This window comes from Leiobunum rupestre, chromosome 3, assembly GCF_980474605.1.
Source record: "Leiobunum rupestre chromosome 3, qqLeiRupe1.1.hap1, whole genome shotgun sequence".
Classification (NCBI taxonomy): Eukaryota; Metazoa; Arthropoda; class Arachnida; order Opiliones; family Sclerosomatidae; genus Leiobunum; species Leiobunum rupestre.
This window is the reverse complement of record NC_143386.1, coordinates 61,815,048-62,040,491: the sequence shown is the minus strand read 5'-3', so window position 1 is coordinate 62,040,491 and position 225,444 is coordinate 61,815,048. Positions and strand designations below refer to the sequence as shown.

Below are 225,444 nucleotides of genomic sequence, written 5' to 3'. Positions count from 1 at the left end.
TGTAAAATTTTGTAGCTCTGACTGTACTTAACTAAAGTGATTACGTTACTGATTATAGCATTAACATTTCCAAAGGCTCTATTCAGTTTCATATGCCTGTAACCGGTGTACAGAATTTTAGGAAGTGGTTAGCCCCTTGATACATACTGAAGCTACTTTCTCCAAAGATTGCGAAGGGAAACTTTATAAAATTATTAAATGACTAATTTTAACGTTTACTAATTATCGTTTGAAAAATTATAGTTATCCACATGCGTCTCTCGGAATAAATCGCGTGTTAACCTGCCAAAAATGGCTTTTTCCAACACTTAAACTAGTTATAACTATTGTTTGAAATACCGTATGACTGTTAATTTCTTTCCACGTCCTAAATTCGCTAAGATCTATGGAATGACACCAACGAAAACTCTGTGCTTCTTCGGGGAAAGTAACTTCGCCCCTAGGGGTCGCAGCTATAACCTATTGTTGCTGCATCACTCTCCATTATTTACTTATTATAAAAATGTACATATTATTTGTAACAGACCAATTTTTAAATTTTGTCAAAATTTGGGCTCTTTGAAACACTGTGCAATCCGGGACCGTTACCAAAAATAAAGGTGAGAGTTCTCAAGCTTACCAAAGTAATCTTAGAACAAATGAAGAAAATTTAACACAACTTAATTGGTGGCGTCTTCAGATCTCGCTGGATGTGAAGAAAATATATCAACCGAAATATCAAATACACACGTTATCAAACACGACTTCCAATTCCAAATGTTTTTCAACGGATCCTGCTCTTTGGGAATCCATTACTAATATTACTGGATTGGCAAAGGGCCTTCAGCCTGTCACAATAAGGACTGTGACTATAGCAAGTCTTTACGTGTTTATTACGAAACCTGTTGTAAAATGAAAAAGATAATTTTAAAAACAACCGCTTTCAAACGGGTCCTTCGTAACGATGAATCGGTTAACCGTGAGTGATTACTGTATTCACCATCGAAAGGAACAGTTTTAAGTTTGGTTTGCCGATTATTTTCTAACACAACAGACTCGCCTTCGTCTTTCAGTTCAACCGGCTTTAATGATTCGAAACACTCATCCACTCGTATTTCTGAACACGAAAAGGGTGTGGAACATCAGAAATACATGTTGATATATTGCAATGCAAAATTAGATAAACTGGTCGAATTGATTCTTAACTTTTGCAACATATTCGTCTTGAACTAGTTTATTGTCAGGAAGTTTAAAAAAAAATTGTGGCAGTTGTGAAATTTCTGGAATTAAGAGGTCTGGCATTCAGAGACAATAATCAAACAATTGGATCACAGCACAATGGAAATTATTTGGGAATCTTAGAGCTACTGAGTCAGTTTGATAAATTCCTTGAAGAGCACATAAAAAAATATGGCAATGCAGGATGATTAACTCCCTCATATTAGCGAAGAGCTTATGGGTATGAAAGTTCAATCCGTAATTATTTCTGAACTATGAAAAGCAAAGTATTATTCCATCTCTGTGGATTCTACTCCCGATTAATCTAATGTTGATCAATTAAGTTTTACAGCTCAGTATGTCAAAGGGAGTGTGTCAGTTGAGCGGTTTATGGAGTTTATACCTATTTATGGACACGGTGCTGAGTATCTAGCCGACGTTGTATTAAATTTTTTGAAACAGAAAGAAATTTCAGTATCAGATTGCCGTGTCCAGTCATTCGATAATGCTTCAAATATGGCTGGACAATATTCTGATCTGCAAGCAAGACTTAAAGAGTTGAATGAGTTTGCCGTTTACGTTTCCTGTTCAGGACATTCATTGAACCTATTGGGTGTTAAAACTGTCAAGTGCAACGTGCAAGTTACCTCTCATTTTAACTTTGTACAACGGCTTTATGTATATTTTTCGCAGTCTAATTACATCGCTAGAATGTGTTAGTTTCATCTTAGGGACCAAACAACAAAGTTGTTAAGCATTTAATCGGTGGTCAGCCCATGCTGATGCCAGTATAGCACTATGTGAAAAACTCAAGCTGCACTTGACGATTTGCCTCAAGATGAAAATCAGACAAAAGATACCAGACATGATGCTCAATCACTCAACAAAAAAATGGACAAACTGGAGACAGTAATTTTGTGTATATTTTGGAACAACATCTTTTCCCGCTTTAATGAAACCATTAAAAGTGTACAGAAGGAAGATATCAACTTATCTGTTGTTGTAAATCTCATAAGGCCTTTAAAGTCTTATACTCAAGATCTGAGAGGCTATTTCGACCACTACGAAAAAGTGTAGAAAATCCAAAGCTTCCAAGTCTAATTACAGTGACAGCAATACCGACACATTTCTAGTTGGAAGTCAAAAGTTCAAAGTAGAACCATACTTACCTATAATAGATTCATTGATAGAGGGATTAACAAGACGAGGCAAAGCATACGAAGTAGGGTGGTTCAAAAAAATGCAAATATCGAAATGTTTTGGTGCTAATGGATTTTCTTGTTCATTTTGATGAGAACATGACCCACGAAAAATTTTAGGTTATTTCATTAATATTTAGGACTGCCTCAACGAGGTTAAATTTTACCACTATGAACTAACCCATTTATAAGCAAAAATCAGTTATGTCACACAAATACTTTACTTGAACGAAAAATTTAATATTTATTACTTATTTAGGTTTTTATAAGGTTTATTATAGAAATAAGTACCGGTACACAATAAAATATTTCGCAGAAAGCACCACTAAACCAGGTTATAACTGCTGAAAATCACAAGTTAGGACCTGGTTTTGTGGGGATTTCTGCCAATTATTCTATTGTGTACCGGTACTTATTACTATAATAAACCCTGTGTAAATTTAAGTAAGTAATAAATATTAAATATTTCGTTCAGTTAAAGTATTTGAGTGACATAATTATTTTTTGCTTATAAATGTGTTTGTTTATAATGGTAAAACTTCAGCTCGTTGAGGCAGTCCTAAATATTAATGAATGTACGTAAAATTTTTCCTGTGTTATTTTCCGACCAAAATGAACGAGAAAATCAATGTGCACCAAAACATTTCGATATTTGCATTTTTTTTAAACACCCTAATACGAAGAAATTAATGATCGTTTTGGTTTTTTATGAAATTACAAGAAATGAATTCGGATGAGATTCCGCAACAGTGTAAAAATCTTTCATTGCACTACGATAATGATCTGGTCGAAATAGAACTAATTTCGGAATGTCAGCACTTCAAATACTACATTTCAGAAAAACTCCGAAAACATCCATGTCAGATATTTATAAAAAAAATAAAGCCGATAATTTGGATTCCATATTCGCTGACATTAAAATCGATTTGCGAATCTTTTTATCTATGATTGTAACAAATTGCACCTGAGAGCGATCATTTTCGAAATTGAAGCTTATAAAATATGAGCTGTGTGCATGCATGCTTTAGTCTAGATTGATCAGTCTGTCAATAAAGAGCATTAAATCAGATGTCCTCGAAGAAATTGAATCTTCGTCGATCATTAGAGAATTTGCAGAACTTAAAACAAAAAAGAAATCTTTCAAAATAAGAATTAATAATTTGGTTTTTCAAAAATTCAATACATGCTATAGTTGTTTCAATTTGGAAGTACAATAAAACTTTTTATTGAAAATTATATTTTTTAAAAACTGTTTTCTAAAGCTTTTTTTTATCAAATCCAATGCCAAAAAGGGACTACAAATCTCATGGGGCCCAGGGCCCCAAAAATCCTTAAGACAGCACTGGAGATAATTGGATTAAATTAGATAACCTTTTTTAAACTTTAGTGTTATTATTTTGGTTGAACTCGATTTGTTACCATATATCGTTTTGACACCCGACTTATCTTTAATTACTTAATTTAATTGTTTATATAATTCCATACACGTAAAATCGCACTTCTAGGCTATGTTTATACGCGCTTTATTGATTGGTAATTTGAAGTAGAATTATTTTATTGTGCTGGCTCTAGTGCATAGTTTTAATTGTTAGACATATTGGTTTACCTTTAAATTTTTGCCAACATTACATATGTGAAAATTAAACAATTATGAAACAACTTGGATTTACATTAGACTCGGGAAAAACGTTTAGAAAATATCTTGAAGGGGAAATAATGGGAAATATATTCAATATTCATTGTTCGAGTAAATTTAAGACACTCAGTTCCTTTGTTCAAAAGCGCTGGTTTTTTCAGCCTCCAAATTTCAAATTGCTGAATTATTTTACAAAAGAATTTACCTTGTTAGTCCACGCATTGTTTTTCTTAACTTGTTATCGTTATTTTATATTATTTCTTTAAAATATGTTTTCTAGTGAAAATCCCTGAAGTACATCCCTAAGATTTGCTGAGAATCATTTTTAAAGAGATGCTCAGGGTTTCGTCCAAATGCAACGACTACACTTTTCTCGTAGCAATTACCCTCTTCCCAATTGATTCGTCACCTTAACCAAGGTGGTGCCGTCATAGCGTGTTTAGTTCTCTCCGGAGGTTAATTAACGCTTAACTCCGGCAAATGAGCACAACTTAGAAATTGTTTGGTAAAGGTTTATTTTATTACAGTGATTTATAAGAACTTTTGTTTTGTTAATAATTCCAACGGCTCCAAATTTTCTTGAAAAACAAAGTTTTTGTTTTTAGGTCTTCAACGGACAAGCCTGCATCGCAAGAAAATGTAAATAAAATCTGAAAAACCAATATTAAGCCTACACGTACCTTGAATGCGTTGATGGTCATTTGAAAAATGTCAACGCTGGTTTTCTCAGGATAATCTATCTTTTTTCGTTGTGAATTCATCTTATCATATCCTCCTGTATGACACGTACAAAAGCAAATTAATAATCTGGGATTTAGGAAACAGGAAAAGGCGCTTTTGCCATAGGAATGTATATACCGGAGGGCCACTAAACTCACTTGTCAGTTTCGCCCATGCACTTAGCCCAGAGCCGCGAGATATTTAAGCACGGCACTGATAGTAGATATTCATAATGGTATAAAGACATATTTATTTACTTATTTTCTATATATAATATATATATATATATATATATATATATATATATATATATATATATATATAAGATATAATTTGAAAGAGGTTGACTATTCTATTGTTAATTGTATATTGAATATTGATGCGCCTTCGGGTTTGAATTATTTGATTATTTATAAGTAGAGGTGCTATTAAACTAAATGTATAATTACCTGCGTCGAGGAACCGACGTTTTGGCAGATGGATTGAAGTGTTTCCTGATCTTCTATCTCTTGAAGATGCGGTTGTAAGAATTTTTTGCAAGCATCATAATGCTGAAAAGTTTTAAAGTTTGCTTGTAATAGCAACGGAGTCAATAATAAGAGCTGATTGAATAAAATACAGTCAAAAAAGGACATTCCAGCTCTTCAGAGCTTGTCTAGGAAAACAATCGTATCCTACGATAACAATTTGCATAAATGTTTATTTTCAAACCTGAACTTCATGTCAATATATTTTAGCATAAGTCTATAATATTGTTCCATAAGTTTGTCACTTTGGGGAATATTTTACTGAGTGCTAGTCACAAACGTCATCACAAGAATAAAATCGAACCCTAGCGAGGTGCAGTCAAAGGTTACGCGTGAAGTGAGAGTTAGTGGACGAAGCCCGTAATGCAGTCTGACTTGTGAATGGCTCACAGTAAAACGTTTGCATATAAAGAATATAAAGTGTCACACTTAGGTCGCAAAATTATACACTTATGAGTTAATTTACCCTTCAAACTGATTAAATTCTAAATACCATTATTTTATATTAAACGAAATTGCTTAATTAAAGGTATCCAAGATGGCGGCCAGTTTATGTTGGAAATTCCGGTTTTTATTTTTTTCTGGAAGTTCTATTGAAGTTATCGACAAACTGACAACGGAATTAATATTCGTAGGTATTTGGACATTTTCCTAATTTTTTTCGAATTCATCCGCCATCTTGAATCCAAGATGGCGGATTTTGAAATTAACCCCGCAACTGAAAATACGTATAAACACACAGTTTCATACTTCAAATAAGCCAGTTTGAAGTGCAAATGATATGTCTTTTAGCAAATTTCATATTTATAGGATTTTTTCAAATCACTGTCATTTTGAATCCAAGATGGCGACTTTTTTTTGGTGTTAAATTAGGTTTTTATTTTTTCCTGAACATCCTAGTTGAGCTAACGACAAAATGACAACGATAATAACAATCGTAGGTGTTTGAATATATACCCTATAAGGACATTTTCCTTATTTTTTTTTCGAACTCGTCGGCCATATTGGACCCAAGATGGCGGATTTCGAATTAAACCCCGCAACTGAAAATATGTATAAGCCCACAGTTTCTTACCAAAGAAATCTATACCCAATGTCAAAGCATGTACGTGCGCTTTCCCTAATTGTTTTAGTTGTCAAACTTATCAAAAGGATTTCCTAGTTCGTTAATTTCTTTGATCAACGCCTTGGTATTCAAAAAGAAAGTGTTTTGAAACGCTGGCTGACTTTCATGGTGAGAACTTAATGTTGAATGGTTTCTTTCAAACAAGAGCCGCTCGAAGTCGTTTATTACTTTGGATATTTCTGGTCCGGCAACCATCCATCTCTTGAGAGCCTCCGCATCTTCAGTCAATCCGATAGCTCCGCCGTCACCTTTAACAATCTTATTTAGTTGTTCGTGCGCTTGGTCGAGTGCAATCGCCGAAACATTCCTTCCGGCAATGTTAGCAGTAAACTTTCCCTGTGAAAACTCCTCGTAAATACTTGGGTGCTGTGTCTCTAAATTCTCCATATCTTTTATATGGATAGGAAGCCATCTTGAATAATTTGAATGATTAAAAGTAAAATACCACGGTACCATTTTTCTCAAACTCTTTACGTACAAGTCAAAATCGGAACTGCGCAGGGAAGTAATGAAATCTAAAAGGACTAATTGGAGTTCCATAACCAAATTCCAGTATTTAAATTGCGCGCTTTTAGAGCTCATACTTTCTTGCCATTTTTCATAGCATTCTGGATTTTGTCCACATTCTTTGCAGTACTTATCGTAAGCCATTTTCTTCAAGTAATGTAAAGCGCAAAGTGTAACTTGGTGTGCGTACCTTGTTCTGGTTAAATTTGACACTGAGATAAGCGATTGCGCTCTTCCTATGGTGGTGACATGTGCCGCTACCAAGGTTTCAATCCAACCGCTATTGTTTAGCAAATTTCCTAGAACTTTGAAAAAATCCTATAAATATGAAATTTGCTAAAAGACATATCATTTGCACTTCAAACTGGCTTATTTGAAGTATGAAACTGTGTTTATACGTATTTTCAGTTGCGGGGTTAATTTCAAAATCCGCCATCTTGAAAAAATTAGGAAAATGTCCAAATACCTACGAATATTAATTCCGTTGTCCGTTTGTCGATATCTTTAATAGAACATCCAGAAAAAAATAAAAACCGGATTTTCCAACATAAAATGGCCGCCATCTTGGATCCAAGATGGCGGACGGCTGCGCATACATTCTTAAAATGATCTCCTAGACCTATAGTACATATGTGGAAAGTTTCATGCTTTTATCAAAAAGTGAAGTATTCGGATGAAAAAGTGGACTTATCCGCCTCACTATTTTAAATACTATATGCACAGTTATTTTTTAAATATATAGAATATAATAAAATTGTTCACTTTCACTTTTAAATTCTAAAAAACATCGAATTAAAATTAAAATTCATTGATGATCTTGTTTGGTATTAGTATTTCGTTTAAGCAATTGATAAATTTGGTCCTACTGGGCTCACTAAAGTCAACATATTCTGATAGACGATTACAGTTTACCTGCACTCTACCAAGACATGTTTAATCTCTCGTTCTCCGGAAGAATAAACATTTGCGTTTTTTGCGGCATTTTTACATTTATGTTCAATAGCAAAACAGAGCAATCATTTTGATTATTTAATATTTTTTATTTTATTAATTAAAAGCGCATCTGATCTTAGAAACCGGTTATGAATAGTTTGTACTTTGATAGTATTTAATATATTTATGTAGTCAAAGGTAGACGTCTTTATTAAATAATTATGATATAAATGGGCAAATTTACGCTGAATACATTATACCATAATGAGCAAGTACTTGCTACATCCCGTATATTTGTGAACAATACTCTATTTTGATATGTACAAATCTTGCATAGAGTTTGACAAATAAGCTTTTGCGTGAGCAGTCTCCTTTCAATTTTGAAATATGTAATGAAAATAATTTATATAGGGGGTTTCAGAGATATCTGGCAACAATTTACAGGCGGGTTCTTTGGGTAACAATGAGTGAAAGAGGTCCTAAGAAAAATTTTCCTAAATTGGACCGCCGTATCAGGGTAATTGGCCGTCAAAAATCATTCTCCAAAACGCCGAAAAACGCGCAAATGAGCAGTTTCTAGAATTCCTTGCATACAATTGTTTCCTTTAACGAAGCATTTGGTTTCTTAATATTTTCGATAAAAACAAAAGTGCGTTATTAAAATTAAAGAAGTAAGCTACGTCGTGTTGAAATACGTTTTAACTATAACAAGTTGGCAAGCTTGCCAAAATATACCTCTCCTCGGAAGAATTGTCCCTAGTGGTATTAATTTCTCGAGATGACCCTTAAAGATATATCTCCGCAATTCAGAGTTATTTACTAAAAACGTAATCCCGGTTCCATCCCGCCCGGTATAAAATTTTAATTATAATTCAAATAAATGAGACGAAACAACCGATTTTAATTTATTCAAAATATTATAAATTAAGTAGTTACAACAGTGAGTTAGACGTACTATAACAATGCACAATTGAATTTAACCCTTTTTACAGTACAAGTTTATCAGTTTAATATAATACGAAGCAAATTTTAATGAAAGAAATATCTACAGATGGTATTTGTATTTTTCTCGCTTACGAAATACTTGCCGCATCTTTAACGCTCATTTTATTTCAACACTCGTAGACTTGACGTTGTGACACATACCGCATGAAAAAGACCAATACCGTCCAATTTCCAGTATCATATAATGACTCGCACACCCAGGAAATCATTGAGTGCGTTAGAAATCGTAGATATCCAAATATCCACACCAAATGTATTTACAAGAAGCAAAAACCTTACCATCAACAAAGCACAGAGAGCCACTAGACTAACCGACATTTCTTAAAGCAATAAACGTTAAATTATCGCTTTTGCATTAACACCACTATATATAGGTCGATAATAAAACCCGTAAATAAATAACAAAAAAATAACAAAGTGGACCACCCACAGGGTCTACCCTTTAACCCTCTTATCTCGGCTGACTGCGCTAAAACAAGATTTGACCTTTAAAATTGCATATGTAAAATATTTAGACTTTAAAAACCATTAATATACTCTTCCGCTAAGAGTGATATTCCTAAGCTGAGTTTATAATTTTCAAAGAAGCGTAACATCTATCGGTGGTTCTGTGGTTGAACATTCGCCTGTCATGCAGAAGGGCTCGGGTTCAAAACCTGGGCGTCGCTTTCGTTTTTAATCAACAGAGAATACGCTACATTAGAATTACTTCGATGCAATAATTTAAATGGAACACGAAATTTCGTTCTATTTAATAAAAACCGAAATTTAATACTCTGTTAATTTGTAATAAACGCTTCCGATAAAGCTGAAGGTCTAATTTTCGACAAAGCGTAATAAGTGTCGGTGGTTCTGTGGTAGAACGTCCGCATGTCAAACAGGAGGTCTCGGGTTCAAATCCCGCCTGATGCGATCACAAATTGATACTAAGACGAATACCGTAAACAATTGGTGGAAACCCTGCCATTTGGACGTTGAGACGTTTGTCGTAGCCTTCAGAACTCGATCCGTCCCAAAAGTCAATTAGAAGTAGTTAAAGAGGAAACGCCCATACATACAAAATGCAAACACAACACACTGAACACCCACGACAGCCATAACACAAACTCAACATTCCCACATTGCGCATAAACATTACAATAACATAATTTCCAATGAAACTGGGTTGCAACCGTCACGACGGTGAGCGTTAACGAAAAAACAACCATACCAAACCGCACTAACTGCAAATTACACCGTTAACGCTCACACACAGACACACACACAGACACGCACACAGACACGCACACACACACACACACACCCATACACACACACACACACGGACAAACACAACAATTGTGTAGTATCCTTAGTCTGCTCCACATATGTCTAGCCCCTTGGAGACGAAAGTGTCGTCTGCTAGGGCGTCTGCTTATCCTTAGTTCATAATGAATGTATATGTGCAAGTGTGAATGATTAAAACTTTAGTATGAATGTTGAAAGCAAACAGAGAGCTTGTGTCATTATTATTATTATGTTTAATTAAGCCTGAGCCAGTCATTTATAGCTATAAGCAACAAAGATTAAGAGTCTCCTGTTCTAATGATCAATGACTGAAGTGATATATAGGAAAGGCTTAGTAGATGAACATGGCATCAAGAAGTGAAGATATATTCACATTTCGGAAATTAGACGGCACAAATTATGCTGACTGGAAAATTGATGTTAAGATGGCCTTGGCTGCCAAGGGTTTGGACAAATTTATAGATTCCACAGTAGTAGCTCCAACCACTATACCTTCGCTGACTGCACACAATGAGAAGAAATCACAAACAATGGGATTTCTATATCTGACTCTGGAACCCCAAATTAAGAGACTACTTCGAACTGCGACAGATCCAGCAGTTGCCTGGGATTTACTTAAGCAAACTTATGAACCAGTTTCCAGAGCTAGGAGAGCGATGCTTAGAAGAACATTCATAACATGTGTACCCGCGAAGGGAGAAAGAATAGAATTGTATTTGAACAGAGTTACCGAAGCTGCGGCATCTCTCGCTGAAGTTGGGGCACCAATTCCAGATAGCGAAATAGCCTTTCAGATGATCTACGAGTTACCAGCGGAATTTAATGGAATAGTTCTCAATATTAATCAATGGAACGATGCTGACTTTGTTCCTGACAAAGTAAAGATGGCGATCATTGCCGAAGCGGATCGTTTACGGATGAGAGAACTAGGCGATGGAAATAATAAACACTCGGATATAATGGCAACTCAGGGGTTTACAAAGGGATATACCCAGATGAAAAGAAAAGAAACAAGGACTTGTTTCAATTGTGGAATGATAGGGCATTTAGCGAAGATTTGCAGAAAATCAAGGAAAACATACAATCACCCTTTTCGAAAAAAAGAAACTTTTGATGTTGCTACAGTATCAAGCGCAGAAGAATATATGTCGGAAACAAATGAATGGATATGGGATTCGGGAGCTGGAGCGCATCTATGTAATAACAAGAAATGGCTTACCAATTACCGTGATGTGTCACCAATAACGATGAATTCATATTATGGAACGTTCACTATCACAGGCTTAGGAGATGCTGTTATCAAACACGAAGTAGATGGACAAGATAGAGTCCTACTGCTAAAGAATGTTGGGTTTGCACCAAATGGAAGACGAAACCTAATAAGTGGTTATCAGAATGATAAAGCCGGACATCATTGGACTGGTGGAAATATGGAACTTGTAGTTCAAAATAGTAACCAAGAGAAAATATTATCATTCAAAGGATCAAATGGCTTATATAGAATGAAGGGGGATGTCTACACTGGCGAAATGCCAGATGTTACGATGCATGAATATAACCTTGCTGATGATACTAACGCAGATTTATTGGATTTATGGCACCGACGTCTAGGTCATCACAGCATACATACCATTATCAATATGGCAAGTAAAGGAAGCGCTCGAAACTTACCAGCTTTCAAGAAGCAACAAACGTTTACCTGTGATATATGTACTGCAACGAAGACGACTCAATTACCAAGAAAACCAATGTCAGGGATAAACACAAAGAAAGTGTTACAATTGGTACACACAGACGTGTGGGGACCATCCGCATATAAGTCCGGATCTGGCAACCTATATTTCATCTCGTTTATCGATGACCACACACGATGGGCCGAGGTCGAAGCGATGACTCATAAGTGGGAAGTGTTTGACAAAATGAAACAATATATTACAAAAATGGAAAGACAAACTGGGGAAAAAGTAATTAGTATCAGAAGCGATAATGGGATGGAGTATTGTAGCGGAAAAATGCAAACCTTCCTCAATGATATTGGTATTCAACATCAACGGACAAACATCTACACCCCACAACAAAATGGAATAGCGGAACGCTACAACCGCACAGCCTTAAATTCAATCAGAGCTATGCTCAAAGACAGCCACCTGCATCCTCGATTCTGGGTGGAAATGTTGTACACAGCAGAAACTTGAGAATAAGACACCTTTCGAACAAAGATTTGGACGAACTCCCTCACTGAAGTATCTGAAACGAATCGGAAGCATAACTCATTATTTTATTCCGAAGGGGAAGAGGGAAAATAAATTTTCGGATACAGCTGGAAAAGGAGTGCTGGTGGGTTACGCACGCACAACCCAAGGCTACCGAATATGGAACCCGGACACAAACAAAATTATTGAGTGCGACAACGCCAGATTTAATGAAGACCAGACTTTCGATACGTATACCGGTAGTAATTCTCACGTCCGATTTGCTGTAGAAGACGACACCCTCAAGCAACCCTTTACACGTGCAACAGTTGCAGCTAGACTAAATAGCACGCCAGCTACATCAACTAGCAACCATCCAGTACCAGTTTCACCACAACCCGGCACATCAGGAATAGCTGCAACGCCAGTGCAGGTACATCCTCAAACTCCTGTACGAGGATCTTCGGAAGTCGAGAGAAGACAAGTACGACTAGTACAGGAAGGCAAGTTAGAGGAACCCAAATGGTCAAGAATAAGACAGCAAAGGGAATCGGGAAAAACTGCCGGTAATTACGACATTTATTATAAATATGGCGACAGGAAGAGAGAATTCAGAAGCACAAGAGAAGTCACTGATTTCTGTAAAATGAATAATATTGAAATAGATCCCGATCTCATTAATTTCTCTACCAAGGACCCATTCGAGGGAATCTGTAATCTGAAACAAACAAGTAGTGCAACACCAAATGAGGAAACCCCTGACATTAATTTAATGTCACGATTTGATAGTTTGGATTTTTGTTTCGCGAACTGTGATGATCCTTCTACTTATGGAGAAGCTACGACTGCAGAAGATAAAGACGATTGGGGTAGAGCCATGGACGATGAAATCGCGACACTTCGGGAACGAGAAGTGTTCACCCAAGTCAAAAGACCCACTGACCAAAAAATCATCGGAAGCAAATGGGTGTACGTACGAAAAAGGGATGAAAAGAAAAATATAGTCAGTCACAGAGCAAGAATTGTGGCGCAAGGATTTAAACAAAAGAAAGGGATTGACTATCACGAAAGCTATTCACCAGTTGTCGACTTGGTTATTGTCCGACTCTTGTTATTTGTTCTGGTGGTAATTCTACAGTGGTCCTACAAGCATGTAGACGTCAAATGCGCTTACTTGTATGGCGATCTCGATGAAACCACATATATGGAAATTCCGCAAGGATACCAGGTGAATAATGAATACGTATGGCGGTTGCACAAAAGTCTCTACGGATTACACCAATCCGGTAGATGTTGGTATTACAAGCTGGATGAAGAACTAAAGGAATTAGGCTTTGTCAACCTCAAATCATGCCAGTGTGTTTACCGATTTGCTTGGGATAGTATACTTCTTGTTTACGTCGATGACATTATCGTCCTCGCAAGAAATGACAATATTATGGCCAAAGTCATGCAATTACTAACTTCGAAATTCAACTTGAAGGATTTAGGAAAAATCAAAACATTCCTCGGAATCGATATTTCTGAAGACCAAAAAGGATTAACGATGGCGCAAACGAGATATATAGAGAAATTGCATGAACAGCTGGACTATATTCCATTTAAAAGATGTTATGAACCATTGAAACATAAATCCATCATCAACCCTCCAACACCAGGAGAAGAAATACCAGATGTACCTTATCGCAATTTGATTGGCGCATTGTTGTATATAGCAAGACACACTCGTCCAGACATTCTGTACGCAGTGACAACGTTAGCGCAATATTGCAACAACTATAACGAAGAAACATGGTGTCATCTTGTTCATTTATGGAACTATGTCATCACGACTAAAGACAAGGTTTTGAGGATGGAACGCAATGGTTCTGTGGCCGTACAAGTTTATTGTGATGCATCATTTGCATCAGATAGAGAATCTAGAAAGTCCATATCCGGTTACATCATTACATGTGGAAAGAACCCAATCGCTTGGAAATCCGCAAAGCAATCATTAATAGCGTTATCTACGATGGAAGCGGAACTAATGGCAGCCGTAGAAGCAACTAAGGAGATCTTATTCATCCGTAGAATCCTGTTAGAGTGTCATAGCATGTTCCCAGACAGTATCGGACCTGACATTCAACTCAACATCGATAACAAGGCCGCCATACAGTGCATTCAAAACCACGTAGACAATGCCAGAACCAGATATCTAGATTTAAAAGTGAAGTTCCTTCGCGAGAAATTAGCTGAAGGACTTTTTCGGGTAGAGTTTATATCATCGCAATTTAACTTAGCAGATATTTTTACTAAAGCTTTACCAAAATGTGTACTGTCTAGATTATCTACTTATTTGAAATAATGTTTCTGTATTGTTATTCTAGAAATATGTGAAGCGGGGGAGTTTGTAGTATCCTTAGTCTGCTCCACATATGTCTAGCCCCTTGGAGACGAAAGTGTCGTCTGCTAGGGCGTCTGCTTATCCTTAGTTCATAATGAATGTATATGTGCAAGTGTGAATGATTAAAACTTTAGTATGAATGTTGAAAGCAAACAGAGAGCTTGTGTCATTATTATTATTATGTTTAATTAAGCCTGAGCCAGTCATTTATAGCTATAAGCAACATTCCCACATTGCGCATAAACATTACAATAACATAATTTCCAATGAAACTGGGTTGCAACCGTCACGACGGTGAGCGTTAACGAAAAAACAACCATACCAAACCGCACTAACTGCAAATTACACCGTTAACGCTCACACACAGACACACACACAGACACGCACACAGACACGCACACACACACACACACACACACACACACACACACACACACACACACACACACACACACACACACACACACACACACACACACACACACACACACACACACACGGACAAACACAACAATTGTATAACCCCTCCAGGGAGAGGTAGCAAGGTGTTTCTAAGTGACTACGCCTATTAAAAAAAGGAATTATTGAATTTCGTTTTTTACACACAATTCTTAGGGATTACGATCACCTACTGTGTAGCCACCGCCGCCGCCGCCGTACACACGATTGCTCGCGGTACGTTAGTGGTACAAAGGCAATTGATATCTCAATCGGTAGGCACTATTATAGCCTCGACGGGATTTTCATAATTTTTGGGATCGGGGCCCCGGAAGTGGGGTATTTGCCCATTTAAGTGATTTTTGGCGATTTTCGTCTTAAAAGGACATCGCACTTCTTCTACGGGATTTGGCTTTCGACAGATTTTTTTCAAATTGAAACATGTTGTTAAGCTTGATCAAAGGAGCAAAATTTTCCATTGCCAATTTTCCCTAGCTCCTATAGTTTGTCCAGTATCAGCGGTCAAAAGTGGACAAAACTTAGTATAGTCTATTTGTTAAAAGAAGTCAGCGCCCATCGGTTAGCGTTCTACGTTCGCGCGTCGCTAGTCCGGGCTCACCACAAATAAATTTTTCTTGCCAAGATTTTTACACCTCTACTTCATTATTCATTATTTCATTTCTCGCAAATTATTATTCGATGAATTTTCGTACGTGGAATAATTTATTGTTCAATATTTTGTGAGCAACAATAAAGAAAACATAACAAAAATAAATTCTTAAGAAATCAGAATATCTATGATTAACCGTTTCGTTAAATCCCCCATTCAACACTCGCTGATAGGAAAGAAACAGTCACACCCATTGAGTTGGGAATAATACTATCTAGAGCCCCAATTCAAATTTTCCACATAGGCTTTAACACAGCATTAGTGAAGATAGGAACGAAAATCATGGGAGGGTTATCAACTACGACAAAAGCCACCTATGAGCGAAAAATGCAACTATTTAAATGAAAATTTCTTCGATGACCGCTGCCGCTACCTATTATTCATTTTGAAATAATTTAGAGTATTTTAAGAGATTAAATTGCACTAAAACTAAATAAAGTATGTAAAAAATGAATACAAATAAATAATAATGAATATAAATAAAAAAATAATGATTATAAATAAATAAATAATGAATATAAATAAATAAATATTGATTATAAATAAATAAATAATGAATATAAATAAATAAATAATGATTATAAATAAATAAATAATAAATATAAATAATATACACTAACTATTACCGTTAACCTCAGCTAGTTTATATGGGAAGGGGAAACCGAAGACCTCGGGGGAAAACCCCTTTAACCAGTGGGGAGATAACTTACAAACTTTACGTAGAAGGAGTGGTTCCGGGTTTTCACCCAGTGCCACTAGCTGGGATCGTACCCGTCTCCTCTTGCTGCGAAGCGAAAGTGCTAACCACTCCGCCACCCCACTTTCTACTGTACGTTTTCTGTAAAAGGTTATCTAAGTAATGGTCTAATAATTTATTTTCTTCTTAAATAGTACCATGTCAGCTCTAAAATTTGTATTTAAGAAAAGTGAAGGTGTTGCGGTGTTTGAAAGCATTTTAAAAGTGGTGTTTTTCCTGAAGTCTTCCTCTGTAAAATGATCAAACTGCATCTGTTGCGTTTGGAACCCAGTCTGATCTTCCAATGGCTGTGAGCCTTTTTTGCAACAAAGGATTCACTTTACCTGGAAACCTTTTTGTAATTTTGAATAATTTAGAATAAAAATGTCTTCTATTTTTTTGGAATATTAGTGCTACTTCTACTTATGCCAAGAAACGTTTTTGTTTTTTCCATTATTTTCGCAAGACGAAACTGCACATTTCCTACCCATTATGCTTAAAATTTCACTCAAAATCGATGAAAAAAAGTAAAGAACTCAGAAAAGAAACCTTTATTGTGTTAATAAAGAGTTTTCAGATATACATGACTTTAATTTAAAAAACGCGTTTTCAAAAGTTTTCTTAAAAACGCGTCGCTTTCCCTCTTCAATTCAAAAGTTAAAATTATAATAGTTCACAAAGTCGCTAATAGGTGGCGGCAGGGGCCATCGAAGAAGTTTTCATTTAAATAGTTGCATTTTTCGCTCATAGGTGGCTTTTGTCGTAGTTGATAACCCTCCCACGATTTTCGTTCCTATCTTCACTAACGCTGTGTTAAAGCTTATGGGGAAAATTTGAACTGGGGCTCTAGATAGTATTATTCCCAACTCAATGGTCACACCACAACATATCAAACACTTATTTATCGATTTTAGTCACGCAGGCGTCTAAAGTCACGGTCAAACGACATTTAAAACTCAATATTTAATTATTTATTTACTGAGTTCGTTCATCGTGCGATCAGAAAGTCACCAAATCCGACGCTCTGTTTTGGGAAGCACGGCGAATCTTGGCAAGAAAACTCTATTGATAGTGAGCCCGGACTAGCGAAGGTAGAACGCTAACCGATCAGCCGTGACTTCTTTTAACAAATAGACTATACTATATTTTGTCCACATTTGACCGCTGATACTGGACAAACTATAGGAGCTAGGCAAAAATGACATAGAACAATTTTGCTCCTTTGATCAAGCTTAACAACATGTTTCAATTTCAGAAAAATCTGTCGAAAGCCAAATCCCATAGAAGAAGTGCGATGTCCTTTACGTACTTTTTAAAAATTAACTGTGAATTGTTTGAATATTATATTTTTAGTTGGTACTGATCATTTCTGAACTAGGATTTCGGTTGCATTAAGAATTTTTAATTTTAAGTGAGATTTTCGGCCAATTCGCGGGACCCCACAACCCGGGTACGCACTATTGTCATATTTGAATTTCGTTAATTCAGTTAATTTATCTGTTCCACCGAGCTCTATACAGGCGACATCTAACTCGTTCACTTTCGCTACCTTATTTCCAAAACCAGGTAACTCTAAAAATTCGATTAACTAAAAATTAATTTAAATTAACGTGTTCACGTTCCGCTACCTTATTTTCAAAAAGAGGTAACTCGAAATATTCGTTTTCCCTAAAAATTATTTAAATTACCGTGTTCACGTTTCGCTACCTTATTTCCAAAACCAGGTAACACGAAAAATTCCTTTTCGATAAAATTCCTCTTGGGTTTAAAAGATAAAGCACAAAATGATTGGAAATTTGTTCAAATTACAATGGCATATCTCGATGACATCGTAATTTTTTCCCGATCTTTTGACGAGCATCCCCACCACCTGAATCAAGTTCTAACTTGCTTAGGCAACGCTAACTTCAAGATCAAGCCGAACAAATGCTCCTTTGCGAAGCCTCGAATCCGTTACCTGGGTCACATCATCGATGGTCATGGTATCGCTCCCGATCCTCGTAACCTGGAAGCCGTGAAAATTTCTATACGCCCAAAACGGTCAAGCAATTCCAACGATTCTTGGGGCTGGCCGGGTATTACAAACGCTTCATCAAGGACTTTGCCGGTATCGCTCAGCCTATAACCGAGCTGACGAAAAAAGATACTCCCTTCGTCTGGAATCCGGTAGCCGAACAGGCGTTGCAACAGCTCCGTCATTGTCTCGTTTCGTCACCGGTAGTGCGCCACCCGCAGTGGGACAGGCCCTTTGAATTGCAAACGGACGCTTCTGCATACGGGGTGACCGCCATTCTCAAGCCAAAGATCAACAACCAAGAACGAGTCATCGCGTACGCAAGCCACCTGCTCAACTCCGCCGAGAGAAATTATAGTCCTACCGAACGGGAATGTTTGGCCATCGTCTTTGGGGCTAACAAATTCCGACCTTATGTTTATGGACGCCGGCTCACAGTTGTCACGGACCATCACGGGTTATGCTGGCTGCCGTCAGTTAAAAACCCCAACGGACGTTTGGCCCGTTGGCCCTTGACCCTCTAGGAGTTCGACCCCATAATTCAATATAAAAGCGGACGCAAGCACCTAGACGCAGATGCACTCTCCAGAGCTCCCTTCGAGCACGCACCGGCTTCTCACGATCTTCTCCTGACGGCTACGGATACGGACCAGCTGGATTTGACTAAATTCGACATCCCTTCCTTGCAGCGTAAGGACAAATTCATGGCATCCTTGATCCATTTCTTGGAAACCAAACCACTCAAGGCACCTAAACCACTCGTCAAATCTGCCCGCTGTTTCGAACTAGTCAGCGGTCTCCTTTTTCGTCGCATCCGGACCGAGGTGGGCTTTGGGACTGTTTTGGTAGCTCCCAGAGAAATCCGGACGGCTATTCTCTTCGCTCTCCACGATGACGTCACCGCCGGTCATCTGGGCCTAAATCGTACCTGGCAGCGAATACGTCACCGTTTCTTCTGGTCTAAAATGCTCGCACAAATTACCAACTATGTTCAGTCCTGCGTATCATGCCAACGACAAAAAAATTTATCCCGGGAAGCCGGCCGGATTCCTTCAGCCGATTCCGCCTACCATCAAGCCCTTCGAGAGGGTGGGACTGGATAAGCTCTGCCCTTTCCCACGGTCACACGATGGTAACGTCCACATCGTGGTCTGCACGGACTATTGCACCCGAATGGTAGTAGCCAAAGCCATTCCCCGAGGCACTGCGGAAGAAATCGCCTAATTCTTCACAAAAGACGTCATCCTTCATTACGGAACGCCGAAGGATTTAATCACCGACCGCGGGACGGAGAACGTTAACCATCTAATGACGGAAATCAACAAACTCTTCACCGTCAGCCACCGACGTACCACAGCCTACCATCCCCGCACCAATGGGCTCGTAGAGCGCTTCAACAAGACCTTGGCCGATATGATGGCTCAGTACGTCGCGGATAACCACCGGGATTGGGATAGGTTTCTCCCTTTTCTCGTCTTCGCGCATAATACTTCTCTACACGCCGTCACCGGATACAGCCCATTCTTCCTGATGTACGGCTACGAAGCTGACTTGCGGCTCGATGCCGCTTTGGACCTCCCTTCATCAACGGTTAGGACTCAGTTCGGTTTCGAACATATTCTATATGCGCAACGTGCCCGTGCGCCACGCCATAGCGCAAAGTAAGGATAAGGAGCGTTTCGACCTACGCCGACGAGAGGCCAACTGCCGGACCATTCCAAATCCTCCAACAAACCGCCCCGAACAACTTCGAAGTACGACCATCAGATGGGAAAAAAACCGATGTCGTCTCCATAGAACGTCTCAAGCCGTACATCGCTCGGACAAATTATCCAGGCTCCGTTCGCCGAGTTCATTTCGCGGAACATCCCTCCATCTTCGAATATTCACCAGATGACCGTCCTTCCCTCATATCCGGAAGTACCGACCACGGCCCTACCTCGTTTTCGACTCCCCCTCCGAAATTTTCCACGAAGCCTTTGCCGATCCTTCCCCAATCCCAGGGGGCTACCAGTCGCTCTTCGCGCCGTCGTTCTTCTCCGGACCATTTTTCCCCCTGCCCGTAAGCCACTACTATTTTATCCCCACAGGTGTTTCAACCCCGCCTTCATACGGCACGGCACTTTGGCCGGTCATTTTTATCACCACTCTCGTCGGGTTCATTTCGATTTCACGCCATGAAGCCCTCTGCCCAGCGCCGTCGACAGCGTTTTACCGAACACATCAAGCAACTTCAGAATGCAGCTCCGCTCAATCCTCGAGTGATTGGTCGTATGGAAAAACAGCAACGCCGGAATCTGCGTCGTCAGCATCGGCTACAACATCCCGTTACCCCTCCAGACCAACCAGTGGATCTCTCAACCACCTACTTAACCACCGAGGTTATCACGGACTACGTTGACCCCGCCGACGCCTTTCTCCTTCTGGACGCCAGCGATCGCCGAGACGGCTCTTTCTCCGACGGGAAGCTGTCGCTACAACGGACCAGGGAGCTTCTTGGACGGACGAATCAACAGACGGACCAAGAGAGGGATCTCGCAGGACCGCCGCCGCAAGCGAGGGGAAGAAGGGAAAGTTCGAAAAAAACCCAAGCGTCACTGGCGGACAATGGGGCCCAGGGTATAAAAGGAGCTTCAACGCCAGCCGGAGGGAAGACTTCTCTCAGCTCTCTTAGTGGGAAATATTAAGGCTGAAAAGCCAAGCCCGCTAAAGAGCCGCTCACTTGACCTGGGACGCATTAGGCGGAAAAAGCCTGCCCTAAGTTACGGGAGCCTCCCGCGAGCCACAAGTTCGGCTGAGACCCTTGCGCGTGTACATAAGTTCTTGCATTATTACTTTTATATTTTCATTGTAACTAAACATTCATCCCTGTAACTTTTTAACTGTAAATAAATATTCATCATCAACTCGCAAATTCATGTCCTTATTTTCTACGCTGACAATATGATCGTCATCAGGAATCGAACCCGGGGTACATTCTTATGACGCGGACGTTTTACCATTGACGTCTACATCTAAATACCAGTAAAACAGGGATAAAAATAAATGTAATATTTGTTTGGGTGGGAATATTATAAACATCTTACGTAGATGTTTATTTTGTTTTTGTTTCTGTTACTTTAATGTTTGATATTGCATTGGGTGTAGTATAACGTTACTTCTGCGTATTTTGAATGTGTGTGACGTTGAAACAATTCTAACTTTGTTAAAGCTTTGTTATAAATAAAATGTTTCAATGTATTTAGCATCACATTGTTTTATAACTTGGCCATTAGCTTGAAACTCTTTAAGCCGCAACCTGATACATTTTAGATGCACAGAGAATTGGCGCCATTTTACTAGCGCACAGCTCGCGTAGGAATATCACTCTTAGCGGAAGAGTATATTAATGGTTTTTAAAGTCTTCATTTCTTACGTATGAAATTTTAAAGGTCAAATCTTGTTTTAGCGCAGTCAGCAGAGATAAGAGGGTTTAAGGGTAGAACCTGTGGGTGATCGACTTTGTTAGTTTTGTTATTTATTTAGGGGGTTTCCTTATCGTCCTAAACATAGTTGTAATAATGCAAAGGCGTTTATTTAACGTTTATTGATATACGAGCTGTCGTTTAGTCTCGTGGCTCTATGTGCTTTGTTGATGGTAAGGTTTTTGCTTCTTGTTAATACATTTGGTGTATATATTTGGATATCTACGATTCCTAATGCAGTCATTGATTTCCTGGGTGTGCGAGTCATTATATGATATAGGAAATTGGACGGCATTGGTCTTTTTCATGCGGTATGTGTCACAACGTCAACTGGAAGTCTACGAGTCGTCCACTACCAGATGTCAAATATAGCTATTCTACGGTATCTTCACCAAGGGCGAGTGTTGAAATAAAACAAGTTGGAAAGCCAAAATATACCTCTGCTCGGAAGAGTTTTTAATTTTCAGTGAAGCGTAACTGTATCCGTGGTTATGCGATAGAACCCTCACCTGTCCTTCAAGAGGACTCGGTTTCGAATCCCGGCCGATTAAAAAATTGTACTACACCCAATGACGAAAAGAGGGCGCTTTTGGAAAAACCTTTTCCCTGATTCTAAGAAACTGCGTACGCAGTGATTACCCTTTGCCTCGAAAATGCGAACGCGTTCGCAGGCCTGACAGACAGACCCACAGACAGACAGACAGACCCACCCACCCACAGACAGACAGACACGGTGGTTGTATAACCCCTCCTATGGTACAAAGTCCCCTCGGAGAGGTAAAAAATACAAATTCCCTCTGTAGATATTTCTTTCATTAAAATTTGCTTCGTATTATATTCAACTGATAAACTTGTACTGTAAATAGGGTTAAATTCAATTGTGCATTGTTTTAGTACCTCTAACGCACTGTTGTAACTACTTAATTTATAATATTCTGAAAAAATTATAATCGGTTGTTTCGTCTCAATTATTTTAATTATAATTAAAATTTTATACCGGGCGGGATAGAACCGGGATTAAGGTTTTAGTAAATAACTCTGAATTGCGGAGATCTATCTTTAAGGGTCATATCGATAAATTAATACCACTAGGGACAATTCTTCCGAGGAGAGGTATATTTTGGCTTGCCAACTTGTTTTAAAGTCAAAATGATTAATACAGTTTGTTATACCAAAAAAAAATTATTTTAGTATTGTGAGAATCGAAAATATTACCACTTGCTCATTCTTTTATTAATTGTTTAATTAATTTTAAGGCTCCTAGATAATTTATTTTTTCTGTTCTTTACCCTTTGAAAAATGCAGTACTAAAATATAAATGTTAGATATGATTGAATTGATCTGCTATAACGAAGCACCTTATTTTTACCGAAATGTTTTACACCATGTTGGGTTGGTACCATTGAATTGGGAATAGTACTGCTAGAATTACAATTACGATTTCGGTTGCCATGGTTACGCGGGACCTGTTCTGATAAGACTGTATGAAATTCATCTTCATAATTAGGCGGTAGAGCCATCTATATTTTGTAATGTAATGGCTGAAAATAAATCATTATTGGCTAACTCACCGTAACTTGAGTTACAAAGGATCGTGTTGACAGAATAAAATTATTTTTAAACAACTTCAAAGGTTTGTTTGTTACGATAAATCATACATTTCAATTTCGCATCAGATTCGCGAAAAAATTCAATTGCAATATAGTTTCCACCACTAGAGACAGATGCCGCCACGGTAGAACGATAAAGTTGAATTGTCTCCTTATTGAACGAAATTGGTCCAGCGCCAGCCAGATTTAGTTGTACCTCTATTTATTCCCAACTCAATGGTTGGTACAGGTGTTGTCACGTGAAATTTTCTGAGAGATCAAAAGTTCAGTGTAATAAATAAACATTTCAAATGAATACTTATATAAATTTTTAAAAGAAATCTAGGAAACTTTCTAAAGAAATAACTTTTTTTTCAATAATTTTAAATATATTTATATTGTTGCTTTATCGGTATCAAAACTATTCAAACGATAAAAATCAGTAGTTTTTAACTAACAATGAGACTACCCGAGGTGTAACACACCGATTTTGTTCAAACTCGGGGGTTAAGTAGGCGTTAATGAATCATGAAAATTCCCAAAAGGAAAAGTTTCAACGGGCATTAGTTTTGCCATGGCAACCGAAAATGTTTTTGACAACACAAAATGGAAAATTCCTTATCGAAAAAAATATGGGATTTTGAAAATTTCTAATGGTGCCCCCTTGGAAAATTGATATATTTAATTTTTTTTTCGTCAATTTTGATAAATTTTTTCTAGTTTTTGCATTTTTAAAAATTTTTAATTTTTTGGAAAAATTACCAAAGGCCTGAAGAATTCGCAACAAAAATTGAAGAAGCCACTAGGCTGCAGAGCAAATGCAAGGAATGGTTGAACCAAAGAGCTGGTAGAATTACTGCATCACGGATGAAGAGTGCATGCCATTCAGATCCGGCAAACCCTTCCGTTAGCCTCATCAAAACCATATGCTACCCTGACAAACAAGTAAATGGTTTTCGACAAAACATGTTGTAAGTGATATTGGAACGAACGATATAAATACGTTGAATTTAACCAACAAACTGTTTTGTTTTTTTCAGCAGCCCGAAAGTGGGAATATGGTTTGTTGCGACAACAAAGACTGTGATAAAAAAAGGTTTCATTTCGATTGTTTAAAAATAAAAAAAAAGCTCCAAAATGTAAAGAGTGGTTTTGCCCAGACTGCAGAAAGTTCAATTTCTCTAAATCAAAACGAAAGAGCTCTACCAAAAAAAAAGCTGTTAAGTGATAAATTTGTGGTAAAATTTACTTTGTGATATTAGGCAGATTAACAGAACGTATTAGAAGTTTTTAAATTTATAATTTTAAATACGGTTTTGGTAAATTGTTTTAAAATTAATTTTTTAAGTAAAAAGTAGCTCATTCAAACATAGATGTCGCACTGTTCTCCATTAGTTGTTAAATCGAAAGTGCGTTCACAGCTTTTAAAGACTTTTTGTTGGATAAAAACTTCCTGAACATTTTGTTTAAACTATTAAAAAGGTCTTTTAATTGAATTTTCGAGATTTACATAAAAATTTCCAAAATCAATTTACTGTTTTTTTATATGGACATAAATTTGTTAAAGCGCAAGAAACTCTAGCAATTTTATCAAGGGGCGTAACATTGTCACCTTTCTTTTTAGTTACCATTTCAACCGGCAAGCAAGCTTGTAATATTTTGTATTTTTTTCTAACCAAGCCTATAACTCTTTCTACATGAATTGGTAGATGCGCTATTTTCCTAGTATTCACGATTTCCAAAGCCGGTAGTTGATCTTTTCCTTTGGTAAATGCTGGTATTGCTAATTTAGCACAACAGAAGCCTAAGGTTTCAGCAATATCAAAGCCCCGGTCTGCCAAAACCAAATCATTAGGCAACAAATGTTTTAGTAAACCAGAATGTTCCATTAGATATTTATCACTAGTTCGTCCCCCCAGCCATCAGAAATGAAACTAACAGAACCTTGAGTATTGTGGTGTTTGTACTGTGAGCACGTTATGGCTCTAGGAAGGAGTGACGTTGGCCTATCTATGAAAACCTCTGGTGGCATTGTTTTATAAAGATTTTCCCGTTCAGGCCAGTAAACAACATTATATAGGCGTTTATACATGGCCTCAAGCCACTTATCAAATATTCTACTTGTCGTTGATTCAGAAATTTTAAAACGGTACCCTAAATCTTCAGAAGGTAAATTCAATCGTAAGCGCGTTAGAAAAATCATAAATTCTTGAAACTGAGTCCAAGAGTTGCGATATGAAAAGGATACACTTGTGCAAACCAATTTGAATAAATTCATTAGAATTGTAAACCATTACAAACCAGTGTAAAATTTTACCATTTCGTCATTTTCTTCAAAAGTCTTCTCCTTGAATTCAAATTGCAGTGCTTTTGGTCTAAGAGCGTACAATTCTTCTCGCAAACACAAATTATCTTTCTCTAGAGCAACTATACCACACGCCGACAGATCAGTTTGACATTTCACAGTGCGCGTATAATTGTAGGGATCAGTATTTGTAGTAATTGACACCGACACATTAGAGGTTGACGTTGAGCTATCCTTGGTTGACACTGAACCATCGGCAGTTGATGTTGAGCTGTCTTTGGTTGAAACTGAACTATACAGTAATAGAGTAGAGTTATACGTAGCTGGAGTAGATATATACAATCGGAGCCAAGTGATTCATAGTGGCATTATATCGAGATGCAAGTTCCACAATCCATAACCGAAGTTCCATGGTTTATTATAGGCTCACTATTTTCTTCAGCATTTTCTTTATTACCCACTACCAATGCTCCTCTGAGCAGTTTGGAGATTTGGGCTGCCTATTGGGTGGGCTGTTCATATCAAGGAGTAAACGCCGTTTCATTATAATATTTCCTGGAGAAACTCCTCTGAAAATAACCTTTTCGTTCCTATCATCCAATTGCAAAGTTGGTACCCAGTCAGGATTTGAATCATTCAACAATTTGGCAGGTTTTCCTGTAATTTAATTTGTATTAAAAACCAAGGTTTAGCAGCTGAGAAAAGCCTAAACTTACCAGAAATAAAATGTAATCTACAAACAACTGTAATTGGTTTTGCTGTGTGCTCATTAACATCCTCACGATTAATATTCTCAAACCACTTCAGCCTCCGTAATGTTGATAGTTCCTTAGTTTTAGCGCACTGATTATTAATTGCGGCTGGTATTTTAAAATATCACAGCCTACTCTTCCACTTTCTTTTACTGTTACAACTACTGATGGTGCACTTAGACATTGTAGAAAACTCCAATATTATAATAATTTAATTAAAACCTTAACTTACTTGTATCTTTTATCTCTGGAATTTGTGACGTCGAAAGCTGGAGGCACGCCACTTCTTCCCGCCCCAAAGGTTTTCCCCCCAAAACCGGCGCGTCCGCGTGAGCCAACATTAGTGTGCAGCAAGCATTTTTACGAACCTTGTGTGACACCTACCGGTGAGAAAATTAATTTTCCAAAACCGCGAATATTCGTTTAATTTCACTGCAATTTATAATACCTAACCAATATGCTCTAAAAAATTCTAAACACTAGGAAAAATATTTTTTTGAGAAAAAAGCCCTGATCGAGCAAATTGACACACCCTGTATTTGCACAAATATATTTGCCGGTCGGAATATTTTTGGCTTGGGATAAATTTGAAATAAAATATTGTAGTCACGTGCAATCAATCTCTTAAATTATAAAGATAATAAATAATTAATAGTAAGATTTATTTTATCCTGTCGGGGGGGGGGGGGGGGTGGCTACCCTATTCAATCATATAAATTAAGTCCTAACAAATTTGACGCCCCGGGGATTTGAATCCGTTGCAACAAGGGTGATAAGTACTGAAGATACGTTTCTAACCACACGACTAACCACACTTAATACAACAGTTTAAAGTTTCATTGCAGTACTTACGAAAGTAACATAGGCTTAGCGAAAAGATGAGCTAGCGCATCGCCGTGGTCCACCTAATAATAATCTGCTAGGCTAATACCCAAGGCACCACCTTAGCACCAAGTTAACGACCGACTTTTAATGCCTTTCCACAGGTGGCCTTAAGGGAGGCTAGCCCAACAACGATAAATTATTATTAGTAATACCGACTAGTTTGTAATCAATAATTGGTTATAAGGCTTGATGTCAAATTGAATACCCACACTCGCGCAACCTATTTAAAAGTAATTCCATAAGAAACTTATTAAGGATTATCTAGCTTCCGTTCATTTTTAGTTTCAAACGGAGGCTCTACGCCCCAGTGGCCGAATCTGTGCTGCCGTTAACACCTTTAGTGAAAACTACCAATAACTTGGTTTGCCGAGTGAAACCCAAATATGAAAGTGGTAAAATGACAGTTTTATTGTACATACATATACAATACATGATAAAAATATTTACAGCATTCATTTCTTTATGCCTTCGTGATGCGGACCTTGAGACGAGCGCAAGCTAGATTCTTTCCGTCTTCGTTCACGCCCTTGTAGGTGACTTCCATCAGTTGCTACAAGATACCCAAAAAATCTCGTGATTAAGCGACGAAGATAAATTATTTCGTTTAACTTGAAACCGATTAGAAGAACTTACGGCGGGGATCATCTTGTGGATGTGGAAGGTGGAGGCATAGGTGTAGATATTTCCTGGCTTGACGGGACAGGCGGGTTTGATCTTGCCCAAGCAGATGTCCTCGTTGTCCTTGGGGAATACCATCTCGCGACCACGCAAGTTGCCAGTAATAGAGGTGGTCGCCGAACTAGCACCGAAAGCTGCGAGAAAACGAACGACATAAGAATCAGGTGTAGTCAAGTTGTCCAATGAAATTGATCGAACTTACGAGCACGGATGACAGCTTGGATCTGGATGGTGGAGCCATGTTCGAAGACGCAAGGTACGCTATTACAAGGAGTCACGACCAGATTCAACATACTTCCGTTACCTACGAACAAATTAATGTATTAACTGCCCTGTCTTAACCCACAACAAATGATTTACAACCACAGCAACTTACCACAATCATTGAATTGAACAGCTACGGCATTGACCATGACGAAACTCGACGCTACGAGAATTACAATAATAGAAGACATATTTCCGCGATCACTTTTGAACAATAAAATAGTCAAAATGAAATCTATTAGGCGACCACAGCTGATGAAATGCGGCTTCGTCATGTTTCCCGACTTCTTTTATACCCGAGGTCTTACCGACTGGGAGGGTTTGGGCGACCATTTTTTAGTGAAATAATATTTTAGCTTAAAAAAACTTTATCAAACAAGTTGGCAAGCCAAAAAATACCTCTCTTGTAAGAGTTTTCCTGTGATTTCTTTGATTTTCATTCTAGCGATATGAAAGGCAATGTCTCAACGGTAAACAATCCGCCTGTAAAAATATGTCCCAGGGTAGATTCCTGACCACGACCGCATTTTAAATTAAAATAATTGATTAATTTTGCTTTTAATTTTATTATAACCAGGCGAGTCGTCGCCTGGTTATATATAGGTACCTCGACTTTTAACATTAAACTCGTTGCCTTCACGCTATGGGAAAGTTAAGGGAAAAGTAGGTGATTTGGGTTGTGAGATGCCATTTTGTTTTTTTTTTCACTATAGTAATTTTTCCACGCGGTTACAGGTAAAAAGGGTTGTTGTATAGTGGTAAAACTTTTAAAGGAACTGCGATTATAGTTTCATTGAGTGCCTTTGCTATATAATTTCTATTAAATTTAAATAGAAAATTTATAATTAATTTTCTAAAAATATTGAATATTTCCAGATAAATATAAATAGGTCTCACCAGATGGCGGTAGCGTTTTGGTCAGAAATTTTAACCTTGTTGTGTTAGCCTCTTTTACTGACTTTAGTCCATGAAAAATAAAATAAAATGACATCCATATGCGGTGCATAAGATCGATATTCTTAAGCCTTGGACTTTTAGTAAAAAAATACGTGATATAAAAATGAGCGTTTAGCGTGGTAAATTGTGGTGTAGTGGTTATAGGCGTTAAATTTCGTCGTAATGTGATGTATTCGGGTCTAGAAAGGGCGAAAATTGTTAAATGGGTGTCATTTGGATGTTCGAATCCAATCCGTATCAGTAGGAGTGTTTAAATAAATATTAAATGTAATTAGATTATTGTAAATGTAATTAAATTATTGTAATTGTTGAAAACTTTCAAGTACATCAAGAATCGGTTACCGCAAAAGAAGTTGCAGAACAAAACCCCATTCGAAAAACGCTATGGGTATACACCTACTGTGAAACATTGTAAGAGGATAGGAAGCCAAGCGCATTATTTTGTACCGAAACAGACCCGTGTTAATAAATTTGCGGATACAGCCAAGAAAGGCATACTAATCGGATACGCCACCTCAACACGTGGGTATCGCATCTGGGATCCAAACACTGACAAGATTATTGAAAGCGATAATGTCAAGTTCAACGAGACCCATACTGGGCAAGGAGCGGAAGACCTCAAGACTGATGACGACAACCGTTCAGAAGATAATGTACGATTTTCAGCAGCGTTGCCAGATCGAAAATCTGAAATTATCGTATCTAGGCCAAAAAATTATCGATTTTCCTGATAATTATCGTACATTTCTTTTTGGCGATAAATTTTAATTCATACATAAATGCGTTGAATTTAGATGATTTTTTAATGCACTACAGGAGTTTTATTTCAGGGAAATAAACAAAATGTCTATTATCATTATTAACTGAACTTAATATGTTTAAAAATGTTTTAAATGTTGAGGTAATAGCTAGGAGTAATAAACTCACACTCTGGACTACGCGTACAGAAAATGTATATCATTCATTTTTAAGTAGAAAAGTTATATAAATTAATAATAAAATAAAAATCGTTCGTAGGTTTTTAAAAAATTCTAAAGATTATCGTACATTATAGTACGTTGAGGCAGAATTATCGAAATAATGGTACGATATCGTACGCCATGAAAATTATAGTACGCCCTTAAAATTTTGATTAAATTATCGCACTGTGCGATAATTATCGTACGTCTGGCAACGCTGATTTTCAGATGGTGAAGAAGAAATACACGGGGTCAAGTCGAGATCCAGGAAAAGGATTACAGCGCCAGCTTCACCAACACCGCCAAGAGGACATTCTCCTTCACCACATCCGGAACACCCAGCCAGCCAAGAAGAGACTAGTGAAGATGAAGTGATTGATCACATCACACCTGGTAGACCAACAGCGACAGAAGAGAAGGAATGGCGACGTACAGCTAGACAGAGAACGACTGGAGACACAGCCGGAAGATATGACATCTACTATAGACATGGAGATATGAAGCGATGTTTCCGAAGTAGACGAGAGCTTTTAGAATATTGCAGAGAAAATGAGATCGATATTGACCCAGAGCTAATTGACTACTCTACGAAAAACACATACTCGGGAATTTGTGATTTAACACCGCAACAGCGATCCGACGATATCGGCACAGATCCAGATTTGGTTTTCCTGAGGGATATGGAAACATGCTTCGCCAATGTAGATGATCCCACAACATACGAAGAAGCCATGAGTGCTAATGACTCAGTGCAATGGAAGAAAGCCATGGATGACGAAGTGCAGACACTACAAGTAAGAAACGTCTTCACGCCAGTTCATAGACCAGACAAAGTGAAAATACTCGGTAATAGATGGGTATATGTCCGAAAAAGGAACGAGAATGGACAGATTGTTCGCTATAGGGCACGATTGGTCGCACGAGGTTATGATCAACAGCTGTAACGTTAAAAATATTAAGGGAAATAGTTAATTACCGCTACAATTAAATTAATTTGCCCGGGTACTCGCGTAACTTCTATGATGGGGTTAGCGAGGGTCCTGAAAATATTAATAAGGTGTCTAGGGGTTTGTTTAGAATAAATTATCATTAAGTTGTCTAGGGGTTTTATTCAAAGGGTGTAAGAAATAACCAAACGGATTAGAGATTACTAAAGACACTAAATTATTTATTATTATGAATTAAACAACTGAATCCTAACCAACATACTGTTAAGCTAACTTAAAATTAATCCTAAACAAAACAGAGAAGCTAACTTAAAAATAAAAATAATACAATCTTGCATTCTGGCCAGTGCATTCTAAAACTTTTGCGCAATAAAGAAATTAATTAGCCTGAAGGGCCAACACGAAGTTAAGCACCACAAGGTGCGTTTAGGGCACATTTACGGTTGCCGTATTGGCGAAGTTTGAAACGATACTTAGGATTTTATCAATAGGTCCATCTGATCTCGGTGTTCGTCCACACGTGGCTGCGTTGAACATCAAAAACGTGGGTCGTACGCGTACACTCGTTGATACGGAGACCGTGGCGCGTGGAAAGCGAATTCACTGCGACATTATCACTTCGTCCTTTTACCGCGTTAACCCTTTTCGGTGCCGAAACTAACGTGTATAAATAAAACTTTTCTCGTTCACTTGGAGAATGGTGGTCACGAACTATCCCATATCTCGCTATGTCGATATCTCTCTGAGTCTGTCCTTTTTTTGGCGGGAGCCAGGTCTTTTTATCACCTTCCCTCGGACCTCGTGACGTCCTTCGCGCACAAAACGTTTCAAAAACTTTCCCAAGTATCTACGACTCGCGCCCGTGTTTCTCGTGTTGGGGAAAACCCCGGGCCACAAACATTTTAACATGTACAATAACGGAATGGAAAATTACACTTTTTAACTCCCTATACAACTGCGCCTATCAACCTCTCACCCGTTTGGACACTTCGGAGTTAAGAGTAAAGGGGGGGGGGGATAATTGAAAGCGACAGGACTACTGGCTAAACCCATCGCAGGAAACGAAAGAAACGGAAACTATAGAAAACCCGCGATGAAGGGACGGGCCCTTCCCCTCATCGGGAAATTCCTGGATGCAAACTAACAATACTGTAGGCCTAATACTCTACCAGCGAGTATTTCCAAAGAAATGTTTTTAAATTTGTTAAAGTTTAAATTGGGTGTTTTGTCTAAATTTGAATTAAGTTAATTTTGAATGAATTTGAATTAAGTTAAATTACCTGCTATTGAATTATTTTAATATACAGCTAAATTCATATAACTAATATATTTCGCATTACAACTCTCCCCCTACTTAAGTCGAATGTCCCCATGAGACCACTACATAAACATCTAGAAGAACTAAAATTTTGAAAACGGGTTTAAACTATTTACAATATGTACAACACGCGTGAAAAAAAAACTAATAAATGCAAGACTAACAAATGGAGCTCAATGAAAAATATCTCAAAATCAAATGGTGCACCTGTTATAAGGCCTTCCAAAAACTAACAAACAAACAAACAAAAAAAATGCAAGCCTACTATCGTCGAACCCTTCCAGTTTGCGGGTCTCTTGGCCTAAGTGTTCGGCCACCATAGTTTGGCTTGGGTTTAACCACTACAGGGGAATCTATATTTCCGTCGATATCGGTATCCCTCAAAACATTATCTGTCCTCCGGATATACGGTTTTAACTGTCGGATATTATGGGTACCTTTGAGTATTTGTCCCTTCCCATCCTGTAACCTATATGTCCACTTGGACAATTGTTCAGCCACCTTGTAGGGGCCATCAAATTTCGGTGCCAGCTTGACGGCATAGTCGTCCGCGGCACTCGATTGAAAGTGCGTCTTCTTCAACACTAACTGTCCCACCTTCAACTCACAATCCCGATGGCGCTTGTCATAGGCAGCCTTTTGTATCGCTTGCGCTTTCTCAATATTACCGCGGGCATTTTCTAGTGTTTTACTAACATCATTAATAACCCTGAGAGAGTAAGCTTTTTCAACGTCCGCGCTCAAAAAGTGATCGGGGTCATGCTCTGTTTGGACATTAAGCGCAGTTCGTAGTTCTCTACCAAACATTAAAGCCGCCGGAGTGTGTCCGGTGGTTTCGGAGGGGGCGGTCCGCATAGCCATTGCGTATTGCTGAAGTCCGCGATCCCACTCCTTATGATTATCGGTTACATAAGCGGAGATTTTGGTGCCTATCGTCGCGTTGAACCTCTCGGTTAGGTTCGACTGGGGCGTGTAAAAAGACGTAAAACGCTGTTTTACATGGAGCTTTTTGAATACAGCGTCCATTAATTTGGAGGCGAAGGAACTACCATTATCCGAAACAACAACGGCGGGAAGACCAAATCGGGAAAAGACATCGTCGACCAAATGTCGAACGATGCCGGGGCTACTGGCGTTACGAAGCGGGAAGACTTCGACCCACTTCGTGAGGTAATCTGATACTACTAGGATGTACCGAAAGCCGCGGTTGGAGCGGGGATATGGGCCTTTAAGGTCCATCGAAATCACTTCCCAAGGCTGGGGGATTGCGCTGGGTTTCATTAAACCTGGAGGCGCCTGGTGAGAAACCTTGTGAGTTTGGCATATTTCGCACGATCGACAATATCTGAGGACGTCTAGGGTCATGCCATCCCAGGTATACTGGCTTTGGATTCTTTTTAGAGTCTTTTTGACTCCAAAATGCCCAGCAGATGGGATATCGTGACTTAAGTGTAGGATCCTCGAGCGCAAAGCTGTGGGGACTATCACTCTAAACGTTTCCCATTCGGCTGGATCACCTTTGCCTAAATCCTGATACAAAATTTTATTGCGAATGTCGCATTGGGGCGCTACTTTCAATACCCACGAACGGACTGAAGCGTCGGTGGGGATTTTATTGTCCTCCAAATACTGAACTAACGCACCTACTTTGTCGTCGGCGCGCTGCGCGGATATTAATTCGTCATTGTCAAAACGAATTATGGGGTGCGGGGTCGCTACGCCAGTAAGAGCAAGTATTTGCCCTTCGGATATAGATTCTGGAATCCGGGAGAGCGCGTCCGCTACCACGTTGTCCTTGCCAGGAACGTGATAAATTGTAAAATCAAAAACTTGGAGCCTCGCGTTCCAACGGGCAAATTTGCCGGTTGGATCTGGGGCTCGGTGCAACCATTTTAAGGCGGAATGGTCAGTGTAAACCTCGAAGTGAGTGCCCTCGACGTATGGGCGGAATTTCTCCACGGCCCATACAATTCCAAGGCACTCGCGCTCCGTCGTTGAGTATTTTTGTTCAACGGCGCTTAGGGACCTACTAGCAAACTGTACTACGCGCCGCTGGCCATCGATATGCTGGGCCAAAATAGCTCCGAGACCCGTCAATGATGCATCGGTATAAATTTTAAAAGGGTGGCTGTAGTCAGGAGTATTAAGTACCGGCGCTGATGACAAACGGTCTTTCAAAATATTGAAGGCGGCTTCTTGGGAAGCAGCCCAATGCCAAGGGGTTTCCTTATGCAGGAGCGTGGTCAACGGATTAGCTATTTTGGCAAAATCTTTGACGAACCGGCGGTAATACGACGCCATACCTAAGAAACGCCGCAGCTGTTTCACGTTTTTCGGGGTGGGAAAATTGCGCATTGTTTCGGTCTTAGCCGGGTCTACCTTTATACTAGAATTATTTACAATATGACCCAAAATAGCGCATTCTTGTTGACAGAATTGCGTTTTTGACGCTTTAATGGTCAGGCCCGCTTTGGCGAACCTGTTAAACACTTCCTCCAGCGTTTTGATATGCGTTTCAAAATCCGCCGACGCTATTATAAGATCGTCGAGGTAGGCGCAAACGCCACGCCCGGACAGATCCATAAACAATGAATTAACTAAGCGCTGAAAGGAAGCTGGCGCGTTGCAAAGCCCAAACATCAAAACTTTTGGCCTAAATAAACCTCTATGAGTTACGAAACTGGCTATATCCCTATGGCCTTCAAATATTGGCATTTGCCAGTAGCCACTACGCATGTCAAGGGTTGTAATAAAGGTAGGCTTATGCAGGGACTCTAATATATCGTCTATGCGTGGTAACGGGTAGACGTCGCGGCGCGTAATAGAATTAATTTTGCGGTAGTCTATGCAGAGTCTTTGGGTACCGTCTTTCTTACCCACTAACAATGTAGGGCTGGCCCACGGACCACTGGAGGGTTCTATTATGTCCTGGCTTATCATCTCGTCAATTATTTCATCAATTACAGCGCGCTTAGCGGGGGAAAACCTATACGGAGGACTCGAAATAGGTCTATCGGTTGTCAAGTCTATATAATGTTCGATACGATCAGTGCGACCAGGGACGGTCGAAAATAAAGGTTTAAATCTATTTACAAGTGATTCTAAAATTTCCCTTTGTTCGAGGTTAATAGGGGCACCTTCTAGAGCTTTGAAAATCTCATCCTCATCAATTAAACTCTTTGTTGCTTCTAAATTAAAAATCGGACTAAGTCTAATACTTTCTTTAGGTGGGACACTTACGGGAATCGGTAGGTTGTCAATGAACTTCTGGGCACACAAATTGAAACAACTAGCGGAATTACGGGAAAAACTACAATTAACATCACCCTTAAACTTTAATAAATGGTCACCCTGGTCCTTCCAATAAAAACTACTCAACTCATGGTCAATAACCATGCCAGTATGTCTAAGAATGTCCTTCCCTAAAATGCACGAGTAGGGAATGTTTGGGCAGTATACTGCCTCAAATTGAACCTGTTTTCTAGGCAAACAAAACGTGACGGTTACGGCACCGTCCGTAGGTAAGAGGGTACCATCGGGTTGTCGGAGAGCTAAAAGTGAGTCAGAAGTGTGACACCCTAAATCTTCTAACAAAGGCTTGAGACTACTATGGATGATTGTATTGGTGGAACCAGGGTCAATAAGAGCTACGCACGGCACAGTTTCTAAATAAATATCTAACAAATCTTGACCCAAATAAAAAATATCGGAGCCCCCTGGTTGTGAAATTGCCGCGCTGACTAAATGGGTACTGTTTATCGCTGAGATGGCGGCCCGCTGCTCACCCTCGGAGCAGAGGCCGTCGCCCCGTTTCCCGGAGCCGGATTTGGGGGGTTTGTGAGGTTGGGGCAACGATTCCTAGCGTGGCCTACTTCTTGACACCCGTAGCAAGTAATGTTGGGGTTAAAATAGGGTCCTGGCCTACCATTAATTGGTTGAGCGTTTTGGGCCTGATTAATAAAGTTATTATTCGAGGGGCGATTGTTACCGCTACCCTGATTGTTATTGCGATTAGCGCTATTGTTTTGGAAACCAGTTTGGTCCGACCGATTAACGTTAAAGGAACCCTGATATCCATTTTGACCGGAGCGATTAAAGCTATTATTGCCTTGATTATTTCGACGAGAATTGTGATTACGGGGTCCATCTGAACTATAGCTATGGTTACCCCCCGAATTCTGATTGCCCGAAGAGCTAGATCCACCCTGGCCGCCTTGACCATCCCGACTAGTTTCACCCTTGCGGCGGCCCTGCTTTTTATCTATCCGTTCTACCTGGGTGGCGCTATCAATTAGTTCACGCAAGGTGTCGTAACCCCGTGGGTTAATTAAATGGATTCGAATGTCGTCGCGCATGTTTCTTTCGACATACCTAATTTTCTCACGTTCCGACAGGGCATTGTTTAACTGGCCAAATAATTTCTGCATTTGCTCTGTGTATTCGTACACCGTTTCCTGCGCGTACTGAAGGCGATCAAAAATTTTATCTTTGACGTGCTCGTCATTGGCTCTGCGTTCAAATTGCACGCGCAAGCCCGATTCAAAATCGCCCCACGAGCTAAAGGGTTGGTTATCGCAAAACCAATCTAAAGCGGCCCCATCTAACATAGCGGGAACCCATTGTTCTAGAAAATCTTCTTCACTTAGACGGCTGGTAATACGCATTTGCTTAGCGCGTCGGAGAAAATCTTTAGGGCCCGTGTCTGTGGGCTTACCTGAATACGTCGGGGTTTTAATGGGGTTTGAAAAAACAAAAGGCGCTAAGTTCACTGGCGCGGTCTGAAACGGAGCCTGCGCGTTAAAAACCGAGGGCTGAACCGAGGAGGACACCATCGGACTACCCGAATTAGTCGTTATAACCCGCGGGAATAAAGACGGCATGCCCGCGCTAGGGTTAATTAAGGGTGTAATGTTTTGATTAAAACTAGCTGGCAACACTGGCTGACTGTGGTTTAAGGTGATCGGTACCATTGGTGCCGTGTTTTGACTACCCGAACTGTGAGCCGGAATTAAATTTTGACTACTAATTGTTAAGTGGGGCAACTGTGATTGTGACGTCATCGTCGCCGAAGAAGTGGCTGCCGCGGAAGAAACAGTGCTCACGGGAGGCACCGTGGGAGGGGCGGGGGGAACTACCAGCGCCTCCGGCCCGGCGTTTTGGAGTAGCGCTAAAGCGGTTTGGAACTGCTGCTGTTGTATTGCCAAAGCTTGTAACTGCGCGAGAATGTTCGTCAGGACGTCCGGCGGGACGCTGACGCCAGCATTACTAGGGGGCGGAGGATTAGCGTGACCCGTGCCCGAAGTAGTAACGGTATTTACCGCGGTAGATGCCGCGCAAGTGGTCGCGCCTGCCTGACTGACGCTTGAATTCATGGCGCGGGGTATTGTTGGAGCGGGATTTACTAGAATGGGAATAGTAGATCCTTCTCTATTCGCGGAACGCTTTTGATAACGAGCTTCTCGCTGCCTTTTGCAAAATTCTAAATAATTGGGACTGTGGGCGTTACTCATAAAGACAAATAAATCAACGAATTAAATATTTTAGAGTGGACCAATAAACAACGGAAATGCAACCAAAGAGTTAGGGATAAGAAAATTAAATCTAACATGCAAACTGGAATAGCCGACGAATAAAAAAAAAAAAAAACAACAAACAAAACAAAAGCATACCAACTAATTATGCGTAAGAAATAACAACCAATACTGTTGCGAGGCTAAACCATGAGATAGTGAGAGATTTTCCTTAAAACTACCACCTAACTACTAATTGCATTTTTTTTTTATGTAACCTGCCAACTGACCACTAATTAATTTTTCCTTCATTAATTTAGGTAACTTAATCATTAATCAAAATCCCGGACGGACCCCCATTGTAACGTTAAAAATATTAAGGGAAATAGTTAATTACCGCTACAATTAAATTAATTTGCCCGGGTACTCGCGTAACTTCTATGATGGGGTTAGCGAGGGTCCTGAAAATATTAATAAGGTGTCTAGGGGTTTGTTTAGAATAAATTATTATTAAGTTGTCTAGGGGTTTTATTCAAAGGGTGTAAGAAATAACCAAACGGATTAGAGATTACTAAAGACACTAAATTATTTATTATTATGAATTAAACAACTGAATCCTAACCAACATACTGTTAAGCTAACTTAAAATTAATCCTAAACAAAACAGAGAAGCTAACTTAAAATTAAAATAATACAATCTTGCATTCTGGCCAGTGCATTCTAAAACTTTTGCGCAATAAAGAAATTAATTAGCCTGAAGGGCCAACACGAAGTTAAGCACCACAAGGTGCGTTTAGGGCACATTTACGGTTGCCGTATTGGCGAAGTTTGAAACGATACTTAGGATTTTATCAATAGGTCCATCTGATCTCGGTGTTCGTCCACACGTGGCTGCGTTGAACATCAAAAACGTGGGTCGTACGCGTACACTCGTTGATACGGAGACCGTGGCGCGTGGAAAGCGAATTCACTGCGACATTATCACTTCGTCCTTTTACCGCGTTAACCCTTTTCGGTGCCGAAACTAACGTGTATAAATAAAACTTTTCTCGTTCACTTGGAGAATGGTGGTCACGAACTATCCCATATCTCGCTATGTCGATATCTCTCTGAGTCTGTCCTTTTTTTGGCGGGAGCCAGGTCTTTTTATCACCTTCCCTCGGACCTCGTGACGTCCTTCGCGCACAAAACGTTTCAAAAACTTTCCCAAGTATCTACGACTCGCGCCCGTGTTTCTCGTGTTGGGGAAAACCCCGGGCCACAAACATTTTAACATGTACAATAACGGAATGGAAAATTACACTTTTTAACTCCCTATACAACTGCGCCTATCAACCTCTCACCCGTTTGGACACTTCGGAGTTAAGAGTAAAGGGGGGGGGGATAATTGAAAGCGACAGGACTACTGGCTAAACCCATCGCAGGAAACGAAAGAAACGGAAACTATAGAAAACCCGCGATGAAGGGACGGGCCCTTCCCCTCATCGGGAAATTCCTGGATGCAAACTAACAATACTGTAGGCCTAATACTCTACCAGCGAGTATTTCCAAAGAAATGTTTTTAAATTTGTTAAAGTTTAAATTGGGTGTTTTGTCTAAATTTGAATTAAGTTAATTTTGAATGAATTTGAATTAAGTTAAATTACCTGCTATTGAATTATTTTAATATACAGCTAAATTCATATAACTAATATATTTCGCATTACACAGCAAGGAACAGACTATGAAGAAATATACTCACCAGTGGTCGATTTATTATTAGTCCGTTTATTTCTGTTTGTACTTGTTGTTATCCTGAAGTGGTCAAATAAACACATAGACATCAAAAGTGCCTATTTGTATGTCGTTTTAGACCAGAAAAGCTACATGGAAATACTAAGAGGGTACGAAACGACTGACAACAAGGTATGGGAAATACATAAAAGCCTCTACGGCGGCTTCATCAATCAGGACGTTGTTGGCATAATAAACTTGATGAAGAACTGAAAATGATGGGATTTCAAGAACTAAGATCATGTCAAGGCGTATATCGTTTCCAATGGGATTGTATCATTCCGGTATATGTAGATGATATCCTGATTTTAAATCGAGATCAGCAAGTGATGACCAAAATCCTGGCTCTGCTACAAGGAAAGTTTGACATCCAAGACCTAGGAAGAGTAAAAACGTTCTTGGGAATTGACATACAAATAACCGAACAAGCTAGGACTCCGAATGTCACAAACGAGATATATTGACCATTTAGAGAAACAGTTTGATGGCATTCCCTACAAGATGACCTACGAACCTCTAAAATTTCGAACGGTGATCACGGGATCTAACCAAGAAGAAGAAGAAAGGAAAGAACCACAAGTACCTTTTCGAAGTATGATCGGGCGGCTACTATATATAGCACGTCATACTCGCCCAGATACATTATATGCTGTGAACGTCCTCGCGAAATATAACAATAACTATAACCTCGACACCTGGAATCATTTACTGCACTTGTGGAATTATATCATCACGACGAATTAGAAATCATTATTCATGGAGTACACTGAAAACCCACAACTCATTGCCTATAGTGACGCCTCATGGGCTTCAGACCCCGAAACCAGGAAGTCGACATCTATTCATGTGTGGAAAAACACCTATAGCTTGGAAATCAAAGAAACAATCCCTCACTGCACTGAGTTAATAGCGGCTGTAGAAACAACCAAAGAACTCCTCTACATAAAGCGTATTCTTAACGAATGTAGAACGGTTTTCCCTTCCTCCTTATCCGGAGAGATACAGATGAAAATAGATAACCAAGCTGCTATACAGTACATGAAGAATAAAGTTGACAATGCGCGTACAAAATATTTAGATCTACGTGTGAAATATTTACGGGAACAAGTGGCCGAAGGTTTATTTACAATCGTGTATGTCAACTCAAAAGCCAACCTGGCAGATATATTCACCAAAGCCTTTCCGAAAGAAAGGTTACAAGTGTTGACTGATTATGTGACTGACTGAATATGTGAAGCAGGGGGACTATGTGGTTTATGGGAAAGCGATTATGCTTCACATATGGCAGCCTTGTTATATTTTGTTTTTGATTTATATTCGGCCCTTCGAAGTGAAAGGGTCGTCTGCTATTTTTGTGTTTTTCATTACTCTTTTTTTTGTGTGCTTGAATAAACCTCTCACACGTTTGGAATCAGTTGTTTCTCCCCTACTTACAAGGAGACGACCCGAGGTGTTACACACCGATTTTGTTCAAACTCGGGGGATTGGTAGACCTTCATGTAACTTGAAAAATCCTAAAGGGAATTTATACAATGGGCAACGGTTTTGCCATGGCATCGAAAAATGATTTCGACAATATAAAATGGAAATTTTTCCTATTTAAGCCATATCGGTTCATTTTCACCCATTTGGTTCAAATTGATCAAAATGTGATCAATTTTGATTTTCTTCGTCAATGTTTAACAATTTTTTTAATATTTTGGTATTTTAAAATTTTTAAAATTTTTTTAAATTTCTCACATGGGGGACCCTTGGAATCGGTCTAAATCCCATGTTATTTTTAATGGGAAAATTTCCATTTTATGTTGTCAAAAACATTTTTCGTTGCCATGGCAAAACCGTTGCCCATTGAATAGATTCCCTTTACGATTTTTCAAGTTACATGAAGGTCTACCATTCCCCCGAGTTTGAACAAAATCGGTGTGTAACACCTCGGGTCGTCTCCTTGTTAGTGTTGCAGTATGTACTTAGTAACTTAGAACTAAAGTAAATAGTCCGAAATATAAAGTGAGCATGCATATTATAACAATATAGAAGTAAAATCTTGGCGTGGTAAAGTGTGGTGTAGTGGTTATAGGCGTTAGAATTTCCGTCCCATCTCGTCGTAAAGTTGTGCGTTTGAATCTAAAGAGGGACAAAATATTTGAATGGGTTTCAATTGCAAGAAATTTGTGCCCCCCCCTTCCCGTATGAAGTTTTTTCCAGTAATTAAATAGTATCATGATCAACTACCCTGAAATTGAATACCATTGACTCCTTTTCCGTGTCGGTGTGCTACTAATTGACATTTTTTTGTCTATAATTACTTCAAAATATCTATTCGGTAGTCACGTGGCTTCTAAAGTTTTTTTTTTAAATAGGTTTAAACTATCTTTTTAAATACCTTAAAGGGGCCCAAAAGCTGAGACGCATTAAAAAAAATTGCTAGTACATTTTTTTAACTCATTGCGCATGCGTGAATCTCTCAGCTTTGGCCATGTAAGTAATTTGTCAGAAATTACGAAGTGTTAGGTATAGCTGGTACATGAAGAGTTAATAAAAGCGTTTAGACTACATTCGTACATGTAAAGTTTTGGGCCCCTTTAATCACGTACTTGACAGTTATTTTCTCTTGAAATTAACATAAGAACTTTAAAATAGTTGACAGCAAACAAGTTTCCTAAATTTTCGTTAGAGGTGTCTATTAAATAAATAAATTAACTCTGACAGCAAACAAGTTTCCTTAATTTTCTCTAGGTGTGTCTATTAAATAAATAAATAATATCTTTGATATCACATCCCTCAGATCGTTCATGCTTCCACTGGTGAATTTTTTTTATCTCCAAATATTTAAATTAGAATTGGTGTATATGGCAGCATAAACTTCAAACCTTATTATAACCAGCCGACGAGCGGAGCGTACCGGTGCCTTTGACGTCACGATGGCCGTCGATGAAAGTGCGATCACTTTTGAGATCAGTTTAATTTTCCGCAGTTAACCATTTCGGTTAGCATAGAACCATTTAGCGGCCACTGCAAGAAGTTCGCTTACCTACTGTATTTTCGTCTGCTAAGGTCGTCTACCTCCAGTCTTGTAGAGGTTTAGTGAGTTTGCGGACGGCAATCCAGTATCTACGTGAGCTTCTTGCGATAGCCGCTAGAAGGCTTTATGGTACTATCTAAATGGCTATAATTGAAAGCAGCCGCTGGCGTTACGTTTGCCTTTGGAAAGCGCCGGCCTCGGTTCGGGTCTCCACCAATCAGTTTGTGTGACCCTTGGGCTGTCGACACATGGCGGCACCACCAAGCAGCGTGGTCGGGCCCCGTTGACCATGGTCGCAGTTAGTAAGCAACATGGAAGATTGTGGTAAGTTTGAAATTATGACAAACCTTTATGTTTCAAGAAGTCAATTTCCAGTGGTTTTGGCTTATGGGGTTACTATACATAAGTGTCAAGGTATGAGTGTGGAGTGTGCTTTGATAAATATAGGACCAAGCGTCTTTCAAAGTGGGATGGCATACGTTGCTCTTTCGAGAGTCACATCTTTGGATGGCCTTCATTTGCTTGATTTTGATGCGTCTAAAATATATCCTGATTGTAAAGCAATAGTTGAGTAAAATCGCCTAAGAAATGAGTTTAGGCCTGATTTACCAGAAATAACCTTTAATCTAAAAAGATCAGCAAAAAACAAGTTTACCCGTGTCAGTAACGGCATTTGAACAAACTGGGATTGAAATGGATTTGGGTATTGAAGCTGTTGTAAGCAATGAAGCTGGTCCCTCCAAAGCTAGAGTGCCTAAATCTGTAAGTGCTAATATTCCTAAAGATAATTCACTTTTGGTTATTAAAGGATTTTTGAATAACGATAATTCCTGCTATGCTATCTCCACTTTACAAGCTTTTTTCCAAATTCCAGAATTGGTCAGAAGCATTCGAGATAGGGTTATTTCTCCAGGACCAGCAATTGTTGCATTGCAACAATTGCTGCGTTAGAGGGAAGATCCTGATTTTTCACTTTTAGGAACTTCTATTGTCAGGGGTATACTTGATGTACAATTTCATGGATATGACCAACAGGATCCAGTGGAATTTTTGATTAATCTGTTACGAAAACTTGAAGATGAAAATGTTCTTATTGATAATTTATTTTCATGTCGTATGCAGTATCAAAGCCCAGGTAGCAAAATAACGTTTGTAAAATGGTCAATATTTGGTTTTTGGTCAAAATAACGTTTAATGGTTATTATCGCACTAATTATAAACGTTTATATTTAGTAAAATATTGACAGTAGAAGGAAAGTGATGGCGAGACGCCACTCCCTGGTTCGGGTTTGGGTTCGGGATCGAAATCCGGGATTTAAGGGTGAAATGGGGGTAAAATCGTCAAAAATTCAATGTATTTATAATATTTCTCGCGACGATATGTTTTTTCGTTTATCAACATATTATGTTCAGGCCAACTTGTTTATTTATCTACGCTTATCTCGAAAGACACTTGAACGTATATCTTATCGCGTTTTATCGTACGGAATAAGTTGAAATGATGTAAAAATTGATAACCTAGGCGGCGCGTGCGCGGATTACCCGAGGGACGCGGTTAATTGGAATTTAAGAGTGTTTTGATGTCATGGAATATTCGTTGTTAAAGTAGAATGGAAATATTTTTTAAACTTCATTTTAATATCATTGTAGTACGCTTGGCACTTGAACCTATCTCACGAGTATTTCACTGGGAGAGAGATAACGCGCGCGTGCGTGGATTACCCGGGGCGTGGTTTTCGCGGCGCGGTTAATTTGAATTTAAAACACGGATTTGAGTGTTTTGACGTCATGGAATATTCGTTGTTAAAATGACGTAGAATGTAAATATTTTTAAACTTCATTTTAATATTATTAGCACGTAAGTTTTAAATTTGATTATCATATTTTTATACCTATATTTACATATTGAAATTGTTACGCATACATGGTCCCCATTTAATATTGGGATATTTATAGTAATAAATACATAGAAAAATACTATAAAAGTTCAACACGTATAAAGAGTCCTTCAAAGTACTTTAAAAGGATTTTATTTACGAACTAAATCCATATTTCTTTTTTCAAACTTAGAAGTTAGTTTGTATGAAATACTTTCTAATACCTGAAAAATGGACTTTAGAGTGGATAATTAAGTATTTTTTCAATCCTTTTACCTATATTTACATATTGGAATTGTTACAAAAGGTTCTTTTAAACGTAACTTAGTACATTAATTTATTTTGGAAGTTCAAAACGTATTAAGAGCCCTTCAGAGTACTATAAAAGGATTTCATTTACAAACTAAATTAATATTTTCTTCAAACTTTCAATTCGTTATAATTTGAATTTAAATGAAAACATCATGGATTATAGGAGCGTAATCTACTATTAGACCGAACGGATTAAAAATACTTAAAGTAAGTGGTTTTACTGATAAACTCTAAAGGAATTTTGGAATTTTCTAGAATAGCAAAGTAAAACTAAAACGTAAATCAAGTTTAAAACGAAACTAATAACTGGGAGATAGGTTGAAGTAAGTAATTTTTTGATTTTTCGTTTTTTAATTTTTGAGTTCCCTATATTATTATAAACTAAATTAAATATAATTTTTGAAAATTTGTGATAAAAGATCTGCTCCTTCGTGTTTTACATATATTTAAAAACTCGAGATTTTAATGAATTGTTTTCAAAGCATGAAAAATATAGCAGATCCTTTGATTTTAATTGTAGTTAGTAGTTACTTAAAAAAAAAGTCGCTAGCTGACTTGGAGCTGGTGTAGTTAAATTTTAAAAATGTGTATTTTAAATTTTGTTTGTAAAAGTTTTTTTTGAAAAAGTTTAGTATTATAGTTTAAATTTATTAAATGAAATAAAATATAAATTATACATTTGGTTTAGTATTTTACTATTGCAAGTAAAATTAACAGTAATTTCAATTACTTTTTTAGTTTTTTTTTGACAAATATGCAAACTATTTAGTTATTTCAAAAACAAAGACGTCGAATTATTTGGTATTCGAAATACTATTGGTAAGTTTTTCTATCTTTAATTTTATTTTTCAGAACAATTTCTCTTTGTCTAGCTTCTTCTAACTTTAATTTATATGGCCTTAAAGCCAAGTATTTAACAAATTTTGTAACCAAGTAGATGGACCTTTAAACAATTTTTCAGTCATGTAGTCAAGGAAATGTTCAAATATACGTGTATTTGGTCATTTTGATGGTCCAATAGCCGAGTATGGAACTGCCAGATGATAGTCAGACGTTGAGACGCGGGTGGCGCCCGTGCCCCAGCGTCCGCGCCAGCCCTGTCGGTGTCCCATTTCACATTTCAGACGTCGACCCAATATTAAATGGGGACCATGTATGCGTAACAATTTCAATATGTAAATATAGGTATAAAAATATGATAATCAAATTTAAAACTTACGTGCTAATAATATTAAAATGAACTTTAAAAATATTTCCATTCTACGTCATTTTAACAACGAATATTCCATGACGTCAAAACACTCAAATCCGTGTTTTAAATTCAAATTAACCGCGCCGCGAAAACCACGCCCCGGGTAATCCACGCACGCGCGCGTTATCTCTCACCCAGTGAAATACTCGTGAGATAGGTTCAAGTGCCAAGCGTACTACAATGATATTAAAATGAAGTTTAAAAAATATTTCCATTCTACTTTAACAACGAATATTCCATGACGTCAAAACACTCTTAAATTCCAATTAACCGCGTCCCCCGGGTAATCCGCGCACGCGCCGCCTAGGTTATCAATTTTTACATCATTTCAACTTATTCCGTACGATAAAACGCGATAAGATATACTTTCAAGTGTCTTTCGAGATAAGCGTAGATAAATAAACAAGCTGGCCTGAACATAATATGTTGATATACGAAAAAACAAATCGTCGCGAGAAATATCATAAATACATTGACTTTTTAACGATTTTACCCCCATTTCACCCTAAAATCCCGGATTTCGATCCCGAACCCAAACCCGAACCCGGGAGTGGCGTCTCGCCATCACTTTCCTTCTACTATTGACCTCTTTTAGAACTCATGTTTTCATCAAAATAGTTAGGTTGAAAAACCCACGTTATTTACATTATATTTATCACATTCAAAAACGTCACTTTTAATGTGGATATTAAGGTTAAAATAACGTTATATTATTTAACTTTTTTAGGATATATCTTTTGACAAACATGAGACGTTGTTATGTTTTTTGCTATCAACTAATTTTTTAATCTAACTAATAATAAAAGTTTATATTTAGTTAAATATGAACCACTTCTTAAACATGTTTTTATAAAAATATTCTAATTAAAACATGTTATAGAAGTGGTTAATATTTAACTAAATATAAACTGTATTTATATGTTTGTTTGTCCGCTATAGGAATCTACAGTTTTCAACTTAGGTCGACTTAATTTGGTATACTATCTCATGGTACCCTGACTGTGGTTTTCAACGGTTACGGTCGGCGAAACATCTTTAATTAATTGGATTAATTTAAAAATTAGGTATATCCGCTATACATAAGATACTACACTTTGGTCTTAGCCAAAAGACCGAGTTTCTTCATTCTTTGGCCCTACACACGGAAAACGATTAAAGTATAGTAATGCTTTTTAAAAGCCTTCTTCTATAGACACTAGGCCTTGTGATAAAAGGAAAATTATTGTGATATCAACGTATAATTGTTTAAATTTGCATAAATCAGTTGGTTATATGGGGTACGGTGCCATGCGTGGAGAGAGCTACGGCACCGTTGTACTTTCGTTTTGACAGCGACCTTGTTTGCCACTGCCGCTTTAAATTAGGTAGTTGCCTGCACTGTATGGTGAAAAGTATATACCTAAGGGAGAAATCTTTTGTGCTGTTGTGCTGTACATTCCCGGGAAATATCGGTTTACTTCGGGTACCCTGTCTATTTAAGTAACTTACATAAAATATAAGAATGACGTTTAATCGACTTTAGTATTATAACGTTTATATGAGGTTCATTATGCATCGATTAATAGTTTTAATAACATTTCATATTGACGTTTAATAGACGTTAATCAAATAACGTTTATACTTGGGTTTTGTTAGTATTAAAAGACTTAATATCAACCGTTTTATAAACCGTCTATTTTGGGCAAAGACTATATAACGCTTCGCGAAGCGTTATATAGTCTTTGATTTTGGTGACATCGTCAACCATTTCATAACGTTTATCTCTCAACATAGTTTCAACGATTCACAAACGGTTTATCAACGAGATTTTGCTACCTGGGAGTAGATGTCCAAATTGTCCTAATGATAGAGTTTATAATCAGCAACCTCATGATGGTAATGTTTTCTTTGTTAATGTATTAGCTGATTAAAAAAACTTAATTTTTAAAGAATTGTTGGACTACTGGGAGTTGTTTGAACACCCTTGTGTTCAGAGCCAAAATAAAGTGAAGGGACGTCGAATGATTTTGTATTCTTCTAGTAAATATTTAAATTTGAATTTGGTCAGGTTTACTAACCGGGGGGCTGAACAAATTAAAATTCATACTCCAATTAAAGAGTTTAGTTCTGATAAAGTAAAAATTAATGATTTCTTGTTCAGAACAAAAGCTGCTGTAGTTCATATTGGAAAAGATTGCTCAGCGGGGCATTACATAGTTGCTCTAAAGAATCTTGGTTCTGAAACAGGATGGACACTTTGCAATGACAGCCAAATAAGTCCAAGAAAAAGGGTTTTTTAACAATTTGATTGATGTTTATTGTTTATTTTTAGAAAAACTATAATTTCATAAATGGCTGCATGTATTGGAAATTATACTTGGTCGAGGTACTTCAGTGTGTCCTAAGAACCTGGATCAAAAAGTTGGATTCCCTTGACATTCAAAAGTTGCTGATGGCAAAGTAGTATTCACATAAAACGTGAGTGAAATTCATTGGTGGTATTAGTTAGTTACCAAAAATAGTTTCCAAAATTGGTTAAGTAATATATTGTTCCCTATTAGTTTGTAGTCTTATAGATAGTACTATTTTTAAAGTTATGGGAGGGTATGAAATAAACTGGAATACGAGCGATGTATGAGACAAACCCTGCAATCATTTTTTTCTGTTTAGAAAATGCAATTTATCATATTAGAAAAGTTTATGAAAAGTTGGTAATTTAATGACCTAAAGTAAGTAACAGAGCATTAGGATTATGTTTCCTGTATAATTTTATTATTTTTACTATTTGTGTTTTTGTAGAAAGAGCCCCCTTACCCATATATTGTAGTTTATTCTAATGCAGTTAGGGTTTTAAATATGGATTAGTTTTATAAATATTAAAATTATCTTAAGTTATGTTGAAAGTTTACAACTAATCATCTATAGGACTTTGAGTTACTGATTAATTGTTTGTCTTGCTTTGACTAAACAACAATATTTTACTTCACAAACACTACTAATTATTCATTTACTATATGCTGTTGTAACAATCACGAAAGAAAACGTTTTTGTACTGTAACATTAGTGGTTTAACAATGCAAAGCAGATATCATTGGAGCAGTGCCGTATATTTTGCTAGACCGTGGGACTGTGGGGACTGAAGAATATGAAAGATCTTGTAAAAACCTTTTCTTGATGGGAGTAGTGGCATAATTCTTTGATATCAAGTGGCTGGATACCAGTTTATTTCAAATCATTCATTCCTCGATAATTCGCTGTTCAATTACTGCCAAATATTCATCTACTAAGTCAATAAAGGTTTCGTGCTGCTACATTACTGGAATTGGTATACAATTGATGTAAAGCAGCTGTCATTGGACTAGTGCTGTATATTTGTCTAACCCATGCGACTGTGGGGACCGGAGAATAAAAGAGACTTTGTAAAAACATTCTCTTGGTCGGAGTAGTGGCGTACTTCTTTGAAAACAAGTGGCTAGAGACCAGTTTATTTCGAATCAGTCAGTCCTTGATAATTTACTGTCCAAATACTGCCAAATATTCTTCTATTATATACTATTGTCAAAATCAAGACAAAAACGTTTGTTACTACGACATCAATGGAATGGATACACATTGATTATCAGATGTCATTGGACTAGCGCCGTAAATTAGTTTTTTTGTTGATTGTGAGATGATATCAATTGGCTGAGAAAGTGGTTTATTTGAAATCAGTTAGTCCTTTATAACTCATTGTGCAGATGCTGCCCAATATTTCTCTATTATATAGCAGTTGGATATCCAAAAGAAAAAAGGTGTGTAGAATTGGGTGATTGCAGAAATAAGAATTCTAGTGAGCTTACAAAGTTGATGTACTATTGTGAGAAAAACCTGAATAAGGTGTTTTCACTAATTTTCCTAAACAATTCAATTCAATTCAATTTTATTAATTAATTACATCGCAGGTTGGGGGCCGAAGTCATCTTGCGACTTATTTGCAAGTTTTATTGACTGCTTTTTTGGCTCTTGATAGTCTAAATTTTTAATTCACACCATCAAGGCAGCAAACTAATTAAATTTATCAATCACACCACAACATGAAAAGTGTTGTATTTTATTTTACAGACTCTCGCACTGGAGTTTACAGAGGCTTTTATTGGGACATATTTTAATTGTTAAACTCGTGAATTAGTATTAGTTTGAAATGTTACACCCCTTCCTTTAGTTATAATTGATATTTCCAAGGTGCCACTCGTTTCATTTCTAAAAATGGTTCTAATGAAAAAATTCAGTTCAAGACAATACTTTAAATAAAGTATTAATAATAATATTCAGCTAAGCAAATGCTTTATGTACCCCGTTGGCTTTAGTCAACTAGCGAATTGTAAAGTCGTGTCTGGGTTATGCTTACAATGTTAGTTTATAAATGCAGGTTTTTTCAATTCTGCATTTTAGGGTCAGTGGGTTTGTTGAATGACGATGTGGCACCAGATCATTTTTTAAATATGGTATAATGTTATTATTAAGTTTAAAATCATTTTCATTTATAGATAGAATAAAATTAAATTAAATGGAGAGAAACGTTACTGTATGCAATTTGCAAAATAATTTAAGAATTATGGTTTTATTTGAAAAGTAACATTGTACTAATTTTGAAAACTATTTTATTTTTGGAATGACAAATTTATTACAAAAAATTATATATTTCAATATTGAATCAGCAGCTGTTTTGATTTATAAGTATAAACATGAAAAAAAGTTATCATCTGTGTAATTTTAATATAACAGTACATCAGCTGTTTGGTGTTATTTTTAGACAAAATAAATAACTTATAACGAATTACAACTTTTTAAAAGGAGCTATTTTTTATTGTAAAATTGAAACCCTCTTTATTATTGTTTACATTAAAATCTAGTACAATGGTCCTGAAATTTTATTTTATTCGTCAGTTAGGGCGTTTTCAATTAATACCATCTTCACTAATACCTGTCCCTTCTTAGCCGCAGTAAAATGCTCAGGTGTACCTATATATCCCCTTTTTTCTCAGCGTAGCTGAGCTTTTTCCGATATTTTCTAATTATCTACGAAACGTAAAGCAACGAAACTTTATATTCGGGTATTTTAAACGTAATTTCTTCGTTTAAAAGTAATATTAAGGCGGTAACGAATAATTTGCAACTTACTCTTTAATAATAAAAAATCCAAAAAAATCATACAAGTTTAACTTAAAAATCAAAAGTGTAATAAAAAACACCAGAAAGAGTATAAATATCCCAACTGTAACGCTTACAGTATCAGAAGTTATCGGAGCTTCCTCTCTTCAAATAATTCCCCCAATAAAGCAAAGATGTACAAGACCGTCAGCTCAATTCTCTTCGTGGCAATCATTTCTGCGGTAAGTTGACTAACAGGAGTTCAATGTTAGTTTCTATCCAATTTATTAAAGTAATTGTGTTGTTCAGGTTCTGGGCCAGAAATCGATCGACGTTGAGACCACTCATGGAGTCGAAATAGCAGCCCCGTTGCCCTTGGACATGGCCCCGCCCTTGAACACTGTCCACGAACAGACAATGGAATTGCCAGCTGCCGTCTTCGACATCCCTCAACCGTCTTTATCCCTCGTCCAACCAACAATTGAGATGCCCAAAGGCGCACCAGAAGTCCACGATGTTCCTCATGCTAACATCGCCTTCTCTGGGAATGTCTTGAAGGAGAAGAAAGTGATCCTCAACATCCCTTCGCCAGTCATCGAGGCTCCTAAGCCCATCGTCCAAACCAAACCCGCCCTCTTCAGGGTGCCCCAGGCCATCTTCGTCATCCCCAGTACCGTGGTCCAGCATAAGCCGATGGTCTACAAGGTGCCTCACACTCTCATCGTGCACCGACCAGAGGTGAACCTGCAACAGTACCACGTGGTCATCCCCCAAATGAAGGTCGTCAAGGGTTCCAAGTCTGCCTATACTCAACCCATCCCGGAAATCTATAAAGCTAAGACTTCTGGTCCCATCTTATCGAAGATGGACTCTAAGATCCAAGCTGTCCAGGGTGTAGGTAAGATGATCGCGGACATGGAGGCGTCGAAGGCGGCTTCCTTCGGTGTGGCCAGAGACCTGGTCGAGAAGAAATTCCACGACAAAGTCGCCCGCGTCTCGAAAACTTTCCACGGAGCTATATGAAAGTTCATTTAGCATCTTCTAGCGTTGTTATTAGTTTTTAAACACTGTATTTATTTCCATAAATATTTATGTCATGTGTAAATAGATTTGTCACTCGAATTAAACTTGATTTCCTTTTATCTAATGGTTTACCTTACTTTCGCTAACCAAAGCGTCCTTAAAACCGTGGACCAAACTTACGCCCAAAAGTAATTAGCCTGTTTCCTTTCGGTTACATATTAGATTCATGGTTGGCCCATATAAAAAAACCTCACTTCTATAGATTACAAAATATCACTACATGTGAGCTTAGTAATTAAAAAAAAAGCCGAAAAAATTCATGTAAATTTAACTTAAGGATAAAACATTTAATAAAAAACCCCAGAAAGAGTATAAATATCCCAAATGTAACGCTTACAGTATCAGAAGTTATCGGGGCTCCCCCCCCCTCCCCCTCTTCAACCACAATTAACAAAGTAAGCGAAGATGAACAAGGCCGTCAGCTAAATCATCTTCATGACAATGGCTTCTGTGGTAAGTTGCCTAACAGTCTGAGTTAAATGTAAGTTTCTATAAAATGTATTAAAGTAAATGTGTTATTCAGGAACCGAAACGACAACCAACTAAGTGGCACCTTAACCGACCCTATCAAGACCAATCGCAACCGAAACCGAATGTCGAAAAGTAAAACTACAGTAACTAGCTAACGCAGGCGGCGAAGCTATTTTCGCTTATTTCCACATATTTGGAAGTAACATAGAACACGCGGCGAAATAAAAACCAATAGTTTGGACAAAACGAAGTTAAGTTATTTCTAAATACAACGGTTTTTCCTTCCAATTGAGACAATAGACATAATAGTCCTTGTCACTTGGCACTGTTGTTTAGTGGTTTATTTATTATTTTTCTCGGATTTTTCAAAAGTAATAGTATTCGAAAAGTATTCGGTTCTTTCGGTTCTCCATGGAACCGGAACCGAACCGAAATGGCTTCGGTTCTAAACGGAAACCTTAACCATAGAGGCATTTTCACGCTTCAAATGAATTTTAAAAGCTGCCAAGCCAAACGTACTAGGCTCATGAATAATAAGCACTGACTGACCCACCACCTAGTCAAGAAAAGAGAAATGCTTCGAATCTAACTTAATTTTTCTTGTGATACGGAACTAAATCATAGCACCTTTCGAAAATCTGCCGAAGATGGCACTATTGAAACTATAGTCTACTCAACTCGCTTTTACACCATTTGGGGCCAAGGCTTAGTAAGATTTGTGAGGGTCATATATTATCAACATCAATCAACAAAAAGTATTACTTAATCGGATTACTTTTAATTAGGCTGATAATCAAAACTAAACAATAATAATTATCAGGGCCGGATTAACCAATAGGCCGAATAGGCCTGGGCCTAGGGCACCAAGCCTACAAGGGGCACCAAGAGGGATCGAAAAAAAATAAAAGTACAAAACTTTAATCATTTGCTTTTCACAAAATATTTTCCGGAGTAATTTTAGTAAATGCGTCCACCCCTATGAACCAAAAACGTTTGGTTGTCACATTATCTGACGGACTGCCATCTAGCCCCTGACGACATACTAAATCTGGCACCAAAATGAATTTTCCTTCCATTTCTCAATTATAAATTGAGGAAGCGCTTTTTTGAGCGGTAAAATTTTCGTTTTTCTTTTTCCGCTCTTTTTTGAGCGGTATAATTTTCGCTCCTGTCTTTCCGCTCAGGTTTCAGCGGTAAAACTTTCGCTCCTCTCTTTCCGCTCTTTTTTTGAGCGGTAAAATTGCCGCTCCTCTCATTTTTGTTTTGCGCTCTTTTAAAAAGATATTTTAACGCTCATTTTCGCTCATAATAACAAATCCGCCCACAATGAGAGGAGCGGTGCCCAACACTGCTATGATGTACTTCACAACGTTACGAAAGACTTCGTGAAATTTATTCTAACGAAACCCAGAATCTCTGGAGTTCAATTAAGTAATACATGTATATAGAGGCTTAAACAAGAGCCAATTTCGAAGCAGACCTTTGAATGGAACTCTTTATTATCAAGTCCTTTACCCTATTTTTCGCCATAGCAATGCACCAATCGATTAATTTTTCTCTGATTTACCTCAATACCTAAAATAAACTTCTGTAAAATCTTCCTTGAAAAACATCATGTTTAAAACAGTTTGATTCAATCGTTTTAAACACATAGAGTTTTATTAAAAATTTGGTTTAAAACATGTTAAAACCCTGGTTTAAAATTGACGCCACGACCCCCGTTTAAGAAAACTATTTTTATTTCAGTTCTAAATACACCCAAGGCTGTGTTGAAATATTTTATTCGTTACTCGTAAACGTAAAAAATGCAGTTGAAAGCTACCAAAAACCTATTTATAAAATTCTGAGAATAATAAAAACCTCGTTTAAGGTTCTTTTCCTTAATTTAAGGCTGAGCGAATAACCGACTTCACCGAATAATTCCGTCGAATATCCAGACGAATGACCGTCTAGATATTAGAATAACATTTCTATTATTCGGTAAATCTTCAGTGATAATTCGGTAAATATTCGGCCTCCCAATCGGTCTTTGCCACCACGTAGCTCTCTATGGCCCTATGGGGCGAGTGAAACCAAAACCCGTTTTGGGGGAAGAAATTTTTATGGTAGAGCTCTCACTTGGCGGTTGACGGCTAGTACGTACGTCATTGGTTAGTTCGCTCTCAGCAGATACTTTTTAGTTTTTTATTTACGTCATAGATAATTCAGTTCTACAATTAAGATTTTAAAATTTTAAATATTTTGACTATTAGACTTGTTATTTGACCAAAATTAAACCTATATTCGACGAATATTCGGCATATTATTCGACGAATATTCGGCATATTATTCGACGAATATTCGGCATATTGTTCGACGAATATTCGGCATATTATTCGACGAATATTCGAGAAGGTATTATTTGCATTAAGCCTAGCTATTCGACATTTGGTTAAAAATCTACTATTCGCCTCGGTATTCGATTAGACAATTTTGGGGTATTCGATATTCTTATCGTTAGGCTAAAAGTACTATTCACCCAGCCATAAAATAATTAGTAACTTTGTTTGACTGCTAAGACCAATATTTTACAAAAAATAAAAAATGAATAGAATTTTTTGGTTATAACGGTTTTTGGTCCCCAGTTTCAATAACACAGATAAATAAAATAGGTCAAAAAATACCATTACTAAAAGAAACCATCACCAGATAATTAGCATAACATTTCTATAGTGACAAAGATAATATAGAACTAGATTCGAATTCTGACAGCTTTCTGATTTATGGTTTAATAACGACGAGTTTACCTACTTCCGGCACGTGACCTCTGAAAAATTGGCCTCCATCGGTCGCTGTATTGTCCTAGTACGGCCAACTTTGGTGACATGCGGTTGCGCGAAAAGCGCTTCATCAAAATTGGCCGTGGTCTTAATTTTAAATGGTTACTATGGTAACTATGGAGCTAATGTTTTCGGAGTTCCGGCAGGAAGTGGGTCAGCTCGAGGCAGTTATTTCGAATCTAGGGTACGAGGGCCATATTATCTTTGAAAGTGCCAAACTAAAACTTTAAACTGACTCTCAAAGTTGCAGAAAAAAGTGATTTTGGACTTGACATTTTCGACCGTTGCTTTGAAGCGATTGTAGACCATTGGACCGAAATCCCATTCGTCCGAATGTACCATTCAACCGAAAACCGCGTTTTGCGCGGTTTTCATTCAATATACCGTTAGTGATCCATATTTATACATCGTAGGTTACGTGACGATAGTATATCTAATTTGGACTAAACTATGTCTTAAATATTTATTATTTCGTACCGACGTGTATTCTTAGACCTTTTTCCCTTGAAATTTGATATTTTCCGGGTTTAATTTTGGAAAATAACCTTGATAAAACCCGACGTGAAATAGTTGCCTACCATATTTAACCTAACCCAACCTAACCTAACCTAACCTAACCTAACCTAACCCGAACTAACCTAACCTAACCTAACCAAACCCAACCTAACCTAACCTAACCCAACCCAACCTGAACTAACCTTACCTAACCTAACCCAACCTGAACTAACCTACCCGAATTGAAAACGAACCAGATTTAAATTTCCCATTCAACTGAATCCCGCCATGTTGGGCTATAAACGAAAATACTTTTCGGTTCAATTTGATTCGGTCAAACGGGATTCGGTCCAATAGTATACAACCCTTTGAAGCGGCTCCACCGATTTCGAAAATTCTTAAGGATTACTTTTCAGAATATTAAGACAGATTTATTGCAGTTAATGAAGACATCGGATACAAATTTATTTGTGCCAATTTTGAAAATTCATTAAAAGTACATTGATTTGCGGAATAATTTTATCGTACTTAAACAGACCTTTAAAAAGATATCTTGCTCTTTAATGTACCACCGATAGAAGCCAAAACATAAATAAAACAGTGTTCGGAAACTTTCTTCAGCGACTGTACATTGAATTTTAGTAGCAACGCATTTACGGATAATCTTTGTAACACGTTATCGGTTATTATGTGACTTATGTTAACATTTAATTCTTATCGCTCTTATAAACAATTTTTCGTTAGTTATCAAACAAAGCCGAAAAATGTCATGTAATTTTAACTTAAAAACCAATAAAAAATACAAACACATGAAATAAAAAAATCCAGAAAGAGAATAAATATCCCAGCTGTAGCATCCCTCGTAACAGAAATTATCGTAGCTTCATCTGTTCAACTACAACTCACAAAATAAAGCGAAGATGTACAAGACGGTCAGTTTAATTCTTTTCGTGGTAATAGCTTCTGCGGTAAGTCAACTAATAGCAGTTTAATGTTTGATATCAAATTTATAAAAATATATATATTTTCAGGTTTTGGGCCAGAAATCGATCGACGTTGAAACTCCACATGGGGTCGAAATAGCAGCCCCGTTGCCCTTGGACATGGCCCCACCCTTGAGTACTGTTCGCGGACAGACTATGGAATTCCCAGATGCCGTCTTCGACATCCCTCAGCCGTCCTTGTCTCTCGTCCAACCAACAATTGAGATGCCAAAAGGCGCACCGGAAGTCCATGATGTTCCTCACGCCAACATCGGCTTCTCTGGGAATGTCTTGAAGGAGAAGAAAGTTATCCTCAACATCCCTTCGCCAGTCATCGAGGCTCCGAAGCCCATCGTCCAGACCAAACCCGCCCTCTTCAGGGTGCCTCAGGCCATCTTCGTTATCCCCAGTCCCGTCGTCCAGCACAAGCCCATGGTCTACAAGGTGCCCCACACTCTCATCGTGCACCGTCCAGAAGTGAACCTACAACAGTACCACGTGGCAATTCCCCAGATGAAGATCGTCAAGGGTTCCAAGTCCTCCTACACCCAACCCATCCCTGAAATCTATAAAGCTAAAACCTCTGGCCCCGTTTTCACGAAGGTGGATTCTAAGATCCAAGCTGTTCATGGCTTTAGTAAGATGATCGCGGACATGGAAGCATCCAAGGCAGCTTCCTTCGGAGTGGCCAGAGACCTGGTCGAGAAGAAATTCCACGACAAAGTCGCCCGCGTCTCGAAGACATTACACGGGGAGGTTTAAAATTAGCCTTAAAACTTTTGTTATTCAATTTTAGAACCTAGTATTTATTGCTGTAAATATTTATGTCATATGTAAATAGCCACGTACAAATAAAAAAACTATTTTTAAATGGAAGAGTTATGTACTTAATCAAAAGGGACGGTAGTCCCTATGCAAGGTTCGGGTAAAGAGTAGAGCACCTACCCGAGCACTTGCTATATTATCTCGAGTCAGAATGAAACCGATTTTACCCCCTCGTATCAAAACAAGTGATGCATCGTTTGAAAGGTTACAGGCACGCGACAAACATACACGAATTCCATCGAACAGGGTTGAGGCGACGTTTCGTAGTAATGGGGCAAAGTAAGGCTTAACTTTTCTTCTCTTCCATCTGCTCCTCGCAGACCGCTCTAGAGCAAAAACTACTGAACCGATTTAAATTAAATTTGGTATACAGTTTCAAATTAAGCTCCCATTGTGTCCTTCCAAAGTTCATATCTGGTACAGCTCTTGAGCTATGGCGACAAATGAACAGTTCAGCGAGTCGGTAACGAATCCATTGAGTAATATACAATAGTATTCAATAGTCCCACCGCCACCTATCGGTAATGTACAGAAATGTTCGAGTACCATTATACGGACAGTTTCAGTAATTTTATCGATTGTTTTTATTTTGACTCGGTTGGCCAAGGTGGTACTTTGAGCGAGACAAGAATTAAACACGTGCCAACGTTTATTTCACTGCCAAGTTATGTTGAATCTGATTATTGAAACTCGTTTACTATGTTTTTAAAGTAAAAGAGTAAATCTAAACAGAGTAGATAATATATTTAGATCTAAACAATATATGCCCCTAAAAATAAAATAAACAAACCGGGCCACGTTTTGCGAGAACGAAAGAAAACTTTAAAGTCGGGAGGTTGAAATGGTCCCGTGATTAGGTAATGCTGCCATCTAAATCGTTTTTAGGAACTAATTCTTGATAATTATGCTTGCCTTTCGTCCGCTACGTTGTAAATTTTACGATTTGTTCACTCTTTATACATTCTTAAGAAAACGTTACCTTTTTCTTTAATTAACTTGGTAAATTATTTTGATATTGTATCATTAGAATCGTTACAGCTAAGCTAAGAAAACTTGTCTCGGCCATCGAGCCGAAACTACGTTATAGCGCATGAGCGAGACATAGCATTTTAAGCCAATAGTGTGTTTCTTTCCCAGAATGCTTTGCGAACATCCCAAGAACCGTTGAAAATTTTCAAACCAATTTATTTAACGGTGTATTTGATACAATGCGATTCTAATATTAGCCATTCACTTTGAAATGTTTTATGGTTGTACAAATGATTTTAACTCAGTAAAGCACTTAGGATGCGCAAGGTCTAGCATATTACTTCAGAGCACATCACTTGTCGATAAATAAGTCCAGTTTATGACGTTTATGGGAATATAATTACAGATCTTGCCCGTTATTTGATTTCACTACTTTCATGGCCTAGAGTAATATAGGACGTGACGTTTTTGTTTAAAGGACCTTGCAATTTTTAACCGAATGGTTTTTGGGTGGATAATTATTATATCTAGGAATCCATACCTCTACTTGGAATGCTTATTTTGCCGTATCGCGTATGGTAAGATCACTCTGACGGCCCTGGCCCAGCCTACGATAAAAAAACCCTTTGCGCGCACATCCCTCACACGTTTTTATTAGTTAAGTTAACATAGTGACGTCAATAAAACCGTCAACCGCATTGAGACGAAAATCTACCGCGAAAGCATTCAAAGTAGAGGGATGGATTCCTGTTAATTCATAATTAAATGATCACCAAAATGTTTAAGCATTAGTGCAGTTCCGCTGTAGGGTGCACTTACTCTGTGGTTTGTTTTGGAGAATTACAGATTTACATTACCAATATCTTGAAGATACTTTGGTCCATTGGTTTCGAAGGGTGGAAACACTCTAGCAGTATTACCGCGTACAATAACAGCTAGGAATAATAATAATAATCAGCTAGGATAATACCCAAGGCACCACCTTAGGCCTAAGTCATCGAGCGACTTTTAATTCAGATGCCCGGGTTACAATGCGTAGGAGGGTGGTGGCAAGAACTGCAAGCCACGCGAGCCAACAGCTCCCTACACTCACTATTACTGTTAACAAGTTTTTATGGAAGGGGAAACCTCTTAAACCAGCGGGGAGAGAACTTGCAAACTCAACGCGCAAGGAGTTGTTCCGAGTTTTCACCCAGTGCCACAAGCTGGGATCGAACCTGGCTCCACTTGCTGCGAGGCGAAAGTGCTAACCACTCCGCAACCCCACCTTAAACCAAAGCCAAGTTTCGAAGGGAACCATTACATTAGGTGATCCCGAACAATGTTTCAATGGAGTGCAATTTTCTAATACGTACAGTTTGCCCGCCGGAGGGGCGCGAAAGTCGTCGAAACTGAAAAATAGAAAAACCATTTATCCTAAACGAAATTGCCGTGCGTGTTTAAAAAAAACTATTTACCGATAATAATATTGAAATTATCATTTCAACAAGATTTAAACCTTATCATAAACTCATGAATTAATAATAATCAGCTAGGCTAATACCCAAGGCACCACCATAGGCCTAAGTCATCAAGCGACTTTTGAAGCCATTTATTCAGGTGGCCGGGTTACAATGCGTAGGAGGGTGGTGGCAAGTCCTGCATGCCACGCGAACGAGCCAACAGCTCCCTACACTAACTATTACCGTTAACCTCGACAAGTTTTTATATCCGAAAATTATTGAAATAAACTAAATGTTATTAGTTTATATACTGAGAGGTTGCAATTAAGTAAGGTCTGTAACCTCTATTAGGATGACCCAAGTTAGCTCGTTTTGTAATTTCGATTTCGCGTTTCGGGCCATGGTCACACCATCAATTCTCACCATGTTCTGTATATTCAATCGCGAATCACATATGAAACAAGCACGAATTATATTTGCCATAGTTCAAAAATATAACTCAAGAAAAACACTTCAAAGAGAAGATAAGAATATTTAACGAATATAATCTATAAACGTCGGGTGACTAAATTATTTGCCGAAAGACGTTATTCTGCAGTTAATTTATCCCACTCAACCAATTTCAATCGTTGTCTTATAAGAAGATCGCTAAAACCTTATTCAATAGGATAAAGGGTGTACGGATAAACGTTTTGATATAACACACTCATTTTCTACAAAATTCAACCATATGATAATAATATGCTATTGGGTTGCTAAAGCGTAGAATTAATTAGAAGATATTCAGATAATCGGGAGATCGTTATTTCGTGGTCGGTTTTGAGGTAATAACTACATTATCCGTTTCAACAAATAGGTACCCTTATAGTTGTTTTTCCAATTTTCCACAATAAAAAACCTTTCATGTATCAAGAGGAATATACTATGAAAAACTGGTCTGGGTCCGATGGCCCGAAGAACAACCGATCGAATGGGGGTCCAACGGACCGAAGTCCATCCAATCGAAGGAAAGCAGTAACCGACCGAAAATTAAAAAAATCATTTTTTATGAGTTAATTGCAGAAGGTTTCAACGGACCGAAATATATATTTTTAAAAAGCTGAAAAAAAACGTTACTATAATTGAAACCCGGTGGATTATGTTGGCATTATCTGTTAAAAATAAATATCAAAACAAGAACATGCAAAGCAGACCACCTTGAAAGGGCAAAAAATATACACCCCACAAGAAATTGAACGCGCAAGCGTTTTTTTTTTTCACTCGAAGGCCTTTCCTTTCGAATAGTAATTAAGAATAGTAATTTAATGCAATAATTTTGCTTTGGGCCCATTCGACCGAAATCCAATTCGTTGGAAAACGATTTAACAAAATTCAACCATATGATAATAATATGCTATTGGGTTGCTAAAGCCCAATTTTGCACCTTTATATATTTTTTTTAGTACATCGAATTAAGGGTTTTTTTTTATAGATATATATAAGTCACGGACCTATCCAACGGTGCCTACGCGCCTTCGGCGCGCGTATATAACCTAACCTAACCTAACCTAATCCGAACTAATCTAATCTAAAACGCTTTTCGCGTAACCTGCTATATCGCGGGACAGAAGTAAAAAACAAAATAGTAAACTTGAACAGTAAAAAAGTTATTTTAATTTTTATTTAACGATATACAACGTGGCCACGTGGCTTAGTGGTTAAAGCTCCTGTCTTGTAAACAGGAGATCGCGAGTTCGATTCTCACCGTGGCCTACCACCTTTCGAACTATCTCATTAATTTCTTTTTCATTTTCTAATAAGAATTGCGGCGCTTACGTGGCCACGTGGCTTAGTGGTTAAAGCACCTGTCTTGTAAACAGGAGATCGCGAGTTCGATTCTCACCGTGGCCTACCACCTTTCGAACTATCTCTTCAATTTCTTTTTCATTTTCTAATAAGAATTGCGGCGCTTACGTGGCCACGTGGCTTAGTGGTTAAAGCACCTGTCTTGTAAACAGGAGATCGCGAGTTCGATTCTCACCGTGGCCTACCACCTTTCGAACTATCTCTTTAATTTCTTTTTCATATTCTATTAAGAATTGCGGCGTTTACGTGGCCACGTGGCTTAGTGGTTAAAGCACCTGTCTTGTAAACAGGAGATCGCGAGTTCGATTCTCACCGTGGCCTACCACCTTTCGAACTATTTCTTTAATTTATTTTTCATATTCTAATAAGAATTGCGGCGCTTACGTGGCCACGGGGCTTAGTGGTTAAAGCACCTGTCAGGTAAACAGGAGATCGCGAGTTCGATTCTCACCGTGGCCCACCACCTTTCGAACTATCTCTTTAATTTCTTTTTCATATTCTAATAAGAATTGCGTCTTTTCCGTGGCCGCGTTGCTTAGTGGCTAAAGCGCCTGTCTTGTAAACAGGAGATCGCGAGTTTGAATCTCACCGTGGCCTACCACCTTTCGAACTATCTCTTTAATTTCTTTTTCATATTCTAATAAGAATTGACTCTTTTCCGTGGCCGCGTGGCTTAGTGGTTAAAGCGCCTGTCTTGTAAACAGGAGATCGCGAGTTCGATTCCCACCGTGGCCTACCACCTTTCGAACTATCTCTTTAATTTCTTTTTCATATTCTAATAAGAATTGCGTCAGTTCCGTGGCCGCGTTGCTTAGTGGCTAAAGCGCCTGTAGGAGTTGTGTTCGAGCTTTTGGAGAGTGCAGGTCGTTCGATTTTGCGCTCCGTGTTTTCGTCGCGCTAAGCACAAGCGGGGTATTTTGCCAATTTATTTTTCTTTCGGTTATTATTCGTGCATTTAATTCAATAGTTGTTATTTTATTAATTTGGTAATCCCTCCTGGGTGTTTCTACCCAGGATGGACGCATTCAAGAGATCGGTTTTTATTGATTTTAAACGAAATCTACCAAGTTTTGAAGTTTTGTCTACGGCGGTGATTGCGAACTTTGGTCTCGATTGTGCTTCTGCTTTAGTTGTCTGTGATGAGGGTGGTTACATTCTCACCTTGAAGACTTTGGCCGATGTCGAGGGCGTTATTGATTCGGGCTTGGATATTGACGGTGAGATATATGAAATTTCAAGCGTTTCTGCGAAGACTGTGACTGTCGCCTTTTCGGATTTACCTGAGTTCGTGACTGATGAAGCCGTTTTATCCAAATTAACGTCGCTTGGCTGTGAAATCAAGGGTCCGCTTGTTTGGCATGGAAAGGCATCATTCTATTGCGGACTTCGTACCGTTCGTCTTACCTTACATGAGAGTCTGTCATCGCTTACGAGTTGCCGATGCTGTTGGTCGGGAGAAGTTTTACGCTGTCCGACATGATTCTCAGTTGAAAATATGTAATAAATGTTATTCTCCTGACCTTATTTATCGCAATTGACCGGATTTCAAGTGCTTCCGTGGCCGCGTGGCTTGGTGGCTAAAGCGCCTGTCTTGTAAACAGGAGATCGCGAGTTCGATTCTCGCCGTGGCCTACCACCTTTCGAACTATCTCTTTAATTTCTTTTTCATATTCTAATAAGAATTGCGTCTTTTCCGTGGCCGCGTGGCTTAATGGTAAAAGCGCCTGTCTTGTAAACAGGAGATCGCGAGTTCGATTCTCGCCGTGGCCTACCACCTTTCGAACTATCTCTTTAATTTATTTTTCATATTCTAATAAGAATTGCTTCGGTTCCGTGGCCGCATGGCTTAGTGGTTAAAGCGCCTGTCTTGTAAACAGGAGATCGCGAGTTCGATTCTCAACGTGGCCTACCCCCTTTCGAACTATCTCTTTTATTTCTTTGTCATATTCTTATAAGAATTGCATCGGTTCCGTGGCCGCGTGGATTAGTGGTTAAAGCGCCTGTCTTGTAACCAGGAGATCGCGAGTTCGATTCTCGACGTGGCCTACCACCTTACGAACTATCTCTTTAATTTATTTTTCATATTCTAATAAGAATTGCATCGGTTCCGTGGCCTCGTGGCCTAGTGGTTAAAGCACCTGTCTTGTAAACAGGAGACCGCGTGTGCGATTCTCGCCGTGGCCTACCACCTTTCGAACTATCTCTTTAATTTCTTTTTCATTTTCTAATAAGAATTGCTTCCGTTCCGTGGCCGCGTGGCTTAGTGGCTAAAGCGCCTGTCTTGTAAACAGGAGATCGCGAGTTCGATTCTCGCCGTGGCCTACCACCTTTCGAACTATCTCTTTAATTTCTTTTTCATATTCTAATAAGAATTGCGTCTTTTCCGTGGCCGCGTGGCTTAGTGGTTAAAGCGCCTGTCTTGTAAACAGGAGATCGCGAGTTCGATTCTCGCCGTGGCCTACCACCTTTCGAACTATCTCTTTAATTTCTTTTTCATATTCTAATAAGAATTGCGGCGCTTACGTGGCCGCGTGGCTTAGTGGTTAAAGCGCCTGTCTTGTAAACAGGAGATCGCGAGTTCGACTCTCGCCGTGGCCTACCACCTTTCGAAATATCTCTTTAATTTCTTTTTCGTTTTCTAATAAGAATTGCTTCGGTTCCGTGGCCGCATGGCTTAGTGGTTAAAGCGCCTGTCTTGTAAACAGGAGATCGCGAGTTCGATTCTCAACGTGGCCTACCCCCTTTCGAACTATCTCTTTTATTTCTTTGTCATATTCTAATAAGAATTGCATCGGTTCCGTGGCCGCGTGGCTTAGTGGTTAAAGCGCCTTTCTTGTAAATAGAAAATCGCGAGTTAGATTCTAGCCGTGGCCTACCAGCTTTCTATCTATCTCTTTAATTTCTTTTTCATTTTCTAATAAGAATTGCGTCGGTTCCGTGGCCGCGTGGCTTAGTGGTTAAAGCGCCTGTCATGTAAACAGGAGATCGCGAGTTCGATTCTCGCCGTGGCCTACCACCTTTCGAACTATCTCTTTAATTTCTTTTTCATTTTCTAATAAGAATTGCTTCCGTTCCGTGGCCGCGTGGCTTAGTGGTTAAAGCGCCTGTCTTGTAAACAGGAGATCGCGAGTTCGATTCTCGCCGTGGCCTACCACCTTTCGAAATATCTCTTTAAAATCTTTTTCATATTCTAATAAGAATTTCGTTTCGTCTTTTTTCGCTCCGTTTTCGCTAAGCCTGTTTGCCGCCTTTAAGGTGTTATTTTAGTTCAAGTTTTTTTTTCTTCTCTGTTAAAACCTTTTTATCTAGTTTCGGTTTCTTGCGGGTGATTCCCCTCCCGGGTCTTCTGATCCAGGATGGATATTATTAAACGGTCGGTTTTTGTGGATTTTGAAGGAAAATTACCGAAGTTTGACGATGTTGCGGAGGCTGTGAAAATTCAATATGGTTTGGATGCGGTGAAATCTGTTGTTCCGTCCACGGGCGGCTACATTTTGGTATTTTCGTCTGAAACTTTGATTAATGATGCGATTGACACTGGGTTGGAGGTAGACAGCATTATTTATGCCATTTCGAGCGTCACCAAAAAAACTGTTACGGCAAATTTTTTCGGCCTTCCGGATTATGTTACTGATGAGGCGTTGCTGGCGAAGTTGACGATGATGGGCTGCGAAGTCAGAGGTACGATTTCGTGGCGGGAAAAAGCCGGGTTCTATTGTGGTATCCGATCAGTCCGTTTGACGCTCCCGGAAGGTAAATCAGCGTTACCTTACAGTCTTCGAGTTCCGGATGTCTTAAATAGAGAAAATTCTTACCGTGTCACTCATGAATCGCAAGTTAAAGTCTGTAATATGTGTCTAGCATCCGATCATTTATATAAGGATTGCCCTCAATTTATTTGCCGTAAATGTAAAACACAAGGTCATGCTGTGCGTAATTGCCCTACTTGGGAACGCCCTGCAGTGGAGATGAAGGGACAGGAGCGTGGACAACCCCCTGTCATTGTCGCGGGGGGATCGATTGATCAATTCGCTGAGGGTCGTAAGGATGCCGTCGATGGTCCTGGTTTATTGGGTGCCGGACATGAAGACGTTCATATTGTCACTCCTAACGCAACGCCGATGTCTCAGGGAATGGGCGCCGACCAAGTGGGCCGCGTCAAACCGACTGGTGAAGCTCAAAGGGGTTCCAAGCACCGGATCTCATCTGGTGACACCGATTCAGCTACTAATCCGTCTACAGGTCCTCCGCACAAGATATTTCAGAAGTTGCCATCGGGTCAATGGACCCAAATTAATTTGAATCCAAATGCCGGTGAAAATTCTGACGATTAATGTAGGCGGTTTGCGCGATGTAGAGAAGATGCGAAAGTTGGTTTTGTGGGCGAAGCATTATGATGTGTTGTTGTTGCAAGAGACTCATTGGGAGGCGTCTCATGTAAGTACTTTTCGGACTTTTTTTTCGGGTGCGGTCTACGTGGACTTGAACTTGGACACCAAGTTTTGCGGTGTGGCAATTTGTATTTCGTGGTTACTTGATTTTAAAGAATGTAATTTGATAAGTTCTAACGAGGGCCGGTATATTTTTATTTCCGCTGAAATTGAAGGCGAGAAAGTTGATTTAGGTTCTGTTTATGCCCCAACCGATGCGGTCAATAGATCTATTTTTATGCAAAATTTAATTCCCATTGTTCGTGTGTTAAATCGTCCGCTATTGGGCGGTGATTTTAATGATATTATTTCTCGAGTTTTTGATCGGCGGTCGCCTGCCAAGATTACGGTGAGTGGAATGACGAATCTTCATCGCTGGGTCTCTTATCTCTCGTTGGTAGACATTTGGCGGTTGCAACATAAAAAAACATTCGATTACACGCGATCGGGGGTGGTTTTTGGTAACTTTGTGAGTTCTCGAATTGATTATTTTTTTGCTTTACATTCAGACGTATATAATATTTCAAAGTGTATGCATGTTTTTTGTAGTTTCTCTGACCATAAGGGTGTTTCTCTGATTTTTGAACCTAGTGGTATTCTTAGGGGGCCCGGAATTTGGAGTTTTAATTCTACTTTTTTAGAAGACGCACTTTTTTGCACGGCCATCGAGCGGACAGTTAAAAATAGTTATTCTTGGCCTTGTTATTTAACCGATATCTTTGAGTGGTATGATGCTTTAAAAGTTAAAATACGGGAGTACTGCATTTTTTACGGGCGTCACAAAGCGTTGATGAAGCGGGCTGTATGGGCGGACTTACAAAATAGGCTTCGAGACCTACAAGATTCGCCATTAAAAACAGATACGATTTTAGACGAAATAGCTGCGGTAACGAGTAAATTACGAGATTTGGAAGAGAACGATTTGCAGGGTGCATTAGTTCGTTCGAGGTTGGAGTGGAGAGATTTGGGGGAACGCCCCACTCAGTATTTTTTGCGGCTGGAGAAATTTCGTCAGCGTCAACGTCAAATGACTTCTCTGACTCTCCCTTCGGGGGCGATTATTAAAGATCCTGCGTTAATAAGGGAGGAAGTGTTCCGTTTTTATTCGGAGTTGTATACACGAGGCGTTACGTCTCAAGCCGCTACTGACAATTTGAAGAATTTAATCTCAGGGAGGCTTACTGAAGGTGACCGCGATTCCTGCGAAGCCGTCGTGACCTGGAGCGACATTTACACGGAGTTAACTAATTTGGCCGGAGGGAAGGCCCCCGGAAGAGATGGCTTTACCAATGAGTTCCTGCGTTTCTTTATCCCTCTAATTAAAGATGACTTTATGCGCTTGGTTGCCGAATGCGAAGCCCGTGGCCTTTTGCCGTTTAGCATGCGAGAAGGGATGGTGGTTTTGTTGCCTAAATCGGGGGATTTGACTCTTCTGAAAAATTGGAGGCCAATTACCATATTGAATGGCGATAGGAAACTCCTTGCTAAGGTTTTTACTCGCCGTGTTTCGCCGCTTTTACCTTTAATTACGTCATCGTGTCAAACTGGTGGCATTCGTGGGCGTACCATTTCCGATACTCCCCGTTTTCTGTCTGATGTCATGGAGTTTTTAAAAATGGAAAATAGGCCAGGGATTTTTCTTCAACTCGATTTGTTAAAAGCGTTCGATCGGGTGGAATGGCCGTATCTATTTGCAATCTTAGAAGCCTTTGGTTTCGGCGCACGCTTCCGCGCTTGGATTCAGATGTTTTTAGTTGGCGCAAAGACAGCTATTAAGCTTCATGGATATGTTACCGATTCTTTTGTCATTAGCCGCTCGGTTCGTCAAGGGTGTCCGCTCAGTCCTTTGCTGTACGTTCTATCATCTGAACCTTTTTGCGCCTTACTCGAAACGGACAAACGTATATGTCGGATAATGCTCACGGACTTAACACCGTCCCCTGTGGTGTTTCAACATATTGATGACACTTCCATTCTCGTCACTGGGCCTAGGGATGTTACTTACCTTTTGGAGGATATTGAACTTTATTGCCAGTCTTCGGGAGCTGCCATCAATCTTGCAAAAAGTTCTGGTTGTTGGCTCGGCTCCTTGCGATTTCACGCGGACCAGACTGTGGCTGGGCTTGTTATTAGCACCCGTTCAATAAAGGTATTGGGCGTGACCTTGGGCTATGACCATGACGTCGTTGCCACGATGAACTGGGAGGGCCGGTATGAAAAATTTAAAAATGTCCTACACGTTTGGAAGGGTCGTAGTCTGACCATTTTTGGGAAAGTCATTATCATTAACGTGTTAGGAGCGTCGATATTGTGGCATATGCTGGAGGTTTTTGATTTACCGGACCGCTGGTTCTCTGATTTTAAGCGGCTCATGTTGGATTTTATTTGGAAGGATCGCCCACATTCTATATCGTACGAAACCTTAACTCGCCATAAGAGTCAAGGCGGGTTTGGATTAATCAATCTTCGGATCAAACAGAAGGTACTTCGTCTGAAGGAATGTTTGCAGCTCGCTACCGGGTCCAAGCCTTCGCATGTCGCATGCGTTGCGTCTCGGTTCTTTGACGAATATGGCGGCGGACTTCGCCAGGGTCTCTCAATGCTACGGATTAGAATTGAACGTCGTCTGCTTTGCGCTATGCCGAAACGCCATGGATCAATGTTATTGGCTTGGAAAGAGTTCTTGGCTCTCACGCGATGGACCTTGGTTCCTTTGACCAACCCTATTATGGAGCCCCTATTTTATAACTCAAATCTTTTAATCATGAACATTTCTTTGGCTGAGCGGCGTCTTCTTGCTTCTTGTGGCGTGGTCTACCTGAAAGATATTTGCTACGAGGTCATCCTGGGGTTTCTTCCGGATGAAGCCTTTTTGGAATTGACCGCAGATTCCGGAATCGGTCGCCGTCGGTTGTTGGAGTAATCGTTGTTTGTACAATTTGGGGCAGATAACCAATAAGCGTACGCTTTTTTCCCGTTTTCGTGCTCTCATAAAAACTGAGGCTCGGTACCGCGTGCAATGGCTACTCCTTCATAAGCCGGGTTGTACGGCCGCAATAGATATTTTTCGTAACATATGAGGGGTCAATAATCTTAAAGATATCCTTATGGTCATTAATATTTAAAGTACTTTATTGAAATGTGTATTTTGTTGTATTTGCAGTAGTTATTATTTTCTATAACTGAGGATTTTTTATCAATGATATTTTGCTTATTTATTTTTCATGTTGTTTCTAACTTCAATTGTGTAATGCTTTTAATAACACTGCTTCACATATATATAACATTGCTGGATGTACGTAGGTTTAAATTGTTAAATTTGTTTTAAATATTAACACTGTGCAATAATGCATGTAACAAAATAAAAAATTTAAATAAAAAAGAAAAAAAAAAGCGCCTGTCTTGTAAACATGAGATCGCGAGTTCGATTCTCACCGACGCCTATCACCTTTCAAACTATCTCTTTAATTTCTTTTTCATATTCTAATAAGAATTGCGGCGCTTACGTGGCCGCGTGGCTTAGTGGTTAAAGCGCCTGTCTTGTAAACAGGAGGTCGCGAGTTCGATTCTCACTGTGGCCTACCACCTTTCGAACTATCTCTTAAATTTCTTTTTCATATTCTAATAAGAATTGCGGCGCTTACGTGGCCGCGTGGCTTAGTGGTTCAAGCGCCTGTCTTGTAAACAGGAGATCGCGAGTTCGACTCTCGCCGTGGCCTACCACCTTTTGAAATATCTCTTTAATTTATTTTTCGTTTTCTAATAAGAATTGCTTCGGTTCCGTGGCCGCGTGGCTTAGTGGATAAAGCGCCTGTCTTGTAAACAGGAGATCGCGAGTTCGATTCTCACCGTGGCCTACCACCTTTCGAACTATCTCTTTAATTTCTTTTTCATATTCTAATAAGAATTGCATCGGTTCCGTGGCCGCGTGGCTTAGTGGATAAAGCGCCTGTCTTGTAAACAGGAGATTGCGAGTTCGATTCTCACCGTGGCCTACCACCTTTTGAACTATCTCTTTAATTTATTTTTCAATTTATTTTAAGAATTGCGACGGTTCCGTCACCGCGTGGCTTAGTGGTTAAAGCGCCTGTCATGTAAACAGGAGATCGCGAGTTCGATTCTCACCGTGGCCTACCACCTTTCGAACTATTTCTTTCATTTCTTTTTCATATTCTAATAAGAATTGCATCGGTTCCGTGGCCGCGTGGCTTAGGGGTTAAAGCGCCTGTCTTGTAAACCGGAGATCGCGAGTTCGATTCTCGCCGTGGCCTACCACCTTTTGAAATATCTCTTTAATTTATTTTTCGTTTTCTAATAAGAATTGCTTCGGTTCCGTGGCCGCGTGGCTTAGTGGATAAAGCGCCTGTCTTGTAAACAGGAGATCGCGAGTTCGATTCTCACCGTGGCCTACCACCTTTCGAACTATCTCTTTAATTTCTTTTTCATATTCTAATAAGAATTGCATCGGTTCCGTGGCCGCGTGGCTTAGTGGATAAAGCGCCTGTCTTGTAAACAGGAGATTGCGAGTTCGATTCTCACCGTGGCCTACCACCTTTTGAACTATCTCTTTAATTTATTTTTCAATTTATTTTAAGAATTGCGACGGTTCCGTCACCGCGTGGCTTAGTGGTTAAAGCGCCTGTCATGTAAACAGGAGATCGCGAGTTCGATTCTCACCGTGGCCTACCACCTTTCGAACTATTTCTTTCATTTCTTTTTCATATTCTAATAAGAATTGCATCGGTTCCGTGGCCGCGTGGCTTAGGGGTTAAAGCGCCTGTCTTGTAAACCGGAGATCGCGAGTTCGATTCTCGCCGTGGCCTACCACCTTTTGAAATATCTCTTTAATTTCTTTTTCATATTCTAATAAGAACTTCGGCGGTTACGTGGCCGCGTGGCTTAGAGGTTAAAGCGCCTGTCTTGTAAACAGGTGATCGCGAGTTCGATTCTCACCGTGGCCTACCACCTTTTGAAATATCTCTTTAATTTCTTTTTCATATTCTAATAAGAACTTCGGCGCTTACGTGGCCGCGTGGCTTAGTGGTTAAAGCGCCGGTCTTGTAAACAGGAGATCGCGAGTTCGACTCTCGCCGTGGCCTACCACCTTTCGAAATATCTCTTTAATTTCTTTTTCATTTTCTAATACGAATTGCGTCGGTTTCGTGGCCGCGAGGCTTAGTGGTTAAAGCGCCTGTCTTGTAAACAGGAGATCGCGAGTTCGATTCTCGCCTTGGCCTACCACCTTTCGAACTATCTCTTTAATTTCTTTTTCATTTTCTGATAAGAATTGCAACGGTTCCGTGGCCGCGTGGCTTAGTGGTTAAAGCGCCTTTCTTGTAAATAGGAAATCACGAGTTAGATCAAGCCGTGGCCTACCACCTTTCGAACTATCTCTTTAATTTTTTTTCAATTTATTATAAGAATTGCTTCGGTTCCGTGGCCGCGTGGCTTAGTGGTTAAAGCGCCTTTCTTGTAAATAGGAGATCGCGAGTTCGATTCTCACCGTGGCCTACCACCTTTCGAACTATCTCTTTAATTTCTTTTTCATATTCTAATAAGAATTGCGGCGCTTACGTGGCCGCGTGGCTTAGTGGTTCAAGCGCCTGTCTTGTAAACAGGAGATCGCGAGTTCGATTCTCACCGTGGCCTACCACCTTTCGAACTATTTCTTTAATTTCTTTTTCATATTCTAATAAGAATTGCGGCGCTTACGTGGCCGCGTGGCTTAGTGGTTCAAGCGCCTGTCTTGTAAACAGGAGATCGCGAGTTCGATTCTCACCGTGGCCCACCACCTTTTGAACTATCTCTTTAATTTCTTTTTCAATTTATTTTAAGAATTGCGTCGGTTCCGTGGCCACGTGGCTTAGTGGTTAAAGCGCCTGTCTTGTAAACAGGAGATCGCGAGTTCGATTCTCACCGTGGCCTACCACCTTTCGAACTATCTCTTTAATTTCTTTTTCATATTCTAATAAGAATTGCATCGGTTCCGTGGCCGCGTGGCTTAGTGGATAAAGCGCCTGTCTTGTAAACAGGAGATTGCGAGTTCGATTCTCACCGTGGCCTACCACCTTTTGAACTATCTCTTTAATTTATTTTTCAATTTATTTTAAGAATTGCGTCGGTTCCGTCACCGCGTGGCTTAGTGGTTAAAGCGCCTGTCATGTAAACAGGAGATCGCGAGTTCGATTCTAACCGTGGCCTACCACCATTCGAACTATTTCTTTAATTTCTTTTTCATATTCTAATAAGAATTGCATCGGTTCCGTGGCCGCGTGGCTTAGTGGTTAAAGCGCCTGTCTTGTAAACAGGAGATCGCGAGTTCGATTCTCGCCGTGGCCTACCACCTTTCGAACTATCTCTTTAATTTCTTTTTCATTTTCTAATAAGAATTGCGTCGGTTCCGTGGCCGCGTGGCTTAGTGGTTAAAACGCCTGTCTTGTAAACAGGAGATCGTGAGTTCGATTCTCGCCGTGGCCTACCACCTTTCGAACTATCTCTTTAATTTCTTTTTCATTTTCTAATAAGAATTGCGTCGGTTCCGTGGCCGCGTGGCTTAGTGGTTAAAGCGCCTGTCATGTAAACAGGAGATCGCGAGTTCGATTCTCTCCGTGGCCTACCACCTTTCGAACTATCTCTTTAATTTCTTTTTCATTTTCTAATAAGAATTGCTTCCGTTCCGTGGCCGCGTGGCTTAGTGGCTAAAGCGCCTGTCTTGTAAACAGGAGATCGCGAGTTCGATTCTCGCCGTGGTCTACCACCTTTCGAACTATCTCTTTAATTTCTTTTTCATATTCTAATAAGAATTGCGGCGCTTACGTGGCCACGTGGCTTAGTGGTTAAAGCGCCTGTCTTGTAAACAGGAGATCGCGAGTTCGATTCTCACCGTGGCCTACCACCTTTCGAACTATCTCTTTAATTTCTTTTTCATATTCTAATAAGAATTGCATCGGTTCCGTGGCCGCATGGCTTAGTGGTTATAGCGCCTGTCTTGTAAACAGGAGATCGCGAGTTCGATTCTCGCCGTGGTCTACCACCTTTCGAACTATCTCTTTAATTTCTTTTTCGTTTTCTAATAAGAATTGCTTCGGTTCCGTGGCCGCATGGCTTAGTGGTTAAAGCGCCTGTCTTGTGAACAGGAGATCGCGAGTTCGATTCTCAACGTGGCCTACCCCCTTTCGAGCTATCTCTTTTATTTATTTTTCATATTCTAATAAGAATTGCATCGGTTCCGTGGCCGCATGGCTTAGTGGTTATAGCGCCTGTCTTGTAAACAGGAGATCGCGAGTTCGATTCTCTCCGTGGCCTACCACCTTTCGAACTATCTCTTTAATTTCTTTTTCATTTTCTAATAAGAATTGCTTCCGTTCCGTGGCCGCGTGGCTTAGTGGCTAAAGCGCCTGTCTTGTAAACAGGAGATCGCGAGTTCGATTCTCGCCGTGGTCTACCACCTTTCGAACTATCTCTTTAATTTCTTTTTCGTTTTCTAATAAGAATTGCTTCGGTTCCGTGGCCGCATGGCTTAGTGGTTAAAGCGCCTGTCTTGTAAACAGGAGATCGCGAGTTCGATTCTCAACGTGGCCTACCCCCTTTCGAGCTATCTCTTTTATTTATTTTTCATATTCTAATAAGAATTGCATCGGTTCCGTGGCCGCATGGCTTAGTGGTTATAGCGCCTGTCTTGTAAACAGGAGATCGCGAGTTCGATTCTCAACGTGGCCTACCCCCTTTCGAACTATCTCTTTTATTTCTTTGTCATATTCTAATAAGAATTGCATCGGTTCCGTGGCCGCGTGACTTAGTGGTTTAAGCGCCGGTCTTGTAAACAGGAGATCGCGAGTTCGATTCTCACCGTGGCCTACCACCTTTCGAACTATTTCTTTAATTTCTTTTTCATATTCTTATAAGAATTGCGTCGGTTCCGTGGACGCGTGGCTTAGTGTTTAAAGCGCCTGTCTTGTAAACAGGAGATCGCGAGCTCGATTCTTGCCGTGGCCTACCACCTTTCGAAATATCTCTTTAATTTCTTTTTCATATTCTAATAAGAACTTCGGCGGTTACGTGGCCGCGTGGCTTAGTGGTTAAAGCGCCTGTCTTGTAAACAGGTGATCGCGAGTTCGATTCTCACCGTGGCCTACCACCTTTTGAAATATCTCTTTAATTTCTTTTTCATATTCTAATAAGAACTTCGGCGCTTACGTGGCCGCGTGGCTTAGTGGTTAAAGCGCCTGTCTTGTAAACAGGAGATCGCGAGTTCGATTCTCGCCGTGGCCTACCACCTTTCGAAATATCTCTTTAATTTCTTTTTCATTTTCTAATACGAATTGCGTCGGTTTCGTGGCCGCGAGGCTTAGTGGTTAAAGCGCCTGTCTTGTAAACAGGAGATTGCGAGTTCGATTCTCACCGTGGCCTACCACCTTTTGAACTATCTCTTTAATTTATTTTTCAATTTATTTTAAGAATTGCGTCGGTTCCGTCACCGCGTGGCTTAGTGGTTAAAGCGCCTGTCATGTAAACAGGAGATCGCGAGTTCGATTCTAACCGTGGCCTACCACCATTCGAACTATTTCTTTAATTTCTTTTTCATATTCTAATAAGAATTGCATCGGTTCCGTGGCCGCGTGGCTTAGTGGTTAAAGCGCCTGTCTTGTAAACAGGAGATCGCGAGTTCGATTCTCGCCGTGGCCTACCACCTTTCGAACTATCTCTTTAATTTCTTTTTCATTTTCTAATAAGAATTGCGTCGGTTCCGTGGCCGCGTGGCTTAGTGGTTAAAACGCCTGTCTTGTAAACAGGAGATCGTGAGTTCGATTCTCGCCGTGGCCTACCACCTTTCGAACTATCTCTTTAATTTCTTTTTCATTTTCTAATAAGAATTGCGTCGGTTCCGTGGCCGCGTGGCTTAGTGGTTAAAGCGCCTGTCATGTAAACAGGAGATCGCGAGTTCGATTCTCTCCATGGCCTACCACCTTTCGAACTATCTCTTTAATTTCTTTTTCATTTTCTAATAAGAATTGCTTCCGTTCCGTGGCCGCGTGGCTTAGTGGCTAAAGCGCCTGTCTTGTAAACAAGAGATCGCGAGTTCGATTCTCGCCGTGGTCTACCACCTTTCGAACTATCTCTTTAATTTCTTTTTCATATTCTAATAAGAATTGCTTCCGTTCCGTGGCCGCGTGGCTTAGTGGCTAAAGCGCCTGTCTTGTAAACAAGAGATCGCGAGTTCGATTCTCGCCGTGGCCTACCACCTTTCGAACTATCTCTTTAATTTCTTTTTCATTTTCTAATAAGAATTGCGTCGATTCCGTGGCCGCGTGGCTTAGTGGCTAAAGCGCCTGTCTTGTAAACAAGAGATCGCGAGTTCGATTCTCGCCGTGGCCTACCACCTTTCGAACTATCTCTTTAATTTCTTTTTCATTTTCTAATAAGAATTGCGTCGATTCCGTGGCCGCGTGGCTTAGTGGTTAAAACGCCTGTCTTGTAAACAGGAGATCGTGAGTTCGATTCTCGCCGTGGCCTACCACCTTTCGAACTATCTCTTTAATTTCTTTTTCATTTTCTAATAAGAATTGCGTCGATTCCGTGGCCGCGTGGCTTAGTGGTTAAAACGCCTGTCTTGTAAACAGGAGATCGTGAGTTCGATTCTCGCCGTGGCCTACCACCTTTCGAACTATCTCTTTAATTTCTTTTTCATTTTCTAATAAGAATTGCTTCCGTTCCGTGGCCGCGTGGCTTAGTGGCTAAAGCGCCTGTCTTGTAAACAAGAAATCGCGAGTTCGATTCTCGCCGTGGTCTACCACCTTTCGAACTATCTCTTTAATTTCTTTTTCATATTCTAATAAGAATTGCGGCGCTTACGTGGCCACGTGGCTTAGTGGTTAAAGCGCCTGTCTTGTAAACAGGAGATCGCGAGTTCGATTCTCACCGTGGCCTACCACCTTTCGAACTATCTCTTTAATTTCTTTTTCATATTCTAATAAGAATTGCGGCGCTTACGTGGCCGCGTGGCTTAGTGGTTCAAGCGCCTGTCTTGTAAACAGGAGATCGCGAGTTCGACTCTCGCCGTGGCCTACCACCTTTTGAAATATCTCTTTAATTTATTTTTCGTTTTCTAATAAGAATTGCATCGGTTCCGTGGCCGCGTGGCTTAGTGGCTAAAGCGCCTGTCTTGTAAACAGGAGATCGCGAGTTCGATTCTCGCCGTGGCCTACCACCTTTCGAAATATCTTTTTAATTTCTTTTTCGTTTTCTAATAAGAATTGCTTCGGTTCCGTGGCCGCATGGCTTAGTGGTTAAAGCGCCTGTCTTGTAAACAGGAGATCGCGAGTTCGATTCTCACCGTGGCCTACCACCTTTTGAACTATCTCTTTAATTTCTTTTTCATTTTCTAATAAGAATTGCGTCGGTTCCGTGGCCGCGTGGCTTAGTGGTTAAAGCGCCTGTCATGTAAACAGGAGATCGCGAGTTCGATTCTCTCCATGGCCTACCACCTTTCGAACTATCTCTTTAATTTCTTTTTCATTTTCTAATAAGAATTGCTTCCGTTCCGAGGCCGCGTGGCTTAGTGGCTAAAGCGCCTGTCTTGTAAACAAGAGATCGCGAGTTCGATTCTCGCCGTGGTCTACCACCTTTCGAACTATCTCTTTAATTTCTTTTTCATATTCTAATAAGAATTGCGGCGCTTACGTGGCCACGTGGCTTAGTGGTTAAAGCGCCTGTCTTGTAAACAGGAGATCGCGAGTTCGATTCTCACCGTGGCCTACCACCTTTCGAACTATCTCTTTAATTTCTTTTTCATATTCTAATAAGAATTGCGGCGCTTACGTGGCCGCGTGGCTTAGTGGTTCAAGCGCCTGTCTTGTAAACAGGAGATCGCGAGTTCGATTCTCACCGTGGCCTACCACCTTTTGAACTATCTCTTTAATTTCTTTTTCAATTTATTTTAAGAATTGCGTCGGTTCCGTCACCGCGTGGCTTAGTGGTTAAAGCGCCTGTCATGTAAACAGGAGATCGCGAGTTCGATTCTAACCGTGGCCTACCACCATTCGAACTATTTCTTTAATTTCTTTTTCATATTCTAATAAGAATTGCATCGGTTCCGTGGCCGCGTGGCTTAGTGGTTAAAGCGCCTGTCTTGTAAACAGGAGATCGCGAGTTCGATTCTCGCCGTGGCCTACCACCTTTCGAACTATCTCTTTAATTTCTTTTTCATTTTCTAATAAGAATTGCGTCGGTTCCGTGGCCGCGTGGCTTAGTGGTTAAAACGCCTGTCTTGTAAACAGGAGATCGTGAGTTCGATTCTCGCCGTGGCCTACCACCTTTCGAACTATCTCTTTAATTTCTTTTTCATTTTCTAATAAGAATTGCGTCGGTTCCGTGGCCGCGTGGCTTAGTGGTTAAAGCGCCTGTCATGTAAACAGGAGATCGCGAGTTCGATTCTCTCCATGGCCTACCACCTTTCGAACTATCTCTTTAATTTCTTTTTCATTTTCTAATAAGAATTGCTTCCGTTCCGTGGCCGCGTGGCTTAGTGGCTAAAGCGCCTGTCTTGTAAACAAGAGATCGCGAGTTCGATTCTCGCCGTGGTCTACCACCTTTCGAACTATCTCTTTAATTTCTTTTTCATATTCTAATAAGAATTGCGGCGCTTACGTGGCCACGTGGCTTAGTGGTTAAAGCGCCTGTCTTGTAAACAGGAGATCGCGAGTTCGATTCTCACCGTGGCCTACCACCTTTCGAACTATCTCTTTAATTTCTTTTTCATATTATAATAAGAATTGCGGCGCTTACGTGGCCGCGTGGCTTAGTGGTTCAAGCGCCTGTCTTGTAAACAGGAGATCGCGAGTTCGACTCTCGCCGTGGCCTACCACCTTTTGAAATATCTCTTTAATTTATTTTTCGTTTTCTAATAAGAATTGCATCGGTTCCGTGGCCGCGTGGCTTAGTGGCTAAAGCGCCTGTCTTGTAAACAGGAGATCGCGAGTTCGATTCTCGCCGTGGCCTACCACCTTTCGAAATATCTCTTTAATTTCTTTTTCGTTTTCTAATAAGAATTCCTTCGGTTCCGTGGCCGCATGGCTTAGTGGTTAAAGCGCCTGTCTTGTAAACAGGAGATCGCGAGTTCGATTCTCAACGTGGCCTACCCCCTTTCGAGCTATCTCTTTTATTTATTTTTCATATTCTAATAAGAATTGCATCGGTTCCGTGGCCGCATGGCTTAGTGGTTAAAGCGCCTGTCTTGTAAACAGGAGATCGCGAGTTCGATTCTCAACGTGGCCTACCCCCTTTCGAACTATCTCTTTTATTTCTTTGTCATATTCTAATAAGATTTGCATCGGTTCCGTGGCCGCGTGACTTAGTGGTTTAAGCGCCGGTCTTGTAAACAGGAGATCGCGAGTTCGATTCTCACCGTGGCCTACCACCTTTCGAACTATTTCTTTAATTTCTTTTTCATATTCTTATAAGAATTGCGTCGGTTCCGTGGACGCGTGGCTTAGTGTTTAAAGCGCCTGTCTTGTAAACAGGAGATCGCGAGTTCGATTCTCGCCGTGGCCTACCACCTTTTGAAATATCTCTTTAATTTCTTTTTCATATTCTAATAAGAACTTCGGCGCTTACGTGGCCGCGTGGCTAAGTGGTTAAAGCGCCTGTCTTGTAAACAGGAGATCGCGAGTTCAATTCTAGCCGTGGCCTACCACCTTTCGAAATATCTCTTTAATTTCTTTTTCATATTCTAATAAGAATTGCGTCAGTTCCGTTACCGCGTGGCTTAGTGGTTTAAGCGCCTGTCTTGTAAACAGGAGATCGCGAGTTCGATTCTCACCGTGGCCTACCACCTTTCGAAAAATCTCTTTAATTTCTTTTTCATATTCTAATAAGAACTTCGGCGCTTACGTGGCCGCGTGGCTTAGTGGTTAAAGCTACTGTCTTGTAAACAGGAGATCGCGAGTTCGACTCTCGCCGTGGTCTACCACCTTTCGAACTATCTCTTTAATTTCTTTTTCAATTTATTATAAGAATTGCGTCGGTTCCGTGGCCGCGTGGCTTAGTGGTTAAAGCACCTATCTTGTAAACAGGAGATCGCGAGTTCGATTCTCGCCGTGGCCTACCACCTTTCGAAATATCTCTTTAATTTCTTTTTCATATTCTAATAAGAACTTCGGCGCTTACGTGGCCGCGTGGCTTAGTGGTTAAAGCGCCTGTCTTGTAAACAGGAGATCGCGAGTTCGATTCTCGCCGTGGCCTACCACCTTTCGAACTATCTCTTTAATTTCATTTTCTAATAAGAATTGCGTCGGTTCCGTGGCCGCGTGGCTTAGTGGTTAAAACGCCTGTCTTGTAAACAGGAGATCGTGAGTTCGATTCTCGCCGTGGCCTACCACCTTTCGAACTATCTCTTTAATTTCTTTTTCATTTTCTAATAAGAATTGCGTCGGTTCCGTGGCCGCGTGGCTTAGTGGTAAAGAAAGGTGGTAGGCCACGGCGAGAATCGAACTCACGATCTACTGTTTACAAGACAGGCGCCTTAACCACCAAGCCACGCGGTCTCGGAACAAACGTAATTCTTATTATAATATGAAAAATATATTAAAAAGCAAGTAAGAAAGGTGGTAGGCCACGGCGAGAATCGAAATCACGATATCCGGTTTACAAGACAGGCGCCTTAACCACTAAGCCACGCGGCCTCGGGACCAGTGTAATACTTATTATAATATGAAAAATATATTTAAAAGAAAGTAAGAAAGGTGGTAGGCCACGGCGAGAATAGACCCCGCAATCTCCTGCTTACAAGACAGGCGCCTTAACCACTAAGCCACGCGGCCTCGGGACCGGTGTTATTCTTATTATAATATGAAAAATATATTAAAAAGCAAGAAAGAAAGGTGGTAGGCCACGGCGAGAATCGAACCCGCGATCTCCTGTTTACAAGACAGTCGCCTTAACCACTAAGCCACGCGGTCTCGGAACAAGAGTAATTCTTTTTATAATATGAAAAATATATTAAAAAGCAAGTAAGAAAGATTGTAGGCCACGGCGAGAATCGAAATCACGAGATCCTGTTTGCAAGACAGGCGCCTTAACCACTAGCCACGCGGCCTCGGGACTGGCGTAAATCTTGTTATAATATGAAAAAATTATTAAAAAGAAAGTAAAGAGGTGGTAGGCCACGGCGAGAATCGAACCCGCGATCTCCTGTTTACAAGACAGGCGCCTTAACCACTAAGCCACGCGGCCTCGGGACCGGTGTTATTCTTATTATAATATGAAAAATATATTAAAAAGCAAGAAAGAAAGGTGGTAGGCCACGGCGAGAATCGAACCCGCGATCTCCTGTTTACAAGACAGGCGCCTTAACCACTAAGCCACGCGGTCTCGGAACAGGTGTAATTCTTTTTATAATATGAAAAATATATTAAAAAGCAAGAAAGAAAGGTGGTAGGCCACGGCGAGAATCGAACCCGCGATCTCCTGTTTACAAGACAGGCGCCTTAACCACTAAGCCACGCGGCCTCGGAACATGCGTAATTCTTGTTATAATATGAAAAATGTATTAAAAAGCAAATAAGAAAGGTGGTAGGCCACGGCGAGAATCGAACCCGCGATCTCCTGTTTACAAGACAGGCGCCTTAACCACTAAGCCACGCGGCCTCGGGCCCGGTGTGATACTTATTATAATATGAAAAATATACTTAAAAGAAAGGTGGTAGGCCACGGCGAAAATCGAACCCGCGATCTTCTGTTTACAAGACAGGCGCCTTAACCACTAAGCCACGCGGTCTCGGAACAGGTGTAATTCTTGTTATAATATGAAAAATATATTAAAAAGAAAGAAAGAAAGGTGGTAGGCCACGGCGAGAATCGAACCCGCGATCTCCTGTTTACAAGACAGGCGCCTTAACCACTAAGCCACGCGGCCTCGGTAACGGTATAATTCTTATTATAATATGAAAAATATATTTAAAAGAATTAAGAAAGGTGGTAGGCCACGGCGAGAATCGAACCCGCGATCTCCTGTTTACAAGACAGGCCCCTTAACCACTAAGCCACGCGGCCTCGGAACCGCCGCAATTCTTATTATAATATGAAAAATATATTAAAAAGCAAGTAAGAAAGGTAGTAGGCCACGGCGAGGATCGAACTCGCGAGCTCCGGTTTACAAGACAGGCGCCTTAACCACTAAACCACGCGGCCTCAGGACCGGACTAATACTTATTATAATATGAAAAATATATTGAAAAGAAAGTAAGAAAGGTGGTAGGCCACGGCGAGAATCGAACTCACGATCTCCTGTTTACAAGACAGGCGCCTTAACCACTAAGCCACGCGGCCTCGGGACCGGTGTAATACTTATTATAATATGAAAAATTTATTTAAAAGAAAGTAAGAAAGGTGGTAGGCCACGGCGAGAATCGAACCCGCGATCTTCTGTTTACAAGACAGGCGCCTTAACCACTAAGCCAGGCGGCTTCGGAACAGGCGTAATTCTTATTATAATATGAAAAATATATTTAAAAGAAATTAAGAAAGGTGGTAGGCCACGGCGAGAATCGAACCCGCGATCTCCTGTTTACAAGACAGGCGCCTTAACCACTAAGCCACGCGGCCTCGATAACAGTGTAATTCTTATTAAAATATGAAAAATATATTTAAAAGAAAGTAAGAAAGGTGGTAGGCCACGGCGAGAATCGAACCCGCGATCTCCTGTTTACAAGACAGGCGCCTTAACCACTAGCCACGCGGCCTCGGGACCGGCGTAAATCTTGTTATAATATGAAAAAATTATTAAAAAGAAAGTAAAGAGGTGGTAGGCCACGGCGAGAATCGAAATCACGATATCCTGTTCACAAGACAGGCGCCTTAACCACTAAGCCACGCGGCCTCGGAACATGCGTAATTCTTATTATAATATGAAAAATGTATTAAAAAGCAAATAAGAAAGGTAGTAGGCCAAGACGAGAATCGAACCCGCGATCTCCTGTTTACAAGACAGGCGCCTTAACCACTAAGCCACGCGGCCTCGGGACCGGTGTGATACTTATTATAATATGAAAAATATACTTAAAAGAAAGGTGGTAGGCCACGGCGAGAATCGAACCCGCGATCTTCTGTTTACAAGACAGGCGCCTTAACCACTAAGCCACGCGGCCTCGGTAACGGTGTAATTCTTATTATAATATGAAAAATATATTTAAAAGAAAGTAAGAAAGGTGGTAGGCCACGGCGAGAATCGAACCCGCGATCTCCTGTTTACAAGACAGGCGCCTTAACCACTAAGCCACGCGGCCTCGGTACCGGTGTTATTCTTATTATAATATGAAAAATATATTTAAAAGAAAGTAAGAAAGGTAGTAGGCCACGGCGAGAATCGAACCCGCGATCCCCTGTTTACAAGACAGGCGCCTTAACCACTAGCCACGCGTCCTCGGGACCGGCGTAAATCTTGTTATAATATGAAAAAATTATTAAAAAGAAAGTAAAGAGGTGGTAGGCCACTGCGAGAATGGAACTCACGATCTCCTGTTTACAAGACAGGCGCCTTAACCACTAGCCACGCGGCCTCATGACCGGCGTAAATCTTGTTATAATATGAAAAAATTATTAAAAAGAAAGTAAAGAGGTGGTAGGCCACGGCGAGAATCGAACTCACGATCTCCTGTTTACAAGACAGGCGCCTTAACCACTAGCCACGCGGCCTCAGGACCGGTGTTATTCTTATTATAATATGAAAAATATATTTAAAAGAAAGTAAGAAAGGTAGTAGGCCACGTCGAGAATCGAACCCGCGATCTCCAGTTTACCAGACAGGCGCCTTAACCACTAAGCCACGCGGCCTCGGAACCGATGCAATTCTTATTATAATATGAAAAGTATATTAAAAAGCAAGTAAGAAAGGTAGTAAGCCACGGTGAGAATCGAACCCGCGATCTTCTGTTTACAAGACAGGCGCCTTAACCACTAAGCCACGCGGCCTCGGGACCGGTGTAATACTTGTTATAATATGAAAAATATATTAAAAAGAAAATAAGAAAGGTGGTAGGCCACGGCGAGAATCTAACTCACGATCTCCTGTTTACAAGACAGGCGCCTTAACCACTAAGCCACGCGGTCTCGGAACACGTGTAATTCTTGTTATAATATGAAAAATATATTAAATAGAAAGAAAGAAAGGTGGTAGGCCACGTCGAGAATCTAACTCACGATCTCCTGTTTACAAGACAGGCGCCTTAACCACTAAGCCACGCGGCCTCGGAACCGCCGCAATTCTTATTATAATATGAAAAATATATTAAAAAGAAAGTAAGAAAGGTGGTAGGCCACGGCGAGAATCGAACCCGCGATCTCCTGCTTACAAGACAGGCGCCTTAACCACTAAGCCACGCGGCCTCGGGACCGGTGTTATTCTTATTATAATATGAAAAATATATTAAAAAGCAAGTAAGAAAGGTAGTAGGCCACGGTGAGAATCGAACCCGCGATCTCCAGTTTACCAGACAGGCGCCTTAACCACTAAGCCACGCGGCCTCGGAACCGATGCAATTCTTATTATAATATGAAAAATATATTTAAAAGAAAGTAAGAAAGGTGGTAGGCCACGGCGAGAATCGAACCCGCGATCTCCTGCTTACAAGACAGGCGCCTTAACCAATAAGCCACGCGGCCTCGGAACAGGCGTAATTCTTATTATAATATGAAAAATATATTAAAAAGCAAGTAAGAAAGGTGGTAGGCCACGGCGAGAATCGAACCCGCGATCTTCTGCTTACAAGACAGGCGCCTTAACCACTAAGCCACGCGGCCTCGGGACCGGTGTTATTCTTATTATAATATGAAAAATATATTAAAAAGCAAGTAAGAAAGGTAGTAGGCCACGGTGAGAATCGAACCCGCGATCTCCTGCTTACAAGACAGGCGCCTTAACCACTAAGCCACGCGGCCTCGGGACCGGTGTTATTCTTATTATAATATGAAAAATATATTTAAAAGAAAGTAAGAAAGGTAGTAGGCCACGTCGAGAATCGAACCCGCGATCTCCAGTTTACCAGACAGGCGCCTTAACCACTAAGCCACGCGGCCTCGGAACCGATGCAATTCTTATTATAATATGAAAAATATATTAAAAAGCAAGTAAGAAAGGTAGTAAGCCACGGTGAGAATCGAACCCGCGATCTTCTGTTTACAAGACAGGCGCCTTAACCACTAAGCCACGCGGCCTCGGGACCGGTGTAATACTTGTTATAATATGAAAAATATATTAAAAAGAAAATAAGAAAGGTGGTAGGCCACGGCGAGAATCGAACCCGCGATCTTCTGTTTACAAGACAGGCGCCTTAACCACTAAGCCACGCGGCCTCGGGACCAGTGTAATACTTATTATAATATGAAAAATATATTAAAAAGCAAGTAAGAAAGGTAGTAGGCCACGGCGAGAATCGAACCCGCGATCTCCTGTTTACAAGACAGGCGCCTTAACCACTAGCCACGCGGCCTCGGGACCGGCGTAATTCTTGTTATAATATGAAAAATATATTAAAAAGAAAGTAAGAAAGGTGGTAGGCCACGGCGAGAATCGAACTCGCGATCTCCTGTTTACAAGACAGGCCCTTTTTTTTAATAATATCATTAAAAAATACATTGTTGATGTATATCACTAAATTTCGAAAGCAATTTTGACAAAACAAGAGCAACTATTATAAAAATACAGGTATGCTAATGTGGTGATATATATTAACCAAAAAAACAAACAAATACACTTTTGGAATGCGATATATATGAAAGCAATTAAAGCACAATATTTAAACCCCTTAAAACATTCTGATTTACGTTTAAAAAATATTCACACTGTTAAATTAGAATTTTTTAAATATTTTTCACAACATATTAGCAAATTTATTTTTCTTTACAATACCCAATTAAAATCAAAATGTAAGATATCTGGACATTTCTTTTTTTTTTGTTTCCAATAAATAAATAAATAAATAAATATTAAAATATTCACCCTTGAGTCTTAAAATATTTTTAACAAAATTCTTTTTCCTTATCTTTATAAATTGCTATGGTTTTACTTATTTCACTCCTAATTTTAGCGATAAATCGTTTTTTTCACAATAAAGAGCGGGACATTATCATGGGTTGTATAAAAAGATATACTATCGAGTATAAAATATTTAAATATGGATATTAAAAAGTGCAAAACTTTCCGCTCGAGAGGATTGATATTTAAAGGGCATTTACCTTGAAAAACAAGAAATACATTTCGAACATATCCCGGGGTAGTGAACCAATTAACTTTTATTTTTAGTTTTTCCACGAACAACCACAACCACCAACTATTTACTACGCGACAGTCTAATAGTAAATGCCCTAAATTTTTATCCGCACCCTTACAAAATGTACAGTCTGCAGAAGCCTGTGGATCAAAGGCATGTAAACGGGCATTTAGAAAATAAGCGCGATGGACAATTTTATAATTAGTATCTCGTTGTTCGGGACCCAACAATTTTCCTTTTAGCCAATTCCACCCTGGTTCGGGTAATGGACCCCCGAAATATTCCCGCCATTTGAGTTCACCGGCTGATTCAGAAGTGCCAATCGTAAGATACCGATGATATAGTTCCTTTACCGAGGCGGATGCATAGTCGTAGATAGATCCATTCGGAGCATCAATCTTAATCTCGGGACTGGACAGCTGCGCATTCGAAATAGCGTGTACCCGGGCCAAAAAATTCTGGGGTAGCGCACTTTTAATGACCGAATAATCACGCAGGACTGCCGACGCGGGCACTTCAGAGTTAGAAATATCGCACAGTTCTAACATACTGACTTCCGGTAAAAAGCCAGGTATAACCTCGTAACAAAACTCGCGAAGACATAGTAGACCGTGAGACAGAAAAGGAAGGCGCTGTCGATACGATAAGTCGGGCAAGTTAATGTGCCTACCGTAGAAAACCGGTTCGTGTAACAGATTCTCAGATAGCTGGAGTCGCATATTCTGGGAGTCAATAAACGTCCGCCACGCGATCCACATTTCTCGATAACGCGGAGAAAGCCGACTGAGCCACGACTGAGGTAACACGCAACGCAGAATGTTGATACCGGGACTTGCCGTTCCGTCAAATGGGTTTAAAAGGGCAATCACGAGATCTCGCTGAGCCGAAGGGCTTTCCGGAGAAAGAATAGTCTGCAACTCCCGGAAGCGGAAAGCGTAAGTCTTCCATTTTAGATCGACCAGTCCATAGCCACCCAGACGAGTAGGGCCGCTAGGGCGCGTGAGAGTGGTATACGAAACTTGATAAGCCCGAGACCCCCATTGGAAGTCCAGCGCGACTTTGCGTAACTGAACGGCTATACTATCAGGAAACGGAACCGAGCGAAGAGTATGATTCAAAAGCGACATGGCCAAAGTAATAATTAAGATAACCTTTCCGGTAACCGTCCAACGCCGCGCCTGCCAAACCCGTAAGACTTTCTTGAATTTTTCTAAACGTGAAGTCCAATTTAGATCAATCGTATCGGTATACGATGAACCAATATACACGCCGAGAACCTCGAGCGGTTCAAAAGAAATAGTAATGCCGGAAATGACCTCGGGGACATTAGCGCGTTCCGACCCTAGCCATAATCCGCGACACTTGCTCAGATTTAATACCGCGCCCGATCCTTCCGAAAAGCGGTGATACTCGGCCACAACTTCTTCAACCGATTTCCGGTTCCGAACGACTACAGTGTTGTCATCGACGTGGATGCGCAATAACGGGGCCGAATGAAGACCAGGCCAATTGACCCGGACAATCGCTTGACGACTCTCTAACGCGAAACACAAGGCTTCCGACGTCAGCACGTATAAAAGTGGGCTCAGCGGACAACCTTGACGAACCGAACGACCGAGTTGGAAAAAATCGGTTAAATAACCGTTTATCTTCAAGCACGACCGACTACCGATAAGAAAGGTTTGAATCCAGCCGCAAAAAGTGGGACCGAAACCGAAAGCGCGCGAGACAGCGAATAAATATGGCCAAGAAACACAATCAAACGCTTTGGCTAAATCCAACTTCAAAAGAATTCCGCTAGTGTTCACGCGATTGAGATACTCAATCGTGTCCAATAAAAGCGCGGGGGTACTAAATGACCCGCGACCTTTGATGGCTCCCGTTTGACGATCAGAAATTATCGTTGGTAAGACCGCTGAAAGTCGCATTGCCTGGATTTTCGCGAAAATCTTATAATCCGCATTTAAGAGGGTAATTGGACGCCAATTAGATATGTGCCGCAAGTCGCCAGTCTTCGGAAGCAGAACGATCATGCCTTCTTTCATACTCGGAGGCAAACGGCCCTCACTTTGACAAAAGGCAATTCACGCTAAAAATTCGTCCTTGATTTGCGGGAAAATAAACTTCCAAAACTCATTAGTTAGGCCATCTTTTCCGGGACTCTTACCATTTGGAAGGTTCCGGAGGCTTAAGGTTACATCCGCCCAAGTCACTGAACTCTCGCAGATAGCGAAATCGGCCTCCGACAACCGGGTCGGGATATATGATACGTATTCTTCAGCACTGGCGTTATTAGTAGGTCTACCGCGGTACATGTCGCTAAAATGTTCAAAAACCCTGCGCCTGACACATAACGGATCCTCGAGAAGAGTTTGGGACGCGGAATAAATGTATCGTAAATTTTTCTTACTTTGGCGATACTTCTCAAGGCGTAAAAAATACGCCGTAGGCCGTTCACCCTCTGTGCGCCACAGTTGATTAGAACGAGCTACAGCTCCACGAAGGACATTCCGGTCGAACAATTTCAGATCGTCCACCTTGGAAGTTAACTCCACCACGTCAATTAGTCCATTCGTAAAGTCCTCCTGAGCGCGGACCACCGCTAACCGTAAAGCCGTACGATGATCGCGCGAGCGCGCCACTTGTATTTTACCAAAAAACATCGCGTGATCACGCAAAGAAGACTTTAACTTTTCGTACCAGTCAATAACCGACGTAGAAAATTCCGGCCACGTACGACTTCGACGAATAATACGAGCCACCGCGTCGCGATACGAGTCTAAGTCGAGGAAGCTCGCGTTGAAAGACCATGTGCCCGGGCCCATAGCGACACCGTCCAAATTGAAGCGGAGTTCGACTAGTTTATGATCCGTAAGTGAACATGGTATAATTTGGCAAAGCTTTACATTCTTACGCTCCGACGCCGGTACAAAAATATAATCGATCCGAGATTGTACATAGTTCCCAAAAACATAACCAGCCCATGACCAGTCGAAAACATGGGGGTGTGTGTCCCTCCAGACATCGACAAGATTTAAGGCACTTTTGAAGCGAAACAGATCAGTATGTCGGAAGCGCGTGGTGACCAAAGGAATAGGACAACGATAACGTCATCAAAACTCCATGTTCAACGCAAGTATCCGCATCTTCCAATGTAATAAATGTGACGAAAAAGCCACCCAAAGTAGCGACCACTGACGAATAGGAATCCAAACCAAAATGCTCTTTCAAATCATCTTCTACCAAATTAACGGCCGTCGCTTCAGAAGCGACGAAAACCGTACGTCGTAAAACTTCCATAATTAAAATTAGTTAAAGGGGTTACAGACCCTGCAATGCAGGGTCAAAGATTAAAATTAATAAATAACTCAATAAACTGAGATTATAGAAAAGCAAATATATTTAAAATAAACACTAAGCCTAGGCTTAAACGCCAAAAGAGACTAGAAAAACGGAGCGGAAAAATCGGCAACCGCACTCTAGAAAAGCTCAAGCGAGACCTCAGAATCAGTGTGAGCGGATTTGTTATTATGAGCGAAAATGAACGGTAAAATATCTTTTTAAAAGAGCGCAAAACAAAAATGAGAGGAGCGAAAATTTTACCGCTCAAAAAAGAGCGGAAAAAAAGAGCGACAATTTTACCGCTCAAAAAAGAGTGGAAAAAAAGCGAAAATTTTACCGCTCAAAAAAGAGCGAAAAAAAAAGAGCGAAATTTTACCTATCAAAAAAAGAGCGAAAAGAGAGGAGCGAAAATTTTACCCCTCAAAAAAGAGCGAAAAGAGAGGAGCGAAAATTTTACCGCTCAAAAAAGAGCGAAAAGAGAGGAGCGAAAATTTTACCGCTCAAAAAAGAGCGGAAAGAGAGGAGCGCCGATTTAACCGCTCAAAAAAAGAGCGGAAAAATGAGAGCGAAAATTTTACCGCTCAAAAAAGAGCGGAAAGAGAGGAGCGAAAATTTTCCGCTTAAACTTCTGTCTTCTGAGTGTCCGATTTCAAAATAATTAGCAATGGCGACGAGGGTTTTCGATACGTGAAACTAGTACACGACAATCGCTATACAGTGGCGTAACTAAACTTACGGTCGCCCGGGGCGGAAGACAAAACCTTAGCCCCCTCTCATACAATTAATATTAATTAATGAATAATAATTTGAATGACTTCAAGTATTGATTAATTAATTGACGAATTAATTAATTATTATGGCAAATGAACTACAAATATTATTTGCTTTGGTAATAAACATTGAAATTAAACTTAAGACTTTACTGAAAGTCTGAAATACAAGGAATAAAAATGTACACGTGAAAATCTGCGACCGACCATTCAAAACGCGCCCTCCGCTCTTATAAGTTTGCACCTGGGGCCCCTTTCGCCCCCCTGGTAGATACGCTACTGCCCCTACATACCTAGGGATTGTGTGTAGAAAGTAGATGAAGATGTAGTTATAGCTTCATAAGTTAATTGTATGCTAGAAATGAGCGCAATTATTACCGCTCAAAAAGAGCGAAGAGAGGAGCGAAAATTATACCGCTCAAAAAAGAGCGGAAAGAGAGGAGCGAAATTTTAACGCTCAAAAAAGAGCGAAAAAAAAGAGCGAAAATTTTACCGCTCAAAAAAGAGCGAAAAAAAGAGCGAAAATTTTACCGCTCAAAAAAGATCGGAAAAAAAAGAGCGAAAATTTTACCCCTCAAAAAAAAAGAGCGAAAAGACAGGAGCGAAAATTTTACCGCTCAAAAAGAGCTAAAAGAGAGGAGCGAAAATTTTACCGCTCAAAAAAGAGCGAAAAGAGAGGAGCGAAAATTTTACCGCTCAATAAGACGTGAGCGTGAGCGGCTCTTTGATAAAAATGCCCAACACTGCTCAGAATCGAACTCACGATCTACTGTTTACAAGACAGGCGCCTTAACCACTAAGCCACGCGGCCCCGGAACCGATGCAATTCTTATTATAATATGAAAAATATATTAAAAAGCAAGTAAGAAAGGTGGTAGGCCACGGCGAGAATCGATCTCACGATCTCCTGTTTACAAGACAGGTGCCTTAACCACTAAACCACGCGGCCTCGGAACCCAAGAAATTCTTATTATAATATGAAAAATATATTAAAAAGCAAGTAAGAAAGGTCCGTCATTCATCCCAGAATAAAATTTGCAATAGATGTCTGTCTACCGACCACCTGTAAAAATACCGTTCGTTCTTTCTACGCAACCGATGCAAAGAACAGGGCCATACTGCTCGTCATTGTCCCATTTTGAAATTTCCATTCACCCGAATGCAAATATTGACAATGTTGATAGGAATGAAGTCGTTCATGATAAAGAGGTCGAAATACCTCTTAAGTCAACAGAGGTCGCTCCTGATTCCATTCGGTTTTAGAATTTTGGCGCGAAAGATGTTTATTCTATGGAGACTGACGAGGCAACTAATTTATCAAAGATTGTTAAGGGCGCCCCTAAGCGGCACTGGCTGAATTCTACTGGTAATGAAGACGAGCGGCGCTAGGAGAATCAGACGGAATCTGTTTCCAGCACGCTACTTCCGAGTCTTGTAGAAGTTGCGCGTTGAAAGACCGAGTGCCGGGCCCTAATTTTATTCCCTCTAAATCAAGACGCAACTCAACCGCATCGTGGTCCGAGAAAGGGCAATAAATAATTTGGCTCATAGAAATGTTCTGCCTATCGGCGCCGCTTACAAAATTGTAGTCTATGCGAGAGAGGGTATGCCTCCCGAAAACATAACCCGCTCAAGACTGACGAAAAATCTAAGCGTGCTTCATTCTCTACGTATCAACCGCGACATCTAAATAGCGATCAGCGTCAAACGAAAGTGACCTCTATCTAGGGCTATTGAAATAGGAATACGGTCAAAAGAACTATCAGCAACATCATTAAAGTCCCCTAGAATAGCTGGCCATAAAAGCCCCTGGCAATCTTGCTATAAAATATGATAAGGCTGGGCGAATAGCATTGTTAGCCTATCGAGACGAATATCGAATACCCAATAAATTTCTAATCGAATACCCAATAAATTTCTAATCGAATACCGAGACGAATAGTAGTTTTTGAACCAAATACCAAATAGTTAGGCTTAATACAAATATTATCTTATCGAATATTCGTCGAATAATAGGCCCGTATATTCGTCGAATACTATACCGAATATTCGTGGAGTACTATGCCAAATATTCGTCAAATAATAGACCTGAATATTCGTCGAATAATATGCCGAATATTGACCCAAATATTTGTCGAATAACAGATCTAATAGTGACAATGGTCTAAATATTTAAAAATAATAATATCTAAATGGTAATTTAGCTAATTAAAATAAGTTTAATTAACTTATGACAATAATTTTACTTTATTAAAAATATGGGGATCCATACCTCAAGAACAACAAGTAGCCTAAGGTTTAACCAAAATTAAAAGACTGCAAAACAAAACTAAAACTATTTTGAGTAGTCTCGCTTTACTTTAAAAAAAACTGAAGGGAGAATAGTTTTAGTTTTAGTTTTGTTTTTTACATTTGCGTTTTTTATACTAGGCTATTTGTTGTTTCTGAGTCATGATCTCTATTTTTTTAATAAAATCAAAATTTGTCCTAAGTTAATACACTCGAGTTAATAGAACTTATTTTCATACCCAAATTCGGCGGAGAGCTAACTGACCAATAACAACGATCTTTAATATAAAATTGCCGTTTCAATTTTCAATTTTCTGAGCTCCGCCGTCGTATCCGTCGACCGCCAATTTCTGAGAGCTCTACCGTAGTAATCCCCCCCCCCCCCCAAATAGGTTTGGCCTTCACCGTCTCCCCATAGCTTTCTATGGGATGGTAAAGGCGAGAGGCGGAAATAAGATACTATATTTTCCGAATATTCGCCGAATATCTTCCGAATATTTGCCTAATATGTAACGAATAATAAGGACCGAATAATACAAATGCTATTCGATATTCGATCAAATACCAAAAAAGGCGTGAAGCGAATATCGAGACGGTTATTCGTCTCGATATACGACCGAATTATTCGGTTAATCCGGTTATTCGCCCAGCCTTAATATATGAAAACGAGCCTTCCTTCCGCATTCCTCATTCCGCTTGTAAACATAGACTAATTCCCCGTGCTCGTCATCCAAGTCACAGGAGACGATCAGGAAACGCCCAAATTGGCTTCTAGTTACGCTGTTTATTCGTGAGCTCCGTTGACAGAATTATATATCGAAGTCGCTCTTCGTCCGAATGGCAAGAAGATATTTTTACTTGGTATGAAAATTTGAAACGTCACCTCAGAGACCATGCCATGTTTTTTAGTAAGGTTAGAACTCGCAGGCAGCGTGAAAGGCGCGCGGCACTGCGAGTCGCTTTGGATGAAGCTCGGGATCAATTTTCTCGTGGCCTGACAGACCGTACGGAAGTTGCGAGATTAGGTGATTCCCCCAAAGACTTCGACCAAGAGAACATGCCTGCGAAAGTTGTCCGGTCCAATCAAGAGTGGCGCGTATTTGGAGAGCGTCCATCGCGCTATTTCTTGCGCCTTAAAAATATAGGCAAAATCCCCCGAGGAGTCCGGGAACGAATTTTTAATCATTATTCGTAAATGAGGTAACGTGAAGCTGTCGATCCCCCTCTTCGCGATTATTTTCTTCAGCACATTCGTAATCGTTTCCTGATAATTTGAGTGTCACGTGTGATGCGGAGGTTTTGGCGATCGTGCGGAAGCTTCCCAATGGTAAAAGTTCGGGATCTGATGGTTTCACTAATGAATTTGGAAGGTTATTTTGGAAAAAAATAAAGATGAGTATCTCCGTTTCATTGCTACGTGTGATGAGTCGTTATTCAAAGAGCCCAAATTTTGGAAAAAATTAAAAAAATTGGCTGTTACAAATAATATGTACATTTTTATAATAAGTAAATAATGGAGAGTGATGCAGCAACAATAGGTTATAGCTGCGACCCCTAGCGGCGAAGTTACTTTCCCTGAAGAAGCACAGAGTTTTCGTTGGTGTCATTCCATAGATCTTAGCGAATTTAGGATTCGAAAAATCAATAGTTACAACTAGTTAAAGGGTTGGAAAAAGCCATTTTGTAGCATGTTAACACGCGATTTATTCCGAGAGACGCATGTAGATAACTATAATTTTTTCAACGTTTATTAGTAAACGTTACAATAGTTCTTTTTATAAAATAACCTTGGCTATGTTGTTGAAATGGTGCCTCCCGGCTTCAGCTGTGTATCCGTTTTCTCTCCCACTAAAGAGCTTATGAACTCATTCTTAGGCATTGGCTGAACTATTCCAGGGCAACATTTCAACAAGTTGGCAAGCGTAAAGACATTTTATAAAATCAAATATTAGTTCATTTAATAAATTTTTTAAGTTTCCCTTTGCAACCTTTGGAGAAAATTCGGTTTTAAAATTTAACAAGTCGGTCAAGCCCGTAATATTACCTCTCCTCGGAGGATATATCCCGGTGTCGTCACACACCACTGTAACTGTATTTATTAACTATTATGCTTACGATGAGTGTCTTATTTGCAGTGTAGCTAAGGAGTTATCGTTGGTTCTGTGGTAGAGCGCTCAACTGCCTAAAACCTGGGTGGCGCATTTGTTTTTAAACAATAGAAGAATAGAATTTCTTTGATGCAATAATTTAAATCTTACACGAAATCTGGTTCTATTTCAATTAAACCAAAATTTCATACTCTATTAAATACGCTTCTGATAAAGCTGAAGGTCTAATTTTCGATGAAGCGTTATGAGTGTCGGTGGTTCTGTGGTAGAACGTTCGCCTGTCAATTAGGTGGTCTCGGGTTCGACACCCGCCCGATGCGATCGCAAATTGATACTAAGACTAATACCGTGAACAATTGGTGGAAACCCTGCCATTGGACGTTGAGAGGTTGCCATAACAATCAGCACTCGGTCCGTCCCAAAAGTCAAAAAGAAGGAGTTGGGAAAAACACACCCATGACAACCGGCGCGACGGTAGGCGTTAACGAAAAAAAAACCAACCAATCAAACTCAACGCAATCGCAAATTTATCCGTTAACGCTTACCGTCACACTGTGGTTTTGCCAACCGGTAAAATGGTTATTCAGTGAGCCAAGAAACTGCGTACGCAGTGATTACCCTTTGCCCCGAAAATGCGAACGCGTTCGCCGGCCTGACAGACAGACCCACAGACAGACAGACACGGTGGTTGTATAACCCCTCCTAGGGTACAAAGTCCCCTCGGAGAGGTAAAAATTAATAACTAAATTCCTAGCTAGAAATAATTGTAGCAGAATAGTCCTTTGCGCAAATTAGTGTTACCACTTGCTAAACAAATTTGCACACATAATTATATAAGAAACAATATTAACCTAATCTAATTTGTACCAGTAATAGCTAGAGTACATTAAAAAGATTTCATTCTCAGATAAATACCAAGGGGGTGATAACTCCCCGCAATAGGTGTAAAATTTTGTAGCTCTGACTGTACTTAACTAAAGTGATTACGTTACTGATTATAGCATTAGCATTTCCAAAGGCTCTATTCAGTTTCATATGCCTGTAACCGGTGTACAGAATTTTAGGAAGTGGTTAGCCCCTTGATACATACTGAAGCTACTTTCTCCAAAGATTGCGAAGGGAAACTTTATAAAATTATTAAATGACTAATTTTAACGTTTACTAATTATCGTTTGAAAAATTATAGTTATCCACATGCGTCTCTCGGAATAAATCGCGTGTTAACCTGCCAAAAATGGCTTTTTCCAACACTTAAACTAGTTATAACTATTGTTTGAAATACCGTATGACTGTTAATTTCTTTCCACGTCCTAAATTCGCTAAGATCTATGGAATGACACCAACGAAAACTCTGTGCTTCTTCGGAGAAAGTAACTTCGCCCCTAGGGGTCGCAGCTATAACCTATTGTTGCTGCATCACTCTCCATTATTTACTTATTATAAAAATGTACATATTATTTGTAACAGACCATTTTTTAAATTTTGTCAAAATTTGGGCTCTTTGAAACACAGTGCAATCCGGGACCGTTACCAAAAACAAAGGTGAGAGTTCTCAAGCTTCCCAAAGTAATCTTATAACAAATGAAGAAAATTTTACACAACTTAATTGGTGGGGTTTTCAGATCTCGCTGGATGTGAAGAAAATATATCAACCGAAATATCAAATACACACGTTATCAAACACGACTTCCAATTCCAAATGTTTTTCAACGGATCATACTCTTTGGGAATCCATTACTAATATTACTGAATTGGCAAAGGGCCTTCAGCCTGTCACAATAAGGACTGTGACTATAGCAAGTCTTTACGTGTTTATTACGAAACCTGTTGTAAAATGAAAAAGATAATTTTAAAAACAACCGCTTTCAAACGGGTCCTTCGTAACGAGGAATCGGTTAACCGTGAGTGATTACTGTTTTCACCATCGAAAGGAACAGTTTATAGTTTCGTTTGCCGATTATTTTCTAACACAACAGACTCGCCTTCGTCTTTCAGTGCAGCCGGCTTTAATGATTCGAAACACTCATCCACTCGTATTTCTGAACACGAAAAGGGTGTGGAACATCAGAAATACATGTTGATATATTGCAATGCAAAATTAGAGAAACTGGTCGAATTGATTCTAAACTTTTGCAACATATTCACCTTGAACTAGTTTATTGGCAGGAAGTTTAAAAAAAAATTGTGGCAGTTGTGAAATTTCTGGAATTAAGAGGTCTGGCATTCAGAGACAATAATCAAACAATTGGATCACAGCACAATGGAAATTATTTGGGAATCTTAGAGCTACTGAGTCAGTTTGATAAATTCATTGAAGAGCACATAAAAAAATATGGCAATGCAGGATGATTAACTCCCTCATATTAGCGAAGAGTTTATGGGTATGAAAGTTCAGTCCGTAATTATTTCTGAACTATGCAAAGCAAAGTATTATTCCATCTCTGTGGATTCTACTCCCGATTTATCTAATGTTGATCAATTAAGTTTTACAGCTCAGTATGTCAAAGGGAGTGTGTCAGTTGAGCGGTTTATGGAGTTTATACCTATTTATGGACACGGTGCTGAGTATCTAGCCGAAGTTGTATTAAATTTCTTGAAACAGAAAGAAATTTCAGTATCAGATTGCCGTGTCCAGTCATTCGATAATGCTTCAAATATGGCTGGACAATATTCTGGTCTGCAAACAAGACTTAAAGAGTTGAATGAGTTTGCCGTTTACGTTTCCTGTTCAGGACATTCATTGAACCTAGTAGGTGTTAAAACTGTCAAGTGCAACGTGCAAGTTATCTCTCATTTTAACTTTGTTAGTTTCATCTTAGGGACCAAACAACAAAGTTGTTAAGCATTTAATCGGTGGTCAGCCCATGCTGATGCCAGTATAGCACTATGTGAAAAGACTCAAGCTGCACTTGACGATTTGCCTCAAGATGAAAATCAGACAAAAGATACCAGACATGATGCTCAATCACTCAACAAAAAAATGGACAAACTGGAGACAGTAATTTGGTGTATATTTTGGAACAACATCTTTTCCCGCTTTAATGAAACCATTAAAAGTGTACAGAAGGAAGATATCAACTTATCTGTTGTTGTAAATCTCATAAGGCCTTTAAAGTCTTATACTCAAGATCTGAGAGGCTATTTCGACCACTACGAAAAAGTGTAGAAAATCCAAAGCTTCCAAGTCTAATTACAGTGACAGCAATACCGACACATTTCTAGTTGGAAGTCAAAAGTACAAAGTAGACCATACTTACCTATAATAGATTCATTGATAGAGGGATTAACAAGACGAGGCAAAGCATACGAAGAAATTAATGATCGTTTTGGTTTTTTATGAAATTACAAGAAATGAATTCGGATGAGATTCCGCAACAGTGTAAAAATCTTTCATTGCACTACGATAATGATCTGGTCGAAGTAGAACTAATATCGGAATGTCAGCACTTCAAATACTACATTTCAGAAAAACTCCGAAAACATCCATGTCAGATATTTATAAAAAAATAAAGCCGATAATTTGGATTCCATATTCCAAATTGCTGAATTATTTTACAAAAGAATTTACCTTGTTAGTCCACGCATTGTTTTTCTTAACTTGTTATCGTTATTTTATATTATTTCTTTAAAATGTGTTTTCTAGTGAAAATCCCTGAAGTACATCCCTAAGATTTGCTGAGAATCATTTTTAAAGAGATGCTCAGGGTTTCGTCCAAATGCAACGACTACACTTTTCTCGTAGCAATTACCCTCTTCCCAATTGATTCGTCACCTTAACCAAGGTGGTGCCGTCATAGCGTGTTTAGTTCTCTCCGGAGGTTAATTAACGCTTAACTCCGGCAAATGAGCACAACTTAAAAATTGTTTGGTAAAGGTTTATTTTATTACAGTGATTTATAAGAACTTTTGTTTAGTTAATAATTCCAACGGCTCCAAATTTTCTTGAAAAACAAAGTTTTTGTTTTTAGGTCTTCAACGGACAAGCCTGCATCGCAAGAAAATGTAAATAAAATCTGAAAAACCAATATTAAGCCTACACGTACCTTGAATGCGTTGATGGTCATTTGAAAAATGTCAACGCTGGTTTTCTCAGGATAATCTATCTTTTTTCGTTGTGAATGCATCTTATCATATCCTCCTGTATGACACGTACATGTACAAAAGCAAATTAATAATCTGGGATTTAGGAAACAGGAAAAGGCGCTTTTGCCATAGGAATGTATATACCGGAGGGCCACTAAACTCACTTGTCAGTTTCGCCCATGCACTTAGCCCAGAGCCGCGAGATATTTAAGCACGGCACTGATAGTAGATATTCATAATGGTATAAAGACATATTTATTTACTTATATAATTTGAAAGAGGTTGACTATTCTATTGTTAATTGTATATTGAATATTGATGCGCCTTCGGGTTTGAATGATTTGATTATTTATAAGTAGAGGTGCTATTAAACTAAATGTATAATTACCGACGTTTTGGCAGATGGATTGAAGTGTTTCCTGATATTCTATCTCTTGAAGATGCGGTTGTAAGAATTTTTTGCAAGCATCATAATGCTGAAAAGTTTTAAAGTTTGCTTGTAATAGCAACGGAGTCAATAATAAGAGCTGATTGAATAAAATACAGTCAAAAAAGGACATTCCAGCTCTTCAAAGCTTGTCTAGGAAAATAATCGTATCCTACGATAACAATTTGCATAAATGTTTATTTTCAAACCTGAACTTCATGTCAATATATTTTAGCATAAGTCTATAATATTGTTCCATAAGTTTGTCACTTTGGGGAATATTTTACTGAGTGCTAGTCACAAACGTCATCACAAGAATAAAATCGAACCCTAGCGAGGTGCAGTCAAAGGTTACGCGTGAAGTGAGAGTTAGTGGACGAAGCCCGTAATGCAGTCTGACTTGTGAATGGCTCACAGTAAAACGTTTGCATATAAAGAATATAAAGTGTCACACTTAGGTCGCAAAATTATACACTTATGAGTTAATTTACCCTTCAAACTGATTAAATTCTAAATACCATTATTTTATATTAAACGAAATTGCTTAATTAAAGGTATTTTATCAAAGTAGTTGGTAAGAATTTTACTTCAATAATATTTTAAGAACTTCCAACGAACCACCACTACTTATAGTTTCAATGTGTACCTGCAGCTACAAATGCCTAATTAAACGACACTAAACAATAATATTTTACAAAATCACGTACATTTGGAGAAGAAAACGTGTTAGCTTTTATGTAGCACTTTTTGAAATCTTCAAACTGTTCGTCGGTCGCGTCTTTCGCTGAAAAACACAATATTTTCCTTATTATTAATTCTTTGATACTCATTCTTCAGCCAATTAGAATAGATAGATAATGGTTATTTACTTCAACAACATACAGACGTACTTTTTATAGTACCGCCGGTTAAATTATGTAATAATTTACATTTTAGTGAGGCGGATATCTCCAGAATACTTCACTTTTTGATAAAAGCATGAAACTTTCCACATATGTACTATAGGTTTAGGAGATCATTTTAAGAATGTATGCCCAGCCGTCCGCCATCTTGGATCCAAGATGGCGGCCAGTTTATGTTGGAAATTCCGGTTTTTATTTTTTTCTGGAAGTTCTATTAAAGTTATCGACAAACTGACAACGGAATTAATATTCGTAGGTATTTGGACATTTTCCTAATTTTTTTCGAATTCATCCGCCATCTTGAATCCAAGATGGCGGATTTTGAAATTAACCCCGCAACTGAAAATACGTATAAACACACAGTTTCATACTTCAAATAAGCCAGTTTGAAGTGCAAATGATATGTCTTTTAGCAAATTTCATATTTATAGGATTTTTTCAAATTACTGTCATTTTGAATCCAAGATGGCCACTTTTTTTTGGTGTGAAATTAGGTTTTTATTTTTTACTGAACATCCTAGTTGAGCTAACGACAAAATGACAACGATAATAACAATCGTAGGTGTTTGAATATATACCCTATAAGGACATTTTCCTTATTTTGTTTTTCGAACTCGTCGGCCATATTGGACCCAAGATGGCGGATTTCGAATTAAACCCCGCAACTGAAAATATGTATAAGCCCACAGTTTCTTACCAAAGAAATCTATACCCAATGTCAAAGCATGTACGTGCGCTTTCCCTAATTGTTTTAGTTGTCAAACTTATCAAAAGGATTTCCTAGTTCGTTAATTTCTTTGATCAACGCCTTGGTATTCAAAAAGAAAGTGTTTTGAAACGCTGGCCGACTTTCATGGTGAGAACTTAATGTTGAATGGTTTCTTTCAAACAAGAGCCGCTCGAAGTCGTTTATTACTTTGGATATTTCTGGTCCGGCAACCATCCATCTCCTAAGAGCCTCCGCATCTTCAGTCAATCCGATAGCTCCGCCGTCACCTTTAACAATCTTATTTAGTTGTTCGTGCGCTTGGTCGAGTGCAATCGCCGAAAAATTCCTTCCGGTAATGTTAGCGGTAAACTTTCCCTGTGAAAACTCCTCGTAAATACTTGGGTGCTGTGTCTCTAAATTCTCCATATCTTTTATATGGATAGGAAGCCATCTTGAATAATTTGAATGATTAAAAGTAAAATACCACGGTACCATTTTTCTCAAACTCTTTACGTACAAGTCAAAATCGGAACTGCGCAGGGAAGTAATGAAATCTAAAAGGACTAATTGGAGTTCCATAACCAAATTCCAGTATTTAAATTGCGCGCTTTTAGAGCTCATACTTTCTTGCCATTTTTCATAGCATTCTGGATTTTGTCCACATTCTTTGCAGTACTTATCGTAAGCCATTTTCTTCAAGTAATGTAAAGCGCAAAGTGTAACTTGGTGTGCGTACCTTGTTCTGGTTAAATTTGACACTGAGATAAGCGATTGCGCTCTTCCTATGGTGGTGACATGTGCCGCTACCAAGGTTTCAATCCAACCGCTATTGTTTAGCAAATTTCCTAGAACTTTCAAGAAGGACAGCTCTAAGTGCATTCCTCCCATTACAGTCACTAATTTTTCCTCGCCAATGATATCAGGAAATCTCCACTGAAGATTTTTGGCAATAGCGTACAATGGGGCGTCACAAGTTAGTACTGGAACTTGACCAGGGTTTAAATGCTCAGTAGCTTGGACAATTACTTTGATCGAATGATATATCATAGCGTCAGAGTGCGCTGCATCTTGGAACATTGGCATCAAAGCGCATGACGTGGTGTGTATAGGTTTGTTAATTTTTGTAGACTGATAGGAAGCCCACGATACATCAGTTTGGACTTCGTGGTCGTCCTTATTCAATTGTTTTCCAATATTCTGTAACCAATTTTCACTTGAAAATGGAACGCATTCAGTCGGTAATAAACTTAGTGAAGGTGATAACGGTACGTTATGTTTCGTATCAACCGTATCGAAAATTGGTTGTACTTGAGTATAAGCAACTGGAAGTTCAGCAATTTGTTTTTTAGTTCCAGTATTATTAATGTGTATACAACCTCTAGTAATGCCTTGTTCGCTTGGAAATCGGTGTTGGTTTAGAGATATCGCTGTACCATGAAAAGAGTTCAAAGACGTAAGTGAACTTGTATTATGATCAATATTATCTACGGCACCAGTAGTGAAAATTCCACCAAGGAGGCCGATTGGACAGACCACTCCAGTTTCTTCATAATATTTGCTTGTTGACTCGGTGAATTCAGATGAGATCTGCAAAACGCGGTCGTACGATATTCCTAGTCCTAATTTATGAATCTTGTCAACTAATTTCTTTTTCCTAGTTTCGGAGTGAAGCACGAGAGATAAATAAACCGACATTGGAGTTTCACGTTGGCGTTCATGTCTAATAGTGGTTTCTTTCGGAGAATTTTTAACCATGTTAAAACAGAGCAACTGTGCAATGGTCAAAGACTCTTGATTTTCTGTATTATTTGTTAGCTCGGTTATACTTGGGCCATATAAAATCATATTAACTAGGGTTAATAATTCTTTAGGCATCGAATTTATCTGTGAATCAGCATCAAAATGTCCAGTGAATGTAATTTTAGATTTTAAAACCTCTCTTCTTATTTGTTTAATGTAACGACTCAAATGTAAAAGCTCTCTTTCTGCGTCATATTCACAAGCTTTTTGAATGGCGCCACCCATTCCCTCTTTGACAGTTAAAAGTACTTCACGTCCTTGGGTATACGCAAAGAGTTCCGGAATACTGTCGAGTAATTTTTCCTTCAGTCTTGTGACATTTGTAGTCGGCTCATAGCCTAGTAGTTGTTGTAACCGCTCATTGTATATTCTTAACAAATCTTTCAATTTAAAAACTGGAAATATTTCGTCGTCGTTAGTTCTATCTTCAATATAAGTTAGTAATCCCGCAAATGCCATAGATTCGTATACTCTAATGTTCGAGTTCGTTTCATAATTCTTGGTAGAAATCTTTCGTCTTTGGTTATAAAATTTGACTAAACATTTCCTATGGTATTTAGCTTCAGTAGCTATCAAATCTCCTTCACTAAGTTTCGATAAAATTTTCTGATCTGAAAGCTCTTGAGCATACTGGGTAATCTTTTGAGTTACTTCTAACGTCATTACTTGGTGCATTTCAGTAGCGCCGCCACAGTCTCCACATATCATGTCACAAAAAAAGCAAGCCTTAGAAAAATTTTCAGTCCCGCATTTAGACCTCGTGAAAGACATATTGGGTGCTGATTTACATTTCAATGCTCTATTTAGTTTATATTGGCTATACTTTCCACGAAAAGTGGTATTTTGCTTTATGTGACATTAAATTAGCCTTCAACTCACCTCCGACATTAAGTATAGTATCATACGGAATTTCCGTAGGAAGCAATCCGGCTGTTCTAAAATCTTTGAGATCCTTACACAGCGATTCATAACCTAATCCATTTCTATTCGCTGGACATACCATTCTATCAGAAGCAGGCAAAGTCGCTTGACAAATAACGCATAACTCCCAGTCAAAGGTCTTCTGGTTTTTCGAAGGCTTTGTAATTTCATTTTCGTTTGTAACTACTATAGAAAATCGCTTATCCATAACACGACGTGGTTTTACAATTTTGTCTAAATTTATCAATTCTTAAAGTAATACACGACATTAAAGCAGAGAGGGCAGAAGTTTCAATATACTACACAATCCACTGGATAGATCTGAGACATTTCATGCTCTAACGTCTCGTCTATCTCACTGAGATAACCGCCAGACCATACTTTACGAAGGTAGAGTGTAAATTTCCCCCTGTAATAATATCTGCATTGAATTGTGGGGATAACTATAATGCGCGCAATCTTCAATTCCATCTACGGCATTCCAGTAAAACAATTAGGGAAGGCAATTAGGGATTAAGCAAAAGACAAGTTTTCACATTGGGTATAGATTTTTTTGGTAAGAAACTGTGGGCTTATACATATTTTCAGTTGTGGGGTTTAATTCGAAATCCGCCATCTTGGGTCCAATATGGCCGACGAAAAAAATGAAAACCAGATTTTTTAACATAAAATGGCCGCCATCTTGGACTCAAGATGGCTGACAAATTCGAAAAAAATAGGGTATATATCCAAACACCTACGATTGTTGTTATCGTTGTCATTTTGTCGTTAGCTCAACTAGGATGTTCAGGAGAAAATAAAAACCTAATTTCACACCAAAAAAAGTCGCCATCTTGGATTCAAAATGACAGTGATTTGAAAAAATCCTATAAATATGAAATTTGCTAAAAGACATATCATTTGCACTTCAAACTGGCTTATTTGAAGTATGAAACTGTGTTTATACGTATTTTCAGTTGCGGGGTTAATTTCAAAATCCGCCATCTTGAAAAAATTAGGAAAATGTCCAAATACCTACGAATATTAATTCCGTTGTCAGTTTGTCGATATCTTTAATAGAACATCCAGAAAAAAATAAAAACCGGATTTTCCAACATAAAATGGCCGCCATCTTGGACCCAAGATGGCGGACGGCTGCGCATACATTCTTAAAATGATCTCCTAGACCTATAGTACATATGTGGAAAGTTTCATGCTTTTATCAAAAAGTGAAGTATTCGGATGAAAAAGTGGACTTATCCGCCTCACTATTTTAAATACTATATGCACAGTTATTTTTTAAATATATAGAATATAATAAAATTGTTCACTTTCACTTTTAAATTCTAAAAAACATCGAATTAAAATTAAAATTCATTGATGATCTTGTTTGGTATTAGTATTTCGTTTAAGCAATTGATAAATTTGGTCCTACTGGGCTCACTAAAGTCAACATATTCTGATAGACGATTACAGTTTAGCTGCACTCTACCAAGACATGTTTAATCTCTCGTTCTCCGGCAGAATAAGCATTTGCGTTTTTTTGCGGCATTTTTACATTTATGTTCAATAGCAAAACAGAGCAATCATTTTGATTATTTAATATTTTTTATTTTATTAATTAAAAGCGCATCTGATCTTAGAAACCGGTTATGAATAGTTTGTACTTTGATAGTATTTAATATATTTATGTAGTCAAAGGTAGACGTCTTTATTAAATAATTATGATATAAATGGGCAAATTTACGCTGAATACATTATACCATAATGAGCAAGTACTTGCTACATCCCGTATATTTGTGAACAATACTCTATTTTGATATGTACAAATCTTGCATAGAGTTTGACAAATAAGCTTTTGCGTGAGCAGTCTCCTTTCAATTTTGAAATATGTAATGAAAATAATTTATATAGGGGGTTTCAGAGATATCTGGCAACAATTTACAGGCGGGTTCTTTGGGTAACAATGAGTGAAAGAGGTCCTAAGAAAAATTTTCCTAAATTGGACCGCCGTATCAGGGTAATTGGCCGTCAAAAATCATTCTCCAAAACGCCGAAAAACGCGCAAATGAGCAGTTTCTAGAATTCCTTGCATACAATTGTTTCCTTTAACGAAGCATTTGGTTTCTTAATATTTTCGATAAAAACAAAAGTGCGTTATTAAAATTAAAGAAGTAAGCTACGTCGTGTTGAAATACGTTTTAACTATAACAAGTTGGCAAGCTTGCCAAAATATACCTCTCCTCGGAAGAATTGTCCCTAGTGGTATTAATTTCTCGAGATGACCCTTAAAGATATATCTCCGCAATTCAGAGTTATTTACTAAAAACGTAATCCCGGTTCCATCCCGCCCGGTATAAAATTTTAATTATAATTCAAATAAATGAGACGAAACAACCGATTTTAATTTATTCAAAATATTATAAATTAAGTAGTTACAACAGTGAGTTAGACGTACTATAACAATGCACAATTGAATTTAACCCTTTTTACAGTACAAGTTTATCAGTTTAATATAATACGAAGCAAATTTTAATGAAAGAAATATCTACAGATGGTATTTGTATTTTTCTCGCTTACGAAATACTTGCCGCATCTTTAACGCTCATTTTATTTCAACACTCGTAGACTTGACGTTGTGACACATACCGCATGAAAAAGACCAATACCGTCCAATTTCCAGTATCATATAATGACTCGCACACCCAGGAAATCATTGACTGCGTTAGAAATCGTAGATATCCAAATATCCACACCAAATGTATTTACAAGAAGCAAAAACCTTACCATCAACAAAGCACAGAGAGCCACTAGACTAACCGACATTTCTTAAAGCAATAAACGTTAAATTATCGCTTTTGCATTAACACCACTATATATAGGTCGATAATAAAACCCGTAAATAAATAACAAAAAACTAACAAAGTGGACCACCCACAGGGTCTACCCTTTAACCCTCTTATCTCGGCTGACTGCGCTAAAACAAGATTTGACCTTTAAAATTGCATATGTAAAATATTTAGACTTTAAAAACCATTAATATACTCTTCCGCTAAGAGTGATATTCCTAAGCTGAGTTTATAATTTTCAAAGAAGCGTAACATCTATCGGTGGTTCTGTGGTTGAACATTCGCCTGTCATGCAGAAGGGCTCGGGTTCAAAACCTGGGCGTCGCTTTCGTTTTTAATCAACAGAGAATACGCTACATTAGAATTACTTCGATGCAATAATTTAAATGGAACACGAAATTTCGTTCTATTTAATAAAAACCGAAATTTAATACTCTGTTAATTTGTAATAAACGCTTCCGATAAAGCTGAAGGTCTAATTTTCGACAAAGCGTAATAAGTGTCGGTGGTTCTGTGGTAGAACGTCCGCATGTCAAACAGGAGGTCTCGGGTTCAAATCCCGCCTGATGCGATCACAAATTGATACTAAGACGAATACCGTAAACAATTGGTGGAAACCCTGCCATTTGGACGTTGAGACGCTATCGTAACCCTCAGAACTCGATCCGTCCCAAAAGTCAATTAGAAGTAATTAAAGAGGATACAAAATGCAAACACAACACACTGAACACCCACGACAACCATAACACAAACTCAACATTCCCCCATTGCGCATAAACATTACAATAACATAATTTCCAATGAAACTGGGTTGCAGCCGTCACGACGGTGAGCGTTAACGAAAAAACAACCATACCAAACCGCAGTAACTGCAAATTACACCGCTAACGCTCACACACAGACACACAGACACACACACACACACACACCCACACACACACACGGACAAACACAACGATTGTATAACCCCTCCAGGGAGAGGTAGCAAGGTGTTTCTAAGTGACTACGCCTATTAAAAAAAGGAATTATTGAATTTCGTTTTTTACACACAATTCTTAGGGATTACGATCACCTACTGTGTAGCCACCGCCGCCGCCGCCGTACACACGATTGCTCGCGGTACGTTAGTGGTACAAAGGAAATTGATATCTCAATCGGTAGGCACTATTATAGCCTCGACGGGATTTTCATAATTTTTGGGATCGGGGCCCCGGAAGTGGGGTATTTGCCCATTTAAGTGATTTTTGGCGATTTTCGTCTTAAAAGGACATCGCACTTCTTCTACGGGATTTGGCTTTCGACAGATTTTTTTTCAAATTGAAACATGTTGTTAAGCTTGATCAAAGGAGCAAAATTTTCCATTGCCAATTTTCCCTAGCTCCTATAGTTTGTCCAGTATCAGCGGTCAAAAGTGGACAAAACTTAGTATAGTCTATTTGTTAAAAGAAGTCAGCGCCCATCGGTTAGCGTTCTACGTTCGCGCGTCGCTAGTCCGGGCTCACCACAAATAAATTTTTCTTGCCAAGATTTTTACACCTCTACTTCATTATTCATTATTTCATTTCTCGCAAATTATTATTCGATGAATTTTCGTACGTGGAATAATTTATTGTTCAATATTTTGTGAGCAACAATAAAGAAAACATAACAAAAATAAATTCTTAAGAAATCAGAATATCTATGATTAACCGTTTCGTTAAATCCCCCATTCAACACTCGCTGATAGGAAAGAAACAGTCACACCCATTGAGTTGGGAATAATACTATCTAGAGCCCCAATTCAAATTTTCCACATAGGCTTTAACACAGCATTAGTGAAGATAGGAACGAAAATCATGGGAGGGTTATCAACTACGACAAAAGCCACCTATGAGCGAAAAATGCAACTATTTAAATGAAAATTTCTTCGATGACCGCTGCCGCTACCTATTATTCATTTTGAAATAATTTAGAGTATTTTAAGAGATTAAATTGCACTAAAACTAAATAAAGTATGTAAAAAATGAATACAAATAAATAATAATGAATATAAATAAAAAAATAATGATTATAAATAAATAAATAATGAATATAAATAAATAAATATTGATTATAAATAAATAAATAATGAATATAAATAAATAAATAATGATTATAAATAAATAAATAATAAATATAAATAATATACACTAACTATTACCGTTAACCTCAGCTAGTTTATATGGGAAGGGGAAACCGAAGACCTCGGGGGAAAACCCCTTTAACCAGTGGGGAGATAACTTACAAACTTTACGTAGAAGGAGTGGTTCCGGGTTTTCACCCAGTGCCACTAGCTGGGATCGTACCCGTCTCCTCTTGCTGCGAAGCGAAAGTGCTAACCACTCCGCCACCCCACTTTCTACTGTACGTTTTCTGTAAAAGGTTATCTAAGTAATGGTCTAATAATTTATTTTCTTCTTAAATAGTACCATGTCAGCTCTAAAATTTGTATTTAAGAAAAGTGAAGGTGTTGCGGTGTTTGAAAGCATTTTAAAAGTGGTGTTTTTCCTGAAGTCTTCCTCTGTAAAATGATCAAACTGCATCTGTTGCGTTTGGAACCCAGTCTGATCTTCCAATGGCTGTGAGCCTTTTTTGCAACAAAGGATTCACTTTACCTGGAAACCTTTTTGTAATTTTGAATAATTTAGAATAAAAATGTCTTCTATTTTTTTGGAATATTAGTGCTACTTCTACTTATGCCAAGAAACGTTTTTGTTTTTTCCATTATTTTCGCAAGACGAAACTGCACATTTCCTACCCATTATGCTTAAAATTTCACTCAAAATCGATGAAAAAAAGTAAAGAACTCACAAAAGAAACCTTTATTGTGTTAATAAAGAGTTTTCAGATATACATGACTTCAATTTAAAAAACGCGTTTTCAAAAGTTTTCTTAAAAACGCGTCGCTTTCCCTCTTCAATTCAAAAGTTAAAATTATAATAGTTCACAAAGTCGCTAATAGGTGGCGGCAGGGGCCATCGAAGAAGTTTTCATTTAAATAGTTGCATTTTTCGCTCATAGGTGGCTTTTGTCGTAGTTGATAACCCTCCCACGATTTTCGTTCCTATCTTCACTAACGCTGTGTTAAAGCTTATGGGGAAAATTTGAACTGGGGCTCTAGATAGTATTATTCCCAACTCAATGGTCACACCACAACATATCAAACACTTATTTATCGATTTTAGTCACGCAGGCGTCTAAAGTCACGTTCAAACGACATTTAAAACTCAATATTTAATTATTTATTTACTGAGTTCGTTCATCGTGCGATCAGAAAGTCACCAAATCCGACGCTCTGTTTTGGGAAGCACGGCGAATCTTGGAAAGAAAACTCTATTGATAGTGAGCCCGGACTAGCGAAGGTAGAACGCTAACCGATCAGCCGTGACTTCTTTTAACAAATAGACTATACTATATTTTGTCCACATTTGACCGCTGATACTGGACAAACTATAGGAGCTAGGCAAAAATGACATAGAACAATTTTGCTCCTTTGATCAAGCTTAACAACATGTTTCAATTTCAGAAAAATCTGTCGAAAGCCAAATCCCATAGAAGAAGTGCGATGTCCTTTACGTACTTTTTAAAATTAACTGTGAATTGTTTGAATATTATATTTTTAGTTGGTACTGATCATTTCTGAACTAGGATTTCGGTTGCATTAAGAATTTTTAATTTTAAGTGAGATTTTCGGCCAATTCGCGGGACCCCACAACCCGGGTACGCACTATTGTCATATTTGAATTTCGTTAATTCAGTTAATTTATCTGTTCCACCGAGCTCTATACAGGCGCCATCTAACTCGTTCGCGTTTCGCTACTTTATTTCCAAAATCCGGTAACTCGAAAAATTAGATTTGTCTAAAAATTAATTTAAATTAACGTGTTCACTTTCGCTACCTTATTTCCAAAACCAGGTAACTCTAAAAATTCGATTAACTAAAAATTAATTTAAATTAACGTGTTCACGTTCCGCTACCTTATTTTCAAAAAGAGGTAACTCGAAATATTCGTTTTCCCTAAAAATTATTTAAATTAACGTGTTAACGTTTCGCTACCTTATTTCCAAAACCAGGTAACACGAAAAATTCCTTTTCGATAAAATTCCTCTTGGGTTTAAAAGATAAAGCACAAAATGATTGGAAATTTGTTCAAATTACAATGGCATATCTCGATGACATCGTAATTTTTTCCCGATCTTTTGACGAGCATCCCCACCACCTGAATCAAGTTCTATCTTGCTTAGGCAACGCTAACTTCAAGATCAAGCCGAACAAATGCTCCTTTGCGAAGCCTCGAATCCGTTACCTGGGTCACATCATCGATGGTCATGGTATCGCTCCCGATCCTCGTAACCTGGAAGCCGTGAAAATTTCTATACGCCCAAAACGGTCAAGCAATTCCAACGATTCTTGGGGCTGGCCGGGTATTACAAACGCTTCATCAAGGACTTTGCCGGTATCGCTCAGCCTATAACCGAGCTGACGAAAAAAGATACTCCCTTCGTCTGGAATCCGGTAGCCGAACAGGCGTTTCAACAGCTCCGTCATTGTCTCGTTTCGTCACCGGTAGTGCGCCACCCGCAGTAGGACAGGCCCTTTGAATTGCAAACGGACGCTTCTGCATACGGGGTGACCGCCATTCTCAAGCCAAAGATCAACAACCAAGAACGAGTCATCGCGTACGCAAGCCACCTGCTCAACTCCGCCGAGAGAAATTATAGTCCTACCGAACGGGAATGTTTGGCCATCGTCTTTGGGGCTAACAAATTCCGACCTTATGTTTATGGACGCCGGCTCACAGTTGTCACGGACCATCACGGGTTATGCTGGCTGCCGTCAGTTAAAAACCCCAACGGACGTTTGGCCCGTTGGCCCTTGACCCTCCAGGAGTTCGACCCCATAATTCAATATAAAAGCGGACGCAAGCACCTAGACGCAGATGCACTCTCCAGAGCTCCCTTCGAGCACGCACCGGCTTCTCACGATCTTCTCCTGACGGCTACGGATACGGACCAGCTGGATTTGACTAAATTCGACATCCCTTCCTTGCAGCGTAAGGACAAATTCATGGCATCCTTGATCCATTTCTTGGAAACCAAACCACTCAAGGCACCTAAACCACTCGTCAATCTGCCTGCTGTTTCGAACTAGTCAGCGGTCTCCTTTTTCGTCGCATCCGGACCGAGGTGGGCTTTGGGACTGTTTTGGTAGCTCTCAGAGAAATCCGGACGGCTATTCTCTTCGCTCTCCACGATGACGTCACCGCCGGTCATCTGGGCCTAAATCGTACCTGGCAGCGAATACGTCACCGTTTCTTCTGGCCTAAAATGCTCGCACAAATTACCAACTATGTTCAGTCCTGCGTATCATGCCAACGACAAAAAATGTATCCCGGGAAGCCGGCCGGATTCCTTCAGCCGATTCCGCCTACCATCAAGCCCTTCGAGAGGGTGGGACTGGATAAGCTCTGCCCTTTCCCACGGTCACACGATGGTAACGTCCACATCGTGGTCTGCACGGACTATTGCACCCGAATGGTAGTAGCCAAAGCCATTCCCCGAGGCACTGCGGAAGAAATCGCCTAATTCTTCACAAAAGACGTCATTATTACGGAACGCCGAAGGATTTAATCACCGACCGCGGGACGGAGAACGTTAACCATCTAATGACGGAAATCAACAAACTCTTCACCGTCAGCCACCGACGTACCACAGCCTACCATCCCCGCACCAATGGGCTCGTAGAGCGCTTCAACAAGACCTTGGCCGATATGATGGCTCAGTACGTCGCGGATAACCACCGGGATTGGGATAGGTTTCTCCCTTTTCTCGTCTTCGCGCATAATACTTCTCTACACGCCGTCACCGGATACAACCCATTCTTCCTGATGTACGGCTACGAAGCTGACTTGCGGCTCGATGCCGCTTTGGACCTCCCTTCATCAACGGTTAGGACTCAGTTCGGTTTCGAACATATTCTAAATGCGCAACGTGCCCGTGCGCCACGCCATAGCGCAAAGTAAGGATAAGGAGCGTTTCGACCTACGCCGACGAGAGGCCAACTACCAGGAAGGAGATTTTGTTTTTCTAAAAACACCCCGCCGCGTTCCAGGGCTTTCGGAAAAATTGCTAAATCAATACGCCGGACCATTCCAAATCCTCCAACAAACCGCCCCGAACAACTTCGAAGTACGACCATCAGATGGGGGAAAAACCGATGTCGTCTCCATAGAACGTCTCAAGCCGTACATCGCTCGGACAAATTATCCAGGCTCCGTTCGCCGAGTTCATTTCGCGGAACATCCCTCCATCTTCGAATATTCACCAGATGACCGTCCTTCCCTCATATCCGGAAGTACCGACCACGGCCCTACCTCGTTTTCGACTCCCCCTCCGAAATTTTCCACGAAGCCTTTGCCGATCCTTCCCCAATCCCAGGGGGCTACACGTCGCTCTTCGCGCCGTCGTTCTTCTCCGGACCATTTTTCCCCCTGCCCGTAAGCCACTACTATTTTATCCCCACAGGTGTTTCAACCCCGCCTTCATACGGCACGGCACTTTGGCCGGTCATTTTTATCACCACTCTCGTCGGGTTCATTTCGATTTCACGCCATGAAGCCCTCTGCCCAGCGCCGTCGACAGCGTTTTACCGAACACATCAAGCAACTTCAGAATGCAGCTCCGCTCAATCCTCGAGTGATTGGCCGTATGGAAAAACAGCAACGCCGGAATCTGCGTCGTCAGCATCGGCTACAACATCCCGTTACCCCTCCAGACCAACCAGTGGATCTCTCAACCACCTACTTAACCACCGAGGCTATCACGGACTACGTTGACCCCGCCGACGCCTTTCTCCTTCTGGACGCCAGCGATCGCCGAGACGGCTCTTTCTCCGACGGGAAGCTGTCGCTACAACGGACCAGGGAGCTTCTTGGACGGACGAATCAACAGACGGACCAAGAGAGGGATCTAGCAGGACCGCCGCCGCAAGCGAGGGGAAGAAGGGAAAGTTCGAAAAAAACCCAAGCGTCACTGGCGGACAATGGGGCCCAGGGTATAAAAGGAGCTTCAACGCCAGCCGGAGGGAAGACTTCTCTCAGCTCTCTTAGTGGGAAATATTAAGGCTGAAAAGCCAAGCCCGCTAAAGAGCCGCTCACTTGACCTGGGACGCATTAGGCGGAAAAAGCCTGCCCTAAGTTACGGGAGCCTCCCGCGAGCCACAAGTTCGGCTGAGACCCTTGCGCGTGTACATAAGTTCTTGCATTATTACTTTTATATTTTCATTGTAACTAAACATTCATCCCTGTAACTTTTTAACTGTAAATAAATATTCATCATCAACTCGCAAATTCATGTCCTTATTTTCTACGTTGACAATATGATCGTCATCAGGAATCGAACCCGGGGTACATTCTTATGACGCGGACGTTTTACCATTGACGTCTACATCTAATTACCAGTAAAACAGGGATAAAAATAAATGTAATATTTGTTTGGGTGGGAATATTATAAACATCTTACGTAGATGTTTATTTTGTTTTTGTTTCTGTTACTTTAATGTTTGATATTGCATTGGGTGTAGTATAACGTTACTTCTGCGTATTTTGAATGTGTGTGACGTTGAAACAATTCTAACTTTGTTAAAGCTTTGTTATAAATAAAATGTTTCAATGTATTTAGCATCACATTGTTTTATAACTTGGCCATTAGCTTGAAACTCTTTAAGCCGCAACCTGATACATTTTAGATGCACAGAGAATTGGCGCCATTTTACTAGCGCACAGCTCGCGTAGGAATATCACTCTTAGCGGAAGAGTATATTAATGGTTTTTAAAGTCTTCATTTCTTACGTATGAAATTTTAAAGGTCAAATCTTGTTTTAGCGCAGTCAGCAGAGATAAGAGGGTTTAAGGGTAGAACCTGTGGGTGATCGACTTTGTTAGTTTTTGTTATTTATTTAGGGGGTTTCCTTATCGTCCTAAACATAGTTGTAATAATGCAAAGGCGTTTATTTAACGTTTATTGATATACGAGCTGTCGTTTAGTCTCGTGGCTCTATGTGCTTTGTTGATGGTAAGGTTTTTGCTTCTTGTTAATACATTTGGTGTATATATTTGGATATCTACGATTCCTAATGCAGTCATTGATTTCCTGGGTGTGCGAGTCATTATATGATATAGGAAATTGGACGGCATTGGTCTTTTTCATGCGGTATGTGTCACAACGTCAACTGGAAGTCTACGAGTCGTCCACTACCAGATGTCAAATATAGCTATTCTACGGTATCTTCACCAAGGGCGAGTGTTGAAATAAAACAAGTTAGAAAGCCAAAATATACCTCTGCTCGGAAGAGTTTTTAATTTTCAGTGAAGCGTAACTGTATCCGTGGTTATGCGATAGAACCCTCACCTGTCGTTCAAGAGGGCTCGGTTTCGAATCCCGGCCGATTAAAAAATTGTACTACACCCAATGACGAAAAGAGGGCGCTTTTGGAAAAACCTTTTCCCTGATTCTAAGAAACTGCGTACGCAGTGATTACCCTTTGCCTCGAAAATGCGAACGCGTTCGCAGGCCTGACAGACAGACCCACAGACAGACAGACAGACCCACCCACCCACAGACAGACAGACACGGTGGTTGTATAACCCCTCCTAGGGTACAAAGTCCCCTCGGAGAGGTAAAAAATACAAATTCCCTCTGTAGATATTTCTTTCATTAAAATTTGCTTCGTATTATATTCAACTGATAAACTTGTACTGTAAATAGGGTTAAATTCAATTGTGCATTGTTTTAGTACCTCTAACGCACTGTTGTAACTACTTAATTTATAATATTCTGAAAAAATTATAATCGGTTGTTTCGTCTCAATTATTTTAATTATAATTAAAATTTTATACCGGGCGGGATAGAACCGGGATTAAGGTTTTAGTAAATAACTCGGAATTGCGGAGATCTATCTTTAAGGGTCATATCGATAAATTAATACCACTAGGGACAATTCTTCCGAGGAGAGGTATATTTTGGCTTGCCAACTTGTTTTAAAGTCAAAATGATTAATACAGTTTGTTATACCAAAAAAAAATTATTTTAGTATTGTGAGAATCGAAAATATTACCACTTGCTCATTCTTTTATTAATTGTTTAATTAATTTTAAGGCTCCTAGATAATTTATTTTTTCTGTTCTTTACCCTTTGAAAAATGCAGTACTAAAATATAAATGTTAGATATGATTGAATTGATCTGCTATAACGAAGCACCTTATTTTTACCGAAATGTTTTACACCATGTTGGGTTGGTACCATTGAATTGGGAATAGTACTGCTAGAATTACAATTACGATTTCGGTTGCCATGGTTACGCGGGACCTGTTCTGATAAGACTGTATGAAATTCATCTTCATAATTAGGCGGTAGAGCCATCTATATTTTGTAATGTAATGGCTGAAAATAAATAATTATTGGCTAACTCACCGTAACTTGAGTTACAAAGGATCGTGTTGACAGAATAAAATTATTTTTAAACAACTTCAAAGGTTTGTTTGTTACGATAAATCATACATTTCAATTTCGCATCAGATTCGCGAAAAAATTCAATTGCAATATAGTTTCCACCACTAGAGACAGATGCCGCCACGGTAGAACGATAAAGTTGAATTGTCTCCTTATTGAACGAAATTGGTCCAGCGCCAGCCAGATTTAGTTGTACCTCTATTTATTCCCAACTCAATGGTTGGTACAGGTGTTGTCACGTGAAATTTTCTGAGAGATCAAAAGTTCAGTGTAATAAATAAACATTTCAAATGAATACTTATATAAATTTTTAAAAGAAATCTAGGAAACTTTCTAAAGAAATAACTTTTTTTTCAATAATTTTAAATATATTTATATTGTTGCTTTATCGGTATCAAAACTATTCAAACGATAAAAATCAGTAGTTTTTAACTAACAATGAGACTACTACTACACACCGATTTTGTTCAAACTCGGGGGTTAAGTAGGCGTTAATGAATCATGAAAATTCCCAAAAGGAAAAGTTTCAACGGGCATTAGTTTTGCCATGGCAACCGAAAATGTTTTTGACAACACAAAATGGAAAATTCCTTACCGAAAAAAATATGGGATTTTGAAAATTTCTAATGGTGCCCCCTTGGAAAATTGATATATTTAATTTTTTTTTCGTCAATTTTGATAAATTTTTTCTAGTTTTTGCATTTTTAAAAATTTTTAATTTTTTGGAAAAATTACCAAAGGCCTGAAGAATTCGCAACAAAAATTGAAGAAGCCACTAGGCTGCAGAGCAAATGCAAGGAATGGTTGAACCAAAGAGCTGGTAGAATTACTGCATCACGGATGAAGAGTGCATGCCATTCAGATCCGGCAAACCCTTCCGTTAGCCTCATCAAAACCATATGCTACCCTGACAAACAAGTAAATGGTTTTCGACAAAACATGTTGTAAGTGATATTGGAACGAACGATATAAATACGTTGAATTTAACCAACAAACTGTTTTGTTTTTTTCAGCAGCCCGAAAGTGGGAATATGGTTTGTTGCGACAACAAAGACTGTGATAAAAAAAGGTTTCATTTCGATTGTTTAAAAATAAAAAAAAAGCTCCAAAATGTAAAGAGTGGTTTTGCCCAGACTGCAGAAAGTTCAATTTCTCTAAATCAAAACGAAAGAGCTCTACCAAAAAAAAAGCTGTTAAGTGATAAATTTGTGGTAAAATTTACTTTGTGATATTAGGCAGATTAACAGAACGTATTAGAAGTTTTTAAATTTATAATTTTAAATACGGTTTTGGTAAATTGTTTTAAAATTAATTTTTTAAGTAAAAAGTAGCTCATTCAAACATAGATGTCGCACTGTTCTCCATTAGTTGTTAAATCGAAAGTGCGTTCACAGCTTTTAAAGACTTTTTGTTGGATAAAAACTTCCTGAACATTTTGTTTAAACTATTAAAAAGGTCTTTTAATTGAATTTTCGAGATTTACATAAAAATTTCCAAAATCAATTTACTGTTTTTTATATGGACATAAATTTGTTAAAGCGCAAGAAACTCTAGCAATTTTATCAAGGGGCGTAACATTGTCACCTTTCTTTTTAGTTACCATTTCAACCGGCAAGCAAGCTTGTAATATTTTGTATTTTTTTCTAACCAAGCCTATAACTCTTTCTACATGAATTGGTAGATGCGCTATTTTCCTAGTATTCACGATTTCCAAAGCCGGTAGTTGATCTTTTCCTTTGGTAAATGCTGGTATTGCTAATTTAGCACAACAGAAGCCTAAGGTTTCAGCAATATCAAAGCCCCGGTCTGCCAAAACCAAATCATTAGGCAACAAATGTTTTAGTAAACCAGAATGTTCCGTTAGATATTTATCACTAGTTCGTCCCCCCAGCCATCAGAAATGAAACTAACAGAACCTTGAGTATTGTGGTGTTTGTACTGTGAGCACGTTATGGCTCTAGGAAGGAGTGACGTTGGCCTATCTATGAAAACCTCTGGTGGCATTGTTTTATAAAGATTTTCCCGTTCAGGCCAGTAAACAACATTATATAGGCGTTTATACATGGCCTCAAGCCACTTATCAAATATTCTACTTGTCGTTGATTCAGAAATTTTAAAATGGTACCCTAAATCTTCAGAAGGTAAATTCAATCGTAAGCGCGTTAGAAAAATCATAAATTCTTGAAACTGAGTCCAAGAGTTGCGATATGAAAAGGATACACTTGTGCAAACCAATTTGAATAAATTCATTAGAATTGTAAACCATTACAAACCAGTGTAAAATTTTACCATTTCGTCATTTTCTTCAAAAGTCTTCTCCTTGAATTCAAATTGCAGTGCTTTTGGTCTAAGAGCGTACAATTCTTCTCGCAAACACAAATTATCTTTCTCTAGAGCAACTATACCACACGCCGACAGATCAGTTTGACATTTCACAGTGCGCGTATAATTGTAGGGATCAGTATTTGTAGTAATTGACACCGACACATTAGAGGTTGACGTTGAGCTATCCTTGGTTGACACTGAACCATCGGCAGTTGATGTTGAGCTGTCTTTGGTTGAAACTGAACTATACAGTAATAGAGTAGAGTTATACGTAGCTGGAGTAGATATATACAATCGGAGCCAAGTGATTCATAGTGGCATTATATCGAGATGCAAGTTCCACAATCCATAACCGAAGTTCCATGGTTTATTATAGGCTCACTATTTTCTTCAGCATTTTCTTTATTACCCACTACCAATGCTCCTCTGAGCAGTTTGGAGATTTGGGCTGCCTATTGGGTGGGCTGTTCATATCAAGGAGTAAACGCCGTTTCATTCTAATATTTCCTGTAGAAACTCCTCTGAAAATAACCTTTTCGTTCCTATCATCCAATTGCAAAGTTGGTACCCAGTCAGGATTTGAATCATTCAACAATTTGGCAGGTTTTCCTGTAATTTAATTTGTATTAAAAACCAAGGTTTAGCAGCTGAGAAAAGCCTAAACTTACCAGAAATAAAATGTAATCTACAAACAACTGTAATTAGTTTTGCTGTGTGCTCATTAACATCCTCACGATTAATATTCTCAAACCACTTCAGCCTCCGTAATGTTGATAGTTCCTTAGTTTTAGCGCACTGATTATTCATTGCGGCTGGTATTTTAAAATATCACAGCCTACTCTTCCACTTTCTTTTACTGTTACAACTACTGATGGTGCACTTAGACATTGTAGAAAACTCCAATATTATAATAATTTAATTAAAACCTTTACTTACTTGTATCTTTTATCTCTGGAATTTGTGACGTCGAAAGCTGGAGGCACGCCACTTCTTCCCGCCCCAAAGGTTTTCCCCCCAAAACCGGCGCGTCCGCGTGAGCCAACATTAGAGTGCAGCAAGCATTTTTACGAACCTTGTGTGACACCTACCGGTGAGAAAATTAATTTTCCAAAACCGCGAATATTCGTTTAATTTCACTGCAATTTATAATACCTAACCAATATGCTCTAAAAAATTCTAAACACTAGGAAAAATATTTTTTTGAGAAAAAAGCCCTGATCGAGCAAATTGACACACCCTGTATTTGCACAAATATATTTGCCGGTCGGAATATTTTTGGCTTGGGATAAATTTGAAATAAAATATTGTAGTCACGTGCAATCAAGCTCTTAAATTATAAAGATAATAAATAATTAATAGTAAGATTTATTTTATCCTGTCGGGGGGGGGGGGGGGGTGGCTACCCTATTCAATCATATAAATTAAGTCCTAACAAATTTGACGCCCCGGGTATTTGAATCCGTTACTACAAGGGTGATAAGTACTGAAGATACGTTTCTAACCACACGACTAACCACACTTAAAACAACAGTTTAAAGTTTCATTGCAGTACTTACGAAAGTAACATAGGCTTAGCGAAAAGATGAGGCACCACCTTAGCACCAAGTTAACGACCGACTTTTAATGCCTTTCCACAGGTGGCCTTAAGGGAGGCTAGCCCAACAACGATTAATTATTATTAGTAATACCGACATCTGTTGTTAACGTTTTACCAACGTTTAAAATTAATTTCTTAAAATAATTTTAAAACTTTAATTTAAATTTAAATACACTAATTGTAGCAAAGCGAATGAAATTACAAGTAATACAGATTCCTTTAAAGCTTTAATACCAATAAATTATGCCGTTCTTAAGCTATAGGTTATTATTTCGATTAGTAATAATTTCAACACTTATTAAGTATTAGAAAATTCTTTACAAGTAATTAACGGTAGTTTAAGTGATTCTAAAGAAAATCTTATGGAGCAATATTTTATTGACTAACGTAACTGCCCTTTCTCAATGTGGGTTTGAATTAAAGCAAGACTAGTTTGTAATCAATAATTGGTTATAAGGCTTGATGTCAAATTGAATACCCACACTCGCGCAACCTATTTAAAAGTAATTCCATAAGAAACTTATTAAGGATTATTTAGCTTCCGTTCATTTTTAGTTTCAAACGGAGGCTCTACGCCCCAGTGGCCGAATCTGTGCTGCCGTTAACACCTTTAGTGAAAACTACCAATAACTTGGTTTGCCGAGTGAAACTCAAATATGAAAGTGGTAAAATGACAGTTTTATTGTACATACATATACAATACATGATAAAAATATTTACAGCATTCATTTCTTTATGCCTTCGTGATGCGGACCTTGAGACGAGCGCAAGCTAGATTCTTTCCGTCTTCGTTCACGCCCTTGTAGGTGACTTCCATCAGTTGCTACAAGATACCCAAAAAATCTCGTGATTAAGCGACGAAGATAAATTATTTCGTTTAACTTGAAACCGATTAGAAGAACTTACGGCGGGGATCATCTTGTGGATGTGGAAGGTGGAGGCATAGGTGTAGATATTTCCTGGCTTGACGGGACAGGCGGGTTTGATCTTGCCCAAGCAGATGTCCTCGTTGTCCTTGGGGAATACCATCTCGCGACCACGCAAGTTGCCAGTAATAGAGGTGGTCGCCGAACTAGCACCGAAAGCTGCGAGAAAACGAACAACATAAGAATCAGGTGTAGTCAAGTTGTCCAAAGAAATTGATCGAACTTACGAGCACGGATGACAGCTTGGATCTGGATGGTGGAGCCATGTTCGAAGACGCAAGGTACGCTATTACAAGGAGTCACGACCAGATTCAACATACTTCCGTTACCTACGAACAAATTAATGTATTAACTGCCCTGTCTTAACCCACAACAAATGATTTACAACCACAGCAACTTACCACAATCATTGAATTGAACAGCTACGGCATTGACCATGACGAAACTCGACGCTACGAGAATTACAATAATAGAAGACATATTTCCGCGATCACTTTTGAACAATAAAATAGTCAAAATGAAAACTATTAGGCGACCACAGCTGATGAAATGCGGCTTCGTCATGTTTCCCGACTTCTTTTATACCCGAGGTCTTACCGACTGGGAGGGTTTGGGCGACCATTTTTTAGTGAAATAATATTTTAGCTTAAAAAAACTTTATCAAACAAGTTGGCAAGCCAAAAAATACCTCTCCTTGTAAGAGTTTTCCTGTGATTTCTTTGATTTTCATTCTAGCGATATGAAAGGCAATGTCTCAACGGTAAACAATCCGCCTGTAAAAATATGTCCCAGGGTAGATTCCTGACCACGACCGCATTTTAAATTAAAATAATTGATTAATTTTGCTTTTAATTTTATTATAACCAGGCGAGTCGTCGCCTGGTTATATATAGGTACTCACTATAGTAATTTTTCCACGCGGTTACAGGTAAAAAGGGTTGTTGTATAGTGGTAAAACTTTTAAAGGAACTGCGATTATAGTTTCATTGAGTGCCTTTGCTATATAATTTCTATTAAATTTAAATAGAAAATTTATAATTAATTTTCTAAAAATATTGAATATTTCCAGATAAATATAAATAGGTCTCACCAGATGGCGGTAGCGTTTTGGTCAGAAATTTTAACCTTGTTGTGTTAGCCTCTTTTACTGACTTTAGTCCATGAAAAATAAAATAAAATGACATCCATATGCGGTGCATAAGATCGATATTCTTAAGCCTTGGACTTTTAGTAAAAAAATACGTGATATAAAAATGAGCGTTTAGCGTGGTAAATTGTGGTGTAGTGGTTATAGGCGTTAAATTTCGTCGTAATGTGGTGTATTCGGGTCTAGAAAGGGCGAAAATTGTTAAATGGGTGTCATTTGGATGTTCGAATCCAATCCGTATCAGTAGGAGTGTTTAAATAAATATTAAATGTAATTAGATTATTGTAAATGTAATTAAATTATTGTAATTGTTGAAAACTTTCAAGTACATCAAGAATCGGTTACCGCAAAAGAAGTTGCAGAACAAAACCCCATTCGGAAAACGCTATGGGTATACACCTACTGTTAAACATTGTAAGAGGATAGGAAGCCAAGCGCATTATTTTGTACCGAAACAGACCCGTGTTAATAAATTTGCGGATACAGCCAAGAAAGGCATACTAATCGGATACGCCACCTCAACACGTGGGTATCGCATCTGGGATCCAAACACTGACAAGATTATTGAAAGCGATAATGTCAAGTTCAACGAGACCCATACTGGGCAAGGAGCGGAAGACCTCAAGACTGATGACGACAACCGTTCAGAAGATAATGTACGATTTTCAGCAGCGTTGCCAGATCGAAAATCTGAAATTATCGTATCTAGGCCAAAAAATTATCGATTTTCCTGATAATTATCGTACATTTCTTTTTGGCGATAAATTTTAATTCATACATAAATGCGTTGAATTTAGATGATTTTTTAATGCACTACAGGAGTTTTATTTCAGGGAAATAAACAAAATGTCTATTATCATTATTAACTGAACTTAATATGTTTAAAAATGTTTTAAATGTTGAGGTAATAGCTAGGAGTAATAAACTCACACTCTGGACTACGCGTACAGAAAATGTATATCATTCATTTTTAAGTAGAAAAGTTATATAAATTAATAATAAAATAAAAATCGTTCGTAGGTTTTTAAAAAATTCTAAAGATTATCGTACATTATAGTACGTTGAGGCAGAATTATCGAAATAATGGTACGATATCGTACGCCATGAAAATTATAGTACGCCCTTAAAATTTTGATTAAATTATCGCACTGTGCGATAATTATCGTACGTCTGGCAACGCTGATTTTCAGATGGTGAAGAAGAAATACACGGGGTCAAGTCGAGATCCAGGAAAAGGATTACAGCGCCAGCTTCACCAACACCGCCAAGAGGACATTCTCCTTCACCACATCCGGAACACCCAGCCAGCCAAGAAGAGACTAGTGAAGATGAAGTGATTGATCACATCACACCTGGTAGACCAACAGCGACAGAAGAGAAGGAATGGCGACGTACAGCTAGACAGAGAACGACTGGAGACACAGCCGGAAGATATGACATCTACTATAGACATGGAGATATGAAGCGATGTTTCCGAAGTAGACGAGAGCTTTTAGAATATTGCAGAGAAAATGAGATCGATATTGACCCAGAGCTAATTGACTACTCTACGAAAAACACATACTCGGGAATTTGTGATTTAACACCGCAACAGCGATCCGACGATATCGGCACAGATCCAGATTTGGTTTTCCTGAGGGATATGGAAACATGCTTCGCCAATGTAGATGATCCCACAACATACGAAGAAGCCATGAGTGCTAATGACTCAGTGCAATGGAAGAAAGCCATGGATGACGAAGTGCAGACACTACAAGTAAGAAACGTCTTCACGCCAGTTCATAGACCAGACAAAGTGAAAATACTCGGTAATAGATGGGTATATGTCCGAAAAAGGAACGAGAATGGACAGATTGTTCGCTATAGGGCACGATTGGTCGCACGAGGTTATGATCAACAGCTGTAACGTTAAAAATATTAAGGGAAATAGTTAATTACCGCTACAATTAAATTAATTTGCCCGGGTACTCGCGTAACTTCTATGATGGGGTTAGCGAGGGTCCTGAAAATATTAATAAGGTGTCTAGGGGTTTGTTTAGAATAAATTATCATTAAGTTGTCTAGGGGTTTTATTCAAAGGGTGTAAGAAATAACCAAACGGATTAGAGATTACTAAAGACACTAAATTATTTATTATTATGAATTAAACAACTGAATCCTAACCAACATACTGTTAAGCTAACTTAAAATTAATCCTAAACAAAACAGAGAAGCTAACTTAAAAATAAAAATAATACAATCTTGCATTCTGGCCAGTGCATTCTAAAACTTTTGCGCAATAAAGAAATTAATTAGCCTGAAGGGCCAACACGAAGTTAAGCACCACAAGGTGCGTTTAGGGCACATTTACGGTTGCCGTATTGGCGAAGTTTGAAACGATACTTAGGATTTTATCAATAGGTCCATCTGATCTCGGTGTTCGTCCACACGTGGCTGCGTTGAACATCAAAAACGTGGGTCGTACGCGTACACTCGTTGATACGGAGACCGTGGCGCGTGGAAAGCGAATTCACTGCGACATTATCACTTCGTCCTTTTACCGCGTTAACCCTTTTCGGTGCCGAAACTAACGTGTATAAATAAAACTTTTCTCGTTCACTTGGAGAATGGTGGTCACGAACTATCCCATATCTCGCTATGTCGATATCTCTCTGAGTCTGTCCTTTTTTTGGCGGGAGCCAGGTCTTTTTATCACCTTCCCTCGGACCTCGTGACGTCCTTCGCGCACAAAACGTTTCAAAAACTTTCCCAAGTATCTACGACTCGCGCCCGTGTTTCTCGTGTTGGGGAAAACCCCGGGCCACAAACATTTTAACATGTACAATAACGGAATGGAAAATTACACTTTTTAACTCCCTATACAACTGCGCCTATCAACCTCTCACCCGTTTGGACACTTCGGAGTTAAGAGTAAAGGGGGGGGATAATTGAAAGCGACAGGACTACTGGCTAAACCCATCGCAGGAAACGAAAGAAACGGAAACTATAGAAAACCCGCGATGAAGGGACGGGCCCTTCCCCTCATCGGGAAATTCCTGGATGCAAACTAACAATACTGTAGGCCTAATACTCTACCAGCGAGTATTTCCAAAGAAATGTTTTTAAATTTGTTAAAGTTTAAATTGGGTGTTTTGTCTAAATTTGAATTAAGTTAATTTTGAATGAATTTGAATTAAGTTAAATTACCTGCTATTGAATTATTTTAATATACAGCTAAATTCATATAACTAATATATTTCGCATTACACAGCAAGGAACAGACTATGAAGAAATATACTCACCAGTGGTCGATTTATTATTAGTCCGTTTATTTCTGTTTGTACTTGTTGTTATCCTGAAGTGGTCAAATAAACACATAGACATCAAAAGTGCCTATTTGTATGTCGTTTTAGACCAGAAAAGCTACATGGAAATACTAAGAGGGTACGAAACGACTGACAACAAGGTATGGGAAATACATAAAAGCCTCTACGGCGGCTTCATCAATCAGGACGTTGTTGGCATAATAAACTTGATGAAGAACTGAAAATGATGGGATTTCAAGAACTAAGATCATGTCAAGGCGTATATCGTTTCCAATGGGATTGTATCATTCCGGTATATGTAGATGATATCCTGATTTTAAATCGAGATCAGCAAGTGATGACCAAAATCCTGGCTCTGCTACAAGGAAAGTTTGACATCCAAGACCTAGGAAGAGTAAAAACGTTCTTGGGAATTGACATACAAATAACCGAACAAGCTAGGACTCCGAATGTCACAAACGAGATATATTGACCATTTAGAGAAACAGTTTGATGGCATTCCCTACAAGATGACCTACGAACCTCTAAAATTTCGAACGGTGATCACGGGATCTAACCAAGAAGAAGAAGAAAGGAAAGAACCACAAGTACCTTTTCGAAGTATGATCGGGCGGCTACTATATATAGCACGTCATACTCGCCCAGATACATTATATGCTGTGAACGTCCTCGCGAAATATAACAATAACTATAACCTCGACACCTGGAATCATTTACTGCACTTGTGGAATTATATCATCACGACGAATTAGAAATCATTATTCATGGAGTACACTGAAAACCCACAACTCATTGCCTATAGTGACGCCTCATGGGCTTCAGACCCCGAAACCAGGAAGTCGACATCTATTCATGTGTGGAAAAACACCTATAGCTTGGAAATCAAAGAAACAATCCCTCACTGCACTGAGTTAATAGCGTCTGTAGAAACAACCAAAGAACTCCTCTACATAAAGCGTATTCTTAACGAATGTAGAACGGTTTTCCCTTCCTCCTTATCCGGAGAGATACAGATGAAAATAGATAACCAAGCTGCTATACAGTACATGAAGAATAAAGTTGACAATGCGCGTACAAAATATTTAGATCTACGTGTGAAATATTTACGGGAACAAGTGGCCGAAGGTTTATTTACAATCGTGTATGTCAACTCAAAAGCCAACCTGGCAGATATATTCACCAAAGCCTTTCCGAAAGAAAGGTTACAAGTGTTGACTGATTATGTGACTGACTGAATATGTGAAGCAGGGGGACTATGTGGTTTATGGGAAAGCGATTATGCTTCACATATGGCAGCCTTGTTATATTTTGTTTTTGATTTATATTCGGCCCTTCGAAGTGAAAGGGTCGTCTGCTATTTTTGTGTTTTTCATTACTCTTTTTTTTGTGTGCTTGAATAAACCTCTCACACGTTTGGAATCAGTTGTTTCTCCCCTACTTACAAGGAGACGACCCGAGGTGTTACACACCGATTTTGTTCAAACTCGGGGGATTGGTAGACCTTCATGTAACTTGAAAAATCCTAAAGGGAATTTATACAATGGGCAACGGTTTTGCCATGGCATCGAAAAATGATTTCGACAATATAAAATGGAAATTTTTCCTATTTAAGCCATATCGGTTCATTTTCACCCATTTGGTTCAAATTGATCAAAATGTGATCAATTTTGATTTTCTTCGTCAATGTTTAACAATTTTTTTAATATTTTGGTATTTTAAAATTTTTAAAATTTTTTTAAATTTCTCACATGGGGGACCCTTGGAATCGGTCTAAATCCCATGTTATTTTTAATGGGAAAATTTCCATTTTATGTTGTCAAAAACATTTTTCGTTGCCATGGCAAAACCGTTGCCCATTGAATAGATTCCCTTTACGATTTTTCAAGTTACATGAAGGTCTACCATTCCCCCGAGTTTGAACAAAATCGGTGTGTAACACCTCGGGTCGTCTCCTTGTTAGTGTTGCAGTATGTACTTAGTAACTTAGAACTAAAGTAAATAGTCCGAAATATAAAGTGAGCATGCATATTATAACAATATAGAAGTAAAATCTTGGCGTGGTAAAGTGTGGTGTAGTGGTTATAGGCGTTAGAATTTCCGTCCCATCTCGTCGTAAAGTTGTGCGTTTGAATCTAAAGAGGGACAAAATATTTGAATGGGTTTCAATTGCAAGAAATTTGTGCCCCCCCCCCTTCCCGTATGAAGTTTTTTCCAGTAATTAAATAGTATCATGATCAACTACCCTGAAATTGAATACCATTGACTCCTTTTCCGTGTCGGTGTGCTACTAATTGACATTTTTTTGTCTATAATTACTTCAAAATATCTATTCGGTAGTCACGTGGCTTCTAAAGTTTTTTTTTAAATAGGTTTAAACTATCTTTTTAAATACCTTAAAGGGGCCCAAAAGCTGAGACGCATTAAAAAAAATTGCTAGTACATTTTTTTAACTCATTGCGCATGCGTGAATCTCTCAGCTTTGGCCATGTAAGTAATTTGTCAGAAATTACGAAGTGTTAGGTATAGCTGGTACATGAAGAGTTAATAAAAGCGTTTAGACTACATTCGTACATGTAAAGTTTTGGGCCCCTTTAATCACGTACTTGACAGCTATTTTCTCTTGAAATTAACATAAGAACTTTAAAATAGTTGACAGCAAACAAGTTTCCTAAATTTTCGTTAGAGGTGTCTATTAAATAAATAAATTAACTCTGACAGCAAACAAGTTTCCTTAATTTTCTCTAGGTGTGTCTATTAAATAAATAAATAATATCTTTGATATCACATCCCTCAGATCGTTCATGCTTCCATTGGTGAATTTTTTTTATCTCCAAATATTTAAATTAGAATTGGTGTATATGGCAGCATAAACTTCAAACCTTATTATAACCAGCCGACGAGCGGAGCGTACCGGTGCCTTTGACGTCACGATGGCCGTCGATGAAAGTGCGATCACTTTTGAGATCAGTTTAATTTTCCGCAGTTAACCATTTCGGTTAGCATAGAACCATTTAGCGGCCACTGCAAGAAGTTCGCTTACCTACTGTATTTTCGTCTGCTAAGGTCGTCTACCTCCAGTCTTGTAGAGGTTTAGTGAGTTTGCGGACGGCAATCCAGTATCTACGTGAGCTTCTTGCGATAGCCGCTAGAAGGCTTTATGGTACTATCTAAATGGCTATAATTGAAAGCAGCCGCTGGCGTTACGTTTGCCTTTGGAAAGCGCCGGCCTCGGTTCGGGTCTCCACCAATCAGTTTGTGTGACCCTTGGGCTGTCGACACATGGCGGCACCACCAAGCAGCGTGGTCGGGCCCCGTTGACCATGGTCGCAGTTAGTAAGCAACATGGAAGATTGTGGTAAGTTTGAAATTATGACAAACCTTTATGTTTCAAGAAGTCAATTTCCAGTGGTTTTGGCTTATGGGGTTACTATACATAAGTGTCAAGGTATGAGTGTGGAGTGTGCTTTGATAAATATAGGACCAAGCGTCTTTCAAAGTGGGATGGCATACGTTGCTCTTTCGAGAGTCACATCTTTGGATGGCCTTCATTTGCTTGATTTTGATGCGTCTAAAATATATCCTGATTGTAAAGCAATAGTTGAGTAAAATCGCCTAAGAAATGAGTTTAGGCCTGATTTACCAGAAATAACCTTTAATCTAAAAAGATCAGCAAAAAACAAGTTTACCCGTGTCAGTAACGGCATTTGAACAAACTGGGATTGAAATGGATTTGGGTATTGAAGCTGTTGTAAGCAATGAAGCTGGTCCCTCCAAAGCTAGAGTGCCTAAATCTGTAAGTGCTAATATTCCTAAAGATAATTCACTTTTGGTTATTAAAGGATTTTTGAATAACGATAATTCCTGCTATGCTATCTCCACTTTACAAGCTTTTTTCCAAATTCCAGAATTGGTCAGAAGCATTCGAGATAGGGTTATTTCACCAGGACCAGCAATTGTTGCATTGCAACAATTGCTGCGTTAGAGGGAAGATCCTGATTTTTCACTTTTAGGAACTTCTATTGTCAGGGGTATACTTGATGTACAATTTCATGGATATGACCAACAGGATCCAGTGGAATTTTTGATTAATCTGTTACGAAAACTTGAAGATGAAAATGTTCTTATTGATAATTTATTTTCATGTCGTATGCAGTATCAAAGCCCAGGTAGCAAAATAACGTTTGTAAAATGGTCAATATTTGGTTTTTGGTCAAAATAACGTTTAATGGTTATTATCGCACTAATTATAAACGTTTATATTTAGTAAAATAATGACAGTAGAAGGAAAGTGATGGCGAGACGCCACTCCCTGGTTCGGGTTTGGGTTCGGGATCGAAATCCGGGATTTAAGGGTGAAATGGGGGTAAAATCGTCAAAAATTCAATGTATTTATAATATTTCTCGCGACGATATGTTTTTTCGTTTATCAACATATTATGTTCAGGCCAACTTGTTTATTTATCTACGCTTATCTCGAAAGACACTTGAACGTATATCTTATCGCGTTTTATCGTACGGAATAAGTTGAAATGATGTAAAAATTGATAACCTAGGCGGCGCGTGCGCGGATTACCCGAGGGACGCGGTTAATTGGAATTTAAGAGTGTTTTGATGTCATGGAATATTCGTTGTTAAAGTAGAATGGAAATATTTTTTAAACTTCATTTTAATATCATTGTAGTACGCTTGGCACTTGAACCTATCTCACGAGTATTTCACTGGGAGAGAGATAACGCGCGCGTGCGTGGATTACCCGGGGCGTGGTTTTCGCGGCGCGGTTAATTTGAATTTAAAACACGGATTTGAGTGTTTTGACGTCATGGAATATTCGTTGTTAAAATGACGTAGAATGTAAATATTTTTAAACTTCATTTTAATATTATTAGCACGTAAGTTTTAAATTTGATTATCATATTTTTATACCTATATTTACATATTGAAATTGTTACGCATACATGGTCCCCATTTAATATTGGGATATTTATAGTAATAAATACATAGAAAAATACTATAAAAGTTCAACACGTATAAAGAGTCCTTCAAAGTACTTTAAAAGGATTTTATTTACGAACTAAATCCATATTTCTTTTTTCAAACTTAGAAGTTAGTTTGTATGAAATACTTTCTAATACCTGAAAAATGGACTTTAGAGTGGATAATTAAGTATTTTTTCAATCCTTTTACCTATATTTACATATTGGAATTGTTACAAAAGGTTCTTTTAAACGTAACTTAGTACATTAATTTATTTTGGAAGTTCAAAACGTATTAAGAGCCCTTCAGAGTACTATAAAAGGATTTCATTTACAAACTAAATTAATATTTTCTTCAAACTTTCAATTCGTTATAATTTGAATTTAAATGAAAACATCATGGATTATAGGTGCGTAATCTACTATTAGACCGAACGGATTAAAAATACTTAAAGTAAGTGGTTTTACTGATAAACTCTAAAGGAATTTTGGAATTTTCTAGAATAGCAAAGTAAAACTAAAACGTAAATCAAGTTTAAAACGAAACTAATAACTGGGAGATAGGTTGAAGTAAGTAATTTTTTGATTTTTCGTTTTTTAATTTTTGAGTTCCCTATATTATTATAAACTAAATTAAATATAATTTTTGAAAATTTGTGATAAAAGATCTGCTCCTTCGTGTTTTACATATATTTAAAAACTCGAGATTTTAATGAATTGTTTTCAAAGCATGAAAAATATAGCAGATCCTTTGATTTTAATTGTAGTTAGTAGTTACTTAAAAAAAAGTCGCTAGCTGACTTGGAGCTGGTGTAGTTAAATTTTAAAAATGTGTATTTTAAATTTTGTTTGTAAAAGTTTTTTTTGAAAAAGTTTAGTATTATAGTTTGAATTTATTAAATGAAATAAAATATAAATTATACATTTGGTTTAGTATTTTACTATTGCAAGTAAAATTAACAGTAATTTCAATTACTTTTTTAGTTTTTTTTTGACAAATATGCAAACTATTTAGTTATTTCAAAAACAAAGACGTCGAATTATTTGGTATTCGAAATACTATTGGTAAGTTTTTCTATCTTTAATTTTATTTTTCAGAACAATTTCTCTTTGTCTAGCTTCTTCTAACTTTAATTTATATGGCCTTAAAGCCAAGTATTTAACAAATTTTGTAACCAAGTAGATGGACCTTTAAACAATTTTTCAGTCATGTAGTCAAGGAAATGTTCAAATATACGTGTATTTGGTCATTTTGATGGTCCAATAGCCGAGTATGGAACTGCCAGATGATAGTCAGACGTTGAGACGCGGGTGGCGCCCGTGCCCCAGCGTCCGCGCCAGCCCTGTCGGTGTCCCATTTCACATTTCAGACGTCGACCCAATATTAAATGGGGACCATGTATGCGTAACAATTTCAATATGTAAATATAGGTATAAAAATATGATAATCAAATTTAAAACTTACGTGCTAATAATATTAAAATGAAGTTTAAAAATATTTCCATTCTACGTCATTTTAACAACGAATATTCCATGACGTCAAAACACTCAAATCCGTGTTTTAAATTCAAATTAACCGCGCCGCGAAAACCACGCCCCGGGTAATCCACGCACGCGCGCGTTATCTCTCACCCAGTGAAATACTCGTGAGATAGGTTCAAGTGCCAAGCGTACTACAATGATATTAAAATGAAGTTTAAAAAATATTTCCATTCTACTTTAACAACGAATATTCCATGACGTCAAAACACTCTTAAATTCCAATTAACCGCGTCCCCCGGGTAATCCGCGCACGCGCCGCCTAGGTTATCAATTTTTACATCATTTCAACTTATTCCGTACGATAAAACGCGATAAGATATACTTTCAAGTGTCTTTCGAGATAAGCGTAGATAAATAAACAAGCTGGCCTGAACATAATATGTTGATATACGAAAAAACAAATCGTCGCGAGAAATATCATAAATACATTGACTTTTTAACGATTTTACCCCCATTTCACCCTAAAATCCCGGATTTCGATCCCGAACCCAAACCCGAACCCGGGAGTGGCGTCTCGCCATCACTTTCCTTCTACTATTGACCTCTTTTAGAACTCATGTTTTCATCAAAATAGTTAGGTTGAAAAACCCACGTTATTTACATTATATTTATCACATTCAAAAACGTCACTTTTAATGTGGATATTAAGGTTAAAATAACGTTATATTATTTAACTTTTTTAGGATATATCTTTTGACAAACATGAGACGTTGTTATGTTTTTTGCTATCAACTAATTTTTTAATCTAACTAATAATAAAAGTTTATATTTAGTTAAATATGAACCACTTCTTAAACATGTTTTTATAAAAATATTCTAATTAAAACATGTTATAGAAGTGGTTAATATTTAACTAAATATAAACTGTATTTATATGTTTGTTTGTCCGCTATAGGAATCTACAGTTTTCAACTTAGGTCGACTTAATTTGGTATACTATCTCATGGTACCCTGACTGTGGTTTTCAACGGTTACGGTCGGCGAAACATCTTTAATTAATTGGATTAATTTAAAAATTAGGTATATCCGCTATACATAAGATACTACACTTTGGTCTTAGCCAAAAGACCGAGTTTCTTCATTCTTTGGCCCTACACACGGAAAACGATTAAAGTATAGTAATGCTTTTTAAAAGCCTTCTTCTATAGACACTAGGCCTTGTGATAAAAGGAAAATTATTGTGATATCAACGTATAATTGTTTAAATTTGCATAAATCAGTTGGTTATATGGGGTACGGTGCCATGCGTGGAGAGAGCTACGGCACCGTTGTACTTTCGTTTTGACAGCGACCTTGTTTGCCACTGCCGCTTTAAATTAGGTAGTTGCCTGCACTGTATGGTGAAAAGTATATACCTAAGGGAGAAATCTTTTGTGCTGTTGTGCTGTACATTCCCGGGAAATATCGGTTTACTTCGGGTACCCTGTCTATTTAAGTAACTTACATAAAATATAAGAATGACGTTTAATCGACTTTAGTATTATAACGTTTATATGAGGTTCATTATGCATCGATTAATAGTTTTAATAACATTTCATATTGACGTTTAATAGACGTTAATCAAACAACGTTTATACTTGGGTTTTGTTAGTATTAAAAGACTTAATATCAACCGTTTTATAAACCGTCTATTTTGGGCAAAGACTATATAACGCTTCGCGAAGCGTTATATAGTCTTTGATTTTGGTGACATCGTCAACCATTTCATAACGTTTATCTCTCAACATAGTTTCAACGATTCACAAACGGTTTATCAACGAGATTTTGCTACCTGGGAGTAGATGTCCAAATTGTCCTAATGATAGAGTTTATAATCAGCAACCTCATGATGGTAATGTTTTCTTTGTTAATGTATTAGCTGATTAAAAAAACTTAATTTTTAAAGAATTGTTGGACTACTGGGAGTTGTTTGAACACCCTTGTGTTCAGAGCCAAAATAAAGTGAAGGGACGTCGAATGATTTTGTATTCTTCTAGTAAATATTTAAATTTGAATTTGGTCAGGTTTACTAACCGGGGGGCTGAACAAATTAAAATTCATACTCCAATTAAAGAGTTTAGTTCTGATAAAGTAAAAATTAATGATTTCTTGTTCAGAACAAAAGCTGCTGTAGTTCATATTGGAAAAGATTGCTCAGCGGGGCATTACATAGTTGCTCTAAAGAATCTTGGTTCTGAAACAGGATGGACACTTTGCAATGACAGCCAAATAAGTCCAAGAAAAAGGGTTTTTTAACAATTTGATTGATGTTTATTGTTTATTTTTAGAAAAACTATAATTTCATAAATGGCTGCATGTATTGGAAATTATACTTCAGTGTGTCCTAAGAACCTGGATCAAAAAGTTGGATTCCCTTGACATTCAAAAGTTGCTGATGGCAAAGTAGTATTCACATAAAACGTGAGTGAAATTCATTGGTGGTATTAGTTAGTTACCAAAAATAGTTTCCAAAATTGGTTAAGTAATATATTGTTCCCTATTAGTTTGTAGTCTTATAGATAGTACTATTTTTAAAGTTATGGGAGGGTATGAAATAAACTGGAATACGAGCGATGTATGAGACAAACCCTGCAATCATTTTTTTCTGTTTAGAAAATGCAATTTATCATATTAGAAAAGTTTATGAAAAGTTGGTAATTTAATGACCTAAAGTAAGTAACAGAGCATTAGGATTATGTTTCCTGTATAATTTTATTATTTTTACTATTTGTGTTTTTGTAGAAAGAGCCCCCTTACCCATATATTGTAGTTTATTCTAATGCAGTTAGGGTTTTAAATATGGATTAGTTTTATAAATATTAAAATTATCTTAAGTTATGTTGAAAGTTTACAACTAATCATCTATAGGACTTTGAGTTACTGATTAATTGTTTGTCTTGCTTTGACTAAACAACAATATTTTACTTCACAAACACTACTAATTATTCATTTACTATATGCTGTTGTAACAATCACGAAAGAAAACGTTTTTGTACTGTAACATTAGTGGTTTAACAATGCAAAGCAGATATCATTGGAGCAGTGCCGTATATTTTGCTAGACCGTGGGACTGTGGGGACTGAAGAATATGAAAGATCTTGTAAAAACCTTTTCTTGATGGGAGTAGTGGCATAATTCTTTGATATCAAGTGGCTGGATACCAGTTTATTTCAAATCATTCATTCCTCGATAATTCGCTGTTCAATTACTGCCAAATATTCATCTACTAAGTCAATAAAGGTTTCGTGCTGCTACATTACTGGAATTGGTATACAATTGATGTAAAGCAGCTGTCATTGGACTAGTGCTGTATATTTGTCTAACCCATGCGACTGTGGGGACCGGAGAATAAAAGAGACTTTGTAAAAACATTCTCTTGGTCGGAGTAGTGGCGTACTTCTTTGAAAACAAGTGGCTAGAGACCAGTTTATTTCGAATCAGTCAGTCCTTGATAATTTACTGTCCAAATACTGCCAAATATTCTTCTATTATATACTATTGTCAAAATCAAGACAAAAACGTTTGTTACTACGACATCAATGGAATGGATACACATTGATTATCAGATGTCATTGGACTAGCGCCGTAAATTCGTTTTTTTGTTGATTGTGAGATGATATCAATTGGCTGAGAAAGTGGTTTATTTGAAATCAGTTAGTCCTTTATAACTCATTGTGCAGATGCTGCCCAATATTTCTCTATTATATAGCAGTTGGATATCCAAAAGAAAAAAGGTGTGTAGAATTGGGTGATTGCAGAAATAAGAATTCTAGTGAGCTTACAAAGTTGATGTACTATTGTGAGAAAAACCTGAATAAGGTGTTTTCACTAATTTTCCTAAACAATTCAATTCAATTCAATTTTATTAATTAATTACATCGCAGGTTGGGGGCCGAAGTCATCTTGCGACTTATTTGCAAGTTTTATTGACTGCTTTTTTGGCTCTTGATAGTCTAAATTTTTAATTCACACCATCAAGGCAGCAAACTAATTAAATTTATCAATCACACCACAACATGAAAAGTGTTGTATTTTATTTTACAGACTCTCGCACTGGAGTTTACAGAGGCTTTTATTGGGACATATTTTAATTGTTAAACTCGTGAATTAGTATTTTAGTGTTAGTTTGAAATGTTACACCCCTTCCTTTAGTTATAATTGATATTTCCAAGGTTCCACTCGTTTCATTTCTAAAAATGGTTCTAATGAAAAAATTCAGTTCAAGACAATACTTTAAATAAAGTATTAATAATAATATTCAGCTAAGCAAATGCTTTATGTACCCCGTTGGCTTTAGTCAACTAGCGAATTGTAAAGTCGTGTCTGGGTTATGCTTACAATGTTAGTTTATAAATGCAGGTTTTTTCAATTCTGCATTTTAGGGTCAGTGGGTTTGTTGAATGACGATGTGGCACCAGATCATTTTTTAAATATGGTATAATGTTATTATTAAGTTTAAAATCATTTTCATTTATAGATAGAATAAAATTAAATTAAATGGAGAGAAACGTTACTGTATGCAATTTGCAAAATAATTTAAGAATTATGGTTTTATTTGAAAAGTAACATTGTACTAATTTTGAAAACTATTTTATTTTTGGAATGACAAATTTATTACAAAAAATTATATATTTCAATATTGAATCAGCAGCTGTTTTGATTTATAAGTATAAACATGAAAAAAAGTTATCATCTGTGTAATTTTAATACAACAGTACATCAGCTGTTTGGTGTTATTTTTAGACAAAATAAATAACTTATAACGAATTACAACTTTTTAAAAGGAGCTATTTTTTATTGTAAAATTGAAACCCTCTTTATTATTGTTTACATTAAAATCTAGTACAATGGTCCTGAAATTTTATTTTATTCGTCAGTTAGGGCGTTTTCAATTAATACCATCTTCACTAATACCTGTCCCTTCTTAGCCGCAGTAAAATGCTCAGGTGTACCTATATATCCCCTTTTTACCTCTCCGAGGGGACAAAGTCCCCTAGGAGGGGTTATACAACGACCGTGTCTCTCTGTGGGTCTGTGGGTGGGTCTGTGGGTGTGTCTGTGGGTGTGTCTGTCTGTCAGGACTGCGAACGCGTTCGCAGTTTCGGTGCAAAGTGTAATCACTGCGTACGCAGTTTCTCAAAGGGTTGGCAAAACCACCGTGTGACGGTGAGCGTTAACGGATGCATTTGCGGTTTGGTTTGGATGGTGTTTTTTCGCTCACCGTCGTGACGGTTTGGTGTATTACGGTTTTTGTAATGTTTATGCGTAGGTTGTGAGTGTTGAATTTGTTGTGTTTGTGTTCTGATGGATGTGCATGTTGAGTCTGTTGTGTTTATATGGGCGTTTTCTCTCCAACTTCTTCATAATGACTTTGGGACGGACCGAGTGCTGAGTGTAATGCTACCTCTCAACGTCCAATGGCAGGGTTTCCACCAGTTGTACACGGTATTCGTCTTAGTATCAATTTGCGATCGCATCGGGCGGGATTTGAACCCGAAACCTCCTGATTGACAGGCGGATGTTCTACCACAGAACCACCGACACTTGTTACGCCTTGTTGAAAATTAGACCTTCAGCTTTATCGGAAGCGTATTTAATAGAGTACGAAATTTTGGTTTAATTGAAATAGAATTGAAATTGAAATTATTGCATCGAAGAAATTCTAATTTAGCGTTTCTCTATTGATTAAAAACAAATGCGCCACCCAGGTTTCGAACCCAGACCATTCGGCTTGGCAGTCGAGCGCTCTACCACAGAACCACCGATAGCTGCTTAGATTCACTGAAATTAAGACAGGCATCGTAAGCATAATAGGTAATAAAGTCTTTTTTTATTAATGAATTTATGAAGGCCTAATCTGGTATTTTTTAAAGGTTAAATCTTGTTTTAGCGCAGTCAGCCGAGATTAGAGGGTTAAAGGGTAGACCCTGTGGGTGGTCCACTTTCTTAACGACCTATATATAGTTCTGTTAATTCAAAGGAGATAATTTAACGTTAATTGCTTTAAAAGCTGGCGGTTAGTCAAGTGGCTCTCTGTGCTTTGTTGATGGTAAGGTTTTTGCTTCTTGTAAATACATTTGGTGTGGATATTTGGATATCTACGATTTCTAACGCAGTCAATGATTTCTTGGGTGTGCGAGTCATTATATGATATTGGAAATTGGACGGCATTGGTCTTTTTCATGTGGTATGCGTCACAACGTCAACAGGAAGTGAACGAGTCGTCCACTACCCGATATCTACGGTATCTTCATCAAGGGCGAGTGTTGAAATAAAATGAGCGTTAAAGATGCGGCAAGTATTTCGTAAGCGAGTAATTCCAAAAAGCCTCTGTAGATATTTAATTAAAATTTGCTTCGTATTATCTTTAACTGATAAACTTGTTCTGTAAAAGGGTTTAATTCAATTGTGCATTGTTATAGTACGTCTAACTTACTGTTGTAACTACTTAACTTATGATATTCTGAATAAATTAAAATTGGTCGTTTCGTCTCAATTATTTTAATTATAATTAAAATTTTATACCGGGCGGGATAGAAATGGGTTAATATTTTTAACAAATAACTCTAAATTGCGGAGATATATCTTTAAGGGTTATCTCGAGAAATTAATACCACTAGGGACAATTCTTCCGAGGAGAGGTATATTTTGGCTTGCCAACTTGTTTCTCAACGTAGCTGAGCTTTTTCCGATATTTTCTAATTATGTACGAAACGTAAAGCAACGAAACTTTATATTCGGGTATTTTAAACGTAATTTCTTCGTTTAAAAGTAATATTAAGGCGGTAACGAATAATTTGCAACTTACTCTTTAATAATAAAAAATCCAAAAAAATCATACAAGTTTAACTTAAAAATCAAAAGTGTAATAAAAAACACCAGAAAGAGTATAAATATCCCAACTGTAACGCTTACAGTATCAGAAGTTATCGGAGCTTCCTCTCTTCAAATAATTCCCCCAATAAAGCAAAGATGTACAAGACCGTCAGCTCAATTCTCTTCGTGGCAATCATTTCTGCGGTAAGTTGACTAACAGGAGTTCAATGTTAGTTTCTATCCAATTTATTAAAGTAATTGTGTTGTTCAGGTTCTGGGCCAGAAATCGATCGACGTTGAGACCACTCATGGAGTCGAAATAGCAGCCCCGTTGCCCTTGGACATGGCCCCGCCCTTGAACACTGTCCACGAACAGACAATGGAATTGCCAGCTGCCGTCTTCGACATCCCTCAACCATCTTTATCCCTCGTCCAACCAACAATTGAGATGCCCAAAGGCGCACCAGAAGTCCACGATGTTCCTCATGCTAACATCGCCTTCTCTGGGAATGTCTTGAAGGAGAAGAAAGTGATCCTCAACATCCCTTCGCCAGTCATCGAGGCTCCTAAGCCCATCGTCCAAACCAAACCCGCCCTCTTCAGGGTGCCCCAGGCCATCTTCGTCATCCCCAGTCCCGTGGTCCAGCATAAGCCGATGGTCTACAAGGTGCCTCACACTCTCATCGTGCACCGACCAGAGGTGAACCTGCAACAGTACCACGTGGTCATCCCCCAAATGAAGGTCGTCAAGGGTTCCAAGTCTGCCTATACTCAACCCATCCCGGAAATCTATAAAGCTAAGACTTCTGGTCCCATCTTATCGAAGATGGACTCTAAGATCCAAGCTGTCCAGGGTGTAGGTAAGATGATCGCGGACATGGAGGCGTCGAAGGCGGCTTCCTTCGGTGTGGCCAGAGACCTGGTCGAGAAGAAATTCCACGACAAAGTCGCCCGCGTCTCGAAAACTTTCCACGGAGCTATATGAAATTTCATGTAGCATCTTCTAGCGTTGTTATTAGTTTTTAAACACTGTATTTATTTCCATAAATATTTATGTCATGTGTAAATAGATTTGTCACTCGAATTAAACTTGATTTCCTTTTATCTAATGGTTTACCTTACTTTCGCTAACCAAAGCGTCCTTAAAACCGTGGACCAAACTTACGCCCAAAAGTAATTAGCCTGTTTCCTTTCGGTTACATATTAGATTCATGGTTGGCCCATATAAAAAAACCTCACTTCTATAGATTATAAAATATCACTACATGTGAGCTTAGTAATTAAAAAAAAGCCGAAAAAATTCATGTAAATTTAACTTAAGGATAAAACATTTAATAAAAAACCCCAGAAAGAGTATAAATATCCCAAATGTAACGCTTACAGTATCAGAAGTTATCGGGGCTCCCCCCCCTCCCCCTCTTCAACTACAATTAACAAAGTAAGCGAAGATGAACAAGGCCGTCAGCTGAATCATCTTCATGACAATGGCTTCTGTGGTAAGTTGCCTAACAGTCCGAGTTAAATGTAAGTTTCTATAAAATGTATTAAAGTAAATGTGTTATTTAGGAACCGAAACGACAACCAACTAAGTGGCACCTTAACCGACCCTATCAAGACCAATCGCAACCGAAACCGAATGTCGAAAAGTAAAACTACTGTAACTAGCTAACGCAGGCGGCGAAGCTATTTTCGCTTATTTCCACATATTTGGAAGTAACATAGAACACGCGGCGAAATAAAAACCAATAGTTTGGACAAAACGAAGTTAAGTTATTTCTAAATACAACGGTTTTTCCTTCCAATTGAGACAATAGACATAATAGTCCTTGTCACTTGGCACTGTTGTTTAGTGGTTTATTTATTATTTTTCGCGGATTTTTCAAAAGTAATAGTATTCGAAAAGTATTCGGTTCTTTCGGTTCTCCATGGAACCGGAACCGAACCGAAATGGCTTCGGTTCTAAACGGAAACCTTAACCATAGAGGCATTTTCACGCTTCAAATGAATTTTAAAAGCTGCCAAGCCAAACGTACTAGGCTCATGAATAATAAGCACTGACTGACCAACCACCTAGTCAAGAAAAGAGAAATGCTTCGAATCTAACTTAATTTTTCTTGTGATACGGAACTAAATCATAGCACCTTTCGAAAATCTGCCGAAGATGGCACTATTGAAACTATAGTCTACTCAACTCGCTTTTACACCATTTGGGGCCAAGGCTTAGTAAGATTTGTGAGGGTCATATATTATCAACATCAATCAACAAAAAGTATTACTTAATCGGATTACTTTTAATTAGGCTGATAATCAAAACTAAACAATAATAATTATCAGGGCCGGATTAACCAATAGGCCGAATAGGCCTGGGCCTAGGGCACCAAGCCTACAAGGGGCACCAAGAGGGATCGAAAAAAAATAAAAGTACAAAACTTTAATCATTTGCTTTTCACAAAATATTTTCCGGAGTAATTTTAGTAAATGCGTCCACCCCTATGAACCAAAAACGTTTGGTTGTCACATTATCTGACGGACTGCCATCTAGCCCCTGACGACATACTAAATCTGGCACCAAAATGAATTTTCCTTCCATTTCTCAATTATAAATTGAGGAAGCGCTTTTTTGAGCGGTAAAATTTTCGTTTTTCTTTTTCCGCTCTTTTTTGAGCGGTATAATTTTCGCTCCTGTCTTTCCGCTCAGGTTTCAGCGGTAAAACTTTCGCTCCTCTCTTTCCGCTCTTTTTTTGAGCGGTAAAATTGCCGCTCCTCTCATTTTTGTTTTGCGCTCTTTTAAAAAGATATTTTAACGCTCATTTTCGCTCATAATAACAAATCCGCCCACAATGAGAGGAGCGGTGCCCAACACTGCTATGATGTACTTCACAACGTTACGAAAGACTTCGTGAAATTTATTCTAACGAAACCCAGAATCTCTGGAGTTCAATTAAGTAATACATGTATATAGAGGCTTAAACAAGAGCCAATTTCGAAGCAGACCTTTGAATGGAACTCTTTATTATCAAGTCCTTTACCCTATTTTTCGCCATAGCAATGCACCAATCGATTAATTTTTCTCTGATTTACCTCAATACCTAAAATAAACTTCTGTAAAATCTTCCTTGAAAAACATCATGTTTAAAACAGTTTGATTCAATCGTTTTAAACACATAGAGTTTTATTAAAAATTTGGTTTAAAACATGTTAAAACCCTGGTTTAAAATTGACGCCACGACCCCCGTTTAAGAAAACTATTTTTATTTCAGTTCTAAATACACCCAAGGCTGTGTTGAAATATTTTATTCGTTACTCGTAAACGTAAAAAATGCAGTTGAAAGCTACCAAAAACCTATTTATAAAATTCTGAGAATAATAAAAACCTCGTTTAAGGTTCTTTTCCTTAATTTAAGGCTGAGCGAATAACCGACTTCACCGAATAATTCCGTCGAATATCCAGACGAATGACCGTCTAGATATTAGAATAACATTTCTATTATTCGGTAAATCTTCAGTGATAATTCGGTAAATATTCGGCCTCCCAATCGGTCTTTGCCACCACGTAGCTCTCTATGGCCCTATGGGGCGAGTGAAACCAAAACCCGTTTTGGGGGAAGAAATTTTTATGGTAGAGCTCTCACTTGGCGGTTGACGGCTAGTACGTACGTCATTGGTTAGTTCGCTCTCAGCAGATACTTTTTAGTTTTTTATTTACGTCATAGATAATTCAGTTCTACAATTAAGATTTTAAAATTTTAAATATTTTGACTATTAGACTTGTTATTTGACCAAAATTAAACCTATATTCGACGAATATTCGGCATATTATTCGACGAATATTCGGCATATTATTCGACGAATATTCGGCATATTGTTCGACGAATATTCGGCATATTATTCGACGAATATTCGAGAAGGTATTATTTGCATTAGGCCTAGCTATTCGACATTTGGTTAAAAATCTACTATTCGCCTCGGTATTCGATTAGACAATTTTGGGGTATTCGATATTCTTATCGTTAGGCTAAAAGTACTATTCACCCAGCCATAAAATAATTAGTAACTTTGTTTGACTGCTAAGACCAATATTTTACAAAAAATAAAAAATGAATAGAATTTTTTGGTTATAACGGTTTTTGGTCCCCAGTTTCAATAACACAGATAAATAAAATAGGTCAAAAAATACCATTACTAAAAGAAACCATCACCAGATAATTAGCATAACATTTCTATAGTGACAAAGATAATATAGAACTAGATTCGAATTCTGACAGCTTTCTGATTTATGGTTTAATAACGACGAGTTTACCTACTTCCGGCACGTGACCTCTGAAAAATTGGCCTCCATCGGTCGCTGTATTGTCCTAGTACGGCCAACTTTGGTGACATGCGGTTGCGCGAAAAGCGCTTCATCAAAATTGGCCGTGGTCTTAATTTTAAATGGTTACTATGGTAACTATGGAGCTAATGTTTTCGGAGTTCCGGCAGGAAGTGGGTCAGCTCGAGGCAGTTATTTCGAATCTAGGGTACGAGGGCCATATTATCTTTGAAAGTGCCAAACTAAAACTTTAAACTGACTCTCAAAGTTGCAGAAAAAAGTGATTTTGGACTTGACATTTTCGACCGTTGCTTTGAAGCGATTGTAGACCATTGGACCGAAATCCCATTCGTCCGAATGTACCATTCAACAGAAAACCGCGTTTTGCGCGGTTTTCATTCAATATACCGTTAGTGATCCATATTTATACATCGTAGGTTACGTGACGATAGTATATCTAATTTGGACTAAACTATGTCTTAAATATTTATTATTTCGTACCGACGTGTATTCTTAGACCTTTTTCCCTTGAAATTTGATATTTTCCGGGTTTAATTTTGGAAAATAACCTTGATAAAACCCGACGTGAAATAGTTGCCTACCATATTTAACCTAACCCAACCTAACCTAACCTAACCTAACCTAACCTAACCCGAACTAACCTAACCTAACCTAACCAAACCCAACCTAACCTAACCTAACCTAACCCAACCCAACCTGAACTAACCTTACCTAACCTAACCCAACCTGAACTAACCTACCCGAAGTGAAAACGAACCAGATTTAAATTTCCCATTCAACTGAATCCCGCCATGTTGGGCTATAAACGAAAATACTTTTCGGTTCAATTTGATTCGGTCAAACGGGATTCGGTCCAATAGTATACAACCCTTTGAAGCGGCTCCACCGATTTCGAAAATTCTTAAGGATTACTTTTCAGAATATTAAGACAGATTTATTGCAGTTAATGAAGACATCGGATACAAATTTATTTGTGCCAATTTTGAAAATTCATTAAAAGTACATTGATTTGCGGAATAATTTTATCGTACTTAAACAGACCTTTAAAAAGATATCTTGCTCTTTAATGTACCACCGATAGAAGCCAAAACATAAATAAAACAGTGTTCGGAAACTTTCTTCAGCGACTGTACATTGAATTTTAGTAGCAACGCATTTACGGATAATCTTTGTAACACGTTATCGGTTATTATGTGACTTATGTTAACATTTAATTCTTATCGCTCTTATAAACAATTTTTCGTTAGTTATCAAACAAAGCCGAAAAATGTCATGTAATTTTAACTTAAAAACCAATAAAAAATACAAACACATGAAATAAAAAAATCCAGAAAGAGAATAAATATCCCAGCTGTAGCATCCCTCGTAACAGAAATTATCGTAGCTTCATCTGTTCAACTACAACTCACAAAATAAAGCGAAGATGTACAAGACGGTCAGTTTAATTCTTTTCGTGGTAATAGCTTCTGCGGTAAGTCAACTAATAGCAGTTTAATGTTTGATATCAAATTTATAAAAATATATATATTTTCAGGTTTTGGGCCAGAAATCGATCGACGTTGAAACTCCACATGGGGTCGAAATAGCAGCCCCGTTGCCCTTGGACATGGCCCCACCCTTGAGTACTGTTCGCGGACAGACTATGGAATTCCCAGATGCCGTCTTCGACATCCCTCAGCCGTCCTTGTCTCTCGTCCAACCAACAATTGAGATGCCAAAAGGCGCACCGGAAGTCCATGATGTTCCTCACGCCAACATCGGCTTCTCTGGGAATGTCTTGAAGGAGAAGAAAGTTATCCTCAACATCCCTTCGCCAGTCATCGAGGCTCCGAAGCCCATCGTCCAGACCAAACCCGCCCTCTTCAGGGTGCCTCAGGCCATCTTCGTTATCCCCAGTCCCGTCGTCCAGCACAAGCCCATGGTCTACAAGGTGCCCCACACTCTCATCGTGCACCGTCCAGAAGTGAACCTACAACAGTACCACGTGGCAATTCCCCAGATGAAGATCGTCAAGGGTTCCAAGTCCTCCTACACCCAACCCATCCCTGAAATCTATAAAGCTAAAACCTCTGGCCCCGTTTTCACGAAGGTGGATTCTAAGATCCAAGCTGTTCATGGCTTTAGTAAGATGATCGCGGACATGGAAGCATCCAAGGCAGCTTCCTTCGGAGTGGCCAGAGACCTGGTCGAGAAGAAATTCCACGACAAAGTCGCCCGCGTCTCGAAGACATTACACGGGGAGGTTTAAAATTAGCCTTAAAACTTTTGTTATTCAATTTTAGAACCTAGTATTTATTGCTGTAAATATTTATGTCATATGTAAATAGCCACGTACAAATAAAAAAACTATTTTTAAATGGAAGAGTTATGTACTTAATCAAAAGGGACGGTAGTCCCTATGCAAGGTTCGGGTAAAGAGTAGAGCACCTACCCGAGCACTTGCTATATTATCTCGAGTCAGAATGAAACCGATTTTACCCCCTCGTATCAAAACAAGTGATGCATCGTTTGAAAGGTTACAGGCACGCGACAAACATACACGAATTCCATCGAACAGGGTTGAGGCGACGTTTCGTAGTAATGGGGCAAAGTAAGGCTTAACTTTTCTTCTCTTCCATCTGCTCCTCGCAGACCGCTCTAGAGCAAAAACTACTGAACCGATTTAAATTAAATTTGGTATACAGTTTCAAATTAAGCTCCCATTGTGTCCTTCCAAAGTTCATATCTGGTACAGCTCTTGAGCTATGGCGACAAATGAACAGTTCAGCGAGTCGGTAACGAATCCATTGAGTAATATACAATAGTATTCAATAGTCCCACCGCCACCTATCGGTAATGTACAGAAATGTTCGAGTACCATTATACGGACAGTTTCAGTAATTTTATCGATTGTTTTTATTTTGACTCGGTTGGCCAAGGTGGTACTTTGAGCGAGACAAGAATTAAACACGTGCCAACGTTTATTTCACTGCCAAGTTATGTTGAATCTGATTATTGAAACTCGTTTACTATGTTTTTAAAGTAAAAGAGTAAATCTAAACAGAGTAGATAATATATTTAGATCTAAACAATATATGCCCCTAAAAATAAAATAAACAAACCGGGCCACGTTTTGCGAGAACGAAAGAAAACTTTAAAGTCGGGAGGTTGAAATGGTCCCGTGATTAGGTAATGCTGCCATCTAAATCGTTTTTAGGAACTAATTCTTGATAATTATGCTTGCCTTTCGTCCGCTACGTTGTAAATTTTACGATTTGTTCACTCTTTATACATTCTTAAGAAAACGTTACCTTTTTCTTTAATTAACTTGGTAAATTATTTTGATATTGTATCATTAGAATCGTTACAGCTAAGCTAAGAAAACTTGTCTCGGCCATCGAGCCGAAACTACGTTATAGCGCATGAGCGAGACATAGCATTTTAAGCCAATAGTGTGTTTCTTTCCCAGAATGCTTTGCGAACATCCCAAGAACCGTTGAAAATTTTCAAACCAATTTATTTAACGGTGTATTTGATACAATGCGATTCTAATATTAGCCATTCACTTTGAAATGTTTTATGGTTGTACAAATGATTTTAACTCAGTAAAGCACTTAGGATGCGCAAGGTCTAGCATATTACTTCAGAGCACATCACTTGTCGATAAATAAGTCCAGTTTATGACGTTTATGGGAATATAATTACAGATCTTGCCCGTTATTTGATTTCACTACTTTCATGGCCTAGAGTAATATAGGACGTGACGTTTTTGTTTAAAGGACCTTGCAATTTTTAACCGAATGGTTTTTGGGTGGATAATTATTATATCTAGGAATCCATACCTCTACTTGGAATGCTTATTTTGCCGTATCGCGTATGGTAAGATCACTCTGACGGCCCTGGCCCAGCCTACGATAAAAAAACCCTTTGCGCGCACATCCCTCACACGTTTTTATTAGTTAAGTTAACATAGTGACGTCAATAAAACCGTCAACCGCATCGAGACGAAAATCTACCGCGAAAGCATTCAAAGTAGAGGGATGGATTCCTGTTAATTCATAATTAAATGATCACCAAAATGTTTAAGCATTAGTGCAGTTCCGCTGTAGGGTGCACTTACTCTGTGGTTTGTTTTGGAGAATTACAGATTTACATTACCAATATCTTGAAGATACTTTGGTCCATTGGTTTCGAAGGGTGGAAACACTCTAGCAGAATTACCGCGTACAATAACAGCTAGGAATAATAATAATAATCAGCTAGGATAATACCCAAGGCACCACCTTAGGCCTAAGTCATCGAGCGACTTTTAATTCAGATGCCCGGGTTACAATGCGTAGGAGGGTGGTGGCAAGAACTGCAAGCCACGCGAGCCAACAGCTCCCTACACTCACTATTACTGTTAACAAGTTTTTACGGAAGGGGAAACCTCTTAAACCAGCGGGGAGAGAACTTGCAAATTCAACGCGCAAGGAGTTGTTCCGAGTTTTCACCCAGTGCCACAAGCTGGGATCGAACCTGGCTCCACTTGCTGCGAGGCGAAAGTGCTAACCACTCCGCAACCCCACCTTAAACCAAAGCCAAGTTTCGAAGGGAACCATTACATTAGGTGATCCCGAACAATGTTTCAATGGAGTGCAATTTTCTAATACGTACAGTTTGCCCGCCGGAGGGGCGCGAAAGTCGTCGAAACTGAAAAATAGAAAAACCATTTATCCTAAACGAAATTGCCGTGCGTGTTTAAAAAAAACTATTTACCGATAATAATATTGAAATTATCATTTCAACAAGATTTAAACCTTATCATAAACTCATGAATTAATAATAATCAGCTAGGCTAATACCCAAGGCACCACCATAGGCCTAAGTCATCAAGCGACTTTTGAAGCCATTTATTCAGGTGGCCGGGTTACAATGCGTAGGAGGGTGGTGGCAAGTCCTGCATGCCACGCGAACGAGCCAACAGCTCCCTACACTAACTATTACCGTTAACCTCGACAAGTTTTTATATCCGAAAATTATTGAAATAAACTAAATGTTATTAGTTTATATACTGAGAGGTTGCAATTAAGTAAGGTCTGTAACCTCTATTAGGATGACCCAAGTTAGCTCGTTTTGTAATTTCGATTTCGCGTTTCGGGCCATGGTCACACCATCAATTCTCACCATGTTCTGTATATTCAATCGCGAATCACATATGAAACAAGCACGAATTATATTTGCCATAGTTCAAAAATATAACTCAAGAAAAACACTTCAAAGAGAAGATAAGAATATTTAACGAATATAATCTATAAACGTCGGGTGACTAAATTATTTGCCGAAAGACGTTATTCTGCAGTTAATTTATCCCACTCAACCAATTTCAATCGTTGTCTTATAAGAAGATCGCTAAAACCTTATTCAATAGGATAAAGGGTGTACGGATAAACGTTTTGATATAACACACTCATTTTCTACAAAATTCAACCATATGATAATAATATGCTATTGGGTTGCTAAAGCGTAGAATTAATTAGAAGATATTCAGATAATCGGGAGATCGTTATTTCGTGGTCGGTTTTGAGGTAATAACTACATTATCCGTTTCAACAAATAGGTACCCTTATAGTTGTTTTTCCAATTTTCCACAATAAAAAACCTTTCATGTATCAAGAGGAATATACTATGAAAAACTGGTCTGGGTCCGATGGCCCGAAGAACAACCGATCGAATGGGGGTCCAACGGACCGAAGTCCATCCAATCGAAGGAAAGCAGTAACCGACCGAAAATTAAAAAAATCATTTTTTATGAGTTAATTGCAGAAGGTTTCAACGGACCGAAATATATATTTTTAAAAAGCTGAAAAAAAAACGTTACTATAATTGAAACCCGGTGGATTATGTTGGCATTATCTGTTAAAAATAAATATCAAAACAAGAACATGCAAAGCAGACCACCTTGAAAGGGCAAAAAATATACACCCCACAAGAAATTGAACGCGCAAGCGTTTTTTTTTTCACTCGAAGGCCTTTCCTTTCGAATAGTAATTAAGAATAGTAATTTAATGCAATAATTTTGCTTTGGGCCCATTCGACCGAAATCCAATTCGTTGGAAAACGATTTAACAAAATTCAACCATATGATAATAATATGCTATTGGGTTGCTAAAGCCCAATTTTGCACCTTTATATATTTTTTTTAGTACATCGAATTAAGGGTTTTTTTTTATAGATATATATAAGTCACGGACCTATCCAACGGTGCCTACGCGCCTTCGGCGCGCGTATATAACCTAACCTAACCTAACCTAATCCGAACTAATCTAATCTAAAACGTTTTTCGCGTAACCTGCTATATCGCGGGACAGAAGTAAAAAACAAAACAGTAAACTTGAACAGTAAAAAAGTTATTTTAATTTTTATTTAACGATATACAACTTTTTGGTCCGTTGAAACCTTTACCCTTTTATTGCTATAAAAAACGTATGTTAAATTTCGGTCGGTTGGTCCTTTTTTTTCGGGCCGTGAGTTTTCGATCCGTTGGACCCCTTCGATCGGTTGGTCTTCGGCCCATCGGACCTACCCCGAAAAACTACCTAGAAACAGATATTATAATATGAAGATTAGGATAAATTTCGTCTTTTTATTTGTAGCGACACCAATTTCGAATTTAATCCCAACGCAGCAGGTGATGTTGAAATTATAATTTCAATATTATTATCGGTAAATATACTTTTTTTAAAATCGCACGGCAATTTTGTTTAGAAGAAATGGTTTTGCTATTTTTCAGCTTCGACGACTTTCGCGCCCCTCTGGTGGGCGAACTGTGCGTCTTAGAAAATTTCCCTCCATTGAAACATTGTTCGAGATCACCTAATCTATATTATATACAAATTTGAAGATTTCACCGGGAACCAAAATCAATGTCAAGTGTCCGGGTCCTTTTATTGAATGTATTGAATTTTAAAAAAGTAATATTTTTGCTAGTTCTGGGATATGGTCATCGATTCAGTAGCCGCGTGGCCACGTGGCTTAGTGGTTAAAGCGCCTGTCTTGTAAACAAGAGGTCGCGAGTTTGATTCTCGCCGTGGCCTACCACCTTTCTTACTATCTCATCGATTTCTTTGTCATATTCTAATAAGAATTGCATCGGTTCCGTGGCCGCGTGACTTAGTGGCTAAAGCGCCTGTCTTGTAAATAGGAGATCGCAAGTTAGATTCAAGCCGTGGCCTACCAGCTTTCTATCTATCTCTTTAATTTATTTTTCATTTTCTAATAAGAATTGCGTCGGTTCCGTGGCCGCGTGGCTTAGTGGTTAAAGCGCCTGTCTTGTAAACAGGAGATCGCGAGTTCGATTCTCACCGTGGCCTACCTCCTTTCGAACTATCTCTTTAATTTCTTTTTCATTTTCTAATAAGAATTGCATCGGTTCCGTGGCCGCGTGGCTTAGTGGTTAAAGCGCCGGTCTTGTAAACAGGAGATCGCGAGTTCGATTCTCGCCGTGGCCTACCACCTTTCGAACTATCTCGTTAATTTCTTTTTCATATTCTAATAAGAATTGCGTCGGATCCGTGGCCACGTGGCTTAGTGGTTAAAGCGCTTGTCTTGTAAACAGGAGATCGCGAGTTCGATTCTCACCGTGGCCTACCACCTTTCGAACTATCTCTTTAATTTCTTTTTCATTTTCTAATAAGAATTGCGGCGCTTACGTGGCCACGTGGCTTAGTGGTTAAAGCACCTGGCATGTAAACAGGAGATCGCGAGTTCGATTCTCACCGTGGCCTACCACCTTTCGAACTATCTCTTTAATTTCTTTTTCATATTCTAATAAGAATTGCGGCGCTTACGTGGCCACGTGGCTTAGTGGTTAAAGCACCTGTCTTGTAAACAGGAGATCGCGAGTTCGATTCTCACCGTGGCCTACCACCTTTCGAACTATCTTTTTAATTTCTTTTTCATATTCTAATAAGAATTGCGGCGCTTACGTGGCCACGTGGCTTAGTGGTTAAAGCACCTGTCTTGTAAACAGGAGATCGCGAGTTCGATTCTCACCGTGGCCTACCACCTTTCGAACTATCTCTTTAATTTATTTTTCATATTCTAATAAGAATTGCGTCGGTTCCGTGGCCGCGGGGCTTAGTGGTTAAAGCGCCTGTCTTGTAAACAGGAGATCGCGAGTTCGATTCTCACCGTGGCCTACCACCTTTCGAACTATCTCTTTAATTTCTTTTTCATATTCTAATAAGAATTGCGGCGCTTACGTGGCCACGTGGCTTTGTGGTTAAAGCACCTGTCTTGTAAACAGGAGATCGCGAGTTCGATTCTCACCGTGGCCTACCACCTTTCGAACTATCTCTTTAATTTCTTTTTCATTTTCTAATAAGAATTGCGTCGGTTCCGTGGCCGCGTGGCTTAGTGGTTAAAGCGCTTGTCTTGTAAACAGGAGATCGCGAGTTCGATTCTCACCGTGGCCTACCACCTTTCGAACTATCTCTTTAATTTCTTTTTCATTTTCTAATAAGAATTGCGGCGCTTACGTGGCCACGTGGCTTAGTGGTTAAAGCACCTGGCTTGTAAACAGGAGATCGCGAGTTCGATTCTCACCGTGGCCTACCACCTTTCGAACTATCTCTTTAATTTCTTTTTCATATTCTAATAAGAATTGCCTCGGTTCCGTGGCCGCGTGGCTTAGTGGTTAAAGCGCTTGTCTTGTAAACAGGAGATCGCGAGTTCGATTCTCACCGTGGCCTACCACCTTTCGAACTATCTCTTTAATTTCTTTTTCATTTTCTAATAAGAATTGCGGCGCTTACGTGGCCACGTGGCTTTGTGGTTAAAGCACCTGTCTTGTAAACAGGAGATCGCGAGTTCGATTCTCACCGTGGCCTACCACCTTTCGAACTATCTCTTTAATTTCTTTTTCATATTCTAATAAGAATTGCGTCGATTCCGTGGCCGCGTGGCTTAGTGGCTAAAGCGCCTGTCTTGTAAACAGGAGATCGCGAGTTCGATTCTCGCCGTGGCCTACCACCAGAGATGGGCAAAAAATCATTTGGCGAATAACGAATAAATTACTAAATAACTAAATATCTGATCATATTTATTCGTCGATTGACAGGGCTAAATATTTTAGGTATAGTTATTTGGCAATTAAACAAATATTTTGCCGTGGTCTTATTTGATAAATAATTTAAAACATAATATTTTCGATTATTATCTGGAAAATAATATTTTACGAATATTTCATGAACATTCATTTGTTAAATTGTTTTTTGACAAAATATTTTCAGTCATTTATTTCGCGAAATAAAAAATGGAAATATTTTCTTTAATTTAAATAACGAATAAGGATTTTAGTTAATCGAGTAAACGCAAGGTTAAAAAAAATGCTTATCGCACTATAAGGAGTAAACTGTTGCGGGATATTTGACTTCCTGATAATGGCAACTTTTAACGCTAATGCCACCGACAAAGCACCTCCATTTAGAAGCTTTGGAGGCAGTGGCGTAATGAAAAATTTCGAGCCCCCCGCAGGATATCAAAAGGCCCCTTTATAAAAAAAATGTATTTGTTATAAAGTATTAGTAGTGTCGTAGTAAATGGAATGCAATATATAATATATCTATTTAAATTAAAAATCGCGAATTTCATTTATTAAAATTTGAAAATTAAAATATTATATTCAAAAGCTACCTTTAGATATTTTTTTACGATTTCTACCGTAGGATATTGAGTGAGATTGAATTTCAGTATTAGTTAAAGCCTGTCTTTTGTTCGTCCCGTAACCCATTTTTCTCCATTTTTACAAGTTTTTCTTGTAAAAATACTTAAAACGAAAGGGCCCCCTAGTTTGTGAAAATGAAACCCGCCCCCCCCCCGCGTTCGCGGGGTCTGCAGGTCCTTAGTTACGCCACTGTTTTAACGATGCTACGGAAATTATGGGGTCGGTGGTATTAGATTAATGTTTTTATTAATTTACTGACCTTCCGTACTTTTTGCCTTGGGTAAATGATACCCCTAGCTACCCTGGCACCCGGGGCGGTCAGTCCTCCCCCTTATTCCGCCACTGCTACAATCCTTTTCTCGTGATCTACGAATTTCAATCTTGGAATGTCATATTATCGCGTGAAAACCAAATTCACGTATCTTCGTAAGGTTTGTGTATATAGTAAAGGCAAATGATGCTTTCAAGTAAAAATTAGTAGCATTAATTAAATAATTAATTAATAGCTACAGTGGCGTAGCTATAGGGCCGGCGCTAGAACAGGCGAGCGAGGCGAGCGTCTAGGGCCTCCCACTTAGCGACACGTTTTGTGGTCCCCACACCTAAGGGAACTTTTAGGGGTCCCCTTACTTAGCGGCACTTATTGAGGTCCGGCACTTTTTGGGGTTCCCGTACTTTGCGGCACTTATTCGGGCCTCTCATTTATTCCTTCGCAAAACATGTGTGTTGTGCGAAGGGGCCTCGCTCACATGTCGCTGCCTCCCCTCCGACCGGTCTGCTGTACCTTCGCTGTGCCATTAAATAGTGACCACCATTGCTGAGTAATATTGATACTCTTTGTTAAAATAAAAATGGTGTCGACAATTGTATTTCGTCTCTGACACCAGAATTAACTTTAAGTCTTTGGAATTTGTATTGCATTTTCTTACAAATTGGCCATATATTCAGTTATTTTCCTTGAGTCTAGCCCTGTCAAATAAAAATAATTCGTTATCTACAAAATAAAAAATAAACGGAAGCTATTTTTGACGATCTATTTGTAAACTACGCCAACCCGAAATATCTGATGACTAAATATTTCAGTCTTCTTTATTTGCAAAATACATTTATTTCAAATGATTTAATAAAACAGATATTTTGACCTTTTTATTTATAAACTTATTTTATTTAAAAATATTTTCCTACATTTATTTAAAATATTTTTCTCTAAATAAATTAATTGTAACGTTATTTATAAATAACAACTGACAAGAAAAAATTTATTCGTTATTCGCCAAATGATTTTTTGCCCATCTCTGCCTACCACCTTTCGAACTATCTCTTTAATTTCTTTTTCATAATCTAATAAGAATTGCGTCTTTTCCGTGGCCGCGTGGCTTAGTGGTTAAAGCGCCTGTCTTGTAAACAGGAGATCGCGAGTTCGATTCTCACCGTGGCCTACCACCTATCGAACTATCTCTTTAATTTCTTTTTCATATTCTAATAAGAATTGCGTCTTTTCCGTGGCCGCGTGGCTTAGTGGTTAAAGCGCCTGTCTTCTAAACAGGAGATCGCGAGTTCGATTCTCACCGTGGCCTACCACCTTACGAACTATCTCTTTAATTTATTTTTCATATTCTAATAAGAATTGCATCGGTTCCGTGGCCGCGTGGCCTAGTGGTTAAAGCACCTGTCTTGTAAACAGGAGACCGCGTGTGCGATTCTCGCCGTGGCCTACCACCTTTCGAACTATCTCTTTAATTTCTTTTTCATTTTCTAAAACGAATTGCGTAGGTTCCGTGGCCGCGAGGCTTAGTGGTTAAAGCGCCTGTCTTGTAAACAGGAGATTGCGAGTTCGATTCTCACCGTGGCCTACCACCTTTCGAACTATCTCTTTAATTTCTTTTTCATATTCTAATAAGAATTGCGTCGGTTCCGTGGCCGCGTGGCTTAGTGGCTAAAGCGCCTGTAGGAGTTGCGTTCGAGCTTTTGGAGAGTGCAGGTCGTTCGATTTTGCGCTCCGTGTTTTCGTCGCGCTAAGCCTAATCGGGGTATTTTGCCAATTTATTTTTCTATCGGTTATTATTCGTGCATTTAATTCAATAGTTGTTATTTTATTAATTTGGTAATCCCTCCTGGGTGTTTCTACCCAGGATGGACGCATTCAAGAGATCGGTTTTTATTGATTTTAAACGAAATCTACCAAGTTTTGAAGTTTTGTCTACGGCGGTGATTGCGAACTTTGGTCTCGATTGTGCTTCTGCTTTAGTTGTCTGTGATGAGGGTGGTTACATTCTCACCTTGAAGACTTTGGCCGATGTCGAGGGCGTTATTGATTCGGGCTTGGATATTGACGGTGAGATATATGAAATTTCAAGCGTTTCTGCGAAGACTGTGACTGTCGCCTTTTCGGATTTACCTGAGTTCGTGACTGATGAAGCCGTTTTATCCAAATTAACGTCGCTTGGCTGTGAAATCAAGGGTCCGCTTGTTTGGCATGGAAAGGCATCATTCTATTGCGGACTTCGTACCGTTCGTCTTACCTTACATGAGAGTCTGTCATCATTACCATATCGCTTACGAGTTGCCGATGCTGTTGGTCGGGAGAAGTTTTACGCTGTCCGACATGATTCTCAGTTGAAAATATGTAATAAATGTTATTCTCCTGACCTTATTTATCGCAATTGACCGGATTTCAAGTGCTTCCGTGGCCGCGTGGCTTAGTGGCTAAAGCGCCTGTCTTGTAAACAAGAGATCGCGAGTTCGATTTTCGCCGTGGCCTACCACCTTTCGAACTATCTCTTTAATTTCTTTTTCATATTCTAATAAGAATTGCGTCTTTTCCGTAGCCGCGTGGCTTAGTGGTTAAAGCGCCTGTCTTGTAAACAGGAGATCGCGAGTTCGATTCTCGCCGTGGTCTACCACCTTTCGAACTATCTCTTTTATTTCTTTGTCATATTCTTATAAGAATTGCATCGGTTCCGTGGCCGCGTGGATTAGTGGTTAAAGCGCCTGTATAGTAACCAGGAGATCGCGAGTTCGATTCTCGACGTGGCCTACCACCTTACGAACTATCTCTTTAATTTATTTTTCATATTCTAATAAGAATTGCATCGGTTCCGTGGCCGCGTGGCCTAGTGGTTAAAGCACCTGTCTTGTAAACAGGAGATCGCGAGTTCGATTCTCGCCGTGGCCAACCACCTTTCGAACTATCTCTTTAATTTCTTTTTCATTTTCTAAAACGAATTGCATCGGTTCCGTGGCCGCGTGACTTAGTGGTTAAAGCGCCTTTCTTGTAAATAGAAAATCGCGAGTTAGATTCAAGCCGTGGCCTACCAGCTTTCTATCTATCTCTTTAATTTATTTTTCATTTTCTAATAAGAATTGCTTCCGTTCCGTGGCCGCGTGGCTTAGTGGTTAAAGCGCCTGTCAGGTAAACAGGAGATCGCGAGTTCGATTCTCGCCGTGGCCTACCACCTTTCGAACTATCTCTTTAATTTCTTTTTCATTTTCTAATAAGAATTGCCTCCGTTCCGTGGCCGCGTGGCTTAGTGGTTAAAGCGCCTGTCATGTAAACAGGAGATCGCGAGTTCGATTCTCGCCGTGGCCTACCACCTTTCGAAATATCTCTTTAATTTCTTTTTCATATTCTAATAAGAATTTCGGCGCTTACGAGGCCACGTGGCTTAGTGGTTAAAGCGCCTGTCTTGTAAACATGAGATCGCGAGTTCGATTCTCACCATGGCCTACCACCTTTCGAACTATTTCTTTAATTTCTTTTTCATATTCTAATAAGAATTGCATCGGTTCCGTGGCCGCGTGGCTTAGTGGTTAAAGCGCCTGTCTTGAAAACAGGAGATCGCGAGTTCGATTCTCACCGTGGCCTACCACCTTTCGAACTATCTCTTTAATTTCTTTTTCATATTCTAATAAGAACTTCGGCGCTTACGAGGCCACGTGGCTTAGTGGTTAAAGCGCCTGTCTCGGTTCGCTGCTAGGTTTGGTTGTGAACGGTTCGTCTTTTTTCGCTCCGTTTTCGCTAAGCCTGTTTGCCGCCTTTAAGGTGTTATTTTAGTTCAAGTTTTTTTTTCTTCTCTGTTAAAACCTTTTTATCTAGTTTCGGTTTCTTGCGGGTGATTACCCTCCTGGGTCTTCTGATCCAGGATGGATATTATTAAACGGTCGGTTTATGTGGATTTTGAAGGAAAATTACCGAAGTTTGACGATGTTGCGGAGGCTGTGAAAATTCAATATGGTTTGGATGCGGTGAAATCTGTTGTTCCGTCCACGGGCGGCTACATTTTGGTATTTTCGTCTGAAACTTTGATTAATGATGCGATTGACACTGGGTTGGAGGTAGACAGCATTACTTATGCCATTTCGAGTGTCACCAAAAAAACTGTTACGGCAAATTTTTACGGCCTTCCGGATTATGTTACTGATGAGGCGTTGCTGGCGAAGTTGACGATGATGGGCTGCGAAGTCAGAGGTACGATTTCGTGGCGGGAAAAAGCCGGGTTCTATTGTGGTATCCGATCAGTCCGTTTGACGCTCCCGGAAGGTAAATCAGCGTTACCTTACAGTCTTCGAGTTCCGGATGTCTTAAATAGAGAAAATTCTTACCGTGTCACTCATGAATCGCAAGTTAAAGTCTGTAATATGTGTCTAGCATCCGATCATTTATATAAGGATTGCCCTCAATTTAATTGCCGTAAATGTAAAACACAAGGTCATGCTGTGCGTAATTGCCCTACTTGGGAACGCCCTGCAGTGGAGATGAAGGGACAGGAGCGTGGACAACCCCCTGTCATTGTCGCGGGGGGATCGATTGATCAATTCGCTGAGGGTCGTAAGGATGCCGTCGATGGTCCTGGATTATTGGGTGCCGGACATGAAGACGTTCATATTGCCACTCCTAACGCAACGCCGATGTCTCAGGGAATCGGCGCCGACCAAGTGGGCCACGTCAAAACGACTGGTGAAGCTCAAAGGGGTTCCAAGCACCGGATCTCATCTGGTGACACCGATTCAGCTACTAATCCGTCTACAGGTCCTCCGCACAAGATATTTCAGAAGTTGCCATCGGGTCAATGGACCCAAATTAATTTGAATCCAAATGCCGGTGAAAATTCTGACGATTAATGTAGGCGGTTTGCGCGATGTAGAGAAGATGCGAAAGTTGGTTTTGTGGGCGAAGCATTATGATGTGTTGTTGTTGCAAGAGACTCATTGGGAGGCGTCTCATGTAAGTACTTTTCGGACTTTTTTTTCGGGTGCGGTCTACGTGGACTTGAACTTGGACACCAAGTTTTGCGGTGTGGCAATTTGTATTTCGCGGTTACTTGATTTTAAAGAATGTAATTTGATAAGTTCTAACGAGGGCCGGTATATTTTTATTTCCGCTGAAATTGAAGGCGAGAAAGTTGATTTAGGTTCTGTTTATGCCCCAACCGATGCGGTCAATAGATCTATTTTTATGCAAAATTTAATTCCCATTGTTCGTGTGTTAAATCGTCCGCTATTGGGCGGTGATTTTAATGATATTGTTTCTCGAGTTTTTGATCGGCGGTCGCCTGCCAAGATTACGGTGAGTGGAATGACGAATCTTCATCGCCGGGTCTCTTATCTCTCGTTGGTAGACATTTGGCGGTTGCAAAATAAAAAAACATTCGATTATACGCGATCGGGGGTGGTTTTTGGTAACTTTGTGAGTTCTCGAATTGATTATTTTTTTGCTTTACATTCAGACGTATATAATATTTCAAAGTGTATGCATGTTTTTTGTAGTTTCTCTGACCATAAGGGTGTTTCTCTGATTTTTGAACCTAGTGGTATTCTTAGGGGGCCCGGAATTTGGAGTTTTAATTCTACTTTTTTAGAAGACGTACTTTTTTGCACGGCCATCGAGCGGACAGTTAAAAATAGTTATTCTTGGCCTTGTTATTTAACCGATATCTTTGAGTGGTATGATGCTTTAAAAGTTAAAATACGGGAGTACTGCATTTTTTACGGGCGTCACAAAGCGTTGATGAAGCGGGCTGTATGGGCGGACTTACAAAATAGGCTTCGAGACCTACAAGATTCGCCATTAAAAACAGATACGATTTTAGACGAAATAGCTGCGGTGACGAGTAAATTACGAGATTTGGAAGAGAACAATTTGCAGGGTGCATTAGTTCGTTCGAGGTTGGAGTGGAGAGATTTGGGGGAACGCCCCACTCAGTATTTTTTGCGGCTGGAGAAATTTCGTCAGCGTCAACGTCAAATGACTTCTCTGACTCTCCCTTCGGGGGCGATTATTAAAGATCCTGCGTTAATAAGGGAGGAAGTGTTCCGTTTTTATTCGGAGTTGTATACACGAGGCGTTACGTCTCAAGCCGCTACTGACAATTTGAAGAATTTAATCTCAGGGAGGCTTACTGAAGGTGACCGCGATTCCTGCGAAGCCGTCGTGACCTGGAGCGACATTTACACGGAGTTAACTAATTTGGCCGGAGGGAAGGCCCCCGGAAGAGATGGCTTTACCAATGAGTTCCTGCGTTTCTTTATCCCTCTAATTAAAGATGACTTTATGCGCTTGGTTGCCGAATGCGAAGCCCGTGGCCTTTTGCCGTTTAGCATGCGAGAAGGGATGGTGGTTTTGTTGCCTAAATCGGGGGATTTGACTCTTCTGAAAAATTGGAGGCCAATTACCATATTGAATGGCGATAGGAAACTCCTTGCTAAGGTTTTTACTCGCCGTGTTTCGCCGCTTTTACCTTTAATTACGTCATCGTGTCAAACTGGTGGCATTCGTGGGCGTACCATTTCCGATACTCCCCGTTTTCTGTCTGATGTCAGGGAGTTTTTAAAAATGGAAAATAGGCCAGGGATTTTTCTTCAACTCGATTTGTTAAAAGCGTTCGATCGGGTGGAATGGCCGTATCTATTTGCAATCTTAGAAGCCTTTGGTTTCGGCGCACGCTTCCGCGCTTGGATTCAGATGTTTTTAGTTGGCGCCAAGACAGCTATTAAGCTTCATGGATATGTTACCGATTCTTTTGTCATTAGCCGCTCGGTTCGTCAAGGGTGTCCGCTCAGTCCTTTGCTGTACGTTCTATCATCTGAACCTTTTTGCGCCTTACTCGAAACGGACAAACGTATATGTCGGATAATGCTCACGGACTTAACACCGTCCCCTGTGGTGTTTCAACATATTGATGACACTTCCATTCTCGTCACTGGGCCTAGGGATGTTACTTACCTTTTGGAGGATATTGAACTTTATTGCCAGTCTTCGGGAGCTGCCATCAATCTTGCAAAAAGTTCTGGTTGTTGGCTCGGCTCCTTGCGATTTCACGCGGACCAGACTGTGGCTGGGCTTGTTATTAGCACCCGTTCAATAAAGGTATTGGGCGTGACCTTGGGCTATGACCATGACGTCGTTGCCACGATGAACTGGGAGGGCCGGTATGAAAAATTTAAAAATGTCCTACACGTTTGGAAGGGTCGTAGTCTGACCATTTTTGGGAAAGTCATTATCATTAACGTGTTAGGAGCGTCGATATTGTGGCATATGCTGGAGGTTTTTGATTTACCGGACCGCTGGTTCTCTGATTTTAAGCGGCTCATGTTGGATTTTATTTGGAAGGATCGCCCACATTCTATATCGTACGAAACCTTAACTCGCCATAAGAGTCAAGGCGGGTTTGGATTAATCAATCTTCGGATCAAACAGAAGGTACTTCGTCTGAAGGAATGTTTGCAGCTCGCTACCGGGTCCAAGCCTTCGCATGTCGCATGCGTTGCGTCTCGGTTCTTGACGAATATGGCGGCGGACTTCGCCAGGGTCTCTCAATGCTACGGATTAGAATTGAACGTCGTCTGCTTTGCGCTATGCCGAAACGCCATGGATCAATGTTATTGGCTTGGAAAGAGTTCTTGGCTCTCACGCGATGGACCTTGGTTCCTTTGACCAACCCTATTATGGAGCCCCTATTTTATAACTCAAATCTTTTAATCATGAACATTTCTTTGGCTGAGCGGCGTCTTCTTGCTTCTTGTGGCGTGGTCTACCTGAAAGATATTTGCTACGAGGTCATCCTGGGGTTTCTTCCGGATGAAGCCTTTTTGGAATTGACCGCAGATTCCGGAATCGGTCGCCGTCGGTTGTTGGAGTAATCGTTGTTTGTACAATTTGGGGCAGATAACCAATAAGCGTACGCTTTTTTCCCGTTTTCGTGCTCTCATAAAAACTGAGGCTCGGTACCGCGTGCAATGGCTACTCCTTCATAAGCCGGGTTGTACGGCCGCAATAGATATTTTTCGTAACATATGAGGGGTCAATAATCTTAAAGATATCCTTATGGTCATTAATATTTAAAGTACTTTATTGAAATGTGTATTTTGTTGTATTTGCAGTAGTTATTATTTTCTATAACTGAGGATTTTTTATCAATGATATTTTGCTTATTTATTTTTCATGTTGTTTCTAACTTCAATTGTGTAATGCTTTTAATAACACTGCTTCACATATATATAACATTGCTGGATGTACGTAGGTTTAAATTGTTAAATTTGTTTTAAATATTAACACTGTGCAATAATGCATGTAACAAAATAAAAAATTTAAATAAAAAAGAAAAAAAAAGCGCCTGTCTTGTAAACATGAGATCGCGAGTTCGATTCTCACCGACGCCTATCACCTTTCAAACTATCTCTTTAATTTCTTTTTCATATTCTAATAAGAATTGCGGCGCTTACGTGGCCGCGTGGCTTAGTGGTTAAAGCACCTGTCTTGTAAACAGGAGGTCGCGAGTTCGATTCTCACTGTGGCCTACCACCTTTCGAACTATCTCTTAAATTTCTTTTTCATATTCTAATAAGAATTGCGGCGCTTACGTGGCCGCGTGGCTTAGTGGTTCAAGCGCCTGTCTTGTAAACAGGAGATCGCGAGTTCGACTCTCGCCGTGGCCTACCACCTTTTGAAATATCTCTTTAATTTATTTTTCTTTTTCTTTTAAGAATTGCTTCGGTTCCGTGGCCGCGTGGCTTAGTGGTTAAAGCGCCTGTCTTGTAAACAGGAGATCGCGAGTTCGATTATCAACGTGGCCTACCACCTTTCGAACTATCTCTTTTATTTCTTTGTCATATTCTTATAAGAATTGCATCGGTTCCGTGGCCGCGTGACTTAGTGGTTACAGCGCCTCTCTTGTAAACAGGAGATCGCGAGTTCGATTCTCACCCGCGCCTGCCACCTTTCGAACTATCTCTTTAATTTCTTTTTCATTTTCTGATAAGAATTGCAACGGTTCCGTGGCCGCGTGGCTTAGTGGTTAAAGCGCCTGTCTTGTAAATAGGAGATCGCGAGTTCGATTCTCACCGTGGCCTACCACCTTTCGAAATATCTCTTTAATTTCTTTTTCATATTCTAATAAGAATTTCGGCGCTTACGAGGCCACGTGGCTTAGTGGTTAAAGCGCCTGTCTTGAAAACAGGAGATCGCGAGTTCGATTCTCACCGTGGCCTACCACCTTTCGAACTATCTCTTTAATTTCTTTTTCATATTCTAATAAGAATTGCGACGGTTCCATTACCGCGTGGCTTAGTGGTTTAAGCGCCTGTCTTGTAAACAGGAGCTCGCGAGTTCGATTCTCACCGTGGCCTACCACCTTTCGAACTATTTCTTTAATTTCTTTTTCATATTCTAATAAGAATTGCTTCGGTTCCGTGGCCGCGTGGCTTAGTGGTTAAAGCTCCTGTCTTGTAAACAGCAGATCGCTAGTTCGATTCTCGCCGTGGCCTACCACCTTTCGAAATATCTCTTTAATTTCTTTTTCATATTCTAATAAGAACTTCGGCACATACGTGGCCGCGTGCCTTAGTGGTTAAAGCGCCTGTCTTGTAAACAGGAGATCGCGAGTTCGACTCTCGCCGTGGCCTACCACCTTTCGAACTATCTCTTTAATTTCTTTTTCATATTCTAATAAGAATTGCGTCGGTTCCGTTACCGCGTGGCTTAGTGGTTTAAGCGCCTGTCTTGTAAACAGGAGATCGCGAGTTCGATTCTCACCGTGGCCTACCACCTTTCGAACTATTTCTTTAATTTCTTTTTCATATTCTAATAAGAACTTCGGCGCTTACGTGGCCGCGTGGCTTAGTGGTTAAAGCGCCTGTCTTGTAAACAGGAGATCACGAGTTCGATTCTCGCCGTGGCCTACCAACTTTCGAAATATCTCTTTAATTTCTTGTTCATATTCTAATAAGAACTTCGGCGCTTACGTGGCCGCGTGGCCGCGTGGCTTAGTGGTTAAAGCGCCTGTCTTGTAAACCGGAGATCGCGAGTTCGATTCTCACCGTGGCCTACCATCTTTCGAACTATTTCTTTAATTTCTTTTTCATATTCTTATAAGAATTGCGTCGGTTCCGTGGCCGCGTGGCTTAGTGGTTAAAGCGCCTGTCTTGTAAACAGGAGATCGCGAGTTCGATTCTCGCCGGGGCCTACCACCTTTCGAAATATCTCTTTAATTTATTTTTCATATTCTAATAAGAACTCCGGCGCTTACGTGGCCGCGTGGCTTAGTGGTTAAAGCGCCTGTCTTGTAAACAGGAGATGGCGAGTTCGATTCTCGCCGTGGCCTACCACCTTTCGAAATATCTCTTTAATTTCTTTTTCATATTCTAATAAGAACTTCGGCGCTTACGTGGCCGCGTGGCTTAGTGGTTATTATTATTATTATTATTGATGAAGGGGTGAAGGGCTTTGGAAATGCCCGTTCGCGCACGTCGACCAGAGGTCCATTGTGCAAAACCCGAACCTTAAGACTTAAAAAGTCCAATATCCGACACAAAACGGAGAATCCTCTTGGCCGGCATATTATAGAAATCAGAAGTTTCCAGTTGATGCATACCAAGATGCTCGAATCTTTGGGCCGCGTAGTAATCGCACCTACAAAGCACATGAGAGGCGGTTTCCTCCTCAGCCTGACATGCCCTACAGATTGGATCATCACTGATTCCAATCAGGTGAAGATGTCTGTTAAGGAGACAGTGACCTGTTAGTAGGCCAATGACCAACCTGATATTAGATTTGGAAAGCGAGAGCAGCTCCTTAGCTCTCTGCCTAGAGGGGCCCGAGATAAACTCTTTAGCCTTCCTTTGGCCATCCATCTCAAGCCAAAGCTTGAGTTGACGGTCAGTCATGGAGTTAGAGATAAGGCCGCGAACTATGCTAGAGGGGATAGGAACGGCAGGTTCAGGACCAAAGAACCCAGCCTCTGCCCCCTTCTTGGCTAAGACATCGGCCCTCTCATTACCATAGTACCCCCGATGGCCAGGAACCCAATAGAGCTGAACTTTATTATTGGTGCCTAGCACCGAGAGGAGGTTCCAACAGCTGTAAACCAGTTTTGAAGAGACCTGAAACTGGTTGAGAGCCTTGAGGGCTGCTTGACTATCCGAATAAATTTGGATAACCTTGCCATGAAGCTTCTTCTTAAGACAAAAATCAACACAGAAGCAGATAGCGGCAATTTCCGCCTGGAAAACACTAGCATAGACACCAAGGCTTTCAAAGAAGCCGAGATTGCTAGTAAGGCAATACATCCCCGAACCTGAGCCAGAGCGGGTCTTAGACCCATCGGTAAACCAGACGATTTCTCCTCTGGCCCCGAGGGTACTATGATTGGCCCACTCTGTACGGCTCGGAAAATAAGTATTGAAGGACTTACTAAAATGCAGCTTCGTAGTCATCAAATCAGAACCCATGAGATATACAGGTAACTGACATGAAATTTCCCGAAAGATCTTGGTGTGGCTATTATCCCAAGTATTCGCCTTCCACCAACCATTCTGGTTGAGCCTATAGGCTCCCATAGCAGCAGCTTCCTCTATAAAAAGATGAAGAGGAAGAATGTTCAGGAGAATTTCTAGAGAAGCACTTGGGGCTGTTCTCATAGCTCCTGTGATGCTGACACAAGCCAGCCTTTGTAGGGTGCGCAGATCGCTCTGCACAGTCTTAATTCGGACTCTTGGCCACCAGACCACTGCAGCATAAGAGAGCAGTGGTCTGATGATCATGGTGTACAGCCAGAAGGCCACTTTAGGGCTAAGCCCCCATGACCTGCTAACTGCACTCCTAGTCCTTCAAAATAACATCTTGGCCTTCTTAACTACACAGTCAAGGTGAGGCTTCCACGTTAGTTTGTTGTCAAGAATAACACCAAGGTACTTCACCTCCGTGCTTTCCCTCAAAATAGTCCCAAATAAGGAGATATCATTAAAAGAGTTTTGCAGCCTTTTACGAGTAAAAGGAACAAGTACCGTTTTATTAGGATTAACCGTAAGACCAACTTCCCTGCACCATTTTTCCACTGATGCAAGAGCCCTTCTCACTAAATCGCTAGTAGTGTTGGGGAATTTTCCCGTAAAGATGATGGCGATATCGTCGGCATAGCCGAAGCAGCGGCACCCATCCCTGTCTAGCCTCACCAAAAGCTCATCCACAACCAGGCACCACAGCAGAGGTGATAGAACACCACCTTGCGGGCAACCACGGCTGGTGGAGATCATAAGGGATTCACCGAGCAGGGAGGATACCACCACACGATTCGTCAGCATAGCTTTGAGCCAGAGACACAGAGTGTCATTAATGCCAAAGCGCTTAGCAGCCTTCATGATGACTGCGCTGGACACCTTATCAAAGGCGCCCTCAATATCAAGGAACACAGCTAATGCTATTTCCTTAAAGTTAATAGCCCTTTCAATGCAATTGGTTATGCCATGAAGGGCAGTCTCAGTAGATTTGCCTTTTTGGTAGGCATACTGAGCCGTCGAGAGAGGTGTATGAGAAATAACCTCTCCCCTAATATAGTTGTCTACCAATTTCTCCAAAATCTTTAGAAAAAAAGAAGTCAAACTGATTGGTCTAAAAGCCTTAGCCTCGAGATAGTTAGATTTCCCTGGCTTCGGAATAAAGATCACCCTAGAAAGCTTCCAGGTGCTAGGAATATATCCAAGGGCAATACAAGCCCTATAGATTCTACTCAGCATTGGGCAGACAACGTCAATGCCCTCCTGCAACAGAATGGGAAGTATCCCATCCGGCCCCGGAGACTTATAGGGCTTAAAAGACTTTATAGCCCTAATAAGTCTCGAGTGCGTGACAATTTTATTCGCCACCACCCAGTCCTCCCTTTTGGTACGTGCAATCCTAATAGGAAGGGGGTCAGAATCAGTACTGTTTGTAATTCTGGAGTCGGGAAAGTGTACATCTAACATATGAGTTAGAGTCTCCTTACCCGACGAAGAATGACTGCCATCTTTCAACTTGATAGTGTCAAGATGTTTAGTCTTATCGTTGGCCATAATTTTCATTAACTTTGCCGTACTAGGAATATCAGAGATATTCTCACAGAAATTCCTCCACGAGTCCCTCTTGGCCTCGCGGATGGCCTTATGGTACGCAGTGAGGGTTTGCTTGTAGGCAACCCAGTCACCCGACCTCTTAGCTTTGTTAAAGAGCCTCCTAGACTCTTTGCGAAGCCTGCCAATCTCAAGGTTCCACCAAGGAACTAGCCTTGGCTGGTTGGCAGACTTCACCGGACAGTTACGGTGGTAGGAGTCGATAATGGCATGTTGCATGCGATCAACAGCCAAATCAAAATCCAGCACCGATGACAGCCTAGGCTTATTATCCTTCAGATAAAGATTTAGATCATCCCTAAAACCAGGCCAATTAGTTCGCCTGGGATTACGAAGTTCGGTACAAACCTGAACCACTTTCATCCTGACTGTATAGCAAATGTGTCTGTGATCCGACAGTGATGGTTCACTAGACACATGCCAGTCATTAATAAGAGCTGCGACATTTTCTGTGCACAGCGTGAGATCAATGACCTCACTTCTGTTACGAGTAACAAAAGTTGGTTCATTGTTCCTATTAAGAATATGGAGTTTCGTACTAACCACATATTCCATTAGTTTATCACCACGATCGTTGCAGTTACTGCTGCCCCAGATAACATGGTGAGCGTTTGCATCAAAACCTATAATGAGTTTCTTTCCCGACCGCTCACAGTGGTTGACCAGATTGGTCACCTCCTGTGATGGTGGGGGCAGAGCATCATCGTAGGGAAAGTAAGCAGAAGCCAGCGTGAGTTCATCATTCCCATCAGCAGAAGGGGAAATGATTTTAACCACTGCAGTGTCCCTAGAGTGATAGATTGAGAGCGGAAGGGCATGAATGTCCTTGCGTACCAAAACACAAGCTCTAGGAGAAACGGAATTATGGTCATAATAGATATTACCTGCACTATTAAGACCAAGGATTTTACCCCTGGCAATCCAAGGCTCCTGAATAAGAGCAACATCAATTTGCTCCTTAGCAAGCCTTCGACAAAGTACAGCGGAGGCTGCCTTGCAGTGATGAAGATTTATCTGCACCACCTTAATGCTCATGGCGACGGGCCTAGATTGGAGGTTGACCAGTGACACCGCCCCCTCCAGTGGGGGGTGTGGAAACCACACCACTCCCGCTGGTTAGGTTAGTACCACCAGTCTCCCCCACCACTGCTCCATCTGGCTGAGCCACCATGCCTTGGACCTCTTCACCGTCCGAGACACTGAGGTTCTTGATGTCCTCTGTCAGCGTATCCCCTTCCGAGTAATCGCTGAGCAGAGGCTCTAGGTCCTCTAGTCCTGAAATAACCGAGTCGTTAGACTTGGAATCATTAATAGGTGTAGGATTATCCACACCCTCTACAGCACTTACGACTGAGGTTTGATTTGGTTGACTGAGTATCTTAAAGATACCCCTATCCAAACCTGTCTGAGCGGCAAATCCTGCCGCTTTGATGGCGTTGACCGACTCACCATCCATTAGAAAAATCCAACGGATGGCAGCCGGTTCCTCGGATTTGCCCAGCACCTTCCAGCGGCTGGTGTTCAGCGCACCGTTGAAGGCTTGAAGACGCCTGAGGAGCACTTTAGGGTCCTTCGTCCAGACGTCCCTTGTACGGAGAGCGACCTTAAAAGGTTTCGGCAGGTCACTGGCTTTTGTTACCAAAAGCTTCGTTCCCTGGAGAACCTGTTCGTTGCGGTCGAACTCCTGGCTTAACCATTTACCTGTGAAGTCATCCTTACACAGGTAAACCATGCCACCTCCTTTCAGCTGGAATTGCAGGAATTGAGGAAGAGGGTTACCCGAAGGTATCCCGTCAATCCTCTCCAGAACTCCACGCTGGATGGTGCCCATTTCTGCCTCGGTTAAGCCGTTCGAGGGAAAGCCTTCTTTAATGATGGCCATCCGCATCGAACCCACAGCTTCACTGAAGGTTAGTGGTTTGGACTTCTTGGCAGCCTGTTGTTGAGAGCTAGGAGAGTCTTGATCTGACTCCCTTGTTCTCTTGTTAGAAGAGGAGTTACCCTTTGGAGAGTCGTCTGCCACCTTCTTGTTTGTCTTACGACGCCTGTTCCTCTTGCGAGTACGAGCATTGGAAGCACTTACCTTGCTTCCCTCCGTCGGGGTACTGTCTTTGGTAGACTCCGGCTTCTGATGCTGGGTACTGCCAGAGGCAGACCCTAGCACCATGGGCTCGGTATCCTCCACGACAGACCCACGACCTGAACTTGTGGAAGGGAGGGTAGTATCCTGAGATACACCCTTCTACTGGCTAGAGCAGGGTGCTGTCAAAGACAGACCCTTGCCCGATGGTTTTTTGTTTTGTTTTTTGTTATTGGAATTCATAAAAGATCCCACGAGAAAAGAGGAAAGTAGAAGGTCACCGCCCTTAATCCTCCGTCCGGGCGGAAGGCTAAAACACAACGGGGTGTCGCCTGGTTCCCCGAGGGGATCGTTCACGATACCGTAATTTCGCTTCCCCGGTACCACTCAGCCCTCAGCACGATACCACCCACCTTAGCTTAAGGAAGAAGCAGAGCCTTAGTTGGCCAGCATGAAGGGTTGCCCCTCCAACTGTTACTCCCTTCCACCACGAAGAGGTACAAGGTTGCAGTTTATGGAAGGGGGCTTAGTGGTTAAAGCGCCTGTCTTGTAAACAGGAGATCGCGAGTTCGATTCTCACCATGGCCTATAACCTTTTGAACTATCTCTTTAATTTCTTTTTCAATTTATTTTAAGAATTGCGTCGGTTCCGTGGCCGCGTGGCTTAGTGGTAAAAGCGCCTGTCTTGTAAACAGGAGATCGCGAGTTCAACTCTCGCCGTGGCCTACCACCTTACGAACTATCTCTTTAATTTCTTTTTCAATTTATTATAAGAATTGCGTCGGTTCCGTGGCCGCGTGGCTTAGTGGTTAAAGCGCCTGTCTTGTAAACAGGAGATCGCGAGTTCGATTCTCACCGTGGCCTACCACCTTTCGAACTATCTCTTTAATTTCTTTTTCATATTCTAATAAGAATTGCGGCGCTTACGTGGCCGCGTGGCTTAGTGGTCCAAGCGCCTGTCTTGTAAACAGGAGATCGCGAGTTCGATTCTCACCGTGGCCTACCACCTTTCGAACTATTTCTTTAATTTCTTTTTCATATTCTAATAAGATTTGCATCGGTTCCGTGGCCGCGTGGCTTAGTGGTTAAAGCGCGTGTCTTGTAAACAGGAGATCGCGATTTCGATTCTCACCGTGGCCTAACACCTTTTGAACTATCTCTTTAATTTCTTTTTCAATTTATTTTAAGAATTGCGTCGGTTCCGTGGCCGCGTGGCTTAGTGGTTAAAGCGCCTGTCTTGTAAACAGGAGATCGCGAGTTCGATTCTAACCGTGGCCTACCACCTTTCGAAATATCTCTTTAATTTCTTTTTCATATTCTAATAAGAACTTCGGCGCTTACGTGGCTGCGTGGCTTAGTGGTTAAAGCGCCTGTCTTGTAAAAAGGAGATCGCGAGTTCGACTCTCGCCGTGGCCTACCACCTTTCGAACTATCTCTTTAATTTCTTTTTCATATTCTAATAAGAATTGCGTCGGTTCCGTTACCGCGTGGCTTAGTGTTTAAAGCGCCTGTCTTGTAAACAGGAGATCGCGAGCTCGATTCTCGCCGTGGCCTACCACCTTTCGAAATATCTCTTTAATTTCTTTTTCAATTTATTATAAGAATTGCGTCGGTTCCGTGACCGCGTGGCTTAGTGGTTAAAGCGCCTGTCTTGTAAACAGGAGATCGCGAGTTCAATTCTAGCCGTGGCCTACCACCTTTCGAAATATCTCTTTAATTTCTTTTTCATATTCTACTAAGAACTTCGGCGCTTTCGTGGCCACGTGGCTTAGTGGTTAAAGCGCCTGTCTTGTAAACATGAGATCGCGAGTTCGATTCTCACCGATGCCTATCACCTTTCGAACTATCTCTTTAATTTCTTTTTCATATTCTAATAAGAACTTCGGTGGTTACGTGGCCGCGTGGCTTAGTGGTTAAAGCGCTTGGCTTGTAAACAGGAGATCGCGAGTTCGATTCTCGCCGTGGCCTACCACCTTTTGAAATATCTCTTTAAATTCTTTTTCATATTCTAATAAGAACTTCGGCGCTTACGTGGCCGCGTGGCTTAGTGGTTAAAGCGCCTGTCTTGTAAACAGGAGATCGCGAGTTCGACTCTCGCCGTGGCCTACCACCTTACGAACTATCTCTTTAATTTCTTTTTCAATTTATTATAAGAATTGCGTCGGTTCCGTGACCGCGTGGCTTAGTGGTTAAAGCGCCTGTCTTGTAAACAGGAGATCGCGAGTTCAATTCTAGCCGTGGCCTACCACCTTTCGAAATATCTCTTTAATTTCTTTTTCATATTCTACTAAGAACTTCGGCGCTTTCGTGGCCACGTGGCTTAGTGGTTAAAGCGCCTGTCTTGTAAACATGAGATCGCGAGTTCGATTCTCACCGACGCCTATCACCTTTCGAACTATCTCTTTAATTTCTTTTTCATATTCTAATAAGAATTGCGGCGCTTACGTGGCCGCGTGGCATAGTGGTTAAAGCGCCTGTCTTGTAAACAGGAGATCGCGAGTTCAACTCTCGCCGTGGCCTACCACCTTTCGAACTATCTCTTTAATTTCTTTTTCAATTTATTATAAGAATTGCGTTGGTTCCGTGGCCGCGTGGCTTAGTGGTTAAAGCGCCTGTCTTATAAACAGGAGATCGCGAGTTCGATTCTCACCGTGGCCTACCACCTTTCGAACAATTTCTTTAATTTCTTTTTCATATTCTAATAAGAATTGCCTCGGTTCCGTGGCCGCGTGGCTTAGTGGTTAAAGCGCCTGTCTTGTAAACAGGAGATCGCGAGTTCGATTCTCACCGTGGCCTACCACCTTTCGAACTATTTCTTTAATTTCTTTTTCATATTCTAATAAGAATTGCTTCGGTTCCGTGGCCGCGTGGCTTAGTTTTTAAAGCGCCTGTCTTGTAAACAGCAGATCGCGAGTTCGATTCTCGCCGTGGCCTACCACCTTTCGAAATATCTCTTTAATTTCTTTTTCATATTCTAATAAGAACTTTGGCGCATACGTGGCCGCGTGGCTTAGTGGTTAAAGCGCCTGTCTTGTAAACAGGAGACCGCGGGTTCGACTCTCGCCGTGGCCTACCACCTTTCGAACTATCTCTTTAATTTCTTTTTCATATTCTAATAAGAATTGCGTCGGTTCCGTTACCGCGTGGCTTAGTGGTTTAAGCGCCTGTCTTGTAAACAGGAGATCGCGAGTTCGATTCTCACCGTGGCCTACCACCTTTCGAACTATTTCTTTAATTTATTTTTCATATTCTAATAAGAATTGCATCGGTTCCGTGGCCGCGTGGCTTAGTGGTTAAAGCGCCTGTCTTGTAAAAAGGAGATCGCGAGTTCGACTCTCGCCGTGGCCTACCACCTTTCGAACTATCTCTTTAATTTCTTTTTCATATTCTAATAAGAATTGCGTCGGTTCCGTTACCGCGTGGCTTAGTGGTTTAAGCGCCGGTCTTGTAAACAGGAGATCGCGAGTTCGATTCTCACCGTGGCCTACCACCTTTCGAACTATTTCTTTAATTTCTTTTTCATATTCTTATAAGAATTGCGTCGGTTCCGTGGACGCGTGGCTTAGTGTTTAAAGCGCCTGTCTTGTAAACAGGAGATCGCGAGCTCGATTCTCGCCGTGGCCTACCACCTTTCGAAATATCTCTTTAATTTCTGTTTCATATTCTAATAAGAACTTCGGCGGTTACGTGGCCGCGTGGCTTAGTGGTTATAGCGCCTGGCTTGTAAACAGGAGATCGCGAGTTCGATTCTCGCCGTGGCCTACCACCTTTTGAAATATCTCTTTAATTTCTTTTTCATATTCTAATAAGAATTGCGTCAGTTCCGTTACCGCGTGGCTTAGTGGTTTAAGCGCCTGTCTTGTAAACAGGAGATCGCGAGTTCGATTCTCACCGTGGCCTACCACCTTTCGAACTATTTCTTTAATTTCTTTTTCATATTCTTATAAGAATTGCGTCGGTTCCGTGGCCGCGTGGCTTAGTGGTTAAAGCGCCTGTCTTGTAAACAGGAGATCGCGAGTTCGATTCTCACCGTGGCCTACCACCTTTCGAACTATTTCTTTAATTTATTTTTCATATTCTAATAAGAATTGCATCGGTTCCGTGGCCGCGTGGTTTAGTGGTTAAAGCGCCTGTCTTGTAAAAAGGAGATCGCGAGTTCGACTCTCGCCGTGGCCTACCACCTTTCGAACTATCTCTTTAATTTCTTTTTCATATTCTAATAAGAATTGCGTCGGTTCCGTTACCGCGTGGCTTAGTGGTTTAAGCGCCGGTCTTGTAAACAGGAGATCGCGAGTTCGATTCTCACCGTGGCCTACCACCTTTCGAACTATTTCTTTAATTTCTTTTTCATATTCTTATAAGAATTGCGTCGGTTCCGTGGACGCGTGGCTTAGTGTTTAAAGCGCCTGTCTTGTAAACAGGAGATCGCGAGCTCGATTCTCGCCGTGGCCTACCACCTTTCGAAATATCTCTTTAATTTCTGTTTCATATTCTAATAAGAACTTCGGCGGTTACGTGGCCGCGTGGCTTAGTGGTTATAGCGCCTGGCTTGTAAACAGGAGATCGCGAGTTCGATTCTCGCCGTGGCCTACCACCTTTTGAAATATCTCTTTAATTTCTTTTTCATATTCTAATAAGAATTGCGTCAGTTCCGTTACCGCGTGGCTTAGTGGTTTAAGCGCCTGTCTTGTAAACAGGAGATCGCGAGTTCGATTCTCACCGTGGCCTACCACCTTTCGAACTATTTCTTTAATTTCTTTTTCATATTCTTATAAGAATTGCGTCGGTTCCGTGGCCGCGTGGCTTAGTGGTTAAAGCGCCTGTCTTGTAAACAGGAGATCGCGAGTTCGATTCTCACCGTGGCCTACCACCTTTCGAACTATTTCTTTAATTTATTTTTCATATTCTAATAAGAATTGCATCGGTTCCGTGGCCGCGTGGCTTAGTGGTTAAAGCGCCTGTCTTGTAAAAAGGAGATCGCGAGTTCGACTCTCGCCGTGGCCTACCACCTTTCGAACTATCTCTTTAATTTCTTTTTCATATTCTAATAAGAATTGCGTCGGTTCCGTTACCGCGTGGCTTAGTGGTTTAAGCGCCGGTCTTGTAAACAGGAGATCGCGAGTTCGATTCTCACCGTGGCCTACCACCTTTAGAACTATTTCTTTAATTTCTTTTTCATATTCTTATAAGAATTGCGTCGGTTCCGTGGACGCGTGGCTTAGTGTTTAAAGCGCCTGTCTTGTAAACAGGAGATCGCGAGCTCGATTCTCGCCGTGGCCTACCACCTTTCGAAATATCTCTTTAATTTCTGTTTCATATTCTAATAAGAACTTCGGCGGTTACGTGGCCGCGTGGCTTAGTGGTTAAAGCGCCTGGCTTGTAAACAGGAGATCGCGAGTTCGATTCTAGCCGTGGCCTACCACCTTTCGAAATATCTCTTTAATTTCTTTTTCATATTCTAATAAGAATTGCGTCAGTTCCGTTACCGCGTGGCTTAGTGGTTTAAGCGCCTGTCTTGTAAACAGGAGATCGCGAGTTCGATTCTCACCGTGGCCTACCACCTTTCGAACTATTTCTTTAATTTCTTTTTCATATTCTTATAAGAATTGCGTCGGTTCCGTGGCCGCGTGGCTTAGTGGTTAAAGCGCCTGTCTTGTAAACAGGAGATCGCGAGTTCGATTCTCGCCGGGGCCTACCACCTTTCGAAATATCTCTTTAATTTCTTTTTCATATTCTAATAAGAACTCCGGCGCTTACGTGGCCGCGTGGCTTAGTGGTTAAAGCACCTGTCTTGTAAACAGGAGATCGCGAGTTCGATTCTCGCCGTGGCCTACCACCTTTCGAAATATCAGTTAATTTCTTTTTCATATTCTAATAAGAACTTCGGCGCTTACGTGGCCGCGTGGCTTAGTGGTTAAAGCGCCTGTCTTGTAAACCGGAGATCGCGAGTTCGACTCTCGCCGTGGCCTACCACCTTTCGAACTATCTCTTTAATTTCTTTTTCAATTTATTATAAGAATTGCGTCGGTTCCGTGGCCGCGTGGCTTAGTGGTTAAAGCGCCTGTCTTGTAAACAGGAGATCGCGAGTTCGATTCTAGCCGTGGCCTACCACCTTTCGAAATATCTCTTTAATTTCTTTTTCATACTCTAATAAGAACTTCGGCGCTTACGAGGCCACGTGGCTTAGTGGTTAAAGCGCCTGTCTTGTAAACATGAGATCGCGAGTTCGATTCTCACCGACGCCTATCACCTTTCGAACTATCTCTTTAATTTCTTTTTCATATTCTAATAAGAATTGCGTCGGTTCCGTTACCGCGTGGCTTAGTGGTTTAAGCGCCTGTTTTGTAAACAGCAGATCGCGAGTTTTATTCTCGCCGTGGCCTACCACCTTTCGAACTATTTCTTTAATTTCTTTTTCATATTCTAATACGAACTTCGGCGCTTACGTGGCCGCGTGGCTTAGTGGTTAAAGCGCCTGTCTTGTAAAGAGGAGATCGCGAGTTCGACTCTCGCCGTGGCCTACCACCTTTCGAACTATCTCTTTAATTTCTTTTTCATATTCTAATAACAACTTCGGCGCTTACGTGGCCGCGTGGCTTAGTGGTTAAAGCGCCTGTCTTGTAAACAGGACATCGCGAGTTCGACTCTCGCCATGGCCTACCACCTTTCGAACTATCTCTTTAATTTCTTTTTCATATTCTAATAAGAATTGCGTCGGTTCCGTTACCGCGTGGCTTAGTGGTTTAAGCGCCTGTCTTGTAAACAGGAGATCGCGAGTTCGATTGTCGCCGTGGCTTACCACCTTTCGAACTATTTCTTTAATTTCTTTTTCATATTCTTATAAAAACTTCGGCGTTTACGTGGCCGCGTGGCTTAGTGGTTAAAGCGCCTGTCTTGTAAACAGGAGATCGCGAGTTCGATTCTCACCGTGGCCTACCACCTTTCGAACTATCTCTTTAATTTCTTTTTCATATTCTAATAAGAATTGCGGCGCTTACGTGGCCGCGTGGCTTAGTGGTCCAAGCGCCTGTCTTGTAAACAGGAGATCGCGAGTTCGATTCTCACCGTGGCCTACCACCTTTCGAACTATTTCTTTAATTTCTTTTTCATATTCTAATAAGATTTGCATCGGTTCCGTGGCCGCGTGGCTTAGTGGTTAAAGCGCGTGTCTTGTAAACAGGAGATCGCGATTTCGATTCTCACCGTGGCCTAACACCTTTTGAACTATCTCTTTAATTTCTTTTTCAATTTATTTTAAGAATTGCGTCGGTTCCGTGGCCGCGTGGCTTAGTGGTTAAAGCGCCTGTCTTGTAAACAGGAGATCGCGAGTTCGATTCTAACCGTGGCCTACCACCTTTCGAAATATCTCTTTAATTTCTTTTTCATATTCTAATAAGAACTTCGGCGCTTACGTGGCTGCGTGGCTTAGTGGTTAAAGCGCCTGTCTTGTAAAAAGGAGATCGCGAGTTCGACTCTCGCCGTGGCCTACCACCTTTCGAACTATCTCTTTAATTTCTTTTTCATATTCTAATAAGAATTGCGTCGGTTCCGTTACCGCGTGGCTTAGTGTTTAAAGCGCCTGTCTTGTAAACAGGAGATCGCGAGCTCGATTCTCGCCGTGGCCTACCACCTTTCGAAATATCTCTTTAATTTCTTTTTCAATTTATTATAAGAATTGCGTCGGTTCCGTGACCGCGTGGCTTAGTGGTTAAAGCGCCTGTCTTGTAAACAGGAGATCGCGAGTTCAATTCTAGCCGTGGCCTACCACCTTTCGAAATATCTCTTTAATTTCTTTTTCATATTCTACTAAGAACTTCGGCGCTTTCGTGGCCACGTGGCTTAGTGGTTAAAGCGCCTGTCTTGTAAACATGAGATCGCGAGTTCGATTCTCACCGACGCCTATCACCTTTCGAACTATCTCTTTAATTTCTTTTTCATATTCTAATAAGAACTTCGGTGGTTACGTGGCCGCGTGGCTTAGTGGTTAAAGCGCTTGGCTTGTAAACAGGAGATCGCGAGTTCGATTCTCGCCGTGGCCTACCACCTTTTGAAATATCTCTTTAAATTCTTTTTCATATTCTAATAAGAACTTCGGCGTTTACGTGGCCGCGTGGCTTAGTGGTTAAAGCGCCTGTCTTGTAAACAGGAGATCGCGAGTTCGACTCTCGCCGTGGCCTACCACCTTTCGAACTATCTCTTTAATTTCTTTTTCAATTTATTATAAGAATTGCGTCGGTTCCGTGACCGCGTGGCTTAGTGGTTAAAGCGCCTGTCTTGTAAACAGGAGATCGCGAGTTCAATTCTAGCCGTGGCCTACCACCTTTCGAAATATCTCTTTAATTTCTTTTTCATATTCTACTAAGAACTTCGGCGCTTTCGTGGCCACGTGGCTTAGTGGTTAAAGCGCCTGTCTTGTAAACATGAGATCGCGAGTTCGATTCTCACCGACGCCTATCACCTTTCGAACTATCTCTTTAATTTCTTTTTCATATTCTAATAAGAATTGCGGCGCTTACGTGGCCGCGTGGCTTAGTGGTTAAAGCGCCTGTCTTGTAAACAGGAGATCGCGAGTTCAACTCTAGCCGTGGCCTACCACCTTTCGAACTATCTCTTTAATTTCTTTTTCAATTTATTATAAGAATTGCGTTGGTTCCGTGGCCGCGTGGCTTAGTGGTTAAAGCGCCTGTCTTATAAACAGGAGATCGCGAGTTCGATTCTCACCGTGGCCTACCACCTTTCGAACAATTTCTTTAATTTCTTTTTCATATTCTAATAAGAATTGCCTCGGTTCCGTGGCCGCGTGGCTTAGTGGTTAAAGCGCCTGTCTTGTAAACAGGAGATCGCGAGTTCGATTCTCACCGTGGCCTACCACCTTTCGAACTATTTCTTTAATTTCTTTTTCATATTCTAATAAGAATTGCTTCGGTTCCGTGGCCGCGTGGCTTAGTTTTTAAAGCGCCTGTCTTGTAAACAGCAGATCGCGAGTTCGATTCTCGCCGTGGCCTACCACCTTTCGAAATATCTCTTTAATTTCTTTTTCATATTCTAATAAGAACTTTGGCGCATACGTGGCCGCGTGGCTTAGTGGTTAAAGCGCCTGTCTTGTAAACAGGAGACCGCGGGTTCGACTCTCGCCGTGGCCTACCACCTTTCGAACTATCTCTTTAATTTCTTTTTCACATTCTAATAAGAATTGCGTCGGTTCCGTTACCGCGTGGCTTAGTGGTTTAAGCGCCTGTCTTGTAAACAGGAGATCGCGAGTTCGATTCTCACCGTGGCCTACCACCTTTCGAACTATTTCTTTAATTTATTTTTCATATTCTAATAAGAATTGCATCGGTTCCATGGCCGCGTGGCTTAGTGGTTAAAGCGCCTGTCTTGTAAACAGGAGATCGCGAGTTCGATTCTCGCCGTGGCCTACCACCTTTTGAAATATCTCTTTAATTTCTTTTTCATATTCTAATAAGAATTGCGTCAGTTCCGTTACCGCGTGGCTTAGTGGTTTAAGCGCCTGTCTTGTAAACAGGAGATCGCGAGTTCGATTCTCACCGTGGCCTACCACCTTTCGAACTATTTCTTTAATTTCTTTTTCATATTCTTATAAGAATTGCGTCGGTTCCGTGGCCGCGTGGCTTAGTGGTTAAAGCGCCTGTCTTGTAAACAGGAGATCGCGAGTTCGATTCTCACCGTGGCCTACCACCTTTCGAACTATTTCTTTAATTTATTTTTCATATTCTAATAAGAATTGCATCGGTTCCGTAGCCGCGTGGCTTAGTGGTTAAAGCGCCTGTCTTGTAAAAAGGAGATCGCGAGTTCGACTCTCGCCGTGGCCTACCACCTTTCGAACTATCTCTTTAATTTCTTTTTCATATTCTAATAAGAATTGCGTCGGTTCCGTGGCCGCGTAACATAGTGGTTAAAGCGCCTGTCTTGTAAACAGGAGATCGCGAGTTCGATACTCGCCGTGGCCTACCACCTTTCGAACTATCTCATTTATTTCTTTGTCATATTCTAATAAGAATTGCACCGGTTCCGTGGCCGCGTGACTTAGTGGTTAAAGCGCCTGTCTTGTAAACAGGAGATCGCGAGTTCGATTCTCAACGTGGCCTACCACCTTTCGAACTATCTCTTTTATTTCTTTGTCATATTCTTATAAGAATTGCATCGGTTCCGTGGCCGCGTGACTTAGTGGTTAAAGCGCCTGTCTTGTAAACAGGAGATCGCGAGTTCGATTCTCGCCGTGGCCTACCACCTTTCGAACTATCTCTTTAATTTATTTTTCATTTTCTAATAAGAATTGCATCGGTTCCGTGGCCGCGTGACTTAGTGGTTACAGCGCCTCTCTTGTAAACAGGAGATCGCGAGTTCAATTCTCTCCCTCACCTACCACCTTTCGAACTATATCTTTAATTTCTTTTTCATTTTCTAATACGAATTGCGTCTGTTCCGTGGCCGCGTGGCTTAGTGGTTAAAGCGCCTGTCTTGTAAACAGGAGATCGCGAGTTCGATTCTCGCCGTGGCCTACCACCTTTCGAAATATCTCTTTAATTTCTTTTTCATATTCTAATAAGAATTGCATCGGTTCCGTGGCCGCGTGACTTAGTGGTTAAAGCGCCTGTCTTGTAAACAGGAGATCGCGAGGTCGATTCTTGCCGTGGCCTACCACCTTTCGAAATATCTCTTTAATTTCTTTTTCATATTCTAATAATAATAATAATAATTTTCCTTTTATCACAAGGCCTAGTGTCTATAGAAGAAGGCTTTTAAAAAGATTATGAAAAATAAATTAAAGAAATAGTTCGAAAGGTGGTATGTCACGGAGAGAATCGAACTCGCGATCTCCTGTTTTCAAGACAGGCGCTTAAACCACTAATCCACGCGGTAACGGAACCGACGCAATTCTTATTAGAATATGAAAAAGAAATTAAAGAGATAGTTAAAAAGGTGGTAGGCCACGGCGAGAATCGAACTCGCGATCTCCTGTTTACAAGACAGGCGCTTTAACCACTAAGCCACGCGGCCACGGAACGGAAGCAATTCTTATAAGAAAATGAAAAAGAAATTAAAGAGATAGTTCGAAAGGTGGTAGGCCACGGAGAGAATCGAACTCGCGATCTCCTGTTTACATGACAGGCGCTTTAACCACTAAGCCACGCGGCCACGGAACCGACGCAATTCTTATTAGAATATGAAAAAGAAATTAAAGAGATAGTTCGAAAGGTGGTAGGCCACGGCGAGAATCGAACTCGCGATCTCCTGTTTACAAGACAGGCGCTTTAACCACTAAGCCACGCGGCCACGGAACGGAAGCAATTCTTATAAGAAAATGAAAAAGAAATTAAAGAGATAGTTCGAAAGGTGGTAGGCCACGGAGAGAATCGAACTCGCGATCTCCTGTTTACATGACAGGCGCTTTAACCACTAAGCCATGCGGCCACGGAACGGAAGCAATTCTTATTAGAAAATGAAAAAGAAATTAAAGAGATAGTTCGAAAGGTGGTAGGCCACGGCGAGAATCGAACTCGCGATCTCCTGTTTACATGACAGGCGCTTTAACCACTAAGCCACGCGGCCACGGAACCGACGCAATTCTTATTAGAAAATGAAAAAGAAATTAAAGAGATAGATAGAAAGCTGGTAGGCCACGGCTAGAATCTAACTCGCGATTTTCTATTTACAAGAAAGGCGCTTTAACCACTAAGTCACGCGGCCACGGAACCGATGCAATTCTTATTAGAATATGACAAAGAAATAAAAGAGATAGTTCGAAAGGGGGTAGGCCACGTTGAGAATCGAACTCGCGATCTCCTGTTTACAAGACAGGCGCTTTAACCACTAAGCCACGCGGTAACGGAACCGACGCAATTCTTATTAGAATATGACAAAGAAATTAAAGAAATAGTTCGAAAGGTGGTAGGCCACGGCGAGAATAAAACTCGCGATCTGCTGTTTACAAAACAGGCGCTTAAACCACTAAGCCACGCGGTAACGGAACCGACGCAATTCTTATTAGAATATGAAAAAGAAATTAAAGAGATAGTTCGAAAGGTGATAGGCGTCGGTGAGAATCGAACTCGCGATCTCATGTTTACAAGACAGGCGCTTTAACCACTAAGCCACGTGGCCTCGTAAGCGCCGAAGTTCTTATTAGAGTATGAAAAAGAAATTAAAGAGATATTTCGAAAGGTGGTAGGCCACGGCTAGAATCGAACTCGCGATCTCCTGTTTACAAGACAGGCGCTTTAACCACTAAGCCACGCGGCCACGTAAGCGCCGAAGTTCTTATTAGAATATGAAAAAGAAATTAAAGAGATATTTCGAAAGGTGGTAGGCCACGGCGAGAATCGAACTCGCGATCTCCTGTTTACAAGACAGGTGCTTTAACCACTAAGCCACGCGGCCACGTAAGCGCCGGAGTTCTTATTAGAATATGAAAAAGAAATTAAAGAGATATTTCGAAAGGTGGTAGGCCCCGGCGAGAATCGAACTCGCGATCTCCTGTTTACAAGACAGGCGCTTTAACCACTAAGCCACGCGGCCACGTAACCGCCGAAGTTCTTATTAGAATATGAAAAAGAAATTAAAGAGATATTTCGAAAGGTGGTAGGCCACGGCGAGAATCGAGCTCGCGATCTCCTGTTTACAAGACAGGCGCTTTAAACACTAAGCCACGCGTCCACGGAACCGACGCAATTCTTATAAGAATATGAAAAAGAAATTAAAGAAATAGTTCGAAAGGTGGTAGGCCACGGTGAGAATCGAACTCGCGATCTCCTGTTTACAAGACCGGCGCTTAAACCACTAAGCCACGCGGTAACGGAACCGACGCAATTCTTATTAGAATATGAAAAAGAAATTAAAGAGATAGTTCGAAAGGTGGTAGGCCACGGCGAGAGTCGAACTCGCGATCTCCTTTTTACAAGACAGGCGCTTTAACCACTAAGCCACGCGGCCACGGAACCGATGCAATTCTTATTAGAATATGAAAAATAAATTAAAGAAATAGTTCGAAAGGTGGTAGGCCACGGTGAGAATCGAACTCGCGATCTCCTGTTTACAAGACAGGCGCTTAAACCACTAAGCCACGCGGTAACGGAACCGACGCAATTCTTATTAGAATATGAAAAAGAAATTAAAGAGATAGTTCGAAAGGTGGTAGGCCACGGCGAGAGTCGAACCCGCGGTCTCCTGTTTACAAGACAGGCGCTTTAACCACTAAGCCACGCGGCCACGTATGCGCCAAAGTTCTTATTAGAATATGAAAAAGAAATTAAAGAGATATTTCGAAAGGTGGTAGGCCACGGCGAGAATCGAACTCGCGATCTGCTGTTTACAAGACAAGCGCTTTAATAACTAAGCCACGCGGCCACGGAACCGAAGCAATTCTTATTAGAATATGAAAAAGAAATTAAAGAAATAGTTCGAAAGGTGGTAGGCCACGGTGAGAATCGAACTCGCGATCTCCTGTTTACAAGACAGGCGCTTTAACCACTAAGCCACGCGGCCACGGAACCGAAGCAATTCTTATTAGAATATGAAAAAGAAATTAAAGAAATTGTTCGAAAGGTGGTAGGCCACGGTGAGAATCGAACTCGCGATCTCCTGTTTATAAGACAGGCGCTTTATCCACTAAGCCACGCGGCCACGGAACCAACGCAATTCTTATAATAAATTGAAAAAGAAATTAAAGAGATAGTTCGAAAGGTGGTAGGCCAGGGCGAGAGTTGAACTCGCGATCTCCTGTTTACAAGACAGGCGCTTTAACCACTAAGCCACGCGGCCACGTAAGCGCCGCAATTCTTATTAGAATATGAAAAAGAAATTAAAGAGATAGTTCGAAAGGTGATAGGCGTCGGTGAGAATCGAACTCGCGATCTCATGTTTACAAGACAGGCGCTTTAACCACTAAGCCACGTGGCCACGAAAGCGCCGAAGTTCTTAGTAGAATATGAAAAAGAAATTAAAGAGATAGTTCGAAAGGTGGTAGGCCACGGCGAGAATCGAACTCGCGATCTCCTGTTTACAAGACAGGCGCTTTAACCACTAAGCCACGCGGCCACGGAACGGAAGCAATTCTTATAAGAAAATGAAAAAGAAATTAAAGAGATAGTTCGAAAGGTGGTAGGGCACGGAGAGAACCGAACTCGCGATCTCCTGTTTACATGACAGGCGCTTTAACCACTAAGCCACGCGGCCACGGAACCGACGCAATTCTTATTAGAATATGAAAAAGAAATTAAAGAGATAGTTCGAAAGGTGGTAGGCCACGGCGAGAATCGAACTCGCATTCTCCTGTTTACATGACAGGCGCTTTAACCACTAAGCCACGCGGCCACGGAACCGACGGAATTCTTATTAGAAAATGAAAAAGAAATTAAAGAGATAGATAGAAAGCTGGTAGGCCACGGCTAGAATCTAACTCGCGATCTCCTGTTTACATGACAGGCGCTTTAACCACTAAGCCACGCGGCCACGGAACGGATGCAATTCTTATTAGAAAATGAAAAAGAAATTAAAGAGATAGTTCGAAAGGTGGTAGGCCACGGCGAGAATCGAACTCGCGATCTCCTGTTTACATGACAGGCGCTTTAACCACTAAGCCACGCGGCCACGGAACCGACGGAATTCTTATTAGAAAATGAAAAAGAAATTAAAGAGATAGATAGAAAGCTGGTAGGCCACGGCTAGAATCTAACTCGCGATTTTCTATTTACAAGAAAGGCGCTTTAACCACTAAGTCACGCGGCCACGGAACCGATGCAATTCTTATTAGAATATGACAAAGAAATAAAAGAGATAGTTCGAAAGGGGGTAGGCCACGTTGAGAATCGAACTCGCGATCTCCTGTTTACAAGACAGGCGCTTTAACCACTAAGCCATGCGGCCACGGAACCGATGCAATTCTTATTAGAATATGAAAAATAAATAAAAGAGATAGCTCGAAAGGGGGTAGGCCACGTTGAGAATCGAACTCGCGATCTCCTTTTTACAAGACAGGCGCTTTAACCACTAAGCCATGCGGCCACGGAACCGATGCAATTCTTATTAGAAAACGAAAAAGAAATTAAAGAGATATTTCGAAAGGTGGTAGGCCACGGCGAGAATCGAACTCGCGATCTCCTGTTTACAAGACAGGCGCTTTAGCCACTAAGCCACGCGGCCACGGAACCGATGCAATTCTTATTAGAAAACGAAAAATAAATTAAAGAGATATTTCAAAAGGTGGTAGGCCACGGCGAGAGTCGAACTCGCGATCTCCTGTTTACAAGACAGGCGCTTGAACCACTTAGCCACGCGGCCACGTAAGCGCCGCAATTCTTATTAGAATATGAAAAAGAAATTAAAGAGATAGTTCGAAAGGTGGTAGGCCACGGTGAGAATCGAACTCGCGATCTCCTGTTTACAAGACAGGCGCTTTAACCACTAAGCCACGTGGCCACGTAAGCGCCGCAATTCTTATTAGAATATGAAAAAGAAATTAAAGAGATAGTTCGAAAGGTGGTAGACCACGGCGAGAATCGAACTCGCGATCTCCTGTTTACAAGACAGGCGCTTTAGCCACTAAGCCACGCGGCCACGGAACGGAAGCAATTCTTAATAGAAAATGAAAAAGAAATTAAAGAGATAGTTCGAAAGGTGGTAGGCCACGGAGAGAATCGAACTCGCGATCTCCTGTTTACATGACAGACGCTTTAACCACTAAGCCACGCGGCCACGGAACCGACGCAATTCTTATTAGAAAATGAAAAAGAAATTAAAGAGATAGTTCGAAAGGTGGTAGGTCACGGCGAGAATCGAACTCACGATCTCCTGTTTACAAGACAGGCGTTTTAACCACTAAGCCACGCGGCCACGGAACCGACGCAATTCTTATTAGAAAATGAAAAAGAAATTAAAGAGATAGTTCGAAAGGTGGTAGGCCACGGCGAGAATCGAACTCGCGATCTCCTGTTTACAAGACAGGCGCTTTAACCACTAAGCCACGCGGCCACGGAACCGGTGCAATTCTTATTAGAATATGAAAAAGAAATTAAAGAAATAGTTCGAATGGTGGTAGGCCACGGTTAGAATCGAACTCGCGATCTCCTGTTTACATGACAGGCGCTTTAACCACTAAGCCACGCGGTGACGGAACCGACGCAATTCTTAAAATAAATTGAAAAATAAATTAAAGAGATAGTTCAAAAGGTGGTAGGCCACGGTGAGAATCGAACTCGCAATCTCCTGTTTACAAGACAGGCGCTTTATCCACTAAGCCACGCGGCCACGGAACCGATGCAATTCTTATTAGAATATGAAAAAGAAATTAAAGAGATAGTTCGAAAGGTGGTAGGCCACGGTGAGAATCGAACTCGCGATCTCCTGTTTACAAGACAGGCGCTTTAACCACTAAGCCACGTGGCCACGGAACCGACGCAATTCTTAAAATAAATTGAAAAAGAAATTAAAGAGATAGTTCAAAAGGTGGTAGGCCACGGTGAGAATCGAACTCGCGATCTCCTGTTTACAAGACAGGCGCTTGAACCACTAAGCCACGCGGCCACGTAAGCGCCGCAATTCTTATTAGAATATGAAAAAGAAATTAAAGAAATAGTTCGAAAGGTGGTAGGCCACGGTGAGAATCGAACTCGCGATCTCCTGTTTACAAGACAGGCGCTTGAACCACTAAGCCACGCGGCCACGTAAGCGCCGCAATTCTTATTAGAATATGAAAAAGAAATTAAAGAGATAGTTCGAAAGGTGGTAGGCCACGGTGAGAATCGAACTCGCGATCTCCTATTTACAAGAAAGGCGCTTTAACCACTAAGCCACGCGGCCACGGAACCGAAGCAATTCTTATAATAAATTGAAAAAAAATTAAAGAGATAGTACGAAAGGTGGTAGGCCACGGCTTGATCTAACTCGTGATTTCCTATTTACAAGAAAGGCGCTTTAACCACTAAGCCACGCGGCCACGGAACCGTTGCAATTCTTATCAGAAAATGAAAAAGAAATTAAAGAGATAGTTCGAAAGGTGGTAGGCCAAGGTGAGAATCGAACTCGCGATCTCCTGTTTACAAGACAGGCGCTTTAACCACTAAGCCTCGCGGCCACGAAACCGACGCAATTCGTATTAGAAAATGAAAAAGAAATTAAAGAGATATTTCGAAAGGTGGTAGGCCACGGCGAGAATCGAACTCGCGATCTCCTGTTTACAAGACAGGCGCTTTAACCACTAAGCCACGCGGCCACGTAAGCGCCGAAGTTCTTATTAGAATATGAAAAAGAAATTAAAGAGATATTTCAAAAGGTGGTAGGCCACGGTGAGAATCGAACTCGCGATCACCTGTTTACAAGACAGGCGCTTTAACCACTAAGCCACGCGGCCACGTAACCGCCGAAGTTCTTATTAGAATATGAAAAAGAAATTAAAGAAATAGTTCGAAAGGTGGTAGGCCACGGTGAGAATCGAACTCGCGATCTCCTGTTTACAAGACCGGCGCTTAAACCACTAAGCCACGCGGTATCGGAACCGACGCAATTCTTATTAGAATATGAAAAAGAAATTAAAGAGATAGTTCGAAAGGTGGTAGGCCACGGCGAGAGTCGAACTCGCGATCTCCTGTTTACAAGACCGGCGCTTTAACCACTAAGCCACGCGGCCAAGTAAGCGCCGACGTTCTTATTAGAATATGAAAAAGAAATTAAAGAGATATTTCGAAAGGTGGTAGGCCACGGCGAGAATCGAACTCGCGATCTCCGGTTTACAAGACAGGCGCTTTAACCCCTAAGCCACGCGGCCACGGAACCGATGCAATTCTTATTAGAATATGAAAAAGAAATGAAAGAAATAGTTCGAAAGGTGGTAGGCCACGGTGAGAATCGAACTCGCGATCTCCTGTTTACATGACAGGCGCTTTAACCACTAAGCCACGCGGTGACGGAACCGTCGCAATTCTTAAAATAAATTGAAAAATAAATTAAAGAGATAGTTCAAAAGGTGGTAGGCCACGGTGAGAATCGAACTCGCAATCTCCTGTTTACAAGACAGGCGCTTTATCCACTAAGCCACGCGGCCACGGAACCGATGCAATTCTTATTAGAATATGAAAAAGAAATTAAAGAGATAGTTCGAAAGGTGATAGGCCACGGTGAGAATCGAACTCGCGATCTCCTGTTTACAAGACAGGCGCTTTATCCACTAAGCCACGCGGCCACGGAACCGAAGCAATTCTTATTAGAAAACGAAAAATAAATTAAAGAGATATTTCAAAAGGTGGTAGGCCACGGCGAGAGTCGAACTCGCGATCTCCTGTTTACAAGACAGGCGCTTTAACCACTAAGCCACGCGGCCACGTAAGCGCCGCAATTCTTATTAGAATATGAAAAAGAAATTAAAGAGATAGTTTGAAAGGTGATAGGCGTCGGTGAGAATCGAACTCGTGATCTCATGTTTACAAGACAGGCGCTTTTTTTTTTCTTTTTTATTTAAATTTTTTATTTTGTTACATGCATTATTGCACAGTGTTAATATTTAAAACAAATTTAACAATTTAAACCTACGTACATCCAGCAATGTTATATATATGTGAAGCAGTGTTATTAAAAGCATTACACAATTGAAGTTAGAAACAACATGAAAAATAAATAAGCAAAATATCATTGATAAAAAATCCTCAGTTATAGAAAATAATAACTACTGCAAATACAACAAAATACACATTTCAATAAAGTACTTTAAATATTAATGACCATAAGGATATCTTTAAGATTATTGACCCCTCATATGTTACGAAAAATATCTATTGCGGCCGTACAACCCGGCTTATGAAGGAGTAGCCATTGCACGCGGTACCGAGCCTCAGTTTTTATGAGAGCACGAAAACGGGAAAAAAGCGTACGCTTATTGGTTATCTGCCCCAAATTGTACAAACAACGATTACTCCAACAACCGACGGCGACCGATTCCGGAATCTGCGGTCAATTCCAAAAAGGCTTCATCCGGAAGAAACCCCAGGATGACCTCGTAGCAAATATCTTTCAGGTAGACCACGCCACAAGAAGCAAGAAGACGCCGCTCAGCCAAAGAAATGTTCATGATTTAAAGATTTGAGTTATAAAATAGGGGCTCCATAATAGGGTTGGTCAAAGGAACCAAGGTCCATCGCGTGAGAGCCAAGAACTCTTTCCAAGCCAATAACATTGATCCATGGCGTTTCGGCATAGCGCAAAGCAGACGACGTTCAATTCTAATCCGTAGCATTGAGAGACCCTGGCGAAGTCCACCGCCATATTCGTCAAAGAACCGAGACGCAACGCATGCGACATGCGAAGGCTTGGACCCGGTAGCGAGCTGCAAACATTCCTTCAGACGAAGTACCTTCTGTTTGATCCGAAGATTGATTAATCCAAACCCGCCTTGACTCTTATGGCGAGTTAAGGTTTCGTACGATATAGAATGTGGGCGATCCTTCCAAATAAAATCCAACATGAGCCGCTTAAAATCAGAGAACCAGCGGTCCGGTAAATCAAAAACCTCCAGCATATGCCACAATATCGACGCTCCTAACACGTTAATGATAATGACTTTCCCAAAAATGGTCAGACTACGACCCTTCCAAACGTGTAGGACATTTTTAAATTTTTCATACCGGCCCTCCCAGTTCATCGTGGCAACGACGTCATGGTCATAGCCCAAGGTCACGCCCAATACCTTTATTGAACGGGTGCTAATAACAAGCCCAGCCACAGTCTGGTCCGCGTGAAATCGCAAGGAGCCGAGCCAACAACCAGAACTTTTTGCAAGATTGATGGCAGCTCCCGAAGACTGGCAATAAAGTTCAATATCCTCCAAAAGGTAAGTAACATCCCTAGGCCCAGTGACGAGAATGGAAGTGTCATCAATATGTTGAAACACCACAGGGGACGGTGTTAAGTCCGTGAGCATTATCCGACATATACGTTTGTCCGTTTCGAGTAAGGCGCAAAAAGGTTCAGATGATAGAACGTACAGCAAAGGACTGAGCGGACACCCTTGACGAACCGAGCGGCTAATGACAAAAGAATCGGTAACATATCCATGAAGCTTAATAGCTGTCTTGGCGCCAACTAAAAACATCTGAATCCAAGCGCGGAAGCGTGCGCCGAAACCAAAGGCTTCTAAGATTGCAAATAGATACGGCCATTCCACCCGATCGAACGCTTTTAACAAATCGAGTTGAAGAAAAATCCCTGGCCTATTTTCCATTTTTAAAAACTCCATGACATCAGACAGAAAACGGGGAGTATCGGAAATGGTACGCCCACGAATGCCACCAGTTTGACACGATGACGTAATTAAAGGTAAAAGCGGCGAAACACGGCGAGTAAAAACCTTAGCAAGGAGTTTCCTATCGCCATTCAATAGGGTAATTGGCCTCCAATTTTTCAGAAGAGTCAAATCCCCCGATTTAGGCAACAAAACCACCATCCCTTCTCGCATGCTAAACGGCAAAAGGCCACGGGCTTCGCATTCGGCAACCAAGCGCATAAAGTCATCTTTAATTAGAGGGATAAAGAAACGCAGGAACTCATTGGTAAAGCCATCTCTTCCGGGGGCCTTCCCTCCGGCCAAATTAGTTAACTCCGTGTAAATGTCGCTCCAGGTCACGACGGCTTCGCAGGAATCGCGGTCACCTTCAGTAAGCCTCCCTGAGATTAAATTCTTCAAATTGTCAGTAGCGGCTTGAGACGTAACGCCTCGTGTATACAACTCCGAATAAAAACGGAACACTTCCTCCCTTATTAACGCAGGATCTTTAATAATCGCCCCCGAAGGGAGAGTCAGAGAAGTCATTTGACGTTGACGCTGACGAAATTTCTCCAGCCGCAAAAAATACTGAGTGGGGCGTTCCCCCAAATCTCTCCACTCCAACCTCGAACGAACTAATGCACCCTGCAAATCGTTCTCTTCCAAATCTCGTAATTTACTCGTTACCGCAGCTATTTCGTCTAAAATCGTATCTGTTTTTAATGGCGAATCTTGTAGGTCTCGAAGCCTATTTTGTAAGTCCGCCCATACAGCCCGCTTCATCAACGCTTTGTGACGCCCGTAAAAAATGCAGTACTCCCGTATTTTAACTTTTAAAGCATCATACCACTCAAAGATATCGGTTAAATAACAAGGCCAAGAATAACTATTTTTAACTGTCCGCTCGATGGCCGTGCAAAAAAGTGCGTCTTCTAAAAAAGTAGAATTAAAACTCCAAATTCCGGGCCCCCTAAGAATACCACTAGGTTCAAAAATCAGAGAAACACCCTTATGGTCAGAGAAACTACAAAAAACATGCATACACTTTGAAATATTATATACGTCTGAATGTAAAGCAAAAAAATAATCAATTCGAGAACTCACAAAGTTACCAAAAACCACCCCCGATCGCGTGTAATCGAATGTTTTTTTATGTTGCAACCGCCAAATGTCTACCAACGAGAGATAAGAGACCCAGCGATGAAGATTCGTCATTCCACTCACCGTAATCTTGGCAGGCGACCGCCGATCAAAAACTCGAGAAACAATATCATTAAAATCACCGCCCAATAGCGGACGATTTAACACACGAACAATGGGAATTAAATTTTGCATAAAAATAGATCTATTGACCGCATCGGTTGGGGCATAAACAGAACCTAAATCAACTTTCTCGCCTTCAATTTCAGCGGAAATAAAAATATACCGGCCCTCGTTAGAACTTATCAAATTACATTCTTTAAAATCAAGTAACCACGAAATACAAATTGCCACACCGCAAAACTTGGTGTCCAAGTTCAAGTCCACGTAGACCGCACCCGAAAAAAAAGTCCGAAAAGTACTTACATGAGACGCCTCCCAATGAGTCTCTTGCAACAACAACACATCATAATGCTTCGCCCACAAAACCAACTTTCGCATCTTCTCTACATCGCGCAAACCGCCTACATTAATCGTCAGAATTTTCACCGGCATTTGGATTCAAATTAATTTGGGTCCATTGACCCGATGGCAACTTCTGAAATATCTTGTGCGGAGGACCTGTAGACGGATTAGTAGCTGAATCGGTGTCACCAGATGAGATCCGGTGCTTGGAACCCCTTTGAGCTTCACCAGTCGGTTTGACGCGGCCCACTTGGTCGGCGCCCATTCCCTGAGACATCGGCGTTGCGTTAGGAGTGACAATATGAACGTCTTCATGTCCGGCACCCAATAAACCAGGACCATCGACGGCATCCTTACGACCCTCAGCGAATTGATCAATCGATCCCCCCGCGACAATGACAGGGGGTTGTCCACGCTCCTGTCCCTTCATCTCCACTGCAGGGCGTTCCCAAGTAGGGCAATTACGCACAGCATGACCTTGTGTTTTACATTTACGGCAAATAAATTGAGGGCAATCCTTATATAAATGATCGGATGCTAGACACATATTACAGACTTTAACTTGCGATTCATGAGTGACACGGTAAGAATTTTCTCTATTTAAGACATCCGGAACTCGAAGACTGTAAGGTAACGCTGATTTACCTTCCGGGAGCGTCAAACGGACTGATCGGATACCACAATAGAACCCGGCTTTTTCCCGCCACGAAATCGTACCTCTGACTTCGCAGCCCATCATCGTCAACTTCGCCAGCAACGCCTCATCAGTAACATAATCCGGAAGGCCGAAAAAATTTGCCGTAACAGTTTTTTTGGTGACGCTCGAAATGGCATAAATAATGCTGTCTACCTCCAACCCAGTGTCAATCGCATCATTAATCAAAGTTTCAGACGAAAATACCAAAATGTAGCCGCCCGTGGACGGAACAACAGATTTCACCGCATCCAAACCATATTGAATTTTCACAGCCTCCGCAACATCGTCAAACTTCGGTAATTTTCCTTCAAAATCCACAAAAACCGACCGTTTAATAATATCCATCCTGGATCAGAAGACCCGGGAGGGGAATCACCCGCAAGAAACCGAAACTAGATAAAAAGGTTTTAACAGAGAAGAAAAAAAAACTTGAACTAAAATAACACCTTAAAGGCGGCAAACAGGCTTAGCGAAAACGGAGCGAAAAAAGACGAACCGAAATTCTTATTAGAATATGAAAAAGATTTTAAAGAGATATTTCGAAAGCTGGTAGGCCACGGCTAGAATCTAACTCGCGATTTTCTATTTACAAGAAAGGCGCTTTAACCACTAAGCCATGCGGCCACGGAACCGAAGCAATTCTTATTAGAAAACGAAAAAGAAATTAAAGAGATATTTCGAAAGGTGGTAGGCCACGGCGAGAGTCGAACTCGCGATCTCCTGTTTACAAGACAGGCGCTTTAACCACTAAGCCACGCGGCCACGTAAGCGCCGCAATTCTTATTAGAATATGAAAAAGAAATTAAAGAGATAGTTCGAAAGGTGGTAGGCCACGGCGAGAATCGAACTCGCGATCTCCTGTTTACAAGACAGGCGCTTTAACCACTAAGCCACGCGGCCACGGAAAAGACGCAATTCTTATTAGAATATGAAAAAGAAATTAAAGAGATAGTTCGAAAGGTGGTAGGCCACGGCGAGAATCGAACTCGCGATCTCCTGTTTACAAGACAGGCGCTTTAGCCACTAAGCCACGCGGCCACGGAACGGAAGCAATTCTTATTAGAAAATGAAAAAGAAATTAAAGAGATAGTTCGAAAGGTGGTAGGCCACGGCGAGAATCGCACACGCGGTCTCCTGTTTACAAGACAGGTGCTTTAACCACTAGGCCACGAGGCCACGGAACCGATGCAATTCTTATTAGAATATGAAAAATAAATTAAAGAGATAGTTCGTAAGGTGGTAGGCCACGTCGAGAATCGAACTCGGGATCTCCTGGTTACAAGACAGGCGCTTTAACCACTAATCCACGCGGCCACGGAACCGATGCAATTCTTATAAGAATATGACAAAGAAATAAAAGAGATAGTTCGAAAGGGGGTAGGCCACGTTGAGAATCGAACTCGCGATCTCCTGGTTACAAGACAGGCGCTTTAACCACTAAGCCATGCGGCCACGGAACCGAAGTAATTCTTATTAGAATATGAAAAAGAAATTAAAGAGATAGTTCGAAAGGTGGTAGGCCACGGCGAGAATCGAACTCGCGATCTCCTGTTTACAAGACAGGCGCTTTAACCATTAAGCCACGCGGCCACGGAAAAGACGCAATTCTTATTAGAATATGAAAAAGAAATTAAAGAGATAGTTCGAAAGGTGGTAGGCCACGGCGAGAATCGAACTCGCGATCTCCTGTTTACAAGACAGGCGCTTTAGCCACCAAGCCACGCGGCCACGGAAGCACTTGAAATCCGGTCAATTGCGATAAATAAGGTCAGGAGAATAACATTTATTACATATTTTCAACTGAGAATCATGTCGGACAGCGTAAAACTTCTCCCGACCAACAGCATCGGCAACTCGTAAGCGATGACAGACTCTCATGTAAGGTAAGACGAACGGTACGAAGTCCGCAATAGAATGATGCCTTTCCATGCCAAACAAGCGGACCCTTGATTTCACAGCCAAGCGACGTTAATTTGGATAAAACGGCTTCATCAGTCACGAACTCAGGTAAATCCGAAAAGGCGACAGTCACAGTCTTCGCAGAAACGCTTGAAATTTCATATATCTCACCGTCAATATCCAAGCCCGAATCAATAACGCCCTCGACATCGGCCAAAGTCTTCAAGGTGAGAATGTAACCATCCTCATCACAGACAACTAAAGCAGAAGCACAATCGAGACCAAAGTTCGCAATCACCGCCGTAGACAAAACTTCAAAACTTGGTAGATTTCGTTTAAAATCAATAAAAACCGATCTCTTGAATGCGTCCATCCTGGGTAGAAACACCCAGGAGGGATTACCAAATTAATAAAATAACAACTATTGAATTAAATGCACGAATAATAACCGAAAGAAAAATAAATTGGCAAAATACCCCGCTTAGGCTTAGCGCGACGAAAACACGGAGCGCAAAATCGAACGACCTGCACTCTCCAAAAGCTCGAACACAACTCCTACAGGCGCTTTAGCCACTAAGCAACGCGGCCACGGAACCGACGCAATTCTTATTAGAATATGAAAAAGAAATTAAAGAGATAGTTTGAAAGGTGGTAGGCCACGGTGAGAATCGAACTCGCGATCTCCTGTTTACAAGACAGGCGCTTTAACCACTAAGCCACGCGGCCACGGAAAAGACGCAATTCTTATTAGAATATGAAAAAGAAATTAAAGAGATAGTTCGAAAGGTGGTAGGCCACGGTGAGAATCGAACTCGCGATCTCCTGTTTACAAGACAGGCGCTTTAACCACTAAGCCACGCGGCCACGGAAAAGAGGCAATTCTTATTAGAATATGAAAAAGAAATTAAAGAGATAGTTCGAAAGGTGGTAGGCCACGGTGAGAATCGAACTCGCGATCTCCTGTTTACAAGACAGGCGCTTTAGCCACTAAGCAACGCGGCCACGGAAAAGGCGCAATTCTTATTAGAATATGAAAAATAAATTAAAGAAATAGTTCGAAAGGTGGTAGGCCACGGTGAGAATCGAACTCGCGATCTCCTGTTTACAAGACAGGTGCTTTAACCACTAAGCCACGTGGCCACGTAAACGCCGCAATTCTTATTAGAATATGAAAAAGAAATTAAAGAGATAGTTCGAAAGGTGGTAGGCCACGGTGAGAATCGAACTCGCGATCTCCTGTTTACAAGACAGGTGCTTTAACCACTAAGCCACGTGGCCACGTAAGCGCCGCAATTCTTATTAGAAAATGAAAAAGAAATTGAAGAGATAGTTCGAAAGGTGGTAGGCCACGGTGAGAATCGAACTCGCGATCTCCTGTTTACAAGACAGGTGCTTTAACCACTAAGCCACGTGGCCACGTAAGCGCCGCAATTCTTATTAGAAAATGAAAAAGAAATTAAAGAGATAGTTCGAAAGGTGGTAGGCCACGGTGAGAATCGAACTCGCGATCTCCTGTTTACAAGACAGGAGCTTTAACCACTAAGCCACGTGGCCACGTTGTATATCGTTAAATAAAAATTAAAATAACTTTTTTACTGTTCAAGTTTACTGTTTTGTTTTTTACTTCTGTCCCGCGATATAGCAGGTTACGCGAAAAACGTTTTAGATTAGATTAGTTCGGATTAGGTTAGGTTAGGTTAGGTTATATACGCGCGCCGAAGGCGCGTAGGCACCGTTGGATAGGTCCGTGACTTATATATATCTATAAAAAAAAACCCTTAATTCGATGTACTAAAAAAAATATATAAAGGTGCAAAATTGGGCTTTAGCAACCCAATAGCATATTATTATCATATGGTTGAATTTTGTTAAATCGTTTTCCAACGAATTGGATTTCGGTCGAATGGGCCCAAAGCAAAATTATTGCATTAAATTACTATTCTTAATTACTATTCGAAAGGAAAGGCCTTCGAGTGAAAAAAAACGCTTGCGCGTTCAATTTCTTGTGGGGTGTATATTTTTTGCCCTTTCAAGGTGGTCTGCTTTGCATGTTCTTGTTTTGATATTTATTTTTAACAGATAATGCCAACATAATCCACCGGGTTTCAATTATAGTAACGTTTTTTTTTCAGCTTTTTAAAAATATATATTTCGGTCCGTTGAAACCTTCTGCAATTAACTCATAAAAAATGATTTTTTTAATTTTCGGTCGGTTACTGCTTTCCTTCGATTGGATGGACTTCGGTCCGTTGGACCCCCATTCGATCGGTTGTTCTTCGGGCCATCGGACCCAGACCAGTTTTTCATAGTATATTCCTCTTGATACATGAAAGGTTTTTTATTGTGGAAAATTGGAAAAACAACTATAAGGGTACCTATTTGTTGAAACGGATAATGTAGTTATTACCTCAAAACCGACCACGAAATAACGATCTCCCGATTATCTGAATATCTTCTAATTAATTCTACGCTTTAGCAACCCAATAGCATATTATTATCATATGGTTGAATTTTGTAGAAAATGAGTGTGTTATATCAAAACGTTTATCCGTACACCCTTTATCCTATTGAATAAGGTTTTAGCGATCTTCTTATAAGACAACGATTGAAATTGGTTGAGTGGGATAAATTAACTGCAGAATAACGTCTTTCGGCAAATAATTTAGTCACCCGACGTTTATAGATTATATTCGTTAAATATTCTTATCTTCTCTTTGAAGTGTTTTTCTTGAGTTATATTTTTGAACTATGGCAAATATAATTCGTGCTTGTTTCATATGTGATTCGCGATTGAATATACAGAACATGGTGAGAATTGATGGTGTGACCATGGCCCGAAACGCGAAATCGAAATTACAAAACGAGCTAACTTGGGTCATCCTAATAGAGGTTACAGACCTTACTTAATTGCAACCTCTCAGTATATAAACTAATAACATTTAGTTTATTTCAATAATTTTCGGATATAAAAACTTGTCGAGGTTAACGGTAATAGTTAGTGTAGGGAGCTGTTGGCTCGTTCGCGTGGCATGCAGGACTTGCCACCACCCTCCTACGCATTGTAACCCGGCCACCTGAATAAATGGCTTCAAAAGTCGCTTGATGACTTAGGCCTATGGTGGTGCCTTGGGTATTAGCCTAGCTGATTATTATTAATTCATGAGTTTATGATAAGGTTTAAATCTTGTTGAAATGATAATTTCAATATTATTATCGGTAAATAGTTTTTTTTAAACACGCACGGCAATTTCGTTTAGGATAAATGGTTTTTCTATTTTTCAGTTTCGACGACTTTCGCGCCCCTCCGGCGGGCAAACTGTACGTATTAGAAAATTGCACTCCATTGAAACATTGTTCGGGATCACCTAATGTAATGGTTCCCTTCGAAACTTGGCTTTGGTTTAAGGTGGGGTTGCGGAGTGTTTAGCACTTTCGCCTCGCAGCAAGTGGAGCCAGGTTCGATCCCAGCTTGTGGCACTGGGTGAAAACTCGGAACAACTCCTTGCGCGTTGAATTTGCAAGTTCTCTCCCCGCTGGTTTAAGAGGTTTCCCCTTCCGTAAAAACTTGTTAACAGTAATAGTGAGTGTAGGGAGCTGTTGGCTCGCGTGGCTTGCAGTTCTTGCCACCACCCTCCTACGCATTGTAACCCGGGCATCTGAATTAAAAGTCGCTCGATGACTTAGGCCTAAGGTGGTGCCTTGGGTATTATCCTAGCTGATTATTATTATTATTCCTAGCTGTTATTGTACGCGGTAATTCTGCTAGAGTGTTTCCACCCTTCGAAACCAATGGACCAAAGTATCTTCAAGATATTGGTAATGTAAATCTGTAATTCTCCAAAACAAACCACAGAGTAAGTGCACCCTACAGCGGAACTGCACTAATGCTTAAACATTTTGGTGATCATTTAATTATGAATTAACAGGAATCCATCCCTCTACTTTGAATGCTTTCGCGGTAGATTTTCGTCTCGATGCGGTTGACGGTTTTATTGACGTCACTATGTTAACTTAACTAATAAAAACGTGTGAGGGATGTGCGCGCAAAGGGTTTTTTTATCGTAGGCTGGGCCAGGGCCGTCAGAGTGATCTTACCATACGCGATACGGCAAAATAAGCATTCCAAGTAGAGGTATGGATTCCTAGATATAATAATTATCCACCCAAAAACCATTCGGTTAAAAATTGCAAGGTCCTTTAAACAAAAACGTCACGTCCTATATTACTCTAGGCCATGAAAGTAGTGAAATCAAATAACGGGCAAGATCTGTAATTATATTCCCATAAACGTCATAAACTGGACTTATTTATCGACAAGTGATGTGCTCTGAAGTAATATGCTAGACCTTGCGCATCCTAAGTGCTTTACTGAGTTAAAATCATTTGTACAACCATAAAACATTTCAAAGTGAATGGCTAATATTAGAATCGCATTGTATCAAATACACCGTTAAATAAATTGGTTTGAAAATTTTCAACGGTTCTTGGGATGTTCGCAAAGCATTCTGGGAAAGAAACACACTATTGGCTTAAAATGCTATGTCTCGCTCATGCGCTATAACGTAGTTTCGGCTCGATGGCCGAGACAAGTTTTCTTAGCTTAGCTGTAACGATTCTAATGATACAATATCAAAATAATTTACCAAGTTAATTAAAGAAAAAGGTAACGTTTTCTTAAGAATGTATAAAGAGTGAACAAATCGTAAAATTTACAACGTAGCGGACGAAAGGCAAGCATAATTATCAAGAATTAGTTCCTAAAAACGATTTAGATGGCAGCATTACCTAATCACGGGACCATTTCAACCTCCCGACTTTAAAGTTTTCTTTCGTTCTCGCAAAACGTGGCCCGGTTTGTTTATTTTATTTTTAGGGGCATATATTGTTTAGATCTAAATATATTATCTACTCTGTTTAGATTTACTCTTTTACTTTAAAAACATAGTAAACGAGTTTCAATAATCAGATTCAACATAACTTGGCAGTGAAATAAACGTTGGCACGTGTTTAATTCTTGTCTCGCTCAAAGTACCACCTTGGCCAACCGAGTCAAAATAAAAACAATCGATAAAATTACTGAAACTGTCCGTATAATGGTACTCGAACATTTCTGTACATTACCGATAGGTGGCGGTGGGACTATTGAATACTATTGTATATTACTCAATGGATTCGTTACCGACTCGCTGAACTGTTCATTTGTCGCCATAGCTCAAGAGCTGTACCAGATATGAACTTTGGAAGGACACAATGGGAGCTTAATTTGAAACTGTATACCAAATTTAATTTAAATCGGTTCAGTAGTTTTTGCTCTAGAGCGGTCTGCGAGGAGCAGATGGAAGAGAAGAAAAGTTAAGCCTTACTTTGCCCCATTACTACGAAACGTCGCCTCAACCCTGTTCGATGGAATTCGTGTATGTTTGTCGCGTGCCTGTAACCTTTCAAACGATGCATCACTTGTTTTGATACGAGGGGGTAAAATCGGTTTCATTCTGACTCGAGATAATATAGCAAGTGCTCGGGTAGGTGCTCTACTCTTTACCCGAACCTTGCATAGGGACTACCGTCCCTTTTGATTAAGTACATAACTCTTCCATTTAAAAATAGTTTTTTTATTTGTACGTGGCTATTTACATATGACATAAATATTTACAGCAATAAATACTAGGTTCTAAAATTGAATAACAAAAGTTTTAAGGCTAATTTTAAACCTCCCCGTGTAATGTCTTCGAGACGCGGGCGACTTTGTCGTGGAATTTCTTCTCGACCAGGTCTCTGGCCACTCCGAAGGAAGCTGCCTTGGATGCTTCCATGTCCGCGATCATCTTACTAAAGCCATGAACAGCTTGGATCTTAGAATCCACCTTCGTGAAAACGGGGCCAGAGGTTTTAGCTTTATAGATTTCAGGGATGGGTTGGGTGTAGGAGGACTTGGAACCCTTGACGATCTTCATCTGGGGAATTGCCACGTGGTACTGTTGTAGGTTCACTTCTGGACGGTGCACGATGAGAGTGTGGGGCACCTTGTAGACCATGGGCTTGTGCTGGACGACGGGACTGGGGATAACGAAGATGGCCTGAGGCACCCTGAAGAGGGCGGGTTTGGTCTGGACGATGGGCTTCGGAGCCTCGATGACTGGCGAAGGGATGTTGAGGATAACTTTCTTCTCCTTCAAGACATTCCCAGAGAAGCCGATGTTGGCGTGAGGAACATCATGGACTTCCGGTGCGCCTTTTGGCATCTCAATTGTTGGTTGGACGAGAGACAAGGACGGCTGAGGGATGTCGAAGACGGCATCTGGGAATTCCATAGTCTGTCCGCGAACAGTACTCAAGGGTGGGGCCATGTCCAAGGGCAACGGGGCTGCTATTTCGACCCCATGTGGAGTTTCAACGTCGATCGATTTCTGGCCCAAAACCTGAAAATATATATATTTTTATAAATTTGATATCAAACATTAAACTGCTATTAGTTGACTTACCGCAGAAGCTATTACCACGAAAAGAATTAAACTGACCGTCTTGTACATCTTCGCTTTATTTTGTGAGTTGTAGTTGAACAGATGAAGCTACGATAATTTCTGTTACGAGGGATGCTACAGCTGGGATATTTATTCTCTTTCTGGATTTTTTTATTTCATGTGTTTGTATTTTTTATTGGTTTTTAAGTTAAAATTACATGACATTTTTCGGCTTTGTTTGATAACTAACGAAAAATTGTTTATAAGAGCGATAAGAATTAAATGTTAACATAAGTCACATAATAACCGATAACGTGTTACAAAGATTATCCGTAAATGCGTTGCTACTAAAATTCAATGTACAGTCGCTGAAGAAAGTTTCCGAACACTGTTTTATTTATGTTTTGGCTTCTATCGGTGGTACATTAAAGAGCAAGATATCTTTTTAAAGGTCTGTTTAAGTACGATAAAATTATTCCGCAAATCAATGTACTTTTAATGAATTTTCAAAATTGGCACAAATAAATTTGTATCCGATGTCTTCATTAACTGCAATAAATCTGTCTTAATATTCTGAAAAGTAATCCTTAAGAATTTTCGAAATCGGTGGAGCCGCTTCAAAGGGTTGTATACTATTGGACCGAATCCCGTTTGACCGAATCAAATTGAACCGAAAAGTATTTTCGTTTATAGCCCAACATGGCGGGATTCAGTTGAATGGGAAATTTAAATCTGGTTCGTTTTCACTTCGGGTAGGTTAGTTCAGGTTGGGTTAGGTTAGGTAAGGTTAGTTCAGGTTGGGTTGGGTTAGGTTAGGTTAGGTTAGGTTGGGTTTGGTTAGGTTAGGTTAGGTTAGTTCGGGTTAGGTTAGGTTAGGTTAGGTTAGGTTAGGTTGGGTTAGGTTAAATATGGTAGGCAACTATTTCACGTCGGGTTTTATCAAGGTTATTTTCCAAAATTAAACCCGGAAAATATCAAATTTCAAGGGAAAAAGGTCTAAGAATACACGTCGGTACGAAATAATAAATATTTAAGACATAGTTTAGTCCAAATTAGATATACTATCGTCACGTAACCTACGATGTATAAATATGGATCACTAACGGTATATTGAATGAAAACCGCGCAAAACGCGGTTTTCTGTTGAATGGTACATTCGGACGAATGGGATTTCGGTCCAATGGTCTACAATCGCTTCAAAGCAACGGTCGAAAATGTCAAGTCCAAAATCACTTTTTTCTGCAACTTTGAGAGTCAGTTTAAAGTTTTAGTTTGGCACTTTCAAAGATAATATGGCCCTCGTACCCTAGATTCGAAATAACTGCCTCGAGCTGACCCACTTCCTGCCGGAACTCCGAAAACATTAGCTCCATAGTTACCATAGTAACCATTTAAAATTAAGACCACGGCCAATTTTGATGAAGCGCTTTTCGCGCAACCGCATGTCACCAAAGTTGGCCGTACTAGGACAATACAGCGACCGATGGAGGCCAATTTTTCAGAGGTCACGTGCCGGAAGTAGGTAAACTCGTCGTTATTAAACCATAAATCAGAAAGCTGTCAGAATTCGAATCTAGTTCTATATTATCTTTGTCACTATAGAAATGTTATGCTAATTATCTGGTGATGGTTTCTTTTAGTAATGGTATTTTTTGACCTATTTTATTTATCTGTGTTATTGAAACTGGGGACCAAAAACCGTTATAACCAAAAAATTCTATTCATTTTTTATTTTTTGTAAAATATTGGTCTTAGCAGTCAAACAAAGTTACTAATTATTTTATGGCTGGGTGAATAGTACTTTTAGCCTAACGATAAGAATATCGAATACCCCAAAATTGTCTAATCGAATACCGAGGCGAATAGTAGATTTTTAACCAAATGTCGAATAGCTAGGCCTAATGCAAATAATACCTTCTCGAATATTCGTCGAATAATATGCCGAATATTCGTCGAACAATATGCCGAATATTCGTCGAATAATATGCCGAATATTCGTCGAATAATATGCCGAATATTCGTCGAATATAGGTTTAATTTTGGTCAAATAACAAGTCTAATAGTCAAAATATTTAAAATTTTAAAATCTTAATTGTAGAACTGAATTATCTATGACGTAAATAAAAAACTAAAAAGTATCTGCTGAGAGCGAACTAACCAATGACGTACGTACTAGCCGTCAACCGCCAAGTGAGAGCTCTACCATAAAAATTTCTTCCCCCAAAACGGGTTTTGGTTTCACTCGCCCCATAGGGCCATAGAGAGCTACGTGGTGGCAAAGACCGATTGGGAGGCCGAATATTTACCGAATTATCACTGAAGATTTACCGAATAATAGAAATGTTATTCTAATATCTAGACGGTCATTCGTCTGGATATTCGACGGAATTATTCGGTGAAGTCGGTTATTCGCTCAGCCTTAAATTAAGGAAAAGAACCTTAAACGAGGTTTTTATTATTCTCAGAATTTTATAAATAGGTTTTTGGTAGCTTTCAACTGCATTTTTTACGTTTACGAGTAACGAATAAAATATTTCAACACAGCCTTGGGTGTATTTAGAACTGAAATAAAAATAGTTTTCTTAAACGGGGGTCGTGGCGTCAATTTTAAACCAGGGTTTTAACATGTTTTAAACCAAATTTTTAATAAAACTCTATGTGTTTAAAACGATTGAATCAAACTGTTTTAAACATGATGTTTTTCAAGGAAGATTTTACAGAAGTTTATTTTAGGTATTGAGGTAAATCAGAGAAAAATTAATCGATTGGTGCATTGCTATGGCGAAAAATAGGGTAAAGGACTTGATAATAAAGAGTTCCATTCAAAGGTCTGCTTCGAAATTGGCTCTTGTTTAAGCCTCTATATACATGTATTACTTAATTGAACTCCAGAGATTCTGGGTTTCGTTAGAATAAATTTCACGAAGTCTTTCGTAACGTTGTGAAGTACATCATAGCAGTGTTGGGCACCGCTCCTCTCATTGTGGGCGGATTTGTTATTATGAGCGAAAATGAGCGTTAAAATATCTTTTTAAAAGAGCGCAAAACAAAAATGAGAGGAGCGGCAATTTTACCGCTCAAAAAAAGAGCGGAAAGAGAGGAGCGAAAGTTTTACCGCTGAAACCTGAGCGGAAAGACAGGAGCGAAAATTATACCGCTCAAAAAAGAGCGGAAAAAGAAAAACGAAAATTTTACCGCTCAAAAAAGCGCTTCCTCAATTTATAATTGAGAAATGGAAGGAAAATTCATTTTGGTGCCAGATTTAGTATGTCGTCAGGGGCTAGATGGCAGTCCGTCAGATAATGTGACAACCAAACGTTTTTGGTTCATAGGGGTGGACGCATTTACTAAAATTACTCCGGAAAATATTTTGTGAAAAGCAAATGATTAAAGTTTTGTACTTTTATTTTTTTTCGATCCCTCTTGGTGCCCCTTGTAGGCTTGGTGCCCTAGGCCCAGGCCTATTCGGCCTATTGGTTAATCCGGCCCTGATAATTATTATTGTTTAGTTTTGATTATCAGCCTAATTAAAAGTAATCCGATTAAGTAATACTTTTTGTTGATTGATGTTGATAATATATGACCCTCACAAATCTTACTAAGCCTTGGCCCCAAATGGTGTAAAAGCGAGTTGAGTAGACTATAGTTTCAATAGTGCCATCTTCGGCAGATTTTCGAAAGGTGCTATGATTTAGTTCCGTATCACAAGAAAAATTAAGTTAGATTCGAAGCATTTCTCTTTTCTTGACTAGGTGGTTGGTCAGTCAGTGCTTATTATTCATGAGCCTAGTACGTTTGGCTTGGCAGCTTTTAAAATTCATTTGAAGCGTGAAAATGCCTCTATGGTTAAGGTTTCCGTTTAGAACCGAAGCCATTTCGGTTCGGTTCCGGTTCCATGGAGAACCGAAAGAACCGAATACTTTTCGAATACTATTACTTTTGAAAAATCCGCGAAAAATAATAAATAAACCACTAAACAACAGTGCCAAGTGACAAGGACTATTATGTCTATTGTCTCAATTGGAAGGAAAAACCGTTGTATTTAGAAATAACTTAACTTCGTTTTGTCCAAACTATTGGTTTTTATTTCGCCGCGTGTTCTATGTTACTTCCAAATATGTGGAAATAAGCGAAAATAGCTTCGCCGCCTGCGTTAGCTAGTTACAGTAGTTTTACTTTTCGACATTCGGTTTCGGTTGCGATTGGTCTTGATAGGGTCGGTTAAGGTGCCACTTAGTTGGTTGTCGTTTCGGTTCCTAAATAACACATTTACTTTAATACATTTTATAGAAACTTACATTTAACTCAGACTGTTAGGCAACTTACCACAGAAGCCATTGTCATGAAGATGATTCAGCTGACGGCCTTGTTCATCTTCGCTTACTTTGTTAATTGTAGTTGAAGAGGGGGAGGGGGGGGAGCCCCGATAACTTCTGATACTGTAAGCGTTACATTTGGGATATTTATACTCTTTCTGGGGTTTTTTATTAAATGTTTTATCCTTAAGTTAAATTTACATGAATTTTTTCGGCTTTTTTTTAATTACTAAGCTCACATGTAGTGATATTTTATAATCTATAGAAGTGAGGTTTTTTTATATGGGCCAACCATGAATCTAATATGTAACCGAAAGGAAACAGGCTAATTACTTTTGGGCGTAAGTTTGGTCCACGGTTTTAAGGACGCTTTGGTTAGCGAAAGTAAGGTAAACCATTAGATAAAAGGAAATCAAGTTTAATTCGAGTGACAAATCTATTTACACATGACATAAATATTTATGGAAATAAATACAGTGTTTAAAAACTAATAACAACGCTAGAAGATGCTACATGAAATTTCATATAGCTCCGTGGAAAGTTTTCGAGACGCGGGCGACTTTGTCGTGGAATTTCTTCTCGACCAGGTCTCTGGCCACACCGAAGGAAGCCGCCTTCGACGCCTCCATGTCCGCGATCATCTTACCTACACCCTGGACAGCTTGGATCTTAGAGTCCATCTTCGATAAGATGGGACCAGAAGTCTTAGCTTTATAGATTTCCGGGATGGGTTGAGTATAGGCAGACTTGGAACCCTTGACGACCTTCATTTGGGGGATGACCACGTGGTACTGTTGCAGGTTCACCTCTGGTCGGTGCACGATGAGAGTGTGAGGCACCTTGTAGACCATCGGCTTATGCTGGACCACGGGACTGGGGATGACGAAGATGGCCTGGGGCACCCTGAAGAGGGCGGGTTTGGTTTGGACGATGGGCTTAGGAGCCTCGATGACTGGCGAAGGGATGTTGAGGATCACTTTCTTCTCCTTCAAGACATTCCCAGAGAAGGCGATGTTAGCATGAGGAACATCGTGGACTTCTGGTGCGCCTTTGGGCATCTCAATTGTTGGTTGGACGAGGGATAAAGACGGTTGAGGGATGTCGAAGACGGCAGCTGGCAATTCCATTGTCTGTTCGTGGACAGTGTTCAAGGGCGGGGCCATGTCCAAGGGCAACGGGGCTGCTATTTCGACTCCATGAGTGGTCTCAACGTCGATCGATTTCTGGCCCAGAACCTGAACAACACAATTACTTTAATAAATTGGATAGAAACTAACATTGAACTCCTGTTAGTCAACTTACCGCAGAAATGATTGCCACGAAGAGAATTGAGCTGACGGTCTTGTACATCTTTGCTTTATTGGGGGAATTATTTGAAGAGAGGAAGCTCCGATAACTTCTGATACTGTAAGCGTTACAGTTGGGATATTTATACTCTTTCTGGTGTTTTTTATTACACTTTTGATTTTTAAGTTAAACTTGTATGATTTTTTTGGATTTTTTATTATTAAAGAGTAAGTTGCAAATTATTCGTTACCGCCTTAATATTACTTTTAAACGAAGAAATTACGTTTAAAATACCCGAATATAAAGTTTCGTTGCTTTACGTTTCGTAGATAATTAGAAAATATCGGAAAAAGCTCAGCTACGCTGAGAAAAAAGGGGATATATAGGTACACCTGAGCATTTTACTGCGGCTAAGAAGGGACAGGTATTAGTGAAGATGGTATTAATTGAAAACGCCCTAACTGACGAATAAAATAAAATTTCAGGACCATTGTACTAGATTTTAATGTAAACAATAATAAAGAGGGTTTCAATTTTACAATAAAAAATAGCTCCTTTTAAAAAGTTGTAATTCGTTATAAGTTATTTATTTTGTCTAAAAATAACACCAAACAGCTGATGTACTGTTATATTAAAATTACACAGATGATAACTTTTTTTCATGTTTATACTTATAAATCAAAACAGCTGCTGATTCAATATTGAAATATATAATTTTTTGTAATAAATTTGTCATTCCAAAAATAAAATAGTTTTCAAAATTAGTACAATGTTACTTTTCAAATAAAACCATAATTCTTAAATTATTTTGCAAATTGCATACAGTAACGTTTCTCTCCATTTAATTTAATTTTATTCTATCTATAAATGAAAATGATTTTAAACTTAATAATAACATTATACCATATTTAAAAAATGATCTGGTGCCACATCGTCATTCAACAAACCCACTGACCCTAAAATGCAGAATTGAAAAAACCTGCATTTATAAACTAACATTGTAAGCATAACCCAGACACGACTTTACAATTCGCTAGTTGACTAAAGCCAACGGGGTACATAAAGCATTTGCTTAGCTGAATATTATTATTAATACTTTATTTAAAGTATTGTCTTGAACTGAATTTTTTCATTAGAACCATTTTTAGAAATGAAACGAGTGGCACCTTGGAAATATCAATTATAACTAAAGGAAGGGGTGTAACATTTCAAACTAACACTAAAATACTAATTCACGAGTTTAACAATTAAAATATGTCCCAATAAAAGCCTCTGTAAACTCCAGTGCGAGAGTCTGTAAAATAAAATACAACACTTTTCATGTTGTGGTGTGATTGATAAATTTAATTAGTTTGCTGCCTTGATGGTGTGAATTAAAAATTTAGACTATCAAGAGCCAAAAAAGCAGTCAATAAAACTTGCAAATAAGTCGCAAGATGACTTCGGCCCCCAACCTGCGATGTAATTAATTAATAAAATTGAATTGAATTGAATTGTTTAGGAAAATTAGTGAAAACACCTTATTCAGGTTTTTCTCACAATAGTACATCAACTTTGTAAGCTCACTAGAATTCTTATTTCTGCAATCACCCAATTCTACACACCTTTTTTCTTTTGGATATCCAACTGCTATATAATAGAGAAATATTGGGCAGCATCTGCACAATGAGTTATAAAGGACTAACTGATTTCAAATAAACCACTTTCTCAGCCAATTGATATCATCTCACAATCAACAAAAAAACGAATTTACGGCGCTAGTCCAATGACATCTGATAATCAATGTGTATCCATTCCATTGATGTCGTAGTAACAAACGTTTTTGTCTTGATTTTGACAATAGTATATAATAGAAGAATATTTGGCAGTATTTGGACAGTAAATTATCAAGGACTGACTGATTCGAAATAAACTGGTCTCTAGCCACTTGTTTTCAAAGAAGTACGCCACTACTCCGACCAAGAGAATGTTTTTACAAAGTCTCTTTTATTCTCCGGTCCCCACAGTCGCATGGGTTAGACAAATATACAGCACTAGTCCAATGACAGCTGCTTTACATCAATTGTATACCAATTCCAGTAATGTAGCAGCACGAAACCTTTATTGACTTAGTAGATGAATATTTGGCAGTAATTGAACAGCGAATTATCGAGGAATGAATGATTTGAAATAAACTGGTATCCAGCCACTTGATATCAAAGAATTATGCCACTACTCCCATCAAGAAAAGGTTTTTACAAGATCTTTCATATTCTTCAGTCCCCACAGTCCCACGGTCTAGCAAAATATACGGCACTGCTCCAATGATATCTGCTTTGCATTGTTAAACCACTAATGTTACAGTACAAAAACGTTTTCTTTCGTGATTGTTACAACAGCATATAGTAAATGAATAATTAGTAGTGTTTGTGAAGTAAAATATTGTTGTTTAGTCAAAGCAAGACAAACAATTAATCAGTGACTCAAAGTCCTATAGATGATTAGTTGTAAACTTTCAACATAACTTAAGATAATTTTAATATTTATAAAACTAATCCATATTTAAAACCCTAACTGCATTAGAATAAACTACAATATATGGGTAAGGGGGCTCTTTCTACAAAAACACAAATAGTAAAAATAATAAAATTATACAGGAAACATAATCCTAATGCTCTGTTACTTACTTTAGGTCATTAAATTACCAACTTTTCATAAACTTTTCTAATATGATAAATTGCATTTTCTAAACAGAAAAAAATGATTGCAGGGTTTGTCTCATACATCGCTCGTATTCCAGTTTATTTCATACCCTCCCATAACTTTAAAAATAGTACTATCTATAAGACTACAAACTAATAGGGAACAATATATTACTTAACCAATTTTGGAAACTATTTTTGGTAACTAACTAATACCACCAATGAATTTCACTCACGTTTTATGTGAATACTACTTTGCCATCAGCAACTTTTGAATGTCAAGGGAATCCAACTTTTTGATCCAGGTTCTTAGGACACACTGAAGTATAATTTCCAATACATGCAGCCATTTATGAAATTATAGTTTTTCTAAAAATAAACAATAAACATCAATCAAATTGTTAAAAAACCCTTTTTCTTGGACTTATTTGGCTGTCATTGCAAAGTGTCCATCCTGTTTCAGAACCAAGATTCTTTAGAGCAACTATGTAATGCCCCGCTGAGCAATCTTTTCCAATATGAACTACAGCAGCTTTTGTTCTGAACAAGAAATCATTAATTTTTACTTTATCAGAACTAAACTCTTTAATTGGAGTATGAATTTTAATTTGTTCAGCCCCCCGGTTAGTAAACCTGACCAAATTCAAATTTAAATATTTACTAGAAGAATACAAAATCATTCGACGTTCCTTCACTTTATTTTGGCACTGAACACAAGGGTGTTCAAACAACTCCCAGTAGTCCAACAATTCTTTAAAAATTAAGTTTTTTTAATCAGCTAATACATTAACAAAGAAAACATTACCATCATGAGGTTGCTGATTATAAACTCTATCATTAGGACAATTTGGACATCTACTCCCAGGTAGCAAAATCTCGTTGATAAACCGTTTGTGAATCGTTGAAACTATGTTGAGAGATGAACGTTATGAAATGGTTGACGATGTCACCAAAATAGACGGTTTATAAAACGGTTGATATTATGTCTTTTAATACTAACTGAAACCCAAGTATAAACGTTACTTGATTAACGTCTATTAAACGTCAATATGAAATGTTATTAAAACTATTAAACGATGCATAATGAACCTCATATAAACGTTATGATACTATAGTCGATTAAACGTCGTTCTTGAACTTTATGTAAATTACTTAACTAGATTGGGTACCCGATATTTCCCGGGTACATACGGCACAACAGCACAAAAGTTTTTCCCTTAGGTATATACCTTTCACCATACAGTGCAGGCAATTACCTAATTTAAAGCGGCAGTGGCAAACAAGGTCGCTGTCAAAATGGAAGTACAACGGTGCCGTAACTCTCTCCACGCATGGCACCGTACCCCATATAACCAACTGATTTATGCAAATTTAAACAATTATACGTTGATATCACAATAATTTTCCTTTTATCACAAGGCCTAGTGTCTATAGAAGAAGGCTTTTAAAAAGCATGACTATACTTTAATCGTTTTCCGTGTGTAGGGCCAAAGAATGAAGAAACTCGGTCTTTTGGCTAAGACCAAAGTGTAGTATCTTATGTATAGCGGATATACCTAATTTTTAAATTAATCCAATTAATTAAAGATGTTTCGCCGACCGTAACCGTTGAAAACCACAGTCAGGGTACCATGAGATAGTATACCAAATTAAGTCGACCTAAGTTGAAAACTGTAGATTCCTATAGCGGACAAACAAACATATAAATACAGTTTATATTTAGTTAAATATTAACCACTTCTATAACATGTTTTAATTAGAATATTTTTATTAAAACATGTTTAAGAAGTGGTTCATATTTAACTAAATATAAACTTTTATTATTAGTTAGATTAAAAAATTAGTTGATAGCAAAAAACATAACAACGTCTCATGTTTGTCAAAAGATATATCCTTAAAAAGTTAAATAATATAACGTTATTTTAACCTTAATATCCACATTAAAAGTGACGTTTTTGAATGTGATAAATATAATGTAAATAACGTGGGTTTTTCAACCTAACTATTTTGATGAAAACATGAGTTCTAAAAGAGGTCAATAGTAGAAGGAAAGTGATGGCGAGACGCCACTCCCGGGTTCGGGTTTGGGTTCGGGATCGAAATCCGGGATTTAAGGGTGAAATGGGGGTAAAATCGTCAAAAAGTCAATGTATTTATAATATTTCTCGCGACGATATGTTTTTTCGTTTATCAACATATTATGTTCAGGCCAACTTATTTATTTATCTACGCTTATCTCGAAAGACACTTGAACGTATATCTTATCGCGTTTTATCGTACGGAATAAGTTGAAATGATGTAAAAATTGATAACCTAGGCGGCGCGTGCGCGGATTACCCGGGGGACGCGGTTAATTGGAATTTAAGAGTGTTTTGACCTCATGGAATATTCGTTGTTAAAGTAGAATGGAAATATTTTTTAAACTTCATTTTAATATCATTGTAGTACGCTTGGCACTTGAACCTATCTCACGAGTATTTCACTGGGTGAGAGATAACGCGCGCGTGCGTGGATTACCCGGGGCGTGGTTAATTTGAATTTAAAACACGGATTTGAGTGTTTTGACGTCATGGAATATTCGTTGTTAAAATGACGTAGAATGGAAATATTTTTAAACTTCATTTTAATATTATTAGCACGTAAGTTTTAAATTTGATTATCATATTTTTATACCTATATTTACATATTGAAATTGTTACGCATACATGGTCCCCATTTAATATTGGGATATTTATAGTAATACATAGAAAAATACTATAAAAGTTCAACACGTATAAAGAGTCCTTCAAAGTACTTTAAAAGGATTTTATTTACGAACTAAATCCATATTTCTTTTTTCAAACTTAGAAGTTAGTTTGTATGAAATACTTTCTAATACCTGAAAAATGGACTTTAGAGTGGATAATTAAGTATTTTTTCAATCCTTATACCTATATTTACATATTGGAATTGTTACAAAAAGTTCTTTTAAACGTAACTTAGTACATTAATTTATTTTGGAAGTTCAAAACGTTTTAAGAGCCCTTCAGAGTACTATAAAAGGATTTCATTTACAAACTAAATCCATATTTTAGAAGTTAGTTTGTATGAAATACTTACTAATACCTGAAAAATGGACTTTAGAGTTGATAAGATTTGTAAATATCATTTGAAACTAATAATTTTCACGCTTTATTTAAGTCAAGCAATTACATTTTTAAAAATGAAAGAAGTTAAACAATATAAAAATTTGTAAATATTGTAAATATTTTTAGGTAATAAAGAAATTAAGAAATGTTTTAATTAACATATCTTTCATTTTCTACTACATTTTTAAAAATGAATGAAGTTTAACAATATAATTATTCTAATATAATTTCAAATTCAGGTATTATTTAAAGTACAAATGCATAATTTAGTGAAGCAATTCTTATTTAAATACTTTTATTTAATTAATTTGTGTATCTGAAATGTATTTATTGAAAAATAAGTGGGTTTTACTATTTATCACGGTTATTTTTATATATATATATATATATATATATTGGAATTGTTACAAAAGGTTCTTTTAAACGTAACTTAGTACATTAATTTATTTTAGAAGTTCAAAACGTTCAAAACGTATAAAGAGTCCTTCAAAGTTCTTTAAAAGGATTTTATTTACGAACTAAATCCATATTTTTTTTTTCAAACTTAGAAGTTAGTTTGTATGAAATACTTACTAATACCTGAAAAATGGACTTTAGAGTGGATAATTAAGTATTTTTTCAATCCTTATACCTATATTTACATATTGGAATTTTTACAAAAGGTTCTTTTAAACGTAACTTAGTACATTAATTTATTTTGGAAGTTCAAAACGTATTAAGAGCCCTTCAGAGTACTATAAAAGGATTTCATTTACAAACTAAATTAATATTTTCTTCAAACTTTCAATTCGTTATAATTTGAATTTAAATGAAAACATCATGGATTATAGGTGCGTAATCTACTATTAGACCGAACGGATTAAAAATACTTAAAGCAAGTGGTTTTACTGATAAACTCTAAAGGAATTTTGGAATTTTCTAGAATAGCAAAGTAAAACTAAAACGTAAACCAAGTTTAAAACGAAACTAATAACTGGGAGAAAGGTTGTAGTATGTAATTTTTTTTTATTTTTCGTTTTTTAATTTTTGAGTTCCCTATATTATTATAAACTAAATTAAATATAATTTTTGAAAATTTGTAATAAAAGATCTGCTCCTTCGTTAATTTTTTTTTCAGAACAATTTCTCTTTGTCTAGCTTCTTCTAACTTTAATTTATATGGCCTTAAAGCCAAGTATTTAACAAATTTTGTAACCAAGTAGATGGACCTTTAAACAATTTTTCAGTCATGTAGTCAAGGAAATGTTCAAATATACCTGTATTTGGTCATTTTGATGGTCAAATAGCCGAGTATGGAACTGCCAGATAATAGTCAGACGTTGAGACGCGGGTGGCGCCCGTGCCCCAGCGTCCGCGCCAGCCCCGTCGGTGTCCCATTTCACATTTCAGACGTCGACGGGGGCTCGGGGCACCGACGGGGCTGGCGCGGACGCTGGGGCACGGGCGCCACCCGCGTCTCAACGTCTGACTATCATCTGACAGTTCCATACTGGGCTATTTGACCATCAAAATGATCAAATACACGTATATTTGAACATTTCCTTGAGTACATGACTGAAAAATTGTTTAAAGGTCCATCTACTTGGTTACAAAGTTTGTTAAATACTTGGCCTTAAGGCCATCTAAATTAAAGTTAGAAGAAGCTAGACAAAGAGAAATTGTTCTGAAAAATAAAATTAAAGATATAAAAACTAACCAATAGTATTTCGAATACCAAATAATTCGACGTATTTGATTTTGAAATAACTAAATAGTTTGCATATTTGTCAAAAAAAAACTAAAAAAGTAATTGAAATTACTGTTAATTTTACTTGCAATAGTAAAATACTAAACCAAATGTATAATTTATATTTTATTTTATTTAATAAATTTAAACTATAATACTAAACTTTTTCAAAAAAAACTTTAAAATACACATTTTAAAAATTTAACTACACCAGCTCCAAGACAGCTAGCGACTATTCTTTTTTTAAGTAACTACTAACTACAATTAAAATCAAAGGATCTGCTATATTTTTCATGCTTTGAAAACAATTCATTAAAATCTCGAGTTTTTAAATATATGTAAAACGCGAAGGAGCAGATCTTTTATCACAAATTTTCAAAAATTATATTTAATTTAGTTTATAATAATATAGGGAACTCAAAAATTAAAAAACGAAAAATCAAAAAATTACTTACTTCAACCTTTCTCCCAGTTATTAGTTTCGTTTTAAACTTGGTTTACGTTTTAGTTTTACTTTGCTATTCTAGAAAATTCCAAAATTCCTTTAGAGTTTATCAGTAAAACCACTTACTTTAAGTATTTTAATCCGTTCGGTCTAATAGTAGATTACGCACCTATAATCCATGATGTTTTAATTTAAATTCAAATTATAACGAATTGAAAGTTTGAAGAAAATATTAATTTAGTTTGTAAATGAAATCCTTTTATAGTACTCTGAAGGGCTCTTAATACGTTTTGAACTTCCAAAATAAATTAATGTACTAAGTTACGTTTAAAAGAACCTTTTGTAACAATTCCAATATGTAAATATAGGTAAAAGGATTGAAAAATACTTAATTATCCACTCTAAAGTCCATTTTTAGGTATTAGTAAGTATTTCATACAAACTAACTTCTAAGTTTGAAAAAAAAAATATGGATTTAGTTCGTAAATAAAATCCTTTTAAAGTACTTTGAAGGACTCTTTATACGTTTCGAACGTTTTGAACTTCTAAAATAAATTAATGTACTAAGTTACGTTTAAAAGAACCTTTAGTAACAATTCCAATATGTAAATATAGGTATATAAGGATTGAAAAAATACTTAAAGTAAGTGGTTTTACTGATAAACTCTAAAGGAATTTAACTTTAAAAGGTATCTTAGATTATTGTTTTTAATTTTATTCAAATTATAACGAATTTAACGGTTAGTCTACGCTTTTCTAACTTTGGTATCAGCGGCCAATGTACCAGTCAATACTTAAGTAACTACTAACTACAATTTAAAATCAACGGATCTGCTATATTTTTCATGCTTTGAAAACAATTCATTAAAATCTCGAGTTTTTAAATATATGTAAAACACGAAGGAGCAGATCTTTTATTACAAATTTTCAAAAATTATATTTAATTTAGTTTATAATAATATAGGGAACTCAAAAATTAAAAAACGAAAAATCAAAAAAAAAATTACTTACTTCAACCTTTCTCCCAGTTATTAGTTTCGTTTTAAACTTGGTTTACGTTTTAATTTTACTTTGCTATTCTAGAAAATTCCAAAATTCCTTTAGAGTTTATCAGTAAAACCACTTACTTTAAGTATTTTTTTAATCCGTTCGGTCTAATAGTAGATTACGCACCTATAATCCATGATGTTTTCATTTAAATTCAAATTATAACGAATTGAAAGTTTGAAGAAAATATTAATTTAGTTTGTAAATGAAATCCTTTTATAGTACTCTGAAGGGCTCTTAATACGTTTTGAACTTCCAAAATAAATTAATGTACTAAGTTACGTTTAAAAGAACCTTTTGTAACAATTCCAATAGGTAAATATAGGTATAAGGATTGAAAAAATACTTAATTATCCACTCTAAAGTCCATTTTTCAGGTATTAGAAAGTATTTCATACAAACTAACTTCTAAGTTTGAAAAACAAAAATATGGATTTAGTTCGTAAATAAAATACTTTTAAAGTACTTTGAAGGACTCTTTATACGTGTTGAACTTTTATAGTATTTTTCTATGTATTACTATAAATATCCCAATATTAAATGGGGACCATGTATGCGTAACAATTTCAATATGTAAATATAGGTATAAAAATATGATAATCAAATTTAAAACTTACGTGCTAATAATATTAAAATGAAGTTTAAAAATATTTCCATTCTACGTCATTTTAACAACGAATATTCCATGACGTCAAAACACTCAAATCCGTGTTTTAAATTCAAATTAACCACGCCCCGGGTAATCCACGCACGCGCGCGTTATCTCTCACCCAGTGAAATACTCGTGAGATAGGTTCAAGTGCCAAGCGTACTACAATGATATTAAAATGAAGTTTAAAAAATATTTCCATTCTACTTTAACAACGAATATTCCATGACGTCAAAACACTCTTAAATTCCAATTAACCGCGTCCCCCGGGTAATCCGCGCACGCGCCGCCTAGGTTATCAATTTTTACATCATTTCAACTTATTCCGTACGATAAAACGCGATAAGATATACGTTCAAGTGTCTTTCGAGATAAGCGTAGATAAATAAATAAGTTGGCCTGAACATAATATGTTGATAAACGAAAAAACATATCGTCGCGAGATATATTATAAATACATTGACTTTTTGACGATTTTACCCCCATTTCACCCTTAAATCCCGGATTTCAATCCCGAACCCAAACCCGAACCCGGGAGTGGCGTCTCGCCATCACTTTCCTTCTACTGTCAATATTTTACTAAATATAAACGTTTATAATTAGTGCGATAATAACCATTAAACGTTATTTTGACCAAAAACCAAATATTGACAATTTTACAAACGTTATTTTGCTACCTGGGCTTTGATACTGCATACGACATGAAAATAAATTATCAATAAGAACATTTTCATCTTCAAGTTTTCGTAACAGATTAATCAAAAATTCCACTGGATCCTGTTGGTCATATCCATGAAATTGTACATCAAGTATACCCCTGACAATAGAAGTTCCTAAAAGTGAAAAATCAGGATCTTCCCTCTAACGCAGCAATTGTTGCAATGCAACAATTGCTGGTCCTGGAGAAATAACCCTATCCCGAATGCTTCTGACCAATTATGGAATTTGGAAAAAAGCTTGTAAAGTGGAGATAGCATAGCAGGAATTATCGTTATTCAAAAAATCCTTCAATAACCAAAAGTGAATTATCTTTAGGAATATTAGCACTTACAGATTTAGGCACTCTAGCTTTGGAGGGAAAAGCTTCATTGCTTACAACAGCTTCAATACCCAAATCCATTTCATTCCCAGTTTGTTCAAATGCCGTTACTGACACGGGTAAACTTGTTTTTTGCTGATCTTTTTAGATTAAAGATTATTTCTGGTAAATCAGGCCTAAACTCATTTCTTAGGCGATTTTACTCAACTATTGCTTTACAATCAGGATATATTTTAGTCGCATCAAAATCAAGCAAATGAAGGCCATCCAAAGATGTGACTCTCGAAAGAGCAACGTATGCCATCCCACTTTGAAAGACGCTTGGTCCTATATTTATCAAAGCACACTCCACACTCATACCTTGACACTTATGTATAGTAACCCCATAAGCCAAAACCACTGGAAATTGACTTCTTGAAACATAAAGGTTTGTCATAATTTCAAACTTACCACAATCTTCCATGTTGCTTACTAACTGCGACCATGGTCAACGGGGCCCGACCACGCTGCTTGGTGGTGCCGCCATGTGTCGACAGCCCAAGGGTCACACAAACTGATTGGTGGAGACCCGAACCGAGGCCGGCGCTTTCCAAAGGCAAACGTAACGCCAGCGGCTGCTTTCAATTATAGCCATTTAGATAGTACCATAAAGCCTTCTAGCGGCTATCGCAAGAAGCTCACGTAGATACTGGATTGCCGTCCGGAAACTCACTAAACCTCTACAAGACTGGAGGTAGACGACCTTAGCAGACGAAAATACAGTAGGTAAGCGAACTTCTTGCAGTGGCCGCTAAATGGTTCTATGCTAACCGAAATGGTTAACTGCGGAAAATTAAACTGATCTCAAAAGTGATCGCACTTTCATCGACGGCCATCGTGACGTCAAAGGCACCGGTACGCTCCGCTCGTCGGCTGGTTATAATAAGGTTTGAAGTTTATGCTGCCATATACACCAATTCTAATTTAAATATTTGGAGATAAAAAAATTCACCAGTGGAAGCATGAACGATCTGAGGGATGTGATATCAAAGATATTATTTATTTATTTAATAGACACACCTAGAGAAAATTAAGGAAACTTGTTTGCTGTCAGAGTTAATTTATTTATTTAATAGACACCTCTAACGAAAATTTAGGAAACTTGTTTGCTGTCAACTATTTTAAAGTTCTTATGTTAATTTCAAGAGAAAATAACTGTCAAGTACGTGATTAAAGGGGCCCAAAACTTTACATGTACGAATGTAGTCTAAACGCTTTTATTAACTCTTCATGTACCAGCTATACCTAACACTTCGTAATTTCTGACAAATTACTTACATGGCCAAAGCTGAGAGATTCACGCATGCGCAATGAGTTAAAAAAAATGTACTAGCAATTTTTTTTAATGCGTCTCAGCTTTTGGGCCCCTTTAAGGTATTTAAAAAGATAGTTTAAACCTATTTAAAAAAAAACTTTAGAAGCCACGTGACTACCGAATAGATATTTTGAAGTAATTATAGACAAAAAAATGTCAATTAGTAGCACACCGACACGGAAAAGGAGTCAATGGTATTCAATTTCAGGGTAGTTGATCATGATACTATTTAATTACTGGAAAAAACTTCATACGGGAAGGGGGGGGGCACAAATTTCTTGCAATTTAAACCCATTCAAATATTTTGTCCCTCTTTAGATTCAAACGCACAACTTTACGACGAGATGGGACGGAAATTCTAACGCCTATAACCACTACACCACACTTTACCACGCCAAGATTTTACTTCTATATTGTTATAATATGCATGCTCACTTTATATTTCGGACTATTTACTTTAGTTCTAAGTTACTAAGTACATACTACAACACTAACAAGGAGACGACCCGAGGTGTTACACACCGATTTTGTTCAAACTCGGGGGAATGGTAGACCTTCATGTAACTTGAAAAATCGTAAAGGGAATCTATTCAATGGGCAACGGTTTTTCCATGGCAACGAAAAATGTTTTTGACAACATAAAATGGAAATTTTCCCATTAAAAATAACATGGGATTTAGACCGATTCCAAGGGTCCCCCATGTGAGAAATTTTAAAAAATTTAAAAAATTTTAAAATACCAAAATATTAAAAAAATTGTTAAACATTGACGAAGAAATTAAAATTGATCACATTTTGATCAATTTGAACCAAATGGGTGAAAATGAACCGATATGGCTTAAATAGGAAAAATTTCCATTTTATATTGTCGAAATCATTTTTCGATGCCATGGCAAAACCGTTGCCCATTGTATAAATTCCCTTTAGGATTTTTCAAGTTACATGAAGGTCTACCAATCCCCCGAGTTTGAACAAAATCGGTGTGTAACACCTCGGGTCGTCTCCTTGTAAGTAGGGGAGAAACAACTGATTCCAAACGTGTGAGAGGTTTATTCAAGCACACAAAAAAAGAGTAATGAAAAACACAAAAATAGCAGACGACCCTTTCACTTCGAAGGGCCGAATATAAATCAAAAACAAAATATAACAAGGCTGCCATATGTGAAGCATAATCGCTTTCCCATAAACCACATAGTCCCCCTGCTTCACGTATTCAGTCAGTCACATAATCAGTCAACACTTGTAACCTTTCTTTCGGAAAGGCTTTGGTGAATATATCTGCCAGGTTGGCTTTTGAGTTGACATACACGATTGTAAATAAACCTTCGGCCACTTGTTCCCGTAAATATTTCACACGTAGATCTAAATATTTTGTACGCGCATTGTCAACTTTATTCTTCATGTACTGTATAGCAGCTTGGTTATCTATTTTCATCTGTATCTCTCCGGATAAGGAGGAAGGGAAAACCGTTCTACATTCGTTAAGAATACGCTTTATGTAGAGGAGTTCTTTGGTTGTTTCTACAGCCGCTATTAACTCAGTGCAGTGAGGGATTGTTTCTTTGATTTCCAAGCTATAGGTGTTTTTCCACACATGAATAGATGTCGACTTCCTGGTTTCGGGGTCTGAAGCCCATGAGGCGTCACTATAGGCAATGAGTTGTGGGTTTTCAGTGTACTCCATGAATAATGATTTCTTCTTCGTCGTGATGATATAATTCCACAAGTGCAGTAAATGATTCCAGGTGTCGAGGTTATAGTTATTGTTATATTTCGCGAGGACGTTCACAGCATATAATGTATCTGGGCGAGTATGACGTGCTATATATAGTAGCCGCCCGATCATACTTCGAAAAGGTACTTGTGGTTCTTTCCTTTCTTCTTCTTCTTGGTTAGATCCCGCGATCACCGTTCGAAATTTTAGAGGTTCGTAGGTCATCTTGTAGGGAATGCCATCAAACTGTTTCTCTAAATGGTCAATATATCTCGTTTGTGACATTCGGAGTCCTAGCTTGTTCGGTTATTTGTATGTCAATTCCCAAGAACGTTTTTACTCTTCCTAGGTCTTGGATGTCAAACTTTCCTTGTAGCAAAGCCAGGATTTTGGTCATCACTTGCTGATCTCGATTTAAAATCAGGATATCATCTACATATACCGGAATGATACAATCCCATTGGAAACGATATACGCCTTGACATGATCTTAGTTCTTGAAATCCCATCATTTTCAGTTCTTCATCAAGTTTATTATGCCAACAACGTCCTGATTGATGAAGCCGCCGTAGAGGCTTTTATGTATTTCCCATACCTTGTTGTCAGTCGTTTCGTACCCTCTTAGTATTTCCATGTAGCTTTTCTGGTCTAAAACGACATACAAATAGGCACTTTTGATGTCTATGTGTTTATTTGACCACTTCAGGATAACAACAAGTACAAACAGAAATAAACGGACTAATAATAAATCGACCACTGGTGAGTATATTTCTTCATAGTCTGTTCCTTGCTGTTGATCATAACCTCGTGCGACCAATCGTGCCCTATGGCGAACAATCTGTCCATTCTCGTTCCTTTTTCGGACATATACCCATCTATTACCGAGTATTTTCACTTTGTCTGGTCTATGAACTGGCGTGAAGACGTCTCTTACTTGTAGTGTCTGCACTTCGTCATCCATGGCTTTCTTCCATTGCACTGAGTCATTAGCACTCATGGCTTCTTCGTATGTTGTGGGATCATCTACATTGGCGAAGCATGTTTCCATATCCCTCAGGAAAACCAAATCTGGATCTGTGCCGATATCGTCGGATCGCTGTTGTGGTGTTAAATCACAAATTCCCGAGTATGTGTTTTTCGTAGAGTAGTCAATTAGCTCTGGGTCAATATCGATCTCATTTTCTCTGCAATATTCTAAAAGCTCTCGTCTACTTCGGAAACATCGCTTCATATCTCCATGTCTATAATAGATGTCATATCTTCCGGCTGTGTCTCCAGTCGTTCTCTGTCTAGCTGTACGTCGCCATTCCTTCTCTTCTGTCGCTGCTGGTCTACCAGGTGTGATGTGATCAATCACTTCATCTTCACTAGTCTCTTCTTGGCTGGCTGGGTGTTCCGGATGTGGTGAAGGAGAATGTCCTCTTGGCGGTGTTGGTGAAGCTGGCGCTGTAATCCTTTTCCTGGATCTCGACTTGACCCCGTGTATTTCTTCTTCACCATCTGAAAATCGTACATTATCTTCTGAACGGTTGTCGTCATCAGTCTTGAGGTCTTCCGCTCCTTGCCCAGTATGGGTCTCGTTGAACTTGACATTATCGCTTTCAATAATCTTGTCAGTGTTTGGATCCCAGATGCGATACCCACGTGTTGAGGTGGCGTATCCGATTAGTATGCCTTTCTTGGCTGTATCCGCAAATTTATTAACACGGGTCTGTTTCGGTACAAAATAATGCGCTTGGCTTCCTATCCTCTTACAATGTTTAACAGTAGGTGTATACCCATAGCGTTTTCCGAATGGGGTTTTGTTCTGCAACTTCTTTTGCGGTAACCGATTCTTGATGTACTTGAAAGTTTTCAACAATTACAATAATTTAATTACATTTACAATAATCTAATTACATTTAATATTTATTTAAACACTCCTACTGATACGGATTGGATTCGAACATCCAAATGACACCCATTTAACAATTTTCGCCCTTTCTAGACCCGAATACACCACATTACGACGAAATTTAACGCCTATAACCACTACACCACAATTTACCACGCTAAACGCTCATTTTTATATCACGTATTTTTTTACTAAAAGTCCAAGGCTTAAGAATATCGATCTTATGCACCGCATATGGATGTCATTTTATTTTATTTTTCATGGACTAAAGTCAGTAAAAGAGGCTAACACAACAAGGTTAAAATTTCTGACCAAAACGCTACCGCCATCTGGTGAGACCTATTTATATTTATCTGGAAATATTCAATATTTTTAGAAAATTAATTATAAATTTTCTATTTAAATTTAATAGAAATTATATAGCAAAGGCACTCAATGAAACTATAATCGCAGTTCCTTTAAAAGTTTTATCACTATACAACAACCCTTTTTACCTGTAACCGCGTGGAAAAATTACTATAGTGAAAAAAAAAAACAAAATGGCATCTCAACCCAAATCACCTACTTTTCCCTTAACTTTCCCATAGCGTGAAGGCAACGAGTTTAATGTTAAAAGTCGAGGTACCTATATATAACCAGGCGACGACTCGCCTGGTTATAATAAAATTAAAAGCAAAATTAATCAATTATTTTAATTTAAAATGCGGTCGTGGTCAGGAATCTACCCTGGGACATATTTTTACAGGCGGATTGTTTACCGTTGAGACATTGCCTTTCATATCGCTAGAATGAAAATCAAAGAAATCACAGGAAAACTCTTACAAGGAGAGGTATTTTTTGGCTTGCCAACTTGTTTGATAAAGTTTTTTTAAGCTAAAATATTATTTCACTAAAAAATGGTCGCCCAAACCCTCCCAGTCGGTAAGACCTCGGGTATAAAAGAAGTCGGGAAACATGACGAAGCCGCATTTCATCAGCTGTGGTCGCCTAATAGTTTTCATTTTGACTATTTTATTGTTCAAAAGTGATCGCGGAAATATGTCTTCTATTATTGTAATTCTCGTAGCGTCGAGTTTCGTCATGGTCAATGCCGTAGCTGTTCAATTCAATGATTGTGGTATGTTGCTGTGGTTGTAAATCATTTGTTGTGGGTTAAGACAGGGCAGTTAATACATTAATTTGTTCGTAGGTAACGGAAGTATGTTGAATCTGGTCGTGACTCCTTGTAATAGCGTACCTTGCGTCTTCGAACATAGCTCCACCATCCAGATCCAAGCTGTCATCCGTGCTCGTAAGTACGATCAATTTCTTTGGACAACTTGACTACACCTGATTCTTATGTCGTTCGTTTTCTCGCAGCTTTCGGTGCTAGTTCGGCGACCACCTCTATTACTGGCAACTTGCGTGGTCGCGAGATGGTATTCCCCAAGGACAACGAGGACATCTGCTTGGGCAAGATCAAACCCGCCTGTCCCGTCAAGCCAGGAAATATCTACACCTATGCCTCCACCTTCCACATCCACAAGATGATCCCCGCCGTAAGTTCTTCTAATCGGTTTCAAGTTAAACGAAATAATTTATCTTCGTCGCTTAATCACGAGATTTTTTGGGTATCTTGTAGCAACTGATGGAAGTCACCTACAAGGGCGTGAACGAAGACGGAAAGAATCTAGCTTGCGCTCGTCTCAAGGTCCGCATCACGAAGGCATAAAGAAATGAATGCTGTAAATATTTTTATCATGTATTGTATATGTATGTACAATAAAACTGTCATTTTACCACTTTCATATTTGGGTTTCACTCGGCAAACCAAGTTATTGGTAGTTTTCACTAAAGGTGTTAACGGCAGCACAGATTCGGCCACTGGGGCGTAGAGCCTCCGTTTGAAACTAAAAATGAACGGAAGCTAGATAATCCTTAATAAGTTTCTTATGGAATTACTTTTAAATAGGTTGCGCGAGTGTGGGTATTCAATTTGACATCAAGCCTTATAACCAATTATTGATTACAAACTAGTCTTGCTTTAATTCAAACCCACATTGAGAAAGGGCAGTTACGTTAGTCAATAAAATATTGCTCCATAAGATTTTCTTTAGAATCACTTAAACTACCGTTAATTACTGGTAAAGAATTTTCTAATACTTAATAAGTGTTGAAATTATTACTAATCGAAATAATAACCTATAGCTTAAGAACGGCATAATTTATTGGTATTAAAGCTTTAAAGGAATCTGTATTACTTGTAATTTCATTCGCTTTGCTACAATTAGTGTATTTAAATTTAAATTAAAGTTTTAAAATTATTTTAAGAAATTAATTTTAAACGTTGGTAAAACGTTAACAACAGATGTCGGTATTACTAATAATAATTTATCGTTGTTGGGCTAGCCTCCCTTAAGGCCACCTGTGGAAAGGCATTAAAAGTCGGTCGTTAACTTGGTGCTAAGGTGGTGCCTCATCTTTTCGCTAAGCCTATGTTACTTTCGTAAGTACTGCAATGAAACTTTAAACTGTTGTTTTAAGTGTGGTTAGTCGTGTGGTTAGAAACGTATCTTCAGTACTTATCACCCTTGTAGTAACGGATTCAAATCCCCGGGGCGTCAAATTTGTTAGGACTTAATTTATATGATTGAATAGGGTAGCCACCCCCCCCCCCGACAGGATAAAATAAATCTTACTATTAATTATTTATTATCTTTATAATTTAAGAGCTTGATTGCACGTGACTACATTTTTTTATATCAAATTTATCCCAAGCCAAAAATATTCCGACCGGCAAATATATTTGTGCAAATACAGGGTGTGTCAATTTGCTCGATCAGGGCTTTTTTCTCAAAAAAATATTTTTCCTAGTGTTTAGAATTTTTTAGAGCATATTGGTTAGGTATTATAAATTGCAGTGAAATTAAACGAATATTCGCGGTTTTGGAAAATTAATTTTCTCACCGGTAGGTGTCACACAAGGTTCGTAAAAATGCTTGCTGCACTCTAATGTTGGCTCACGCGGACGCGCCGGTTTTGGGGGGAAAACCTTTGGGGCGGGAAGAAGTGGCGTGCCTCCAGCTTTCGACGTCACAAATTCCAGAGATAAAAGATACAAGTAAGTAAAGGTTTTAATTAAATTATTATAATATTGGAGTTTTCTACCATGTCTAAGTGCACCATCAGTAGTTGTAACAGTAAAAGAAAGTGGAAGAGTAGGCTGTGATATTTTAAAATACCAGCCGCAATTAATAATCAGTGCGCTAAAACTAAGGAACTATCAACATTACGGAGGCTGAAGTGGTTTGAGAATATTAATCGTGAGGATGTTAATGAGCACACAGCAAAACCAATTACAGTTGTTTGTAGATTACATTTTATTTCTGGTAAGTTTAGGCTTTTCTCAGCTGCTAAACCTTGGTTTTTAATACAAATTAAATTACAGGAAAACCTGCCAAATTGTTGAATGATTCAAATCCTGACTGGGTACCAACTTTGCAATTGGATGATAGGAACGAAAAGGTTATTTTCAGAGGAGTTTCTCCAGGAAATATTAGAATGAAACGGCGTTTACTCCTTGATATGAACAGGCCACCCAATAGGCAGCCCAAATCTCCAAACTGCTCAGAGGAGCATTGGTAGTGGGTAATAAAGAAAATGCTGAAGAAAATAGTGAGCCTATAATAAACCATGGAACTTCGGTTATGGATTGTGGAACTTGCATCTCGATATAATGCCACTATGAATCACTTGGCTCCGATTGTATATATCTACTCCAGCTACGTATAACTCTACTCTATTACTGTATAGTTCAGTTTCAACCAAAGACAGCTCAACATCAACTGCCGATGGTTCAGTGTCAACCAAGGATAGCTCAACGTCAACCTCTAATGTGTCGGTGTCAATTACTACAAATACTGATCCCTACAATTATACGCGCACTGTGAAATGTCAAACTGATCTGTCGGCGTGTGGTATAGTTGCTCTAGAGAAAGATAATTTGTGTTTGCGAGAAGAATTGTACGCTCTTAGACCAAAAGCACTGCAATTTGAATTCAAGGAGAAGACTTTTGAAGAAAATGACGAAATGGTAAAATTTTACACTGGTTTGTAATGGTTTACAATTCTAATGAATTTATTCAAATTGGTTTGCACAAATGTATCCTTTTCATATCGCAACTCTTGGACTCAGTTTCAAGAATTTATGATTTTTCTAACGCGCTTACGATTGAATTTACCTTCTGAAGATTTAGGGTACCGTTTTAAAATTTCTGAATCAACGACAAGTAGAATATTTGATAAGTGGCTTGAGGCCATGTATAAACGCCTATATAATGTTGTTTACTGGCCTGAACGGGAAAATCTTTATAAAACAATGCCACCAGAGGTTTTCATAGATAGGCCAACGTCACTCCTTCCTAGAGCCATAACGTGCTCACAGTACAAACACCACAATACTCAAGGTTCTGTTAGTTTCATTTCTGATGGCTGGGGGGACGAACTAGTGATAAATATCTAACGGAACATTCTGGTTTACTAAAACATTTGTTGCCTAATGATTTGGTTTTGGCAGACCGGGGCTTTGATATTGCTGAAACCTTAGGCTTCTGTTGTGCTAAATTAGCAATACCAGCATTTACCAAAGGAAAAGATCAACTACCGGCTTTGGAAATCGTGAATACTAGGAAAATAGCGCATCTACCAATTCATGTAGAAAGAGTTATAGGCTTGGTTAGAAAAAAATACAAAATATTACAAGCTTGCTTGCCGGTTAAAATGGTAACTAAAAAGAAAGGTGACAATGTTACGCCCCTTGATAAAATTGCTAGAGTTTCTTGCGCTTTAACAAATTTATGTCCATATAAAAAAACAGTAAATTGATTTTGGAAATTTTTATGTAAATCTCGAAAATTCAATTAAAAGACCTTTTTAATAGTTTAAACAAAATGTTCAGGAAGTTTTTATCCAACAAAAAGTCTTTAAAAGCTGTGAACGCACTTTCGATTTAACAACTAATGGAGAACAGTGCGACATCTATGTTTGAATGAGCTACTTTTTACTTAAAAAATTAATTTTAAAACAATTTACCAAAACCGTATTTAAAATTATAAATTTAAAAACTTCTAATACGTTCTGTTAATCTGCCTAATATCACAAAGTAAATTTTACCACAAATTTATCACTTAACAGCTTTTTTTTTTGGTAGAGCTCTTTCGTTTTGATTTAGAGAAATTGAACTTTCTGCAGTCTGGGCAAAACCACTCTTTACATTTTGGAGCTTTTTTTTTATTTT

General features: G+C 39.4%; 11 protein-coding genes and 219 non-coding genes across 230 annotated transcripts; 152 read left to right on the top strand and 78 right to left on the bottom strand.

The window, feature by feature from the left end:
* Window positions 1-28,017: 28,017 nt before the first annotated feature.
* LOC149954029 (mite group 2 allergen-like Ixo r 2) lies at window positions 28,018-28,782 on the bottom strand. The gene is made up of 4 exons (XM_090169852.1): window positions 28,620-28,782; window positions 28,446-28,547; window positions 28,199-28,377; window positions 28,018-28,115 (listed from the first exon to the last, which is right to left on the bottom strand). The coding sequence occupies exons 1-4, from the start codon at window positions 28,780-28,782 to the stop codon at window positions 28,026-28,028; spliced, it is 534 nt and encodes a 177-aa protein (XP_090025978.1). The 3' UTR covers window positions 28,018-28,025.
* A 22,859-nt stretch (window positions 28,783-51,641) lies between these two features.
* On the top strand, window positions 51,642-52,685 carry LOC149954028 (uncharacterized). Its single transcript, XM_090168927.1, has 2 exons — window positions 51,642-51,785; window positions 51,853-52,685. Exons 1-2 carry the CDS (start codon window positions 51,738-51,740, stop codon window positions 52,564-52,566), a joined length of 762 nt encoding a protein of 253 aa, XP_090025053.1. The 5' UTR covers window positions 51,642-51,737; the 3' UTR covers window positions 52,567-52,685.
* A 4,578-nt stretch (window positions 52,686-57,263) lies between these two features.
* Window positions 57,264-58,270, top strand: LOC149954027 (uncharacterized). Its single transcript, XM_090168926.1, has 2 exons — window positions 57,264-57,379; window positions 57,443-58,270. The coding sequence occupies exons 1-2, from the start codon at window positions 57,332-57,334 to the stop codon at window positions 58,154-58,156; spliced, it is 762 nt and encodes a 253-aa protein (XP_090025052.1). The 5' UTR covers window positions 57,264-57,331; the 3' UTR covers window positions 58,157-58,270.
* Window positions 58,271-62,309: 4,039 nt separating this feature from the next.
* TRNAT-UGU (transfer RNA threonine (anticodon UGU)) lies at window positions 62,310-62,382 on the top strand. Its single transcript has one exon. It is a non-coding gene; the product is annotated as a tRNA-Thr (tRNA).
* A 65-nt stretch (window positions 62,383-62,447) lies between these two features.
* On the top strand, window positions 62,448-62,520 carry TRNAT-UGU (transfer RNA threonine (anticodon UGU)). The gene has a single exon. It is a non-coding gene; the product is annotated as a tRNA-Thr (tRNA).
* Window positions 62,521-62,585: 65 nt separating this feature from the next.
* TRNAT-UGU (transfer RNA threonine (anticodon UGU)) lies at window positions 62,586-62,658 on the top strand. Its single transcript has one exon. It is a non-coding gene; the product is annotated as a tRNA-Thr (tRNA).
* A 65-nt stretch (window positions 62,659-62,723) lies between these two features.
* TRNAT-UGU (transfer RNA threonine (anticodon UGU)) lies at window positions 62,724-62,796 on the top strand. The gene has a single exon. It is a non-coding gene; the product is annotated as a tRNA-Thr (tRNA).
* Window positions 62,797-63,137: 341 nt separating this feature from the next.
* On the top strand, window positions 63,138-63,210 carry TRNAT-UGU (transfer RNA threonine (anticodon UGU)). The gene has a single exon. It is a non-coding gene; the product is annotated as a tRNA-Thr (tRNA).
* Window positions 63,211-64,034: 824 nt separating this feature from the next.
* TRNAT-UGU (transfer RNA threonine (anticodon UGU)) lies at window positions 64,035-64,107 on the top strand. The gene has a single exon. It is a non-coding gene; the product is annotated as a tRNA-Thr (tRNA).
* A 65-nt stretch (window positions 64,108-64,172) lies between these two features.
* Window positions 64,173-64,245, top strand: TRNAT-UGU (transfer RNA threonine (anticodon UGU)). The gene has a single exon. It is a non-coding gene; the product is annotated as a tRNA-Thr (tRNA).
* Window positions 64,246-64,724: 479 nt separating this feature from the next.
* Window positions 64,725-64,797, top strand: TRNAT-UGU (transfer RNA threonine (anticodon UGU)). The gene has a single exon. It is a non-coding gene; the product is annotated as a tRNA-Thr (tRNA).
* Window positions 64,798-64,862: 65 nt separating this feature from the next.
* TRNAT-UGU (transfer RNA threonine (anticodon UGU)) lies at window positions 64,863-64,935 on the top strand. Its single transcript has one exon. It is a non-coding gene; the product is annotated as a tRNA-Thr (tRNA).
* A 65-nt stretch (window positions 64,936-65,000) lies between these two features.
* Window positions 65,001-65,073, top strand: TRNAT-UGU (transfer RNA threonine (anticodon UGU)). Its single transcript has one exon. It is a non-coding gene; the product is annotated as a tRNA-Thr (tRNA).
* A 341-nt stretch (window positions 65,074-65,414) lies between these two features.
* Window positions 65,415-65,487, top strand: TRNAT-UGU (transfer RNA threonine (anticodon UGU)). The gene has a single exon. It is a non-coding gene; the product is annotated as a tRNA-Thr (tRNA).
* Window positions 65,488-65,552: 65 nt separating this feature from the next.
* TRNAT-UGU (transfer RNA threonine (anticodon UGU)) lies at window positions 65,553-65,625 on the top strand. Its single transcript has one exon. It is a non-coding gene; the product is annotated as a tRNA-Thr (tRNA).
* Window positions 65,626-70,413: 4,788 nt separating this feature from the next.
* On the top strand, window positions 70,414-70,486 carry TRNAT-UGU (transfer RNA threonine (anticodon UGU)). The gene has a single exon. It is a non-coding gene; the product is annotated as a tRNA-Thr (tRNA).
* Window positions 70,487-70,551: 65 nt separating this feature from the next.
* Window positions 70,552-70,624, top strand: TRNAT-UGU (transfer RNA threonine (anticodon UGU)). Its single transcript has one exon. It is a non-coding gene; the product is annotated as a tRNA-Thr (tRNA).
* Window positions 70,625-70,689: 65 nt separating this feature from the next.
* On the top strand, window positions 70,690-70,762 carry TRNAT-UGU (transfer RNA threonine (anticodon UGU)). The gene has a single exon. It is a non-coding gene; the product is annotated as a tRNA-Thr (tRNA).
* A 65-nt stretch (window positions 70,763-70,827) lies between these two features.
* TRNAT-UGU (transfer RNA threonine (anticodon UGU)) lies at window positions 70,828-70,900 on the top strand. Its single transcript has one exon. It is a non-coding gene; the product is annotated as a tRNA-Thr (tRNA).
* Window positions 70,901-71,103: 203 nt separating this feature from the next.
* Window positions 71,104-71,176, top strand: TRNAT-UGU (transfer RNA threonine (anticodon UGU)). Its single transcript has one exon. It is a non-coding gene; the product is annotated as a tRNA-Thr (tRNA).
* A 65-nt stretch (window positions 71,177-71,241) lies between these two features.
* On the top strand, window positions 71,242-71,314 carry TRNAT-UGU (transfer RNA threonine (anticodon UGU)). The gene has a single exon. It is a non-coding gene; the product is annotated as a tRNA-Thr (tRNA).
* A 65-nt stretch (window positions 71,315-71,379) lies between these two features.
* On the top strand, window positions 71,380-71,452 carry TRNAT-UGU (transfer RNA threonine (anticodon UGU)). Its single transcript has one exon. It is a non-coding gene; the product is annotated as a tRNA-Thr (tRNA).
* Window positions 71,453-71,655: 203 nt separating this feature from the next.
* On the top strand, window positions 71,656-71,728 carry TRNAT-UGU (transfer RNA threonine (anticodon UGU)). The gene has a single exon. It is a non-coding gene; the product is annotated as a tRNA-Thr (tRNA).
* Window positions 71,729-71,793: 65 nt separating this feature from the next.
* TRNAT-UGU (transfer RNA threonine (anticodon UGU)) lies at window positions 71,794-71,866 on the top strand. The gene has a single exon. It is a non-coding gene; the product is annotated as a tRNA-Thr (tRNA).
* Window positions 71,867-71,931: 65 nt separating this feature from the next.
* On the top strand, window positions 71,932-72,004 carry TRNAT-UGU (transfer RNA threonine (anticodon UGU)). Its single transcript has one exon. It is a non-coding gene; the product is annotated as a tRNA-Thr (tRNA).
* A 65-nt stretch (window positions 72,005-72,069) lies between these two features.
* On the top strand, window positions 72,070-72,142 carry TRNAT-UGU (transfer RNA threonine (anticodon UGU)). Its single transcript has one exon. It is a non-coding gene; the product is annotated as a tRNA-Thr (tRNA).
* Window positions 72,143-72,343: 201 nt separating this feature from the next.
* TRNAT-UGU (transfer RNA threonine (anticodon UGU)) lies at window positions 72,344-72,416 on the top strand. Its single transcript has one exon. It is a non-coding gene; the product is annotated as a tRNA-Thr (tRNA).
* Window positions 72,417-72,481: 65 nt separating this feature from the next.
* On the top strand, window positions 72,482-72,554 carry TRNAT-UGU (transfer RNA threonine (anticodon UGU)). The gene has a single exon. It is a non-coding gene; the product is annotated as a tRNA-Thr (tRNA).
* A 65-nt stretch (window positions 72,555-72,619) lies between these two features.
* TRNAT-UGU (transfer RNA threonine (anticodon UGU)) lies at window positions 72,620-72,692 on the top strand. The gene has a single exon. It is a non-coding gene; the product is annotated as a tRNA-Thr (tRNA).
* Window positions 72,693-72,757: 65 nt separating this feature from the next.
* Window positions 72,758-72,830, top strand: TRNAT-UGU (transfer RNA threonine (anticodon UGU)). The gene has a single exon. It is a non-coding gene; the product is annotated as a tRNA-Thr (tRNA).
* Window positions 72,831-72,895: 65 nt separating this feature from the next.
* TRNAT-UGU (transfer RNA threonine (anticodon UGU)) lies at window positions 72,896-72,968 on the top strand. Its single transcript has one exon. It is a non-coding gene; the product is annotated as a tRNA-Thr (tRNA).
* A 203-nt stretch (window positions 72,969-73,171) lies between these two features.
* TRNAT-UGU (transfer RNA threonine (anticodon UGU)) lies at window positions 73,172-73,244 on the top strand. Its single transcript has one exon. It is a non-coding gene; the product is annotated as a tRNA-Thr (tRNA).
* Window positions 73,245-73,309: 65 nt separating this feature from the next.
* TRNAT-UGU (transfer RNA threonine (anticodon UGU)) lies at window positions 73,310-73,382 on the top strand. The gene has a single exon. It is a non-coding gene; the product is annotated as a tRNA-Thr (tRNA).
* A 65-nt stretch (window positions 73,383-73,447) lies between these two features.
* TRNAT-UGU (transfer RNA threonine (anticodon UGU)) lies at window positions 73,448-73,520 on the top strand. Its single transcript has one exon. It is a non-coding gene; the product is annotated as a tRNA-Thr (tRNA).
* Window positions 73,521-73,585: 65 nt separating this feature from the next.
* On the top strand, window positions 73,586-73,658 carry TRNAT-UGU (transfer RNA threonine (anticodon UGU)). The gene has a single exon. It is a non-coding gene; the product is annotated as a tRNA-Thr (tRNA).
* A 65-nt stretch (window positions 73,659-73,723) lies between these two features.
* Window positions 73,724-73,796, top strand: TRNAT-UGU (transfer RNA threonine (anticodon UGU)). The gene has a single exon. It is a non-coding gene; the product is annotated as a tRNA-Thr (tRNA).
* Window positions 73,797-73,861: 65 nt separating this feature from the next.
* On the top strand, window positions 73,862-73,934 carry TRNAT-UGU (transfer RNA threonine (anticodon UGU)). Its single transcript has one exon. It is a non-coding gene; the product is annotated as a tRNA-Thr (tRNA).
* Window positions 73,935-74,137: 203 nt separating this feature from the next.
* TRNAT-UGU (transfer RNA threonine (anticodon UGU)) lies at window positions 74,138-74,210 on the top strand. Its single transcript has one exon. It is a non-coding gene; the product is annotated as a tRNA-Thr (tRNA).
* Window positions 74,211-74,275: 65 nt separating this feature from the next.
* On the top strand, window positions 74,276-74,348 carry TRNAT-UGU (transfer RNA threonine (anticodon UGU)). The gene has a single exon. It is a non-coding gene; the product is annotated as a tRNA-Thr (tRNA).
* Window positions 74,349-74,551: 203 nt separating this feature from the next.
* TRNAT-UGU (transfer RNA threonine (anticodon UGU)) lies at window positions 74,552-74,624 on the top strand. The gene has a single exon. It is a non-coding gene; the product is annotated as a tRNA-Thr (tRNA).
* A 341-nt stretch (window positions 74,625-74,965) lies between these two features.
* TRNAT-UGU (transfer RNA threonine (anticodon UGU)) lies at window positions 74,966-75,038 on the top strand. The gene has a single exon. It is a non-coding gene; the product is annotated as a tRNA-Thr (tRNA).
* A 65-nt stretch (window positions 75,039-75,103) lies between these two features.
* On the top strand, window positions 75,104-75,176 carry TRNAT-UGU (transfer RNA threonine (anticodon UGU)). The gene has a single exon. It is a non-coding gene; the product is annotated as a tRNA-Thr (tRNA).
* Window positions 75,177-75,241: 65 nt separating this feature from the next.
* TRNAT-UGU (transfer RNA threonine (anticodon UGU)) lies at window positions 75,242-75,314 on the top strand. Its single transcript has one exon. It is a non-coding gene; the product is annotated as a tRNA-Thr (tRNA).
* Window positions 75,315-75,517: 203 nt separating this feature from the next.
* On the top strand, window positions 75,518-75,590 carry TRNAT-UGU (transfer RNA threonine (anticodon UGU)). The gene has a single exon. It is a non-coding gene; the product is annotated as a tRNA-Thr (tRNA).
* A 65-nt stretch (window positions 75,591-75,655) lies between these two features.
* On the top strand, window positions 75,656-75,728 carry TRNAT-UGU (transfer RNA threonine (anticodon UGU)). Its single transcript has one exon. It is a non-coding gene; the product is annotated as a tRNA-Thr (tRNA).
* A 203-nt stretch (window positions 75,729-75,931) lies between these two features.
* On the top strand, window positions 75,932-76,004 carry TRNAT-UGU (transfer RNA threonine (anticodon UGU)). The gene has a single exon. It is a non-coding gene; the product is annotated as a tRNA-Thr (tRNA).
* Window positions 76,005-76,069: 65 nt separating this feature from the next.
* TRNAT-UGU (transfer RNA threonine (anticodon UGU)) lies at window positions 76,070-76,142 on the top strand. Its single transcript has one exon. It is a non-coding gene; the product is annotated as a tRNA-Thr (tRNA).
* A 65-nt stretch (window positions 76,143-76,207) lies between these two features.
* TRNAT-UGU (transfer RNA threonine (anticodon UGU)) lies at window positions 76,208-76,280 on the top strand. The gene has a single exon. It is a non-coding gene; the product is annotated as a tRNA-Thr (tRNA).
* Window positions 76,281-76,345: 65 nt separating this feature from the next.
* Window positions 76,346-76,418, top strand: TRNAT-UGU (transfer RNA threonine (anticodon UGU)). The gene has a single exon. It is a non-coding gene; the product is annotated as a tRNA-Thr (tRNA).
* Window positions 76,419-76,483: 65 nt separating this feature from the next.
* Window positions 76,484-76,556, top strand: TRNAT-UGU (transfer RNA threonine (anticodon UGU)). Its single transcript has one exon. It is a non-coding gene; the product is annotated as a tRNA-Thr (tRNA).
* A 65-nt stretch (window positions 76,557-76,621) lies between these two features.
* Window positions 76,622-76,694, top strand: TRNAT-UGU (transfer RNA threonine (anticodon UGU)). Its single transcript has one exon. It is a non-coding gene; the product is annotated as a tRNA-Thr (tRNA).
* A 65-nt stretch (window positions 76,695-76,759) lies between these two features.
* TRNAT-UGU (transfer RNA threonine (anticodon UGU)) lies at window positions 76,760-76,832 on the top strand. The gene has a single exon. It is a non-coding gene; the product is annotated as a tRNA-Thr (tRNA).
* A 65-nt stretch (window positions 76,833-76,897) lies between these two features.
* Window positions 76,898-76,970, top strand: TRNAT-UGU (transfer RNA threonine (anticodon UGU)). The gene has a single exon. It is a non-coding gene; the product is annotated as a tRNA-Thr (tRNA).
* A 65-nt stretch (window positions 76,971-77,035) lies between these two features.
* On the top strand, window positions 77,036-77,108 carry TRNAT-UGU (transfer RNA threonine (anticodon UGU)). The gene has a single exon. It is a non-coding gene; the product is annotated as a tRNA-Thr (tRNA).
* A 65-nt stretch (window positions 77,109-77,173) lies between these two features.
* Window positions 77,174-77,246, top strand: TRNAT-UGU (transfer RNA threonine (anticodon UGU)). The gene has a single exon. It is a non-coding gene; the product is annotated as a tRNA-Thr (tRNA).
* Window positions 77,247-77,449: 203 nt separating this feature from the next.
* On the top strand, window positions 77,450-77,522 carry TRNAT-UGU (transfer RNA threonine (anticodon UGU)). The gene has a single exon. It is a non-coding gene; the product is annotated as a tRNA-Thr (tRNA).
* Window positions 77,523-77,587: 65 nt separating this feature from the next.
* On the top strand, window positions 77,588-77,660 carry TRNAT-UGU (transfer RNA threonine (anticodon UGU)). Its single transcript has one exon. It is a non-coding gene; the product is annotated as a tRNA-Thr (tRNA).
* A 65-nt stretch (window positions 77,661-77,725) lies between these two features.
* Window positions 77,726-77,798, top strand: TRNAT-UGU (transfer RNA threonine (anticodon UGU)). The gene has a single exon. It is a non-coding gene; the product is annotated as a tRNA-Thr (tRNA).
* Window positions 77,799-78,001: 203 nt separating this feature from the next.
* On the top strand, window positions 78,002-78,074 carry TRNAT-UGU (transfer RNA threonine (anticodon UGU)). Its single transcript has one exon. It is a non-coding gene; the product is annotated as a tRNA-Thr (tRNA).
* A 65-nt stretch (window positions 78,075-78,139) lies between these two features.
* TRNAT-UGU (transfer RNA threonine (anticodon UGU)) lies at window positions 78,140-78,212 on the top strand. The gene has a single exon. It is a non-coding gene; the product is annotated as a tRNA-Thr (tRNA).
* A 203-nt stretch (window positions 78,213-78,415) lies between these two features.
* Window positions 78,416-78,488, top strand: TRNAT-UGU (transfer RNA threonine (anticodon UGU)). The gene has a single exon. It is a non-coding gene; the product is annotated as a tRNA-Thr (tRNA).
* Window positions 78,489-78,553: 65 nt separating this feature from the next.
* On the top strand, window positions 78,554-78,626 carry TRNAT-UGU (transfer RNA threonine (anticodon UGU)). Its single transcript has one exon. It is a non-coding gene; the product is annotated as a tRNA-Thr (tRNA).
* A 65-nt stretch (window positions 78,627-78,691) lies between these two features.
* On the top strand, window positions 78,692-78,764 carry TRNAT-UGU (transfer RNA threonine (anticodon UGU)). The gene has a single exon. It is a non-coding gene; the product is annotated as a tRNA-Thr (tRNA).
* Window positions 78,765-78,829: 65 nt separating this feature from the next.
* Window positions 78,830-78,902, top strand: TRNAT-UGU (transfer RNA threonine (anticodon UGU)). Its single transcript has one exon. It is a non-coding gene; the product is annotated as a tRNA-Thr (tRNA).
* A 479-nt stretch (window positions 78,903-79,381) lies between these two features.
* TRNAT-UGU (transfer RNA threonine (anticodon UGU)) lies at window positions 79,382-79,454 on the top strand. The gene has a single exon. It is a non-coding gene; the product is annotated as a tRNA-Thr (tRNA).
* Window positions 79,455-79,519: 65 nt separating this feature from the next.
* TRNAT-UGU (transfer RNA threonine (anticodon UGU)) lies at window positions 79,520-79,592 on the top strand. The gene has a single exon. It is a non-coding gene; the product is annotated as a tRNA-Thr (tRNA).
* A 203-nt stretch (window positions 79,593-79,795) lies between these two features.
* Window positions 79,796-79,868, top strand: TRNAT-UGU (transfer RNA threonine (anticodon UGU)). Its single transcript has one exon. It is a non-coding gene; the product is annotated as a tRNA-Thr (tRNA).
* A 65-nt stretch (window positions 79,869-79,933) lies between these two features.
* TRNAT-UGU (transfer RNA threonine (anticodon UGU)) lies at window positions 79,934-80,006 on the top strand. Its single transcript has one exon. It is a non-coding gene; the product is annotated as a tRNA-Thr (tRNA).
* Window positions 80,007-80,071: 65 nt separating this feature from the next.
* TRNAT-UGU (transfer RNA threonine (anticodon UGU)) lies at window positions 80,072-80,144 on the top strand. The gene has a single exon. It is a non-coding gene; the product is annotated as a tRNA-Thr (tRNA).
* Window positions 80,145-80,203: 59 nt separating this feature from the next.
* Window positions 80,204-80,276, top strand: TRNAT-UGU (transfer RNA threonine (anticodon UGU)). Its single transcript has one exon. It is a non-coding gene; the product is annotated as a tRNA-Thr (tRNA).
* Window positions 80,277-80,787: 511 nt separating this feature from the next.
* Window positions 80,788-80,860, bottom strand: TRNAT-UGU (transfer RNA threonine (anticodon UGU)). Its single transcript has one exon. It is a non-coding gene; the product is annotated as a tRNA-Thr (tRNA).
* Window positions 80,861-81,061: 201 nt separating this feature from the next.
* On the bottom strand, window positions 81,062-81,134 carry TRNAT-UGU (transfer RNA threonine (anticodon UGU)). The gene has a single exon. It is a non-coding gene; the product is annotated as a tRNA-Thr (tRNA).
* A 65-nt stretch (window positions 81,135-81,199) lies between these two features.
* TRNAT-UGU (transfer RNA threonine (anticodon UGU)) lies at window positions 81,200-81,272 on the bottom strand. Its single transcript has one exon. It is a non-coding gene; the product is annotated as a tRNA-Thr (tRNA).
* A 65-nt stretch (window positions 81,273-81,337) lies between these two features.
* TRNAT-UGU (transfer RNA threonine (anticodon UGU)) lies at window positions 81,338-81,410 on the bottom strand. Its single transcript has one exon. It is a non-coding gene; the product is annotated as a tRNA-Thr (tRNA).
* A 65-nt stretch (window positions 81,411-81,475) lies between these two features.
* TRNAT-UGU (transfer RNA threonine (anticodon UGU)) lies at window positions 81,476-81,548 on the bottom strand. The gene has a single exon. It is a non-coding gene; the product is annotated as a tRNA-Thr (tRNA).
* Window positions 81,549-81,743: 195 nt separating this feature from the next.
* TRNAT-UGU (transfer RNA threonine (anticodon UGU)) lies at window positions 81,744-81,816 on the bottom strand. The gene has a single exon. It is a non-coding gene; the product is annotated as a tRNA-Thr (tRNA).
* Window positions 81,817-81,880: 64 nt separating this feature from the next.
* TRNAT-UGU (transfer RNA threonine (anticodon UGU)) lies at window positions 81,881-81,953 on the bottom strand. Its single transcript has one exon. It is a non-coding gene; the product is annotated as a tRNA-Thr (tRNA).
* A 203-nt stretch (window positions 81,954-82,156) lies between these two features.
* On the bottom strand, window positions 82,157-82,229 carry TRNAT-UGU (transfer RNA threonine (anticodon UGU)). The gene has a single exon. It is a non-coding gene; the product is annotated as a tRNA-Thr (tRNA).
* A 203-nt stretch (window positions 82,230-82,432) lies between these two features.
* Window positions 82,433-82,505, bottom strand: TRNAT-UGU (transfer RNA threonine (anticodon UGU)). The gene has a single exon. It is a non-coding gene; the product is annotated as a tRNA-Thr (tRNA).
* A 65-nt stretch (window positions 82,506-82,570) lies between these two features.
* Window positions 82,571-82,642, bottom strand: TRNAT-UGU (transfer RNA threonine (anticodon UGU)). The gene has a single exon. It is a non-coding gene; the product is annotated as a tRNA-Thr (tRNA).
* Window positions 82,643-82,706: 64 nt separating this feature from the next.
* Window positions 82,707-82,779, bottom strand: TRNAT-UGU (transfer RNA threonine (anticodon UGU)). Its single transcript has one exon. It is a non-coding gene; the product is annotated as a tRNA-Thr (tRNA).
* A 65-nt stretch (window positions 82,780-82,844) lies between these two features.
* TRNAT-UGU (transfer RNA threonine (anticodon UGU)) lies at window positions 82,845-82,917 on the bottom strand. The gene has a single exon. It is a non-coding gene; the product is annotated as a tRNA-Thr (tRNA).
* A 57-nt stretch (window positions 82,918-82,974) lies between these two features.
* On the bottom strand, window positions 82,975-83,047 carry TRNAT-UGU (transfer RNA threonine (anticodon UGU)). The gene has a single exon. It is a non-coding gene; the product is annotated as a tRNA-Thr (tRNA).
* Window positions 83,048-83,112: 65 nt separating this feature from the next.
* On the bottom strand, window positions 83,113-83,185 carry TRNAT-UGU (transfer RNA threonine (anticodon UGU)). The gene has a single exon. It is a non-coding gene; the product is annotated as a tRNA-Thr (tRNA).
* Window positions 83,186-83,522: 337 nt separating this feature from the next.
* TRNAT-UGU (transfer RNA threonine (anticodon UGU)) lies at window positions 83,523-83,594 on the bottom strand. The gene has a single exon. It is a non-coding gene; the product is annotated as a tRNA-Thr (tRNA).
* A 65-nt stretch (window positions 83,595-83,659) lies between these two features.
* On the bottom strand, window positions 83,660-83,732 carry TRNAT-GGU (transfer RNA threonine (anticodon GGU)). The gene has a single exon. It is a non-coding gene; the product is annotated as a tRNA-Thr (tRNA).
* A 203-nt stretch (window positions 83,733-83,935) lies between these two features.
* On the bottom strand, window positions 83,936-84,008 carry TRNAT-UGU (transfer RNA threonine (anticodon UGU)). Its single transcript has one exon. It is a non-coding gene; the product is annotated as a tRNA-Thr (tRNA).
* A 65-nt stretch (window positions 84,009-84,073) lies between these two features.
* TRNAT-UGU (transfer RNA threonine (anticodon UGU)) lies at window positions 84,074-84,146 on the bottom strand. The gene has a single exon. It is a non-coding gene; the product is annotated as a tRNA-Thr (tRNA).
* A 65-nt stretch (window positions 84,147-84,211) lies between these two features.
* Window positions 84,212-84,284, bottom strand: TRNAT-UGU (transfer RNA threonine (anticodon UGU)). Its single transcript has one exon. It is a non-coding gene; the product is annotated as a tRNA-Thr (tRNA).
* Window positions 84,285-84,349: 65 nt separating this feature from the next.
* Window positions 84,350-84,422, bottom strand: TRNAT-GGU (transfer RNA threonine (anticodon GGU)). Its single transcript has one exon. It is a non-coding gene; the product is annotated as a tRNA-Thr (tRNA).
* Window positions 84,423-84,487: 65 nt separating this feature from the next.
* Window positions 84,488-84,560, bottom strand: TRNAT-UGU (transfer RNA threonine (anticodon UGU)). The gene has a single exon. It is a non-coding gene; the product is annotated as a tRNA-Thr (tRNA).
* A 65-nt stretch (window positions 84,561-84,625) lies between these two features.
* On the bottom strand, window positions 84,626-84,698 carry TRNAT-UGU (transfer RNA threonine (anticodon UGU)). The gene has a single exon. It is a non-coding gene; the product is annotated as a tRNA-Thr (tRNA).
* A 65-nt stretch (window positions 84,699-84,763) lies between these two features.
* Window positions 84,764-84,836, bottom strand: TRNAT-UGU (transfer RNA threonine (anticodon UGU)). Its single transcript has one exon. It is a non-coding gene; the product is annotated as a tRNA-Thr (tRNA).
* A 65-nt stretch (window positions 84,837-84,901) lies between these two features.
* TRNAT-GGU (transfer RNA threonine (anticodon GGU)) lies at window positions 84,902-84,974 on the bottom strand. The gene has a single exon. It is a non-coding gene; the product is annotated as a tRNA-Thr (tRNA).
* Window positions 84,975-85,177: 203 nt separating this feature from the next.
* Window positions 85,178-85,250, bottom strand: TRNAT-UGU (transfer RNA threonine (anticodon UGU)). Its single transcript has one exon. It is a non-coding gene; the product is annotated as a tRNA-Thr (tRNA).
* Window positions 85,251-85,315: 65 nt separating this feature from the next.
* TRNAT-UGU (transfer RNA threonine (anticodon UGU)) lies at window positions 85,316-85,387 on the bottom strand. The gene has a single exon. It is a non-coding gene; the product is annotated as a tRNA-Thr (tRNA).
* Window positions 85,388-91,155: 5,768 nt separating this feature from the next.
* Window positions 91,156-91,228, bottom strand: TRNAT-UGU (transfer RNA threonine (anticodon UGU)). The gene has a single exon. It is a non-coding gene; the product is annotated as a tRNA-Thr (tRNA).
* A 5,831-nt stretch (window positions 91,229-97,059) lies between these two features.
* Window positions 97,060-97,518, top strand: LOC149953932 (zinc finger MYM-type protein 1-like). Its single transcript, XM_090169851.1, has one exon. The coding sequence runs from the start codon at window positions 97,060-97,062 to the stop codon at window positions 97,516-97,518; it is 459 nt and encodes a 152-aa protein (XP_090025977.1).
* A 23,003-nt stretch (window positions 97,519-120,521) lies between these two features.
* Window positions 120,522-121,202, bottom strand: LOC149953931 (mite group 2 allergen-like Ixo r 2). The gene is made up of 4 exons (XM_090169850.1): window positions 121,124-121,202; window positions 120,950-121,051; window positions 120,703-120,881; window positions 120,522-120,619 (listed from the first exon to the last, which is right to left on the bottom strand). Exons 1-4 carry the CDS (start codon window positions 121,200-121,202, stop codon window positions 120,530-120,532), a joined length of 450 nt encoding a protein of 149 aa, XP_090025976.1. The 3' UTR covers window positions 120,522-120,529.
* Window positions 121,203-138,544: 17,342 nt separating this feature from the next.
* Window positions 138,545-139,588, top strand: LOC149953930 (uncharacterized). The gene is made up of 2 exons (XM_090168925.1): window positions 138,545-138,688; window positions 138,756-139,588. Exons 1-2 carry the CDS (start codon window positions 138,641-138,643, stop codon window positions 139,467-139,469), a joined length of 762 nt encoding a protein of 253 aa, XP_090025051.1. The 5' UTR covers window positions 138,545-138,640; the 3' UTR covers window positions 139,470-139,588.
* A 4,581-nt stretch (window positions 139,589-144,169) lies between these two features.
* On the top strand, window positions 144,170-145,176 carry LOC149953929 (uncharacterized). The gene is made up of 2 exons (XM_090168924.1): window positions 144,170-144,285; window positions 144,349-145,176. The coding sequence occupies exons 1-2, from the start codon at window positions 144,238-144,240 to the stop codon at window positions 145,060-145,062; spliced, it is 762 nt and encodes a 253-aa protein (XP_090025050.1). The 5' UTR covers window positions 144,170-144,237; the 3' UTR covers window positions 145,063-145,176.
* A 4,620-nt stretch (window positions 145,177-149,796) lies between these two features.
* TRNAT-UGU (transfer RNA threonine (anticodon UGU)) lies at window positions 149,797-149,869 on the top strand. The gene has a single exon. It is a non-coding gene; the product is annotated as a tRNA-Thr (tRNA).
* Window positions 149,870-150,072: 203 nt separating this feature from the next.
* On the top strand, window positions 150,073-150,145 carry TRNAT-UGU (transfer RNA threonine (anticodon UGU)). Its single transcript has one exon. It is a non-coding gene; the product is annotated as a tRNA-Thr (tRNA).
* A 65-nt stretch (window positions 150,146-150,210) lies between these two features.
* Window positions 150,211-150,283, top strand: TRNAT-UGU (transfer RNA threonine (anticodon UGU)). The gene has a single exon. It is a non-coding gene; the product is annotated as a tRNA-Thr (tRNA).
* Window positions 150,284-150,348: 65 nt separating this feature from the next.
* TRNAT-UGU (transfer RNA threonine (anticodon UGU)) lies at window positions 150,349-150,421 on the top strand. Its single transcript has one exon. It is a non-coding gene; the product is annotated as a tRNA-Thr (tRNA).
* Window positions 150,422-150,624: 203 nt separating this feature from the next.
* Window positions 150,625-150,697, top strand: TRNAT-UGU (transfer RNA threonine (anticodon UGU)). Its single transcript has one exon. It is a non-coding gene; the product is annotated as a tRNA-Thr (tRNA).
* A 65-nt stretch (window positions 150,698-150,762) lies between these two features.
* TRNAT-UGU (transfer RNA threonine (anticodon UGU)) lies at window positions 150,763-150,835 on the top strand. Its single transcript has one exon. It is a non-coding gene; the product is annotated as a tRNA-Thr (tRNA).
* A 65-nt stretch (window positions 150,836-150,900) lies between these two features.
* Window positions 150,901-150,973, top strand: TRNAT-UGU (transfer RNA threonine (anticodon UGU)). Its single transcript has one exon. It is a non-coding gene; the product is annotated as a tRNA-Thr (tRNA).
* A 65-nt stretch (window positions 150,974-151,038) lies between these two features.
* TRNAT-UGU (transfer RNA threonine (anticodon UGU)) lies at window positions 151,039-151,111 on the top strand. The gene has a single exon. It is a non-coding gene; the product is annotated as a tRNA-Thr (tRNA).
* Window positions 151,112-151,176: 65 nt separating this feature from the next.
* TRNAT-UGU (transfer RNA threonine (anticodon UGU)) lies at window positions 151,177-151,249 on the top strand. Its single transcript has one exon. It is a non-coding gene; the product is annotated as a tRNA-Thr (tRNA).
* Window positions 151,250-151,314: 65 nt separating this feature from the next.
* Window positions 151,315-151,387, top strand: TRNAT-UGU (transfer RNA threonine (anticodon UGU)). Its single transcript has one exon. It is a non-coding gene; the product is annotated as a tRNA-Thr (tRNA).
* Window positions 151,388-151,452: 65 nt separating this feature from the next.
* On the top strand, window positions 151,453-151,525 carry TRNAT-UGU (transfer RNA threonine (anticodon UGU)). Its single transcript has one exon. It is a non-coding gene; the product is annotated as a tRNA-Thr (tRNA).
* A 65-nt stretch (window positions 151,526-151,590) lies between these two features.
* TRNAT-UGU (transfer RNA threonine (anticodon UGU)) lies at window positions 151,591-151,663 on the top strand. The gene has a single exon. It is a non-coding gene; the product is annotated as a tRNA-Thr (tRNA).
* Window positions 151,664-151,728: 65 nt separating this feature from the next.
* Window positions 151,729-151,801, top strand: TRNAT-UGU (transfer RNA threonine (anticodon UGU)). Its single transcript has one exon. It is a non-coding gene; the product is annotated as a tRNA-Thr (tRNA).
* Window positions 151,802-153,865: 2,064 nt separating this feature from the next.
* On the top strand, window positions 153,866-153,938 carry TRNAT-UGU (transfer RNA threonine (anticodon UGU)). Its single transcript has one exon. It is a non-coding gene; the product is annotated as a tRNA-Thr (tRNA).
* Window positions 153,939-154,003: 65 nt separating this feature from the next.
* On the top strand, window positions 154,004-154,076 carry TRNAR-UCU (transfer RNA arginine (anticodon UCU)). Its single transcript has one exon. It is a non-coding gene; the product is annotated as a tRNA-Arg (tRNA).
* A 203-nt stretch (window positions 154,077-154,279) lies between these two features.
* On the top strand, window positions 154,280-154,352 carry TRNAT-UGU (transfer RNA threonine (anticodon UGU)). Its single transcript has one exon. It is a non-coding gene; the product is annotated as a tRNA-Thr (tRNA).
* Window positions 154,353-155,187: 835 nt separating this feature from the next.
* On the top strand, window positions 155,188-155,260 carry TRNAT-UGU (transfer RNA threonine (anticodon UGU)). Its single transcript has one exon. It is a non-coding gene; the product is annotated as a tRNA-Thr (tRNA).
* Window positions 155,261-155,325: 65 nt separating this feature from the next.
* Window positions 155,326-155,398, top strand: TRNAT-UGU (transfer RNA threonine (anticodon UGU)). The gene has a single exon. It is a non-coding gene; the product is annotated as a tRNA-Thr (tRNA).
* Window positions 155,399-155,601: 203 nt separating this feature from the next.
* On the top strand, window positions 155,602-155,674 carry TRNAT-UGU (transfer RNA threonine (anticodon UGU)). The gene has a single exon. It is a non-coding gene; the product is annotated as a tRNA-Thr (tRNA).
* Window positions 155,675-155,877: 203 nt separating this feature from the next.
* Window positions 155,878-155,950, top strand: TRNAT-GGU (transfer RNA threonine (anticodon GGU)). Its single transcript has one exon. It is a non-coding gene; the product is annotated as a tRNA-Thr (tRNA).
* Window positions 155,951-156,015: 65 nt separating this feature from the next.
* Window positions 156,016-156,088, top strand: TRNAT-UGU (transfer RNA threonine (anticodon UGU)). The gene has a single exon. It is a non-coding gene; the product is annotated as a tRNA-Thr (tRNA).
* A 65-nt stretch (window positions 156,089-156,153) lies between these two features.
* Window positions 156,154-156,226, top strand: TRNAT-UGU (transfer RNA threonine (anticodon UGU)). The gene has a single exon. It is a non-coding gene; the product is annotated as a tRNA-Thr (tRNA).
* Window positions 156,227-156,291: 65 nt separating this feature from the next.
* On the top strand, window positions 156,292-156,364 carry TRNAS-UGA (transfer RNA serine (anticodon UGA)). Its single transcript has one exon. It is a non-coding gene; the product is annotated as a tRNA-Ser (tRNA).
* A 4,858-nt stretch (window positions 156,365-161,222) lies between these two features.
* On the top strand, window positions 161,223-161,295 carry TRNAT-UGU (transfer RNA threonine (anticodon UGU)). The gene has a single exon. It is a non-coding gene; the product is annotated as a tRNA-Thr (tRNA).
* Window positions 161,296-161,360: 65 nt separating this feature from the next.
* Window positions 161,361-161,433, top strand: TRNAT-UGU (transfer RNA threonine (anticodon UGU)). The gene has a single exon. It is a non-coding gene; the product is annotated as a tRNA-Thr (tRNA).
* A 341-nt stretch (window positions 161,434-161,774) lies between these two features.
* On the top strand, window positions 161,775-161,847 carry TRNAT-UGU (transfer RNA threonine (anticodon UGU)). Its single transcript has one exon. It is a non-coding gene; the product is annotated as a tRNA-Thr (tRNA).
* A 65-nt stretch (window positions 161,848-161,912) lies between these two features.
* On the top strand, window positions 161,913-161,985 carry TRNAS-UGA (transfer RNA serine (anticodon UGA)). The gene has a single exon. It is a non-coding gene; the product is annotated as a tRNA-Ser (tRNA).
* Window positions 161,986-162,188: 203 nt separating this feature from the next.
* Window positions 162,189-162,261, top strand: TRNAT-UGU (transfer RNA threonine (anticodon UGU)). Its single transcript has one exon. It is a non-coding gene; the product is annotated as a tRNA-Thr (tRNA).
* A 65-nt stretch (window positions 162,262-162,326) lies between these two features.
* Window positions 162,327-162,399, top strand: TRNAT-UGU (transfer RNA threonine (anticodon UGU)). Its single transcript has one exon. It is a non-coding gene; the product is annotated as a tRNA-Thr (tRNA).
* A 203-nt stretch (window positions 162,400-162,602) lies between these two features.
* Window positions 162,603-162,675, top strand: TRNAT-UGU (transfer RNA threonine (anticodon UGU)). The gene has a single exon. It is a non-coding gene; the product is annotated as a tRNA-Thr (tRNA).
* A 73-nt stretch (window positions 162,676-162,748) lies between these two features.
* On the top strand, window positions 162,749-162,821 carry TRNAT-UGU (transfer RNA threonine (anticodon UGU)). The gene has a single exon. It is a non-coding gene; the product is annotated as a tRNA-Thr (tRNA).
* Window positions 162,822-162,886: 65 nt separating this feature from the next.
* On the top strand, window positions 162,887-162,959 carry TRNAT-UGU (transfer RNA threonine (anticodon UGU)). The gene has a single exon. It is a non-coding gene; the product is annotated as a tRNA-Thr (tRNA).
* A 65-nt stretch (window positions 162,960-163,024) lies between these two features.
* On the top strand, window positions 163,025-163,097 carry TRNAT-UGU (transfer RNA threonine (anticodon UGU)). Its single transcript has one exon. It is a non-coding gene; the product is annotated as a tRNA-Thr (tRNA).
* Window positions 163,098-163,205: 108 nt separating this feature from the next.
* LOC149953895 (uncharacterized) lies at window positions 163,206-164,589 on the bottom strand. Its single transcript, XM_090170285.1, has 2 exons — window positions 164,187-164,589; window positions 163,206-163,492 (listed from the first exon to the last, which is right to left on the bottom strand). Exons 1-2 carry the CDS (start codon window positions 164,533-164,535, stop codon window positions 163,479-163,481), a joined length of 363 nt encoding a protein of 120 aa, XP_090026411.1. The 5' UTR covers window positions 164,536-164,589; the 3' UTR covers window positions 163,206-163,478.
* Window positions 164,590-168,612: 4,023 nt separating this feature from the next.
* Window positions 168,613-168,685, top strand: TRNAT-UGU (transfer RNA threonine (anticodon UGU)). Its single transcript has one exon. It is a non-coding gene; the product is annotated as a tRNA-Thr (tRNA).
* A 65-nt stretch (window positions 168,686-168,750) lies between these two features.
* TRNAT-UGU (transfer RNA threonine (anticodon UGU)) lies at window positions 168,751-168,823 on the top strand. The gene has a single exon. It is a non-coding gene; the product is annotated as a tRNA-Thr (tRNA).
* A 65-nt stretch (window positions 168,824-168,888) lies between these two features.
* On the top strand, window positions 168,889-168,961 carry TRNAT-UGU (transfer RNA threonine (anticodon UGU)). Its single transcript has one exon. It is a non-coding gene; the product is annotated as a tRNA-Thr (tRNA).
* Window positions 168,962-169,164: 203 nt separating this feature from the next.
* TRNAT-UGU (transfer RNA threonine (anticodon UGU)) lies at window positions 169,165-169,237 on the top strand. Its single transcript has one exon. It is a non-coding gene; the product is annotated as a tRNA-Thr (tRNA).
* A 65-nt stretch (window positions 169,238-169,302) lies between these two features.
* On the top strand, window positions 169,303-169,375 carry TRNAT-UGU (transfer RNA threonine (anticodon UGU)). Its single transcript has one exon. It is a non-coding gene; the product is annotated as a tRNA-Thr (tRNA).
* A 203-nt stretch (window positions 169,376-169,578) lies between these two features.
* TRNAT-UGU (transfer RNA threonine (anticodon UGU)) lies at window positions 169,579-169,651 on the top strand. Its single transcript has one exon. It is a non-coding gene; the product is annotated as a tRNA-Thr (tRNA).
* A 203-nt stretch (window positions 169,652-169,854) lies between these two features.
* On the top strand, window positions 169,855-169,927 carry TRNAT-UGU (transfer RNA threonine (anticodon UGU)). The gene has a single exon. It is a non-coding gene; the product is annotated as a tRNA-Thr (tRNA).
* Window positions 169,928-169,992: 65 nt separating this feature from the next.
* Window positions 169,993-170,065, top strand: TRNAT-UGU (transfer RNA threonine (anticodon UGU)). Its single transcript has one exon. It is a non-coding gene; the product is annotated as a tRNA-Thr (tRNA).
* Window positions 170,066-170,130: 65 nt separating this feature from the next.
* Window positions 170,131-170,203, top strand: TRNAT-UGU (transfer RNA threonine (anticodon UGU)). The gene has a single exon. It is a non-coding gene; the product is annotated as a tRNA-Thr (tRNA).
* Window positions 170,204-170,406: 203 nt separating this feature from the next.
* On the top strand, window positions 170,407-170,479 carry TRNAT-UGU (transfer RNA threonine (anticodon UGU)). Its single transcript has one exon. It is a non-coding gene; the product is annotated as a tRNA-Thr (tRNA).
* Window positions 170,480-170,544: 65 nt separating this feature from the next.
* On the top strand, window positions 170,545-170,617 carry TRNAI-UAU (transfer RNA isoleucine (anticodon UAU)). The gene has a single exon. It is a non-coding gene; the product is annotated as a tRNA-Ile (tRNA).
* A 65-nt stretch (window positions 170,618-170,682) lies between these two features.
* Window positions 170,683-170,755, top strand: TRNAT-UGU (transfer RNA threonine (anticodon UGU)). Its single transcript has one exon. It is a non-coding gene; the product is annotated as a tRNA-Thr (tRNA).
* Window positions 170,756-170,820: 65 nt separating this feature from the next.
* On the top strand, window positions 170,821-170,893 carry TRNAT-UGU (transfer RNA threonine (anticodon UGU)). The gene has a single exon. It is a non-coding gene; the product is annotated as a tRNA-Thr (tRNA).
* A 65-nt stretch (window positions 170,894-170,958) lies between these two features.
* On the top strand, window positions 170,959-171,031 carry TRNAT-UGU (transfer RNA threonine (anticodon UGU)). Its single transcript has one exon. It is a non-coding gene; the product is annotated as a tRNA-Thr (tRNA).
* Window positions 171,032-171,234: 203 nt separating this feature from the next.
* On the top strand, window positions 171,235-171,307 carry TRNAT-UGU (transfer RNA threonine (anticodon UGU)). Its single transcript has one exon. It is a non-coding gene; the product is annotated as a tRNA-Thr (tRNA).
* Window positions 171,308-171,648: 341 nt separating this feature from the next.
* Window positions 171,649-171,721, top strand: TRNAT-UGU (transfer RNA threonine (anticodon UGU)). Its single transcript has one exon. It is a non-coding gene; the product is annotated as a tRNA-Thr (tRNA).
* A 203-nt stretch (window positions 171,722-171,924) lies between these two features.
* On the top strand, window positions 171,925-171,997 carry TRNAT-UGU (transfer RNA threonine (anticodon UGU)). The gene has a single exon. It is a non-coding gene; the product is annotated as a tRNA-Thr (tRNA).
* Window positions 171,998-172,062: 65 nt separating this feature from the next.
* On the top strand, window positions 172,063-172,135 carry TRNAT-UGU (transfer RNA threonine (anticodon UGU)). Its single transcript has one exon. It is a non-coding gene; the product is annotated as a tRNA-Thr (tRNA).
* A 341-nt stretch (window positions 172,136-172,476) lies between these two features.
* TRNAT-UGU (transfer RNA threonine (anticodon UGU)) lies at window positions 172,477-172,549 on the top strand. Its single transcript has one exon. It is a non-coding gene; the product is annotated as a tRNA-Thr (tRNA).
* Window positions 172,550-172,752: 203 nt separating this feature from the next.
* TRNAT-UGU (transfer RNA threonine (anticodon UGU)) lies at window positions 172,753-172,825 on the top strand. The gene has a single exon. It is a non-coding gene; the product is annotated as a tRNA-Thr (tRNA).
* A 65-nt stretch (window positions 172,826-172,890) lies between these two features.
* On the top strand, window positions 172,891-172,963 carry TRNAT-UGU (transfer RNA threonine (anticodon UGU)). Its single transcript has one exon. It is a non-coding gene; the product is annotated as a tRNA-Thr (tRNA).
* A 341-nt stretch (window positions 172,964-173,304) lies between these two features.
* Window positions 173,305-173,377, top strand: TRNAT-UGU (transfer RNA threonine (anticodon UGU)). Its single transcript has one exon. It is a non-coding gene; the product is annotated as a tRNA-Thr (tRNA).
* Window positions 173,378-173,580: 203 nt separating this feature from the next.
* TRNAT-UGU (transfer RNA threonine (anticodon UGU)) lies at window positions 173,581-173,653 on the top strand. The gene has a single exon. It is a non-coding gene; the product is annotated as a tRNA-Thr (tRNA).
* A 65-nt stretch (window positions 173,654-173,718) lies between these two features.
* Window positions 173,719-173,791, top strand: TRNAT-UGU (transfer RNA threonine (anticodon UGU)). The gene has a single exon. It is a non-coding gene; the product is annotated as a tRNA-Thr (tRNA).
* A 64-nt stretch (window positions 173,792-173,855) lies between these two features.
* On the top strand, window positions 173,856-173,928 carry TRNAT-UGU (transfer RNA threonine (anticodon UGU)). Its single transcript has one exon. It is a non-coding gene; the product is annotated as a tRNA-Thr (tRNA).
* A 65-nt stretch (window positions 173,929-173,993) lies between these two features.
* On the top strand, window positions 173,994-174,066 carry TRNAT-UGU (transfer RNA threonine (anticodon UGU)). The gene has a single exon. It is a non-coding gene; the product is annotated as a tRNA-Thr (tRNA).
* A 341-nt stretch (window positions 174,067-174,407) lies between these two features.
* Window positions 174,408-174,480, top strand: TRNAT-UGU (transfer RNA threonine (anticodon UGU)). The gene has a single exon. It is a non-coding gene; the product is annotated as a tRNA-Thr (tRNA).
* Window positions 174,481-174,545: 65 nt separating this feature from the next.
* Window positions 174,546-174,618, top strand: TRNAT-UGU (transfer RNA threonine (anticodon UGU)). The gene has a single exon. It is a non-coding gene; the product is annotated as a tRNA-Thr (tRNA).
* Window positions 174,619-174,821: 203 nt separating this feature from the next.
* Window positions 174,822-174,894, top strand: TRNAT-UGU (transfer RNA threonine (anticodon UGU)). Its single transcript has one exon. It is a non-coding gene; the product is annotated as a tRNA-Thr (tRNA).
* A 65-nt stretch (window positions 174,895-174,959) lies between these two features.
* On the top strand, window positions 174,960-175,032 carry TRNAT-UGU (transfer RNA threonine (anticodon UGU)). Its single transcript has one exon. It is a non-coding gene; the product is annotated as a tRNA-Thr (tRNA).
* Window positions 175,033-175,235: 203 nt separating this feature from the next.
* TRNAT-UGU (transfer RNA threonine (anticodon UGU)) lies at window positions 175,236-175,308 on the top strand. The gene has a single exon. It is a non-coding gene; the product is annotated as a tRNA-Thr (tRNA).
* A 65-nt stretch (window positions 175,309-175,373) lies between these two features.
* On the top strand, window positions 175,374-175,446 carry TRNAT-UGU (transfer RNA threonine (anticodon UGU)). The gene has a single exon. It is a non-coding gene; the product is annotated as a tRNA-Thr (tRNA).
* A 203-nt stretch (window positions 175,447-175,649) lies between these two features.
* Window positions 175,650-175,722, top strand: TRNAT-UGU (transfer RNA threonine (anticodon UGU)). Its single transcript has one exon. It is a non-coding gene; the product is annotated as a tRNA-Thr (tRNA).
* A 203-nt stretch (window positions 175,723-175,925) lies between these two features.
* On the top strand, window positions 175,926-175,998 carry TRNAT-UGU (transfer RNA threonine (anticodon UGU)). Its single transcript has one exon. It is a non-coding gene; the product is annotated as a tRNA-Thr (tRNA).
* A 65-nt stretch (window positions 175,999-176,063) lies between these two features.
* TRNAT-UGU (transfer RNA threonine (anticodon UGU)) lies at window positions 176,064-176,136 on the top strand. The gene has a single exon. It is a non-coding gene; the product is annotated as a tRNA-Thr (tRNA).
* Window positions 176,137-176,201: 65 nt separating this feature from the next.
* TRNAT-UGU (transfer RNA threonine (anticodon UGU)) lies at window positions 176,202-176,274 on the top strand. The gene has a single exon. It is a non-coding gene; the product is annotated as a tRNA-Thr (tRNA).
* Window positions 176,275-176,477: 203 nt separating this feature from the next.
* TRNAT-UGU (transfer RNA threonine (anticodon UGU)) lies at window positions 176,478-176,550 on the top strand. Its single transcript has one exon. It is a non-coding gene; the product is annotated as a tRNA-Thr (tRNA).
* Window positions 176,551-176,615: 65 nt separating this feature from the next.
* Window positions 176,616-176,688, top strand: TRNAI-UAU (transfer RNA isoleucine (anticodon UAU)). The gene has a single exon. It is a non-coding gene; the product is annotated as a tRNA-Ile (tRNA).
* A 65-nt stretch (window positions 176,689-176,753) lies between these two features.
* TRNAT-UGU (transfer RNA threonine (anticodon UGU)) lies at window positions 176,754-176,826 on the top strand. The gene has a single exon. It is a non-coding gene; the product is annotated as a tRNA-Thr (tRNA).
* Window positions 176,827-176,891: 65 nt separating this feature from the next.
* TRNAT-UGU (transfer RNA threonine (anticodon UGU)) lies at window positions 176,892-176,964 on the top strand. Its single transcript has one exon. It is a non-coding gene; the product is annotated as a tRNA-Thr (tRNA).
* A 65-nt stretch (window positions 176,965-177,029) lies between these two features.
* On the top strand, window positions 177,030-177,102 carry TRNAT-UGU (transfer RNA threonine (anticodon UGU)). The gene has a single exon. It is a non-coding gene; the product is annotated as a tRNA-Thr (tRNA).
* A 203-nt stretch (window positions 177,103-177,305) lies between these two features.
* Window positions 177,306-177,378, top strand: TRNAT-UGU (transfer RNA threonine (anticodon UGU)). The gene has a single exon. It is a non-coding gene; the product is annotated as a tRNA-Thr (tRNA).
* Window positions 177,379-177,581: 203 nt separating this feature from the next.
* On the top strand, window positions 177,582-177,654 carry TRNAT-UGU (transfer RNA threonine (anticodon UGU)). Its single transcript has one exon. It is a non-coding gene; the product is annotated as a tRNA-Thr (tRNA).
* Window positions 177,655-177,719: 65 nt separating this feature from the next.
* Window positions 177,720-177,792, top strand: TRNAT-UGU (transfer RNA threonine (anticodon UGU)). Its single transcript has one exon. It is a non-coding gene; the product is annotated as a tRNA-Thr (tRNA).
* Window positions 177,793-178,133: 341 nt separating this feature from the next.
* Window positions 178,134-178,206, top strand: TRNAT-UGU (transfer RNA threonine (anticodon UGU)). Its single transcript has one exon. It is a non-coding gene; the product is annotated as a tRNA-Thr (tRNA).
* Window positions 178,207-178,409: 203 nt separating this feature from the next.
* On the top strand, window positions 178,410-178,482 carry TRNAT-UGU (transfer RNA threonine (anticodon UGU)). The gene has a single exon. It is a non-coding gene; the product is annotated as a tRNA-Thr (tRNA).
* Window positions 178,483-178,908: 426 nt separating this feature from the next.
* On the bottom strand, window positions 178,909-178,981 carry TRNAT-UGU (transfer RNA threonine (anticodon UGU)). Its single transcript has one exon. It is a non-coding gene; the product is annotated as a tRNA-Thr (tRNA).
* Window positions 178,982-179,046: 65 nt separating this feature from the next.
* TRNAT-UGU (transfer RNA threonine (anticodon UGU)) lies at window positions 179,047-179,119 on the bottom strand. The gene has a single exon. It is a non-coding gene; the product is annotated as a tRNA-Thr (tRNA).
* Window positions 179,120-179,184: 65 nt separating this feature from the next.
* TRNAT-UGU (transfer RNA threonine (anticodon UGU)) lies at window positions 179,185-179,257 on the bottom strand. Its single transcript has one exon. It is a non-coding gene; the product is annotated as a tRNA-Thr (tRNA).
* A 203-nt stretch (window positions 179,258-179,460) lies between these two features.
* On the bottom strand, window positions 179,461-179,533 carry TRNAT-UGU (transfer RNA threonine (anticodon UGU)). The gene has a single exon. It is a non-coding gene; the product is annotated as a tRNA-Thr (tRNA).
* A 617-nt stretch (window positions 179,534-180,150) lies between these two features.
* TRNAT-UGU (transfer RNA threonine (anticodon UGU)) lies at window positions 180,151-180,223 on the bottom strand. Its single transcript has one exon. It is a non-coding gene; the product is annotated as a tRNA-Thr (tRNA).
* Window positions 180,224-180,288: 65 nt separating this feature from the next.
* TRNAT-UGU (transfer RNA threonine (anticodon UGU)) lies at window positions 180,289-180,361 on the bottom strand. The gene has a single exon. It is a non-coding gene; the product is annotated as a tRNA-Thr (tRNA).
* Window positions 180,362-180,426: 65 nt separating this feature from the next.
* On the bottom strand, window positions 180,427-180,499 carry TRNAT-UGU (transfer RNA threonine (anticodon UGU)). The gene has a single exon. It is a non-coding gene; the product is annotated as a tRNA-Thr (tRNA).
* Window positions 180,500-180,840: 341 nt separating this feature from the next.
* Window positions 180,841-180,913, bottom strand: TRNAT-UGU (transfer RNA threonine (anticodon UGU)). The gene has a single exon. It is a non-coding gene; the product is annotated as a tRNA-Thr (tRNA).
* Window positions 180,914-181,116: 203 nt separating this feature from the next.
* TRNAT-UGU (transfer RNA threonine (anticodon UGU)) lies at window positions 181,117-181,189 on the bottom strand. The gene has a single exon. It is a non-coding gene; the product is annotated as a tRNA-Thr (tRNA).
* A 203-nt stretch (window positions 181,190-181,392) lies between these two features.
* On the bottom strand, window positions 181,393-181,465 carry TRNAT-UGU (transfer RNA threonine (anticodon UGU)). The gene has a single exon. It is a non-coding gene; the product is annotated as a tRNA-Thr (tRNA).
* Window positions 181,466-181,530: 65 nt separating this feature from the next.
* On the bottom strand, window positions 181,531-181,603 carry TRNAI-UAU (transfer RNA isoleucine (anticodon UAU)). The gene has a single exon. It is a non-coding gene; the product is annotated as a tRNA-Ile (tRNA).
* A 65-nt stretch (window positions 181,604-181,668) lies between these two features.
* Window positions 181,669-181,741, bottom strand: TRNAT-UGU (transfer RNA threonine (anticodon UGU)). Its single transcript has one exon. It is a non-coding gene; the product is annotated as a tRNA-Thr (tRNA).
* A 203-nt stretch (window positions 181,742-181,944) lies between these two features.
* TRNAT-UGU (transfer RNA threonine (anticodon UGU)) lies at window positions 181,945-182,017 on the bottom strand. The gene has a single exon. It is a non-coding gene; the product is annotated as a tRNA-Thr (tRNA).
* A 203-nt stretch (window positions 182,018-182,220) lies between these two features.
* Window positions 182,221-182,293, bottom strand: TRNAT-UGU (transfer RNA threonine (anticodon UGU)). Its single transcript has one exon. It is a non-coding gene; the product is annotated as a tRNA-Thr (tRNA).
* Window positions 182,294-182,496: 203 nt separating this feature from the next.
* Window positions 182,497-182,569, bottom strand: TRNAT-UGU (transfer RNA threonine (anticodon UGU)). Its single transcript has one exon. It is a non-coding gene; the product is annotated as a tRNA-Thr (tRNA).
* A 479-nt stretch (window positions 182,570-183,048) lies between these two features.
* Window positions 183,049-183,121, bottom strand: TRNAT-UGU (transfer RNA threonine (anticodon UGU)). Its single transcript has one exon. It is a non-coding gene; the product is annotated as a tRNA-Thr (tRNA).
* Window positions 183,122-183,186: 65 nt separating this feature from the next.
* TRNAT-UGU (transfer RNA threonine (anticodon UGU)) lies at window positions 183,187-183,259 on the bottom strand. The gene has a single exon. It is a non-coding gene; the product is annotated as a tRNA-Thr (tRNA).
* A 65-nt stretch (window positions 183,260-183,324) lies between these two features.
* On the bottom strand, window positions 183,325-183,397 carry TRNAT-UGU (transfer RNA threonine (anticodon UGU)). Its single transcript has one exon. It is a non-coding gene; the product is annotated as a tRNA-Thr (tRNA).
* Window positions 183,398-183,462: 65 nt separating this feature from the next.
* TRNAT-UGU (transfer RNA threonine (anticodon UGU)) lies at window positions 183,463-183,535 on the bottom strand. Its single transcript has one exon. It is a non-coding gene; the product is annotated as a tRNA-Thr (tRNA).
* Window positions 183,536-183,600: 65 nt separating this feature from the next.
* TRNAT-UGU (transfer RNA threonine (anticodon UGU)) lies at window positions 183,601-183,673 on the bottom strand. The gene has a single exon. It is a non-coding gene; the product is annotated as a tRNA-Thr (tRNA).
* A 65-nt stretch (window positions 183,674-183,738) lies between these two features.
* TRNAT-UGU (transfer RNA threonine (anticodon UGU)) lies at window positions 183,739-183,811 on the bottom strand. The gene has a single exon. It is a non-coding gene; the product is annotated as a tRNA-Thr (tRNA).
* A 65-nt stretch (window positions 183,812-183,876) lies between these two features.
* TRNAT-UGU (transfer RNA threonine (anticodon UGU)) lies at window positions 183,877-183,949 on the bottom strand. Its single transcript has one exon. It is a non-coding gene; the product is annotated as a tRNA-Thr (tRNA).
* A 203-nt stretch (window positions 183,950-184,152) lies between these two features.
* On the bottom strand, window positions 184,153-184,225 carry TRNAT-UGU (transfer RNA threonine (anticodon UGU)). The gene has a single exon. It is a non-coding gene; the product is annotated as a tRNA-Thr (tRNA).
* A 65-nt stretch (window positions 184,226-184,290) lies between these two features.
* Window positions 184,291-184,363, bottom strand: TRNAT-UGU (transfer RNA threonine (anticodon UGU)). Its single transcript has one exon. It is a non-coding gene; the product is annotated as a tRNA-Thr (tRNA).
* Window positions 184,364-184,428: 65 nt separating this feature from the next.
* TRNAT-UGU (transfer RNA threonine (anticodon UGU)) lies at window positions 184,429-184,501 on the bottom strand. Its single transcript has one exon. It is a non-coding gene; the product is annotated as a tRNA-Thr (tRNA).
* Window positions 184,502-184,566: 65 nt separating this feature from the next.
* TRNAT-UGU (transfer RNA threonine (anticodon UGU)) lies at window positions 184,567-184,639 on the bottom strand. Its single transcript has one exon. It is a non-coding gene; the product is annotated as a tRNA-Thr (tRNA).
* Window positions 184,640-184,704: 65 nt separating this feature from the next.
* TRNAT-UGU (transfer RNA threonine (anticodon UGU)) lies at window positions 184,705-184,777 on the bottom strand. The gene has a single exon. It is a non-coding gene; the product is annotated as a tRNA-Thr (tRNA).
* A 339-nt stretch (window positions 184,778-185,116) lies between these two features.
* Window positions 185,117-185,189, bottom strand: TRNAT-UGU (transfer RNA threonine (anticodon UGU)). The gene has a single exon. It is a non-coding gene; the product is annotated as a tRNA-Thr (tRNA).
* A 65-nt stretch (window positions 185,190-185,254) lies between these two features.
* On the bottom strand, window positions 185,255-185,327 carry TRNAT-UGU (transfer RNA threonine (anticodon UGU)). The gene has a single exon. It is a non-coding gene; the product is annotated as a tRNA-Thr (tRNA).
* A 203-nt stretch (window positions 185,328-185,530) lies between these two features.
* On the bottom strand, window positions 185,531-185,603 carry TRNAT-UGU (transfer RNA threonine (anticodon UGU)). Its single transcript has one exon. It is a non-coding gene; the product is annotated as a tRNA-Thr (tRNA).
* A 65-nt stretch (window positions 185,604-185,668) lies between these two features.
* Window positions 185,669-185,741, bottom strand: TRNAT-UGU (transfer RNA threonine (anticodon UGU)). Its single transcript has one exon. It is a non-coding gene; the product is annotated as a tRNA-Thr (tRNA).
* A 203-nt stretch (window positions 185,742-185,944) lies between these two features.
* On the bottom strand, window positions 185,945-186,017 carry TRNAT-UGU (transfer RNA threonine (anticodon UGU)). Its single transcript has one exon. It is a non-coding gene; the product is annotated as a tRNA-Thr (tRNA).
* A 65-nt stretch (window positions 186,018-186,082) lies between these two features.
* TRNAT-UGU (transfer RNA threonine (anticodon UGU)) lies at window positions 186,083-186,155 on the bottom strand. The gene has a single exon. It is a non-coding gene; the product is annotated as a tRNA-Thr (tRNA).
* Window positions 186,156-186,220: 65 nt separating this feature from the next.
* On the bottom strand, window positions 186,221-186,293 carry TRNAT-UGU (transfer RNA threonine (anticodon UGU)). Its single transcript has one exon. It is a non-coding gene; the product is annotated as a tRNA-Thr (tRNA).
* A 4,926-nt stretch (window positions 186,294-191,219) lies between these two features.
* Window positions 191,220-191,292, bottom strand: TRNAT-UGU (transfer RNA threonine (anticodon UGU)). The gene has a single exon. It is a non-coding gene; the product is annotated as a tRNA-Thr (tRNA).
* A 65-nt stretch (window positions 191,293-191,357) lies between these two features.
* On the bottom strand, window positions 191,358-191,430 carry TRNAT-UGU (transfer RNA threonine (anticodon UGU)). Its single transcript has one exon. It is a non-coding gene; the product is annotated as a tRNA-Thr (tRNA).
* Window positions 191,431-191,495: 65 nt separating this feature from the next.
* TRNAT-UGU (transfer RNA threonine (anticodon UGU)) lies at window positions 191,496-191,568 on the bottom strand. Its single transcript has one exon. It is a non-coding gene; the product is annotated as a tRNA-Thr (tRNA).
* A 479-nt stretch (window positions 191,569-192,047) lies between these two features.
* On the bottom strand, window positions 192,048-192,120 carry TRNAT-UGU (transfer RNA threonine (anticodon UGU)). Its single transcript has one exon. It is a non-coding gene; the product is annotated as a tRNA-Thr (tRNA).
* Window positions 192,121-192,185: 65 nt separating this feature from the next.
* On the bottom strand, window positions 192,186-192,258 carry TRNAT-UGU (transfer RNA threonine (anticodon UGU)). Its single transcript has one exon. It is a non-coding gene; the product is annotated as a tRNA-Thr (tRNA).
* An 824-nt stretch (window positions 192,259-193,082) lies between these two features.
* TRNAT-UGU (transfer RNA threonine (anticodon UGU)) lies at window positions 193,083-193,155 on the bottom strand. The gene has a single exon. It is a non-coding gene; the product is annotated as a tRNA-Thr (tRNA).
* A 65-nt stretch (window positions 193,156-193,220) lies between these two features.
* Window positions 193,221-193,293, bottom strand: TRNAT-UGU (transfer RNA threonine (anticodon UGU)). Its single transcript has one exon. It is a non-coding gene; the product is annotated as a tRNA-Thr (tRNA).
* A 65-nt stretch (window positions 193,294-193,358) lies between these two features.
* Window positions 193,359-193,431, bottom strand: TRNAT-UGU (transfer RNA threonine (anticodon UGU)). Its single transcript has one exon. It is a non-coding gene; the product is annotated as a tRNA-Thr (tRNA).
* A 65-nt stretch (window positions 193,432-193,496) lies between these two features.
* Window positions 193,497-193,569, bottom strand: TRNAT-UGU (transfer RNA threonine (anticodon UGU)). Its single transcript has one exon. It is a non-coding gene; the product is annotated as a tRNA-Thr (tRNA).
* Window positions 193,570-193,634: 65 nt separating this feature from the next.
* On the bottom strand, window positions 193,635-193,707 carry TRNAT-UGU (transfer RNA threonine (anticodon UGU)). Its single transcript has one exon. It is a non-coding gene; the product is annotated as a tRNA-Thr (tRNA).
* A 65-nt stretch (window positions 193,708-193,772) lies between these two features.
* On the bottom strand, window positions 193,773-193,845 carry TRNAT-UGU (transfer RNA threonine (anticodon UGU)). The gene has a single exon. It is a non-coding gene; the product is annotated as a tRNA-Thr (tRNA).
* A 65-nt stretch (window positions 193,846-193,910) lies between these two features.
* TRNAT-UGU (transfer RNA threonine (anticodon UGU)) lies at window positions 193,911-193,983 on the bottom strand. Its single transcript has one exon. It is a non-coding gene; the product is annotated as a tRNA-Thr (tRNA).
* Window positions 193,984-198,020: 4,037 nt separating this feature from the next.
* LOC149953802 (uncharacterized) lies at window positions 198,021-199,027 on the bottom strand. The gene is made up of 2 exons (XM_090168921.1): window positions 198,912-199,027; window positions 198,021-198,848 (listed from the first exon to the last, which is right to left on the bottom strand). The coding sequence occupies exons 1-2, from the start codon at window positions 198,957-198,959 to the stop codon at window positions 198,135-198,137; spliced, it is 762 nt and encodes a 253-aa protein (XP_090025047.1). The 5' UTR covers window positions 198,960-199,027; the 3' UTR covers window positions 198,021-198,134.
* A 4,581-nt stretch (window positions 199,028-203,608) lies between these two features.
* Window positions 203,609-204,652, bottom strand: LOC149953801 (uncharacterized). Its single transcript, XM_090168922.1, has 2 exons — window positions 204,509-204,652; window positions 203,609-204,441 (listed from the first exon to the last, which is right to left on the bottom strand). The coding sequence occupies exons 1-2, from the start codon at window positions 204,554-204,556 to the stop codon at window positions 203,728-203,730; spliced, it is 762 nt and encodes a 253-aa protein (XP_090025048.1). The 5' UTR covers window positions 204,557-204,652; the 3' UTR covers window positions 203,609-203,727.
* Window positions 204,653-221,207: 16,555 nt separating this feature from the next.
* Window positions 221,208-221,888, top strand: LOC149953800 (NPC intracellular cholesterol transporter 2 homolog a-like). The gene is made up of 4 exons (XM_090169848.1): window positions 221,208-221,286; window positions 221,359-221,460; window positions 221,529-221,707; window positions 221,791-221,888. The coding sequence occupies exons 1-4, from the start codon at window positions 221,208-221,210 to the stop codon at window positions 221,878-221,880; spliced, it is 450 nt and encodes a 149-aa protein (XP_090025974.1). The 3' UTR covers window positions 221,881-221,888.
* Window positions 221,889-225,444: the final 3,556 nt, after the last annotated feature.

Excerpts from the sequence above, each read along its gene's own strand:
- LOC149954029 (XM_090169852.1), bottom strand. The coding sequence starts at position 28,782 with ATGACGAAGCCGCATTTCATCAGCTGTGGTCGCCTAATAGATTTCATT. Across the intron at positions 28,548-28,619 it reads TGTTCAATTCAATGATTGTG|GTAACGGAAGTATGTTGAAT; the intron begins GTAAGTTGCTGT and ends ATTTGTTCGTAG. Across the intron at positions 28,378-28,445 it reads CCAAGCTGTCATCCGTGCTC|CTTTCGGTGCTAGTTCGGCG; the intron begins GTAAGTTCGATC and ends GTTTTCTCGCAG.
- LOC149954028 (XM_090168927.1), top strand. The coding sequence starts at position 51,738 with ATGTACAAGACCGTCAGCTCAATTCTCTTCGTGGCAATCATTTCTGCG. Across the intron at positions 51,786-51,852 it reads TCGTGGCAATCATTTCTGCG|GTTCTGGGCCAGAAATCGAT; the intron begins GTAAGTTGACTA and ends TGTGTTGTTCAG.
- LOC149954027 (XM_090168926.1), top strand. The coding sequence starts at position 57,332 with ATGTACAAGACGGTCAGTTTAATTCTTTTCGTGGTAATAGCTTCTGCG. Across the intron at positions 57,380-57,442 it reads TCGTGGTAATAGCTTCTGCG|GTTTTGGGCCAGAAATCGAT; the intron begins GTAAGTCAACTA and ends ATATATTTTCAG.
- LOC149953932 (XM_090169851.1), top strand. The coding sequence starts at position 97,060 with ATGAAAGTTCAGTCCGTAATTATTTCTGAACTATGCAAAGCAAAGTAT.
- LOC149953931 (XM_090169850.1), bottom strand. The coding sequence starts at position 121,202 with ATGTCTTCTATTATTGTAATTCTCGTAGCGTCGAGTTTCGTCATGGTC. Across the intron at positions 121,052-121,123 it reads TGTTCAATTCAATGATTGTG|GTAACGGAAGTATGTTGAAT; the intron begins GTAAGTTGCTGT and ends ATTTGTTCGTAG. Across the intron at positions 120,620-120,702 it reads TCCACAAGATGATCCCCGCC|CAACTGATGGAAGTCACCTA; the intron begins GTAAGTTCTTCT and ends GGTATCTTGTAG.
- LOC149953930 (XM_090168925.1), top strand. The coding sequence starts at position 138,641 with ATGTACAAGACCGTCAGCTCAATTCTCTTCGTGGCAATCATTTCTGCG. Across the intron at positions 138,689-138,755 it reads TCGTGGCAATCATTTCTGCG|GTTCTGGGCCAGAAATCGAT; the intron begins GTAAGTTGACTA and ends TGTGTTGTTCAG.
- LOC149953929 (XM_090168924.1), top strand. The coding sequence starts at position 144,238 with ATGTACAAGACGGTCAGTTTAATTCTTTTCGTGGTAATAGCTTCTGCG. Across the intron at positions 144,286-144,348 it reads TCGTGGTAATAGCTTCTGCG|GTTTTGGGCCAGAAATCGAT; the intron begins GTAAGTCAACTA and ends ATATATTTTCAG.
- LOC149953895 (XM_090170285.1), bottom strand. The coding sequence starts at position 164,535 with ATGATCATCAGACCACTGCTCTCTTATGCTGCAGTGGTCTGGTGGCCA.
- LOC149953802 (XM_090168921.1), bottom strand. The coding sequence starts at position 198,959 with ATGTACAAGACGGTCAGTTTAATTCTTTTCGTGGTAATAGCTTCTGCG. Across the intron at positions 198,849-198,911 it reads TCGTGGTAATAGCTTCTGCG|GTTTTGGGCCAGAAATCGAT; the intron begins GTAAGTCAACTA and ends ATATATTTTCAG.
- LOC149953801 (XM_090168922.1), bottom strand. The coding sequence starts at position 204,556 with ATGTACAAGACCGTCAGCTCAATTCTCTTCGTGGCAATCATTTCTGCG. Across the intron at positions 204,442-204,508 it reads TCGTGGCAATCATTTCTGCG|GTTCTGGGCCAGAAATCGAT; the intron begins GTAAGTTGACTA and ends TGTGTTGTTCAG.
- LOC149953800 (XM_090169848.1), top strand. The coding sequence starts at position 221,208 with ATGTCTTCTATTATTGTAATTCTCGTAGCGTCGAGTTTCGTCATGGTC. Across the intron at positions 221,461-221,528 it reads CCAAGCTGTCATCCGTGCTC|CTTTCGGTGCTAGTTCGGCG; the intron begins GTAAGTACGATC and ends GTTTTCTCGCAG. Across the intron at positions 221,708-221,790 it reads TCCACAAGATGATCCCCGCC|CAACTGATGGAAGTCACCTA; the intron begins GTAAGTTCTTCT and ends GGTATCTTGTAG.